Source organism: Chiroxiphia lanceolata, chromosome 9 (assembly GCF_009829145.1).
Source record: "Chiroxiphia lanceolata isolate bChiLan1 chromosome 9, bChiLan1.pri, whole genome shotgun sequence".
NCBI lineage: Eukaryota > Metazoa > Chordata > Aves > Passeriformes > Pipridae > Chiroxiphia > Chiroxiphia lanceolata.
In genome coordinates, this window is record NC_045645.1 from 21,205,599 (window position 1) to 21,456,679 (window position 251,081).

Consider the following 251,081-nt stretch of genomic DNA (forward strand, 5'->3'; position numbering starts at 1 on the left):
AGTATTATAAATCAGAAATTTTATATTAACCAACTTAATACCTTTCCTACCCTCATACAGTATCAGAAAGAAGAGGATGTAAGTATATGCAAAATAAGCAAGTGGAACAGCAGCATTCTGCACCATATGGTGCATTTCATTTAATCAAATCAAAGTTCATCACCAGTGCAGTATGTTCACCGAGGCACCATTTTTGCCACCATATGCAATAAATAAAATTCCAGTACAAAGCATATGTTTCCCTTTATTGTTTTCCTGGCCATCATTATCTATACAGACACAAACATATAGACAATGAAATCCTGCTTGAGGCATTTTACAGTCTCAAAGAGTACATAGAAGACCTAAACAGATTTAAAGGCTTCAGGCTTGAATTCCTGCCTACATTGCTAGCTAATGCTCATCTCTGAGTAGGGTCGGGATAAAGATCACACCGTGGAAGTGCACTGAATCAGAGTTCCACAGCGCTCACAGAACCAGCGACAGTCTACTTACAAAAAGCACCACAGGATGGCGTTTGCCCTGCATCTGTCAGCAGGGGCAACCACGTCTCACCCGGCGACATACCCAGGCATCGCCCCTCCGTCAAAACCTTTCCATCTGTGTTTACAGCTGCGCACATTCCACTTACGGTTGATAAGACACCTCCTATTTACACGATGCTGCCCGATGGAGTTGCTGTACACATGGTCAAGTCTACTATTGTCACTGGAAATGCATTTTTTGTACTAGAAGCAAGCCACTGTTGAGAAACTGGAGTAACAACAGTGTATTCTGGGAAAAGAAAGACAGAGGTAGGTTTTGGGGCCATGCTTGTTTGTTTTGAGAAAATAAGACTGGTTTTGGGTGAGTATTTTCTGTTTATCACAGTGTAATTTTCACTTGATTACTCTGTGCAGGTATTTGTGACATCCGAGAACAAATAACTAGTAAGTTAATTCTAACATTTACACATCTTAACATGACCTCTCACAAATGACATCAGTTCAATCATATACTGGCAGCCTTTACAGTTCAAGGCTCATGGCAGAGCACTCTTCAAAAAAAAAGTAGTATTGGGGCATTGAAATGCATGAAATGGACTTGAGAATTCCTATATCTAAGTGTAAAAACTAGAATATATATATGCACACCCCAGCGCTGAAGCCAAAATCTCCCTAAACTGGAAGCATCAGAATTCTAAATAGAAACTGCCCGATTCTTAAAAGTATTGTAAAGATCAGTGCAAATCTAAAAAAGAAGGCAAAATTCACTGATTTCTGATTCAGCTCCATTGCAAGAATGGATTTTTTTTTTTTTTAAATAATTTTTTCTGGTTGGGATATCAGTTGTTTTGAGTTTAATGCATTCTCTGCATTCAGAAGTGCAACACCACTCCACACAATTAGCAAAAACACATCACAAGATGCAGATCATTCAGGCCCTTACTCTTGACATCTTGCACAACGCATATTCCAAGTTCCCTGATTTTAAGGAGGTCTTGATCTAGCTGATGCTTTCACAACTCTCAGTGGCTGTATTCAGTGTTACCTGAACATGTCAATGAAAACATTTCAAGCCTTGTACATCTACGGGGAATGTGGTTAGCTTTGCACCTGTAAATAATTGTAGATGCAAAATTACTGACTGCTGCCTATATTAGTTGTTTACAATTGACAGTACCAAGAAATCTCCTTCAAAGGCTTGGGTCTCTATGACTGAATTCTGTAAACACACTGAATGAAAAAATGTATTTGCTTAGTCTAAGTAAAATACATGGCAAAGTCATTCTTACAAGATTCTTGTGACATTCAAAGTCAAACCACTTCCATTTATCACTACTGAGATACTTCAAAAACCCTCAAAGACGAGACAATAGGGCTAGACTGTTATTCTCTACAGCTTATAAGTATTCAGATACTTCAGATATCTTTTAATAGAGACGAAGAAACTGTGACCCAGAGAGGTAAATGGAGTTGCCTGAAACAACCCAAAAAACCAAAGGCAAGGAACAAGTTCAACATGCTCAAGCTCCACAGCACATTGAATACGAATAAAGTGTTACACTACAAGAATATCAAAAAAATTTTTAGTAGTTTTGGTTATAATTGCCACTATGTATAGCATTACTATATATATCATATAATATTATTATGCATAACCTATATTACCAATTAGAGAATACTACTTCACATCTCCTCATTTTATAATGAGAATCAAAGCGAATTTGTCCTCACAAGTGACAGGCAGGACAAACAGATGTATCCTAAATGGTGTATTCCTTGCCTGAACAGGTCACTATTCTTACTTAACTTCATTCTTTCTTCACTTTATTAAGGGTTATGAGCACCAAGGTCATAAAGAAGATAGTATTTGTATACTGGCATTTTAATGAGAATTAATAGCATATAGTGGATGATAAATTAAAGATGGCAATCATGTTTTTAAGTATTATGATATCTCATAAATGATTTCCTACAGCTTAATATTAGTCATTTTAATGGTTGGAGAACTTAATGTGTTTACAAAAATGCACCAATAAATTTAGACCTCAAGCACTAAAATAACTTAGTTTATTGTTTACTTTTTGCTACTTTTACTGACCTTATGCATAATAAGTCTAGTACATTCTTCCTGCAAAACAGGCCTGCTAACTACATGCCCACCTCAAAGCTGGCATATATGCCAAAAACCAATAAGCTAAAACAGTACCAATCACATTTGTAAGTTGAGATTTGCTCATCCAATAGAGCTTAAAATCATTCACAGAAAATTAAATTCAAATATTAAAACAAAGTCTTCAGCTGCACAGTGTAGAAACTAAAGGTTCCTAAAGACATAGACCAGCAAAATCAAGATGAAGTAGAACTAAAAATTTTGTTCTCACTATCAATCAGACACAAATTTTACCTCAGTCCTAAACAGAAGTGTATGTGACAGGCATTGGAATCCAAAGGCAAATAAAGCAAAAAGGGAAAAAAATCCACTTTTATCAAGACTTACAATATTTGGGGAAAACCCAACATTGGGAGGGTGAAAAGAGAGAGAAAATAAGCTGTCCCCAGGCTAAAAATATACTAGGATCTCAGGGGAAAAGCCAGTCTAGATATTACATACATTCTCATAAATCTGTAGGCACAGATTTTGGCATTGTAATCTCTGATTTGGAAATTGCAGGACTTGAGCCCTGCACAGACAAGACAATCTTCACTTGAGGATTTCACCTCCTGCTCATTACCCGCTGGAAGAGCCTGGGCCTGTCAGCACCACCTCTGCTTTGACCTTGGCTCCAGCTGTGTACTCCACAGCACTAGTCTGGCCATCCAGGTGTGCATGAAGCAGATGCTTCTCAACACATCACAGACCTCGCTCAGGCCAAAGCAGAGCAAGTGCAGGGCAGGAAAAACTCTTTTACCAAGACCTGCATAATGCCAGCAGTTACATCTGCTCTTCACCACACACCTCCAAAATCATTACATGTAATTCTTATGAGGACACAGAAAAAGAAATGTGTTCAGAAAACAGTATTTTCCCTCCAGGCCTTCTATTGGCATCTCTGCAGTCACCATGTTCCTCAAGGGACTGAACTATGCCCTGGATGGCTACACTGACTCTTTCAATGCATGTCTTGTTAACAGCTCTTACCTCTAATTAATTTTGCTTGTTAGGATGGGAGAACTGGAATGTAGAACACCCTGGTAGTTCCATTTATTATACTGCTTTCTTTTGCTATACTACAGCTTGCTTTCTTCCCTCGTGTCAGAGTTTTTTCTATGCCCTCATAAACTATATTTATTACTTGCTCTAGAGATCTCCCACAGGCAAAAAGTAGGTGGATTGGTGCCTATGAATTAGTCTTCGCAGTGCTCTTTTGCCTCCCCAGATCTGGTATAGAGTCACAACTACTTTTACAATTCTCTCGTTGAGTAGGACGTAAGGAACGATGACTAAACTATGTAGATTTAGCGGTGAACAGTTTTCTGACAGCTTTCTCTTTTACTGACAATATCCAGTGTCAGAGTATGTCCCAGACTGTACTGAGGTTGGCCTCACAACACTTCTGCAAAGCAGGCAAGCATGCTATTTCTATTTTATTCATGGGGACTGAAGCTTGAAGATGTTGAGAGACTTACCAAGTCAATTACAGAAAGTACGATTAATTCTGACACCTCATCCACAGCAATAAGTACTTGAGACCTACAGTTCTCTACTCCATCCAAATTACACAAATCTGAAGTTAAATAGTCTTCCATCTGCATGTATTTGCCACTCGCTTACTTCAGATTATCTCATCCAAGTCTATTTTACATTACACCTCCCAAAACATTGGAGTTTCAATGTTGTGATACTTAAATCACACGTGATTCTGCTGGTTTGGGTTTTTCTCTCTCACATCTCAGTTCAAGGCCAGAAAGAAACCACAACTACTGTTTTTGAAGGGATGCTATACATGAGACAAAATAACTGGAAGCATTTTAACACTCTGATAAATTAAAAGACATGCATACAGAAAAAAACATTAGAGCATTAAAATTCTCTTCCAAAATAAAGAGACTGTTATGGGTTTTTTCCCCTTCCTTGTCTGATTTTCTCTTAACTGAATAATTAAAGTTCACATAATAATAATATTATGACTTTATAAATTAATATATAACATTTTATGGCTTGAAATACCTATAGCTTAGGCATTTGATTTTTTCTATAAATGCCTATATAGTGACACAATTAGGTTTTGATACATAGATATTTCTGCTTACTGGAAATCTGGTAGCAAAAAGACTCTACATTTTGAATGGGCTCATAAATATATATTGAATTTAATTTTTTAATACACAAAATCCATTTTGCTATTGTTTAGTTGGTTTGCTGGCTGCTTGAGAGAAACATTGCCTTTAAATATTTTTGGTTTGTACAACTAATTAGTCCATAAATCAGTACATTGTAATATGGCAGAGATTACCCTCAAGCCAATACAGAACAACTGACTGAATGTACTTACTTTCTTCATAATTCAGCTATCTCCAATGTCTCTATATTTTCTTCTAATGCTTTCAAACATTGTCTTGCCACTTTTTTCTCTCTTCTGTTTTTCAAATATTTAAACCAGTTTAACCAATAAGCATACTTTTTATTAAACACCAGATTTTTCCTGTGTTTTAAACCAAGTGCAGTGGGCTGACAAAGTACATAAATAAACAATAACCAGATGAGCATAGAGTAATCAGTTTGATTCTGTAGTAGGAATTCTTACATGCTTTTCATTTTCACATTATTAGGGCCATTTACTGATATTAGAAATGTGCCAACTCTCAAGCAAAAAATGTCTCTGAGGGGGGAGACAAAAAACAGCAAATGTATAATTCCTGTAATAGATGTCAAAGACTAAATTAGAAGTCAGTTCAGAATGGCAACCATATTTTAAAAGAAGTGTAAGCAACTGCTGAACTTCGAGTATGTACTTTAATAACACCAAAGTCCCCGTTAGTGTATTTTTGTCTTCCTAATCTATATGCCAATTTTATTTTCCTTAAATGGCTTAAAATGGCTAAGAAGAGGTAGGATTGCTCTGAGGCAGCATCACTTGGGAGCTGTATGCTCTTGGTCATCCAGCCCTCTACAACTTGAAAAAACAAAACACAAAAACCAAAGAAACAAACAAATGAAAACAGGCATGGCTTTGTCATTATTTCTGCAGACTTAAGTTTCTGAGTGGTAACTCCTGTGTGGCAATTAGTCAGCAGTCTTAGATCAGCTGCTAATGGAGATCTGCACATTGATAAATGAAAAGCTATCAGTGGGGGTTTTTTCCCAGCTGTCGATCTTAGCAAAGGAAGCCAAGGGGAAGTGGAATGAATATGATCTAGCCTTGCATATCTCAAAACCAGGCCTCAGAGAAGGAGCAAATAGACTTAAAAAACAGTATGAGAAAACACAGAACTTCAATGTAAATGGTGCTTCTATCCTGTCGATAATCAGGATTCATTCTCCAAGGACTGACCAGTTTTGCATTCATTAACAACCTGCTCCAGAATCCACTAAATGCAAAGGAAAGCCTCACCTTGATTTCCACAAAACAGAATCAGGTTTTAAATTAGATTGAAAAATAATTTCAGGAAAGGAAAAAGTAATCCCTTAGGCATTATCTCTCTGATCCTACTATAATCTGCAGCGTTTGTACAATTCCATGTACTATTTATTGTGCATTATTCTATTGCAGCACTTATTCTCATTTGAATGTTTCCACAGACCCAGCAGTTCTGGTGACAAATGTCTTAATTTTAGAAGCTGGTCTGTATGGCAGGCACCACTTCTATCCAACAGAGAAAGGAACTCCCTAGCTGAAGCTGTTTTCACCAACAATTTGTTTGCCAGCAGCATGTTTTCCTGTTTAATCCGTGTTAACATTTTGTTCAGAGTTATCCTAACTGGCACGTATTCTATCTGATAAACATCTCCTCTTTTCCCTCACGGAAACATTATTTATTTATGAGATTATTGTTACAGACAACTAAACAGCCAAGAGGGAAACACATTTGCTTTTCTACAAATACCTGCACATGCTGTTAAACCTGCATCACTTTTCTTATAGAAACATTTAAAACTTGGTAAAAGGCTTCCTAGCATGTCTTTGGTGTCCACTGAGAACAAGGAACAGAGACAGACACATGCAACAGTACAAAATCAGCAAGGGTTCAAGAGAACAAGAGGAAAATAATGATATTTCAGGTTGTCAGGCTGATATACGAAACCTTCTCCTTTCCGGCCCAATTTGTCATGATTCCATGACTAAGTGAACTAAATGGACCTGAGATAAAATGACTCAAATCAAGAGCTGCTTTTGTTCATGTTCTCTGTATCTTGCTTGAGGTCACAGTGTCCCCCAAGCTGCTTCACGACTGACACTAAATGAAGACTGAGGAAATAGTATAAATCAAAATTACCAAAGTGCTTGAGAAGCAAGAGTCTCAAATTCCCTCTCACTTCACCAGTTAGTACCACATGTAAATCCTCAGTGACAAAAACACATATTCATTTACGAAAGAACTCAAAGACCTACATCCATTTCATAAATTACACTGAAAGTTGTAATGAGTCATCAATTTGAGTCACTACTCTGTATCAGATTGGGCCTGACCCTCTCCCACATCTTTAAAGTTCCTATTCCATCCAGAGTGTGTACTTTTACTAGCACAGGAAGATTTGAGTGTGTCTCTCTTTAGTTTTCTCACTATTCTTCCTGCATGATCTGTGTCTCAAAGCTTCTTTGCCACATAGATGTCTTCAAACTATGTGACACAGTTCAAGATATAGCACATATCCTCAATTACTTTTAACTGACATATCCTTGAATCTTGTCACACCGGGCTAGGAAGGCTAGTCTCTGCAAAACTGCTCAAGTTAAAGGAGCAAAATGGCATGCGTAGACTAAGCAGAACAAAGGCAATCTTTAATGAGGGACTTAACTGTAGGTGTATTATGTAAATAATACACACTTACATGCACTGGAATTACGTAGCTGGATATACATACGTGCTCATGTGCTTATAGTATTTGCTAACCAAAGATCTTAAAGGGCTTTCCAAATATTTCTATTCTGTTACACAGGAAAGCATTTGCACACTATGTGAACATAACACAGGTAATAACTGTGTTTAGGTAACTACCCACCTCCTCATTTGCAAATTACTTTCCAAGTTAAATCAACCTTATCCTCAGTACTTTTTTTACAGCTTAAGGATGTTTTTCTGCCCATTATCTGCTTCTTAGTATAGAAGATTTAGAGACGGTCAAGTCCTCATCAACAGAATCTATTTTATTGATATGGTCCTTTGCAGCAGAAAAAAGCAATGTACCTTGGAAATATTAAATATATGAGTCATCAAATACTCTTTTCCACCAAAAATGACAGCTGCAGCACATAAAGGCATGAAGGCACAAGTGCAAGATGAAATTTTGTGCAAAATCTGAGTGTATACCCACAGTCTGTGACATTTTTATGAACCAATGTCTCTGTCAGTCTGAGCCTGTGCCTTGACCAGTTACCCCTATTAATTAAAACACAGAAAGAAAGGGGTGCCCATCTGTGCAACCAAATCTGCCCCTCTCAGAGGCTGAACCTGTACAGTACAGAGAAGCCACTGCATCCATCCCCTGTCAACCAGGGACCTCGGAGATCACTACCAGCAGCCTGGGGCAAGGGGAAGGGAGGTAGGGAGAGCAAACACACGGATAGAGGGCTAGTGAAAAGGTCAGTAATGTGGACAGAAGAAATTATGGTTATTAGCAAGTCAAAGGGGGAAATAGATATACTTTAAAAAAACATCACAAGCAACATTCACAAAAGTAAACAATTTTTAGTTTAGCCTCTAATTAAATTTTTTTGCTGCACACCATTGCTCCCAAGAGCAGGTCAGGTCCTGATTAGTGAGTTCTGCCTGCTTAATGTTTCTCTGCTTAATTAAAAGAGCCATGGAGCCAGCCTTACAAAAACTCAAAAACAACAACCCCAAAACAACCAGCCACCTGCCCTCTGCCCCTGCACAATCTAGAAAAACAGATCTTGTTTCTAACACAGCTTAGAACTTTCTTAACTTCTTAGAACAGTGCTGAGCAAGTGGGGGGTACTATTTATAAAGGCTTCTTAAGAACCATATGTTGGTTGCATTTTCAGACTCATTATTCATATACCTCCACTCCCAGCTGATGTCACTGAGGCCATTGACTCAAAACAACAGTGCAAACTCCAAATCCTTGCATTTAGTGACAGAACTCAGCACTGTGCAGACTTTCTTCCTAATCATGTCTTAGCACAAAACAGGAAGGTCTGAGAGTTTTAAATAATTCTAAGTAAAGTGGGTACCAAAGGCTTTAGAAAGAAGCAATTGTCTGGTTTCTTTCTTTAGCTGCCTTTAAAAATCCAAGATTTAATCATTACCATCATCATTTTACTCACATCTATGCAGACACGCAGATTCACACACGGTACTCTAACCCCCAGCACTGCTCCTCAGCCTGACATCTTGTGGCTATGAGGAACATAACACTCTGCTGAACCAAACACCCGAATACCACCCAGGATAGTAATGTCTGTATAATTTAGGCAAATACAAAGCAGGTCTTGAGCAATGTAACACAATTATTTCATTTAATTAGATGTGATGTGGTGTCAGCATCATGTTCTTACAAGACAAACTGGCAAAGAATTGTAAAGGCAAACCACACCTAATGCAGAGCTTTGTCTGGCTTCTGTAGTTCACTACAGCAGATGATATATTGCTCAAAACTATAAAACCATCTAATCTGAAATAAGAATTTCCAGGGTATTTGCAGTTGTTCTTCTATATTGTTAAATATTACTTTGATTTTTTGCCACAGGAACAAAACCACTCCTGCTGCAAGAGCAGAACATGAGTGCAGCAGGCAAGATGAGGAAATAAGTGTCTAACAGAGTGGTTTTGCCTATATACACAGGCGCAGCATGGGTACATGGCTGGCAGAGGGGAAAAGGGAAACACCCATTCTATGGAGAGTAACTGCTTTTTCTTTTCCCAAAAATGTTGGTCTATTGATTCATTTTCAAGAAAAATAACTTGAAACTCAGGGGAAGAAAAAGATTCTTCCTTTTAGGAGGATTTGCTCGCTGCCTGAAGAGGTTTGATACTCACCTCCTGTTCTCCTTTACTGGCATAGAGAACAACAATCAACAACAAATAATTTGTGCAGTTTGATTAGTTTCCACACCAGATGTTCACACATATATTCACATCTCCCCAACTCTTTTTCTAGCCAAAAGTGTGTGCAGCTGGTACTTCTGTAGTCAACACTAAAGCTATTTAACAGAGTTATTAGCAGGGGGGTTTACATTATGGATCCCACCACTCTTCTCTAGGGGTCTGCTTCTTTTTCCATTGCAGTTAAGGTATCACTGCACTCATTATCTTCAGAGAGAGCCAGAAAACATTGCTGGAAATTTTTTTTCTACTCTGTTACAAACCTGCACTTTCACCTCTTCCAGCCTACAGTTTCCACTTTATCTCCTTGCTGGTACTGTAAGGCTCTGTAGCTGCTCACTGACCAGCTCTGAGTTTTCACTCTTTGTGAAACAGATTCCAGTGACAAACACCTTTAAGAAGAACCACAACAAATAAGAACTTCTGCCCGTTTGTTAATTAAGCTTTAATGACCATAGATTATCAAGAAATGGCAACTACAAAGTGGCATCTCATTAATGTACCACTGACTGAATAAACCTCAAAGGGGGACATGAGTGTTCCCAGATGAAAACAACAGTCACAGGTTCAGGAAAAATCCCTGAGAGCAAGGACTGGCTGGAAAGCCAGCCCCCCAGCTTTCAAATGGCCTCATTACAAGAAATTACAGCTTCTGTTCATTTAAAAAAAAAAAAAAAAAAAAAAAAAAGGTTCTTACTTAATACTGACAAAAAAGCTGCCACAGCCTTTGAGTTCTGTGGTTTGTTCTAATTGCTCTGGTTACAAGTGAGAGGCTTCCTGTAAGATGCAGAAACAAAAAATTTACTACCCATTCATATCTTATTAAGAAGGAAATTATACGTACTTGCACTTCTAGGAACTCAGTATCTGTGTGAATTTTGCAGCCAGTTTGTCTTCACAACTTGTGTGTCTTGCTGCAGAAGACACATGTGAGATTCTTTCATGAAGGATATGCTTTCTTGATGCAAATTAAAGGTGATCTGAGGTGGAAACATGCTGGTGGAAGCATTGCAGTAACAGGGAAGAAATCATCCCGTATATCCACAGTGCTGTCCATGGGGATTTTTTGCCACTAGGTTCTCAGTGTGTACATCTGAGGACCAGTCTTTTCCATATGGATGATCACTTGGAAAATAGCATTAAAGATGGACAAAGGACTCTGGTTATCAGCTGAAAGCTGCTACTCTCCAAAAGGGACATTTTAAATATTTAGATGTCAAGTTAGCTTAGATTGCCTTAGATAGCTAAAAGCATAAATAAGGAACAATGCTTTTAGAAGGCAAGTGATTGCAGGAACTGGTCAGTAATCATGTGATTTGAGAAGGAGAAATGGTCTGTATGTACCCCTGAAGTCCCTGTAAAGCGACAAGCTATGGTGCTGCACTACACCCACACAGTATAAGCCTGGGTGAGTGCTGACAACAGACTGCCAAAGGACAGCATGGCCTGGACAGGTACTACTAGGAATTAGGAAGGTACATAAAAGTATGACACATTGGTAAGTAGCCAGAGGGGTCTGGGACATGCTTCCTGCAAGCAGCACAGGGAGATGCACAAAAAACTAGCAAATCCAACCCTCTCACTTAGAAAGGCACAAGCTGATAAGCAGAGGATCTCTTCAGAACAGAGAGCGCTGTGGGCATCATATAAGTCCCCTGAAGCCTTAAAGGGAAGTTATGGGTACAACTTGATCAGGTAATTATCACATTGTTCATTGCTGGCTTGGACTTGAAGTGTCACAATGTTTAACACTCTCCTGTGGTGCCTGGTACTCCAGTATAGAAATCTTGTGTAAGACCAGGCAGAAAACAAAAAGGACCCACAAAATAAAATCATCCATTGTTTGCCTTCTCCTTGTTGAATGAAGTAAAGGGGGCAAAAAAGCACATAATGAGAGGCAATTTACAGGGGTAACAATGCCTGTATATTAATCATTGAAAGTAGAATTACAAAACACAGGCATCTGTATTTAGCATGGTTTTTTGAACTTTCCTGAGTTCTGTCACTGACTTCAATGTAGCCACAATTTTATCCAGAAAATGTATCAGGTCAAACTCCATTAGAGAATGGAGGCCTGCCAGATGTTAAGACAGGAGGAACAACTGCTTACTTCAGTATTAAATAAATAAATAAATAATATTATTCACCATAATAATTCTTCTCTTCATAGGAAAATAAAATACATCTGCATCATACCATTACAGTAGCTTATTCCCCTCCCCCTGCACAGCTGACTGTAACTCCCACTCTTCTTGTTATAACAGAGAAAACACCAGAGCCTCTTTCAGCTGCATTAGTGGAACTGGATTTTCAAAGCTCCAAAGACGCAGAAATTATGTGGAATTCCCAAATGCATCCGAAATCTGGCCTCCAGGTCCAGTGGCAATAAAACAAAACAAAGGATGTTTTATCATGTTCTAAATCATTCTTGAGAGGTAACAAGTGAAAGCAAGCATAACATAAGCAGGAAGGACAGCAGGGTTGAAAAAAGCAAAGGATATCTTGCACAAGCTAAAATGGTGCAAGAAAACATCATTTGGTCCCTGCCTCCCAGTAATCAGAAAGCTCTGTCATCACAAATGTTTAGGGAGACTATATGGCAACAAAATGCTCTCCCTTCCACCCCTCTTCAGCAAGCTTATTTCAATCAGTTATAATACACCAAAAAAAAAGTCTTCCATAAAACCAGGAGAGAGCAGATGTTAATTATAGCGAAATCATATCAAAGCCAAACTGAAATTTGATTTGGTTTTGCATGATTAGTTCAGCAGCATTCTCATATAGTGCAAACTACAGGACATGCAAACTCTTACCACTTGACGAAGATATACGTAGACTTGCCCATCCTATGTAACCAAATGTCACCTCTGTAGTTATTAGCAATTGCCCTTAAGCTAATGCATCATATGTCTTTTTGACAAGAGTAATGGCTGGGTTCTGACAAGGAATAATTGCCATTTCAATGGAAAATGTTAAAATATAACTGAAATCAAAGCTGAAATTATTAGTGAAAAATGTAGGAGAGATGACAGGAGTGTGTAACTTCGCTGGAATTATCAGTAGTTTGACTGCCATTGCTTTAGTTCTAACAAGCATTCAGTACAGTACAAGCCACAAAAGCAAATGGAAATGGTAGTTACAGTGCTTTGAGACTTGGGGTGCCCTCAGTGCCTAAGAGCTTCAGTGCTAACCAGAGAACAGCCATGCTCCTTGAGTGTTTCCATTCCCACCAAATCTAATGCTTAATGGCCTAATGCTTCAGTTTTAAACTCATTTTACACTGTCAAACTATTGCAAACATAAGCTATACACACTGTACCAAAATGAGGAATAAGGCTACATCCCTCAGGGTCACCTGCTGTGCTCCTCCAGCACACCCTTTCTGGGAAGTAAAGAAGAGGTTTGAACAGTAAGTACTCCAAGTCTCTCCTTCCAAACCTCAGACATTTGCAGTATGCCACTGTCTCACTTCCAGTAATTGAAATTAAACTCTCTAAATATTCCAATCAATTACTTTTTGATTTACTGCCTTCCGTGGCATTTTCCTCCTTCATTTATTGATGCACTTGACTTGTATTTCTTACAGGGACATTGTGTGCTAGAATTATATGTCATTCTTTTAAAATGTCTCTTTCTTTCTAGTATAAGTTTAGGCTGTACCCTGCGGCTTGCCCCTGAACTGATCTTTCCTTTCCTCAGCCCTAGCAGCAATCTCTGCCTCTCCAGCTAGCAATTTTTCCAGCACAGCTATGATTAGAATATTGATCAAAAGGTTCTCCTGAATCCTGTCTCTATAAGACTGCACTAAGCATAACAAGTTAACAGACAAACATCTTCCAGCACACATTTATAAGAGAGTAGTGTCTGATTTCCTACACTCAAATGCACTGTTTTTAGTCTTTGTCTCCCCTTGAGGAAAAATGGATCCAAATCATGAGTGGACTTTGCTCACCTATCTGCAGTACTGGGCAACCCAGACTTTGGGATTGTTCTTTCTACACAAGCCACTAAACAAGTCAGAAGACCCTTGTGCCAGCTGTAGGGCAAATGGGTGATGGAAATATGATTAGAGCAGCTCTTCATAACCCATTGACTTACGCATCACCTTACACATCAACTGTTACCTGCTTTGCTATAGTTGGAAACCTTGGTGTTTTCCTAAAGGTGAATTTAAAATATCTCTTTGTATTCTACCCAATCTTTAAAATACTCTGTCATTCAGACCCATAGCTTCATCACTGGTACTCACAGATATAATTTTTCCTGCACACACAGAGCCCTCACTCCAACCCACACAAATACTATGCTTTTCTTCAGCAGTAGGTTCTCCAAATATCTAAATCAATCCATTTCCAACACTATTATGCAGAGGGAGACTTTAAAAGAGAAAAAGCCTTTGGGACGGTGATGTCTTGATTACAAGGATCTATTTTTCTCATGTATAAACAGTACAAAATATATCATTAAGTACAAGCATGATGTTACCTGTTCTTAAAGTACCAGAAACTAATAAGGAAACCATGCCTACACTGTATCAACAACTCACGAGACCAAAGAAAGTGACATGGTGGGAATTTTCTGAAATTTTAATTAAACCTAGGAGAATCAATAAAACCATTTGTTTTGTTCTAGCACCTGTTTTTAGGCAATAATATCTTCATGCCGCTGCTTATTTAGTTATATTAGAAATTACATGATCTGCTCAGCTGCAAAAAGACTATTGATTTGTATGTAATACCAGGGAAAAGTACTGACTATTTGCAAGGAATTCATAGGTACTGTGAATACTGTAAGTAAACAGTCACGACTGCAGTATAGCATATCTGCATGCCCCAGAGGAAGCGAGCTAAACACATCAGAAGTTCATCCAGCACATAGGAACCACTAAGCCATGTTCTTTGTGAGGTAAGAAACTTTGCAAATGTTACAATATAAAAACCACAAAAGACAATAAGCTTTCCAACAGCTCCTAAGACGAAGATTAGGGAAAGGGAAATAAGAGGAAAATAAAAGAAATTTGATAAACATGATCATTTACCATTCAGACAGCTTTCTGCTGTGTTATCCTTTCTGTATACCTACTAGAAATTCTCAGGTATATGCAGAATTCTAAAAACATGAAAACACTTATCTAACTACTAACCAACAAGCTCTCACTGGTCCAAGACACTCCATGGAGCATCACTCACTAGTCAAAAGTTTTCTGCCATTGAAAGAATAACAGTCTGCCCTTGACCATTTCTGTCCATACTTAGAGGAAGGAACCAGTCAATGCAAGTGGATCTTCATCACAACGATTATCCTGGAGAGTTTATAACTTTTTCTATATGGGATTTAGACAGAACATCTTAGAATTCTTGTTGACTTAAAATCCTTGTCTGCAATACCCATAAATTGCAACTTCCCAGCAATATTTATAGTGTCTTTAAAAGCAAACATTGCCTTGTCTGAGACTACTGTGACAGCAGTATCAGTCTTCCTTGTGCCATTCAAGTCACTAAAATTGCCTGAGCATCCATAGACTTCAACTGTCCAGTTTCTAACTTCTGTTCACCTGATTAGTGCATTACATTTCTACAACAGATCTACAGCTCTTTGGTACTGTTAACTGCATGTTTACGGTTTTAGTATGTCTGGACTGAGGTGTAAGCTTAGTTTAAACCTTCTGACTTTGTTACACACAGGACAGTTGTTGACCATCTTTTATTATTACAAAAGTAGGTAGGCGGAGGGTTGCATTTTTAAATTAATGATACTAACATGCTTAATGAAACTGATGTTCACTTCTCAGTTTCAAGAATTCAAGGACAGAGAAACAGAGCAGTACCTTTTCAGCTAATAGGGCTTTGTTGCTCTTTGAATAAGTTGTAACTGAATTGAAGAATGTGAAAATATTTGGGTTTCTTCTGCATTTACTGTTGGAGTCAGAAACCCCAAGCAAGTAATAGTAAAAAGGGAGGAGGCAGGCACAATTAATGCTTTTCAAATTTTTTTTTTCAGCAGATTCTTCATCTCAGCGAGTTTTGTAAAAAAAAAAAATCAGGTATCCAACTTCCAAAAAGTTGTTCTCAAAGCATTTCATTAATGGACAACAGAGCTGGGTAAAAGCAATAGATCTTGACCTTTTACTTCTGACACTAGGATTACTGCAGCTTTTAGGCTCAGAGTTAGGAATGCTTACCTCCCACTGCAGTAATCGAGTTTGAGGTCTCTGTGCAACTTTGGGGTTATGTCTTTCATGCATGTGATACAAAGATGCTGACATGGTCCTCCCTATGCACTGAAGATCAGTTTGGTTGAGATACAGCTGGAATATAATTTTCTGGACAGTTATTTTATGTGATTACCAGAGAACTATGACTTAACTCTAAGACATGGCCTCAGGGACCATCACTGCTAAAACTCATTCAGCTGAATAATTCTCAAGAGCAGATATCCTGACTGAATCATATGGCTTCAGTTTGTACCAGTCAATGTCTTTTTCAGAATGAAAGATCCACAGTTACAACTGAACTTATCTGTTCTGGTCAAGCTTGACCTTCTTCTGAGGTTGTTGGCTATATTCTACATCCTCCATGGTCTCTGCTTCAGACAATTTTTTCATCTCAGAAGCTTGAAAGAAAATATGATTCCAGTGTTATGCTAGAAAGTGTAATAGTGAATTCTAATCTTGAAAGTAATCAGATACATTTAAAGGATATTTCAGTTTAAAATTTTCCCCCCTCTTATAACAACCTATTTTTTGCATGATTACAATGCATCATTTAATTAGAACTATACAAAATATTCTGAAATAATATAACACCTCTGGAAAGTTCCATTACTCAACAGAATGTTGTTAAAATGAGTTTTCACTTCCCTCTTACTACAAACTTCCTCCAAGCCTCACAAGAAGCCAAACCCAGAGTGTCCTATAAACTCCTACATTAAAAAAAGTCACCATTGAGTAAGTGATATGGTAATTCTACTTTGAATTCTGTTCTTATCAAAACATGCAATATAGAACATGAAAACTTTTCAGAAGAAGTAAAAGAAAAATACAATATATACTAGAAATGCTCGCCTTCAAAAAACCCAGAGAAAATGTTAATTAGACTTGATTGTGTGTTTTGCCACTGAATTTGCTACTACCTGTATTCCATAAGGTTTCTTAAATTTATATATATGCACCACATTTGTTACTGTGCTGGAAAGCATTCTGAGAGCTGCTTTACCATCTACACTTCAACAAGTTAAAGTTAGTGCTCTATTAAGCATTTTTCACACTGATTATATGGAAAAAAAAAAGTTACATGCTTCTTGCACTCATAAGCATAATAAGAAACCACTGCCCAAGGCAAGGTACACACCATGTGAAAACTTAACAAAGGCTGGCAAAAAGCCTCTTGGTACTGCTTCCTAAAACAGAGATGAGGGTTGACTGTAGTGTTCTTTCGTTCACGTCATTAGAGGAGAGGGGGAGAAACAAAGGATACAAAAAAAGTATAAGAAACCAGAGAAGTACTATACAGGCAGAGAAAAAAGTCACAAATGAGATTAAAAGGGTGGGGCTTTTAAACAAAGGATTTGCCAGAAGTGTCTGTCTCTGGAAAGAAAACTGATTTTTGGTCTGGAAAATGGAAAAATCTGTATACTCTTCGTAAGTATAGTGGCTGCACCAAATGAAATACTTGTTTTTCCACCCGTATTTCTTCTCCTAGAAGCAGCAAGATTCTCAATACTGGCTAACCACATAGAAGACAAAGAATATTCTCCAGGCACAGATGAACACACTATGTCACATAATCTTATCACACAGATATAGCTATAACTTCAGTGTCTAGATAGCACAGGATTTACAGCTTATTACAAAATTAATCTAACAGTGGAGCAATTCTTGACATTTTGCCAACTCTTTGCAGGTAAGGTGGAGCCACACAAGGACCCATCCATATCAGCTCCAAAATAAGCAGCCACATCAAACTCAGGCTGAAGTGCAGCAGAACAAAACACCACTCACATTAACAGGTTCTGGATTTTGAACCCACATTCATTTTGTGAGTGGAGACTGTCCAAACTCCAATGACACCAGGAAGAACAAAGAGTGTCACATTGTATGCCAGTTGTTCTCTGGGCACATCCTGCTGTATCACAGGTTAATCATTGTCACTTCATGCAGCCACATATCACATGGTCTATTAATTATTACTTAATGTCACTACACTACTAGATTGTTTGATGAATTCTATTAGTAATTAGAACTGCTCATGCAGTGACATTCAAATAAAACTCTTCTCTTCACAGTGCATTCCTGATGAAGAGCCAGAAAAAGAAAATCCCTATGTTTATTAGTTCTTAATGACCAAATGCATTTTATTTGGACTACAAATAAAATTTCTGTTTTCTGTGCCTGTTGATTCATTTCACTTTTAAGTAAAAAATACTAGTTACAATCCAAAAATTGAGTCTAAATTCAGCTGCATGTAAAACAAACCATTGTATCTCTTTATACACATTTAGAACAGAGAGAAAGAATGTCATGCCAAGAGCTAACACTGTTATTTATCTCGAAAAGGTCAAAAGAGAAAAAGATACCTTCAGACACCAGACAGAATTAGTCTTAGCACTAGTATCCAATCATTTGACTTTATAAAAGAGTAGTTTGTTTGTTTGCCATGCTCTCTCTTTTATGGACAGATTTCAAGATTGTAGTACCTTTGCAAATTCTGTCCAAGAACTGAACAAACAGGGTTTCTTCCATAAAAATGAAGTCTATGATGATTTGAGGGAAGGATGATTGAAGCAAAATCGTATCTTTCTCACATCTTCCATTTGACATTGGTTCAGAGCTGAGTAGAAAGACATGGTACCTGAGCTGCCCTCCTTGTTAGCCTTCCCTGAAATTAATGCATATTTAAGAAAAGTTTTGATTTTGACAACCCTACTATGTTGTGGCAACAGCGTGTTCTATCAAAAATAAACTTGTAAACTTGCAATAATGCTCTTTAGCTCATGCCTCCCCCTGTGAACCAAGTCTTAAAGACTATGGTTCTACAGCATTTTTACACTAAGAATTAAATTGCATCTCCTGAACAAACTGCTTTAATTCATAAACTTTCAAACTGTGCATATTTAACAGCCTGCTAGCTCTATGTTGGACATTCACCTTATTACTTTTCATATATCTTTTCCTTTATATATTGGGATAACATACCTATGGGATTTTGGTAAACACCAGCAGTTGACTGAAGCATTGCACAGCTGAAAGGCAATTACAGACAGGTACCTCTTCCAAAAGAACGTGGTATGATCTGGGACATCTTTAACTATATATACACTATTCCTGACAAACATTTAGCTTACCACATCTGAAAAACCTACAGTGACTTAAATACTTATGAGATTGGACAGGTTGACTTGTACCACACCTCAGCTGTATTTTATAACAGAGAAGGGAGAAAAGTTAGGAGAGATCTTTGTATATCACATGGTAACTTAGTAAAGTGGGGATCTCCTGGCACATTCCACATTACTAAAAGCTACAAGCTACAGGGACATTGATTGTAAAACTACCAGAAAAATGTTTCTTCAATTACACATATGTCCATTAGCCTTATGCATGAGTAAGAATTATAATCCTAATAATACTGCAACTCCTTGAGGAAACCTTTTAATTGCTTTGGGAAAAAAAGACAGCTAATTGAAGACAGATTTGGAGAGTTATCTGGTAAGATTGGAACCAAGTGCAAGGGTCCTTAATTAGGACCACATTAGCAAATGTTTTCCCATACAGAAAAATCAGAGAATTTCTACTTCCAATTCAATGCTATCAATAGACATTTAATATTTTGGGATATCATTTAGAAAATTTATCAACACCAGTTTGTTTCTACCACATATAGTGTGGTATCAACTTTTTACTTGTTTTCTGATCTTCTTTATTTCTATTCTTCCTAAAGCCACATGTTATGCTATTAATATAAAAAAACAGTTCTGAAAGAAGTAAACTAGCCTCATGCCCCTTGGCAAACAGCCACCTCTGAACCTGCCATTTGTTGTAACTATGAGTTTACTTAGGGTCAAACTGCAACATTTTAAAATGAACTCACATATTTTCCAAAAAGCACATTATCAGGTAGAAAATCATAACCCGGGAAAAAAATCACCAATAATTCAAACATTTCAGTAGGCTTATTAAACAAAATCTAACTTCACAGTCATGTAAGCAGCAGAGATCCTTATAATGAATGGGCAGAATACACTACAGCAGATCAAGAATTATAAAATTAAATTAGAAACCCAAGTCTCATTTGCTATAAAAACAAACGACTCTTTGTTCTTCAGAAGGAAGTTGCTATGATAACGCAATGAGTCACCCTTCCACACTCAATTTCTGATGCTTAATCCTCTCTATATTTCTATTAGCTAATTATACATGCAGCATACATTTCAGCACTTTGCGAAAAAGTGGGTATCTTTAACATCTCATCTCACAGCTTTATCAAGTTAAATGACTCAAAACTACCCTTCCTCCACTTAGTGGACGTGGAGGAAAGAGTCAAAATTCCACAACACACCTCAAGAAGCAGCTTGCTACAGGACCACACATCACACATACACGCAGCATCTCCACCTGTCATTTTCCCTTTACGCCTCCTCTAGTGGCTCTGCCCAAGATGGTGCTGAGTTTCATCATTCCAGCTCTTACAGTCTTGGGTTTCCACATCTGTGACAAAAACAGTGCTGACAACTTGCTGAGGGTTTAGCTGTTGTTGAACAGTGTTGCAGAGAATCCAGGCTTTCGCTGTTTCTTAGTCTGTGCCGTGCCCTCCGTGAACAGAAGTTGCGAGGGGACACAAAACAGATGACCCAAACTAACCAAAGAAATACTCCATGTCATATAATGTCATGCTCAGCAACGAAATGGAGAGGGAGGAAGTGCTTCCTCTGTCACTCAAATGAAATAAGCAGTGCTCTGGACAGAACAACTTGAGTTTCAGACAGAATAGTAATGTAAGGTTCTCAGCAGCCCAATTTCTAGCTAAGAGACGAGATTTAACAGAAACAAACATTTTTAAACTGAACATCTAAGTCGGTGGAGCAAAGCCTGCATCTGAGGCTGGGCATTTGGTATAAACAAGCACCACTTTAGACAGCACCTCTGTCTTCACCTTTATAAACTGCTAAAACCTTGAGAATTGTCCTTCTCTTCTCCTTCACAGAGCATCTCAAATTTGCCTGTGAGGCAAAGGGGAAAGGAATCCTGGTTGGCATCATTTTTCATTGTTCAAGACGGATTTTTTTTTTCAAGCTGAGATTTTCAAATAAGCTTCTAAGCCTTACAACTGGAAAAATTATTCGGAACAGTCACAAGTGGTTCTTATGCCCTAATTACAGTGCTTTTTCAATTTCTCACCCATCAGAGGACACACATCTCTTCTTGCTTATAAGGGAAAGGAGAACGTCTGTGACCGAGAGTGATATTGTTAACAAGAGAATTTAATTGAGACACATTTTTGCATCCTGCATTAGGTGTGACTCTAAGTTATGTGATATGTTCATGGGTGATAGGAAAATTATGCCTTCCATCTGCAGAGACGTGTAAATGCCTCATTAAGTTTAATAATTATCTGTTAGAAGGGCAGTTCCACAAGAAAATCTCTGTTACTGAAAAATAGAAGGGACACAAAAAAACAACATTGCAATTGAATCATCACTGACCTTGCTGAATTAATTCACCTGTCCAGAAATAATTTTATAAACCTATTAATAATGAATGTTATATTGTAAAAAATGCATGAATGGGTTACATCATGAAAAGGTTATCAAATAGCCCATGAAATTAGACAGACTGCATTTTCAAACAAGCTTAATTCAGCCTGAATTTGAAAGAGGGAGAAAAAAGGTGAAAGAAAAAAGACATTGCTCTGAAAAATGATACATAAAACGTCTTATGAACCACTTCTTTTCAGTCAAAAAAACCTACAAGTATCTCTGACAAAAATCCATAGTATATGACTGATTCCACAGTGTACTCTATAGCTAAAAATAAAATAAAATAAAATTTTTAAAACCTACAAAACAAAACAAACAAAAATAAAACAAAACACCACCTTCCTGGATGTGGCACAGGGGCACAAGGCAAATTATCCTGACAATAAAAAGCTCTCAAGGAAAGCTATACCATCCTGTTTACATTGACAGCTCAGTTTTACAGCTAAATAAGGATTATATAAATCTGGGAAACAAAAACAGATTATCAACTTCTCACAATGAGAAGGCGGTGAGATAAACAAAGCATGACCTTCATATTAGCCAACTACACATTTTGACACCATTAACCAAAAAAAATTAATCTGTTTATTATATTTAACATATTTACAAAATAGTACAAATTAAAGTACTGTAACTCCATTAATGCATGACAACAAAACCTCCATACAGGCAAAAGCAGCACATGAAAGAGACACTCCAGAATATTTAGGAAGTCTTTGGTACTCAAAACATAGTTTAAGATGCAGCATTAACTCAATCAACACAGGGCATTAAACACAGACTATGATATGTAGATTAATACCACAAAAGTAAAGTTCACCTATGGCTTTTATTCTCTCAAAGGGTGACTACTGGACTCAGGAGTCGCTTAAAAGCTTTACAGCAATTTTAAGATGGAGAGACTATTCAAAATTATTCTAAACCCAAGCTGTTGAAAATGACTGATATATTTTTCAACTCATACTGAATCTAACTGCCTCTTCTTAAAACTGTATGACAGCAAAGCACTAAACACTTCACAGGCCTAGAGCCTACTCCTCTACCCCTTAAGCAGGCAAAACTGTGAAAGAATCAACTTGCCTGCTTAAGGAATATAGGATCAAGCTCACAACAGACAATCAAACTGCATGGCAAAACATGACCAAAGACTGTATACTCTAGTCTATACTGCTGTACACAAAATTTACAAAATTTTTATGCATATTCTACATATTTACAAATGCTCTCAATTGTTCCATCAAGTAATGTACTCAACATAATCACAGTTTACATAATTTTGAGGTAAATCCTTGAAAAGTTAGAGCATCGGCAGAATTTCATCTGCAAGGCTGAATCTCACAAGTAGAGGATTTCTAACTAGAAGATCCTCTTTCACCTTGTCACACAGCAGTGTATGCTGGGTGTAGCAGATGGGTAAGATGGTTGCAGAGATGAAGGGGATTATTGTGAATCCTGTGTGTTGTGCTTGATTCTTCTTGATGGCTAGGAGGCCAGAAAGAAGCAAAGAATACTGGGGGCAGCCAAAAAGACACCGAAATATGTAATAGCAGATTCTGCTCTGTGGACAAATAGTGGATATTATGGTGCTTGTATATTAGGGAAAAAATGCAGCATTAAGTTGTGCAGCGTCTGAGCACAATAATTGCAGGATGCCTATGTGAAAAGAGGACAGGGAAAAGCAAAAGAGAGGATGTGGGACAGGATAAATTAACTCTCTTCATTGGTCAACATTATCCTAGAAATCAAATGCATTTAAGAGCTTGATTTTCTTTCACGTTTTCAATCCATACTTGACATTATTTAATATTCAAAACTGCACATCTGAAGACATGACCCAAATTTATTTTAGCTTATAACTAAAACACTTCTGCCCCTCCATTAAAACACTACCTCACCAAGAGGTGGACACCACCTTACAAGGACTGATCTTTCAAGCTAGCTAACCTAGACACAATTTAACTTGGTGCTGTTCAGACCACTACAACAAGACCACTCACTCACTGAACTGCCATTAACACCCCAGGGGACCAGTAAGGAAATGGCAGAAAGAAGTCTGCAAGCTCCATTTGCATTCACAAAAGGAGACAGAAATCCTCTGCCTAACTAGGAAAAGACAGTTTTGAGTTGGAAGTTTACAAAGGTCATCTGAATCAATCAAGAAGTTAAGATAAATAGTTTTGTTCTTGAGAAGCGACATCATCTGGCATGAGTCCGTTCTCCTTTAGAATAGGTCTACAATATTTATTAAATGTTAATGCTAAAAATCTTAAAACTCATCTTGTCGTGACTACCCTCACTTGCACTTTTATGGTCAGCTGCCTAAAGTAAAAAACCTCACAAAAAGGTTTAAGATGACAAAGAAAGGATCCCACAATTCCACTTTGAGGATGTTTTTTAAAGCAATACTGCATCATTACACCTTTATAAAATGTCTTTAAACAGATTGTCAGAAGACTTAGGCAGGACCTCAAAGTAGTAGTTAATTAATTACATATGCATAAATGCTACTCATGTTTACTACATAATTCCTTCAGTATGCTTTTGTGAGTGTAAAATGGTTTGTAAGCTGATAAGCAAAGCAGTTTGATGTCTCAAGACAAGTCTACTGACTGTACTTTATGCCCACCAGAATGACTGAAATCTGCTTTCTGCATGCAATGATAAGGAATAATAAGACTTCATCTCCTTGTACCATCGCAGATGTTAAGAGAAGAGAGGCATTAAATATTCAGCCATTGCTAGTATTCATGGTGTAGTATGAGGTGAAATGAAAAGGAACAAAGAAACTTGGTTTTCCAGAGATCTTTTGGGAAGGTGAGGGTTGGACTTGGTACTGATGCCCAGTGACAGCAAACTGGCAGGTTGTTTCTTGCACAGCTCTGGGTAAGGTAATAATCTGTCAGCCCAAACTTCTGTATAAATCCCAACATTAAGACTGGCAGGTTCAGACAGACAAAGATGCTGCTGTTTAAATACTTATCAAGACCAATAACACATTCTGATATTAAATTTTTACAATCCCTGAAACTGCTGGTCAGCAGAGGAAAGTTTTCAATTCATTCATCCTCTTCAACATAAGTTGATGGAAACCAGCCCACCTAAAAAGGGGAAAAGCAGAAGAAAATCCATGAGATGCACAGAGGTTTTTTTAAAATGGCTGAACTAGGCAAAACAAGGATGGATCTGTTCAGTCAATATATTAACAAGGTAACAAAGATAAACTTGACCGACCTGACACAGATAGGGTAGGTACCCTTAATGAAAAAATAACTTCCACATACAACAATTTGGAGACCAATACCCTCTACCCCACTTTTTCACAGAAAACAACCTAAAAAACTTTTGCATTCAGAAAAATGGCAAGAGCAGAAGTAGTTTTACTACAGTCAGGATGCTGCTATTTTTTCAATGCAGAGTTAAACATCTAACAGGCTTCAGTCAGGTCCAGGGAATCCTCTTACAGAGGAAAAAGTGACTGATTTGATTGCTTTACATGTAGTTAAATTCTACTGCTATCAAAACAAGTTTTACGTATGACAGAACTAGACAGCAGAGTCCAGCATGTTACACTTCATAAGTTATAATGCTACCTCCATTCTGAAATTAATGATGTGGCAAATAAGGATTACATAAGACATACAGTGAAGCAATGTCATGTATTTCTTATTATTTTATCTATTCGCTTTAGTTTTTTTCACTTTGACTTCTTTATATTTAGAGTCAATTTAACGCTCATGAAAGCACTGAAAACCAAACCTAGAGCATGACTAGAAAGAATAACGGCATAAATTTTCTTCTAGACTATCTTGCCAAAACATCTCCAGAGGTGAGTTTATGATCTCAAGTCCAGGCTATGAAAGCTATCAGAAGGAACGCTAGCATATAACAGGGCATCCTTTAGAATGTGGGCAGCTGCCCTAGAATGAGTTGTTCACCTTCCTCCACATGTAAAATGCATATAGGATTATCACTATTTCTTCTGCTTCCTTATTTCTTCTTGTCTAATTGTCCACTTCATTTTAAGATCATAGCCAAGCTCATGTACCTCAAAAAAAAAAAAAAGTTCTCCAAATTGCATAAAGTAGTAAATGTGGACATCCAGTTCAACCGGACTTGCAACTATCATTTCCAGCTTCTGAACAATCAGCTTTCTTCCACCTCACATTCATTGACCCTGCATCTCAGCTCTTTACACATGGAAACAGCAGCCTCAAATACTTCTGACTAATCTGCATTAAAAAGCAATAAACTAAGATTGAAACAATAAACCCTCTATAGGTCAAAACTGAAACTTCACTTCCATGCAGATCTCAGTGCAGCGTAAAATGACTTTCTAAAAATCTCTGCTAAATATGCCACTTCATGTAAGCCACATCTTTAAAGATCAAAGCAGCAGACTCCTATAAAAAGGGTCGTTGAGTCCATTGCACTGTGGTCTGGCAGAAAGCTGTGGGAAATTGTTCTGTGTCAAAGTGCTAAAGAAAGTTCCACGGCACCAGGAACCCAAGCTTTCGACCCCAAATACGTGTGCAAAACAGTTCAAGAAAGGTCAACTGTAGCGGTACTACTGATCCTGGTTATTTTCCAACCCTATAATCTTGCCCAAATGTTCAGCCTGGTAGGTCACATTAAATAACCAATTAATTTAGATGCTGGGAAAGCTACCTGGCAAGAGTTCTGTCTGGCTCCTATGAAACAAAGATGGGAACACGTTGCATCTTGTGAATTTAAATATATAAAGAAGGTTTATCGTGTAGGAACATGTCTTATTTGTTTTACAAAATAACTGTCAGGGAAGGCAGAAATGAGACACAGGAAAGAAAAAAAAAAATAGTCTTACCCTTCCATTTACTTCACCTCTCCACCAGCCATTTGCACTCATCTTTGTATAAATTTTTACAACATCCCCTTTCAATAGGGACAGTTCTCTCATGTCTCGTGCACAGAAGTCATACCTGGCTATGGCAATGCCTATCACCTTCGGGCTTAGCACTGAAAGGAAGCAGACAGTGACATTATTACAGTTTGTTAATTGAAGAGGCTACCAAACTAATGTAAATAAAAATAATGTAAAATATAAAACAATGATTTCACAAAACCATACACTGGCATTCATTTTATGCAAACATCCGCACTACAAAAACCAAGAAGATTTAAACACAGATGGATGCTGTACAAGTTGAAGGGATTTTGGGATTTTTTTCTTGAATAGTCCTCTTTATTCTTAGAAAAAAATCAAACTAGATAAATAAACTAAATAAAATATCCCCCACCCTGAAACTGCTAAATACATTTGCACTTATTGTATTCTTGTGCTTAATAATAAAACTTGCTGCCAGTTACATACATCAACATATTTTACAGGTCACTAGTTTCTTTCCAAAAGAATTATTAGCATTTACAGCTGATTTAACTGTAGACCTCTAATGAAGCAAAACAAACAGAATAAGGTGCTGTTCTTTCAAAAACAACTCCCAAGTTAAATATTAATGCACTTCAAATTGGAAGCTAACATTAGCATGAGCAAAAAAGTACAGACTTTCCACAGGAAATTTCCACGGATCATTTGTTACAATGTGCATGAATATTGACTGATGCAAATCTACTCTTTTCAGTAGTTTATCCTGTGAATCACCAATGAATTTGTTCTATAAAATTAGGATTCAGCGAAATGAATACTTTAAAATTTTAAGACACATCAATATATAGAAGAATTTTGCCAATGTAAAGCCCTGACATTTTAAGCAATAAAGGGTTGTTAAATATTTTTAAAAAAGCAAAGGTTCAAAAAGCCTCATTTCAAAAACCAACCCTTTCTTCCAAATAGTTTTACCAGAAATTATGTTTTCAACCCTGATGTAGAATGCATAAACTTGCACAAGAAATCCTCAACATTTCCAGGGCGAGGGCAATGAGAGAACAGTGGGCACAGCACCTGATAGATAAAGGCCTTTGACCTGAGCAGTTTAGAAGGAACATCTACTTCTCTGCTGCATTTGTATTTGGATCATTCGGACAAAACATTTTTTAGATTTTTTTTTTCATTAATGTCACTGTTTTCCTTTGTAAGTCACTGTAGATAGGAGTTCATCAGCACAAGCAAGCTTCCTACTGAAAAGATTTCAGAAGAATTCACAGGATCATCATGGATGACTTGATATAATGTACATAGAATCATCTGTTTTCTCAGCACCCTTTCCAATTTCTCTAGAAATGCCTAATCTCCATTAGGAAATACCATTAAGATTCTAGTTTTAGCAATGCCCCCAACTATGTAATTCTATAAATTCATAGCTAGTTGCCTTTAATTTAAATCAGGAACACAAAACATGGCAAATGTTGAAACTTGACAGTTTCAGCTCTTCTTGTGTTTAAGATTTCTTGTGACCCCACAGGGTCATAAATACATAGGCTTTTACATAATAGTATTAAATATTTGAAAATCATTATATGTTCAAATATTTTTAGCTTACGGAGACAATACAAGCAACTTATTTTAAAATAACAACGAATACTATGTTTAAAATATTAGTAGACATATCATAAAAATTGAACACCTAAAAAAACTGTTTTGACAACAGATTATCCCCTTTTTTATATCATGTCACTAAAGTTTAGTCTAACATTCCTGACTGCTTATGTAAAGTATGCTTATCTGATACTTGATAAATTATGTAAAGGATGCCATATAAAACAGAATCAGCCTCTGAATTTATTGCCTATATTGATGTTGTAAAAATCTAGGTGATACATTAAGTACATTGAAGTTCAGATATACTTTTTTCCCCTCTAAGCAAGTCATATGTAAATACTACTTGTTTAGATCTTGACATAAATGTAGTGTCCTATAACTTATCGGCACTGCAGTAATCAATTTTACAGGGAAAGAGCACACCATGGGCAGCAATTGTTTTGAAGAAATAAAAAAAATGGAGCAGTTATTGATTGTAAGGTAAGTAACCATTCACAGGTGTGCAGCAATACCACTGGCAGATTTGGAGAACCACTGCAGGATGAAAGAAGTAATTCTGGGGAGGAGGGTATAATTTCAAATTCCAGAAAGGAGATAAAGGGGAAGGAAGAACATTACAGGAAGCAAAGATGAACAAATTTGGGAAAACCGAGAAGAGAAGAAAAGAACTGAGGGAAGCAATGCATAGAAGAATAATAAAGATGGAAAATACCAAGAACAATTAGGACAGAGAAAGAAGGAGGGTCACATCTGGGGGAAAGGAGGACTTTTAACTCTTTTTCAAGTTGTAAAGCCAGAGAGGAAAAGGAGAAAGAAGCAAGAGAAATCAAAACCATATATCTTCAAAAGTCTTGAGGCTGAAAGTAGCAGAATTTAGATTAATTTAGAATCCAACATCCATATTTTCAAATAAAAGTGATGCTCATGATAGGAAATATATAAAAGGAAGCCAGATGAGTGATGGAATACAGGAAAATGACAGTGCTAATTTTGGAAAAAGCATTAACCATATTTCTCTGGTGGCACAGTCACAAAAACAACTTGAGTAGAGACTATCAGCCCTCAATTCCCAATTAGCACTGTCCCAGGATAAATAAAACTTGGGGAAAGACAGCACATAGAAAGGACATCTGTACAGATGGGGGAGAGAAGAAACACTGAGTGAAGGACAAAAAGAGGATATCTACAGGGAGAATGAGGAGAGAGAGAATGGGATTAACAGCAGATATGGATGGAAACAAAGGGCCCAACAGGAGAATGAATGTGAATGAGAAACTAAAGAAGGGGAAAAAGAGAAAGTGATAAATTATAAAAGAAACTATTGAGAAAGCAATAATAAACAAACTTTGTGTATTGGGAGGGAGACACTAAGAGAATTAACTGGAAATAAAATGAGAAATCCAAATGAAGTTAATAAAAAAATACATGTAAATGAGAAAAAGTCACTTTTACTTAATCTAGCCTCTCCTCCTGCAAACAGAAGATGATGACAGGGAACTATAGTCAGCTTTGATTTACAAAGTATGTTGGACATTAACAGTGACATAGATGTGCTGCAAATGAATTTTAATACTAGTCTGAGCCGCTGATGAAGGATTTAGGGTGCAAACAAAAGAGGCTCCTCCACGTGATCACAGCAGGCTGGTCTAGCTCATATGCTTAAATACCACAAAGGTCAAGGTGCTATTATTAAAGCTGTGAGCAGTTGTTTCTCTCTCCTCGTGGTATGGCCTCCTCATAAATCTGCAGCCATGTGCCCTAAGGGTTGCTCTGGTGTATTAGTTTCCATGCTCCTTGAAGCAGGATATTTCCTTGTACTGTTTGACCAAACCTCAGTTCTATTATACAGGCACAGGTAGCACCTGCAGTGGTGCTCAGCAGTCAGCTTAACCCTTCCTCTCTGCTACCAACTTCCACATCAGCTGAACTGAAGCAGTCCTGAACGTATTTTCGAAAAAAAAGTAAGCACATTATTTGGCTATTTTTAAAAAGACGGTTTAACTAAGAACATATGAAGCAACGTAGCTTATCAATCGGAATATGAAATCCTACTCAAACAGGCAGACAAGCTTGATTAAGAATTACAGATCAATATTTTCCTTTAATATTTTGTACTTATATAATGAAATACTTTACCTAGCATATTGCAAAATGTAAGACCTTGAAACTTTACTTATAGTTACTACAGAATTTTCCAATAAAGCAGTTTTTCATATGAATAAAATGAATGCAATTTTAATTTGCGGAAACCACATATGGGAATACTTGTGAATGTATGATAGGGTTAAAGTAACCCTGAGCCTTGACTGCTGTTCTATCACTGTAGGCCATTTCAGCATTTTGTTTTCATGGACCAGATACCAGTTTCAGTAAGTACTGGGCAGGTGAATGCAAGATGTCATCTCCTGTCCTTACCCAAAAGGACAGAAACTCACAGTATTTACCTTAAACGAAGGGCTAAAACTTAACTCCTTTGTGTTCTCTGTTTCAAATCAGGTGAGTGCTTCAGACAGTCCAGCTGAGTGTCATGAGTACAGGGTAAACAGCTACACCAAAATGGCTTTCTACTAACCTTTTCTACAGATGTCTCCCTTTATAAAAATAATTGTCAACTGGAAGAATGCCTTATAGCTTGGATTCTCAGTCAGTGTTGTGATTACTGAAAGGAAGTAAAAGTATCTGCCCCAGAAAAATCTATATGTAAAGGAGACAGAAATCGAAGAAACTGACTCCGAAACAGGGAACAACTAAGGGGAAAAGCATCAAAGAGCAGTGTAAGACATGGAGACTGAAATCCCTGGTGTGAATCAAGAGACAGTCACCACAGACACACTCAGAACAAGTAAGCACACTAGCCATTCTACTACTGAGCTGCCACCTCCATCCTTTTTCCCTCAAGAAACTATGGAAAGCCCTAAGAACCCATCTCAAAACACTAAGCAATTTGGATGACCTCTGTGGGGCAGGTGTAAAAGATACTGCCTACTCAGATCTTGATGGCTAATCTGTATTTGTGCCTTCTGGACACCTCCCTTTCCCCAGCACAAAAACCAGCCCCAATCCCAATTTGTACAACTTAAGCAATGTCTCTACCACCCCCTGTACACAAAAGTAGGCCAGTGTAATGTGAGTAAATGCTGCATTCTCCACATTAATAGCTCCTTTCTTATGCTCCTCGAAGGCATTCACCTTCCTACTAGTGAAATTCTTGATATTGTCCAGTCATGCAGTTCACCCTTTGAAGGCTAATCTTAGAGATCAGAGCAAGTCATAGCAGCACTGATGCACTAATTGAGGCTACCACTGCTACAGCTTTTAGCATTTTTATGCAGTCTCTTAGTTTAAAATGACTGCATCAATTAAAGCCAGAGATGGTTAAATGAGAATAAAGAAAACAATATTTAGAAAACAGATGGGCAAAATTAATTAACAATGTTAATGCAGAATTTAAAGAAAGCATTCTCTACAAAAAAATCTACTGTATTCTAAGATGCTACTGCAGTTATGGTTTGCTGCAGGGATGGGACGAATATATTATTTACCTAGTGAAATTTTCATGTTCGTGCATTTGAACAAATACATTAAAAATACATAGCTCATAGATGTCAACTACATAGCAAATTAACAATCAAGTGGTTATTGATAGAACCTGTTGCAACTATTGAGCTTTGAAACACCTATTCAAACTGCTTATTGTAATAAGCAATAATAATTCAAAAATTTAAGAGTTTGATTTTTGTTACGCTCTAAGAATAACATGTAATAACTCAGTTTTTGGAGTTGGAGAAGAAATGAAGTATTAGATTCGTCCCTTCCCTCATTTGCTCCACACAGAAACAACAGAACCAAATTCAGAAGAAATATAAAAGCGATAAAGCAGTACCTGACCAGAAAGGAGTGGAGGAAGGGGGAACAAAGCTGTAGTCTGGAGGAGTTACAAAAGAAAACCCACAGAACAAAGAAGGGGCTTAGAGGAAAAAAAAAGAGAAAAAGAGAAAAGCAAAAGAACATTGAAATATTGGCATAAGACTTAAATAATAGTTTTTTAACTATATAATTCATTGATAATAAGGAAACTAAGGTTCCCTACTAAGGATGTCTGCAAGGAAATTGACTGTAATAACCAGAAAATTTGGATCTATGATTTAATTTTTAACATTTGCATTTTTCAAAGAATTAAGCAGAAAGAATACACCCATTTAGGGTTTCAGAGAAGCAAATTGTAACTGCAGACTCTTACAAATATCTTCAGATTTAACAAAAATTTTTTTAATTCTTTGTGTGGTCCACTTCTTAACATTAAAAAAGCAAGAACTCATGCATACATAAGAATTCCTCTTGAGACCAGGAAAACTCATTACATGCCCTTAATTAAATATTTAAGTACCAGTTGAACTAGAGTTCCATACTATGGCATGGGAAAAAGTACGTGTTTTGTCCTGATAATCACTAGCATCAATAGGAATTCCATAGTCAAACTACATCCTCCAAGGTCCAGTATTGCTCATATTTTCAGTTTTCCCTAACTTGAAAAAAACCCCTTGAGCAAGCAAAATAAGTTTAAGTTTGGCCTAGACAGAACCAGCACATCATCCTAGCCCTGACAGCAGCTTTCGTGGGTGAAAGCTTGGAGGTGCATTTCCTCTATTGTCAACAGAATTAAGGTCAATGTATTTTGAAATACAAAAATTAGAGGAAGTGATCCAGAATTGCCTCAAGTGAGATTACAGTTTATTGACTTGTTCTCACATTTTGTGCCTCTTTTGAAGATATATAGTATGGATGTCTAATAAAGTTGTGACCTTTGCTCCCAGCTGTGATTTGGAAAGGGACATTCATCTCTACTAGATAAATGATAATGTAGTCCCTAAATTATAACTAACAATATCTATAATTACTGAACAAGAGTTTTCCTTAAAAATGTAGCAGGGTTACATTCATCACATACAGCTGCTGCTTTGAATTTGTTCTTGTAACTACACGGGAAACAAAATAATTTTGCTTCAAAATGGCTATTTGTAGGAATGACGACTGGAGCTGTTTTATGCAAGAATCCATGGTGGAGATAACGATACAGTTTTGTGCATCTTACCTGGATTGCAATAGATATGTTTGTGACAATGAAAATACAAGCATACATGAAATAAACAGGACTGATAGCATATTTTAACATTCATTGACTATGGGTCATTTGTTTAAAAAAAAAAAAAAATCCTACACCACAAATAGCAGCTTAGGTTAGTATCTCATAGTACTACAAGAGAGACATGCTCCATGGCCTCTTGAGCTCTGGAAACTCCCTTCTGATCCTCCGTAGTGATGACTCTTTCTCCACCTCTAATACTAAATGGATTATTCTGGGAATGCTTGAGGTTGTCTGGGGAATTTTTTTATACTGGAGCTAGTAACTCCAGGTGACAGCTCTGTGTGGAATACATTACACAAACCAAAAGGGCCACTTGACCCAAGTAGTGCCCATTCTTAGAGGCAAATAACTGCCTTTATTTCTACAGAAGCACAACGATAGTGTGCACCAACAGCACGCAGGAATAAAGACAGGTTAGACGGTAGTTAGGGGGTGTCTGGTCTCTATCTGACCACACCTCATCCTAATTTTTCTCTATGATATAGCTGGAGGTTTGGTTTTATGTGTGAAATTCTGAACAAGTAAACCTATGTGGGCAAGGAAATCCTAACTAGATTTCTACAGATAACTGATCTATTTTTCAATTTCACTGATAAGGGAGTTGGTGTTGGCTTTTAAGCAGAAAGGCTGATTTATTTTGATTCCTTAAGGGTTGGGATGACATTTGTTTTGTTTTATTTTATTAAAAGATACTTTTACACAGTTAATAGTTTAAGCAGTAGAATGACTTAACTAGTTAATACGCCTATTCCTAGTCAACAGACAATGAAAAACAGTCACTCAAACAGCACTTGGCTTCATGATTTAGGTTACTTTAAAAACTAAATTTCACAAAGACTCAGATTTTTCAATATGATTGTGCTCTGCCATCAGCAGATGAGAATAAAGTGCCAAGAACTACTCCATAGAATAATGTCCAACTTTCTTCCATTTTTGCCTTTATTTCATTAAATGGTCGATCATCTCTCTAATGTAAGAATTAGTACTCTTCTGTGTAGCAAAACAAAATTTGATCATACTGTGTCTAGGAAAACCTAGGGCTGAAAAATTAAGAAGAAAGAATGGACTGTTTCCTAAAAATCTTCCCAATTAAACATGAAATTCTATATTGAGAAAAGTAAATGTCTGACAACTTCTACAACCACATTAGAAGTGCACAGTGAATACCATAACAGTATGCGTGATTTCTGCAAAATCATGAGACCAAAAAGTAAAGTTCTAATTCAAGTGGGAAGCCAAAAAACTGGGAAGCCAAATTAACTATCTCCCTAAAATACAGATTTTTATTCTAAAAATCTAGTAGATGTTGAAGGGAGAATCAAATTCCCCAAAAAATGAAGAAGTTACAAGATAGCTTATGATTCATACTATAAATTACAAGTAAAATGAAATGCCAATTGTTTTTCTTTCCCCCAATGGGTAAATGAAAACATGACAAATGCAAAAACAAAAATTAACATACTCCATTCTCATATTTAACTGGGAAGTAAAGTCAATTATGTATTGCCATTCAATTTCACAGCAGCTCAAAGACTTTGGCAGCAGAAAATGATACAACTCTGTCAAAGTCTACAGTGGTTCAACTCATGTTTTTTACAAATACTTTTCCCACTTATCCTGTCAGCTACATACCCTAAAGATCAGTTGTTTAGAATAAGAAGCTGATGTCTTTTCCACAGATGGAAAAAATCCAGATACAGTCATGTGAACAGTATAGTGCAAAATGCTAAGTTCAAACCTAAATCCTTCTTAAAATCAGCTGCAAAATGCCAAAGCCCATTACATTCACTAGCTTTAGCCTCATGCTGAGTAGCTGTACAACTGGAAAAAAAAAAAGGACAGTGCCTTCTCTCTCTTCAGCTACTTTATCTGGCTTCCTTTCAACAACTGTTCTTCTCGCACTCAGATAATGTGGGAAGAGGTCAAAAAAATCAGCTGTGTGGCCATCCTCACTAAGGGCTGTGAAGTCAACTCCATGTCCAATGCTGCCCCACGACTTCTTTGCTTCCTCTACTAAACCAAACTGCAGCCTCAAGTTTCCCAATTTCTTTCCAATTCAGCATAGCAGGGTTCACACAGCCTAGATACAGGTTTTTCTAACATCAACTCGGTAAAACCAAACAGGACAACTTTAAAACTGAGCAGTGTGATGCACAGATGGACATTTTGGTTAAACAAACAAAACAAAAGCAGTAAATAAACCACCACACTCACGGGAACATGCTAATAACTTTAAAGGAAACCTGTGAAAGCCATTAAATGCAAGTGTCATTCAGAGTTAATCTAGGTAGGTTAGCTAGCTAGAATTATGGAAATCTACTAGATTTTACATGACGAGTTTGAGAATCCAGAGGGGTTTTATACCAGTTTGGCCTAAAACAAAAACTGCCAGTTTCCAGTAGCATAGTTCGTAGCACTAAAGGGCTGATAGTTACTGTAGCAGAGATGCACTTCCTCCTCCCTTTGACTAAAATGAGAGCCCATGACACTCATTTCTCTTGCTTTCCCACATACTGCCTAAAAGATCTTGCAAAAGATGTTTCCTCTTGTATGATGACTGAGGTTACTGAGGATGTACCGTAAATCTTGTATCCTGGAAAGCATGAAGTGATGAAGCTAATGCTCTCACACTTAAATTGGTGGACAGTATAGGTACATTCTAACTGGCCTAAGAAAGAAAAGGAAACAATCTGATTCTGCTCACAGTCATTAATAACTCAAACAAATGCAAAGTAAATTAAGCAGGACATGTCCTTCCTCTCAACAATTAAAGCCTCAATGCTTATGGAGGAGGCAAGGGATGGGGAAAGCACAGGAGATAACAAAAGGAAGAGAGAAACACAAGGAGATCACAAGCTAAAGGGAGAAGAAAGGACAGGACAGAAAAATTCACCAAGAATGGAGATGTTCAGCATAGAAAGGAGACAACTGACACGAGTCCTGGGAAGCAGTGAATAAGAACAGAAATGGAAGGAAGATTAATTAGAAGATAGAGAGTAAATTAAATGCAAAGAGACACACTGGTTTCTTACAATCATCTGTCCTAAATGATCTTCAACCTTTATCTAATCTTTATTTAGGAGAGGAAGAAAGTCTCCAAAGTTCTAGAATTTTTATGGAACAGAAGCAAGCAAGTAAACAAAAGCTCACAAACACAGTAAATGAAAGTACCAAAGCCATCACCATCCTCACAAAGACTAGACTGGACTTTATGGGCTTTCACAGCAGTCTTCATATTGTTAAAATCCCCACTAATTTTTATTTTCCTCTTATTATCTGTTGCAGTACAAAGATGCAGTCATTGTCTGCAGAACAACAAATCTAATATTTGCTCTTAGACAGAAACATTATACACTTTCCAAAGGCCAGCCATGTGGTACTTTTTATCATTGACACTGAACCTGTACATGTCCTAAAACTCATGCTAACTTCCACTTAAATTGTAATAAGTTAGATAAAGGACACCACATGCATTGTAAACCTTCTCAGTTTATTTCTAAAATTGTAAACTTTTTAACTGCTATTTATATCACACAGTAGTTCATTAACTTTCAGAAGCTTAGTAATTGGACTGTAATAAATATTTAATGTTAAAAAACAGGCATAAAATAATTATGATATAATAAATATTTTTTATATTTTTAGACAATTATTTGGTATTACTAAGATGCTCTCTAATAGGGCTGTGCTACAAGACTGATTTATTTAAATCCCTTTTTAAGGATTAGAAATTGTCACAGATATTAACACTTGTGGTTGCATGTATGCAAATGTCTGAAGAAATCAGGCAAGATGCAGTTTAATCTCTCACTAGCAAGCCTAATAGATTTTTGAATATCAGGAAGATTTTAAGTTTGGCAGCAAGACAAACTTGCTAGACATGTTTATAAATCTCCTGGCAGATCCAAATCTGCTTAGCTTCAAAAAATCCTAGCTAAAAGCATTACCATAGTAATTGGTTATATGTCAAAAATGGAAGATGAAGATGTTCAAAGTACCTTGTCTTTCTAATGCATATACATACACATATATATATATGACAGAAAGTAATATGCAAAAATCTATAATCCTCACCATTGCCACCTGTTCTGTTACTCCTTTGTCCCACTGAGTTTTCAGACTCTTTGTATGGAAATTGAAGAGTAGTATCCAAACTTCGAAAGCCTTCTTTGAGAGAGTGGTGCTTATAGTATTCTACGAGTTCCTTTCAGAAAGGAAAAACACTATGTCATTGTAAATTGAAATCACATACTTTTCAACATTCTGGTGTACAGTCAATGACAGTTTTATTACACAAGTAACCTTATTTCATAATACAACATCCAACAGTACATGTGGGGTTTTTTTTAAATAAAGTACCCTAAAAATTGACAGCTTTTATATCACCACTTTTAACAAATCCCAAAACCAAACCAAACCAAACAAACAAAAAAAAACTCTCACCAAAATCATTTAAGTAAAACCTTTTTGTCAGAGTCCACATTTACTGCTCCTTTAAGTCAGGCTGAGAATGTATTTTCTTTTTTGAAGTCAGGTAGAAGGCAAGGTCAGCTGCTTTCTAAGGATGTGTTAAATGCCCTTGTTTCCTCAAATTGCTTTTGTATTGATAAGAGACCTTTACCTACAAATGTATTTGTAAGTACACAGATCTGAAATAAAGCATGTGGCTTGCACATAAGTGTATAAATCAACAGCAACTTAATGTGCAGATCCACAAATCACGTAAAACTTCCAGGGTAGGGCAGAGTGGGTGGGTGTCAGACAGTGCACACTGTCTGAAAAATCTAGCATTTCACATTCTCCTTGTGCCCAATCCAAAAATTTGATCTGTGTGCATATATATAAACATTTTTAGTTACACACAAATATTTTACATATATATACGCACAAATTTCTGTATGTAAATATATAACACTAGCTCAAACAGTTTATGTAGCCAAGAAGACAAGTTACTTGAGTTTCTACTCTAAAAAAGGCAACACCCATCAAAATACTGACAGTTCATGGCTCGTGTTATTCCTTTGCAATCTTCAACCCCTGACATTATCTCTTCCATTTGAATTAGCTCTAGTAATGTCAATATCACACAGTTTGTACACAGAGCCTAGAATAAGACTAAAAGAGACCAGATAATTCAAAGCAGGTGTACTTCAATTGATTAATAATACTTCAAATGTGGAATTTCACTCTTCAGAAATGCAAGTATAAGTAAATCCTTCACTCCCTTCCACTTACTTATATTTAGATTTCCAAATTCAAAGTTGACCAAGTCAGGCTTAGGACAAAATAAGGAAATCATACTGTGCTTAATCATTTCCTTCAATTAAATTAAAAAAAAAAAAAACACAAACCAAAAAAACCAAGAAAAACCCAACAACAAACAGAACCAAACAAAAACCAGACAAACAAATAAAAAAACACCACAAAACCCTACCACAATTCTTAGCCTACTTAGCCTACATCACTGATATCTTAATTCCAGCCAAACAAAATTACTCAAATTATTTAGCCTCAGATCTAATGCATAAGCCCTAAATTCTTGATAATGGTCTGAAGATTATTTTCTGAACTCTGGAGCACTTCACTCTCCAACACTGTGAGCTGTTGCACATTCTGAAACTGCTCCTAAGGCAGAGTCCAAAGCTAAGCAAAATCTATGCCTGCTTTTAACAGTTCATAATCACACAACTGCCAGGCACTGCAAGGAAGTAGAAAGGTCAAAAAAAGCAAAGCAGAAAGGCTTTGCTGTTTGATATCATCACATCATACAAGTTACAATGTCAGCAATGAAATTTTATGTCACAAATCATCACTAAGTATCCTGGCATTCAAAGTACAAAGTGAGGGTGATTTGTAAGCAAGCAGGATTCAAAGTAGGACTTCTGTATAAATGGAAAGCTAACTAGTATAAAATTTTTGTTATCTTTTTGCATAGCATAAGTCTGTAAGAATTATGTTGTTTGGTAAGACAGTAAGGATTCCAAATGGACAGATTTTATTTGTTGGCAAAATAACTGAAATGCTTCCAAAACTGAGAAAAAAAAAAAATACTTCGGGTCACAAAGATTTCGTCACCTTTAAAAGTTTAGTTTTTAACACCACTGTTGCATGAAAACAGCTGGTAAACAACTGGCCTCTAAAACATTCATAGCAAAACCACAGTATCAAGTTTACAAACAGATAAAGGTAAGCAGTCCCTGTGAGCACGGATGGGGCTCCTCAGGAGTCTGCCATAATATTACCACGATTCACAGCAGCAGCGGAACTGACCTTTCACTGTACCTTGGCCTGCTTGACACACTCGTCCCATTTTAATTACTCTTGTGAAAGTTTTTTAAATATATTATGAAAAGTACGGACAAGAGCTCTTCTACTGTTTTACCTCCAAGGCAGTACAGAACACTGTGTCAGTGTAGATCACTACTTAAGGTTTCCATGGATGCTGGCTTTGTCTCTCTTCAGCTCCCACTTCTACTCAGACTCCTTTTGTTCCTCTCTTCTTTCAGACACCTACTTTTTCTCTTGCATCTACCCAGGACAAAGCAGTTGTTCCATAGAATGTACAAACAGTAGTTACACTACAATGCTACCACTTGTCTATGTAACTCTCAAGGGCACACTTCATAACACCCTAAAACTGTTATAAAATACTTTTTTTCTAAATTAATGTTAGCAAAGCTCTAAGTTGGTAGTGATGAGGCCTTTACACTAGAAATGTCTTTCGTCCTCTCAACTCTGTGCTGCACTGCATATTCTTTTTCTCCTTTTTACTCCAACTTTGTTCTTTACTTCTGTCTCTGATCATTGAGCTCTACTTTGAAACCTGCACCGGTGCATTAAACTGCACCACTGCCATAAGAAAATACCTGGCAGCATGTGACTACAGTTGACATGCTTTGTCAAGATCCTGAGAGTGATCATATGTTCTCACCAGTTTCCAATGAGTCATTTGCAGTGTTTGCAAACTAAGTAGACACATCCTTCTGCATCTGAGTAACACCATGATTTCTATTGCTACCAATGATAAGATCTCGGAGTCCTCAGCCCTAACATTAAACACTTCACTGGTTTTTAAGTACGAAATGAAGACAGAGTTCAGAAACAGCTTGGTGCATTCTTCAGCAGGAAATGTATGTTCTTCCCATTCTAATGAGCACTTATTTCAAATAAGGTCAGGTAAAGCATAGATTATCATTTAATCTTTCACCACTTGTAGGATGCTCTGGTGTTACAGAGTATAGAAAATAATTTTTAAGTCTTCCTGGTTTTAAAGCTTCTCTCCCTACCCTTGTTTTGCATTATCCTTCATTTTTATTTAGCATTTTAGAGTACTTGAGTATGCATGCAGGAAGGCCGCAGCATAAGTTTTAATCTGATTGATTGCACTAAATATAACATGCTGAATGAGCTTCCTTTAACAATGCATCAGAAAATGCTTAAGCAGTAAAATTTTACCAATGTGCTAAGGTAATGTATTCAGATACCATGTTTATCAGCCTTGTCTGAGCAAAACGAGCTAACAAGAAATTCTTTCAAAGTAAAGTTCAAATAAAGGAATTTCTTTCCAGTACAAGATGACTGACAAAACATTCAAAACTCACTGATCAGTAATAACACCAAACTATTATTTATGGAAAAGAGCTATTTCCCATATATATTTCTAAGCTATCAGCAGTTTAGATAGCCCCATCCACTACCTGTTCTGCCTTGTCTGATGCACCAGAACCAGAAACACCAGCCCTTCCTGAGTTTTTCTGGGCTCTCTGACACAGTTGCACTAGCATCATTATGTTCAGCAGTACATTTGTACATGTGCTGGGCTGCAAAGGAACCTTCAACCAGCTATTTTTAGGGATCATTACTACATAAAGATTTTCAAAGACATCAAACTCTCCTTTCAAGATTTAATGTAACTCCATAGTGGGCTAATGTATGGGATTCAATTCCTCCTCTCTTTCACATGACTGCAGGGGACAGTCCAGTTAGGACAGTCCAGTCCTAACTATAAATACACAGTATTAAGTACATAAAACTATCACTTAGAGCTAAAATCATAAATATAAAAACCTATCTTATTAGTAGGTATGGACACAATTCAAATATCTCACTCACAGCTTTCTGTAATTTCACAAACCAAAGCAGCTCTCATTAACAGCAACACGATGAAAAATCTCACATTGCTAAAAATCTAATCAATGCTTACCATTAAATTTTTAAATTTTCTGTTTTCTGCAATGTGGAAAAAGCCATCTCTTGTTAAAATCTTAATGTGTTTCACTTCATTATTATACCTGTGGGCAATGAATAACTTATGAATATAAATGCGGTTTTAATCAGACACAATCAATAATTACCTGAGGACAAGCCCCAGTAACACCATACAAATAAATTCTTAAGACAAAATGTATATCTGTGTCAAAACAAAGTTGACATCTAATCAACCAAATATATTTATTAAAGTACAGCTAAAGAAGTAATCTGTAATCAGAAAAAAGTCACAACTAACTGCTCGTTCTAACGGGGAATTCCCACGTATTTCTTGCTTCTATATTAATGTTGATAAACAATATGAAAGCAAATAAGACCCTCATAATAATTTGCATCCACAGAATTTAGTAACCACTTTACTGAAACGTCTGAGATGCAAAGGGCTTTGACAAGTTCTGAGTCAATCAAACATTCTCATTCACTTCATAGTAGCAAATCACATTACACTCCAAACACTGCTTACTCTTATCCAGTATCTTAGACCATCGTTTTTGTAGATCCATTTGCTATACCAGCATTATAAAATCATTGCTACCTTCCTATTGTCAATCCTGGATATTCTTGTCAGGAACTTCAATTTTCCTATACTGACTCTCTTAAAGGCTGTATATAATTCTATAATGAAAGTACAGGTTTATTTTTCTTATTTATTTCAAATATTATCTAGAGGTAAATGAAAACAGGAAAGCTTTCTTGAGGAGATCTTATTCCACTTCCACTTACTTAATACTAATTGCATATTCTCCTGATTCTTTGGTCCTGTGCCTCACCAGGTAAGTGCTGTTTACTCTGTTAATAAGTTCACTCTCTGCTTGCAATCTTTCCATTGCTCCTGCAAACCTGTAACAGAGAACAATAAAAACTGCCTGTGATTTTTTTCAAAACTCCAGAGATCTATCAAACATGCAACACAGAGTCCCAGTATTCTACATATGATGGGGACCTAAAAATACATCAGTTGCACCTGAATACCGCTTACAGATCCTCTGAATGAAGAATAAAACATGAAAGAATTCCACTGTTGGGGTGGGGTGAGGGGGAATTCTTAATTAGAAAGGTAGTTCTGCACATGTTGAATACAATGTCTGCTAAGGAAAGTGTTCGAGCCTGAGCATAAGCTGAATGACTACTGGCTTGAAAAGTTCATAAAATCAAATGTTTTTTCTGAATCATTTGTGCAAGTGAAACAACACAACAGTGGTCCAGAACCTTAGAACTTCCCTGAGTTCCAATGGGATTTATCTTAAAAGGCCAGAGAATCAGCCACCAACAGTGTATTAGTTCAAAAAAGACCTACACAAAAATTTGGTACTTCCACAAACACACTATTTTATTTGGTTTCATAATTATGCATAACCTCTAAAGACTGAAGTACAATGGGTAGACTCAACATCCGCAGGGGAAAAAAAAAAAAAAATCAGCCTCATACATCAAAATCTGAAAAAGCTGATGCTCAGTGTTGAAAGCTAAGACAAACAAGTCACTGATTCTGCAGCCTGACTGCATAAGCAGATTTGTGTCCTTGCTCTGCCCTGCTGGTTTGGGTGGGATGTCATGAAAGGCTGTCAGCAGACATTTAATTGAAAGCTAGTGGTTAAACTGTTAATTGGAGAAAGTGATCTAGCTTCCAGGGAAATTATGTCTATCTTACCATTTTACAAAGTAGTATAAAGGCAGTTGCCCATCACAGTCATCATCACAGACCACTACCATGTAAAATTTCATCCTAATACAGCACTATCAATTAGAATGGAGCTCTGAGTAAAAAAAACAGTTATTTATTACAAATCCTGAGAAGATAAAGACTGATGCCAATGACGCGTTTTCTTCTAACAAAATTATAAGTAGAGTAAACATTAGAAATTAATTAAAAATACCAATTTTAAATATTAAACATTGTATTTGCCTTGTTATGGAAAACCAGTATTTGTTCAGATGCAATCCTGATCTCACTTTTGGCAAGCTAGAGGAAATCAGAATTCATGTCTAAATGACAAAGCATAAAACCAGTGAAAGAACACAGGTGACGCTTATTCTGTTCTCTTAGAATCACTACATCTTTTCAAGAAGCAAGTTGAATTCCAGTAAAGAGTTCACACACTAATTAAGCCCCAGACCAGCAGTGGCTGATACACCATCCTTTTCACAGAATCAGAGAATCATCAAGTTTGAAAGATACGTTCAAGATCATGTAGTCCAACCATCAACCCAGTATTGCCACAAACACCCCTAAACCACACCCTGAAGTGCCACTTGTATTTCTGCAGTTTTAATGTTGGTGGGGGTTTTTTAAAGGAAATGCAGAATTACTCATGGTACCAGATGTATTTAACATTATTCCTTCCTTTATTCACTTAACATCTAAGATATACTTCCATGCTTCATATTATACTCATCTCCTATTGTTCTATTTCAGACTTTTTGGATTGAAGCTGTACAGCTACAGACTGGTAAACAAAATGTAAAAATCATTAAGCACTTTATTACATCAGAATGCATTAGACAATGCATGGAGTTGCTTTCCCAACCATCACACAATGCCACCTTCTGAAGCTCAGAAAGGTTAAACCAATATAATTTAAATTATAGTAAACACTATACTTGATTTCTATGACTGCTTCTTCCAGAGATTCTTTTAAGACAAGACAGAAACTCACCACAGCTGTGAAGAGTAGTCTACTGGTTTAGGAACCTAGGATATCAAAAGATACAAGAGAATGAGGATCAAGCTTTTTTTTTTTCTAAAAAACAGAAATTAGACAGCAATGACTTAACTGTCAATATCCAGATGAAACAAAGAAACAGATGATCTAATTAGTCTGCAAGACTTTTCTTTAAAAGAAATTACAATAACGGACAAATACCCCATATCATTCTGAACGTAGTACAGAATAGTTTAGGTGACAGTTTGGTCTGGTTTGTTTTTACTTTATACAACTGTTGGAAGCTTTTCTGACAGTGCCTACATTCAGATTTCACACACAAAATAGCCCAATGTTACGTATTGTTGAAAAGTATAATTAAAATGTGTAACCAATTTACAGTAGCATATAAAATTAATTTCATGTATTCAGGACTGTATGGCCTTAGAAAGTCTGTTTAGTGGGAAATACAGTCTACTCTTCTGAGAAACCTGAGGATAATCCATATCTTGTGTGACGTCACTCATTCATTTTTATTTGACTTGGTTTACTCTTGTCCTGTATTTTAATAAGCATGTAATTTGATTCTCAAATTAAATTTAAAAAATTAAGTAAACTGCAATCAGCTTGCAAAATGGATGTTATATGTATGCATAAACATATGCATAATAATGTTTATTCATGCACAAGATGCCCAGTTTAGCAATTCCCATGAAAATCAGCATTTCATCTTGACCATCTCCCATTGGTGTATGATAACCTGGCATTACCCTACTCTTCTAAAACATCTGACAATTTATTTTAGTGAAAGCTTGTCATACATCTCATAGACTTATTACTTATGGTCATATATTCTTAGATAAGCAAATGATTTTTTTTTTCTTCCAGTAAAACCAGAAAATGTTTTATTATTTTCTGGACTCTAATAGGAAAGAAATTACAGTAACATTCTTCTCACAATTTTTTATTCATGATATATGGAATGTTTTCAACAGAGACTTCCAAGCACAGTATCGACTCAGGAAGATATTATTATAAAGGCCTACAAACTTAAATTGATTGAAATTGCAATCAGCTACAAGTCCCACTAACTTGACCTTAGGTATCAACAAAGATCTCATCAAATCTCTAGAACTGAACTTGAAATAAACTGCAATAATGGGACAACCCCACTCCTCAAAACCCCACCCTAAAAAAAAACCCAAACAAAAAACCCAAATCAAAGTATATATTAAAAAAAAAAAAGGGGGAAAAAAAACCCCAAACCTCCCTGCATATTTAATCACAATATTTCAGAGTTAAAGTTGCAAGAGTCAAGTAATGCAAAATTTTTAGTTAAGCTCTCCAAAAAGCTGTAGTATATTTTAGAAGTACTACTGAGGTAGTAATAGGCAGCTTTTGGATGGAAAAAAAAAAATGCAATAGGAAACTATGAAGCAGTTAGTGCATCAGGATACTGTAAACTAGATGTCAGTAGACAGTCTGAGCTGTGGGAACGTAAAGAGCAATAAGATATTTACAACCACTTGTGTTGTTAACATATCTTGCAACCTCCTCAAAAAAAAGCACAGTTACTGGAACGCAAAATTACCACATTATTGTAACAAGAATTGTTACAATTCACCATTTTCAGACTGTCATCTTCATGCTAAGAAGCTCCAACAGTAGTTATATAATGCACTTAGTACAAATGCTTCACTAGAAACACTAAGTAGATTCTTAGTGAACTTCAGAACACTTTTGAAATGAGAAAGTTATCAAAAAACTTACTTAGAAATTAAATTAGTAGCTCCCCCGACTTCTCTTTCTCCATAGGGATAAATAAAACTACTCAGATTCTTGTGATAGGATAGGATTTTGGCTAACTTGAAATTTATTTCAGAACTAACTACCACCCCTGCCCTATTAAGACTCATGTCCATGAACCAAATTTGCAGAGTTCACTGTTTAGTGCCCTTGACATATTGGTCTCTCAAATTAAATATACAATCCCTTACTTAAATTCCTCTCAATCCTCTCAATCCAAATGCTTTTATAAGAAAAATTCTGAATTTTAAAGGATGGGGCCAAAACTCAATTTTTTTCCAAACAATAAAGCAGACACTAGTGTGGAACACATTAAAGTTCTCTGTGATGATACCAAGGTCACGTGTTCAGCTTGCGTAACAGTGAATCTGTCCAGGTATTACAACAGTCATTTAGCCTAGTTCTTGAGAGAGAAAACAGAAATGTGCATTACTCCCAAACAGTGTGGACAAAGGGCTCTCAAAGAGCAGCATTTGTAGTGCTGGTAGCATGTGAACACTTTGGAAGTGCAGGGGACCTCACACAGTCAGGGACTACCACCGGCAGCAGCAGTGGCTCTTTCCTATCCCTACAGCTACTGATGGTGCTACCCGGGCATCTCTGCTTCTAATGGGGAGACCCGGCAAAAAGTTAACAGGTTATGCATATGCTGACAAATAATTCCTGTGAGAAATATTTTAGTGGAGCAACCAAATGACACATTTCAAGGCCTTCTAGGCACTTACAAAGCTTTGACATCCTGCAAGATATTCCTAAATATTCTGAATTTGTCAAGCAGTCCTAATAAGTTGGAAAGGATATAAAAATTCAAAAATGGTTTAAGTCCATCCTCCAGAGCAGTTAAATGATAGATGAGTAATCCTTTTCATAAATTCTGAATGGGCAAATATATATATACATAACAAGAGTTGTTCATTGTCACAAAACAGAGTAAAATCAAATATTATTCCAGAAGCTCTTGGTTCCTACTGTGCTATATATCCAATGCCTCTACAGAAATTAGAAAAATGGAGGAAAGATAGGAAGAACAAGAAATTATTCATATGGTGCAGAAAATATCTGGTGATATACACTACTTACTGTAAAAAGAAAACATTGTTTATAGGTACAGCTGTGAAAAGTCTAGAATACAGATATTCTGGAGCTCAGCAGTTTTTCATTCAATATTCATTCCTGAAGTCTTCTGATATATGGATTTTATGCTGTTTCTGGGCATTTTTATATCAGAGGGTTGTAAAGACTGTTAGACTTCATTATAACAGTAAAAGTTATAGCATGTTTAAAACCCAATTGATGTTTCAGTATCTTTAACTGCATCATTTATCATAATAAGATGTTTGTATTTCATCCTTCCAAGTTAACAGTGGCAAAGCATCAATTTATCTTTTTGTTCTGATCCTGACACCGGTTGGTAACATTTCATGAATAGTATTTATTCATTCCATAAAACTGTGTTATTTTCAATACTCCTCTAAACAGTATATTTTAAATTTAGTAGAAAGCTTTCCCACTGAAAAGCCATCTTCAGAGCACCCCAGTATTGTTTTGCCTACCTTTGGATACCCCGCTGCCTCTGCTTTAAAGTATAGGGGTAATTGCTGAAACATTGCTACAGTTGTTCATGCCAAGATGTAACAGGCACTGCCTGTGACCAGGACAGTGACACCATGAACGCAAAATTCACCACTTGAACAAGCCAGGGGTGGGAAATCCACAAATTTAATAATAAGCAAAGAGTGGAAGGACGAAAGTCAAGTTCACATAACATTTTCATCTTTATTTCAGATTTGTTCTCTCACCCAATATAACACATTATAACACAACAAATATTCTGTGCATCCCTCTTCAAACAAAATTCTAGAAATATGGGGTACTAAAGATATCCTATGATATAATAATGTATTTATACCCTTTAGGATCACATGGATATTTGTTCTGGAAACTAAGGCTCAACATAAGCCCTAAAGGCACATCAAAATGCAGCTACTAGCAGCTGATTCCACCTACTTATAAGCCACTTAAGTGGCATATCTTGATTGCTGTAACAAAAGCAATTCTATTAATAAGTTAAACTGTTGTGAATCAAACTAAAATAAGTGAAAACTGCTTTAAAGTAAGAAATATGATTCATTAGTGGTTTAATGGGTTTTCATCAATTAATCTCAACAAAGGAACCTACAGTAATCTCATGCATAGTGTTACAGAGGGCAGAGAAGGAGCAAATGTTTAGTATACTAATGCATCTTCACATCTGTACCCAAAACTGTTGAGTAGATATTACAAAATTATTTTTCTTATTGCTTTCCCAAACTTTTCTAGATTGACAACATTCTTGTGTGAAATAAAGGCAGGTAAGAATCTAAAGAGAGAAGAAAATTTACCAAGCGGTCAGAATTCAGAGTTTTATATTAGTTTTACAATTTTTAAACTCACTACTTAGGATGTAATCCCTCTCTCTAACCCAAAGTGACTGGGGAATAGATTAGAGCCACAGCATTCTCACCTTACTGCTGGGGAAGGGAGAAAGTGCACTTTCACATGAAATGTATTTGATCTACATTCTGGAAACTCTTTAGACAGTTTAATTTATTCATATTCCCAAAAGTTAAACCTGCTTATCAAACCATGTTTTCTTGACTTGTCCTATTTACATTCAATAAACAAAAGAATGCTCTGTTTTAAGCAATATTGAACATACCATGGAAACACAAAATAACTAGAAACAATACAATTTTCTGAAGGCAAGATTAATCTTTATTAATGGCATGAACTAGGCAGTTTTTCTCTAAGGTGACAAACAATTGTACTTACACATGGGCTAGGTTTTACTGCATCACTTGGGAAGAATCCAAGCTCTCCTGTTGTTAGATTTCTGCCCTGGAAAAAAGAAAAACACAAATTTTTCTATTTTTGAGACATAATGGAGACTAACAGTAAATGATAATACATGCACAGGGCTTTAGAGCAATAAGTATATCCAAGAGTCTTTAAAATAAAGTGCTGTTCTAATAAAGTGTTGCCAAACAGTTGTGTGGGTTTCGTTGTTATTTTGTTGGGATTTTTAATATAACTGAGTAATAATTACAGCTGATAGACCTGAGAGCTCTGAGAGATGAGAGGCAAGAAGGGAGCTCAGAAACTGGGATGTGATTCCCAGTTCTGCCAATGTCTGCCACTGTCTGAGATCTTCATTAACGTTAATTATGTCCTTTCAAGTTACTTCCTCCTCAGTTGGCAATTTAGAGAAAGTTGCCCCATTGCAACATTACTGATCCCCAGAATGATTTGTGGCACTCACAGCACCCGACAGACCAAGACAACTGCAGTAGGAATTTCAGGGCAGTAATCCAACAGGCAACTCAGACACTAAAAGGTAAGGGTTTCCATAGGTGATGCAAATCACTGGAAATCAGGTGGGCATGAGAACACCAACAGAACTAGAGACCAACTCTCTGTCTATGATATAGTCACCACATGCTATAGATCCATCCACACAGTGGGAGACCAGCTGCAGAAATGGCCTAAATTGAGCCATTTATGCAACACAACTGCTGGCCCCCCAAAGTTTCAGGACCACCAATTTGCGCCAGAAGTGACCTGATCATCACAGATCCATCCCTCAGCAATTCACAATTCAACATCGGCCAGAGAACATCTCCTCAGCCAGACAGAACAACAAAATAAAAGCACCTTTCTAGTCCCAGTAAATATTTGGCTGTGACCAAGCAGATCACGTTTCATGGTAGAACAGAGCACATAGTTAAAATTTCTAAACACAGATACATAAATTGAGGGCAGCAAAATGAGTATTTTGGCAAACAAAATTTTTCATTTAGCAGATCTTTAAAGACACAAAAATGCCTAACCTCCATTGAATTTAATATACTGACTGTGAACATCATATATTCTCAGCATTTGGTAATGAAAGTAAACATGAGTACTTTACAAACATTAAAATCTTAAAAATTACATTTATTTTTTATTTTTGGTGGCATAGCTACAACACAGAAAACATTAAAAAGGGAAAAATCTTCATAAACAGACATGGAATCTCTTCAGGGTTTTAGTCCATTTTGTTTCTGTAACACTATGTTATTGTACCCTAATACACAAAACAGAATTCAGCAAATTCAAATAAGGTGGAGCTGAACCTAAAAAAATTAATAAAGGTTTACAAAAAAATTAAAACATTCTTTGATTGGTGCTACCCTAAGCAGAGTAAATGAGTGCATCATTTTCCTAGAGAGATCACTATGCAATTTATCACACACAGTAACTGCCATCTTTACCAAATATACACAGAAATGCAAGGGAGGCAGAGGAGAGAGGAAAGCAGGCAGGCAGCACTTAAGCTAAATATGCTTTATAGCAATGATATTTTAAAAATAATTATGTGAAAACAAGTGACAGACTTACAGATCTGAACCTCTGTTCAGCCCCTTCAGTTCCTTGCCCTCTTTGACCCTACTTGAATACAGGTTACCCTTTGCACCCCTATACTCTATTTACTCCTGAAACACAAAGCCCTCTGAAGTATAGACTTGACTTTTAAGCAGAGCTCTGTGAAACAGTCTGCCATCTAAGTGATACTTATTTTCAATACTAATCATACCTGAATAGCAAGTGTCATCACACTCAATAAGATCAGCCACAATAAAACATACTAACATCTATCAAAACACGTCTGACCCCACTTCAGCTATAGCTTAAGCATCGCTTAGTAACCTGTGTTGTTTATTTGATGAGCTGTAAAGAGTGAAAAAAAATATACCTAAACCACACATACATATCTATTACAATCACTTCAATTTCTAAACTGAGCAACAGTCAAGTTAAAAACCCATTCTAATATTAGACTTGCAGGTCAGCTGTAAATTACTCTAAAAGGCCTCTTGAATTATTTCAGATTTTAATACAAATTGCATTTCACAGGGTTTTTTTCTTAATATGCATTTTAAAATGTAGATGCCATTAAAAGACTTAGAAAAATCTGCATTAAGCAGTCTGTGACAAGACAGGGAAAAAAATATTCCCGAATGATGCTAATGGAAATGACAATTTCCATTAAGATTCAAATCTATTACTAAAGCTTCTGGGGGAAAAGCCTCACACACTCTCTGGTTTCTGCTAGTTAAATACAGGGAGATTCTAGCTAAATTCTTCAGCATGATAATCACAAATAACAATTAAGACAATTTCCAGTAGATTGATTTGACAGATATGTATGAACATGGCAATAGAATCAGTCCCACAAGGTGCCAATAATTCAGGCTTGTACTAATTGTATTAGTCAGATGATTACCTTCTAGCCTGTCCCAAGTCAAGAGCAGGCTTAAATGCTTCTCCAGATCAGAACATTAGACCTTGCAAAACCAAGTCTTGCACACAAAACTGTATAGGCCAAACTCTGTCAATCAGCATTTGAAAAAATTTATTTCTAGTGATGAGAAATATCCGTGATGTGCTAAATAACAGGTTGGGGGGGTTTGGAGCAGAGTTGATTTTTTTGTTGGGTTTGGAGGGGTTTCTGGGAGGGGGTGAGGTGGTTGGGTTACACCTATTTTCATATTTTTCAATAGATAAAGCAATTCTATTGTTTATTACTTCCCCTGATTAAATGTTGTTCAGAATGATACAGTGACATAGGAGGAGCTCACTGATCCAGACCTGAAGAGTTTGCAGAAGATTTAATCCTAATTGTAGCCCAAAAAACAAAAACCAAAACAAACACGAAAAAGTATGACCCAGTTCAGAGCAAGCAGTTTTTATATTATATTCATTAACTTATTGTACCCTCAAAGAAAAAAAGAAAATCATGAAGACAAACACAGGAACAACAATTCAAGATGACAGATGCTTCCCAACTGTTGTTCTTCTATTAATATCCTGAAAGTTCTTCTATTTAGCTCTATTTCCATTTATCCAATAATATAAACTATTAAGAAAGTAATCAAGAAAAATGAGACACACTTTTAATGCATCTACAGTTAAAGTGAATGTAAGTCAGCATTTTCCATGTTTATAGTTCTCAATTAAGTAGAAATTTCAGAAACAGAAGTAGTGATGTGAATCATGCAACAGCAAATTTTGCCATCAATAGAATATACTTTTCCCATGTACATTAAAATCCTATCCTTAACTGACTTGAGAGGGTTTCAAGAAGTTTAGGTGTAGTTCTGTTTTGCAGAGCTGTTTCTCTCCCCTATAAACATAATATTCCTTAACCGGAGTTTTCCAACATAGTTTTTAGTTCTGACATGTTATAGAAGCAGTGGCTGAAAAGTCACTGGAATTTGCTGTTTATGCCAAACATTCTCCTTAACTCTTACAATTTCACTGGAAGGATTGCCACCAATGTCATATTCTTGCAGATTTATTCACTGGGGCTTTTACTCTAAGGCTTTACACCACATAGGAACTACTGGCAATTTAAAAGTAAAAACAGTTGTAATTAGACATTGATTCGGATAAACAAAAAAGATTTTTTTGTTGTTGTTCAAAAAGAAAAAAATTACAATTATTAGTTCAATAAGAAATTAATATCTGGACTAAAGGAATATAGCCATTTGCTAAAATACACAGTACCTGCCAAAATAAGCTATGCGCATCTCCTTTAAGTAGTTCAATAGTGTCCCCAATCTGGATATGCAATGGTGGACCATCCTGTGCTGCTGGCTGTGGTATTCCATTGTAGTTTCGAATTACTTGCATTTTTGGTAAACCTGAACAAATATACACACACACAAAAACAAAAGAAAGAGACAAAATATAAGCCCAAATTTATTTTTACTTAATGACAATTGATAAAATCGGAAGGCCACAAAAGCAATCGAGCAAAGAAACGCTAGGTTTTTAACAGGTACATGACTAAGGCACTAGCACTTAGTACTATAGCATACACAACCTAAAAGAAAATAATTACTTCAGAAAAATATCTTTGTCCTCCTTTCTTCTTGGGGTAAAGTTGATTTCATGCCTATAGGGACTCTTTTTAACTGAACATGGCATGTTCAAATCACTACCATTGAGCGAGCATATCGATTCAAAATCTTAACCAGAAAGTTTTTGGTTAAGTAAGGTTTTTGTAAGAATGTATTTTAATAAATACAGGCAAGAGTGAAAGCATGAAAAGTCAAGGTTGCTGGGCTGCCATATGTAACATGTTTCTTGCTGGAGAGTCATGATTAACTTAATTCTAAAACAAAGGATCAGTGGAGCCACAGAAGACCTACTTCTGTTGCAAGATCACTACTGTAATTTAGGAGGCAATAAACACAAATAACCTCTAAATTGTACAAAACATGAAAGAGATCATCTTCAATAATTAATACCCTCTGTATTAATGAATAAATACTAATCCCAAGTGCTGATGAAACATTAGGCAAAGTAATACCAGCTCTTATGTTACTCAACCCAAATTACACCGTAAGTTTTACTATTTCTACAAGTTATCTGGCATACTTAAAATGAGCACCTAATTATTAGTAAGCCATTATTCCATTTATGCAAATACTAGGCCTTGCTTTGTTCCTCAGTTGAAGGCTGTCATGCTTTCAAATACTGATTCAGCATCAAGAAAAGCTTCATGCACTGCATGGTAAATAGAAGCAATGCTGCATACAAGTGTCCTCTCAGAGCTGATGACTGTGTCCTAATGCAAGGAAACTCCCTTATCACAATACCCATGACAGTTCTGCATATGTGATGAACAAACTGTAAGCACGTGTTCATCTCAGAGATATACTTGGAAGTCAGAACAAATGCACAAAAAATTATTCATGTTATAAAACCTTGTATTGGGTGATTTAGTTTAAGACATTTTTAGTATGTAGATACAAAATACTTAAAACCCCACACTCATATTGATCTCATCAGAAGATGCTCAAGAAATACCCATGTACTTCTGAATGCAAATCCTGGTGGTCTTTTTAAGGTACCACACTGCTGAAATTATTAATCATAAACATGAATAAAAGCACTTTTTATTTCTATTCCACTGGTAATTATGATTATTGGCATCTCCGAAAATCAGGCCAAGAGAACAGGGCAAAAAATTGTGCTGTGTCAACCAGTAGAATTATTCTAGAGATAACACAGAATTAATCTTGTTAAAACATATCATGCCTAGAATAGTTGTGTATAATTTGGTATACTTAATTCTGTAAAATCTGACAGCAATTTTGATGATAAAATTACCTAGGCAGATACAACGTTGGAAGCTTTGATTTAACACCTCTTGACATCACTAGAAATAATCTGATTTATTTAAATAGGCTTTTGGGTTACAGCCTTAGCCCTAATGGAGTTTATTGACTTGCTTCAGATCCCTTCTTAAAACTTGTTTATTGTAATGCCTACAGAAACTGTGACAACTATAGCGTTTATTTGCTACAGCTGGTCTCTACTATAGTGACCACCAAATCTTATTTTTCTACTGTAATTTTACTACCTAATTTTATCCAATTCTTGCATAGACAGCCTGTATTGATCAAAGACACAAAAGTGGAGAGTGCACAACTAAAGTGTTTTACTTGTTGTATGAAAATATCAAAAGGACCTGTCCCTGTTATATGATTTAAACTTTTTTTTTTTAAATCAGTTTTTCTGAAACAAAAGACTAAATGAAATCTTTGAATCAATCAATCAGAAACAAGCACATACTATTCTGGAATAGTTAAATTTTCCATAGGTAAGTGTTCTTGTCACAGAACTTCCCTTATAGCACCATCAAGCATGGAAGAAATAAATGAGGCACAGAAAAGTTAATATATTGAGGTAAAGAGTCAAAGATCTCCAAACAGAATACCTACCTTCCTTTACATCATTTATTACAAATTTGATTATAGTAGCTCAGAAAGAGTTTAGTAGATTAACAATGAGCTGGTGTACATTTAACTGGATGGAAACTGGTCAGCCTTCATGTCCTAACATATACAAAGAACAGCAGGGTGAGAGGGATCAAGTCCTATCCATTGTTAACACTGGGCCCATCTCAATCAATCTGTCAGTTGTTTAGCAAGCTTATCCTTAAACTCATTTGTTTGCTCCTGCTGTTCATTTTAGAACTATATTCTCTGAGCATTTAGAATTGTGTTGGCCTTGGCTGGGATAGAGTTAATTTTCTTCACAGTAGGTAGTAGGAGGCTACCTATGGTTTGAATTTGTGCTGAAAAAAGGGTTTGCTTGCACAGTGTCAAGGCCTTTGCTTCTTGTACCACCCTGCCAGTAGGCTGGGGGTGCACAAGAATCTGCGAGGGAACACAACTGGGACAGCTGGCCCCAACTGACCCAAGGGATAAGCCATACCATACGACACCATGCTTAGTACATAAAATGGGCTGAAGAAAGAGGAAGGAAGGACTTTGGAGTGATGGTATTTGTCTTTCCAAGCCACTGTTACACATGATGGAGTCCTGCTTTCCTTAGGATGGCTGAACACCTGCCTGACCAGGGAAAGCAGTGAATGAATTCCATCTCTTGCTTTACTTGTGGGTGCAGCTTTTGCTTTACTTGTTAAAGTGTCTATCTCAACTCACAAGTTTTCTCACTTTAGTGCTTAGTTCCCGGCTGGGGTTAAACCACAACAAGAATCTTCTACTTTTCAGTGTAAATTAGTTCATGGTCAACTTATATACATCCAGACAGAGGCAGTAGCTTGTATAGTTCTTTTCCTTGCCTGCATTTATTTTTGTACTATAGCTAAAGAGAGCAATCATACTAACATATTAACCTTCATTTTGCTAGGCTAAAAGAGCCAAGTTCTTTCAGCTTCCTCTCATAACAGATCAATTCCTCTGAGGCAGTATACCAACTGCTTTACAGAAGTTCAGACAGGCAAGATCTAGAATATTTTCCTTGTCTATCTTGACATTTCATTTTTAATTGGCACACGGATTCACAACAAATATAATCATTAAAAATCCTGAGTGCTTGCTGTAATATAATAATGCATACAAGAAAAAGTGAAATGCTACAGAAACCTGAAGTGTTTTAGAGTATGATTATGGATCATTTGTGACAGAAACAGTATAGAACTACTATGCATTAATGACTAAAACGTGAAATACAATAAGCATTAAAGACACCGTCATTGCAAGGTACATAGTTGCAGTACTGACAGTATCTGACAATCGCAGAAAACTTGTGGAGACACATCTGGCACAAAAATGTTACTCGTTTACATGTTCAAAAACAGGTAAAATTCCAACACAAAGGACAAGGTCAGGATTTCATCCATGCATTATTATCATTAATGTTACAAATCTCATTGACTTCCATGAAGTCAGATTTCCATATGACAAAGTTTTTATCAGAAAACTTTCTAATTTAAAGATACAGAAGAGCCTGGCAGTTTGCAGCCTTGCAATAAAAAAGCAAACTTAGCCATTTATTACACCAATAAATAACTGAAATTTACTTCAATTGAAAACCAGGAAACCAGATTCCAAGAACAGTCTTCATAGTCTAGCTCTGGGTCACAGAACTAACATAAATTGATGATCTAAATTGTAGCTCATGAGAAAAACAGAAAGCAAGGTAGAGCCAAGATTTCGAAGTACTAAATCGTCTACATTACAGAAAAATAAAACCTTTTATAAACCATACCATGCATTTGAGCATTTCATCTCATAACTATGAGTCAAGGAAGGAGGCCACATTTTAGAATTAACATCGTACATAAGTTAGAATACCCAGTACATACATGAAACAAAAAAACCCATATCAAGTACTTGTATTCCTTACAGCAGCTCTGCATTTATGAGCCACACTGAATGACCCTCAGAGCTTCATGCAGAGATTCGAAAACGTTATTTTTTGCTAACAACATGCATAATGCATGCCCTATGATGACCTCTATCTGTCAAAATTGATTCCAGCATCTGTTATTTCCAAGTAATGCAGAATGTGGTTTAGGCTTCAGGCAGGGATCATTTTAACATACAAAATAATGACACAGCATACAGGAGAGCCGGGTTCAAAGGTGAATTTGTGGATATACTATATACTATTAGCACAAAGACATAAAACAGCTTTCTCTGCATTAAATATCCCTTCCTAGTTAATATGAAGGAAGACTTTCTTCTTCTCTAGGGAAAATATGGCCTAATCACAAAGTATTTATAACCTGGTCCGAAAATCCACAAATGAAATGGAATAAAGCCTCCTGACTTCATGAGGCTTTGAATCTGAAACAGAATTTTAGACTATCTGACAAGGCCACATCTTGATGTTTCCAGAATCAAGACAGTGCCACTTGCCTTTCATATAGGAAATGACATGAAGGCTCCCTAATTCTGTCTTTTCTTTCACCCATCTTTTGGGTGTCCATTTGGAACCTCTGAACTCGCTTTAACCCTTTTTGGTTTATATCTTTGTAGCTACAAAAATAGGGAATGCAGTTCTGCTGACAAGCTGACATTTAGTGATTGTTAAGCCTTCCACAGTGAAGACCAGGAGAAATATTCCATCTCAAATCTCAAAGCAGGTATGTCCCCAGGTATCTTTACCCCTCAACCAAAAAGTAAGGGCTAAGTAATTCATGGCAGTGTCTCGTTGGACTAGATGTCTGAACAGTGACCCACTGTAGGGATAGTTGTGCTTGCAAAAGAATTTGTAACAGGAAGCTAGAACTCGTTTTTCACTTAGGAAGCTTTTTTTCCCTTTTCCTTCTAAATTTCAGAGAAAGTTGCAGGGAGACCTGAAAGTAAGCGCTCTCTCTCTCTGGTATGCAAGAGAGAGAATGCTCGCAGACATATACAGGGCCTCCTCAGGTCTGAGAGGGCAGGGGAGGACAGAAAGCAGATAAAAAGCCTTGGAAGAGCGTGGGATTTTGCCTTTCCTCTGAGACCCTGTGCTACCTGGCAGTGCCATGAGGTTTGTAAGTTTTAATGTCTTTGCCTCCAAAACAAACTCTGTTTGAACCATTTCCACTGCCTTGGCATTCTTGCGGAAGATACCTGCGTATATTTTACTTTACACCCACGGTATCACAGATAATTTTAACAGCAGAAACTAAAGAGATACAGGTGAAGGGGAACTTGGATTGAAATAAAAGCAAAGAAATAAAAAAATTTGTATTTACAACACGGTAAGTAAAGTTAGACTGAGAAGGTGTCAGATCAAGAAGCGTAACTGCAGATAATAAAGTAACAAGGAGTATGATAAAAAGAGAAAGAGGAAAACAGATCTGTTGATAAGGACAGCAGTATAAGAGCAGATGGACCATAATACCCACAATCTAAGCATTCATGAGACAAAACCCACCAACTTTTTGACATGTTTGTTGGCAACATCTAGGTTCAACACTAATATTAAAAGCTACTTAAAGGAAAGCTCTAATCTGAGCATGGGCTATATGAAAGTCCATTGGCATTCTGTGTATATCCTTCAAATCAGCTCTGCTACCTTCAGTGTTTAAAACTCCTGTTTCTAATAATTTTATTGCAGAATTAACAGTAAACTTGATTGTCCTCTCTTGCATTTATCAAGAGAGCAGCTTTTCAATTCCTCATCAGTGTCATCTATTTCCACAGCCAGCAGAAGTCAATGGTTTGTACAGTTACTGCCAACAGCAAAGCTTGTCTAGAAGGACTTCTCAGTTGGTGAGGAGACATGAGAAAAGCAACACTACATAATCACTTAAAAACCCACTTACATTCATTTTCTGACAATGTCTATTAATGGCTCAAAAGAAACTAGGTTGGGGTGAGGGGTTTTTAACTTTTAGGTTGAGTACTCATGACACAAATTACAGATCTCACATACATGGAAGATGCCAGCACAGTCTTTTAAGTGCAGTCTTCAAGGTGGCAATGATTTAAATAATTAGTATTGGACAAAATCAACGCAATTAATAAGTACATAGACATACCTCAAAGAAGATACTTTAATTGAACTTTTAATCCTCCCAGTCTTAAGTCATTATTTTTTTATGTCATCATAATTAGAAGTTCTAATTTTAGATATTGCTTATAAGCCTTAAATTCATAAAATAATAGAATGGGCTGAGTTGGAAGGAACTTTGAAGATCATCTAGTTCCAACCCTCCTGCCACGGGCAAGAATTCCTTCCACTTGACCAGGTTGCTCAAAGCGCCATCCAACCTGGCCTTGAACATTTTCAGGGATGGAATCCCCTTCCAGGGATGGGGCATCTACAACTTCTCTGGGCAACCTGTGCCAGTGCCTCACCTCCCTCACAGTGAAGAACTTCTTCCTAACATCCAATCTACACCTTCCCTCTCTCAGTTTAAAGGCAAGATGGTTGAAATGCTGACAGTGCCTAAGACTCAGCTTGGAGTATTTCACTTGTCCTCTCTTTAACAGCTTTGCCTTTGATTACTCTTCAGTTAAGTCTCACTATTTTTCCTGTGATTAACCACAACTCTGGAGTTTGCCACTTGATTCAATTTTAAGTGAAAAAACTACAGAAGGCTGATTATTAATACATTTAACAGCTACCACAAGCCTTAACTCAACTGTGTAGGTTACTGCTTACATAGATATATAAGTAAAGCAACCAGGGGCAGGGAAGGGTTTTCTTCCATATACAGAGATCTCATATGCACTGGGGAAAGGTGGGGGGAAGGATGTGGAGGGAGGCAAAATAATCTTCACTATCTCATAATTTATATGTCAAATCTGTAATGCACTCTAAACCACAACTGATAAACGTTCACATTTCTCTTCCACTTCCACAGAAATGGAAGGTTTAAGGACTGTTATTCTACCAAACACATAAAACTACAGGGAAAAAAAAAAATCAGTCCTAGCCCTGTTTTCTGTGACTGTCCTCCCTTAACTACTCCAAAAACTGTGTCCTTCTTAAAAGCCTTACTGAAGCAGCATTTAGGGTTCCTTCCAGTCCTTTGCTACCTGTCAAATCTACAGTTTTTCAAATACTCAATTTTTCCACCATTTCTCTTTAATCCTGCATATATAAACTGTATTCTTGGCAGAGACCTCTGCAAAAATGGTCAGCCATCAACCAAAATGAAGATGTGTGGGAGGAAAAAAAAAATCTGTCTGCTAACAGTCTGATCAACAACTTGTTATGAGAAACAGAAAAACACAACTCAGGAAGTCCTTTTGCTTCTTCGGGTTTTGTAGACCTGATCATTAGCAAAAAGCCCCCTGATAAGGAGCTGTATCTCCATTTTCCAGTTAAGATCCACACAAAACTTGGAACTACATTGCAGATCATAGCAGGAGTTCATTACGAGGAAAATACACAAGTCTAGCAATGTTGTTAAATTTACAAGGTTGCATTTTTGAGACTGTGTTATTTCTGAAATATTTCTACACATTTTTCTTACATTACAGTATTTTGTTCTGCTTTAAAAACAATGTACAGACAAACGGACATCTCCCCCTGCTCTGAACATCAGTATTTGACTTCACTTAAATGTTTTCGTCAGCAAAGGTTTTTGAGGATAACTGCTTAGTGACAATATGAGCAGCATTAATAAAATTAACGGCACAGGAATATGGACATTCACTGAGGCAAACAGTCCCCTCTCAGTAGCAGCTTTAAGTTTTCGGGTCTTCCAAATCAAGGTCAGCTTTGTGCTCCTATAAATACAGATAGGAGTTATTTTTACCAGAAATACGTAATTTCACAGTTTATTGCTGAATATTCTGATTCGGAAGGGATACACAAGGATCACGGAGTCCAACTTTTAAGTGAATAGCCCACACAGGGATAAAACCCACAACCCTAGTGTTATTAGCACCATTTAGCCACAAAAATTCAGAATCCAAACTGAAGTTTCAGCATCTTTTTTTTATTTAGAAAAGGAACTCCAACAGAAGGCATTTTCTTACTTCACTCTTAAGCAGGGACACTTGGCACATTGTGTCACTCATTTTAAGGAATCTTGAAGCTTGCCTCTGTGCAAGAAAAAACAGGCACTACAAAAATACTTCTGATGAGCCACGTTTTTAAACATCAGAAAAGAAACCCATAAGGGCTGCCTTGTGGGAAAGGGAAAAAATCTATTATTACTTAGATGACTGATGACCATTTGTCTCTCATGCTCTTAAAGGTGGTTCTGCTCACAACTCTCACGGATTCAATCCTGAGGTTTAAATCTACTTTTGTGTCTCAAAACTGAAGGAAAAGAAACTGAAGATTTTAGGAAGTCAGGGGACAAAATATTACAACAACAGAAATATGAAAATTAGTCAAGTACACTGCAGAAAGAATCTACTGACATACAAATGCCAACACACTCCTGTTTGCACAGCAAGCATATTCACAGAATCACAGCATATTCTAAGTTGGAAGGACTCACAAGGATCCTCAAGGCCAACTCTTAGGGGAATAGCCCATAGAGGGATTGAATCCACAACCAGCACCAGGCTGCAACTAACTGAGCTAATCTCACACAAACTGTCCTGGGTAGCTTTCAAACACTCAGTCTTCCCTTATAATATATACATTTGTTTTTTGGAGATCCATATGTAACTGCAGTAATAAGGGATGCCATTTTCAGGAAGATCAAGTACCAAATACTAGAAAGATCAAGTACCACTAGCTCCAACTTCAGTGGTCAGGTTTTTTCATTATTTTTTACTTTCCAAATTTGACACAAACTTTGGCACATTAATTCAGAAAACTTGGACATGCCCTAGATTGATAACTGTGGATTGCCAGTGCAAGAAAGTATGTTTAAAGTAACAGTAATTTTGTGCGTAATTCCAACATCATGTGTTAGTATTCATACTCAAACCCAAGCACTTTCACAAGTGAGAGGACTCTCTCCAGGACTGCACTGAAAGAGTGGAAGAGAGCTAACAAAGTCACTGACTTCATAATGGTCATAGCTACATACTTTTTGTGATTAATTAAGAGTGAAAACTATTTTTATTTCACTGACAGACCTCAGTTTCCCTTTCACAGCATGTTTTCCTCCAAACAAGTGTTAAGGACAAGTTCTTGTGTTTTGTACTATTTTAACTTCAAATGTTTATTCAGGCAACTGGTCCTTACCTGCAGTGACACAGGCAGCTATTCTTGTGAGTGTAAGGGGTTTTGGAATTGCCTAGATTGAAAAGAGGCTCAGCACTTTGAACAAACATTAGAAACGGCTGAGCACTAAATGCTTTATGTGAATAAACAATAAAGAATAACCAGGTTCAAAAGCACAGTTTTCATTTGTTTTGACAAAGTAATGAAATCTCATCATTTCAATGTAGTCTAGTAGGTGAATTAGGGATATAAATTTTAAAAATCATCATGTCTCGAAACTAAGAAGCTTCATTTATTTTCTTTAAAATTAAGTAAAATGGAGTTTTGGCATATGAATTAAAAAGTGTGGTACATGCGGTGCTGCTCTTTATAAAAGCACACAGCATGAAGATTAACCACTGTTAATTATCACATCTTTTAATGTAATGCCATAGACAGGCATGGCATTCTAACACATGTATTTGTTCAAACATGTACCTGCCCTGAGGAGCTAACAACTTGCACTGGGCAGATACTACAGACAAGTTAGGAGGGTGTGCCCAGACAGCAGATTATGTGCAGCAAAAGGCTCTTAAAAACAGGGACAAATCTGGGAAGCTAGAAATCCATTATTCCACAGAAGTAATTATTTTCAGCTGTATTTTTAATATTCATTTCTGCCTGCCATGGGATGATTCTGCAGCAAGCAGCAAGAGAAAAAAGACTTGAGAATAGGAACCCAACTTTGGAAACTGAATTTAATACTGTCATGAATCTCATACAGGACATAGGCATTTTTTCTGTTGTTGAGAATTCACAGACTGAATAATTTTAAAAACAAATAACCCATGAAAACACCTATACCACCTAGAATCTTTCACAGGTTTCAAATTTAAAAACACGCATTGCTGCAAACGTTCTGACATTTTATTCATCGAGCATTGCAAAAATGAAAATTAAATTATCCTTCATGCAATTTCTTTTGTGCTCAGTATTGAGTAATAGCATCTGCCTCTAAGATGAAAGGCCTTAGTCTCCATTTCTGTTACTTACAAGAATTAAATTCTCTAGCAAGAGAGGCATTTTAAATTATTATATAACACGAAGGGGAAGTGGGTGATGACTGGCAAAGCAGGCAGGTTCCAGCACATGACAAATAATTTTGCCTGCACGCACCCTCTTCGTAATGCTACATAATCCTTCAGCTTTTCAAGTTAAACACTCTTGTGATCTTACTCTTCAAGCAATTTTTCTTTACTGAGGCCTCTACTCTGATTTTAGCAGATACCTCTTTTACTTCTTAACTGATAATTCTTAAAATACATGAAAAAAAAATTTCAGGCCTTACAGACCTTCTTTGCATGCAAGCATCAGTAGACAAATGGTGCCAAGAATTATGGCATTATACTAAGCAATGAAAAGACACTGTTGCTTTGGCTAAAACAAATTTGCTTTTAAAAAATATGCCTACTTATTTCTGGTCTCTATAGGCTACAGCAAATCACTTATTCTCTTTGGGAAAAGAGAATAAAACTTGCCTTTATTACAAAGTATTTGTGTTATAAAAGTAAAAAAGCATGAGTACGTATTCCACTGTTACCACCACAATGTAGTTAAAATTGTTTATCTCTAAACAGTATATACCTGGGACTTTGTTATTATGCTGCATGCTTTGCACACTGGCAATCTGTGAAATTCAAAATGCATCGTATTTTGTGATACCTCCAGCTTTGCCATGAATGTGTAGTATCCCTGGCCTCAATCAGCCCACATACCTAGGTAAAAGCATTCACACTACGCTTTAAATATCCACTGAGTATAAAACTGTATATATCTTACATATCTGTTTTCACTGTCTTCATTTACAAATTACGCTTTCTCTTCTAGCATGACTAGTATATAAAAAATTACATACTATTCTGATGCACTAATGTTTCTGCAAACTTCCTTTTTATCAAAGAAAAATATTTTCATTTTTTAGTATAAATTTTAAAAAGTAAAAAAATTGAAATAGCTTAATTTTCTATGCCAACATATAAATAAGACCTGAACTTGAAGATGGCTCACAGAAAAATAAATAATAAGCAGTAAAAGAGTGTTGTTTCAAAGACAAAAATGAAAACATACAATAAAATCATCCATGATCCCTTGATCTTTGTTGCAAAACCAAGATGTTATCGGTAAATTATCATAGGCAATAAAGATGAGAGTCAAGTTTAGTCCCCCATCAAGATGTCAGTGCTGACATAATCATGCTTTGTCTTAAATATTTTTGTTTCTTTCCCTTCCTGTCAGGGAAATACTCACATATTCATCCTCACAATAGTGAAGGTTGTCCTCCTGTGTTCTGTTCCAGTCTAAATGTGGATTATATACTCCAGAAGAGTGTGAAATTTGTAAAGACATACACCATACCAGAAAGCAATAAAGTAGATGGGTCCCATCTAACTCATCACACCCCACTAACTGTGCAGCCTCAGGACTGAGCTGGTCCAGCAACCCAGTCAGAAGGAAAATCACTTATTTCCCCATCGCCGCTGCCACTGCTGCCTCCCATGACCAGTTTGCTGTTATCTCATTGAAGTTACTTAGCCTGTGACCGGATGATCATTAGGTTCAAAACAAAGGCAGTGAGGGAACACCCGGGTGGGAGGAAGCACCACACCCTGTGGCAACAGTCTGTAGTTACATCAAAGAATCACCAAAGATCAAACTCACACCAGCAGAACACCCAGACTCAGTTCTTTCGCTCAAAAATACTGCCCTGGCAAAGAAAACACACTTAAATCCCAACATCAGCTCTTGGAGCTTAGTTGATCATTCAGTGTTTCTCAGATGCTGGAGCCATGTGCAGAGCGACATACAACTACAGGATTTAAACCAATACCACCAGAAATGGACAAATAACAAAACCAGCACACAATGGATAAGAGCAATCAAGCAAAAAATGGGAGGGGAAAAACTATAGGAGCCTTACACAAATTAAAAAAAACATTGTAGAGGATGTGCTAGCATTAAGCGAATTCCACTGTACTAAAATGATCCCTGCCAGTTGCAGAAAGACTGCTACTGCCAGGAGTATGATGTTATTCTGGAAGGAAAGCTGTGATCCATACATGCAGCTTTTGTTGTATCATATTTCATGCTATTTGTTACTGTCAAACCCAATTAAGGAAAAAGTCCAAGAACAGTAAACATGCTGCTTTATTGTCTGAACTAAAAGACAGTGCCTCATGGTCTCTGCTCTCCCACGTGTCCTATTTCAAACAGGCTGGTTAAAGAATAACATCTAAGGCTAATGGACTGAGGCACATTTGCAAGATATTAGATAATGAAGTTACTTTTTAATTCCCTGTTATACGCTGAAGCTTAAGAAATGCAAGTTATGAGAAGCAAGACTGAACACATCTATTTATCTGCAGGTCAGCAAGAGTAGCAATGAGGGCTGAACTCCAAGTGTTTTCTCTGAATCCCTTACAAAGGTACTTTACCTTTTTTTCCTGAATAAACCACATCTAAGGTTAAAATTACTAGAGCTGAACGAATTGATTCTACTGAAAACTCCATCAGATTAATGTTAATACTGTCACAACTTGAAAATACTAAGTACTAAATAAATTCAAGAATACCAGTGCTGAATTGTTAATTATGATCTGCAAGTTATTTCTTAAAACAGTCTCAGTACCAAGGTGTGAAGGCAATGTTTTCAAGCAACTCGGTTATAATCAGTAGATATCCCAACACAAATACCTGACATTTGTACAAGGCAGACTGTTAAAGCCTACTACAGAAACAGAATTTGCAAGTATATAGATAAATAGAATGTAAAGACTGCAAATACTTTTTAAAGGAAAGTCAGGGGCATTGTATGGAGTCTTTGAAGCAGGCAATGAGGCTGATGGACATGATTATATATTAATGCAGATTAACAAAGTAATTTTAACCAGACTCACTATGAGGCTCTCTTCCAGTTCATATAAGAGGCAAAGCTCCCTCCCAGATAAATAAACAGCAAAAGGACAGAAAATAAATGGTAGAAACAATATTTTTTCAAACAGAAGGTGGTGTACAAAAGGGTCACCCAAAGGAATCTCTGCTTGGACCTTCCTTGTTGAAAAAATTAGTTAGCATTATTGAAATGGGAGAAAGAGGGGACTAAGTCTTGTAGAAGGTGCAAAATCATTTCTTTAAAAATGTGTAAAGAACTGAAGGAAGATTTCATGAACAGGATTCAAAATCAGAGAATAACTGTTTGGAAGAACCTTTGGAAGTCATTTGGTCATACCTTCACGAAAGATTTAACTTAAACTAACATATGGATTGAATACTCATACATGATTATGGAGTGTAAAACAGCTACCATCGTATAGACAAAAGATCTCAGAGTAATTGCTAAGTATCTTTCATAGTCGGTTCTTTTATATCATAATCTAATTTTGCTGTGTACCAGTGCTAAGAAATTTCTTGGAGCAGACACAGAACTAGGAAGACTGACGACTCCTGGACCTAGAAACATGCAAACAAGTAAACAGGATGGTCAGACATACAGAAAAGCTTCTGTATCAGAAGAATTAAGCAGACAATGGCTCTTCAGGCTAGAGGAGACGTGACTGGAGGGGTATGACACAGACCACATGAGTGGCACAACAGTGACCAGAGAAAAAGTACTCATTATTTCTTCATTTATTTTTAATTTTTTCAATTCAAAAAAGTACAGGTGTCAAAGCAATATACAGCAGGTTTAGAGCAAACAAAAAGACATGTTTTATTCACATAGCTAATTATGAAAGTGACAGTTAAAGGATGTTGTGATTGCCAAGATTTTAGACTGGTTCAAAAAGTGGTAATAAAAATACATGGAAGAAAAGTTAAGAGCTAAGAAGCGAAACTACAAGGTACAGCAGGAAGTACCACCTCATCTTACCCCATATGCTATCCCTTAGAATCCATTGAATTGGCTACTGTTGAAGGGATCCTGAGCAAGCTTGGCCTGCAGCCCAACTCAGCCCCATTGTTCTCTTCTCTGGGAAATCTCCAAGTAATGAGCATATTAAAATCTCTCCTGAAAAGCAGCATCAGTTTCTCGCCTCTGGCCCCTTCTACCAAGCTTTAAAACCTTCCTCAAGCAGAAGGCAGAGGCAGTTCTGGGAGCTTCTCTTGTGTGAATTTTCAGCAGTCTTTTTTCTCCCATGGGATGGCTGCTTTCAGTTTTACAATGTTTCCCAAATTCTTTGTGTGAGAATTACTTTGAAGTAATGATCAAATACTGATTTAGTTAAATGAGTGAGCCACAAAAAAAGAAACCATATGCTTTAGAGTATGTTAAAATTCAGTAACTTTTGACTATTTTTAATCATTCATTGCCTTATTATCTTTGTTTTGCCTTCTGAGAATGACAGCACCCTGAGGATTAAAATCAGATAGGAAAATAGAAGGGTAAATGCAATATTCCTCTTGAAGACGAATAAGAGATTTCTAAGTCCCAATGAACTTGAGCAAAATACTATGCAATTCCCTTCTACTTGCCATGGAAAGTAAAGGTAACTTCAGGCCATATAACTTCTGCACATGCCTTTTTCCTTTTTTTTTTTAAATACTACTGTACTATTTTTGTGCATGTTTAAAATACCAAACAGTGTATTTTTTTGTTTTATTGATGATACTTGTATGCCCATTTTGTCCACTTCTATTTAATTTTTTCTTTTTTTTCTGCCTGCCAACTCCCTTGCAATTATCTGTAAACAGTGATGTTTTGCTTAGAACAGTTAATGTTGACAATGCTTTTATACAGAAAAAGACAAAGATATAAAAATATTTTTAACCTACCTCAGCTTAAAAAAAATACGCTAATACATGGCTGAGCATCTATTAAACACCATTCTTTCTCTAAGAGCAAAATAAAACGTTAATTGCTCAAGATACAGAGACAGTCCCAAAAACACATCCACTAAGACAAAAGACTTTAAACTACAAACTGATCTTGCAATCCAACCAGAAAGGATGAAAGAGTTCAACAGAATAAATACATTTCACCCTTTGGCATCTGTGTCTTCTGATGTTTAATTAAAAGAAAAGGCTAAAGGCTATGTTCTCTGAATCTTAGCTCACTGCTGAGATGCCAAGGGGACAGGCACCTTTCAAAATACCTCTTCCCAACAGGAATGTAAAAATAATTTTAATTTAAAATAAAACAACCCAAATAAAAATCATTAAACTGCATTTGAAATGCTTCATTGGAAGACAAAACTCTGCTCTGCCTTCCAGAAATGCATAAGTGGAAAATTTCTTGGTGCAAAAGATTAGACATGTTCTTTCTTGTATCACAACAAAGATGAATTCATTATTTTGTGAAGCACATGGCATCAGCACAGTAATAAAGAAAAAAAAAAGGGGGCAAAGATCTTGAATGTAATATATATATTTTAATAAGTATGTGAGATAAATTAATTTGATCTCACAAATTAGGTCACACAATTCAGCATCTCTCTGAATTCCCTATTGCTGAGGTCCACCTGGGGGAAGCTGTCCCATTAACTGCTCATAAGGATGCAGTGACCACAAGGACATCCACTGACTCTGGTCTCAAACAACAACACCATCTCAGCCACATGAAGTAAAACATGTTCAAACATGTCTATCAATACTAAGAGATGGTCAGGTTAGAGCTGCAAAGTCCTTTGAAGGACTTCAGAACCTTCAGAATCACACAGCATGTCAGTAAGAGCATCACCTCTGTCCTGCTGAGGAGTGCTCCTTTAGCAGCACATGTGCTCCCAGCTGCCCTGTTAAACTAGTTCTTACCTGCAATTCACCTGGGCCACAAAGATTCCTAGAGACACGCACTGTGTTCTTTATGGGTACCTCAAACAAAGCATTAAGATGGTGTGGAGAGAAGGAAAAAAATATCCAAGGCCGAATAAAACCCACACAAAAGTTAAACATGTGTCCCATACGTACAATCAAAGCTCATTTTCAGTTCTGTAGCTTAAAACATTACCGTGTAGAGAAGTCTTCAGCTACTTAGCAAATCTAATGCTCCACAAACATTACAAATTTCTAGGGAAAATATGCAAAACCATATACACTTTGTTATGGTTGTTAATTATTAGACACACTTTAGTTCCAAGAGAAGTATATGTTTCAAGTTCCTTCAAGTCTCTAAAATAGTAATTTTTCTCTGTCTCATTTTTTAAGCCATGGGCTGCATTTTTATCTGTAATAAGAAATTGCAAAAACTAAAACAAAGGGACATAAAGCCATTGTTGAAATGGAGAAATAAATTCCTGAATGCCTGTTTTCAGCACTGGGCTTCATGTTGCAGAAGGTTATCTTTTCTCACCCATGAAATTGGGTATTCCCTATACTGGGCTGAAAGACAACAGTCTATCAGGACTACTAAAGATTTGCCTGGATAGCTCAATAAAACAAGAAAATGAGAGACATGCTTCAAATCCTCAGCTAAAGAGAGTAGTTTTATCTATAACAACTGCATGCTTGGCAAAGAATTATCTGCAGGTTGGGATATCCCAGCATTTGAGTTTGAGCCAGATTTTGCTTCTGGCTGAGCATACGGTTGGAGTGGCACTGAAAATGGAAATGAGAGTTGGACTTGCATATCACAGAGCACACTGTGTCAGAATTTGCTGAAATATCTCACAGTCTAATATACTTCATTCTTACCTGAAAAGGAAATTTAAACTGCCAATATGACACTATCCTCTAATTTTTACTGTGAAAACAAGATGCAAACATTACCACACTACACAAACACTTGACTATTTTTTCACTGCTTAGTAATCACACGCATATAACAATGACACAACCCACAACCTAGTTAAAAGACTCAAAACTCCAATTTCAACAAAATATGAAGCACATGGTAGCTTATATCCACTATATCTAATGAAATAAACATATCTCCAATATTGTACTTCTCCATGCAGAGATTTTTGTTTGTTTGTTTAATGTATATACTTCAGGCCATAAATCCAGTTATTCTCTTCAGATCCTTTTTTTAATGATCTGTGTAAAACCAGTATTAGAGGGTTGCTTCACAAAGCAAGTATGGACCAGACACCAACCAGAAATACAAATACTACTTCTTAAAATTAGTATTTGGACTTTGAATTCCTGGGCTGAAAAATACATCTGCCCAAGCCATTGCATAGCATACATTACTTGCTAGTACTATGTGTACCTCCATCCCAAAAAGGCAGACAATATTTTACTTTCTGTGAAGAGAAGAAAACATGTAGGTTCTGCCCCTCAGTTCAGAACTAAGCTTCTCTAATCTTTAATCCATGCTTATAAAGAAATCAGCTATTTAAGAAGTCAGAACATGCTCAGCAACGGTCTTTCACAGATCAGATTTGAGTTTAATTTGCAATGAATCTTGACTATAAGGCCTCTAGTGTTCTATTTTTACCAAGTTTATCCTTCTGATACGAAATATACTTTCACACTTTTTCACACTTCTAGAGATTAAAGTTCCAATGTTTATATTAGCAGAAGTGTTTAGGGTAAAACCAGTTTTAAAAACACTAGGCTGTGAATCTATCATATTTAGACTCTTTACACTGGAAAAAAAAAAAAAAGACAGCAAACATACACTGTACTATTTCGACAGCTGAGACAGACAGTAATTTTTACTCCTATTAAAATACATACAAAATTATTTCTATTAAAAACAGTGGTCAGACTGCATCATTCTTCTCAAGAATTCACACAATAAGAATTTATGATTATGAATATACACAGGAATGGCTCATTTGTCATTTAAGTCAATAGTGCAAATCACACGCTTAGTAATCACAATGCTTAAAATTAAACACATGCATAAAAGTCTTCATGATATTCCCTACACAAGAATAAAATGTCACATAACTATCACTCCACATCTACATGCCCATTCTACACAAAAACTGACATCAGTCTGATCACTTCTCAAATGCACTTAAGCAGAATCATGTTGTCAAATGCAAGCTGTACACCAAATTTTTCCTTGCTCTACAGCTGCAGATGTATTAACCGGTTCATTCTGTCAATGGCATTTATTATCTTTATTTCTTAATCCAAAGAAAGGTTATTTAAAACCTGTCCCGCTAAAACTTAATGGATGAAGCAATTCAGGAGGCTCTCTGTAACTGGATCACAGGTTGACAGGATAGCCTTTATCACAGCATAAAGACAAGGTCATATTTTCTTATGATTTCCAATTTGTTCTCCACTTGTACAGTTTCTGCACACATCTTTTTGAACAGTATCTGCACATGTTTTTCTCATGACTGTTTTCATTTCCCAAGAATTTCTCTGCCTCATCATCCATTAATCATTTTTCCTTCTACCTTTCTTTCTTATTCAGCACAAGGAAAATCTCAAGGAAGAAACTGTCACTGTCAAAACTTTTAACCCAACTTCAAAGAAAAACAAATAAAAAATCCATAAATAAACTTATTGCTTTTAGAGTACTTCAGCTAGATCGGTTTCTTCCTCAATGAGCCTTACCAGCAGAAGACGAGATATTTTAATCCAGAATCCTCATGTTTTGTTTAGACCATCTTCCAACTTCCACCACTTCTCATCAAATTTAAATGACTTTTGATTCTGGGCTAAGCTGTGTCAGCAAAAGTTGAATTTGACTCTTACAAGCATAAAAAGAGAAGCACAACACATCAACTTGACTACACTATGCTTCTTGCATTCATTATTCTTCACTAGAATAGCCAAAGACAGATATGACAGAATATGATGTTGACAAGTTGCAACCCAAAATAATTGTCTTCACTGGTGATATCAAACTCCTCCCAATATTTAGACACTGCAGTTGCTGGTCATTGATTCACAGCAAACATCTGCTTCCTAAATTAGTACCCGTGCTTCAGCACCATAACATGCAACACTGGTAGCGGTAGCATACTAAACCTCCTAAAAACAAAGCAAATTTATGTGCCAGTGTTCTTGAAAAGCTCTTAGGATCAATGAAGTAACATATGCCTGAAATAACTGATCTCTTACAAGTGCTGCCCTCTGGATAGCATCTTCTGTCTCTCAGGGCAATGTGCAATCTGATGAGTAGTAGTACTTAGATTATGCAAAATAGATGCCAAGTGGTTAGCAAAGACATTCATGTCTTTAAAAGCTATCTCCACCAAGTTACAGGAGGACACAGAGTGCCTATACTGGCAAAACGCAAATGAAAAAGCTCACTTCATTTGAAAACTGACAGTATAATGTATTTCTCATTACTATTTATTTTAAACATTTGTAATGTCACAAGCAATTCTGTAAGAAGTCCTCTGCAACGTCTCTAATAAAGGGACCTGAACATCTTGCAGATGTTCTGCAATTCTATTGGCTTTCAAAAATATTATGGGTACCAAGAACTTTACTCAGTAAGACTACCCTGACAACTCACAGAACTGTTCTGTGTAAGTAAGTGGACTGGGGGAGGAGAGGGAGGAGAAGTAGAACCATATTTTAGGCATTGGTTACATACATCTTTTAAACACCTATTAATTGAAATTTTTTGGTAATTTCAATGGTACTTAGTTTTCAATAAAAACTGATTTTAAAGTATCCTTGTATATAAAGGTCATGTAAATACTTCTCTCAGACTTCAACAGTAAATAAACCCTCCAGTATCCCCAAAAGCTTCTCAGAGCTGAATTCTACATGAGACAGCTGTGTTTAAAGACCCAGACCTATAAGGACTATTCTGCAAGCACATATTACACTTCACTGCAACATACACCACTGAATGGGAAGAACTCAGACTTGTTAGCAAACACTTAAAAGAAATATTCTCATCCTCTTCTGTGTGATTTAATTCCTGTGCTTGATGTTTTCCCCTCTGACTGTATTAATTTTCAGAGTTACAGGGTGTTCATTTTTTTCTTTTATGTGTGTCACAACACACAGAACAATTTATAGAATCATGAAGCAGGTTCATTTTGCTAGAGGGAACAAAGTGACGATACGTGTTCCCAAACATGTCAAAGGTACGTGAGTAAGAAAGGTGTGGTCTGCTTCATAGTTACAACATTGAGATTTTCAGAGCCAAGGCAGCTGCAATGCTAGTGGCACAACCAGCATTCCTACTTTTTTGAAAAGTACTTAGCTCTGCCAGGCTGTAATGTGGTGTACAGAGTTGCCATCCTGTGTAATGTTTAACTCCAACTATTCTCAGGTGTCCACATGTAGAAATATTTAATAATCCACAGCTTAGTTTTATTCCAAATAATCTGCATAACAAATCTCTAGTAATTAAGCTATACAAGAAACATAAAGGACAGAAATGTAATTACTGTAAAAAATGACACTAAAAATATCACACAGTTACACTGAAAACCCTTGAGTATTTTATACAGACACATAATGGGTCTCCAGAGGAAATGTTCACCCACTTGAGTACATAGTCTATAAGCAAGCATTTAATTTTCTTAAGGGTTGCTGCTGCCATGATTCCACAAAAGTATCTACTATAAACTAACAGGAAAAACAAAATCACCTTGAAATTCAACATAAAACTGCAATTGGTTTATGCATTTCAGAAGAACAACTCATACAGTTAAGCACTGCACACCATCACAATTAAGAGCTGAGAATACCCACAACTTGGAGAAACAGAACCTAAGCTACAAAAACAACAGTCTGCTTTTCATCGCTTAGTTATTTCTTTTAAAACTGCAGAGCACATTAGGGTAGCTCACGTTAACTGAGAGCCCAGAGGCATTTTGTTGCTCAAATAGAGCCAAAGCTCTGCAAAAAAGGAAAGAAAAATTAAGAGTTCAGCCAGCTGACCTTATCTTTGAAATCACAAACAGAGCACTCACTTTAGACCTTCATGACTTCAGCAATAAAGTTCTCAACACTGTGTGCATTACAACAGCTTTCATAATGCAACTTGAACAAGTGAGTTACAGGTTTCTCACTTTTTATTTAATGTTTAAATACTAAAAAGTCATGACACAAACCTGGGTCCACGTGTCTAGAGCTTCTTCTAATTCCATTTGTTCTTTTCTGCAAAGGAAAAATACAAATCAAGGATATGAATAAACATGTTTTCATGTAGGCACATCACACTCCTTTCATTCCCACAATCTACTAGGCAAAGTTGGTTTTCTGAAGTTATTTCCCCCAACCACGAACACAATTATCTTTATCTTGTAGAAAGATCACACTTTGAAAAATATTCTTAGTAATGTACACAGTTTTTTCATATATCCCATTTTTTCTGACACTAGGCTCAAAAGATTCTCAGTTCATAGGAGGTTCTTTCATACATCAACATTTTTTGATAACATGAACAAATGTATTTTTTAATAATTTACAAATAGGATAAGGGAAAACCATGCAGTCTGGCATTATCTGCCCCAGATCATGTCCACCAACACAAAAGGCAAAGCCTCTTGTGTTGTTTAATAAGGTAGAAACTTTGACTATTTCTACTTTATACTGAAGCTATCTAGAATTCCCTATGGAATACTTAATTTTCTTATTTTCTGGGCAAGTACTTAAATACATTTAGTAACTTGTCTCTCTCTTTTAAATTGGAAGAACCAGAGTTGTATGAAATCAGAAACTCTCTGACGAGACTCAGATTATTTTAAATTTTTTTCCACATTTTATATTCTAAGACACTTAATATGGATCCCTGGAAATTTCAATGTGAAATAACATATCTTGAACTACTGATCTGCTTTTGCAGGCTTGTTTTAACTGGTAACTTGCATGATGGCTCATGCATTTATTTATTTTTTAATCAAACCAAGCAGAGAAAAGCATGTTGCATAACAAAGGGAACAATTAGGTTGCTCTGATTTACTCGCAGTTGATATAAGCTGATGCAGGACACACACCAAGGCAAGCCATAAAGCAGTAACCTGAGGCATAACCAAATTACCAAGCCCTGTAGCAAGCAAGTAAAATGAAAAGCTTGGTTTGAAAACAGCTTTCAAACTCTCGAGTCCTTGGACATATTCTCTCTGCACCCCACATCTCTAATTAAAGAACAGATGCAAGTTTTGTTTCATCTGTAGTGAAAAGAAGAAAAATTTAAAACTGCTGCCACAATGAAGGTACTAATACTCAAAACAAAAAGCTCAATTATATCGTACAAAGTTTTTTATAGATGGAAGCTGTATTGCTGATACAGATTGATGCAGAGTGGGGAGTAACCACAGAAGGGAGGGAAAGGGGCAGGACTGGGTAAAGAAAGTCCAAAGGGAGATGGAGAAACGTTTAACTGAAATGCAAGCAATACAGTGACTCTGTAACAACCTAAGTCATATACATGACAGGATCAGAAGGAAAAGTTTCAAGGAAATTGTTCTTGAGCTGTATGGAAACATGCTCAATACCCTTAAACATATTGCAGTACCAGCAGATTCTTCACATTACTGGTATGAAATATAAATCCATGTTTTCTAAAATGACAGTTCTTCATCTATGCTCAAGTTTCCTTCTGCACAGAGATAATTAAAGCAGGCATTTAATAGTCTTGGTAAAAATGAAAGTAACCCTGATGTTTTAGATCAATTCAAGAGGCAACATCAAATCAATAGCTCCAAAAAGGGGTTTTTATCTCTCACAAGAAAAAACAGTATACATGTTTTTTTATCCAGCTAGATGGTGAACATACTGTTCACCACAATATGTTCACCACAGTAGCTTTACAGAGCCTGGCAGCCTTGCCCATGAGGCCCAGTACTTGACCTGTTCACAGCTCCCCAGTCATGCTTGCTGGTTGCAGGATGGGAAAGCATCAGGCAAATGGACCACATCGTGACTCTCATATTTTTAGAGTGCCTTTACTTAGTGGATCTTTCCAGGCAGAGACTTAAAAGGCTGGGCAGCTGTTGGCTAGGGCACAGCTGAGGTTGCAGTGAGAGCAGGCAGGCAGCAGCGCCTGGGCAGAGCCAGGGCCGTGCCAGCACACCCTGGTCCCCAGCCAGAGCTCCCCTGAACTCGCCATTCCCCTGCAGGCCTCCAGAAGGCAGAGCCCACCTGAGGCCCAGAGCCCAGGAGCTCACCACAGCATGCAGAGTTGCCCTGACCTGTCCCCCCCCACCCCCTGGCGTCAGGGTCACAGTGACACCCAAACAGCTCAAACATCAGAGAGCATTGCTGTGGTCAGCCCTGTACATGACTACCCCCATACCAGCCATATCAGCAATAACATCCTTACATTACCCAGCATGTCATTTAAGCAGTTAAATTACTATAAACTTCTGATCTAAAATAGATGCTAGAAACTATTATGCTCTAGGTTTGAAGTGCTGCATCTCTTCGTCAGTGGAGAGGCACCAGGAGCTGGCCAGAAAATTACCCAGGGTGGGTTTGCAGCCTTGTTGGGCTGATGGCAAGGTACCTATGTGCATCACAGCAGCTTCTCTGTCCAGGTCCCATTTTAACATTCTCTCCAGATTATGTAAACTCTATAATCACTGGATACCTCTGCATCTACAATCCTTTCTCATGAAAAGGTGAACACTTCCCTGCTGATCTTTCATCACCCTCTCTGCCCGGTGTGGTAGAGGAAAAAAAAAAAATACTTTTAACTTTACTGACAATTTTTGTCTAGGAACAGTAAGGATCTAACTGTCAGTTGTGAAGCAATGTCTGCTTTCTTACCTGTAGTTTAAAAAAAAAACTCCACCCCTTTCAGTGCTTTCAGCACTAAGTCATATCTCTGCAAGTTTAACTCACATTTTGAACAGAAGACATTCATATTTAATCATGAATACCTTGTTGCTTAGACAACTTCTACAGCACTCTAAATAAATCTGTTGCTAAACCCAGAAGAAAAGAATATCTTTTCCAACAGCACGTGCACAAAATAATAAGGAACTCTTATATCACAAACAAAACAAACATCACATGCAAAGGAAAAAAAAACCTTACCTCATGTTTCACGTTTCCGTGTTCTGAAACATAAGTAAAAATTGGCATTATTGGCGACGGCAAACTGTACACCTCTGCTATAGCAATCTCAGTCTGTGCTGCGTGGCATTAAAGAAAACACTGCTGCCTTCCCTTTGCTACCTGATACCTGTAGCCGCCCAGCGCCCGGGGCCGCGCCAGGTCGTTGTGCAAACCCCGCCCGGCCCTGGGCAGGCTCTGGCTGCAGGGCACGCTCCGGCAGCGGCACGGCAGGATCAGACACTACACCTTGGAAACTTTCAGAAGGTTTCAAAAACACTTGGTAAACACTGACTCGTTGGGAATTCAAAGCTACGATTCTTTGTTGCAAGTCGAGTTTACACCTTTTCTTGTCTTTGTCTTTTCAGACTATGTCAACATGTATAGAGATATATATATATACACCTTTAGCTTCGAAGTGTTCTATATTTCATGTCTTCAAGTTCAATTCAGCATTGCATTAGCATATCATAGACTGAAGCCATTGGTGGTTTATTTGCCTTTTTTATTTTAAGTTTTATGGTACTACTTAAAAATTATGAAACAAATAAACCCCTGTAGGAGATCAGAAAGACTGTGTAAAAACTAACAATTCAGCATACACAGGCCACCACACATACAAAAGACACAAAAGGGAATATCTTTCTTACATGTCTTTGAGTGTCTGATCTGATAACAGGTATTTGGGTGTACTCTAGATTTTGGTTTGGTGTGTTAGCAAAGCGCACACAGCTGTATTTACCTGTGTGCACTCTCTAGCACTACACGAGCTGCTGAGGCAAAGCCCAAACTGCACATGCCTGGTCTTCATGTAACTTCATCACATTTGAAAACTTTTACTGGAATGTCTTTTAAACAGGAAGGCATGTTCACAGTAAAAGACATAATGAAGTTTAACTGCAAGTACATTTTGTTCTGCTAAAAAAAGGTTACATTAAACAGTAAAGTGTGGGAAAACAAAATCTCTGCCTTTCTAGCACTTTATGCAAAGATAAGGCATGCCCAGACCAAACACTCCAGCTGCGGACAGGCCAGGCAGGCACAGCCTTTACCACTGGCAGAGTTCTTCTCACGTACACCTTCAGTCACCACTTCCCCCCTCACAGTACCCCAAAGACACCTCATCTGGTCATCCACAGAAAATGCTTTTATGATTATAACCTTTCCAAAAGTATTAATTTGCATTTTTATAGTGAGCAAAAGAGAAGAAAAATAAGCCTGCCCAAAGGAGGAGATGCAGGTAGTCTATTCAGATTTTCTAAGGAGCCTGAGGGAATTAGTTGCCAAAGTGTTGCTGAAATTCAATACAATTTTGGTATTTCACAATTTGATATGCCTTTTAAAAATTTTTTGCCAAAATATGAATAAAACCACCTTTTTTGAATGTTTGATCTCAGTATTATGAATGACTTCAAATGAAGAGAAGTCAAATAGGTAAGGACTTGCAAAGGAGGTCAAAACTTCAAATCCAGACTCAGGGAGTTTCTTTTCTTTTTGTTTTTTTTTCCTTTTAACAAAAAAAAGGTTTATGTTTATTTTAGTAGATCTATTATCAAAATGTTAAAATGGAAATGTCATTTATCCTCCAGTGGGAATGAATGAATCTGATTTTTAAAGGTTGCTGTTGAATATTATTTGTATCTCTAGGAAATATCCCAAACCCAGCTAGATGAATGAGTTCCATCTGATCAGAGCATTCAATCAGAATATCCCAGCAGTTTTCATAATAAATAATTAAGAAACTGTGATAACTGTTAAATAACTGAATAACTGGATTCAAGAAATAACTACACAGGAAGGTAATAAATACTCCTGATAAGTCGCACAAAATAAATTTCATTAAAAGGGAGGTGGGAGACTTGGATTAAAAAGAAGACCAACACTGATGGACCAAAACACCATTTGTGGCTTCACTATCAACACTTCAGTAATTGAAAAAATATCCAGTACTTGTATTTCCACATAAAAGCCTATTCAAAAGTAAGACATTCTTGTCTTGTTATTTCAACACAGTTCAAATACTCTCGTACTTCAGAATTCGTATTGAATTCTGTGAATTGTTTCCTCACAAAACACCTTTTTTCTCAAACACTACACAAGTATGAAAGCAAGAAAACCCTCATTTCTATTTTTAGAAAAAAAATGTAATGTCTGCAGATATCCACCAGCAGATATTTTACACATGACAACTTTAATTCAAGTTCCTGCTCGTCACCAATTTGCCAATGAAATTATCGAGTGGGTCCTCAGTTCTGACAGCCAGCTACTTCAATAGCATAGCACAGTTTGGGGGTTTTTTTTGTTTATTCACTGAGGCCATGTTACCACTGGGTCACATTTTGGTAATTATATTTTACTACAGAAGCAAGAAGAGCAGCAGCTGGCCTCAGTAAGTGAGGGAAGGCAGATCAGAAAATGGGAATAAACTGCTCCTCAGGGATGCAACAGTGCAGCTGGATTTACATGCTAACTACATGGAGAGTAAACAAAAAGGATAAATAATAAACTACTCACCTTTCTATTTTAAAAGAAAGCTCGAAATATTTAAAATGCGAGAACTGCAAAGTAAGTCACTTGGAAGGAGCTGTGGGACTATCTATTCCTTTCCGGTCATTTAGCCAGTCATTGCATAATCAGAACAAAATTAGAAATGTGACCTAGACATATCATAGTGTAGGACCCTGAAAAATATCAAGCCCCCTAAGTGGCTTTTGTTCAGGTTGAGTAAGAATCGATAGTTAAACAGTACAGCTCAACCTTTGCTGCAGTTTTTAAATAAGTGGCCTAACTCCAATGAACTTTCTGTGATTTGAGCACTTACTTGTCAATTCAGTTGACATGGAAGGCTTGGAGTAAAGCCAGCAACTTCGCAACTATTGATCAAGTCAGCAAAAACGTAAACAGTGAAAGCTGTTGGTTTGTTTTTAGCTGTCAAAACCACACGGTTTTCATGAATAATCTCTAATGTGCTGTAGCAAGCAATTATTACATAAACAGCATGGACTATATTATTGGGCATATACATCACCACATAAAAGCAACTCTAAACTTAACCCATTCATATGGCAACATTTTCTTTCAAGTTCATCATATAGTGGAAGAAACTTCTTTTCCACCTAAGGAAACTCAGTACTTTTTCAAATTGAATTATCTGAACAAGATAGAAATCATGCATAAGCTAACTAAAATTTACTACAAAAACAACCCGTTCATGTTTTTTGAATCCATTTATGACCTGATGAGACATGTCTCTAACACTCCCTGGGAAAAGCGATATAAAGAAGAAAATTTTGTGGGTGTGGCACTATATTTGAAATATTCAAAATATTTTCAGATTCTAGAACCGTTATAGGAAGTTTCTCTAATTGAAATATTCAATAGTGTGTAGAACCAGCAAACATTTGCCTGAGAATACTTAATTCAATATAATTGGATGGACTTGGAAAAATTCCAGTCTGGAAACAGAAATGAATTGTTAATTCTGCTGGTATAGACTAGGAAACAGACTACAGTTCTGCAGTATGTTCTGTGCAGAGTGATTCTGTTTTATCAGTCCTGAAGCCTCTGAAGGAACTGCAAGGGGCACACAACAACCTGTATAATAGAAGTGAGAATAAGGGATACAGCTTCTCCTTTTGCCTACTAAAGGTGTGTCACTCTTAACCATTCCAAAATGTTAACACTTCCAACTAGTGGAAAAGCATCACCAGATGAGTGAAATTGTCTTGTGCCATGAAAGAAGAGAGAGAAATGCAGCTGAGAAGCCAGAAGAGGCAGCATGGGAAAGGAGACCTCATCAGCCACCAGAGAAAATAACACCACATATGTCCTTATAAATGGTCTATCAGAGAAATATGTGCATCCATTTTAAAATCCTTGTGTTTAAGGATTTCATAAAGTCTTGTGTTTAAAGACTGTGCAATCAGACTCAAAGGAGTTCATCAGAACATTAGGGAAAAAAAAGAGGGGGCATGGAGGATTTCAACTCACAGAAAGACTAAGTGATAGGGAAAACAGTAAAATACATGCAAATGTAGAGGACTACTTAAGCATGCACAGGACAATATTTAAGGGGGGCAAAAAAAGTTAAATCAATAATGGCAGAAACAAACACAGAAGACTTCAACAAGCACTGCTGATTTATAGCAACAAGGGCAGGAACAGCAACCAAGAAAATCCAAAGGCTAAATGCAGACATTTTGTTCTATTTATTAATTCAACTAATTAACTCAGCATCTTTTATCACTACAATTTCTACAGTCTGCTGAACTGTCCTTCTTTGAAGCAAAACATCTGAAGAACTGGCATACGTTTATGTATAAGGCATAGCATGAGAACACAGCAATTTATCTTCAGATTTTGTCAATGTTTCTCTCATAAGTGTATCATCTAAATCTGACACTTAATAATTTTGTCATTCAAAAGGTTTCATCTGTCTTTGGATGTCTCTCTTTTGAATTTTCACAAACTGCAACTCGGAATGAAATATAAAAAGATTTAATCCACTCAGGGAGGTTCTAAGTATCATTTCAGAAAGGCTAGTAAAAAACATCTGTTCAGTAGTCTATAAAGAAAACAATCTCAAACTGTACAAAACCAGAAAATGCTGAGGAAAACTCAAATGCCTTTGAGAAACCTAATAGTATATTCCCATGGCAATGTTTTGAACTCTGATCACCTCTTTTCAAATAGACCTCTAGAAATAGAAGAGGTCTACAGAATGGGAATGAAAATTATTTGAAGCATAGAAAAAATTCCACTTATGAAAAGATAATGAAAAAAAGAAGCTACTGAGTTCAGAGAGCATACTATTAAGAGGTCATGAGAAGTTATAAAATAATTTATCATAGAGAAGCAGTCAGTCAAAACTTCTATTGACTCTTCTCACAAAAACCCTAGGTCACATGCTGCATAGAGAACTCACTGTTCTAACATTTGTTGAGTTAGATACTTCTAAACAGGAAAGATCTAAGTCAAAGCATTAACAAGATGTAAAAACTCTTCAAACACCAAAAAAGATAGAAGGAAAATGTAACAGGATCAAGCAAGGAACATCATTCCCAGGCATTGTCTACCACACAGAGGATTTGCACTTTGCTGTGAAGCATCTGGAATGGCACTGGCAGAATGACAGAACACCAGACTAAACAGAAAACACATATATCTACACACACACACACACACACACGCACACATATATATATACACACACACATATATTCCACATCTGTGGCCATAACTAATACCACATGACTGCAGAATAATAATCTCCGGTTTCCCAAAAGGATGACTGTTTCATGTCCATTAAACTCTGTGAAAGAGGCTGAAATAGTCCCTTAGAAACAAACAAAAAGAAAAAAAAAATCCAAATACAGCAATACAATAAGTGTTCCTGGCATTTTGCTACAAGCCTTCCAGCTATGCTCCACGATTTCTTATCTAACAGCACTCTCAGGCCACCTTTGCTGATTTCTCAGAGAAGCAGCAAATGACACCATTAAAAAAATACATTTATAATAAATTAATTTCTCTAAATATTTCAAAAAAATATTCAAAATTAAAACCATGTTAAAATTTTGTGCATGTAGAGCCTACTTTTTGCACAAAATGCAGTGAAAATACTGAATTTTACATGATGTCTTTATGTCTGCATTCCTTTAGTAATATTTCATAACTTAGCAGGCACAGCAGGTAACTTATGGGAGACTTCATTTCTCAGCACAGCTGGAAAACAATTCCTACTCAAGTTGCAGTAACAAATATTTCAGAGAGTCTGAATTGTCCCTTTCCTTTCTTGGCCACATAGGGAAGCAGAAAATGGTAAAGCTCCTCCTAAAACCTTTCCTTACTCCGTGCACATTATAAATGGGCAGCACTGCTCCATCAACAGTTCTTTCTTTCAAAAGGCAAATAAAGAGTAAAAGTAGAAAACAGTAGGGAAAAATCTGAGGATTTTCCTTCCTACTCTCTGGCCAAAGTCCCTCTATCAGGTAGAGGGATGACACATTTTCAGCCAAGTAAGCAAAGCCCTTTGTCCTTTCCATCCTCATTGATTGATAAAGCAAGAGGAAAGTATGGCAGCAGCTGTAATTTAGAGTTCATTTTAGCAGCTATGATCTCAGAGCAGGCTGTAAGGAAAGGCTCCTGTCCTTCTGCCTCATGAGCATGTAGAAGACCACAACTCTCCTGTCTTAGACTAGAGCTACAGGAATCTGGAAGCCTTTGAATAGAAGAAAAAATAGACTGAGAAGAGAAAGTGAAGTTTGAAGAGAGCATCGAGACCAGAACACCTGGATGTAAGCAAAACATGTAACACAAAACACTATCTTAACAAACCAGTTGCTTCCAATTTCAGAGCACTGTCATTTTACAAATATCAGGAAGATGATTTAAAGTAAAATCCAAAATAACATTCTGCTCCTTTAAATTTTTTAAATTATAACTTTTCCACTTACAAAGAAGGAGAAATGTGATTTTGTTGTTGTTATTTTTGTTCTCTCTATGAAGTGCACAGCATTGCTTAAGTATACAGGAAAATTGCGAGAAATCAGACCTTTTATTACCTAGACCTGATACATGTTGCACCATATGTGTCCACAGATATTTACAGAGGAATGGAAAGACAAGCTCCTGCCCCCCAGCACGCCAGCTATCCAATTAAAAGAAAAACTACAGAAGTGATATTAAAAGGGAAAGGAAAAATGTAGAAGTAGGGGTGGTTTATACCACAGAAAATAGTTCTCCGGTGAATAACAATGTTTTTGTTTTTCCACTCTATATTTTAAATGCAATTGCTTTAAAACATTCAATTTTTACATAATTTAAATATTTATTGTCTTTATAATATCTGTAGAAGGTTTGGTGAAAAAACTATGTTCCAAAAAGGATCTCAATCACAAATACTGTAATTGCTGTCATGATTTTCAGATCTACAAAAGATTATTTTTAAAGAGCCCAGACTTGGAGGACAGCATGGAAGATCTCCAATACAGAAAAGCAGCTGAGGAAAAAGAAGTTCACTGACTGCAGCAAAAGTCACTACCTGCCATCCTGTTGATTTCATGAAAGAATGACGCAGGTAAACAGCACTGCGAGCCAAAAGCCAAGTAAAAGTCAGGAAGTGATGCAAACAGGGACAAAGACAGAAACAAGCTTATACAATGTTGAAAAGAACAACAAGCTACAGTTGAAATCTTGAAGCAGCAGCTTAGTAAAGAGCAGTGGATGAAGTCATCATGTAATTCAAGCAGTGGGAGAAAGATTATCTCTGCAACAGCATTTTGCAAAGATTGTAGATACTAATGTCAAAAAGAAAATAACCCAATGGAAGGGGTTGCTGTAGCTTATGTGAGGTGAGACATGAGAAACTTCACAAACTATTATGAAATAATCGTGGAAACGAATGTGCATGTTTTAGAGAAGTGAGAAGGACAAATAACTAGAAACTTCCCCAGCATATACAAAATTGAATTCTCTTTCAAACACAACCAAAAAAAAGGCATAGAGGGAAGAGTCACAAATAGCAGCAACTAGCTAGTGACTAACTAGCTATAGTGTAACAAACTCACTGCCACCAAATGCATAGGTACAGGGAAGGAAAGGAGTGGCCAATGATGAGGGCTAACATTTACCATTAGCAGGGGGAGATCCAGAAGACGTCAGAAAGATTTACAGGTACAATACTGAGCAGAAAGGGAAGATGTCAAATTTTTTGAGTCATTTGAGGGAGGCCAAATGATAATTGAAGTCAAAAGAGCCCTGAAGGTCTCAAAGAGCAGAATAACAGAGGAAGTGCAAAGTGACAATGGTCAGGGAAGAAACTCACAGAGTACAGGAATCGATTAAAAGAAGAAAAAAACCAGTCCTTAGATGTGGGAAGTAGAGAGCCATCAATCACATTTTTGTGAATACTGTGAGTGGACAGAAACCATGGAAACCAAAGAGATGAAAGAGGAAGCTGAGGCAACACATACAGCTTTAGGAACTGAGAGGAAAATATGAAAATTGACAGACAAAGGGAGAACCACAAGGATGATAGATGATGTCCCGTACAGTAGGTGTTACATATGAGCAGACTACAACTGAAACGAGAGCAATTCCTTCTTGTATACAACATTGACAAAGAAATTGGGTTTGACCTGTAACAGTTCTCTCCTGCTTCTGAACATTTCAATTTAGTAGCAATAAAAATCCCTATGAATCGTAAATGCAATTCTAATTGTGCTTATAAATGGAAGTTTCACAAGTATGCATGTTACAATAAACACAAATTAGAAGTAAATTAAACCTTAATTACATCTAGCAAGTTTCATGTCCTAATTAAAAACGGTATTCTAACAATAAAAATGACTTACCACCTAAATTAGCCCTGCCACAGTTGTCTAGTCTTCCTAAACATTCTTTGTGTGCTCCAGCTCCACACTTAGAACATAAATAGCCTTGATAAAATGTTCCCCTGTAAAATAAAATTAAGTAGTGATACATTAGAGGTGACAAATTCCACACATAAAGGACATAAGAGACATGGCAGAAGGTATTAGAAGTCATTTGCTGTTCTGCATAATGATAGTCCTTAAAGGATTGAGAAAAAGTGACAACTGACAAACAAGCAGCTCATCCTCTTTTCCCCACTACTAAAAAGTTACAACCAGATAGTTCTTTTGGACTACTAGTATAGTAACAATCTCCATTTCAATTTAATCCAAAACAACTTTGGAACAGTACACTTGAAATTGTACCATTATGCATCCATCCTTCTATAGATCTACACTTTGTTTCATCTCAATGGGGATTTGCCTAGGCACCATGACAAATAAGATCCATTTCAAGAGAGCTGTAAGTTTGAATATATATTTAAGCATTAGGGAGTTTATAGGCTATATTGCCAACATTCTTGACTTTAAATTTGTTCATTTTTTAAAAAATAGATACCTTGGTACACTTCAGTTAATATTCAGAGCTGCCAATAACTGTAAATGTCTATATACCACAAGGTAGCACTTGGGGATACCCAAGCTATCTTCAAGCAATGTGTATGGAGAATAACACAGCACCATGTGGGCTGTGTCCTGAATGCAAGAGAGCTGTTTCTCAGCAACAGCAGGTAGTGCAGTAACAGACACAATAACTCAGCTATACTGCTTCAAATTCAGAAATCAGCCCTCCTGCCTTCAAGTTTAGAATGCCTGCACCATTCTTCATAGCCACTTAGATCTTACTGTTTTGAGAAAAAAAAAAAATCTTTGAAAATCCAGGTCAGTCTAACTGTTCAGGAAAAAGGCTGCTAAAGGAAAAAAAAATCTATGACAGGGAGGAACATACCTGAAGTTATTTTATTCCATGTCTGTGCTTAACAAAAGCACTACCCATACTCAAATGCCCTTGTTAAAAATGCTGTGGCTATATTTTTTGAAATATCAATAATATGCAACATAGAATCATAGAAAGGTTGGAGTTCAAAGGGATCTTAAAGATTATCTAGTTCCAATTCCTCCTGCCTTGGGCAAGGACATCTTCCACTAGACTGGGGTGCTCAAAGCCCCATCCAACCTGACCTTGAACACTTCCAGGGATGGAGTATACACAACTTGTCTGGGCAACCAGTTAGGAGCACCTGAACTGGCCAAAGTTTAGAAAGCTTTTGCATCTGCAACTTAACACTATGAAATCTGGGGTCAATACATTGCTTTATACCACTGGACATGTCATCTTTACAAAAAAAAAACCATGGTAGGTCCTAAAAGCTCAAAAATGAATGAGAAACTACAAATATAAAAGTACGTGTGCTTTTATATTTGCACATAAAGGAAAGAGGCAGAACACATGTTGTTTCTTAGCTTGTTGGCCTCACAAATCCTTGTTTATGAACGCATCAGTTGTCTGCTAGCATTCCTTACCTAGCCTTGCAACATCTGTCTTCAATTTGTCTACATATCTGGTTCAGAAATGCGCCTGTTAATGCCTCACAGTTATTTTCTGTCTCACAAAGCAGTCTCTCCATAGCAAACATTTACAAGGATCATCATCATTTGATTTTCTGAAACAATATTCTATCTCTCTTTGCAACTGCTGGTCTACAGCAAGGGACTCTGTGGAAGAGCCATCATAGTCAAAATTGTGAAAAATGGTTGCCATTTACTCTTACATAAGAATCATGATAAAGCCATCTTCTGACAAATGAGAAGCATCTGGATGTTTTCAGCTTTTAACAGCACTCCTGTTAATATTTGGAAATTTGATTACAAAAACTTGCTAATACAACAAGAAACACTAGCTATGACTTCATGAAAACCTTTACAATCTTACCTTAGAAGCATCTGGCAGACTTTACAAGATGTCACACGACTGAAGGTGTGCATTTTGAACTCATGAAAGCTTGTATCCGCATAGTCTGGCCGTATATTTGACCTAAAAAAAGTTTGAAAATCTGCATTAAACTAATGAAATCTAGAGCACAATGCAACATTCAAAGGAGGAAATTTGAACCCACAAACAATTAGTTTTATTTATACTTTAATGGTTTTCACTGAAAAGAACCAGAAGTATGGAGTTGACCATACACCTTGAAATGAAACTTGAATTATAACATTATGCAGACCTAGTTCTTAAATATACCCTGTAACTACCTTAGCTGTCACAATTAATAGAAAACTGAACACCAAAACAAACTTCACCTGGTTTTTATTCCTGTTTGATAAACTAGGATCATTTTATAAACCTAAAGAATGCTCACCTTTTCCTTCTCAAAAATATTTTGTTATGTGAATGTACAAGGAAAAGCAGCTCACACTCTGAGAACCACCATATTTGAAACATTAGCAGCAAATTTAGGACAGTTAGGTCATAACTATGCAGCAATATACTTGATAACACGAGTGTTTTCAAAAGCAATTAGAAAATATTCACAGGGGTTTGGCTAGTCTTTTTTAATTGTGTTGCCCAATGCGTACAGCTGTTGCTACACACAGGAAACTTAACAAACAAAATAAAAGATCACTATTCACACTACTAAAATACCAAGACTCTATTAGCAGGCTCATTTCCAAAGATCAGACTTATGTACAAAGCACTGGTCCATTACTATACATGTGTTTTGTTTATCCTCCCTACTGATCCCTTTTAAAAGCAGGTGTATAATTTAAAAATGACCCACTGATCATTTTGTTGCACCAGTTTTCTGGTTTATTTAAATTTTATTAAGTATTCTATTTAATTTTTTTCTATCATCCCTCCCATTTCCAAGACTGTGTAGGACAACAGGCGTTTTCAATGGATTTCTCTTCTTTTTTTTTTATTATTCAATAACATCCCCAAACTAGCTAAACACCGGCAAAATCAGTTATGCTGAAACACTAGGTTCATAATTTAATATTAATCTAGACTGTATCAGAGAAGACTATATATATAGTAAGGGTTAATGTATTTTTAAATATTATTTATATTGGAATGCTTAAGATGCTAGAAAAACACCAGATATTTATGGGAAGAACATAAGAATGCATGATGCATAGGAATTAAATAAGGAAAAAAAGTCCTGAGGGTAAAAATGCAAGAATCTACAGCACTCAAAGGAAAACCCAGAAACTTTTCTGACACACAAAATTACATATTCACCCGTTAAAGTTGGAGATACTTATAAGTTTCATTTTTACATATTATAAACAACTTCTAGACTAAAACACAGACCAGCCACAAACTGCAATGAAACACAGATAACCATGCAAGCTTCAGTCTCTCTGGGACTGAATGAAAAGGCTTACCAAAAAAAAAAAAAAAAACCAACCAAAAAAAACCCACATTCAAAGAATCTGTTTAAGTACCCAGTGTCAGAAAGGTCAGTCTTCTAATCTGCCTGCTGAAAATGAACGTGCTGAAAATGAAACTGCACTCAAAAACCAAATGAGATTTTGCTTTTATGCCTGAGAATAACCTGACAATCAGTACCGTTTTAACTACCTCACTTGTGTCTCCCTTTCTGCTATGATATGCAAGATGTCAATACTACAACTGCTGCTAACTGAGACTGGCATGGCACATGACCCATTCACAGCAGGAAGGGACAGGCACTGGGATAAAATTAACCTCAAAAAGGTAAAGAACTTCTTAAACCAGGAGAAAAAGTATTATTTTGAGGTTCAACTTGGCAGAGGTTGTATTTCACAACGTGTTTGCCAAGGGGCTGCCAAAACTTCTTAGGATACACTCCAAACAATCCTGAAAACTCCCTAGAACAAGTTACAGTATTCATACTCCCAAGAGAAGCTCATTTTGAGTGACCATTTGGTTCTGAGCAGGGTACCTTGCAGAACCACATTCACAGTATCAGCCAAATGTGCAGAGACTGAAAGCATATCAAATTAATCCTAACAACCTGATCATTTTTCAAGAACAAACCAAAGAAAAAATTCTATTCATTTCATTAGAACAGGATCAATCTCCAAAATTAATAAGCATAGTGGATCAAAAGAAAAAAAATGACAGCCTCACACAGACAGTTGTTAAACACATGCATATGACTACATAACTTCCTTCCATATGTAAAAATTCTCTTTCATTCTTCTCTCAGGCTATCTTCCACAAAGATTGAAATGCATGAACTACTGAAAATGTAACTCCTATTAACAGAACAAAGATGATACACCATATTCATTCTTCTTTATATTAAAAGCAATATTTGAGTTTCTTTATATTTTACAAAGCCATTCAGTTTCATTTTACAGTTCTTAACAGAAAAAATTATTCTTCAGAGGAAAAAAGCATAGTGCTAAAATGGCAAAGAATGAAGTTATGCCCCACAGAAGAGCTGTCACAAGTCCCTTCACCTTTTTCCATTCTAAGTTGTTTTATTGCACCTATGGCCTAAATTGCACAATATAATCTCCTAAGCAAGAGTAAAGCTTTATCCAGATAAACAGATTTTCAACTTCATCTACTGTGTGCTAAAATTTGGAGATATTTGTCCTACTTGCATAAGTAGAGGAATACAAAACTCAAAACATAACACAACACAAACTTGTGAACAGAATGCAAACTTCACTGTATCTTGTCCACTATTACAGAAGAATTAGTTTGGTTCCAAGTACTAGTCAGTTCTTAAGGAGCACAAAACCGTCTCAAAGAGCAAATCCATCAGTTTCTTTAAACCCCACCAGGTTTTAATTTGCTAATTTGAAGATACCAGCAATTACTTCAAAGAATTCTCTATCTAGAAAAACCTTTCTTTCTTCACCACCTACATATCTTTCATATTCACTATCAATTCACCAAGATCTAACTTCATGTATTTCCTTTTTGGATAAGGCCAAGCTGCCACAAAGATCCTGTGAAATGGCTTTTTTTTTTCTTTAAAGACATGAGCCTGACTATCTCTTTTAGGAGCACCCAGAAACTATTCATAAGCCCAAAGGACCTTTTCAATTTTGCTAGCCCTTTCTTCCGTCACTGAAAATATATAATTTATCCCCCTTTTTTCCCCCCAAAGACACATCACCCAAAATGAAAAGCCCAAAAAACCCTAACAACAAAAGTTTACTGAATCAAAGGAGAATGCCACTGAAGTACATCATCCACAGATTAAATGAATCTGGAAGGGACTAGAGCTTCAGCAAATAATGGAGGATCCTGTGCAGGAAGAGGGAATCAACAAGAGAAGAAACTTATCTACTGCTGAGCCTTTCTTTTTGTGCAGGCTTAGATGATGTCTCAATGAACAATATCACTGCATCCACTCAGAATAGTTTTCTTTTGTCTCTTCCTTTCTGATTCTGATAGTTAGTCCTAATTGTCTCAGATTGAGATCAAACAGGAATGGGAAAATTTCAAGTGCTTGATTTCAGTTTACACATCAGCAAACTATATTCTCAAATTTCAGAGTCCATCACATTTCAAAAAGATCAGTATTGTATCCATTATCTCATTCTCTTTATGAAGAAATAATATACTAAAAATAATAACATTTAGATGCATTGTTATCAGTTGATTCCTGTTAGACAAGGCATTTAATCACTGCTCCAAAAAAAGCATTCACAGTTATGAGGATGCAGTTTCCAGTTATTAATACTCTGATAAAGGTACTAGAAAAGAACAGTGCAAAATAAGAAATTGTATGCTTACTCTGAAGAAAGAGTGCTGTAAAGTGAGGCACAAGATAGAAAGATAAATAATGATACAACAAAATCCATAAAAATAAAAAGAATGGGTACTGTCTACTACAAATGTAGAGGTGGAAGAAGGAAAGCTTTGTAGAAAAGCACAGATTGCAGTGCTAACCATGGACAGGAAAACTCTTGCACATTCTAAGACCTGATCACTAACACTGCATTGTCGCACATCCAGTTCTGCAGTCACAATGCCCATCGTATCAGACAAGTCTGAGACAAGGCACTGTACAGTATACATCAAACAGCAAGTCTTTCAATGTAAAGCCTGAAACTTGATGAATCTAGGGGGTTGATATTTTAGTTTTCAATATGTTTTCTTTTCAGCAAATAAAAAGTAATAGAAAAATAGCAAACTTGCACACATGTAAGTTTCTAACTAGAGATCAAGCTCAACTCATCTGCAACTGTGTAAGTCCAAATACCACAAGGACCATGGGAAATTTTTTTCCATAAAACCTTCCACACTGAATATCACATCCTATGTTTTGAGTTTTTAAATACAGTAAATAAAGTTGATAATGTCAATGAAAAAAATGTCATGACATAGCATACAACTTTCCATAGCCATGTCCAACCCTAGAGAAGCTATTTTAGTTACAGCATGCAAGCCTTACACTGACACACAGAACACAGACCAGAGCTCTCACAACACACTAAACAGAACATTTCATCTTTCTCAAATCTTTTCCCTTCTACTTCCCAACCTGTGGGTACACTGGAAGACACAGAAAAAATCCCCTGAATATTATGTTAACATTAATTTTGAGCATAAGACTAAGAATATTTTCCTCTTTAGAAGAAGAATTTCTTGTTGGGGAACTAAAAAATAAAAGGAACCCACACACGATTCTTATCAAATTTCAAACATATTGAAGCAATTAAGAAAATCTAATTTGGGTTTAAACTAGGTTCCTTCCCCATCACAGTGGAATAGTCAAGCCCTCTTGCAGACTCCCCAGTCACTCCAACCACAACTTCTATCATGGGGTGCCCCCAGCTGCAAATGAAATGTTTCCTCTATTTCTGCTGTCAAATGATCTTGACAAGTGTCCAGAGCAGGAAGACACCCATACACCAGAAATACTTAATCTCAGGTAAATAAGGACAGAGAACACATTCCTCATTTTATGGTAAAATTCTCTGTTATTTTTACAAGCAACAGCAATGTAGGGAGTCAAAAGTAGTTTCTCTTTCTCTCTTTTACTTTTTCACCAGGCTGTTTTAACTCCTACACTCTAGCAGAGACAAAATGTCATCATGAATCTGTTATTAGGACAATTTTTCCAATTCTCTCCTCCATTCAGCACCAGAGTTTTTGTAAGGGACAACCATGAGTGCCCTCTCCTGCACAGTGCTGGATCCCCATAACCACATTTACTCCAGTCACTACAGTGATGTCCTTGGGCTGCCCCTGAGCCTTTTGAACAAAGCTTTCTCTTTCCAAGTTACCTGCAGAATATTAGTCCCACTGGGACCAATTCACTGCTACACCACCAACCCAGAGACCTGCAGGTGCTTATCTTGCCAGTCTCTGTCACTCGGACACACAGTTCTTGTCTCTGCATCAGCCATCGGAGCCACTGTGCAAGGAGCAGAATGACCACCTCCTTCAGTGAATCCCATATCTCTGAACAAACCCTTTGTCTGTAAAGCTTGCAGAGTTCAGTAAAGAAAACAATTATCCAGGTATCTTTTTCAGTTGCCCTTGATACCACAGACTTTGGAGCACTCCTCATGCATGTCAAATATCCCTCTTTTAAAAATATTCCCTCCACATTTGCAGTGCCACTTCTTTCTACTGACTCTTACTTCTCAGAAGAGTAAATTGATCAAAGGCCAATCTCATCAGCTACCCACATAATGCAACACCTTTATAAATGGTGTCAAAAAGTGTCACGGTATCAACTGTCCCCCACAAGCTTTTGCAGTCAGAATTCATTCTAGCAATCATCTTTGCCTAGATTAATGGCACAGCTGACCACAGAGTAATGATATAGGATGGTCCAAAATTGTGTTGTCAAAATTGCTTATTTCTATGCCTATAGAATAAGGAATAAATTCTCTCAACTACCCAACCTCAAAATACTAAAATAATTGTGCATTTGAGTAAAATGAAACAGTTTAAACTACAGTTTTCAAATACTAGAGGCTGGAATAGCACATCAAAGGCTTCAAGTAATTCTTAACCCTCAAGACACAAACATGTCACAATCAAAAGATTTGACTTAGGTCAAAATAAAGCAGTGAACCTTGGCAATCTTGACATACTCACCAGTGTAAATTCTATACCCCATTTTTCAAAACTGAACTTTGATTACCTTCAGTCTGACATGTTGCCAAGGTGCATGCTGCAATGAACGTCACTAATATCAAGTAGCTTAGATAAGATTTGCTACTGTCACTTCTTTACTTAATCAAAACCATATTCCCATGAGAAAACATTATGATCAGAATGCCTCTGAAGAGCAATAGCATCCAACAGGCATTTGGCTCCCTCAGAGCAACAATTTAGGTTTTTATCAGCAGTCTTACATGCTTGTTTCCTACTAGAAAAACTAAACAGAGTGCCTTTCACAACAGGTTGGACTAAACAAATGAATTGCATTGCAGTATCTTCAGCGGGGTGGGCATAAATATGTTTTCTTTTACTGTCAGTTAAACTTCCTCTACACAATTAAGGCTTACAAAATAAAATGCAACAGGCAAACTACTAAACTTTCAGCCACAAAACTCAATCTTATCTACTATATATGTAATTACTACAGATGTATTCCAAGAGAATAAATAAAGGGCTAAAAGCTTCTTCCCCCTATTTTCCCAGGTGGAGAACAAACATATTAGAATCCCAGTCTTCATTTCCAGAAAGGACATATTTCTAAATATACAAACAATGAAAAAAAACTTATTTCATAAATTCTGACATACTGAGTACATCTTCCCTTGGATGTTTTGCCATTCAGATATTTCAAGAGACTAAGAACTATTGTCTCTAGTTTGTCTTGTGTGGACATATTACTGAAAGCTTACTGGTTGCCAACAAATCTAACAAAAATATAATTTATAAAATGAAGTATTACATTGGTCAGATTAATTAAACCCTGACAGCAAGTTTAAATATTAAATAGGAAATTAATAAGATGCAAACCACACAGCCTTTACTGGGGAAAAAAGTGTACAAAAGAGAAAAAGGGGCCTTATGAAAATGCAAAGAGTAGAAGAAAATAGAATATGGAGCCTTTAGCTCCTGGATATGGATGTCAATCTCGTAGCACTGAATGGGCAAAAAGAAGGCATCCAGCAGCACAGAGCACTGGAAGTCTACCATCTTGTGGCTTCACTTCCTTCAAGGAGTTAAACAAAAGAGACTTCAGAACACAGCACAAAGAAGAATTCTCCTCTTTCTTCTATTGCAAATCTACTTACTATTGCATTTAATGCTATCAGTTATAAACTATAGTCTAAAAAACCTGCAAGGTCCAACGCTGTCTTCCACCTGTTCTTCTCTCCTTCTGTCCAACGCTGTCTTCCACCTGTTCTTCTCTCCTTCTTGATGCATTTTGAGGACCATTTCTTTTAATTGCTTCCCTGGTAGCTTTTCAACATTAGTTTGACTTCAGCAATTAAGACCTCTAAGATTTCCCCTCCCTCCCTGGGTCTAGGCCACTGAAAATGTGTTGTTTATACCCATTAAAAACATTTCAATTACTGTAGGAGAATTGCTCCTCTGGAGTACTTAATTAAAAACTCAACTTCTCCTTCCCAAACTTCAAGTATTTTTAAACTAAATTTATTGTTTTCTTAAACTGGAAGGGGATATGTGTTATGGGAGGGGGAAAAAAAACCTGAAAAACATTTGATATTCCTTGGATATATGCACACCATTTTTCCACCACAAAAAGCACATACCCGCTTAATTGCGGGAATCACAAAAGATATAGGAAAAGAAAGAATACTTCACACAAAATAAAAAAGCAAAAGTAACCCTTTGCAAACAGATCAAGAAAACTCCTTTCAAAAGTAAATTGGCTGCAAACAAGACACAGAATCAGCAAAAGCAGGTGCTGACCAAGACTGTTGAGTAGATCACTTCTGTTAGATACAAAGAAAGCAAAGGCATTGTAAGCACTGACTGAAGAGACATCAATTCTGCTCAGACGATTGATGACAAACCTCTCAGATATCATTTAGACCCAGGGATGTTCCTCCAGATTGCCATAGCTCAGTGGGACTGTCAGCCTGGACAGAAGAGGAACCTTCTCTTCCCACACTAGCAATCCCACAATCGTTTTCTGAGTGACATAAAACAGCAACAAGTGCCCAGACACAGATGCTCTTGGGTTGGGAACAGGCTGTCTAATGGTCATAGGTTCTGCATAACAGTATGGTGAGACAGCTGCCTTTTCTTTGGGGTTGATAGTTCTCCCCAAAAGGGAAAAAACACCCAAAGAAGTTCTAATGATACTTCTTATTTTTGGTTTTGACTCCTTTTTGCAGAAATGCTATTTAGGTCAGGTTTTGAAGATCATTTTCCCATATCAGTCTCTTCAAGAAATGCAATCCTGGTACAAGAAATTACACAGTGTTCAGTTGTAAGCACATGCTTGCAAAGTCAGTCATTTTTAAAATCTATTATATTTGAAACTGAGTAGCCATTTCCCCTGATTAAAACTTGGCTTTAGAGAATAGTTAATATATGTATGCCCACCTGTGAGCCCAGAGGCATAACAAATAAGCAGATGCACGAATATCAGATAAAGAGTCTGCAGTGAATTGCAATTGTTTTAAGTATTAAAAGAAGAAATACCACAGGGAGCTCCGATAAAACTCAATACCTTGCACTCTCCTCAACTCTCAACCTCAAGTTAGACCTTTGCATTTCAGAGCTGATATTATTCTGCACTTCATATTATGCTTGTGATAATTTAAAATGCTTCATACAGAACTGTTCAGAATTATGGACACCCTGAGCACGAACTGCTGAAGATCATTTTCAAGTGTATGTGACATGAAATCTGATGCTGTATTCATGCAGTATAGCTTATAAAGAAAATGGCACAGGTTAATACCTCAGGACACTGAAAATTTTCATTCCAGATTTACTTATTGTACTAATAATCAACATCACTGCAGAAAATGCATCAATAAACCTAGATCTAACATAAGTATTTCTAAGTTATTAGTTGCTTACAGAAATTACTTACGAAGACATCCTAAGTTAAAGTTCTCAGTTTGTGCCAAAGTGACCTCCTTTCAAAATTTTAACCACCTTAAAATTTAGCCATGACAACTGGTACTAAGTATCTCAGAAATTTTTTGAAAATTTTACTAGCAATACTACATAGCCATTGTCACATACGTTTTAAGTAATAACCCAGACAGCAGAAGAAACAGAAAACCATGTATGTTACTGTCAAACAAAACTAAAAGCTCTCAGCCAAACCTCATATGAAGACTTGCACGCAAAGTTGGTCCCCAGAGATGTTCAACTTCACTCCCTGCTCTGGTACACAGCAGATCTGCCCTTAGAATCCCACTCCCCACAAGCAGCAGAACCAGCCTCACATTTGCACTACACTCACTCTCCACTTGAAACATTTTGGCTCAGTGCAACTACGACCATTTCAACTGATCACTTGATAGAACACGCTGTCATCTATCAGAAAGGCATTTGCATAATAACAAAATAAGAGGGTAGATAGAAAACCACTAATAAATATTCCTTTTTGAATCTTTACAAGGATTTTATTATTTACCAAAAAAGGTGAAGAAAAAAAATGGCATTCCTAAAGTATACTCTCACTAGGAATGATTTTCAGCTTCTTATTTACCTTCTCTTCTCAGAAGGAATGCTGATTACTTACAGCTAATTCATTTTCTCTGTTCCAGTTAGGCTGTTATATTTCAGAATCATCTTTGAAGATGCTATTTACTGAAATAATCAATCAATCAATTCTCCATATGCTAATACTCAAACATTCTGGTTTGTCACATCAAAGAGTCTTCATCAAGAAGACATGTTATATAATTAAATTAACCATATCACAAGTAAATTGTGCTTTTGATCGAGAAAGCACAACTTGTAAGAATTTGCTAGGAAATTTGCTTATTTGATCATATGATGAGTGGTTTTTTTGAGATCAAGGAAATTATCTTGTTAACTTTTTGGAAACGTACTGCATTGTTTCAAACAAGATAATAGCTTTCCTTTTCTTCCTTATCAGTCAACTGACTGCTTTGAGCTAATCTATTCCTGTATAACATTTTCGAACACTACCTGATCCGAACAAAACTCTGTCATACATCAGTATTTGTAAATCAAAAGCATCAATACTTTACATACTTTAATATTCACTGGCTGAGCCTTATTTGTGAAAGTTCTAAGTCTTACAAATCCAAATTTACCAAGTTGCTCGTATTGATAAGCTTTAAATATTTTGTTACATATTTACGCTTAGCTGAAGACAAATGTATATGTTTTGGACTGAAAAAAACATGAAAATACAGAATTTATACAGCCATAAACTTTAAAATTACTGGACAAACACCTATATCTGCTAAGAAAAAAGGCTGCATTGGTTTGCAGGGAGAAGCTATTCATATAGCCAAAGTATCAAGGTAAACATGTAATGCAGCATTCCATATTTTAACACTGAAAAAATCTCCTTGCACAAAAACCCTCAATATTTAGATGGTGGTACTTCATTTTTATGATGTAGTGTCACTACAAATTTATTTCATGGAATTTTAAGAAACACTTATTAATTTTCATAGTAATATACCTCACATGGTGTAAGGTAAGTTGTAAAAACATTAGGACTGGGATAGCTTTGACTTTTGTGAACCAGAAGACATAATATCACAGTATATTTATCATCTCCAAGTGTTTACCCACTGTTTTCATAAATTCTGGTTTGCTTTCACATTTTATGCTGTCCTTACACTGTGCTCTTAATCATATACAGCATCTTCACACAGTTCTTGCTGTGTCTGGAATAATCTAAAGAAATTTTATAACTATAAATATGTTGTGAATGATTGCTTATAACCCTGAAAAACACTTGATCAAAACCAACTGAAGTCACAGCAAAGAACAGGTAACCATTCCTCTTTGGTAGACATGAACTTGGCATTCATTTTTGCAGTATTGCAATATTTATACTGATGAAAAAGCCCAGGCAGACATGTTTGTTTATTGCTTTGGTAACCTATGTGAGGCTGGTGCAAGTGAAACACCTTTGCAGGGTATTTGAAAAATGCAGTAGACATCTAAGGCTTTTAAAATTGTCTGATAAGAAAGCTTTAATTTAATATGGCAGTGTTCAGTATGTCAGAGTTCAAATATTCTCTCAGAAGAAATCTTAATGCACATGCATTATTAATGCACCAAGGGAACAGATCTATTTGAGCTGAATCTGACCAATGTCATTAGTGAGAGTGCAAAGTAAATTTGGAAATATGTATGGTAACAGGTAAGAGAACACTTTTCAGCTACCTTGTGTCTTGTATTAGTTTTCTTTAAAATTAAGAAAACCAGTGAGTTCTATCTACAATTTACGTAGTCTCCCTAATCTAAACTGTTGTCTGCACACCTACCAGGTTTGATAATCAATGAATCTGGGGATTATTTCCTCAGTATCAGATTATACGTCCTGTGTCCCTTGAGTTATGAGGTGTGAATTTATGTTGAACTGAAGCAGGAACTTTTCAAAAACATATTAGACTACACTTAAGCTGCTACACAAACTCTCTAGTTACCCAAAACAAAGTACAGTGTGATTAAAACTAAAACCACTGCTTTTTGAGAACCATACATGTCTGAAACAGCTTTTATTTCAGTATTAAAACAAAACAAACAAAAAACCCAGATTCATAAACTCCATACAATTAATGTATACCCTAATCACTATAATATTCATGTGTTTCCCACTGATTTTTCAGGCTTTATTAATTAGACATGATATTAATATTGCTATTTCAGTTACTGAAGGTGAAATTTTAACTGAGTACATTAAGAAAAAAGGCCTGTTTCTCTGCCTGCAAGATGTTTTCATACGTTTCTCAGTTTGTGAAAGGGAGATATTAAAGCCTAATTAAAAAGCATGTTAGAACACTGTTGCAAGAGACTTTGCAATATTGGTTCCATGCATCTTGAAAATCAGCAGGACCAAACTCAGGATGACACAGCCCTGAGCAAGCTAAGCCCTCAGAAGACTGAGGCCAACAATTTCCACACACCTCTCCAGCCTAAATTCTTCTTTAAATTGCATATATGTGTAAGATGTTTCTATAGTGGAGTCAAGTTTGCTGATGGTCATCTTTAGAGCAGATTAAAACCATAATTGAGAAAGTAGAGAAAGGCTTAATTAAATTAGCAAACTGGGCATCATGATGACAAAACAGATCCAGCACAAACCAGCATAAGATATTGTATGTCATATTACACTAATGGATTCAAATCCTGTCAGTAGGAAAACAATCTGTGGCCTTTCAGGGAAAAAGATCTCTGCCATTGTGAGGAAGAGAACACACACCTGCTCCATGCTCTACTGTGATCCAGAAATAAACTAAACATAAAGAAATATTTAGTGGGTGGAAGCAAATGTTAAGTGCTGGCACGAGACAGCTGCAGTAATAATCAACAGATTTTCTTTCAGTATTTATTCCATCCTCTCAAGAAGAAATAAAAGAATTAAATTCATCACAACAACGATGAGAATAGGAGTTGCTACATAATTAAGCCTGATAATTAGTCAGCTAAGTAGTTCCAAAGTTATATAACTGAGGTACATATGTAAAATATGTATACAATAGAGGAGGACAACTTCACCTTTCAAAGAGTTTTTCTTTTAATAAAGTATGGTTAGCATAAATTCATTGACACACATATCAGTCGACTATTTTTAAAAATAAGCATTTTTAAAACCAAAAAAAGCATTTGTAGAAGAGCTTTCTAGGGAAAAAAAAAGCAGTCAACACTCCTACCTTTTACCATAACCTGAATAACATGACAGGATCTAACATTTTATGTAATTTGAAGGTATATTGAGACATTACATATTTGTTCTGATACTTCTGGTTGTTTTTAATACAGGATGAAAGGGATTAAACAGGCTATGCTACTAGAAAACACAACAAAATTGAGTCTCACACAACCAGTTTTTGAAGTTTTAAATTACTTAGTTACAGCAAATAAACCATGCACTTCATCACACTGCTGACAAACTTTCACTTAATACATGATGTCTCTCATTTGGATGAGTATTTAACTACAGTAATTTGGCTGTACACTTCTATTAATATTATCTTGGATATAGAATGACTCTGCATTTAAACCACTGCTATTTGACATGCTAGACCAAATTTAAGCATTCCGCTAGTACAGTAAAGTCTTTGTAGCATTATCTTAGAAGATTTTTATTTACCCACAGAGCTACAGGCTTATCCACTGCTATGAACAAAGCTCCAAGAACAAAACAGAACTGCTCAAATTGGCCACTGTCACAGTTAAGCATCAGATCTCATCCCAGGGAATAAGCAGGTTACACTGCCCCTGTGCATGCGGAACTTCCATTCACATCAGTGAGAGAAGAGGCACACCAAGACAGAACTCAGGTACTTGTGATATGATGGCCCCCTGTTAAAATATTATCTGCTGGTCTCTGCCTGTCAGTTTTACAAAAACTTCCAGAATTCATCAGATTTCTGAGTCCAACCACAGTTTCAACTTCAACAGCCTGACAGCAATATTAATTGCGCTGCCCCAGTGTCCTGCTTCATTTTACTCTGATCTAGAAAATCTAGTTCTCCCAAACAACCAGCAATTTTGAGTTGCAGACAATAAACCTTTTTTCTTTGGGGAGCAGGAGGAGGGAGGGAGGGGGAGAAGGTGAGTGATCAGCCTCAGCTGTGGAACTTACACTGTATAGATCAACAAGAAACTCAGTGCAGCCACACCATAGCTAAATAAAGCAAAAGTCTCAGTGAAATAGCAAATACATAGTGTAGCAACGGAGTTTCCATATGAACAAAACCAATTTACTCAGCTTCCTATGACCAATAACCCAGCATTTCCAAGCTCCCTCATGACAAAACAACTCACCACACACTACAGAGCTGGCTAAGAGGCAGAATAGGTTCGCAGCTTTGTCAAACTGGCTTTCTCAAAGAAACTTACTCATCTGAAAAGAAACGCTCTGGAAATTGCACTGGGGTTTCATCCATCCCTCCTTTAGAGATTTTCCATATCAAGTATGCCTAATGTATTCCTGCCCTCCAAACCTAAATCCAGCCAGCAAAGCAGTGTTCTCCTCTGTTTCATACTTCTCAACAACAGCATCTCAACAGTAGGTGCTTTCTCAGTCAATATAACTATCATCACTGTTGTTCATACACTGGTATAAACATCTAAGATCAAAAAAAAGAAAAAAAAACGTACAGCCTAGCTAACAATTATGCCTGTAAGACTGTTGTAGTGGCAACAGGGTTAATTCTTAATTTAAAAATATTAAGAGATCCTAATTTGTTCTCTTGTTATATTCTTAGATTAAACACTTGCACAAAACTGACTTCATACGGACTGCTATTCCAAAGGCAACAAAACTGCATTGAAATTTCTGGCTGGACCTCAGTAAACAATATCATTTCTGATAATCAAAACCCAATGTCATTCACCCCTTCAGCAGTGCTGGTTTTGCAGTCTTGTCAAATTTTTAAGTAATGAGACGTATTTTGCCCATAGAAGCAGCAATTATAACTGAGTATGATGAATAAGAGCCTAATTTCAGTCGTGGCTACTTTTCAGAGCAGAAGAGTTAATCTACATAGTAGACTATAAGACCCCTGAAAACAACAAATCAAAGCAACCAAGCAACTGTTCAAAACACTTGGCTTAGTTTATCCCAAATACAAACTCTTATGTCTCAACATGCATTAGAACATAATTATTGCTACACGCACCAAGGTATGTTTTGGGAGAGGTGCTGAGGCAAACGTGCTATGAAGTCAAGCCCATGTAATGGAGTTGGGGGTAAGTAATAAAAACTTCAGAAAGGATACAGCAATAATGCCACTATATCATGTTGCACCTCAGCCCTGATCTTGCTGCTCCAGTTCCTGTGCCTCTGCATTACAGCTTTAAGCCACACAGAAAGAGCTTAAAATAGAGGTATGGGTTTACAAAAAGGACAACCAACCAAGCAAAACAAGGCTGACACCACGCCCCATTTTCAAAGGCCAAACCCATCTGCCCAAGAGGAAAGAAGTGGCACATGATCTTGTCAACTCTTCAGGTCCTGTCTGCTCTGCTTGCACAGGGCAAGCGGCAGCAAAAACCCCCTGGTCACAGAGACACGCTCCAGTGCTGGCTGGCACCTTATATTGCATAAGGGTAAGATCTGCACTCACTCATCACACATGAAGAGGGGCAGGGGGAACAGTCCTGCACAGAACTATAAAAATGGCAGGAAAAAAACCAGGAAAAAAAAACCATAGCGCTCTCCCCCTTCTCCTTAGCTCCTTGCCTGAGTTTTGGTTTTGTTGGCTGAGTTTTCTTGTGCACTGGGCCATGACACCCAAAGAGTGATGAATAGTTGCAATGCAGAAATTGATAAATCTGAGATTTATCACTTTTCATACATGTTTTAAGTAAATATAATTATGACATTATACAAAGTATAGCAGGGAGACCACAGGGACAAAAAGAGGCACACATGCAAGTAAACATCTGTTTTCATTACAAAACATATGCCATTTTTATCTTCAACAAAAATCAGCAAGATGGGAATCCTCATAACCAGGCTTTATTATATCTGTCCAGCCCAGACTCTCCTCCCTTGTGTTTCCATTTAAATCATTAGCACTCATCGTACTAAGGTTTGTAAAAAATGTATACAGCTTATAAGCAACTTTCACTCAAATCAGCTCATAACAGCCTTTCTCCTGAATCCACATATCTTTACAACCACATCTCAAACCCCCATTATTAATGTTGTCTGTTTGCACTGGGATTATCTCATTCCCCTCACATTTTTCCTTTCCATAAACCAAGCATCACCCTGTCATCCAATTCCCTTGTTCGCATGTTTTAAATTTAATCAAGAATACCTGAGGTGTCAATAAATCATATTTGCCTTTCTGACAAGAAGAAATCAGCTTCTTGAAACTAAATTTAATATGCCATGCAACCTGATCCAAATACTAACTAATAAATTAGTTAAAAGCCACTAGGAAAGGTGCCAGGATCCGCTCTCAAACCATCAGCATCACCTTCAGAAACATACTTCAATTAGTCAAAAATTAAAATGGGAGAGGCAAAAATGTCACTATTATAATAGATATTTATTGTTAATGTAATTAATATTTCCCCGTGGTTGCTTAAGACAGCACTACTAGAACAGTTTTAGCAGCAAAGCTGGAAAGTACTACATAGCCTAGAGTGCCCTCTTTCTTTTCCAAGAGGAAATTCAGGGAAATACTCTATTCATGAAGATGTCAATCAGCTGTTTCTCAGAATGTCAAATAAAATAGATAACTACACTGCATTAACACATGAAAGAAGTTCAGCATAATTTAAATGATATCCTTACATGACTAATGAACGTGATTCTACCTTAATAAAAATACTTACAGAGCCATCTGAAATTGTTCGAGCCATTTTTTCTTCAAGTCTTTAGTTTTGCAATAGACTTCTAAACCATTTTCACCTTGAATATGAATGAGGTAGAAGCCATAAGACCACTGTATAAAAACATTTGCAATACAAAGGTCATCAGTTATGAAGAAAGGAAAGTGAAAAAAAAAAAAAGAAAAAATAATAAAGCATTTGTATGTCCTTTAATTCACTCATTTTGGGAACAGCAACACCACATTTTTATGTTCCTTGAGAATGACTTACTCAAATTATTTAATTACATCAAAATAAGCAAAAGCTGAAATTCCTAAATATTCACTTCAGCTTACATATAAAACAAAGTTTCTTAAAGAAATTGTATTTACATTCTGAACTCCTGCAAAAAGTTTCAAATTGTTAGTAAAAATATACATTTTAATTGAATTAGCAACAAATATTTACCTTTTTGTTTTCTTTATCAGTAGTGGGGTTGTTTGTAATTTTGTATTTCTGAAGATCTATTATTTCCTTCATTTCATAATTATCACCTCTTCGTTTGCAAACAATTACAGCTAGATCAAACAAGAAGATGTGCCTAGAAGAATACAGCATAAAGATGGTTAAAAATACTCCAGAAAGCTAACACCAAAAGTCTCATTTTATACACTTTTGCCAGTGGCACTTAAAATTTTGAAGATGAAGAACTAAACTACTGATTAAAATAAAACAAACACTGAAAGTCCTTTTGCTCAAGACTTACTACTTGCCAGGGACTCAGTGATCTTAGATAATAATGTAATAGCTAATTTTCTATTAATCACTTTGCAAATTCACTTGGCAAACAGAAGATCAGCTCTGTCAATGCACAGTGAATGGGAAGTATTCAAGAACCACTGAGATGACCTAAACTCTACCAAAATTTACTTTACAGGGTTTTAGTAGGAGATACCAGACGTTGTGCCATCACCTGTCTTGCCTCGCACGTTTGTCTAATGTCGTTATCCTAATTTCCCCATCACCTTGAGGTCTTCCATACTGTAAGAGGGAATGATTCTGAAACAGAAGTAATATGTATGATTCAATATAGCAAAAGTGTGACCACTCACTCCTTTTACCCCAAAAAAAGGACTATGCAGGCCAGAAAACATCATCTTTTCCACACTACCATCTAAACTAAATGCTATAAAGAATCAGTCCATTCTATTTTTGTCTTCAAATGGGAAAGGTTTTCCCATTACAAAAACATCTAAGTCACTATACAAATATAAATCTTGAACTAAGCAAAAATATTTAACTACAGGCACCCAAAATTGCAGAGATTTCTGTACTTCAAATATTCATGTCATTCTAAACCAAATAAAGCACATTTACATTAAATATTAACAAGAGTACTTATAATCTCATATGAAATTAGGAAAAAATGCATCTATCAATATTTTTGATCTACAGTGATTCAAAAGTGGTATATAAATTTTAAAAAAATCACATACCAAATTCTCTATTGATAGTTGAAACTGTCTAATTTCACGAAGAGTTTCATTATCTCTCTTTACTTCATTTACATATTGAGCCAAGTCCTAAAGTATCAACGGCAAAAGGGAGGGAAAAATAATTTTCTATAACAGGCTAATTTAACACATTATTTTGACAAATTTATTTCTAATTTTATCTTTGACTTATCAGCATATTTAGTAATTTCTTCTGAAATTATTGAATTAATGTTCAAGAATTACCATTATGCGTGCCTAAATAAATATTTACAACTCTCTTCATTATTATATCTATTGAAACACACATTTAGTATCAAGAAAGAGGGAAACTAGTAATAAGGAGTAAAAAAGTCTGATTTTTTTCTGAATTTCATTAAGGTCTTATTTACAAAATTAAAGATGGAAATGTAATTTCTGCAGCACACTGCTGAAAAAGCAGTCAGCAACACTGAATATATGAGGTAAATAGAAGCATAAATAGAAGGTAAATATAGCATAGAGTAGAAAATGTATGTAAGGCATCTCAAAAACAGAATGTAAGGTGTAAACGTATCATAAACCTGGGTGCTCATTAGAAGAGAAGCAGCTGCAGGTCCAGTAGTAGGATTTTGCTCTTACTGTTGCACAGAAGAGAGAAGTCATTACACAGCAGATTTTAAAAGGGGCTTTAGAGGGGATATACTACCTGAAGTCACAGGTTCAGATGATTATTGTGACCTTTACCAGAACATGTACTGTACACATTTCACTAAAGCCTTTAAAATGCTCTGAACATGCTTGAGCAATAGTGACAATTTGCTGGGGCTTCTCTGTTTACGGTTAGAGATGAGGAGTGAGCAGGAGATGTAATTGGTAAGGTCAGGGATGCTGAAAGCAGCAGTTGGAAAAGGCATTCAGATCTTCCTAGCTTGCTTTTAAAGTATCCCTTCAATATCGTCACAAATTTGGAGGGTGGGAGGACGATACATCTTCTTCCTAAGTTGTTTTTAATCAGAATCTATGAATAGCTACAATCATTATGCTAGCTTCCCAAATGGATCTGTGCAGGATACATTCACGTCAGTCTTTAAAGTTAGTTTAGAAATTAAATAACCTCCTTTCTTGCTGCTAGAAAAAATCCAACAGCATAATCCTTCCTAAAAATTTCTTTCCTTAGGGGCAGTACCACTTTGCAACCAGTTTTTCCATAGACATTTTCTTTTCAAGCAAAGATACCGGGGCTGTTAGAAGCAAAATACCAATGCTACACTGTTACTTCGACTACAATGGCAAGGACTACAGTAAATCAGGATGGGAACAATGTTGCAACCTTAAGGAGAGATGCTCATACCTTGGAGGTTTTGGGAGTTTGGAGGGGGAGGGACTGGAGATAGGGGGTTTTTTTGTTTTCTAATTGTCTGGTTACGTCCTGCCAGCAGCACACATCTGCCACAGCCACCCTGGCGAGAGATTTCTTTGATTTTCAGTCCAACAGACACCAACAATGAAGCAAGGCAGCAAATGGGAATGAAAAAGCAGGGATAAATAAAAACCAGAATTATTTTCCTAGCCAATTAGCAGCAGCCAGGATGCACAGCTTGCCACTAGATGGAAGCAACACACTGCCATCTATTTTCAGGCATCTCTCCGAAGGAAATTATCATGGTGTCCCTCTCTCTGCATTCACTGCACAAAAATGGATAACAAAAAGGGGAAACAAAATCTCATTTGTAAGCTGGTCTGTATTCCAGGCTTTCAAGACAGTCACAAAATATGAGGCAGCTGTGTGACCCAAAACTAACTTAGTCTGATTTCAACAACATCTGTGGACCATACAGATTACAATAGAAGCAAACATAACTTATGTCATGTCGGCTTCTTTCCCCCTTTCCCCACAAAAGACTGAAAAAATTTCCCAATTCCAGCACATGAATGTCACCATTCATGCCATGAAGCCAACAAAAGCAGAACTGTGCTTCCTTCCTGAAGCTGTGCAGAACACATAATAAACATAAGGCAGCACAGTTATTCAATAAAGCATTTGTTTGTACCACTTGCAGGTGAAGGTATGGTGACAGATACTCTACTTCCAGGGAGACACTACTGCTTTCAAAGGTAAAGCCACTGAGATCATATTAAGATGAAAAAAACAAGTCTTGTAAACAAAGATAACTCTTCATCTCACTGGGAAACTACTGACCTTGATTTGAATTGACTTATAGTGGTAGAAACATTCCTAAATTTCAGAAGTGAGACCAACAGGATTGAAGTAGCTGTTTTTGATCTTATTATATGACAGCAAAATCATGCAAAAGTGAACTGAAATGGGGAAGTTCCATTTTGTAAACCCTCTACTTCAGAAAAACTACTGAACTTGTTTCCCAGATTGGAGCAAAGCCCTTGACTATATACTTGCCATGACACACAAAGCTCAAGGTGATCTGTGAAAATATGTTTGATTTGTTGTAAAGAACATTATCTCCTCCAAGAAATACAGTTCTGAGCTACCATTCTAAGTGCCAAGAGACATAAATACTTCACTGCCACGAATACTCACCTTCATTGCATCAAGGGCCAGTTTTAGATTTGCTTTCTCCATGGGATCAGTAGTGTGCTTTACCAGCTCCTATGGACAGAGCAGTTAAAACTTTCCACCTACTGTTTCTCAGTTTATACGCTGAAATTGTCATTGCTCACCCCCACCCAAAAAAAATTCTAAAAAAAAGCCAAAACCAGAAAACACAATCCAAGAATTGGCATTTTCATCTCCACAGTGAGGAGCCTATCACTGAGTGGGGACTATTGCAGACAGATAATTGGCAAGTTGTTTAAGAATGATTGCTGTACAGCCTAAACACTGACTTTAGCTGCTAATGAACCATCACAAGAAGCTAATTTGGTCTGCCTAGCACTTAAAACTTGCCAAATCAGATCATTATTGTATGTGAATGCTGAAAGCCCAGGTAAACATTCGAGTTCATTTGTACATTGCTGTATGGTACATCATCCCATTCCAAAGCACTCACTTGTCCGCAGAGAGGGATGGATGCGTGCTGGCAATAAAACCTCAGTTAAATTGTGCACTGCTTAAAAGAAGTCACTGTCTCATTAAACCTAAGATAAACCTGACTCAGAAGAGATACTGAAATCAAAGGTACATGTTCAAAGAATTCTTTTAGTCACTTCCCATATGGAAAATACAGGGGCTTTAAGAAGTGAAAACATAACATCTTGGGGAAACACGTCATTCCGTCTTTGTAATTTGAGAAAAGAATCATACATTTCAGTTCACGTAAGTTAGTAAAATCATGGGAAATTAAATAATAAGTATCAATACTTCACATTACAATTTGAATCATTTACTCATTTTTTTCTTTCCAAGTCCATAAAATATTTCTTTCTTGTACAACATATAGTGTCACACATAGCACAATGACATATTGTATATAATCTTTTCATAATATACATTGATTATAAAATCATTACTCATTTCATAAGATTTTTTTAAGAAGCTGTGACACTCATTTTGGTTTTTTCCAATTTTCCACTGATCAAAATGATGACTCATTTATAGAAGTATTTCAAAAATTTAATATTGCAGAATGCATGTTGTTCTGCAGAGTCAAAATTATGCTCCACACAGAAATGGTAGATCTTTTTTAAATGACATTTTACAAGCATCAGCAGGGTTGACAGTCTAATACAGTAATACATTTCTTTGCAGCTGAACTAATGAGTCTCCTGGTACAGCTATCAAATTAAATTTATAAGACTCTCCACCCTTATTACAGGACTAACTGCAAAAGCTAATGCTTTGTGGGTTATAACAAGAAGCATTTCAAAATAAATATGGCTTAATTGTAATTTATGACAGCAAAGAAATATCTTAAAAGTACACTGTATGTATGATCCGGTTTCCTCTTTTAGGGGGTAATGGTTCACACTTCAAAGTACTGTGATCATGATTTGGTACCACTAATCATTTCAAACATACCAAGAATTAAAGGTTCAGATATGGGGGAAACAATTGTATTTTATTCTTTTTTCCCCAGGTATGCTTCAGCTCTGAAGAACCATCTCTGTCAGAAATCCTGCACTTGACTGAATTTTATTTTGTAAAAATCTAGGGAAACATCAAATCACCTTCCATTGATAAAGACATTTAGCTCTCATTCTCACAATCCACTGACAATAAACAATCACAGTTTTTCTCTCAGCCCCTTTAAATTTCAAAAATAAACTACCTGGAGCAGTAGGTGGTATTTTAGTACTCTCTGCATTGGAACCACTAGCAGATCTCGCAATGTAAATTTACCATTATTGGCCCTCTTGGAACATTCCTAGTTCAAAGCAGAAGAAAGAATAAGACAATAGAGCAAGAAAACAAAACTACTCACGTGATATACATGAGAATTCAGTGACATCAGCAACTATATTAAACTTGTGATAAAGAATATCAACAAAATGAAGGAAAACAGTTAACATGGCAATAATTGCTAAGCAAAAAAGGACTGGGTCTGAGCACTTGTTTTTAGATATTTGAACATGCATGAGAGACTAGAACGAAGACAACAGAAATCAGTCATTCCATGCAATTAAAAAAAAATATATATATATATACACTTATGTAAAAAAAACATGAAAAGGTAATCTTGAAAACTATAGGCCAGTCAGTCTCACTTCAGCCTCTGCAAAAATTCCTGCAAAACTTGTGGAGCAAGTCCTCTTCTGGGCACATGAAGGAGGTATATGGGAATATCCAGCATGGATTTACCACAGATAAATCAATGCTTGACCTACTTGACTGCTTTCCACAATGAAATGGCTAGATCTATAAATGGGTGGGGAGAGTCTACCTTTACTTTTCCAAGTCTTTCAACATCATCTCTCACAGTATGGTAATATCCAGGTTGGGATGTTATGCTCCAGGTATATAAAAAACTGACTAGATTATGAGGCTCAAAAAGTGCAGCAACTAATACTTCCTGTACAATCTGAGGGACAGTTGCAAGGAAAGCTCTTGAGGGTTCTGCCCAGCCCCCCCCCTTTCAATGTCTTTAGCAATGATCTGCAGGAAAAGGCACACAAATACACACAGCAGATCTGCAGACACCACTAGATTGGAGGTGCAGCTGACACTCTGAAGAGCATGTCCAACAGAAACCTCACACTAAGGCAAAGCCCTCTACCAGGCATGCACTCACCAGGGACATGCTCACCCTGAGGGCTCAGCAGGGGAGCAGCTCTGCTGGAAATGATCCAGGGGTCATGGCAGACAACCCTGTGAGGCCATGGGACAAGGGTTTGTTCAGCCCAAAGGTTCCTCCCAACCTGCACGATTCTGTAACTATGTCCTGATAACTAGAAGGGTATCACCAATGATCACTTCCTGGAAGGAAACCCTAACTCTGCCAATGTCAGTGGTAGAACTCCACTCACTCAGTACCAGGATGTGTACTGCAATAGTGCACATATTCATTTGATCAGAGGCTCCAAAAGAATGAAAAGAAACAGAAACACATTGACTTATCAGTCCAACTAATTCTGTCACCATAAAGTTTTTTTTACTTCAATGAAAGCAGGGCACATTCACAGAAACACACAGTTTTATGTATGTATATGGGCACATTAAAAAATACTGATACCTCTAACTTCAATTTAACATCTTCTTTTGTCTTAGAGATATTGTCTAAGCAGGATATCGCTATCTCCACTTGACTGCAGTACTGTCCATAAATAACCAACCTAAAGTAAGAGATAAAGAACAAAAGGAACATTTGCTTATTTAAGAACAATCCTTGATCATTTTTTCACAATTGTTAACAATCCTTCTTTCAAAAGGAGCAGTGCCTAAATAAGCAAGAATTGATTTTAGCCAGTGTTCAATGGGCAGCATGACTATAAGGAAGACTATTCAGGAGAATATAGTTTTGCCCTACCTTCAAAATGCTCTAAAATCACTGCAATTTCCTTTAATATTCACATATATATATGTTCTGATAAATATAGGATTCATTAAAAAGCAGAATAACTTCTGTTTAACAGAACAACAGTCTGTTAAACAGACTGTTTAACAGTATTTATAACAATGTAGATTTCTAAGGTTGTAAAGAATAAATTCTGTAGCACAGGCTTCATAGGATTAATTACAGCCATCCTTTAAAGAACCTGTAGGTTTATCCACACTGATCCCATAGTTTCTATCAGGTTATATCATGTGAGCTCTCAGATCAAAATAATAGCTCATGAAACCTCAAGAAATTTTTAACAGTTGTCAAGTGAAGCAATGCTTTCTGAATGACCCTGGGTTTATGAGAGGAGTTTCCTGTCTCTGTATGGAGTGCTTCCTTCTGCTAGTCCAGTGCAAAGAGTGCTCTTTTCTTTCACCTTTTCATATATTACTTGAGGTGTTTCCTTCTGTATTCTTCAGATCCTTTTTTGGGAGTTCCCATGAGCCTTCTGTTGTAGTCTCCTAGGTTTCCTTTTCTCTCACCTTTTACTCACTCTTTTAATTCTTTTTTTTCACACTAAGGTGATGACATTGATTTAAAACCTACCATTTCTGATTACTTTTAATCACTATACAGTTAAGACAATCTACCTCTGTCTATTGCCTTTTTTTATAATATAAACACAATATTTCTTCTCAGTGTCCTTTGTTCCCCTTTTTGCACACATTTCAGAATGACTGTTGAGAGATAAGCATTTTCCAGAACAACTACTTCTTCCCTAATTCTCTCCTACAGCAGCAGAAAGTCTAACAGCCTGGGAAATAACTATGTCTTGCTCCAAACCAAAAGCTGAGACAGAGGGTCTCTGAAGGCAGGACTGTTTATGAGTGGTGTGGGACACCCTCCTCCCTCAGGAAACTCTCCTGTCTAACGTCTTCCAAATGCTGCTGTCCAATTTCTCACAAGCCTATTCTTACTGCAACAGTCCTCCTTCACCCATCACCCGCAGGTCCTTCCCACTCCAGTCCCAGAAGAAACCAATTTTTAACCAAAATCCAAGGGTTGCTTCAAGGTAAGTCAGCACTGCAGCCCACAGTACAAGTGTTTTTCAGCCCCGTATCACAGGCATGTAAGTTCATCTACATAGTCCAACAGCTGTTCAGTGCTGGCAGAATGAACAATCTGAAAAGGTGGGTACAACAAACTGGCAGTTGGTCTGCAGGGCATGGAATGCTGCCACAGCTCCCCTGTTACCAGCTTGGCTGCTTTCACACCTTGAAGGCAAAAGGTGTTTGCTTTACTGTCACACTTTGGACTGCAGGGTAAGGTAAGAGCACAGTCTCTTTTCTCTTCTCTTTTACACCTGTTTTCTCTTTTTTAATTATGACCTCTTCTGCTTTCTTTAGTCTAAAATATGCCTTTTTTTGGTCTGTTAAACAATACAGGTATATGCTATAAAATATCTGGGACTATTTGCGTGAAAAAATGCTGTGCAAAATACAATATTTAAGTTTCCTTAAAAATATAGACATTGTTTGTCTATGTAACAATATTGCCAAAACTGGGCTAAGAAGAGGGAGGCTCATATAACAATATGTTACATTTTGACTTCCAGGCTCCAAACACCAAAACTAGTTTAATAAGGACACTGACATGGAATTTAATCCTGTTTCAGAAATATTCATACAACAAAAATACAGTAAAATACCAAATTGAGTACAGATTAGCACACTTAGTAGGAGTGCTTAAACCTTACCTTTCCTTGTAGTTAATAAAAATTTGATATAGGTTCTGATCATTTTTGTTAACTATGGAGTCATTGATGTCCTGTGTAAGATTCCTGTGGATTTTCACCAAATCCTTAAAAACAGTAAGGGGGAGGGGGAAAGCTTTTAAAAACAGAATGGCTTAAAGCTTTGAATTAAAAAAAAAAAATTATTTCATGTTAGACCCATTAATTTCAATAAATCGGAAAATAGATCATTTGAGAGTAGAATCTAATTTCAAGGTTTGTGACATGTTCTACATACTGCAACATGAAAAAACTAAACTCCAAGAACTACCTATTAGAGACTAATTTATTCTAGCTTCAACTTGCACTGTTAATTCACCTTCATTTTATAATGATAATTTTAAAATTAAGCAAGTCAAGTAAATGCTTTAGTGACAAGATGAAGTAATGATTCATGTCCCTGAGCTGTGAAAAATTAGTTTTGTACATTACATTGGTCAATTAGTGATGTCCTAATGCTAAATTAACTGCAATCATAATGAGTTTCCCAATACAGCACGCAACTAATGTCTGAGAAAAAGAAAAGAACATTGTAGAAGGATTTGCTCTCTGATTATAGTTGCAACCCACCTTACTTGTTCACTATTATACATAAACTATAGGAGATTGCATCAGCCTTAACACTGTATGGATACTGTTAGAGAATTCACAAGAAATTAAGTCAAAACATGTTAAAAAGTTTTGAAATCAGGATATCTGTAAGCAGTGTACACACCACTGCAATGAAAAAGAGAGGACTGTTTAAAAGAGAAAACCACTGAAGATGATTTAATGCAGTAAATTATATACTACAAAAATAATACGCAATTTTGAGTCATGAACTAAGTCAAAACATTTCACACTGATGAAGACTAAGAGTACGTACAAGGTTAATCACATCACTGATGAAGGAGCAAAATCTTGAGACAGATCAAATTCAGTTGCTAGCAACTGTATGGACATATCCTCAGAACCTTAAGTGACAGTACACAAAGATGTTATTACAGAAATGCTTCCCAAATGATATATTATGGGAGCACATTTTCTCAGGAGCGCACAGGGACTCAACTAAGCAATATCCCTGAAAAACAGCTTAATACTACAGGGACAACAGGTCTTTTTGAGTTTCTATCTCCAATTCAAAGTACAGCTTTAAATTAAATTGATGTTAACATGATTCACAGTTAATGTAAGTTCCAGCACTTCAGATCTGTTACATGCACTTTCATCTCTCTCTCTCTGTATGTCCATATATATAATTCAAATGCATCCATAAGTGCACATGCATCTACATATGTATGTACATGTATATACATAGATGTACATACAAATACATGTATACTTACATATAAATAGACATAGAAATACACAAATATAGAGCCATACACTCATTTTACAGGACAAAATTTTGAAATATGAGCCCTAGTGAAAGGCACTCTCTTTAGACTGGTGAGTGTTTTGGAGTAATTGGTTTGGGTTTTTTTCTTAAAAATAAAGTATTTTTACATCAACAATTGATTTTGTCCAGCAAACATCTTTTAGAGAAGATTTAAGGAATATAGCATCACCCTAAGGAAACAATTCTTCACTACAACCCTTTAACAGAGAAAAATCCATCCTGTTCTGAGAACACAGCACTTGTTCTCTACATTGCAGTTTGCTGCAGAGCTCTGTGTAACAGCTATTTTTAGTTTAAAACAAGCTTCCACTGCCCCCCAGCCTTCCTGTTGAGGAACTGCCACACAGACAAGGTCTGATCAGACAAAGCATTTGCAAGTATTTTTGGCTTAGGTAAGTCCTATATTTCTTTTAAGGTTATTGGATGCCTATGAAATGCTCCTGGAGTCAGAAATAAGTACCATCTTCTAACAGCAGAATACTGAATGCTGACAACAAAAAGCAAAGTAAAACAACTTGAACTTTTACTCCATGTCTCCCTAGACTAAAATAAACAGGTTTTGTTCTTTTTACTGTTCTTATGTGATCCCCTTACATATCTTTAAGGGGTAGTGAGTAGGCTGACCTCTCTGTGCTCACAGCATGCAAGTCTTTTTTGTACCCTTGTGCAGTGTTTCGCATTACCTGGAATTAGGTCTTTCAATAAACACAAATCAACATGCCTGGGCACACAGAGCCTTAGAATTACAGTAACTTAGGTAGGGCACATCACGGTCTTATTGTAATGAATAAGAAACACTAATGTAGGACAGAATATAAATTTGTTTTCAAAAGCAAAGGTATCTCTACAGGCAGCTGATGTAATTCAAGAGGACAAGTTGGTTACCGAGATCTGTGGCACTGTTTTGGACTAATAGTCAGGAAATAACAGCAATTGAGAGTAAGAGTGAAAACCTTACTAGTGGGACAAATATGGCAAAGGGTCAGGTATCATCATCAGTGTAATAACTGTTATAATTCAGCTTCTATCAGGACGATGCTGGAACAGCAACTAAAACATTCCTACAGACAGACCAGAATCCCACAAGATAAAATAAAACCCCCAAGATCTCCTCCGACAACTCTGAGAACCTGTTGAACACACCAGAGATGGTCAAAACAGAGGTGATACTTTACAGGCAATAAAGGTTTGATGTGGCCCATCGGCCACACTCAGGGGACCCTTTCTTTAGAGTAGGCCTCATAAAAGAACATTACTTTCATTTGTCTGTGTTGAGAGAGGGCTTCAGACCATGTCTGATGTCTTCCTCTAAAATCAGGCAAAGACATGTGCTGAATACTTATATCAACTACAAATGTATGTAAATTGTCATAAGATTATTATTAAGCCAAAAATAAATGCAACAAAGTACCAATCACAGAAACCATGATTATTTCAGTCAAATAAGAAGTCTCCTAGATAGTTCACATAGGATTTCCTTATCCTTTTCAGCACCAGATTCCAAATCCAAAACTGAATTATGTTAACTTTCAAGTGTCTTCAATGATGCCAGAGCAGTTACAAGCTTTTGCAGAGCAGCTACAGATACTCAGTACGCAGTGATAGGTAACTTAACAGTCACAACTTTGTACTAAAATACCAGCATTTATTTAAAGATAATCCATTTCTAGAAATTATTAGCTTTTAATCACTCACTATCTGACATGACAATACTATTTATCTTACCCTATTCCCTTAAGTAGAAAGAAAAAATTGAATAGCGCACATCCTTATCATCTAATATCCACATAAACACACTGTACACTGTATTTGAAATAATCATTTTATACAGTAACATACAACACAAATATATCACAATCAGCTCTGAACCTTATATCTGTTCATTAAATATGCAATTACTCACAGGAATATTGATGAAAACAGTGTCAAATTCTGATGCTGACAGAAATCTTTTCAATGGCACCATGAAAAACTGCAAGAAAAAGAAATTACATAAACATTGGCTTTTGTACATGTACTTTCTAGACTGCTATGAAAATGCATGTTACAACTCTAAGTCACATCTTACTTTTTCAATCGATTCCAGAGTTTCCGTGTATTTCTCTTCCGTTTGCTTTATTTCAGCAAGACAACAGCTTCTTATGTCATTTTCAGTATGTTTCTGCAATTACAATGGAGTCAAGTTTAAGTCATTAACAGGCACCTAATGGATAACAAATGTTTTTATTTGTTTAGAATTATGCAATTAGGATAACTGCTTCCTGAAATTCTCTGAGTACTGCAGCCTCCAAAGATGACAGCAATAACCAAGAACATTTTAATGTTCAATTAGCTGATGACTTTAGTAAAATCAAAATAATATTATGAAAAGTTAATGTTTAGACATAAAATGCTGAAGTATCTGCATGTACTTTGGAAGCTGAAACACAAGGTCACATTTAATTTACATCCAGACTGAGAAATCTTATTTAAAATACTCAGCAGTTAATCATTCCATTAAACTTAATGGGGCTAAATCATGTAAGTAACTTTGCATTGCCATAAATATTGGATTTGGTCTAATCCCTGCACTTATTTACAGTTTTTCCCCTTTTAGTTCTCAAGGGGGGGTTTCTCTTCAGACACAATAGGAGTATGTCCTCAAATCAGGAAGTGCAGTGACCTCCAAGTTCAGCTCTTACATATGTATGTGTGTGTCTCCAAAGAGACCCTGGGAGTTTTCCATGTAAACCACCAGACTCAGAAAATTGAAGTAATTATCAGCCCAGAACTCTATAAAAATAGTTTACAAGCAGTCTTACCAAAGATCAGATTTACAGCATTACAGCATCAATAACTTGAAGCATCAATAAAATCTGATTTCAAATAAAAGAGTAAACAACTGGAAGAAGATATGGAATCATTTGTGTCAAGCAAGACTTAGAAGATCTGGAGATATACAGGTCAGCTTGGAGACCTCACATAGTAACTGGACAGGCTCTTGCAATTAAAAGCAGTAATTGATCCAAAATGTTTTCTCCTAAATCAATAAGCAACAGTACTATCACATCCTTTCTGAAGCCTATTTATGGATTTGTATTATCCTTCAGCATATCCCTGGCTGTTTCTTACCTATTTTCACCCAGTGTAGGGAATCCATATTGCTACATGTTAATATACCTGATGACTAGATGTTATTCACATACAGAGGGAGTCAGGACTAGAAATTTAGTACTACAGTTCTTTCCACGGAGGGGGGGAAGAACAAACAAAAAGAAACTTTTGAACAAAACACTTCTCTCTTCTAAGAACAGCAAACTTTTAGACTTGAAATTTTAACAATTAGTTACTGCTATGTTCAAGAGCTAGACTCCTTCCACTCGCTCTCTCTGCTACCGGGCTACCTGACACACATGCTAAGCACACCACAGCAAACAGCAAGCCACACTTAAACTGCCCATGAGCCACATACAGCCTCTATGACACTGCTTGATCACCTCTGTAGAGTGGGAAATGTACTCCTACCACCTCAACTAGATGCCAAGTTGCAAATCAGGCACAGAAAGCTTGGTCACTGCTCACACTTGTTTGCTGCTTTGACCAATCTCCTTTACCCTTCTCTGTCTCCACATGACTCTACAAGCAGCTCCTGCAGGTGGAAATGGCTTCTCACTCTCATCTACCATGTGCTGCAATCTCAGAAATGCTTCTTGAAAACCAAGCTCATGCAGTTTTTTAATTTTCCCACAACAAATGTTAAGGTGCCATCTTCATCAGACGCAGACACAAGTAACCATTTTGCAAAAATACAATCTTATCAGAAGAACTGTACTTTGCAAGCATCATCATCTGATGATCACCCTTATCTCAAGTCTTTAGTCTCAAATTCTTTGGTAGGGGGAAGCAGACACTGTCACAGTCAACTGTAGTTAATTAATCTCAATAAAGTATTAGAATTTGATGTTATTTAGACTTTAAGTTATTTTTCACCTTTACCTCTGTGAGCCCAGTACTGTTCAGATGCCTTGCAGTATTTGCCCCAATACTGCTGTACTCAATAACTTATATCCATTCACAAAATGTGGGTGTTTTTTGTTCAACCAGCTCTCGTATGTGCAATGCAAACAAATCCTGGGATTCCACTTAAAACCATTCACTTCAGTTTTGTGCTCACCTAACCCAAAAAGATCATTCTCGCAGACACTTTTGGCAGAAATTAACATATCAATTTTTCTATCTGTACCATAAACTTCTAGAATTTGAGTGCAATAAAAAAAGGAGAGAGGGAATAAGAAATAATGTGCGAATAGCAATACAGATGAGAAAAACTGCCTTCAAAGGTCAGCTACTGCTAGAAAAAACTTAGTGGTCCAGTTTACTTCACAAGATAATGGCAACCTAATGACCAACAAAAACTACATGGTTGAATAAGCAGGAAATTCATTAGTATGAAACAATTCTGTTGTCCTTGTTAAGTAAGTTGTCCAAATTTTGGCTCAAACAACAGCATTTCACAATATTTTAACAATTTTGGAGGTAGGACACTTTCAAGTAAGCAGTTCCATTAATTGCTTTTAAAACAGTTGGTAAATTTTACTACTCATAACTAGCCAACTTAAATTACTATATTTCATTTAAAAATTATATTTCTTTCAAAAAATTACCGTATTTAATGTTTGACCCTTTATCAAAACAGCCTGTGAAGTCTTACACAGGAGATAAAGCACTGGACGTGAGAACTCAAGATGCAGCTGAGCATGAGTGAAGTTTCAATGAAACTAACTATAAAGAGATAATTTCAACTTTCAAAAAGATAACTGCTGTTGTTCCAAAGTAGCATGGAACTGGAAAACATACAGGTTGTTGTGCTGCTTCATCTTTCATTAGGTCTTCATAAACCTCTCCACCTTCATCTTCTCCGTAGACACAATCATACAAGTCTTCATCTTCATCAACACCAGTTTCACTGAAAAGACAAGACAAGGAAAAAGCTGCAGCACAGCTGCAAGGGACTACTTCTCATAAAACAAGTTTCTACAGTAAACAAACGGATTAATTATTTGAATATCTAATGAAAAGAACTCATTAAGGGAAATTAAGTCCATTAATTTTCTTTTCTCAATGCATTTAAAATACAATTGTACAAAATCAACACAATACTGAAGACTGCATGAATTTAGAACCACAGAGGACCTAAACCATACAGCAAAAGCAATACATCGGGACAGTTTTGTCATGAGCTATTATCCAGATGTCCTCTTCTCTTTGGCCCTTCTCCCAACACATCCAGTGAAGAGGAGCTGCCTCTCCTTCCTGCCTGGCATCCCAGGGATTCATTGGCATGCCAGGCGCTGTTACAGGTCTTCTCTCTGCCTAAACAAAGAATTATCTGGGGTAAAACTGCTTAGAGCATGGCGCTAATAACATCAAAGTGTAGGTTTGTGATCCCCATATGGGCCAATCACTTAAGAGTTAGACTCAGTGATCCTTGTGGGTCCCTTCCAACTCAGAAGATTCAGTTATTCTGTGATTCTGTGAAAATACACTAAAGACTGCAGAGCCAGCACCTGAGACTCTGTCCCTCCACTCCATAAGGCAGCATCTTAACTATCTCATGGCAACTTTCAGCTACTTGAAAATTAAAAAAGTAACCTATCAAACTGAAAATTATAGACAGTTCACCAGAAATGTCCTCTTAATACCCAGACTACAGAAATAAGGCATAAAATAAGGCTCAACTCTACCCTCAGCTAATTTAGGCTTCACTAGAGTTAGTTCTGCTAGAGTTTTTCCTACTTTGTGCTAGTATCAAGCCCATAATATCTTTTACTCCTATTTCTCAGGATATGTCTACAAAAGAACTCTAAAAGATATTGAAAGCACTCCAGTCACAATAATAATACAGAAACTGGATCAGATGTGCTGACAATTTTGAGATTTTTCCTCTTGGAAGACAACACTGAAATCCTTCAGAGTAAAAACCAACAGGTTAGTCTAACATTTCAGCTCACAGTAATGGTATGCCAGCTCTTCACATTATACACTGGCAGCTGTCAGATGCAGAAGACACACTCTATTTTACCACCTCTGCTCCAGGGAACAAAAGCTGGCAAAAAACAGAGTACTTTAACTACTGCAGCTCTTTGTGACGGAAAGAATTCTTCAGACACCATTTAAACTCAGGGACAATTAAATTAATTTCAGCCAAATACACTCACTAATAATTAAGAGAAAGTAAAAAATGTGGACCGTTTGCATCATTCAGTGACACTTTTGTTTCTTAGTCATTAATTGCTTTCTCCACAGCTGAGACAGCAAGCAACTATCAAATTTCAGTTAATAATATTTGTCATTTGATGCAAAAGAAGAGCTATGAATATCAATTTATTTGGCTTATTAACTTTTTTTTTAAAGACTGTCTTCCAGTACTGAATTTCTATACCTATTTAAGAATTGGTAGAAATATTATTTTCAAGCAGTGCTAATGTCACCACATCTAAGAGATGAGGATATCATCTCTAGCCCACTTGGATCTCTCAGAGGAGACTGCAACTCCTACCTTCTGCACCTTCAAGTACACAGAGTGAAAAGCAATTATCCATGAGACAGTCAGCTGCAGGAAACAAGAACAAGCTATGCAGGGCAAGCGGTAAATTGAACAATGCTAATAATGGTGGTGTTTCCCTTCTTTACACCCACTAAGGAAACAAATCCCTGGTATGAACAGCAGCTCCTTCAGCACATTGCAACAAGCAACACACAGTGTGTCCAGAGCCCGGGCAGCACTAATGAGGGGAGTGCTGGGGGAAGCTTCGAGCTTTGGGGCACTGAGTTCTGAGTTCTTGTCCAACATGATACCTAATGGACCTTGAGAGGTCCTAGTCATAGAATACAAGGGTATCCTGACAATCCTGCAAACACCCAAAAGAGGCAAATGCATACATATGCACAGTTTCATTGACTTTAGGGAAACAATCCACTTGAATTATGATCCAAACATGCATTTTGTTTGCAAGTTCAAGTAAATTTCCTTGGGTCTCTTACAACTGATATTTCAACTTTCTGAAAGCATTCTCATAGTACAGAGATAATTTAGAAACACATTTGTTTATTTACTTTGCTACCAGCCCTCTCCATGAAACAGAATCTGATTCTAAGCTTCCTTACATATACAAATGTAACACAATTATTCAAACAAGCTTTCATAATTAATTCTTCCTGGTCAGCATAACTGCTAACAAAATATTTTTTAATCAAATAAATATCCCATTTTCATTAACACTATGTGTTCTATAACATCATATAAATAACAGCATGCAACTGAAAGCCAAAATCAATAATTAAATATTTACAACATACTCTATTAAATCAGGAAGACCTTTGTAGACATCTTCATCATCAACGCTTTCTTCTGTAGGGAAGGGCCTATAGAAAGAAATATAGCATTAATTATACACAGCACTAGCCTAGTCATACAGTGGGATTTTGTTTGGTTTCTAAGATTTTCACACAGATTACTGCATGCTAATGTGTATGTTCCTCTCTTTCTCCGATGAACAGTATATATGTATTTAGACTCCTATATGTGAACTGACAATATAATAAACATCCTACTGGAGGGGCTTGTTATGAATCACTATTAATACACATCATTGACATTTTTCAAGTGGGGGGGAAATCAGCAAAACTGTCACATTAGGTCTGGTTGTGGGTTTTTTGGTTTCTTTTTGAAAATGAGAATTTCACGAACTTGGAGGAAGAAAGAAGAGAAAACCCCTTTGTCTTTACATAAATCAGCACTGCATCAGCTTGACTTGTGATCCTGTGTCACTACTATCACACAAGTTCTGCAATACTAGCTGCTCATTTGTTCACCTCAAGTTTCAGCACGAGAAGTATACAGAGTTCAGGCACTTCAGTAAATGTACCAGAGGTAGAAGATACCTTTCGTAACTCCTCAGAGGTCCAGAGCCTTGGTTAGCTGCCACTGGGTATTATGGGTTACAACTAGAGAAATTCTTAGTGGGGGACACAGCCTATAATGCCTCTAACTACCTTTCCAAGGAGCACCATGCCAGAGGCATTACTCCCACCATCCATTACAGCAATAACATACCTTATTCCCGTGCCTAATGCAATAGGAGTGCGAGAAAGTTTTGAAAGTGTTTCTATCACCTGGGGAGGAAGGAAACAAACTGTGATTAGTTGGAGAACAGAAGCAATAAAACATTTTGTTCTCTATTGCTTTATTATCAGCAGCACTACTTCAAATTATATAAACAGACAGAGAATCTGGCTGTGTCAAACACTGAGTGCACCAAACTTCCACGGATTTCCCCCTAGTTGGTCCTAGGTGGTTTTGTACTGGGATATGTGTTGGAACCGCAAAGACAAGAAAAGGGAACTCTTCTTTAAAAGTAAAAGCTAATTTAAGTGGATTTAAAACCGGGTAATATATGTCACAAATCAGACATTCGATTCGCAATTGGACCTGGATGCACTTGTAAACAAATTTTATCTCACAGACTGTGCTAAATATTTGGGATTCTTATTGTAGCTCCAGAAAGAAAATCGTATGGATTTGAGTTTCGGCACACAGTGGCCCGCAGAGGGAGCCAGAGGCCAAGGCAGAAGGCGGCCCTGCAGGGCAGGCTGGGAGCGCACGGATCGATCTCATCGATCTCTTCCATCGGCCCCACAACCAAAGCTGCACGAAGGAGCCTTGAAGCCTTCTTTTCTTTAGAATATGGCAGCAGTATGGAAGGTCTCATTCTAAGAAAATACTATAAGTGCTAAAGGCTATACAAAAAGCGAGGGAAGCATTAAGGAGCGTTGGATACACACACATACAGTCACAAAGGTGGAGTTGTTTTGCTGGCAACTGTAATAATACAAAACCTATTTTGACTCTGCCCAGCATGTCCTCTATGTCACAAGTATTTTCTGGTATACTGGGAACTATCAGATTGGCAAGTCTTGTTTGTTAGAGAGAGAAAGACCCAAAATGACACCCTGTCTGAATTTCTATGCTTCAAATGAAGGTTCCCCTGAAATTCCCAGAAGTTTCAGCTTGGATCTTTTCAACTTAAAACTCATATTAGGTTGAAATCTCCAAAGAAGGTTCTTATCAGCAGTATCAAAATTCAGTACAGCAATTCTACATTTCACAGGCATTTGGGAATAATGTCTACAAATTCAACTGTTTATTTTTGAAATTTTAACTACAAGACTACCCTGACCATAAAAGAGAGTTAAAAGTGCATCTCTCAAAGGAATGAAAATTACATGTTTACACAGGAGAATGACAAAGTAAAAACCACAGAGAATAATCACAAACTACAGAGTTTAAACTAAAGTAACAAAGCCTCCAAAGTGAATCATATCTAATATGCAGATGAGTAAAATTAAGAATTAACAACATTAAATTACTCCTGTTAAAGGCACATTTGGGGTTCATGTAAGCTGCTGTGAAAATGAACGTCACAGAAAACCTGATTTTGCCTTACAGCAAAGACAAAGAATTATAAAAACAAATAAATATGCTATGAACACAATCGAAGGTTGGGGCACATATTGCCTTTGAACAGAAGAATTGCAACATGGCCTAGAATAAGTTTTAGAAATTGTGAATAAAAGTTGACTGAATAAATTACAAAGTTAATTAAAAACTATTTCACAGTAATCAAAAGGTCAAAAGGGAAAAAACACTCCTTTACAAAGTGTTACTGTTGCAGGGGAGTTGTGGTTTCCACACCAGACCAGAACCTGCCTTTGCACACCTGCAAGAACTCCAGTGCAGGGTTGCAAGGACTGCTAAGCCACAGGAGACAAGACAGTATGATAAATTAACTGAAAATTCAGTAGCTGGCAAAATGATCTAACAGACGGGTGGACATTAATTGGCAAAATCACGGGAAAAGAGGCTTAATGCTAAAAACAAAGGGGGGCAAGTCTGGTGAACTGAATATCCCTTTCTTGTTTTAACATGTTACTTCCCAGCACACAAAAAAATCTTTTGCAAACTATTCCACCCACACAGACCATTTTCCTTAGAGGGATTCTCACTTATCTAGAATAATCAAACCCAGCAGAGGTACAGCTTACTCTTCACAGATAATTATGGTTGCTTCAAAATAACACAAAAAGCCAAGCTGTACAAAGGAAACTATGAATTTTAGGTGAGTAACTAGCAAATATTATTCCCAAAATGTACTGCCAAATCACATTTTACAGTTATCAATATGAACACAAACAAAAGCAAGATTTATAAATTAAGAGGAATAGAAAACCTTTTTCAGGAACTGATGTGAAGACTTGGAGGGCATGGGCATGGTGACACACGATGACACCCACAGACACTGAGGAAGCCAGAGGAGTGTTTACGAGAATATGCACACAGAAAAGGACAGAGAAAGGAACTATATGACTAGAGACAACAAAAGACTACTAATAATTTTCACTGCTCTTAGCAGGGGGGTGGTTTGGCACTGCAGAAAGAGCAAACTAACAAGCTAGGAAGTCAACAGACAGATCTCTATCAGAAACCGAACACTGGATAATCTGGTAAGAAGAAAATGGTCATCAATACAACAGCTGTCAGCATCTCACCAGACACACACTGCGTTCTCCAGAACTAAGTGACAAAGTGTGGCCACACTGGCATCACAAAAACGGGAAAGGTAATGGGCAGAGATCACTATTTTATTTCAAAATAACACAATTAAGAACTTAAAACCATTAAGCACACCAGTCTTTAGTTAAGATTAAAATACAGACATAACTTCCACAGAAGAAAAGGTAATGTTCACCTACTGACCACTTTTACTAAACCGAAGCTTAAGACAGCACTCAGTCAAGAAACAGAACTGTGCCTACTGAGAGGTGTGTTTCTCACAGTTATGGTTTCCTTAAAGAATTCTGAGAAAATGTCCAGAATACTCACACCAGTAATCACACATGAAACTACCACTTGTGGGCAACACACTATTTCAATATCACATAGATGTAAATGTCTTTGCTCCAACATAAAGTGAGGAAAAGAAAGCTTCTCCTTCCACACAAAGTTTCCGTTGTTTGGTTCCGAGCCACTGCAGGAACAATTAAGTGTCCCCAAATTTCAAGGTCCATGTGCATGGTTGCTGTTACGTATGGGCTGAGTTGTCAGACAAATGATCAGAATTTCAATAGTCATTCATCAAAACAAAATTAAATCCAGAAAAATGTCTGATTTTCAAACTCACAAAGAAAAGACTCAGGAGGTTTTCAGAACAGTGCTAGTTTGAAGCCCTGTACAGTTGCATGAAGGAGTCTATAATATAGTGCAATTCTGAACTCCAAAATTACTATGTACCATACACATTAAAGGCCATAACATTCAATTTAATGCTTTTCATGTGCTTTTTTTGCCTTGTTCTCTTCCTTTCAGCAGAACTTTAATCCCTTTTACCCTTTTAACACTAAATGATTGCCCAGTTTTCTTCCACAGCAAGGACTCTGACCGATGCTCCAGTACCTTTAAATGAGGCTTAACTGGATCTTATTTTAAGTGCAAAAGTAGCACTTCTTGCTTGTACAAAGTTCAAAACAACAGGGTTTCCATGCCTGGCTCTGCTCCGTGATAAACAACTGCACAAAGGGCTGCAGAGCCTTTGCACACACTATTACTTGGAACAGTCAGCAAAAAACAGATGCTGAGTAAAGAGTAGCATTGACACATGAAAAAAGAAATGTTTCTACAACGTCACATTCCTGCACACTGAAAACTTAGTAACTGTAACTCTCCTGCAGGGAACCTAACACTGAGAGCTGTTAGCAAGAGACTTCCAGATGTAAAAGGAAGCCTCACTGCACCCACCTCAGTACCGCTCCTTTGCACTCCCTAACACCATCAGACAGAGATTAAGCAAGTTTTTAGAAGTCACATCAAAGTCTCGCTCACTTCAAGAAGATACGAACATCCAAGTTTGTTTTTCAGTACATAGTCAGTTTATGCAAAATACAACATGAAATTCAAATCTATGGCCCTGAAAGAGGAAGCACACCTCAGCTCACACCCAGGTGAGTGGCTCTGCTCCTCATTCATGTTTCAGGCACTGCTCACACTACATATTAACTCTCTACTTCATTAATTACTCTAAGTGCATTTTTTTCAGCTTATTATTTATTATTGTTTCACTTGACTTACTGTTGTAGGTCAGAGTCTCCAATTTATATAAGGACTTTAATACCCCCTGCCAAAACACTATTTTGTAATTTCCTGCAGCCATACTCTTCAGAAAATCACATCAGATGTTCCTGTGCCTGCTTACAGCAGTAGTACACTAGAGGGACTATTTTACTTCTTCCTATAGCAGTGGTGTGTCTGAGCTTAAAATGTGTCTTTATATTTTGGTGGTGTCCCTTTTTAATCTTGTTTCTTTAAAGAAGAACTTGCAAATCATGCAGTTAAAAAAAACAGATGAAGTACATTTTAAAAGTACTTTTCCACTTTTAGAAGAAACGGAAGTAAATCATTTTGCAACCCACTGTCTCCCCAAACAGGCAACATTTCCTTGCTTCTGACAGCTGCTGTAAGGACTAGGCCCATATTTGTATTTCTGATGTTTACTTCAACTCAAAATATTATGTGATCAACAAATGTTGATGGCAACAGTTTCACAGATTATGCCAGTAAAACCTAGAAAGACTTACTTGTGGTTAGATTATCAAAGCAGTTGCTTCTATGTAGGCACTTAAATCAGGATGTGTTTTTTAGACATGGTAAAAGTCACCAAGAATTCACAACTGTATTATGCATCAAGTAGTTTTTCAAAGTCTGGGCATCTAGCTTAGTAGTTGAACATTGCAACTTGTTGAAAACTTAGCTTTACTCCCTCCCTTGAAGTGAATTTATTTAGCAGACACGTGGAAACATACTAGCATAACATAAAGCAGTTATCTACCAACAAAAAATGTTTCCAATACCAACCTACTTTTTGACACATTCGGATGGGTTTCTTCATAAACAGGTCTTATTTTACTTCATCAAATTTTGGAAGAAGAAAAATCTTCAACTATACAGGAAAATTAATCCTTCGGAGGAGCTGATAAGCTCCTTGGCCATGGTCTGTCTCCATTCCAGCCTCTGGGTTGGAAGAGCACTCTTATGTTCAAGAAAACTTTAAATCTGTAATTACATGTCTAATATAGCCCCTTATCAACAGACTTTGAAATAGTTCTGGTTGGTTGGCTGACTTTGAGTTATAATGAAGTGTAGCAGTGTAAGTAGATTATAAAAATACCTGGTTTACATGTAGTTGTTACTACTCTTAAGCTAACTCTAGCCATGAAGAGAGCCTGATGGCTGCATAACACTGGTTCAGATACCTACCTTCTCAAAGGAAACTACAGAGTTGCTATTTGCTTTTTCAGAGAAGTGAGCACACCTGTAATTTGTTACCCAGAAGGAAGGATGCTTTACTCCCCATGCTTGACAAAATCTTAGCACCATTCACTTGTGCATGCAGTATCAGTGTAAGTAACCACTGTCATTTCAAGAATCAATTTCTTCAAAAGCCTGTAAAAAAGGCATTTGCTCATTTAATAAAGGATATGTTGTCATACGAGAAAAATACTACATAAGCTTCCAAATGGTTTCCAAGTAAAATTTATCAGCAAGACAACCATGAATATAAAATGCTTACACATACTTTAGATTACTTATCAGGGCTATGTTACATTTTCTGGGTTTTTGTCTTCCTTTTATAACTTGAAACCTTTGATTGAAAGAAGGGCATATTGGGTTTGGCATGAAAAATATAAAAGGGTTTCATTTCACAGGAGAAATTCACCATTTTAGAGACTCAAATTAGGATTATTGAAAGGTAGGAAGTCTTGAGATGTGTACATGCACATATTAATTATCTGGATATGTGCATACACTTGGCAGATTATGAAAATCAAGGCTAATGCAAATACAACTCCCATGTTCCTACACAACACAAAATAATATATGTTCTGCATCACAAGGGTAGGGCTCTTATGAGGTCAATTTTCAGTGCCACATATCCTGGACACTTTAAAGCCAGAACTGCTAGTCGTGCCCACATGCTCAGTGAGTTTCCATTAAGCTGTTTTCACTCACACATCAGATTGGTGAGGAGGAGGAGAAAGAGAAATCATCATTTTATGTCTCTGTCACTCAGAGATAAGAAAATTGCTATACATATTCTCAAATTACTTATATTAAGGAAGAAGGTTTATCATTTGCTACTGTGGAGTTTACCAGGCTCTGGACAGCCCTGGATAAATACTCCATTTGGAGGGGAGGAAAGGGGGAGGCGGGGAAGACATATTAATATATATTAATATTTTACACTAATTCATCACTAACTTTCAAACCAAAAGACCTCTAAGAACTGCTAAATTTACATTTGACTTGGTTAACAGATGTTAAAAAAAAAAAGGAGATGTAGCTAGACAACTCCAGGGTGATTACACAGCTGCTGATCTAATGAGCATATTATTCCAAGTAAAGTATGTTTGTAAGTTAAATTGAACGTTTTCTCTCCATCTGCCTTGTTCAGGTACTGTGTTAGTAGTCTGTTTTGGTTCAGGTTAGTTTTAATCAAACCACAAGCCTCTAGGGAAGGAGAAAGGATGAGGGCTTTTCCAAAAGGCAAAACAAATGAAAACTCGTGAAAAAGAAAAGAAAGAAAGGGGGGAAGAAAGAAGGGGGGGGAAAAGGGGGAGGGGGAGAGGAGAAGAGACAAATAAAAAAAAAAAAAAAAAAAAAGGAAGAAAAAACATGACCTAAAAGCAAACCTTCATCTTCCATACTGGCACCTCTAACAGGCCCTTAAAAACAAAAAGCAAATTTGAAATACCAGCTGTGCAAATACACCTTTACTAAATACTGTGATAGCATGCATTGAAGAATTGAAGTCATACAGACACAACAATGTGAAAGACAATTTACACCAACTGGCACCTGTACCAACATCTTCTTAGGAACTCGGCAGACTGCAGACCTCTAGCAGGTAGACATGTAATAGTCTGGGTCTCATTAAACAAATACCGATTTTCATCTCATTGAAATAATCAAATCCAAGCTTCAGGTGTAGAGCACTGATAGGTGTAACCCAAAGGAAAGCTAGATTTACTTTCAGATTTACAACAGATTTACTTTCCACCAGCATAATCGCCAGCTGTGGGATGTTGCCTGTTTTCCCACCGACACTACCTTCAGCTACCCTGATTCTGGCCTCTCTCGTTCCATGTCCATTCTTCCATTTCCACTGGGCTACATCCTCAGGAAACACATCTGAGGACTACTTCATCCCTCTTTCCCATCAAGGTTTAGCGCTGGCATAATAGCAGTAAGGAAAACAGACCAACTGTCCCATGGTAGAGAAATGCACGACCCCGAGCCAAGTCTGTGTGACTGACAGCAGCCTGCCAGCAACTCTGGAAAAAAAGGTTTGCAACCAGGTGCCAAATGCTTTCATGCAGAAGCAGCAAGGGTAAGACTGCTGTAAAAGCTGGTTTTGGCAGTCATGCGCATTTCCTCTGAGCACTGAGCCCCAGCTCCCAGCTACGAGAGGAGAGCTCAGAGGTGCTGCTGGCTCCAGGCATGCCGACCTTCATACCATACACGCATTGCCCTAGGGAAGCCTCCTCCAGTACCCATTTTCTCCAGTGCCTCCACAGTGTCTTCACAACAAAGTGGCAGGAAAGCTTTTCCAGAGGAAAAAAAACAAAACAAAACAAAAAACTAGCCAAGACAAAAAAACCTCCTGGGTGTTGCCTCCTTCTGTTGTAGATAAGCTAACTACAGAGATGCAAACTGCTGGGGCTTCAAAAGCCCTGGGGAATCAACAATTATAGAAGATGCAATGTTTTCTCCAAAGCCTTGTAAGAACCAGAGGTGAGGAGGGCAACTGAGCACCAGGAAAGCAGGCACAGACAGAGAGACAGGAGAACACAATTTTTAAAAACCGCCCTGGAAGATATGAGAACAGATGACCTGATATCCGAAAGGACAAGTTAAGGGCAAGCATATTACCTCTTTTAGTAAAAATGGAACATCTGATATTAAGTTAGAAATATCCAAAATGAAGTTCTGTTGTTTTCTTTTCACATCTCTAAATTAGACCAAGCAACACTTGATGCCACATGTTTACATTACAGATGTAAAGTATGCATAGCATTTTTCTCTAGGTCAGTAGTTAAAAACATAAATGTTGTTTCCAACAATAGCAAAGGGCTGCTTGGACCCCTCACTAACCAAAGTCCTCCTTCCCCTTTTGCACACACTTTTTAACATTTTATCCCTTTTATCAGGGGTGATAAGTCTGATCATGCAAACTCCTGAACTAGAAAAGTGGGACTGGCTGACATAAGTAACTGCACACATGAATCCTAAACATTAAAGGAGGAGAAACAAAACCAAATGCTCTCCAGGAATCCATAAAACTCAATGCTATGTTATTAGGACCATAATGAGCAAGTCTTCAATAATCAATATTCAATTATGGACACAAATGTATGCACATTAAACACAAATCATGCTTCAAATCCCATTCTTTTCCAAGTTTGAGGTCAGTGATGAGGCTACAGTTGCTAATCCAAAATTATGAAAGATTCCCTTGACAGTTTTGCTCTTACAAGGATCTGAAAAAGTCCAAATTGCACAAGCAGCACAGTCCTGCTTATCTCTTGGTTAATTTTGTCCAAATGGCCCAGAGACTCCCCAAAGCAGGCACGAGGGGAGGGAGTTCTAGCAGCTGCTTCCTGTCTGCAGCTCGTGGTTTTGATTCTATGAATACCTTCCAGCCCTCACCATGCCTTCAGCGGGGTTAAATTTGGGGTTGGTTTTTCTGCTGTTTTGTTGTTATTTTTTTTCCCTTTTTAAGATCTTGCTTAAAGAATGACAACCTTACTTTAAGTACTACTGTGTTATGTATGAACAGAGCACTTGAACACTGTAACTAACAGCATGAGTGCAAGCTGCCTTGGAGCATACTACCCCTGTAGAGACGGAGACTGAATAGGATAGTGTAGGATAACCTATACTTAGAAATACCATCTTCAAACTGTATTCAGCTTTGATCAAGTGTTTGTTTTCAGTGTTTTCTGAGCATTCTTATTGATGATACCATGATTTTTTTACCATATTTTATATGGGTCAAAACAGTAGTCAATCATGGAAAAAACAGTTTTTTCTTGCATTTTAAACAGGATATTTTAATACAATCTCTTTTTTTTCCTAAATGTAAGCATTCTTTTTAAAATCCCTAATGACTGAACAGTGAATTATCAATGATTATCAGGTGTTGAACAGCTTTTTTTAAATAGGAATGGACGTATATCAGTGCTGTATGTTCTCTAAAGTTACATTTCTTTTGCCACTGCCCTTTAACAGACTTCAGAAGACTGTTTTTACACGTTTTGAAAAGAGCAAGCAAATTGTCTAAACTGCAATCACCAGTTTATACACTATCTATACACATTGTGCGTGTTCTTGACCTTGGATGTTTGAAATTGGCATACAAATGTTTTAGAAGGAAATTAGTGCTTTCATATTCATTATTGATTGCACCTCCAATACTGTTTTGGATATGCATCCTGCAGTTTAAGTGACATGTGGTTTCCTCACTCCCACTGTGTTATTTCACTTCAATATTTAAACAGATTCCTTGTCAATTTTGATCCTAGTAAGAAGGATATTCAGAGGCGGCTGTGCAATGGAGCTTTTCTTCCTCTCTTCTGCTAAAAGCAGAGGAAGATCTTTCTCTTCCTGTCTTGAGTGAACCAGTCACTGCCACGCTTCTCCCTTTTCTGAATTTAATTTAACCATTGACTATATAAATCCAATTAGCATTGGTTTTGCTGAACAGTACCGAGTCCCACTTGAATCATGAACTGAATTTACTCCAGTACACAATCTCTGAAGATAGGAATATTTATGAGGCGTAAACACACATTGTCTGTCCCCTTATTCTCTTCAAGAAAAAAAATTGCCCTGCTGTAGTGGGCATTGCAAAAGGAAGTGAGCTGTTCTCTTTGATGCAATTACCCTCCAACTCTGAACTCAGAGAGGCTCACAAAAGCCCACAACTATCTTTCAGGTCTCACACTCTCAGAGATCTCTCTACTCCACCAGAAGAGACAAGGATCAGACTGACTGAACAGCATTGCACTTGCCTTCAACACTACAAAAGGATATGCAGTAAACTGGATGGCATAACTCTGACATTCCACTGTCTTCCACTCATTTAAAAAATTAACAGCTTTGATACAAAATTTAAAAAAAAAAAAAAAAAAAATCAAACTTGAGGAGACATTCTACAATGAAAATGGCCATATTATCAGCTTCTATTACAGAAACCTGATAAGCACAGTGGTTTGGTTTTCTCCCTAATCATCTGTTCATTTAGACAAAAAAAACATAACTATGCTTACAGTAGTGAAAGAAAATATGAAGAAATAGTTACATTCCCATCATGTTTGTACCCAATTCTCCTTGAGCTGGATCCTTATACTGAAAATTACAAAATGAATGAGAGAAACTAACTTGCTATTTTTATTTGAGACTGCTTAACTATTTTCCTGCTTTATTGCCTTGAACATGCAGTAGTTTTCAGGTTGTGTAATATCTGTGTATTTATCTTTCCCCTCAGAAAGATTACTACACTTCCAAAATGCCACTGCAGAACTGCACAAGCAAGAGAGAGTGGGATTCCTCTGTATTTTTAAAAATGTTGTTCTTTCGCTTTCATTTGTCTAATGGTTGAAAAGAAAATTTTGAGTTCTTAAAATATGTGAATGGGGATAATACTATGTATTTTAGATAATAGATACTGTAATAAATAAGAGCAAACCACAGATACCTATCACTAGCCATACAGTTATATCTACTATTAAGATGTCACTTGGGATTTCACCCACATTATTGACTTCAGGAAGTTCTGTCCTCTGCCTTGTGCTCTTTACCCACTTATTTCTGCTCTGCAGTTCAGTTTGCTGCTGTCTGAGCTGTTCTAACCCAACTGTAAGCATGGTCATGTCATAATGATATGGAGAGAGAGGGAGGAACCAATTTCTTAAAATGTTATTCTGAAGGGGAGGTGAGCTCCTCTGTTATTTCCCACCTCTGCCACATCAAGAGGTATGACAGAAGCAGCAAAGGAGAGGCAGTAACTTCTGACATTAAGATTGCTTCTTAGGGCACATAGGACTGTACCTCCCTTTTACTCTATAGGGCCTACAGGCATTTCCAAATCTTTGTTGTGGAATTGTGCTTAAAAATATTTGTAAAAGAGGACAGAACTGAAGGCATCCCAGACTGGTAACAGGTCATAAAATTTCATCTAAGGACAACTTCAGTCCTAACTGTTCATCATAAAAACACCAGTAGCACATAAAAGAGTCCAATGAAACCCTTGACACAAATTTAATTGGGCATTTCAGTCCAATACAGTGAGATCAAACCACACACGATATCTTAAGTGTTTTTTAGTTCCACTACAGTCAATCGCAGCAGTGGCCTACACTGAACAAATGCAACAGCAACTGCAGGCCAGCAGGTGCACCTGGATAACACACCATGCTGTGCTTTATGAACAACAGGCCCCCACGTCTTTTGCAGTTAATGCACAAAGTCATTTTGGGGAGATAATGCTGGGAAAAAAATACATTGCAACCAACCAACTTTGTGTAAGTGCTCTGGTTTTACTTGACATACAACATCAAAGATAAACCTCAAAGGATACCAATATTCTCCTGGCAGTTTGTCACAGGTATTATGGTCGCAGTGAAAGGCAATATTTCTGTTAAAGAGCATTAAAATTTCACAGGTCAAATGTCTATGTGGGGGAATTTCAAACTGAAAGTTGTAGTTTATACGTAACCTGAGTTACATCTCTACCTTTTTTTTATATATCAAACGTCAGATCTAAAACCGAGATTGGTTAAAATGTACACAGGATGAAGAATGTTAAAGTGAGAAAAACAGCCTTAATGGTGAAATTTCAAAAAAGCTATTCTGCATTACAGCTTGTCATTTTATGCCACATTACCTGTAATGCTCCTTAAAATTGTGACCCTCAATATATCTCCCTTTTTACTTGGCAAGCACTAATTTTACTGCTTACAGGTATTTCCAACAGCACAGAAATTCCCTTACTGCACTCATACCAAAAATAGTAAGGATGAGACAGCATTAAAACCAGTGAAATAAAGCAATGCTTAACTGAGACAGATGCATGAAATGGAATCTTCAGACAAGAGTCAAGTCAGAGGATTTGGAGAGATTGAAGTTTTGGGAAATATGAGAGATGTAAGGAGTAAGATGTGAGAAAGTTGAAGGAAGGTGAGGTAATGGAGGAAGAGGAAAAATCTCATTCAAAGACATCGATGTTGTCAGCTTCTGAAAGGGTTTGAGATTACAAAAACATTACCTCAAAATAGAAAACAAGATAAGAAAACGGAAAGCAAATCTGAAAAGTAAATGAAATATAAAATGAGAACAAAGAAAGTGGTGATTTGTTTCTAAAAAGATGATCCAGGTTTTCCACAAAAAGGAACAAAACCATTAACATAATAAACCTCCTCTGTTAGCTGCATTAATGCTGTTAGCTTGTTGCTGTAGCTGAGGTACCTACAGCATGCAGAGCACACACAAGGTAGATTCTGTGAGCTATGTGGATCAGCTCAGTACAAGGCACAGCATTTGTTCTAAAACTAGATTTAACTTTTGCAAATTTTAATTACTATAGTTCAAGAATAATACAGCCATTAAAAAACACTCCTTTACAACATTTTTTATTATCACTTGCACTGTAGACTATGGAGAAAAGCCCTTAAGGCCTACATACAACAAATGATAACTACTGATTTTATACTAAGATGAAGGTCTAGTTCTCAGTCAAAATTAAGTGTCACATATGTAACAAACAGGCCAGGCTACTGTAGTACAAGTTTTATTTTTCAGTGGATCTTTGATTACTGTTGTAGTTAGGTTTCCCATGTCTGTGACACTCAGAACATGCACCACATGGTCTCCAGCTTCAGAACAACTCCTACTACAACTTATTAAAATCCAACAGAACATCAAGGAAAAAGGGCTTCTGACAGGATTCACTGTCTTGCTAGTTCAGGGCTCCTCTGTCTGAGGAGCTTCACAGAAAGGGCATTTTTTTTTCCCTTAAGACTTCAGTCTGCCAAGTGAACTAACATGGATCAATTTAAAGGCATCATAAGTTCTGAGGCACTGTCAGATGGATTATTTCCTACTGAACACCTTTGATACAGCGGCACCAAGTCACAACACGAGTTTGAGAATGCTGACTGCTTTTGACATTTTACCTCACATTATCAAATTCATACCTCAATTCCCCTGCATACCCAGAGCTCTGCACTTACAAACAAGCAAGGACACAGTAGTTACTCTGATACCATACCTACTGGAATGACCAATTTCCCTGCCTGAGCAACTTGTTTTCAGTGTGCACACAAACAGCAGAACAAGATCTAATATTGATAAGTATAGATTCCTAGCTTCATATTAGAGGACTGAAAATTTTTTCAAGTAATCTTCTAACTTAGAGCCTGCATAGAAAGCAGGTCAGTTTCCCCATGAGCTTACATTATTTTTACTTGGCGAAAGGAATACTTTCTCTCACAAGCTTGTGAAAACAACTGCCTCTAAACCAGCACCTGTATTCATCTTCACTTTCCATTTCTGGGAAATGACTCAGAAAATAACAGCTTTTTGGCTTTTCATTCTCAACAAAGTAATGCAATAAAGCATCTTTCATGACTCCCAGAAAAATATCTAAGGAGAAAAAACTAACTCTTATTCACTCTCCTCAGACACATCTTTTCTTTTAGTCATAACCAGAAACATCCTGACTACATTCCCTGGTGGTTTACTTGCACATACTCCATCTACGTCAACAGCAGGAGATGAACCCTGCCTTTTAGCATCAAACTGTCTATTATTAGGCACGAGTGTGCAAATTAAACAAACCAATGCCGCAGCATCCAAATTAGCTTCTACAGCAAATATCACTATTTGTCCCCCCCTGAACCAGGCAGAGATTTGGAACCATAACACCCATACACTTGACAAGACCTTTCTCTGTGCCCCTTGGCACTGCCCAGACGCTTGCTAGTGGACAGAACAGCAACAAGAGCAGCAGAGCACGGTAGCCCTTGCTGACAGGACCTGCTACAGCAGAACACACACCAGCAGCCCCAGTGAAAAAAGCCAGGGTGGTCATAACTTAAGGGTCTGAACAGCCAAGCTGTAGCCTCCTCCATGCAAAGGGGGAATATAAGTAACTCGAGTCACAACGGCCTTGCAGTCTGACTTCACACCAAAGTGTTTCACTCCCAGAAGTTGGTACATCTGTAACACTCTCAGGGGGAGGGAGGGTGCATGGCTTTTTTCCTTTTTATGCCTCAGACAACTCAGGCTGCCAGCACTGCTTGGAGTCTCTGCTGCTGCAAACACACACAAGCAGAAATGCACCATAAAAGCACAAACACACCGCAGAGCACACTACACTTCCCCGCCTTGCACAGCGCATCCGGGTCAGCCCAGAGCTGTGCATTGGCACAAGACTCTTGCTACTTTCTATGTAGCATTGTCCCTATAAAGATCTTGATCAGCTCTTGGAGTTCATAATCCAAGCTTCTAAAAAGTGCTAACGCTCAAGTACTTTTTATTGGCTTCTTTTCTATGACACAAGTATTGTTTTCTGTATTCAAACACCACTAGCAGTTTTCAGTCACATTTGTGAGTACTGATTTGATTAGAAATCAAAAGCTAAACCCTCCTCTCAGATTCAGTGCTCTACTATAGAGTGTCAAATGAGGAATCAGTTAATTTCATCTTGTAATTTGATAAATTAACTTTGAGAAATTCAGGAAAAGTGAATGTGGTACTGGTCTGACTTCCCGAGACATCACAGCAGTTCATATATGCCTACATTGACTGCTGTTTAATGTCAATTTCCTTTAAAACTAAGAGAAGGAAATAAGGTTCTAAATAAATATACAGCTAAATTAAAACCTCCGTTTGAGTATTTCCAAATAAATGACATTATCTTATTGTTCATAAATTTTAAAATAATTTTATTGAACAATTTGTGTCAAAATTTTAAGTTCCTTCTTTGCAACTTCATTTCTGGAGTACTGGGTCAGGGGTTTTTTCAGTATAGACAAAGGAAATAAAACTTTATCAGAATATCAGTGCTAAGAACTCTTTTTCCTTTTCTGAGTTTTGCTGGTGCAAGACAACATCAAAGACTAGTCTCGCTGTACTGTTAAATGTATAAAACCATGCTCTGAATCAGATAGAGGAGGAAGCAAACAAAACCAAACTTGAATATTTCTTTCTTTAGAGGTCAAAAATGAAGGAAGATACCCTCATATTCAAGTTCAAGAGGAAGAAAAGCTGAATTGCAGGAATTCCAATAGAGCTATAGTTCCCTTCTTATGCGTAGCAAGTACTTATCTGCTACACAGAAAAATCTGAAGACATATTTAAATAAGCACAGGAACAACACGACCACTCTCCTAGTAAAAATCAAGAGACAAAACAACACTGCAGAAACAAATCTGAAATGCATAAATGGAAAAGGCCCAAAAAGCACTGCAGGGAGGGGGACATACACCAGACTGCAAGACAAAGTGGTGAGAAAGGCAAAGAATAAAGGCCACAAAGGAGACAAGGCAGTGATGAAGAGTAAAGAGTAACTAACCAAAGAAAACAAGTTTAAACATTAGGTGATGGAAGCATAATTAATTAAGTAGAAATGATCATACAGATTACATTCTTTAGGTGTAAAGCTAGAGCAAGGGTGAACACAGGCCAGCACCAAAAGCGAAGCACAGAGGAAGGAAACTGGGAGTTCTGCTGTGCAAAGCCCACGGCCCATGGTCAGAGCACTCTGCTACTTGGTATGATTATTGCTTTGTTAATGTCAAGTCTGAAAGTAGCACCTTTCCCCAGTGTTTAGCAGACTATTCAAGGCACAAGTGGACTAGTCACTTCCACAACAGACAGAAGGAACTACCTAAAAGCCCCACAATTTGAATAGAAATGTTCTCATGCACTCCCATGTAACTCCACATTCAGCATGAGCATGGTTAATCTAATTAATAATACACACAAAGGCAAGATTCAAAATCGGTCTGGTTGTGACTCCTACAGATTCCAAATTCATGCCACCCATCTGTGGGTGGTAAATCTCCACAAAAAAAAAAAAAAAAAAAAAAAAAAAAACCACACCAAAATGTAAATGTGAATTACTCTTACAGAGTTCAAAATCAAAGTGCATGTTATGCTTAAGTTCCTAGTATTCAAGTTCTTTCCCTAAATTTTGCCTGATATAATCTTGATATCGTATTGCTAGATATGGGAACTCTTTCCTATGGTCTGAAAAAGAGATGAATTCATATTCCAATTTGTTTAATTTTATAAGGAAAATGTCTGTAACGTGAGACAGTAGTAAAATATTTATTTAAAATCATATGCCTGGTTTAGAATCTTCTTTTTTAATGACAAACCACATGCTAAAATGCGTTATTAATATTAATATAAATAAAAATATTTGTCCTAATTTAAAGCAACGTTGTACTAATTTGGCCAGGAAAAACCTGTTCATTTTCTAATAAGGTGCAATCACGCTTTCAACAAACACTTTTCGCCACAAAATACGGAACTGAGAAAAACCATCTTATATCCAGCCTATATCCAGCCTCCAAGCGAGCACATACAAAATGTATTCACCACTTTGAAAACGGTATGATGGCATTAAGACTCATAATGATGCTTGTTTCCCAAAGATCACAGACTGTATCCATCCACTACATAGAGTACTCAGTTTGTCTCAAATTTCTTTTTAGCTAGTTGAAAAGTTCTAAGGGAGGTTCTCCCCAAATCAAAACACACTAAAACTCGGTCTCAAAATAAACCCAAAACTACATCACTCACCAATATTTAGTAGACCAAATAAGTTCTAAGAGAGGTTGCCATATACACAAGTGCTTAAATCTCAACAGAAGTGTAAATATATATACATAAGTGTACACAGTACTTTTCAAACAAACTGGTGGTTAGCAAGAGATAAGACAAAAGCATAAGACATTGCAACAGCCAAGTAAATAATCTTAAAAATCTGCACAGCTATTCCTGGCTGGTCATTTGTTTCAAACAGCTATTTATTTCTTATTTATTGCCTGTCCAAGTGAGGAAAGCATTTGAAAGAGAACTTGTAGGTTTAAAAAAAAAAAAAAAAAAAAAATTAAGTCTCACTCCTTGTTCCTCGCTTTTGAAGGCAAGAATACATCGTATGAGATCCTTACACTGCATGCAAACTACATCCTCTTACCAGGACTTTGATAGTGATAATATTTAGACAAGTAGAGCCAACGTTTTGGACAAGGCTGCCACAAGCTTGGCACTGTTTCCTTTCCTCATGCCCTGTTTTATTCTCCAAGTCTTCTGTGAGGTGTTTCCTGATACCACCTCCCAGTTATCTCCCCAAGCCCAGAAGCAACTCCCCAGGTCTATTCAGGTACATCAGCCCGAGGGCATGCAGTTAAAAACACATAGTGCTGTACCTCAGAGCACTCAGGAAGATTAATCTATTTTTGTCTAGCACTGGAGGCAGGAAAAGCTACATTATGCCCTACTGAGTCACTACGAAATCAACAGCATCTCTTTAAACTGCACTGTGAGTTTTGGACTGCAGCTAACCCCAGTGAAGGCTGAAAGGGAATTTGTGTGACACTCCCCAATCCATCAGTGACCTACAGTCAATATTTTGTTCTACTCTCCTTCAAGGGCACAAGCAGTAAATCCTCCCTCAAGTAATTCACATATTTTTGTAAAAAATGGATTATCTGGTACACTGAAGTACTCGGCTAGTATCAATTAGCCACTGCATGAAGCACACATCGTGTGCTTGCACAATGTCTCTGTTGCATTTTTGCACAAATCAGTTCTACTTTAGAAACCTTCCAAACCTTTCAGCATCTTAAAGCTGACTTGGGAAATGAAATATACTTATGTGAACTAGCCCTCAATTGTTTTTTTGAAGTCATTCTGTAAAGTGTCCCTTACACATACACAGTTTCATTTGAAGATCTATATGCAACTTATTCAAACCTATATGCAACCCTAATTCGGGAATTTTATTATATTAAAATTTGCATGCAAAAATATTATCAGAATAGTACCTTTCAAAAAATTCAAATAATATACTTTTGTTGGCTCCTTCAGTATCAATACTACATTACTGCATGGTACAGTGTACCTACTACCTAAGAACTCTTTATGAGCTGCTCTTGAGATCTATGCTGCCATATTACAGTTTTAAACTGTAGCTGGTTGAAATCTAAGAACTTATTTACTTGTAGAGGTTAACAGTAGCTAAAATGTGCCATTTAATTTCACTTTTGCTAATAATTTTATTTGACAATACTTTTATTTCTTCTGTAATATTACTTTCTACTTGGCAATGTATTTAAAAACAGTTGTAAATAAAGACAGTTGCTAAGTTTATCAGCTAATACATTTGTCATAAAATTTTACACTGAATTATTTAGTTATGGAATAGTTATTTTGGAAGTTAAATACTCAGTATTCAATAACCAATGATGCACCTTCAAAATCTCATAAAGAAAGCCATGAAAATGCAAACAATCTGTTTAATAGAGCTTTTCCAAAAAAAAAAAAATCTCATTTCACGCAAAGTTAACAACATTCAAGATCCAAAACCTAAGATCCCACATTTATGCTATAACATGTTTCGACAAGAAAAAGCCACATCCCTAAATATGTTCAGTGTTTGCACAGAAAGATGCATTAGTTTTCCTAGCAAGATAGTCTTGCTAGGAACAAGATCACCTACAAACAATATAAGCTTTTCAGATTTATAGATAAATACCTTGGAATACACTCTTCTGACTTATTTTTCCATTACTAAACTATTCAAGCATCCATCCTTTCCAAAAGGATGTGCAGCTGTGCAGCTGACATTTATTCATAACACAACTACTGTGTCAGAATTAAGAACTGCAGAACACAATCCTTAATTAGCAAACACCTCTCTAGCCTTGTCACCAACATGTTAAGTGTAAGCCCTCTAACGCATTTTGTGAACATTTCTCATTAACTCACACCTTTTTATGAAATACTCAAATGGTGTTTTCTGCTGCAAACCATTCACTTCAGGTTTCACTTTCTACTGAAACTGGACAGAAAAAGTCGAGTGAATGAAATTACAACCAATCTAACTACCAAAGCATTCTTCAGGTTAAACAGACCCTGATTTTTGGATACTTACAAAGAAACAAAGAGCAACTATGGTTTCACTGTCTTTGAAAACAGGTTATTATTTGTGACTTTTCACTCAAGTACACTTTTGCTTTACACACAACTACCAACCACAAACAGCTGAATGCAGTCTCCCCCTTGCCTGCACGAACTGGGGGAACTCTAAGGACTGAGCAGAAAAATCATGGTCTGGCTTTTCCCCAGAACACGAACATCTCCCAGGTGTGGCCCCATGATGTCACTGGTACATTGTCTTTGAGAAAACTTACACATGCCTGACTCTCCAGAGGAAACCCCAAAACTGCCTAAGTGATGTAGTTTAAGATACATCTCTCTAGCTTGCAATTTGTGCCTCTCAGAGTTCAAGAGCAGCCCAAATCTCTCTGGTGGAGGTTTAGCACAGACACTATTCAATTACATTTTAAACTGATGATATCAAGAGAGATGGGGGAAGAGAGGCAGAGGGGAGAGGGTAGGGCTAAGAGCCATCTTGCAATACCAGAGAACTTTAGCAATTACACTTAGTAATTATTTAACTTTTTCATATTAGAAAGGAGCAATAAAAGTCATCAAATTTACTATTTTAAAACTAGGCATAATAATATATCAAGCCAATTGAACTCTTGCTGTCATCATTAATGCACACAACAAAGAGATATTTGGCAAGAAACATGGGGACTGATAAGTATTTCAGATTGTTCAGTTCATAGCATCATTTTCATTTGTTTGTGCTTCTTTGCCTCCTAATCTTTGATTTTTATCAAGATGCAGTCAGATAAGATTCAAAGTGAACTGCAGGGAACAGTAAGAAAAGCAGGTACTGCATCATACTGCTTGGGTCAGTCTCTTGCTCAGACAAAAGGCCAGGCACAGAGGAACTACAAGGAACATCAGGGAAGAACAGTTTAACAGTACCATAGTAATTAAGATAAGTTTCTTGTAATCAAAACTCTACAAGGATAAACCAATAAGGAATTTAATATTTTTTTATCTATGTCATGCATAAAATCATTTCCCATTTTAAAGGGGGTGCCCAGTTTAGTACTACTTTTGAATAAGCACCCTACTGTATCTCAAACACAGCCTTATATATATTTCAAGACAGACTTTTGGGGTTTTTTTGATCAAATATCTTCTCAGAATCTCTACTGTAGCTTTTAATAAAGTCTCAAGTCAACAACTAGAATGGAAGTATATCAAATGGGTTGATTTAGATAGGTCCAAAACCAGAAAATACACAACAGAAGAAAAATGGGTTGAGGCAGATAAAACCAGACAAGAGCAAAAAGGCCCAACAAACATAACAGATAAGACATATATTAAAGTGACAAATGAATACTTTTACAGTAAACATAGCCACCAACTACAGACCATGAAGATTCAGTCCTTAAATCCAAAGCAACGTTGTGGTGTATGCATTTTTCAATAATAACAGTAGACCCCATTTTGCATGATAATTAACTTGAGATGGCTGAGGGACAGGGGGGTGAAGGGATTGGGAGAGCCCTGCCAAGAAGGACTTGAGGGTGCTGGTGGATGAGGGGCTGGACATGAGCCAGGAATGCATGCTCACAGCCCAAAAAGCCAGTCATGTCCTGGGCTGCAAAAGAAGCATGGACAGAGAGTCAAGGGAGGTGATTCTGTCCCTCCACTCCACCTTCCTGAGATCCTGAGCACTGCATCCAGGTCTGGAATTCTCAACACAGCAGAGACATGGAACTGCTGGGAGAGCTCACTTCAGCCTTTCAGTACTTAGAGGGGATCTAAAAGAAAGATCAGGACAAACCTTCTAGCAGGGTCTGTTGTGACAGGACAAGGAGCAACTTTAGACTAAATAAAAGTTAAGAAATTTTTTACAGTGAGGGTGGTGCAGCACTGGCACAAGTTGTCCCAGGAAGGGGGTAAATGCCCTATCCCTGAACATATTCAAGGTCAGGATGGACAAGACACCACAAAACATGGTCTAGCAGATGATGTCCCTGCTCACTGCAGGGGAGGGTTAGACTAGATGACCTTTAAAGGTTCCTTCTAACACAAACTATTCTATGATTCTTAAGTGCATCAACACTGAAGCACCCTGTACAGCCTGTTGTCCCGTTACCTGAAAATCTGAACATACTGTACTAGTTCAACACATCAGACAAGAACACAGGCTGCCCTCGACCTGCTTACATTTAAATATGATAACCAAAACTGCTCTGTCACTTTGTCTCTTGCCATCATTTAATAGCAATAGTGGCTTACTTCTTAAGATACAAGAGTAGCCAAGTGTTCAAAACAACCCTGTAGAAAGACTATACTTGAGACCACGTGGCTTAATGAAATATTAGATTTGAATACATATGACTATGTTACAAGCAGACAGAAAGTGTAGTCCAGACCATTCATTCTGTCCCTAGAATTATTAATGTAAATTGCAAAAGGAGACAAAGCAAAGCCTGAACACGACTTGCAAGTGTTTTCTCATGGTTTTAACAATAATGTTCAGTCAACCATGTCAGAAGGCACTGTTCCAGAAAATTAGTATATAAATGAAGAACACAGATTTAGATCTGAAATGGAGAACACCTTAAAAACATACACACTCATAAAACAAGTTCTGAACTCAATGCAAAGTCCAGTCTGAGACTACCATGAGGTAAAATTAATTAAAATAGGAAAACATCCAGGCATTTTGGGTAGCAACAAATGGTAATGGTACACGTTAACGTAACTTTACTGTAAGCCTTTGCTATAAGCTCACGACTCCGTGGATCAGATCAACTCTTCTCTACCTACGTTGTGGAGAAATTAGTTATGAAACTACAACCAATGACCACACTGGGTTTACCCAATTTCTGGTTAGGAAAATAAAAAGCTGATGTGCAATGAATGGTATTCCCCAGAGCTGAGACCACGCAGTGCCACCAAGTTCTCTTTTTTTCCTTCATCACAAAACATAAAATATAATTAAACAGGAACAAAACAAAACAAAACAAAACCAAAAAAAAAAAAAAAACCAACCAAAAAAACCCAAACAAACAAACAAAAAAAACCCCAAAAAAACCCAAACAAACAAACAAAAAAAACCCCCAAACAACAAGAAAATAAACCACCAGGACATCTACTTCATTTTTTACTTCACATCTAATACTTACAAGCAGATGTGAGCATTATCAACTGAAAGTAAATGGCCCCTAACTCAAAAGAGGCAGTGCAGGATCATTAAGTGAGTAAAAATCCTTTAGCTCTACAACTGCACTTGACTTCTATCTCTGACTTGAATATTTAATTTGCACTGTTGATGACAAAAATAGCAGCACATTGGTCCAAAAATCCAAGACCAAGCCGTTTTAAGTTAAGTGGAAAAACCAATGTTGCCAACAGCCTTTTAAGGCTTTTCATAGGTAACTAAAATATCAGTGACTAATAGGCCCAAGTAACTGTAATAGCCATATACTATTTGGCTCTAGAGACAGTATGATTTTATACCTGTGCCATTTAAATCTCAAAATCCTAGCACAGGTAGAGGGAAGACAAGCAGAGAACCCAGGCAGCAAACAGGTCAAAGTGGGAGAGGGATTCCCTTAAAATTAGATGTAGTGCAAGCATGAGAGAGCATGGTACAAATTACATAGATTGTGCTTCAACTTCTCCTCTCCCCCCAACTCCTGTCATCTCTCTGCTGTACTAACAGAAAATTGTTGTGCTTTTCCTCTTTGGAAGCCTCCAGGTTTTGCAAAAGATGGAGGCCAAACAAACAAAAAAACCATGTTGCCTACCCTTCTTTGGTCATGAACAATTTCACTATCACATGTTCTGCAGTTTTAATATGACTTTATTAGTGAAAAGTGATTATATTTTGCTCTATTATCTCACTGAATAAATTCAGTGAATAAAACACGAAAGATTTGTGGATAATCTCAACTGTTTCAGTTTTATTGAAGATTTTTCCTCCTCTCTCCTCCTGGAAGGGTATATAACTTTTTATAGTAACAGTTGCTTTTTGTTGTGTTGATTTTGGAGTATCTCTTGCACATCTGCCCAATCTTCCTGGAATCTGTTAAACCTGAGGGAATACTAACACACCAGTATTCTCTACTTCAGCATGACTTTCTCCTGCATCATAGCCTGGATTTCCTTTGCAGTAAGAGTGTGACTAAAATGATCACAAACTATATGACCTGAGTATATGCACTCAGTATTTTCACAGCAGTTGCCTGCTTTTACATAAACTAGCCTTTTAAGTGTCACCAGAGAGTTAGCTACACTACACATTATGTTATGTGCTTTTAAACAATTAGATACTTATTTCATTGGTGGCAGTTGATGTTTGATCTCCTTGTTTGTCTTTTTAAAATCACAATTGAATACTGTACATTATTTCAAGACATCTATCACAGGATCCCTACTAGGAGGGTCTACTGCTATGTTCATATTAGATCAGCTATATCATAAAAACACTCCATGCTCAGTTACACATTCTTTAGAATACTTAAAAGCAGAGCACACAAAGGTTTTTTTCTTACAATAACTGAACACCATCTGAACTCCCCACAGGACCCCAAATCCAGCTCTCTGAGACCAGGGAGCATCTATTGCCATAACAGACATGAGAACTAACCCTCAGATTCCAATTTCTGCAACACATTAGTTGCAAGCTTCCTTCAGAGAATAGGGATAGCAACAATTTGTTGTGGTGCGCTAAGCAGCAAAGACTGTTGTTCCAGGAGCATGCAGGGCTCACAGAGCCCAAAGAACAAGTACCAACATTATTTGCTTATTCTGGCACACAGGTAAGAAAGGAAGAACCTGACAACCCTGAGGTAGTGAAAAATGACTCTCCAGCGTGGAATTCATAATGAAAACACTGTCTGGCACCCTGAGTGCGTGGGAGGGCATTTCATGCTCTGTCAGGAACTCAACGCAGCAACAATGAAATTTACTGACAGAAAGGTGAGTGGGATTGGGTGAATACTGCAGATCTCCAGGAAAATCAACTTATATATAGTTTTAAAGAGCATGATTTAAGAACGTTCCTGTTTCTATGTAATGAAGCCCCTCTTTTTTCAAGCATAGTCTGAAAAGAAGAAAAATCTGTGCTATTGTACTTGAAACAGAAAGTCCTTACCTTGTAACAGCTGATATCAATATTCATACAGAATGTACACATTAAACATACTCATGAGGTTACCTGCTTTCATTTCTTAACCTATTCTGTAGCTATTTACATGTTGCTATTTACAGAGCTTCTCCTCTGATTCCCATCCACTCCACATACACCCTGCTTTTTCTCTAATCATTGAGAGATCAAAGTGTCTCTGCAAACTGGAGCACAAAGTTCACGTCAAATTTTCATATGTTATGCCAAAGCATCTGGAAACAGCTCCTTTACCTCTAACTATTAAATGCAAGTTTCACCATTACAAACATTTTGTAACCTGTGTTTCACAAGGCTGTTAAGTTTTATGACTCTATTGGCAGTATACAGCTGCTACTTCCACCACACTCTGGGTTTTTCTGCCATTTTCTTTAAAGAGTTGAAAACTATCAGAATATTTACAAAAAAATACAGTTGCCTTCACCAGGTATCTCATTTTTCCCTTCAATCTTATTTCCTTGAAGGCACATTCATTTACAGTTGACACATTTCTCTTGTTCCCTCCACTAGCATGCTTAAATAGTCATTGGAATCTGTCATATGAAACAGAACATTCCATCTTAAGATGACAAATTGAAAAACAATTGCTTCATAAATTCAATTGAAGCATTGAAAAGTAAGAGATAGGGTTTACGGAGTCATCCCAGCCATAGTTTATTTAACTCTCACCACTAATAAGTACTTGCCAGCTTCTGACATCTCAAGACAGCTTCCACTATGCTTAAATGTGTCAGAGGCAGTAGAAATTGCACACAATCACTCCATCACTTATTTGGGCATCAGTTTAGAAAAGAGTGATTCTAAATCATGTTCTAAAACATATTTTCCCCTTTTTGTTTTCACCTGTAATCATTTTAAGATCATTTGTATTTTGTACACCTTTAGGGAGAGCAGTTCAACTAATTCTTTTGGAAATGGCAGAATGACATGGTTGCAGTAGCAGGAAGAATCTGCAGCACTGTTTTTTTGGCCTTTTGCATAGATACAACTTCTGTTCGAGGAAGCTGGAGATGTACAACTATCCTGGAGTTGTTATTCACAGGAAAATATAATGAAGGGGAAAGTTGAAAAGCAAAGAACAACTTGAAAAAGATACACTTTCTTATTCTCACTACTGTTACTAAGAATCAGAATTTCCTAAGTAATAAGTACATTATCAGACGTGCAATTGAAATCCCATGAGACACTTACAGATATTCTCCACTAACTGTATAAACAGCACACTTAAAGGCACACAAATAACTTAGCATACATTTTATTAACGCAATTTTATTAATTTAAACACGGTTGTCATTTCCCCTTCCACTTTCCCAAGTAGCCTCAAGCTCACCAGCTCAGAAGTTGCCTACACATGCTCATTTGCACAGGCTGGTAAAACACACAGCTCAGCCCATCTAAATACAGCATATTCCGACCTCAAGTTGTATGTGGCGAGTTTCCACACAAGCACCCAATGGAAAGGGCTGAAGAGCACAGCCACAAGGCACCCAAAGCATGGCTCCTATTGCAGGATTGCACAGGCTTGTTCAACTCAGCATCTCCACCTCTGCACAGGCAGCTGTTCCCACACACACAGTTTGTCTCGCTAAAGAATCCCACACAGCAGCGTCTCTCAAATTTGTCACTGCATTTTTACCTGGTAGCTTTCCAAGAGAGGTGACCTAGACTAGAGAAACCATTGCTTGTAGACATTAAATCACTAAAACTGGAAAACCAGTGCCAGGAACAATTATTTCTGCTGTATTATGGCAACAAACAGTAAAAACCAAAAACAGACCATGTCTCTACATCCAAATTGACTTTGTGAAGAGACATTAAATACTAAGTAAGTGGATAGAATACAGTATTTTTTTAAACCCAATTATTATACTTATAATCCAAAATAAATTCTGTTAAAATTACAATTAAAGAGTACCAGAAACACTTTTTTGAGTTAAATTCAGTCTTAATTCAGAACTTGTTTACGGGGTATTCACTGATGTAACAATAATATTTTATTATTTCTTCAAAACTAGACTATATTAAAAGCAGGATATCTTTATGTGGCACAAAATGTGAAACTCTCAGCAGCCAATTAGAACATACAATATTTTAAAAATTTTGTGCATTAGGCATAGATAGCAAAGATTTGAGCATTAAGATACCTGACTTAAACACCCTAAATAAGACATTGCTAGAGCAAAAAAAAAAAACCTAATTTTTATTCTTCTGAACTTGCACAATCAAACAAAATCTCATTTTTAATAAGCTAAATTTTTATAAAAGGACCACATTTTACCAAAAGCTTTATCTTAAATATGATTTGTGAGAACGAAATCTGTTCAGCAAAACTAAAGAACAAGTGGAATTACCAGGTCACTTAATTTTATGCTCAAAGGACTTAAAACCAGACAAAAGATTCAGAAAAATAATTCAGTATTTTAGTTAATGGTAATCGCTGAGCCATTTAAAACAATCATATTGCAGCCCTGATTCACGCTTGCATTCTTACACCATCTTTACCTCTATGCCTACTTATAACAAAAGCAATACATAAAAATTAGGTGGTAAATTTAAGATCTCTTAAAAAAAAAGCAATAATGCTTCAAATATACTAAATTTGAATAAATAACTTTTTAGTGCTACTTCAGGTAATTTTTAGACTTTTTCCTGTGAAATTGGGGTAATGATACCCTATGAGTCAAAAGAAGAAACTGAAGTTGAACTAAACACATGTTGGCAATGACAGATCAAATAGATATGTAGGAGGCTGTGAGCAACAGACAGGAAAAAGCTTTTACATACAGAATAACTAATCACAAACTTACAGATTATACTGTAAATATACTGTGTAAATTAGAACAGCCACATTAACCTACCACAGATGTGTCTGAGCTTTACAGCAGGTTAGAAAAAAAAAAAAAAAAAAAAACCAACTAATTGTCAAAGAAAAAGTTTACAGGGGCAAATACCTGGGTGAATGTCAAGCATCTGAGACTGAAGAAGCACATTGTGTGTCATGTGGTCTTACAATTGTCAGGCCCAGGGTTTCCAAATCCACACTATTTATGCCAAAGCGATTTCACCAGATGGCACTCGCCTACAGTTTGCCTTTGCCATCTTCTTGCATTTCCTTTACCTTTAATTCAGCATCTTTCAAACCATTTCTTTTCCATTAATTTATCTTTGCTTTTCACAGCCTCAGAACTTTCCTACCAGGGATTTTTCTCTGCCCTTTATTAGCCCCTGCAATATAAACCTCATTTTTCTGCTTTCTTAATTCTTCCCCACCGCTTTTTCAGTAATGATTGCTCATTCATTAGTCACAGCTCCTACACCACAGCTGCCATACAAGTCTACTATACTCAAGCAGCACACAGGTGTTACTCAGGATATAATTCAAAGGATCCTTACCTTTCCAAAATCTCTCACGTCAAACAGATCAAATGCTTCAAAAAGTTCGCTTTTCTTCATTCCAAATATTTCACAACATGCAGAAAGAAAAGTCCTTATATTCTTCAAGCAAAGAAACTAGGAGAAAGAAAATAAAAATACTAAGTGTCAAATGTGTCTATTAGCAACTTATTTGCTCACATTGGTCGCAAACACATTATATAATTCAGTGATACAATTACTTGTAAGTCAGTACTTACACTATGCTGTGATCTTCCACTGGTTCTAATTCAGCCATAGAAGTTCCCTTCAGACTCAGAAGTGTTAACCAAATTCTGAGTAGACACTTTGAGAACAGAAACTATTTTCTCTCATTTTACATAAACAAAGAAACATGGCAATATGCTACCAGATATGTATTAATCTAAAAACAGACATACTTTTCAGTTCCCCACAGACAGCATAGAACAAAACAATTTACCTGAATAAAATTATATCAATATATGAAAGCTATTCTTCATGTATAAACCAAGTGTTTTCAGCTGTTAAAAGTCTAGTTTGAATGTTTAATGAACACATGTGCCCTGTTTTAACACACTAAAGACATTATGGATACCAATTCTCCACCTGGAGCACAGGAGCAGATGAAATCTGCAGTTGTGAAGTCATTTACAATTTATCTAGTAGAGATTTAAGATACTCAGACCACCTTGATTTCTGTACTGAATCCACATGCATCAATGATCATCTGAGTCTGGAAAAGAATAAAGATTCTGCCACGGTGCTCTCCTTAAAAGGCTTTTATTGCATTTTCCTGTAGACTATTTCATTTTAAAGACCTTACCAGAACAAAAGGTAGTAGCTGTCAACAGCATTGCCATAACTTAAGAGGAAGAGCTAAAAAGGGCAATGTCTATTCTTGGTAATGATTAGCACTCTAAGGTACTAGCAACTTATGAGGACATCAGTACCATGAAGATGCTGTTGTAGAGTTTTATGATCCACAGTTCAAAAGCAAATACAAAATTTATAAGCAATGGTATTTCAAATGACCCAGCACTGTGCTTTGAATATGCATTTTAAAAGAAGTGATACAGCAACTCAAAATTGAGTTCCTAGAGTTCTCCATGTTATAGGGGATTCATGAGGATCACTTAAAATTACAATGGATTATAGAACTGCTATCTGTTCCAACTCAATGTTTTGATTAAAGCAGTATTTCTGATATTAATACTGAGTGTCACAGCCATACCCTTCATGAGTGCCACGTAATAAATACCCAAACTGCTGACTCAGACAAAACATGTCACTGCTTTACCTTTAGCATGAGACAACAAAGCATCAACAGGGAGCCCTACTTCATGTCTTACACAGAACTATCTAGACAGACATATTAAAAACAGAGCACGTGAGAGACCAGATTTACAGCAAGGTTACACAAATGAAAGCACTGATTCACCAACAGAAGCTAGACAGCTCTTGCAGATGGTTGTGGACATCAGGACAACAGCCAACAAACTCACTGCAAAGCATCACAAAAGCAGTCCCTGTGCAAATCAAAGCTCCCAGGAAGACACCTGTGACTGGTAACTGGCACATCAAGTGTAAGGGGTCCCAGATGTACCAGGTGGAGCTGTAGCCTCCATATTTTCTCCCACTCCAAACAGCCTCCTCAGGCTGTGCCTCCCAGCTCACATGGGACAGCCACTGCTGGGCTACATACTGGGCTGCTGAAGGAGAATGCAGCATTTATGCCAGACTGCTTTTATGCCTAGTGAAACTTTAAAAATTAGTCTAGCTTGCTCAGTCAATATGGAAGCTTATCTGGTTTTGCAAATATTATAATTTTGACGCCAAAATTGCAAGGTTAGAAGGCCAAGACATGTACAACATACATGCTTCTTCCACCATGAGAGTGGCAGAAGGAACCAGAAGAGGAACTGGTTTGGGACTCTGCAGCTCTAAAAACAAGGTGGCACATACAAAGTCATTACTGTTTCCTGTTTGCTTTCCCCAGGCTTTTTATTATTTGTCTTAAAAGCTATCAGTGGCCACTATGTTTGTCCAATGCACAATACTGATTAAAATTTGGAACACCCATCTATTTTCTTACATCAAAATTCTCAAAACCACTGACAGATGTGATCCTCACTTGGAAAACTCAGCTACCTTTTTAAAGCCAAAGTTTTGAGTTTAGATTAGTTAGTGCTGACATCTGCCACTGCACAGAAAGCTTAGAGCTGCATTAAGTTGTTTACCTCTAAAGAGAGCAAGAAGTTAAGGGAGAGACAGGAGCTGTCATGGGTCTAAAATCTGACCTAGATTCACTAGAGAGCATTTTAGTGAGTTACACTTAGCTTCTCCATAGAGCTAAAAGAACCGTTTAATGGATAAGCAGTTATGCACAAAGTGCCCTTTCCCTTCTGCAAAATGTCTCCAACTATTCTTAACAGAGGACTCCTACAATGAAAGATAAAGATGGCAGCAATTTTCAACAACATTTATTAGTTTCCTCAAATTTCTTCAAATTCAGAGGCAGTTTTGTGAAATTGGCCTTTTGTTTAAATTATCGTTACTATGAATTATATGTGAGTCAATTGGAAACCATATTACAAGAAATTACAAGCCACATGCTTTAAAGGAAATGCTAAAGTACCTACACTGTAAGTAACAAATTAAATTATTTCGAATATTCTAACAGAGAGACCAAAGAAGACTGTTGTCCCCTGTTGTCCCCCACTTTTTTTTAAATATTAATTCATTACGTTAACCTGTACCATTACATTAAACAGGTTTGATATAATTATAATCTAATCTTCAATAACCATATGAATGACAACACAGCAGTTATATTACATGTCTTGAGGACTCTAGAAACCAAAGAGTAAGCATTTGTCAAATCTGCCTGCACTTGAGAAGGGACCATATCATCAATGAGTGTGTGCCAACCAGTGCCTTTAGCAGAATAGGCATCTTGACATAACAGTCTAAACCATGAGAGTTCAAAGACCGCTTAGTGAGTTTTAGTTGAATGATTCAGTATCCATCAGTTTTCTCTTGTAAAATGAAAATGAAAGCCTTATTACTAACTATCGAGCTAACTACAGCAGCTACAAGGATAAAACTGTGAGACTACTAAAACCAAAAACATGCTAATATTTAAATTAATTCATTTTTCAATAAAAAATGTATGAGAAAAAAAACTCTTTAAAAAAACCCTTCATTATAAGCTACTCATGTTTTGGAAAAGTTATTTGATTATATTATCCAGAAAACTTTCAGAAATATTTCCAAAACTTCATAATGCAATCATCTAAAGAAACAATTTTCCTCATTGAAAACAAAGATTTTTATCGCTGTGGTTACTGTATGAAGTAGTACAAATTAGTAAGAGAAACCTCCAAATTAAAAAAGAGCATACTGCTAAAATCTAGGAAGTTCTATAAAAGACAACTCTCCTCGCTGGCAATAAGAAAAAGGCACCATCAGTCTTCAGTCTCTCATTAGTAAGTACAGTCCTCGGGATATTTGGAAACCTACTGCATTATTGTGTTTCTTTTTCAAAGGAAAACATTATCCCTCAGCAAACCACAAGGGATCATTAGAGCAGTTGGGTACCCAGTTCTCAGAGATGCAAGGAGTGCTAAGTATCTCTCACTTGGTCTGATCTCTCAAAGTTTTCTCCACAGGAAACATTGTCTTTCAGTACAAGAACTGGTCTCTCTTTGTTAAAAAAAAAAATAACATAACAAAAACATTCCCTTGGAAAAGTTCATGATGCCTTTTTTCATTCTGCCTCCCTTTTTTTAATTGCAGGGCTATATCAGGAGACAGCAGTCCAGAATTCTTAATACACAGATCAGTAAAAATATTGCAGTAGGGCAGTATAAGCCATCAGTCCAAAAATGTTAACACCATTGGAAAACATAACTTCTCCCTCACTCATCTGCAGGCACAACCGTGAGAGGAGAGCACATCTAGCACACAGAGGGACAGAAATCACAACCCATACCCATCCTTTGATTGGGGTTCAGGATCCTGAGAACAATTTTCAATATTAACATCTATAAATTATCAAGATATTTCTAAATCATCCTAATGTTTCACAGCATAAGGCATACTACTACAAACCCATAACATTGTCATTGTCAGGGCTGCTGAAATGGCATAAGTCCTGTGATAAACCACTGTGTTTTTATGGAATAGATTAGAGTTTTAGTGGCCTCTGCTCCATTCTGCACTGAATTTAATTTTTTTAAGAGGCACTAACTGAACACTTATTGAAATGAAAAGCAAGTTTGGAAAAAAAAATGTCTACCACCTAAAAAAAGAAGGTATGGTTTATATAATTGGGGCTCTATTTGTCTGAACTTTAAGCACAAGAGAGCAAGCAAATCAAATTATACCAAGTTCCACAGAAAAAGCATGCTGTTTTCTACCATAATATTTGCCACTTCACACAAAAGAAACATTTATTTGAGGTTTTTTCCACACAGGACATGGTTGTGTGCTGACAGAAATGCATAGAAATATTTTACAAAGGGTACAGAATAGAAATGACTAATTAGACACTAAAAGCACAGGCAGGGCTCTGACTGCCCACAGGGAAGACAGATTTCTCTAACCAGACCTCTAATAAAGTGAAAGATAAAATGCAAAAATAAAAAAAAGAAAATATAAAAGTCATATAGCCTCTATTCATATAATCTAAGTGGTATTTCTCAGAAAATGTATTTTAGCACTGAAGTACTTCAATGGAATACAGGTCTGTTTGTTGCAGACCATAATATTCACTATCTAGATGTATCCTTTGTACTAAAAGCACTTCTACAGGCGTTCAGAGACCAGTACAAAGAGCTCTGATGATTAAATTGTGCCATGAGACATTTATATGAAATTCCAACATAGTAACACCAGTCAGGCGAGTGAAAACTGAAAGGCCAAGAAATGACAAGTATTCAGGAAAGACAGAGTTCTAACTCACTTTTTTTTTAATTACCAAGAGTGGTAAAAAAAAGGCTATTTGCATTCATTTCAACTTCTACCTCCTTTTTATTGTGGCAATTGAGTCACAAGTGTGGTTATTTAGTCACAAGTTTGGGAAGCTGGCAGTTCCCTTATATTTGTATCTGGATCAGACAGTCATACAGCATTTAGGACAAACCAGAGAACATACTAAAGCCTGAGTGATCTAAGTCTAAACAGGTGCTAGGGTATAAGGGGTATTAAAACCAAAATGGATCACCATCACTCAGTGTCAGGGAAGGTGTTTTTTCCAAGTGTGATTCACTTTTGCTGACACTGAATACCCATGCCTTCATCACTGCACTGTTTTTTGGCATGTTGTGTTCCCAACCCCACAGAGACTTCAGGAGCCTCCCATTAACTGCAGGAGAACTGAGGCCAGTTGCTCCTAGTCACCATCACAATGTGATGAAAGAGTAAAAACAAAGGAAAAAGGACTCTACGTAGCCCATTGTCGACTAAATCCACTTTAGTTCCTGTGGAAGAGACAAGGCATGTCAATGACAGAAAGTCAAGAAATCTTCCCCTCCTCTTCCTCCTCTAAATGGCACCACTTTATAAACTACACTGCTGCAGCTATTTGCCTGTGCCTAAGTCTTTAAAGAGCCTTAGAGGCAAAACCAAAAAGTGATAGCATTTTACATAACAGCAGCATTTTATGGCAAAAATAGCTGAGGAAAGGCCAGACATTCGAAACCAGTATATAAATAGGAAATAATGAGATGAGCAAATTTGGCTTCAATTTGCACTTCTCAGACGGTACAATCGCTTTCTTTTTTTAATTTGTAAAATACTGATTTTGCTCACAAGGAGCCACATACAGGTTTGTGAATATGGGAGGTTTTTCTATTGGTAATTTGTGGTCTCAGAAAAGCAGAATTATACAAGGATAAAAGGTAGAAGAATAGAACAGATCACTGCCATAACACTTAAATGCTCTTTTCTACACCCTCAGTGCTTACTGCAAAACATGAGCTCCTGACCTTTCCTGTCTGTTTTTTGGATGCTGATGAGAACAGATTAGCTGGGAATCTCTCAGTTTGACTTCCACCCTGTTCCTCAGAATGTATGCAAAAAGGAAAATAATGGACTTATACCTGTTGAGCATGAGGAGAAATGTGAAAATTGCCATAATGGATTTAACTGGAAGAATTGGTTTTCTACATTCTGTCACCAAGATTCATATGTGCAAGTTGTTTCAGTGAAAGAAAGCACCGAAACAGAAGAACTTACCTGTGAAAAATTTCTTTCAAAGAAATTGATTAATGCCCTGAGGGTTGCAGATTTTCTTTTCTCACTTGTTTTAGTATTTGTTGCAATAACTGTGCTGATAGGAGCAATATAAATTCCACACAAGTGCTGTTTGAATCCTGCTAAGTCCAAATTTGAGAAAGATCCTAGAACTTGCTACTGCGACCAAGCAGCGCCATCACCTCTAGTCAGCAACTGAAGATACTGTGACCACAGTAAAACTGTACAGCAGCAAGACCAAAATTGTACCTTGAACCTACATAAAGGAGAAAGCAACAGTAACTAGAGATACAGACCCAAGGGTTTCATCATCTCCTACAGGAAATGTTTAGCTTCCTCAAAATTCCTTCAAACACATCCAATAACAGGGGAAAATTAGGTACTTAGAGATACAGCTGCTCATATATCAAGGGCTCCTTTCTGTGAGCCAGGTTGGACCGTTCCCCAGCACACGCCATCCTTGACAGAACAATCCCAAAAGCAGGGTTACCAAAACAGGAGCACCTTATACCTCTACTAGATGACACTTTTTTTTTTTTTGAGCTGTGTGTTCATTAACACCAGATTACTAGGTAATCAGACAAAGGCCCACTGTGGTACTGACAGAATTGCACATTCAGGGTTAACACAAATCATACCTGGCTTCTTCACAGATTTCAGCAGCCAAAGTACATTAGATTAGTTCTGCTCTGCCAAAAGGACTAATTATCACTATATGCAGTAAAAAATAGTTGCAAGGATTTCTAAGTGAATGAAGTATGGACCCCCTGATGAAGTCTTAATTCAACATCTATTAATGTCTTTTCATAAGAGGGAAAAGAGCAATATCAGAGTCAGGAATGGCATTTGTAACATTTTTCTTTTTCATATGCATGCAGCTTTTCTTAGAGTCTTTTCTTTAAATCCAGAGTCTTACAGAGTGCAGGCAAAAGGGCCACAAGGAACTTAAAGACCAAGTCAACATGAGAAGATGAGTGCTCCTATTTTCAGTAAGCAAATGAAAGCTACCAGGCTGTCTCCAGAGATTTTTTTTTTTTAATTTAAGTGCCACAACACCCCAAGTCAGCATTATTCTTTTTTTTTTCACTCTTAGATAAAACCTATTAATTTGCAAATTACATTTAAAAAATAAACCAATGCACACAGGAAAAACACATCACCCACAGCAAAGGAATTCAGTTTTAGGTTCTGCATTTGGTCTCTTGTTCTGCAAACACCATCTCGATCATTCAGATGATCAATATTTTTAAAGCTCTAAGCAGAAGCAAAGAAGTCAAATGTTAAATACCTCCTACATTTAGCTCTACAAAAAATTACAAAGCAGGTACACTAATAAATATGGAGGAGACAGCACACTGAGTCCTGGAAGAAGCAGGCTCATTATCAGTATCTCACCAGTTTACAGCCCATACCTTAGCTCTTTGTATAGTTGCTTAAGAACCACTTTTGGGTAACAAAGCATTCAAGACTGATACCATTACAATACTGTGAAGAATTTTACTAAGAAATGTGCTGCGTACAGAACAACAGACACTTCTTAATTCACAGGTCTAAGGAATAGCTAAGGAGATCTGAAGTGTTATTACCTTTCTAGATGTGTGCATTCTTTGAAGGCCTACACAATACATAAAATGCTGTATGAACTATAAAACATATTAAATTCCTTTGAACCACTGCTAACACTGTATGAATATTAATAGTATGTTCTTTATTTGCTCAGTTAATGTAGTAATTAAATATTCATAGCAAAGCTCTTCTTAAAATTCCTGACTACTATTCAATTGTGTCTATTACATTTTGGCTTGAGTATGAAGTTTTGTTTATGTACATTTGCTCTTCTCTGTGCTTCAAAGAAAGAAAATGGAAATTGAAACTTGAAAAAAGCTGAGGAAGCATAAGGGATGCTCAGCTTTTATTAGTACTGATATGGAGTGAATAGAGGGCAGGAAAAAAGAACTTTAGGACTTGTTTTGCATTCCCAGCTCTCTCCTTGGCTATGATGGCACTATAACAGTGGCTGAGCAAGCAAGGGTGAAGAAGCATTTAAATTCTCTGTGTCCCTTAAATACTCCAACAAGCCATGAAAGTGGCAACTTCTTCTCAGTGGTCACAGAAACACATTGACCAAACACCTTCTATGGCTATCACCTGCATCAGAACAGGAATCACTGGGCTGCCTGAAAACACAAGAAACCCTTTCTCCTTTACTATTGCAAGATGAAAACTAGGAGAGATTCAGGAAAGCACACAGTCACTAAACAGATGGGAATATTTGGGCCATAAAACCTCAACTACTGGAATTATGTAAGTGTAATTGGCAAGAGGCATGGGTGGGGGAGTTCAGGACAGCATCTGTTTGCAAAGGGTAATTTTTAGAGTAGCCCTTTGTTCTCCACTAGCAAGATTTACCTAAATCTATTCTGCAGTATTCGTCAAAAAGAACAGCAATTGTAACACAGTATTAAACATACAAAGCACACAGAGATTACCTAGGGGGTTCCTGTATTTAGTTATCTTTTCAAATAATTAGTCTTACCTGTCTTATATCCTGAAGTTACATCCCTAAAAGGTCTTTCACTGAAGATCTCGGTGTCTTACAAACAAATGCAAAAAGAAGGAAGACAAAGGGAACATGGAAAATAGTCCTGAGGAGAATATGAATAGGAGGAAGACAGCAACAAGGAAATGAAAAGATGACCACAGGAAAAAGGAACAGGAAAGGGACAGACACACACTGAAACAAAAGTTTAAAAAGAAAATCAAAATAGACAACAGAGAGAAAGATCAAGGAGGAAAGAATGCTAATATAAAAGGAGACTTGAGTCACTATCGATTAAATTATGGGAAACATGAAATAAAAGCCAAACAAGGGAAAATAAATGTGTTAAAATTTTGGTGTTAAAATGCTCCAGACAAAACTATTTATAAAACTGTCATTTAAAGACAGTGGTCCCTGTGCTGTAAGGTGTATTTACAATTTTGATATGTAAAGCTGCCTTCTGTAGGAAGCAGAACTCTAAAGGACACTGATTTTCTACTTGGATGTATTGACATTGGTCCCAACTTAGGCTTCCTAATCACTAACATTTCAACTTAACTGCAACCTCAGAAACCTCAAAAGTCATACCTACCTTAAGTATTTAAACTTATTCAGGGCAGGGGGGGACCCTAAGGTCTACAGCCTTGCTGATACATTTGAAAGAAAAAGGGATAGAAAGCCTCAAACAAATTAGCACTCAGTGTTTTTATAATCAGAGAAAAAAAATTATATCCACACTGAAAGCATGAAAAACCTTACAGCTACAGTATGAAACAAATCTTCACATCTGTGCTAAAGAGAACATCCAAAGCATCTGTTCCATATCAGTAGCTTGGCACACTGACAAACTGCTTCCATTGTATCTTAGTATCTTTTATTCATGTCCATGCTTGGTTTTTAGAAAGTCTGTAATAACATGACAAGACCTCTTATTTTCCCTATACCTGTGCAAAGAAAATTAATTTTGGGGTGTAAGGAGCCCTATGAAGGTGTGACAAGAGGCTGTCACACAGACTAAAGGCACACAATTCACCTGAAGGATCCACACTTGACTCCAGCTCCATTACAGAAACACAATCCCTTTCCCTATTTCTATCCCACACCTAAAAGTAAGCAGCACCGAATTCACCATTTGAACTAGATCTCCTCTGTGAACAAATTGTGGCTCTAGTACCCCGGACACAGGCTCTGCAAGCCAGACCCAGACTTCAGCTATATAATTCCTTTTACAAATACCTGCAGTGTGGCTTTAAAATCATTTTTTAAGTTTGCATATACTAACTTGTTCTTTTCTAAGCACTTTAAAAGTCTCAAAAGCTGTCAACACTGACTCTTGCATGGAAAGTCAACACAAGTAGGGAGGTTGATGACCTTCACAGGGTTAGTCACTATCTATTAAAGCTGAACCCATATAACGCCTGTGCTCTTCCATTTCTTATCAGCAGATCACAGATCATGTCCTAGGTCTACAATTTCCAACAGAAAGGAACTGTATTCTTATTAACATTCACTAGTGTCAACATACATGACTCATTAAACACTTCAAATATTTTCTGGAATTGTGTATGTGTATTCTTTTCCAAACTCTTATCATCAGAGAATAAATTCCTAGCAAGACTTGAAGGATCTAAGTACAGCTCTCTACAAATTGCCAATGTGAATACAACTGTCCTCTAGTTACCTATTTGAAAAATCCACTGTTCTATTTTTGCTGGTGTGTCATTTAAGGTTTGCAGTTTATTAGACCATGCTCCCCGTGGCAAGGACAGGGGTTTCCAATATATTCAGGGAATACTTCAAGGATTGCAAGTCAAGTAAGTAGAACAGATAAGTCCAGAAACCCAAATCACAAACCAGTGGAAACAGCCATGAATCGAAAACAAACTCATCAGTAAATTTGCAGGATTGGAAGTAAAGATATCCTGGGGTGCTACATCCTCCACAGTTATCTACAGGGTTTCTGTTCTGAGGAGTCTGGTCCAGATGATGATGATGAGATACTGAAGTAATTGAAACAGTGGTTTGATCTACAACTGCAATTCCTGTGATAAACAGGATACAAGAAGAGTTCTCATCTTCCAAAAATTCTAAGACAGTTAAAATACAACTCTAAACCTGCAGAGACTAACATCTTTTTACACACAACTGTTTTCTACCATGTCACTCCAAAATTCAGCCAGTGTTAGGCAAACTGCCCTTCATTTCTTCAGTGATATATAATAAAGGAATTCAAAGTGAAGTATTAGTATAATGCAAGAATTGATAAGTTTGAAAACAAATCTACCATCAGCAACCTTAATTTACAACACTAACTTAAAATCAGATGACTCTTTGTGAAGCTGCAGGAGGTTTCCTCCCTTAAGAAGGCTGGCAAACAGTGAAAGGTTAACCTGACACAAAAGCATTTCACTTGTACACCATCATAGGCACTTGCTGTCTAAAAGGCTGCATTCACTCACCCCAAGCTGTCTGCCAAAATGAAACGCATCACTGAAGGCAGCCCAAATTTGTGTGAGAGATGTGTCAAAATTGCATAAATATCTACTTGCACTAGTATGAATTAACAGCTGTGATCATCTCAGCAGAGGCAAGTGAGTGAATGCTCATGGAAATTCAACTGTCACCTCTATATGTGGCCCATTTCATGCCACAGCTAAATCATACTGATAACCTGCCTAACAGTTACTGATGAAGTACACCAAGGAACAGTCCAAAACTATTTCAAAGGATATCCATTTGCCATCTCACAAAGTAAAACAATCATGAGCACAGTCTCATAAGAATGAAGGATATTTATGAAAAGAAGAAAAAAAAAATTAGAATCCTAGAGCAACTGTCAGTATTTATTAGACAGCCTAAAACAATCAAATTCTGAATAAACCAAATACTTTGAAAGCTGAGCAGCAGAGTATAATTTAGCATTATCTGGACTCAGTCTGCTGAGTAATTTGATGCAGTACAATCAGGGTTTTAAACTGAGTATGTGGGTACCAGTGAGAAGTCTGCATTACTGAACCATACCACGTGCTGAGTCTTAAGATACTAATATCATATTTTTCTACAATTCAATTAAGAAAATTATTCTTCAGTTACCATAACATAGATGGCTGTTTCAAACAGCTCATTATAATCAGCATGAAGGCAGGTTTAGTAAAGAACTCAACATAATTGTTAAGAGACCTGGTCTTTTAACATGGGAGACCCTACAAAAAGCACACACAAAAGCTGCCTTTTCAACAAGAGAGCAGCATGAAGCCCAAGATGCAGAGCAAGTTTAACACCTCCACACAGCCTCCAGTGCACTGTCTCAGTTCCCATAATAATTAAATCCTTCATCAGTGTAAAAGGCAACCAGCAGACCAGCAGATGCTTTCTTTTTACTGTATATTGGCAGTTCCTGCAATATAGACTACAGAAATCGAGGGTGCTGATGAAGCCCAGCAGCAGCTGTTCAGAGCAGGGGGCAGAATGAGATGTCACACACAAGAGCCCCCCTTCAATAACCACCCGGGGAACTCTGCCTCCTATACCTTGTCAAGTACAACTGTCTTGCCACCAGATATTTTCACTCTCTTGCTACACGACCACCTTGGGAAAAGAACTACAAAACATTCTACCAAAATAATAATTCCAATGATGAGAGTACAATGTGCTTTGAGTTTGGGCACGTTATTCCAAGTGTCCATAGGTGATGAACTGTGTTAAGGATCAATTCAAAGTAAAGAACTCATCTCAGTCTTTAAGCTACTGACTTACAGCTGAATGACTTTAGGAAAACACTATATATATATATATATATTGGTGACCTCATGAAAAGCAAATTTCTTGAAGCACTCTTAAACACACCTGTAAAAGGTATTCCTCAACCCTGAAAGAAGGGCTGTGTAATTTATTACTGTTAGTTTCATGCTTATATTTTCATGTCTTTTAAATTCACAAATAATATACACATGAGTGCCAGAAATATTCTACCAAGAGGACCTGAGAACTGTTATCTTAGGAAGTCCTCATGCAGTGCTCTGCTAGTCTTCTGAACTTAGTGAAGAGAGCTGGATCCTACGTGTTTTATTCATAAAATTAATCCTATTAAAATGTAAGGTGGTCATACATGCAGAACAAATCAAATACTTAGCTATTTCGCAGCAGCGTATGATAGCATGACACAGAATTTAACTTGGTTTTACAAATACATCCCTATTGCCTTAAATGTAGGATCATCAACAACATTAAGTTTAAAATGGCACTCCAAAATCATAGCAAGACAATGGCTATTTGCACGAATCTACATAAAAATCAACAGTCACTCTTGTCATGGCTAAAAATTTCTACATGAGCAGTAACCCATTACTGGTTTTAGCACTGATGCATACATAAAGGAAAACACAACAACCTAACATAGGGACAGTAAAAGCATCTGCCTGCGAGTTGTAGGCAAATATTTTTTTAAACCTATTATACAAAAGAACACATTCAAAAGCAATACAAGCAGCTGCTATAACATATTTCCAGACCTCTGAACAGGCATCAGCTTACTAATTGCCTAACAGAACATCACTTTAACACAAATGAGTCCTTAGGTGTTTTTTAAATAACATATTGAATGAAAACATGGGAGCTAAGCTATAAGAATATCTAAGAAGCCCAAATTCTGTCTAGAAAGCCTAGTTTTATATCTGCTTTTGTTAAGTATTGTTTTGTTCCATAGACTATTCAGCCAAATAAAACAAAATCTAAATGAAACACAATATGATCCTGGATTAGTTACTATCTTCTAAAAGACATAATAGCTTATTGAGACAACAAAGCAGGTGGAGATTAGAAAGAATAACAAAATCGATATATATGCAATTTGTAATTGGAATAACAATGACAGATCTTCCTCTGCCCTTCTGTGGAGATGGTTCTCAGCACAGAAGTAACAATAGGGATTTTCAGACAAATGGACACAACAATACTGCAAGGTTGATTCTTGGCTTTCAGTCAGATAAGCAGAATAGCAGCATGGAGTGCCTGTAGCAAAAGACAGACTTGTTTGATTTGTTGAAAGATGATAATAGAATGTGAAAACTAGACAGAAAAATTATTGAGCAATGGTCTTTTAATGGATCAGAATAAGTGAGGTTATGTGAAACAAGGACAGGAGAGTAATTGGGCAAAACAATTAGAATAGACCCTTGCAACTACTTTTCTGGCTCCATTATTCAGGAAATATTTGTATTCAGATCCTGTTTGCTTTTTTCAGGAACTAGCATTTTTCTATTTGTGACAATAATATGCTACTTCTCAATATGTGTTCCTAAAAAGAAAGAAGTCATTATACAATAAGTACTTGACCCAGTCAGACTAATTATTTATCTCTTGCACTGCTCTCTTATTTCTAAATGAAAACACAAGAGCAGCTACGGGGGGTATTTTCTTTACCAAGGACTGGAAACTCACGAGTTTGTGACTCATTGTTCCGTGGCTGCAAACAGCTGTGCCACCCACGGCTGACCAAAGTGACTGAGCCTCGGAAGGTGACTCACAGGTCCACCAAAACCTGTGTGCAGATCTGCTACCAGCAAAAGGCCACCCCATCAGGAGTGGAGCATCTCCATACAAATTCTCAGCAAACTCTCCCACAGCCACTCTGCTCAAGTTTTCCCACCGGTTTCAAAAGTCTCCTCAGGGCAGAAAGGGGCAGTAGTTCTGACTTGAGACACAAGTTATCCAGACATCTGCTAAAGCCTGTTAAGTGCACACACTGCCATCAGTAAGCAACATAAACTATAGTTTGTAGAAGTCTGATCTCTGTAATTCACAGAGAAAACTACTCCCTAAGGATGGCAGGGGGCCAATAAACTGCCCGCATTCTATCCACCTATGACAGCAACACCAGAGCTAAGAGATGCAACTTCTCAACACAGAATTTATATTTTAAGTAAAAAACAAGCAAAACCATCAACTGGATATTAGGGGTAATACTTATCAGCCTACATAAGGAATAAGTGATAAACATAACAAAAGTTTTTACTTTGCTTTTGTAAATCAGTAGATCTAACCAGCAGGAAACAGTTTCAACCTCAATAGATTTTAAACTTTTAAAACCTCTGAGATACGTTCAAAGCATATTTTAAAGGGAAGTCCATTAGCACGACTGCTACTAAAAAGTAGACTGAAAATAATATATTTGAGGTCAATCCTGCAATGTCATCAGAGAGCTGGAGTAGAAAATAAGTCTTAGATCCTCCGGCTCAAATGACATTGCCTTTTTAATACCACTATGCCTTGCCACTCAAGGGTATTCCTGATTAATTTTTTTGACAGCAGCAGAGAGGTAGCAAAAATTAAACTGTCCCATCTCCATGTCTGTCAAAACAAGACAAGTTACTGTCTGCTAAATGTGGTAATTTCTTGAACAGAATAGAGGACACTGAAGAACATGCATAGGAAATTCAAGAACCTCCTAACACAACAGTATGGAAATCACTTCTTTTTGTCAATGACTCCTGTTTTGAAAACTTCAAGTTTAAAAAAAAATAAAAATGGTTATTTCAAAGCCAGCTGGGGGGGGGGGGAAGGAAACATCTGCCATTCATTTATTTGTTCCTTCTAATTGTTGAAGACTTCTACTCCAAAGAAGGTTTTAGTCACCCTAAAGCAACCATCAGTGTGTTATCATTACTACCAAGGGAGTAGACATAACCAAAATATTTTTTTTACATTGACCAAAAAAAACAAATTAAAAAGAAACCCACAAACTATTTGGTCATCCTGTGTCCTTCCAATAAATCTGTAGCCATTCAAGATCTCCAGCTTACTTTCCCCTTGGGATACTAACTGTCAATAAGTGAATAGAGAGACGTGATAATAGTTGGAAAAGAATATGACTAAAAGTAGAAGAAAAATTTTAAAGGACTTTCCCTAGTTAAAAATCACTCTCACAACTATAAACAGTGAATAAAGTGAAGGAAGCATAAAAGAGCAGACTAGACTTCACAATGAAAACCTTCATGATAGAAAACTAATAAAAAGCCACTTCCTTCACAGCAGCTATTTCAATTCTGAAGGGGTACATGGGGAAAATTATTCTCAAGTTAGGAAAGATCCAACACTGAAGTAAAAGAGTGAGTGGAGCTAACTGGAGGAAGAAAGAAAACATGGAGTTTGATGCCCAACATGAGGGAGCTGCAGGATGGGCATGCTGGCTAGTAGGACTGGCCTATTTCTGCCTTGCAAGCAACACTGATAATCAATCTGAAAAGTGGTTAAAAATAACTACCATTCCCATCTCCACCTGCTCCCTGAGGACACAGCCCCTGAATAATATTGCTTAAGCATTGCCGTGGAGGCACAAACCTCCAGAGGCTGGTGGCAAGGACAGGATTGAAGTGATGCTGCTTTTGAAAAGAACAAGTTTCCAGTCTGATTCACCCTGCAAACTTCCAGCACCACCTTTTATCCTCATCACTCCCCACCAGAGTTCTCTGCCCAGTCCATCTGGAGCAAAGAAGCAAAACAATTCTGGGGACACCCTCACATATGCTGCAAACCCCTGACTGCAACGGGAAGGAGGCAGAAGTTTTTAAAGTAATGGGTAAAAGCAAAAACAATCACCATTTACAAAACGTAGTCACTGAAAAGCAGCTTAAAACAGCCCAACATGTAATGGATCGGTCAAGAGCTGTCTGATCCCTTGAAACCTCTGTGTTCTCTGGTCCTCAAAATGTAACTTCCACTGGAGCCTTCCTGCCCAACACTCTCCTTTATGCAGGAAACAGCTTCCGGAGGAGATGAGCTCTTATCCATGTAGGAAGCATATTTCAGAGAATCTGTAGAGGGATGAAGTCAACAGGGCAGGGCAAACAGTTGGAAGGAAGAAAGAGGATCAGGAAAGAAGTGAAAGAGGAAACAGATGCACTGGCAAGAGAAGGAAATACAAGTGGGAGGGGGAAGGCAAATGTAGAAGGTGAAAGTAATACAGTCCAGTTTGAGAGGACAGAGCACAAGTTGCAGAACAGAGATGAGTCGAAATGGGTGAGAATTATAGACAAGGAGAAAAAATAATTTAAAAAATAGCCCAGACCTGTCAGAGCAGTATTTCTTATTAGTCACAGAGCAGTCTGAGTTTCTGATAGAGAAGATCAAGCCACCTGAGTCAAGGTAGAGAAGTGCGAGAAACACATTTTCAAGGGAAAATTGAAAAAAGGTTGTCACTAGCAGACCTGTCAGGAAAATGAAATATCCAGCAGAAATCCTCACATTTCAAATTCTGCTGCTCTTTCAAATCAAGATGAAAGGCATTTTAAGTTCATTAAACTTTAACATGACTTTATTGAAACACTGGATTTTGAGGCCAAACTCTAAAGCTATTCAGCACTAACTAGGAAAAGCTAAATACTACCACATTTCTTTTCCAAATAGTTTTAAGAACATCTCCCAAGAATGGCATTGGTGCAAAACATTTTGAAGACTAATTTTCCTGTTGAACTGCTTAACCACAAATTTTAGATTAGACACATTAGATGAAATCACTGTTCCTCACTGGAATTAAAAGATACATCATTTAGGAGTTATTCCCGAACCTAAAGAATTTAGCAAAATATAATTGTGGTCCTGCATGTTGAGCCACAAATTTGGAAAAACATTTTTAAGACTTAGAAAGCCATTCCCCATGCTTGCCCTCCCATTGCATGGAAAGAGACATGAGTTCTGAGCTAGAAAGATCAAGTCTTTAATTAATATGACAACTACAGTCAGAAAACCTACACAGAGAAATTCCACCAAAACACCAATTCTGCCCCCAAAAAGACCATCTCAACCTTTCTTCACTGCTAATCAGAGATCACATGAACTCACAACCACTGTAATACTACAGATTTAAGAATTTACTCCTCAGGCCTATTCCTAGTGAGGTGTGCTAAGAGAATGTTACAAAACACATTCTCTCTCTTGTTTCAGGAGTTTTTTAATTAGCTTTCTTATGTTTCTCCCATTGGTCATGGCAAATAACTCACAATCTCTTTTAAAAAATCTTTTTTTTTTTTTTTTTTTTTTTTACTTCATAGCAGGTATTTTTAACACTAGAGAATAATCCACATTACAGTAATATTGCTAGAGCTTGTGCTCTTGAAATAATGTGATGCGCTATGGGGCTTACAAGCTACAAAAACCTACATTCTCAGAAAAGAGAATGCATACAGTTTAAATTAATCAGATTCCCCAGGGGTCTATGAATCTGAGCAATTATAGCTAGGAAGACACACAAATTTGAAATATGCTCCAGTCTGCTGCTCAGGAGCTTCTCACAAGCAGCTGCCCACCCTGTACCCAGCATGGCTCTGCCATTCCCACATCTGCACCCTCTCCCATCACCAAGTCCACATTCACATGCAAATCATACCCATCCCAGTCAGCAAAGCCTTTCATCTCAGCTGATCAGTTTACCAGGGTCTTCAGCAGAAAGGGAAAACTATAGGCCTCAGATACAACTACAGAGACATTCCAATAGGATTACAGGCATCACTTCCTTAAAGCTTCATAAAACCTGCAACAGTACAGTGACAGTAGCTATCAGCACTTTCTGGGGCACAGTCCTTCTAACCAACAACACTGCTTGAAGGCATCACTGAGAACAACAAATGCGAAGTCAAACCTCAGCTTTTACAAAGACTGCCATCTGTTCTGCAGACTTACAGTGAAACCAGTGGCCTCAGCATAACCCACAGAGAAGATGCATCACCATAGTCAGTGCTGCCAGCCACAAATGCAAAATGAATGAACAGCAGACCCTGAATAACTTTCTCATGACTCCTTGTAGTGATTAACATCAAGGCAAAACACTTCTTTGAGACAGATAAAAAGAAGATCAGGACAGGCAGAACTCAAAACAAAATAGCTCAAGTTAATCCTGTTGAAGACATAAAACCTCAGGACAATAAACACCTGCTAAAGACCACTGAAGATTTTAATATAAAAATGCTCTCAAAATCCCCTAGAACTGAACAGCCCTAAGAGAACACACACATCTCAAACAAGCCCTCTAGGTATCGCACAAAAACTATTTCATATCAAGCATTCAAAACCCTAGGCGAGATCCACAAAAAAAAAAAAAGTAAAAGGAGGGTGGGAAATCAAAGCTCAGCAGGAATTCTCAACAACAGTTAAAAATAAGCACTTGCCAATTCAGAAAGCTATGCAATACAACCTGAAATCCTGCAGCACTTTGTGCACATGGAGGGTCAATCAGTAAGAGAAAGTGAAACAGCAAAACTGGTACTGCTGTGAAATGCAAAACTTGAGCTGCAAAGTAGCATTAAGAAGTTTTCAAAACACACACCTCAACATAAGTTAGGTTTTAAAACCTTGGTAGAAATCCCTTTTCAACCAACCAGAAATCAACTGACCGTAAGCCCAAAGGCAGCAGCCTGCAAGGGCACTTCAGGGAGTCTTAATCTTTTTTGAGAATAAAAGATGCTGCAGGCAACATCAATAGTTTGAACGTTCTCTCTGGTGTTTCCTACACTCTACTTATTTTCCAGGAAAAAGAAATTCAAAGCCTGATCTAAATTCTACAGAGATAAGTAGGATTAATGAGTGTTCACCTCGAGTTACAATTCACATGGTGGGACTATGTCATCACCATATCTCCATCCACAGACACCCAAAATCTGTGGGGACATTAGTGCAGGGAAGGTGTGGTCCTCCATCTACCTTTAACTATCTCTGTGCTGGAATCAGACATACTCACTTATAGATTCTGAAGGATTCAGAGGAAAAAATACCATGGCCCTCATGGCCTTCAATCAGTTGATATAAGGCAACACAGCTACATGAGACAGTAGTTGATGAGAATCTGAAGTCAATCACTGGAGCATGCAAGCATAATTTAAATCTTGACTGCTAACATGCAAGGAAGACATAAGGAATTACACAAGCCGTGAGGATGCTGTGGTTATTACACTATTAGTTTAGTGTGGGCAGGCAAAATAACACATTCATTTTTTAATGTATCAAATTTCCCACCCAACAGTGAAGTGAGGTTGCTTTGATAATTAGAATTTTTAGGGGCCAAGCTCTAATCATTGTTTGAGTTGATTCTAAGGCTGCTTTCCATGTAGAAATAGTACGAATGAAGGAACAAGCAAGGATAAAAAGTACCCTAACTGCAGACTGTACAGCACATACGCTTATATAACTCAGAAAGAAATAGGTAAAATTGATGGTATTAAGGATTAAAGGGCATATCTAAGGATTTTGGAAATACAAATCATTTTGTCCTGCTAAGCATTAGCAGTTAAAAATGTGCTTTAAAAATGCTTTGCTTTGATGGCTGAGGTTTTGTTGCTGGTTTTTTCCCGAAAATATTTTATTACAGCAACAATGTCATATATATATATATATATATACACATTTTGTTTGCTTCTGCAAGGCAATCATACTGTATTCTCTGCATAATTTAAAATAAGTTTCAAGTGATTTTTAGAAGGATAGAATAGTGAAAAAATGGGTACTGAGAGATGAACTGAATACCTACTAACCAACTATAAAATAAAATTCTGATTGAAAGTAAAGGCAATTTAGAGGCCCAAAATATTTGGGATTGTAAAAACAGCTGAACAATACTCATAGGTCTGCAAGAACACTTTAAATAGTACATGAGTGGCTTTTATACAAATTGCTACAATAGCACTATATTATGAAATTTGAGACTAATGTTTCATGTTCTGAATATACAAAGAAACAAATATCCTACTGAGTCCTTCAGTGTTTCATGTTACCAAGACATTCACTATTGTTGTTTAATACAGGATGAAAGAAAGGGTCATTGACTGATATTTTTCCAAAAGATAATGTTCTCACTTGACAATGTAGTGAACTGAAGCCAATAGCATTCAATGAGCTTTGAGGGAACATCTTTCTCCTACATATAAAAATTCAAAACCTTACTATAAAGATGTCAGTTCAGATTTCATTTTACACATCATAAGTCTTAGCAAACAGCTGGTAATTCACAATGCCTCAAATCTTAAATATGGCTTGTCAAAGCAAAATAAGAGGAAAGAAAAGGTAGCTCCCGATAATGCCAAGTACATTGGAAAGTGCAGGGGAAAAAAATTAATAGCCAATTTGACAAAGTACACATCAATTTGTACTTTTTTGTGAAAAAGAGTTTTTGAAATACTGAAATAATACAATGTAAGGTAGTAGAGAACATTGCTATGAAGTATTATGGAATGACATGGAAGTACTGCAACGCTGCTTCAGAGCAGCAGAAAGGAGAACAAACAAAAAAAATCAAAGGTTTGCGATGGGAGTTTTTGTTCAATCTGATTTTTAAAGAACTATAGATACAGTTTGAGCATTGAGGGAACGAGTTCAAAAACTGACACCTCTATATCAAGTAAAACTTAAAGAAGGTAAAACTGTCAGTGATCTAATAAAACAATACATATTCCTCTGTACACGAGGCACGAGCCAGTACTTCCCTGCCTGCAAGAGGCAGTGACTCGTGGAAGGCATATGGAGGGGAGCACACTCCAGCAGGTTTCCTTTGCACCCACAGGCACTTGTCCTATTCCTGCACGGGTCAGCTGCTGGTCAGGGAGCAAATGTTACTTCAGCAGAAGGGTCTCCTTCCCTGCCTGCCTGTATTTTACCAATATCAAACTGTGTTCTGAAAGTCCCTCCTGCCCATGCCTCCCACCAGCCTGCCAGCTGCTGCTCCCAGTTACCCTCCTCCCCAACACCCACACCAGTGAAGCCCAGGCTCAGCTATGCCAGGGCCAGGAGGTGCCAGGCCCCTGTTGGCATGGCCAGGATGGATGCACCACCACGCTCCCTGCAGGATCATCCCCGTCACCCCTGGCAGCTGCCTCGCCTCTCTCTCACCTTGCAGCCCTTTCTTTCCTTACCCTCTGTATTTCCTCCTTTACAACTATGATTTAATCAACTCTTTTGACCTTCAAAGGAGAGCAGAAAGAGAGGCATGTGAGAAATCCAAGATCCTCTATCTCACCAGTGCACAAACTGTACCACTATATTATGCTAACCCACTGGTGCTGCAGCCTGGAAAATCACCTCCTGAACTCACAGGCCTAAGGAAGGATAACATAGTGCCATTATCTGTTATATTAAAGAATAACACAGCACATCCAAGGTTGCTTTTCTGTACGTATCTGAGGATAAAACTCAAAAGCGTTAAGTGTCTTGCTTGCTGATACCCTCTTCAATCCAGCTTCCAACTTCTTCTGACCATTCTCTCTAGTTAATATTTGTTTCTTTTGATTATTTCCTCCTATTTCTTACATATGCATCTGTCCTTCCTTGAACCCTTATTTATTTGTTTCTTTTCATAAGCAGTCCTTCAACTTGCCACTATCATGGGTCTCCCACCTTTGTCAGACAAGGTTCAGAAAATAATTTGGCTTCTCCCACATGACACGGCAGCAGCATGCCATACACAGACACTAACTTAAATTATCCACCACTCGCATACACTATAGCCTCTGTGAGAAACCAGTAAGAATATTTTTCTAATAACGCTTTAGACAGCTGCCAGCACACTAAGATTTTGTGCAGGAGGAGACATTTGAGACAATTCTTGTCAAGATGTGTGTGCTGCATTTAATAACTGTATGATAAACACAATATGTTAAATAAGCTTTACCATACAGTACAACTGCGGTTTTCCTTTCCAACCAGAAAGAATCAATGTGGATCAATTAAAATCATTACATCAGTTTTCAAGCATTGTTTCCTCCATCTTCATAAGGTAAGAAGAATTACCTAGGAAAACTAGGTCACTATTTTTTATCAGTTGCTTTTCTTAGAACAAAACAGAGGTCATATTAAGGTTTTGCTTTGAACAATATTTGTTCAATATATTTTACCAAGTCTAACACATATAGGATATGTATATGTACACATATCATATATATGGATAAATATAGCTTTTATGGATAATATAAATCAAAACTGTATTGGCCATAAGATAAAGAATCATGGAAATAAAATGAAATGTGAAGAAGATGTTTAGTGGACCAAAGTACCAGCAAGTAAGCAAAGAGACTGACAAAATTTGAAAAGTTAGAAAATATTTTTAAAATAACTGAATTCTTCTAAGTCTATGAGAACATACAGTTAGTTTCAAATAATTCAAGAAAATGGCAGGGGGGGTTAAACATGTCTCTTCTTTCTACACACTGACAAAAATCAAAACAGTTTCTAAACTCTTGTTCAAGCCCAAGAAGTTTTACAGTTTCAGAAAAACTATATTATCTAAATGTATCTTTGGGGTACATCCTAGCACCTCACACAACAAAAAAACCACAAGTTATTTTGCACACCAGTTCTCTCAAAGATCTCTCTGCCAAAGGAAAATAGACTACTGATATCCTGTGGTTCCTGGGGAAGGTCACAAGAACCACTTTTATTTTCTTATTTAGCTCATCTGGTCCCTCCTAAGATCCTAAACCACATCCTCAGGCACAGAGATCAGCACATCCATTCACTCCCAATCTTTCTCCTTTAGGTAACATGCAGGGTCAAGATACTATTCCTGTTTCCTCCTTTGCAGAGCCACATGGCACACAAGGTTTGACATGCTGGGAAGTGGGAGGGAATCAAGCACAGATGCACGCACGGGGGAAAGCACAGGGGAGCATCCCCACCTGTGGGAAGCTTACAGAGGTGGGATGCACATGCACGGAGCGAGGGACAGGAGATCGGGGTTATCATTTGTCGGGGACAGGGAAGCTCCAAGCCAAAGTTAGGATCAGAGGAAATGGAGAGGTATGTCTTGCTTGGCACACCCACATCCTGAGACTACCTGGTACCACTATAACCAAGAAAAATAAACTCCTGCACAAAAGCTCTGTTGTCACACTAAAATATTACCTGGATGACAAAGATAATCAACTTCCTTTGGACTACATGGTCACACCAAAAAAAGTAACTCCCTAAAATTAGTAAACATTTGAACTTTTAATACTAAATGAGGGATACTTCGTTTATTTTTATTAGAATAATAGGAAATAGTTATTTTTAATATTTAATCCATGTCAACATCCCTTCTAGTAAACTCCCATGCCAGTATTGCATTAAGCGCTGCTTTCCTGTTAAGCAATCTCTCACAAGTTAACTAAATGCCTTGCAAAAACCATTTCAAAACTAGTTTGCAAAGTACTAAAGATAAAAGATAAGCATTAAACAGATGACATCTTCTGCAAATCCATCATAATCTGTTCATTTAGGTTTCATATTTCTGGTGATAAATTAATCATAATCATACAAGAACTTAAGTAAACATTAGGATTAGTACTCTCTGTTATGGATCACTTCTATTTTTATTATTCTCACCAGCCTACATTAGCCAAGAGATAGCATCTGAGAAAAGTGAATGGCTACAGCTCTGGAAGACACAGATGCTGAGCTACAGTGCTCCATCCTTCTTCTCACTGTCACCAGGGACTGATGCTCCAATTCGGGGGAAACCCTGCAACACACTGGCACGCCAGTCACATCTCTGCTATGCATTTAGCACACTCCCTCTTCTAGCTCCATTCCCAGTGGCTACAAGGTTTAGTGCTTGGTGCCTGCACTAAAACCACTCTCACGACACCAACTCACAAGTCTGAATCAGGCGGACTGCCCTACACTTCAAGGCCAAAAGGCATTATTTGATCCATTTCTTAAATTTCCTTTTCTGATGGCACATGCAGAGGTTGAAATAACTGAACTGCTAGCTCATAGGAGTTCAAACAGCAAAGTGGTTTTGGGCCTTGACACAAGAGTTCTTAATAGAGCCAACACTTTCCTGTTCTGTTGGGGGGAGGGGGGGAAACACAACAAACAAACCCCAGGCATGTGTGTCCCTGAACCTGAATTTCCAATCTCATACAAAGCCTAATTTTCACAGGCAACCTCACACCAAGACACACCAGCCTCTCAGACAGGAGCCAGGCAGCAGTGAACTGGCAACCCAGAGGACAAAGGTTCACTGGCAAAGCAACAATCCTGCTCATCCTTTATATATGCAAGGTTTATACTTTCACATCTGAGGCTCACTTTCTGGAAAGCGTAACTGACTGAATCAGCTTCTGTTCTTCAAAGGACAACTTCCACTAACCAAATATACATATTTTCATAAACTTACAGTAATGCAAATAGAAACAGTCAGCATTCAAACAGCTTCTAAACCCAATGTTGTGCAGTCTAAAACAACCGAGACAGTCCTCTTGCATAGGCATTGTTATCTCCAAAAAGGTAGGGGAGCAGAATCCACAGCTCTCAAATGCATAAAAAAGCCCAGCCAGGAGAACAGTTATGACACAAGGTTTGTGGCTGGTGGTGGGACAAAGACATGCAGGTCCCTGTGCTAGTCAGCCCATAAAAGAGAACACACCTACTGCCATTTGGTCAAGCACATGTTTGTGTTGCAATGCTGAGCATCATCAGTCTCAGTTTCTATTCCTGCCCCAAGAGCCATCAGCAGCCCACTGCTTACAAAGCAAAGCAATAGTGTTCCTGTTTGAATGAATGATGCTCCACCAAAAAGCAGCATCTGAAGCCACAGCATCAGTCGCACTCTACACTTTTCATGTAGCTTGTAAGGGGTTACCAAGGTCCACTGAGCAAAGCTGATGAGCATCACTGTGTGATCTGTCACATTCATTCTGAAAAAATAAATACATAATGAAACAAAAGAGACTTATTCATATGTCAGAGAACTGACACCTACTCCCAGGTCTGCCTGAGGCAGCACCTCTCACTTTCCCATTCTTTTGGAACTGCTGCATTTACAACAACCCCTAAGACATGAAAACTCAGTTCATAGAGAAAGGCCCAACGAACATCAACAGAAGTAAGAGACAAGGCCAAAATGAGTCCGTCCTCATCAAGGCCCATTCATCAAGCCTACCCTTCTCAGTCTCTGTTTTTATTGAGCACGAGCTGTGCAGTAAGAATTCCAAGACCTAGTGGCAGAAAACAACCTCAGATCAGGGAGTACGGGAGCTGCATCTCAGTTCTAAAAGATGATGGATAAGGGCCATTTGAGTTCAAACAGCTCAGCTGAGCAGTACAGACGCAGCACCGTGGTCAGACGGACTGCAAAATCAGCAGCCAAGACAATTTCTATTCTAATGTCAACTCTGCTCTGGTACTCCATGCCTCCAGTGTCTATAAATCATTACCCCAGAAGGAACAGGTGAGTTAGCTAGTTTGTCTACAAGACCCCAAGATCCTATGATGCAGCAAATTTATGATGCAAATTTACTACGATGTCAGTATTAGTTTACTGACAAGTAGTATTCTGAGAAAACTCACAATTCAGGGCTCAACTACAAGCAGATCTCACCAACTGAATAATCTCCAAGCCTCTGAGATTTCTGCATAAATTCTGCATAAGAGCTCTTTACGGTCTTTCCCACAAACTGCAAGCAACTTGCAGAGTTTCAACCTACATTTTTAATAACAATTACTGACATTTTCACTCAGTGATCAGAAAGAGTGTCCTCCAAGAAGCTTTTCATAAACCCCACAGACCCTTACTAAAAATCACAAAATCCTGAACTCACAGAACACAAAGGTAACATTTCCAGTAAATTTAATGCTGCATAGAGTTATCCATTATAGGTTTGATCCAGCAAAAGTTCCCCCTGTTTAAACAGTGAAATCAGTGTAGGGCAGAGAAATGTATCACTGTACAGAGCAGTCTACAGCACCGTGGAGTGCAGGTTCCTCAGGCATAGAGCAGACACATGGACAAGGAGGCAACTGTCATAGCTGTGAAAACTCCAGAAGCTACACTGTACATATATAAAGCTCAAAATACAAAGTTCAAAAGATGCATTATAAACCAAGATCTACAATTATAATCTGTAGTTCAAACACACTTAGAGAAATAAAGAGTAATCTTGATTCCCGAATCTACTCTAAGACAGAAGGCAGCATAGCATTTTGGTACTTATTTTTAGTAGACAGGAGACCACCATGGTTTTAATTCATCAAAAATAAAATTAAGTAATAGTTGTCAGACATGCAACATTAATCTCTAACTGAAGTTGATTCAATGAGTTAGCCACCTCAAAAATACTGTGTCATGTCATGAGGACACCCTCACAGTTCATTTAAAAAAAAAAAAAAAAAAAAGAAAAAAAGAAAGAAAGAATCTGTTTCCATGCTTTTTATCTACTCTAAGCAGGGCAGGAGACCATTTCCAACAGTTCATAGATGAAGTATTTATAGCTCTGCAAGCTAAAGTGAAAAAAGGTCAGTTTGGAAGCAATCAGGCTAACTACAATGAAAATATAAACCAAGGCTCCTGTTTAGCAAGTCCTGGAACTCTCACAGGTTTTAACCGTGCAGAGAGAAAACTTATCTGGATTTCTTCCATTCGGACGAGCCCACCCTCTGTGCTGCTCCATCACTCAGATAAAGTATTGCCTCTGCATATGCCATTTAAGCAGGCACTTGAGCTCTCAAGTACACAGGGACAACCTCTGTACCATTCACATCTAGTGCAAGGGTCTGCGAGTTTTTACTCTGAGTATCTGAAATACATTTTCCCTTTTTGCACTGTGGGCTTAGAGAAAACATCCCCTCGGTAGTAAGACATGGCTGCTAAAAGAAAGAATTAAAAAGAAAATAACTGGGTTTGTAAGTAAACATGGACAAAGACAGACAAAGCAGTGTAACTCACTACTGCTTTTTGCCAGTATCCTAAACGTGAATGGCAATTTGTATTTGTATAAACCTAAAACAGAACCATAACACTGAAATGTTACAGTGTATCCGTTTCTCAATGTTTTAAAACACATGAAAGGTTCATAAGTTAGCTTCCTTGCAGACAACATCTCCTTGGCTGCCACCGTCTCTGCCGAGACATAGGTGTGAGCGAAGCAGCGACAGGAAGTCATGCATATATAGAGTTTCTTCCTGAATTATTAATATAATCTTATCTCGATATCTGAAACCAACTTTGAGGTGCAGTACCAAAACATCAGTCCGAACTAAAAACCGCATTTAAACGGGGTTGAATTTGGAACTATACTTAGTTATTAAATAATAACTCCAAAACATCAACTTAAAAAGTCAGAAATAAAAGGCCAGCTATCGAGAACACGATTTCTCATTATTAATCACTCTTCGCCATTCAACTCCATAGGTCACAAGAAGCTCGGAGGAGCAGCTGACAGGCGCTACCAGGGCTTCTCCCGCCGCTCCCCCCAGCCCCTGCCCTGCCTTCATCGCTCTGGCCGGGCTCCGCTCCCGGCCACGCCGCCCGGTGTGCTCCGCCACCCCCGCCTCCGAGGCTCCCGTCCCTTCGCCCTCCCTACCCATCACACACCTAGGTACAGCTAGAAAAACTAGAAGCAAGGGGTCAATTTGATTTGTAACCTGCTCACATGAAACAGCAACGCACACAGAGATGTTGAAGTGCTGACTCTGGGAGTACTGCCGGAACTTCTCCTTAGCACGGCCACCTCAACGTGAGAGGCGCGGGGGGCTCCCACCCGACCCGCCTCCCGCCGCAGGCTATGACCCCTCGCGGGGGCTTCGGGAGCCGCCAGCCCGGAGCTGCAGCTCAGCCCTGTCCCACCGCCCGGGACGCGCCGAGCCTGGGCCGGGCGGCCACCCCGAGCAGGGAGAAGGCGCCTGGTGGGGACTGCCCCGGGTCCGACCCACGCTCACCTCCCAGCGGGCGCGCAGGCTCCGCGCTGGAGACGGGCAGCGGCCGCATCCCGCTCCCGTATCCCGCGGGTCCCGCTCCGCGCCGCCACGAGCCGCAGCAAAGCACGCGGGGACCCCGCGAGGGGCGTGGCCGTACCTGGGACATCTGGGGGCGCAGGTTGATCTCCTTGAGGTTGATGGAGTGGCTGCGCAGGTTGTTGAGCAGCTGGCAGAGCAGGACGCCGTCGCGCAGCGTCTGCGCCAGGTCGAAGACCTGGGCCGTGTCCCAGGTCACCCGGTGGTTGGGCGGCAGCACCTTGCAGCTAATCAGCCACTGCCCGCACTGTTTCCAGGGCTCCATCCCCGCCACCGCGCCGCGATGCTGCGGCCACGGCGGCTCCTGCTGCGCCCTCCCGCCGCCGCGGCCGGCCCGGCCCGCCCCGTATCCGCACCACCCCGGGAGGCGGGTCCGGCGGGTCCCACCGCCCCTCGCCGCGCCCCGCGCCCGCCCCTGCCCCGCCCGCGGATCTTCGGGCACCGCGGCCGCGGCCAGCGCTCGCCCGGCAGCTACGGGGGCCGGTTCGTGAAGGTCTCGGTCTCGTCCGCCCGCCCGCTGATGGCATAAACAGCGTACCTGCGGCACAAGGCGCAGCGGTGACAGGCAGGTGTGTGAACAGCGTAATGGCACGTTCTGCCTTGTTGTCAGGCTTTTGTCCTTTCACTGAGCAAAAAGCAGCATACTCTTAGCTACTCCTAGAAATGATAGAGAGCACATCATGGCATAGCATTGTTTTCACACCTGTTCTCCCTAAAGTATTTTCCACTGACTTCAATTTTATTTGCATTTTAAAGAATGCTAAAAAAAAAAAAAAAATATGTAATAGCTTCCTACAAGCATTCAGGCATCTTCAACTAAAAGAACTACAAGTGAGTTTAAGTTACTAAAGGTGACAAACTCCAGAAGCAGACAATATGAACACCCATAGTTGACCATATCCTCCACAACTCAAAAGCTATTATTTCCTTTGGATTTTTTGAAGCAGTCCTGCAAACCTAATTTCACAAAAGAAAATCACTTTAAAGAATACAAAAACTGGTTTTATCCTCTATGAAAATATTATTTATTTTTTTAAGCAGAGAACCCTTTTAAAGTACTATTCATGTGTAATTTATGTGAGGAGGGGGAAAAAAAAAAAACAACACCAAAAAAACCCCAACCCAACACAGTCCAGGCTGAGAAAGCCTTCAAGTGCAAAACACTAACATGGTTATTCAAGATAGTCCACAACTATCCCTGGTTTTCACATCTCCTCTGCTAAAAGCCTTACACTGCTGTCTGAGCTCAGATTTTAATAATTTCTGAAAGAATTAATAGAGAAGCTCTGGGAATTTCTTTCTGAAACTGAGGCCTAGCAAGTGATTTGCACATTTCATTAAGCTTAAAATGCTGATTAACTTTTTTATTTCTTTAAACGGGCAGCATGTTTGCTATTCCAGGCATTTTCCTGAGCGGACAGTGGTATTAACCACTGGCCTCTAGGACTTGCCACAGTACAGCTCACCATTTTGTGTTGCATTCACTCAAAAAGACAAAGGAAGTTATGGCCCAAAATGTAGGATCCAGCTCCATGATCTGTAACACCTGTCTCATCCCAACAGGTGATGGGATGAGACAGGTGTGATTTACTACCTCATTAGAAGGCACAGGTCATCTGGGAACAGCATTTGGTTCCACCTGAAGATGCACAAAGTTGCAAGCACCTGGCTTGGTTTTCAGACCTCTGCTTATGTTAGCTGGGCTGGCAAAACAAAGAGGCTCCCAGGTCTGACCAGCACAGAGGGGAGCTCCCAAAGCTGCTCTGTACAGGCCTGGCCTGTCAGACCACAAAAACACTTTAACAAAATACAAACTCCAGTTAGCAATAAGCAGGTTTGCATCAATCAGAAGAAGAATCCTTATTCCAAAGGATTGGTGCTAGTGCAGCTAAGCTTTAGCTCTTTAAAATAACTCCTACATGGGAGAGTGTGACTTCAGGTTGAGTTGCCTCAGCAGTGCCTCCTTCCCTGTAGGTCCCTCCTGCTCCACAGCAACCTGGGCAGTCAGAGCCATGCAGCTCCCAGTTCTCAGGAGATGTGAATTCTCTGTTTAACCACCTCAGCACAAAGCTCACTCACCAGTAACAGGTACATCTGCCTACCCAGAGCAATATTTGATTGTTTTATGCCTGAGCAGCTGGAGGAGAGGGCAGTTTGCAATGCAAACATGCTATCAGACTGCCTATAACCAGGCAGAATTAGAGAGAATTTAATTCCTAATTTAAATCAAAAGGGACTGAAAATAACAGTCTTCACTATGATCATTTGGATATCATCATCCATCAAAATGAACATCAGAGCAGTTTGATCAAGAATACAGTAAAACACTGTCTCATAGAAATATATTTTTATCTGTGACAAGTTAAATATGAAGTGATAAGTGAGTTAGAATTCAGTTGTGCCCACAAGCTATCCACTCTCAGACTGACAACAACCATAATGCTGAAGCAAATGCAGAAGGCAGAAAAACAAAACAGATAAAAGAAACAGAAAACCATCTGCACCACGTTATCCACATCCCCACTTCAGCTGCCTCCAGCCAGGATTGGTGGTACAGCACCCTGAAAGCAACATAAACAGTTGGGATGCCTTTGCAGAAATACAGAAAAAGGAGCCCTGTTCGCATTCATAAACACCAAGAAAAACACTTCAGGCTAATTGCTCAAATGGATCTAATCTGTTTTACATGGTTAATAGGGAGCAATGCAACACTCCTTAATCCAAACATCTGAAGAACACATATGCTTTAAAGGTGGTGGTTGGGATTCTAAATATCTGAAAAACCTACACTGCAGTTTTAAATTGTTTCTAAGTCATAGACTGTTACAGTGCAATATAAGAAACAAATTTCATTCAAAATACATTGGTTTCTCTGCTGTACCTCATTTAATCAAGTGACATTCTTCCACATGGAGAATAATCCATATACCCATGCAAATTCCAGAAAAAATAGCTCTCTACAAAGAGTCACTTAGCTGAGAGAAGGGAAGGAGCAAATGGATTCATGGCCATAAGTCATGGTCAGCACAATCTTGCTAGAGCAGAAGGCTAACTGCTACTGAGGTCCAGGAATATTTGCACATTCACTTTCCTTCTCTCAGAGTACTCTTAACAACCTTCTTCACCTTCCTGTATTGTCCACAGTCATTTATTGGAAGGGGTTCAACTTCTCCTTCAATCCTGAAATTTGTTTATCTTCAAAAGCTACTTTTACATTGGCTTATTTTCTGCTATTACTAGATTAAAAAAACAAACAAACAAAAAACCACAAACTCTATAGTTCAAACATGAAGTACTTTAAATGAACCAGTTGCTGAAAACATACTGGAAGTTTGTCCTATATCCATCCTGTTCTTCTCCTCATACTCCACAGATCCATCTGGATTGAAAGGGGGGGCAATTTTAAGTAATCTCAGTCCATCTCCTCCAATTGCACTATCACAGGTTGTCCTGGCAGATAGATCTCAGCTTAGATTGCTCAAAAGGTTCAATTTACATGACATACTTCCATTTTTATTAACACATCAATAAGCCATTTGCTGAAGCAGTTTTTTTCTTCTGATTTTCTATAAAGAAAACATTTCAGACACACAGTCTCACTTTCAAAGCAGTGACAAATACAAAAAAAAGTAAATCTCTATTACAAGAACAGCAGGTCTGAAGGAGAATTGTTCACCAAAAGGCACACAAAAAACTCCAAGCTTTTGCATGTTTTATCTCTCCCTCTAGGAGACAATTGTCTCCTTACTGCAGATACCATCATAAATTTTTTTTCTTTACTGGTATCCTATGCTGCATCCTATGAAGATGGCAACTCTCCAACTCTTTTCTTGTTGCTTTCTTTAAAACAAACAAACAAAAAAATCCACCTCAATTTGTTTTATAAGGGCATATTTGCAAGCTTTCTGAAATAATTACTTCCTGGTGTCACCACACCTGCTACATTTAAATTACTTATACTGCTCAGTTTTGGGAAAATTAATAGATAAAATACAAAAAGTAAGAAATCAACAAATGTACATAAATTCCCTCTTTTAATTACTCTTGCAGATACAGTAGTGGCCATGAGCCCCAGGCACAGACCCCTGCTTGTGTGAGATGCCAAAAAACAATAACAAAATGGTAGATCTCTTCCCAAAGAGCATCACTCCTCACTTTTTTTCCTACTTACTCCCTTGATCACCAATGGGTTCATCAGTTCTGGTGCTGAAAGTTTTCCTGCCTTCTGATGATCGCTCTTGAGCACATTTTTGAATGCTACAGGCAGAAAGAAGTGCAAGGCCAAGCAAAGAACTGCCCTCATTCATGGGTACCAAAGGCCCACTGAAGTCTTGGCTGAGCCAGCCCTGAGCTCATGCTCAGCACATCCCAATTAGATCCACTCAGTTATACTGGTCAGAAAATTGAGTTCCACATGGTCTGCAAGTGAAAACATGCACTCTTGTGCCTTGGCCATTTGTATCTTACTCCTGTTCAGAAATACATAAGGCTACCACAGCTCCTGGCCAGAAGCCTCCCTTGAGCCACTCTCTTTTTGGCTGGATGGGAATAATAGGGAGGTGGCCAGAGTGCAGCATTCCCTAAGTGGCCTGCTTAACTTGCAGTAAAGGTAAATGAGCGTAGAAGGCTGACCAGAATTCTTCAGTAATTCCTGTCTGCTGCTGCTGAACATGAGCATCAATATGGGTTGAGATCTCGCAGATGCATCTAGCTGTATCCTATAGCTACAGGGTCCAATTTCAGAATTAGTTTGGGAACTTTGTGGCAGAAAGTAAGAAAGCAGTGCTACTTTTCAGTGATTCTTATTAATTATTTGTTTAGGTTATTACAAATCAGATAGACTTAAAAAATCAATTCTAAAATAACAATCCCATCTGAATTATATTTTACTGTGTCAAGTTAGCATGGAGGAAGTCATAGACAAGTGACTTGAAATCTAAATTAATCTAAACAAAAGACAAAATGATAAAATGGAAATAATAAGCTAAGAGAATATATGGAACTGAGTGGAGCTGAGTATTTGCTTTTCATTAAAATCCTGAAAAATGCAGACAGACAACATGATATATAAATGTATAGCTAGCTATAAACTGAAAGGAATTCTAAATGCTAATACACAGAACAAACACCAAGATACTCTTTTTAGCATAAAATTGCCTGAATACGTAAAATGCATTTGAACACTTGAGAAATCAATGATGCTGCAAGGGAAGATCCGCCCAGACCAGTCAATGTCAAAATAACACATTAAAGCAGTCAAACAGACTGCCTAGCTCTAACAAATAACTACCAAATAATCATCTTAAGAGTAGAAGGCATTGGCTCACCCACTCAACAGAAATGTTCCTTTCAGAAGAAGCCAACAGAAAGTTGTCCCATTTTACTGAGTCCAGAATCTTATGTTGAATTCCTAAAAGAGGATATTCGCATTCCAGAAGGCCAAGTTTCAGCTTTCTAAAAACGATTCATGCAAAAGGAGAAAGCTGCCGATGTGCCACCTGTTTGTGCTGAACAAAAAGGGAAGGCAGGCTCAGGCAGCCGCTCTCCTCCTGGCAGCAGACAGCCATGGCACTTTTGATAAGGAAAACATTTAAGGTCAGACAAAAGAAAGGAAATTGTCATGTACTACTCTATGTATTTTAACTAAAGTATCAAAAGAGAAGTCTTAAGAAGCCAAAAAACTTGAAACAATAAATAAAATCATAATCTTCCTCGCACCTTAGTAGGTCCTATTTAATTTTCATTAATATTTTTAATATCTCTAAGCAATGCACCCTTTTCCCTGTTCATCTCCATTTCTCATTTTCCACAGGTTGTTCTCAACAGTCTGATGATGCTTTTAATGCAAAACCAGATCAGATGACAGGGTTACAGGATAGAAAACTCCCCCTTCATTCAAGACAGAAGGAAAAGAGATGCTGACAAAAATAATTTGCGTGGTCTCAGTTGAAAAAAAAAGTGATATTTTTCTGAGAAGTCAAGGTGTTCAAGTGCATAGAACCAAGACATGAAAAGCTAGGAATTGACTAGAAAGTAAGCCCTAAAGCAAGGAAAACATCTTTTCTATGTCCTCATAGCCTATTCAGGACACAAAACCAAAAATCCAGAAAGATCTTCCCACATTGTTGAAAGAAGGGATCAATCACTGAAAGCGTGACATTTGCAGGAAACACTGTGCACTGGATGAGGTCTAAATATATAGAAAACTGGGGGAAAAAACTTCACACAAAGTCTTCACTCTACCTAAAGTTTGGAAAAATTGAAAAGTGTCATTCATTCAATACCTACTTGAACTGAAAAGTGCTATTCATGAAATACCTACATGAACAGTGAAGAACATCAGGAGTAATGTTTCTAACTCTATTACTAATAGAATATTTATTTCAAAATTGCTACTATTGGGCAATTGAATTTTTCATATTCTAAAGGCACAATTTACTAACAGCCTCTAGACTCATGCTGTGTTAACTGTTACAATAAATAGGGCAGTCAAATAGAATCTCTGAGACGCTGTTCCAGTTTTACATTTACAGTGTTAGATCTGTATATACATACTAATTTAAGTTTAGTAAATAAAAGCTTCCTTTTATGCTTACAAGTCAAAAATATTACTAATTTTTAACAAGCAGAACATTCAAATTTATTTTTAGAGAACTCAGCAGGCAAAGTATTTCTAAAGACTCAGCAGGCAGTGAAGGTTCACCTCTAAAGTTACCCATACTTGTCTCACCTCAAGAATAAAGAACATAAATATTTCAGCACATTCTGCTACCTACTTTTTTTTAACTTTTCATAAGTGAGTGTCCCAGGGTATTGCTTGTCTAATGAGGCTAGGCCAATGCTAGACTGCGGATCAGCAGAGGTTTAAGAGATAAGGGGCTTTTTATTCAGGCCATTGGGATTGAATTTGCAGCACCAGTGACAACAGCTAGATTAGGGCCTGAAAGTAACAGGGGCTATGAGCCCTCACCTTCAGTTCAGAAAAATAAACCATCACAAGCAATTCTCAGATAGCTGTGTTATATTGCCTCCTTCACTTGATTTACAAATAGGATGTACAAATGAATACAGGTGGAATTACAGCGTTTGATTTTTTGGCTCTTACTTGTCTTGTTGCCAGGTGCCAAAGAGTAGATGAAGCGTGGGCAAAAGGCCAGGCAAAGGTCTGGCAGCAGAGAAGGCTGTTCTGGCATGCAGTCCCTGGAGCAGGAACCAGCTCTGAGCAGGCAGGAGTACCGAGCGCCAGGCTCGCCACCAAGAAATCCCGGAGGTACGCAGCACACATCCTGGAATGACGCCAGCCAAACCATCAGGCAACCCCAAAAGCCAGTCTTTAGTCTCCTGGGAAACTAATGGTGCCCAGGTGGCCCAGCCAGAGCTTAACTGCTCTGGGAGCCTTAACTTCCTCAAACAGGATTCACGTGGGTTTACGGAGGTTCCTGCTGGGTGTCTGAGCGAACACAAGATAGGTTAAACTTGTCTGAAGGCTGTTCTTGCAGTGATTTGTGATGAGCAAGTCTTCCACAAATCTGTATGCCCTGCTAGTTTGTCAACATCATCCTCATATGAAAATAAAGGGGGTTGGGGTTTTTTTCTTCAAACACTCTATGTGCTATAAATGCAATTATACAACGATTTGTACTGATGCAGAATTATTGAGAATGATGGGTACTACAGTGATTATCGATGCCTTTAACTCTGCCAGCTGTGACATTCATTCTCTGCCGCAGGAGACAGCGGAGTTATGGACAGCAGTCACTCAGGAGCCGTGGTCTGCAGGTGGTGCATATGCAAAGTCTGCAATGAATTTGAAAAGGCATCTGAAAAGAAGCACGTTTCAGCCACCCGGGTGGTGAAATGTGCGGTGTTTGATCTCAGCTGATAAGGTGCTATTCAGCTGCTGTTTGGCTGGCTAAGTAAGCACTGCCTTGCATTGTCAATGTCTGATAATGAGGTCCCAACCCGTAGGTTAGAATTCCAGCCCAAGAAAGGCAGAACTTACAAATTCACTAATATGAGAGGAAAGAATGCAAAATGGATTTAAAAAAGGATAGAAAATTGATACAAAAGTATATGCACAATTGTATGCTTACAGTGCTATTTTCCCCTATGATTACAAATTAAATGAAAATTTTCAATGGTATGACCAGTTTACCACCATCTTGTCTTGGCTGCACTGCACGCTGTGGGATGGTGGATGAAGGATTAGCTGACTGCAGAGTCATTGGCCCTTTGGATGTCACATTTCTCAACTGCAAACACTCTAAAAATGCAGGACTGAAGAGGCTAATAGTCCTCTGCTGCAACACTCACCATACAAGAGCCCCAAATTTCTGTTTAATTTAAATTAACTAGACTTTTTAAATATTTCTTGGCATATAAGAGGTGTTCATTGTAATTTAGGTGCTTATGAAAGCGAATGTCTGAATTGCCTTCCCATTTTCAAGATGCACTGCTCATGGATATTGGAACAGATCTGAGTTTTCCTTCAATGACCTCAGGCAGAACATGTGCTTTTTCAAGGGGTTTGGTTTGGGATTTTTTCCTATGAGCAGGGGTGGGAAGCCTTGTGGGGAACACAGAAAATCTTGTTTAAGTGACCCTTTCAAAGCCAGCAGTTTGGTGGCTGGTTGCTCAGCTGTGGAATTGCTAACGACCCCTCCTTATGTGTTCAGGGCACTTGTAGATATCTGTAGATAAATTCATCCCTGGTGAAAAGTGCTAATTTCAATAGAGTTGTACTAGGCATGAATTTGAGTCACTATGTCCTTTTAAAATGAGCCTATTGGGATTACAGGACTGCAGTTAAACTCAGATACAACAGTTAGCAAGATCGAGGCCACCGCTGCATCACAATTACAACTGAGAAAAACAAATGTACCAATCAGCTGCAAGTCAAACATAGGAAAATGAATAGCAATTATAAGTATCAACTATTTGTAACAGCAGACTCATACTTGGACGTCAGATACCTTAAACAATCTGGAAGCTCAGCATATGAGTACTCTAAAAGGGGAGAAAAAACCCCATGTTGATATAGTTGTTATGAGACAGGTTTTAAGCAGATGGTAAAAAGTGTCAGTCTGAGGCAAAATATAGATCTCCCTTCTGCTGAATAATTAATGAAAAACTCCTTCCCCACTATAGCCATTGTAACTGTGTGACTGAATAGTCTCCATTTCATAAGGTCTTGTGTATATGAGCTCAAGTCATCTCTTAAAATCAGATTTTTTTTCCAGGCCTGATTTTTGCTGTGCTCTCTCCCTCTCCTGATCCTTTTCCACAGGACAAATTCTGTTGTGCCTAATCAAGAACTTCTAGTGAAAGCAATCAAGGCAGTTTGATTTAGCAGTGCACCTTTCCTTTATTAAAGAAATCCTGACTCTACGGAAGGCTGTTGGAGTTTTGACATTAACTTCAGTATGCAGACATGCCACATCCTGAGTTCTCCCTTTTAATTGGATTGTATCCTTCTGCTGGTTTACACCAAGACAAATGGTAATTTTCTCAGAAAGAATTCTATTTTCAGGTATTTGAACACATTCACTGGAAATGCTCAAGTACACCTGAACTAAAAAAATAAATCATGCAATCTCTAATTTCAGGAATATCATCCTAACATTTAGAGTTTTTATCATACCAGCTGCCATGGACTCTTGCCATTATGTTCTCACATGTGTTTCATAGCAGAAGGAGGATCTGGGAGCCTGAGTAGCCAGGAAAAAAATAAAGAAGAAAGTGAGATAAAAGAGGGCTTTGGAAAAATGAGAAGAAAAGGAGGTGGTCAGAGATAGGCACAAGAGATTATGCACTAACCTAAGCTGAAAGACACTGATGTGGACAAAGTGGTGGGGCAGGTCATGAAAGGACACATGAAAACAGCAGGTCAATGCCTGGCTGCTGTGCCAGCAGTGAGCAGAGCACAAGCCAAGTACCAGGGAACAATTGGAAGGAATACTGCATTACCTCTGAGGGGAAAGCAGCCACTTCATACTTTCTCTTAATGAATGCACTTGGCTATGGCATTTGTCACAAAATACTGGGTTTTGTCCAAGCACAGCACTAACAGAAACTCAGAGCAGTTGTCAAATTCTCTGTGTACTCAGAGATTTAAGACCCCAAAATTACCTCTGTCTCCACAGGCAGGGAAGGAAAACCCTCAGAGCCACACATGGCAGGCAGAGCAGGAAGCTGCCAGCTCAGCAGAGCCTCTTTAATACCTTTAACCTGGGCCTCTGGCTCTCCACCACTGCCAGGGCTTGCATCCCTGTCAGCTACAGCCCACAGGATCTCAGGGAATCTAGCTGTTTCCTTGGAAAAGATAATATTGATGATGGGTGAGGACTGAGTAGTGAGTACTGCTCGCATTTCTCTACCACAGCTGAGATCACAGCTAAGGGGTATTTTAGTGCAAAGTTATTGTTCTTCAAAAACAAAACATTATTGCTTTTCATCACCAGTAAGGGATGACTGTGGTAGCTGAAGGGAATGCACCATATACAGCACAAAAATGGAGAAGAAGGAAAGAGCCACTGTCATTCACTTTTTATGGCTTTGCTGGACAAGGTGAACTCAGCAGTGTAGCCCAGGATACTGCATTAATCTCATGCTCTTGCTACAGTAAAGGTTCGTAACCAGAGAATTTCATTCACTTATGTTCGTGCAGGGTGGGCAGATGGAAACCAGACCTCTCTCTTCACTCTCTGCTGCCTGTCAGCTCTGGGGTGAGACCCCAGAGTCCTGGGGCATCGCTGCCACAGGAGAACAGCCAGTTCACCAGATCTTACCAGCAGAATTCCACTGGTTTATGGCAATAAACATTGGTGGGTGAGATGAAGCTTTCATGTTCCCTCTTACATTCACCTTTGCTTCTGCAACTCATGACAAAACATGATTTCACATGGCATTTCATTTCCATGGGCATTTCATTCAGCCAGTCCATGCATGCAAATGCCTTGCACCACAGCAGAAATGGAACATGGAAATATAAGCATTAAACACACTAAAATTTTAGTATGGCTGCCAGAGTAGCGTAAACAGCTCTTCCTATTAGCTGCTGTGATCCAGATCCTGCCTGAAATTAAATCTTAAATCTCCTTTTGGAGATTGCATGCTAGCAGATTTCTTTGCATAATACTCACAGCTTGCCTTCAAACATGTGCTGCATAAATAGCTCAGGGAAAGGAAACAAACTCAAAGTCACACTTGTAAATTATTTGATCGTGTTATTCAGTATTTGCCGAATTCCCTCCGCTTTCTACAGAAAAAAAAAAAAAGAGGTTTCACGATGCCCTTCAATCACAGCAAATTCTTTCAAGAGAAATCCCAAAGCTGAAAATCTGCAGTCCCTTCAAGGCACAGCCAGGGAAACAAAAGACATCTGATACAGGTGACTGAAGAATACTGCTGCAAAACATGGAGCTGTATTATTCTTGGGGAAATACTGGGCTATTTCTCATAGGTTGTCCACCTTCAAATTTCTGACAAGAAATAGCATCTGACGTAATGGTACTGCAAGTTTACAGAAGTAAGACACATTATTTAAAGACAGTGTTTCTAAGTGTAAGGTTTTCCTTGGCAGGATGTCTGCTGCGCCTTACCCTGAGGCTCCTACACCATTTACAGGATGGGCATGGCCAGCCAGGCCTACGTCTCAGGGATAAACAAAGTCAAGACAAGGTTGCTCAGGATCAAGCTGTAGAGTCAGGAATGACACTGGGACCTAACCTGGTCCCTCTGCACTTTGGGTGTGAGTCTGTAATAATCCTGGCTTTCATCATGCAAGCTTACGGCAAGCCATCTTTGGCTTTACAGGACAGACACAGGAAAGAGCTTTGCTTATTAAAGCCAAAAAATAGTTCATGTCGAAAATAAAGATTATTTGAATCCTTGCAGTGACCACAGTCCATGTCTAAGAACGCTGTTAGTATGAGATGCCACCTAACACACGTTAGTGATGTGTGTGCTGCCTTGAAGGGAATCCCTGTTCACTGATCAGTGATCTCACCTTGGCTGCATTGACCTCCAGTCCTAAACACAAGGGATGACAATAACCAGGTACTTATTTAAAAATCAAAGAGCAAGGACCAACCCAGGACTTCTCAAAAATCAAAAGGCACAGAAACCTTTGGAAGTGGCAATGGAGGAGGAAGCCTTTTGAAGTGCCACACAAGTGTATGCCATTCAAGTAAAATGCCACCTGGACAGTAAAAACTAAAATAATTATTCTAGCAAAAAGTAAATAAATGAAAACTGAAAATATTTAAATGCAAGGCCAGGCAATGAGCTCAGAGATGAGGATTCGTCCATCATCTGTTGGGGCACAGACAGCTTTTACTGGTGAATTTTCAGGGAGCCAGAGATGCTTTTGCTGAATTTGCAGGGGAGCCAGGGATGTTTTCGTCCTTTTGCACATGAGCCGACTGCATCTTTGACACATGATTTGCCTGAAGAGTGACAACCTATTTCCAGCCTTTGTTCACCGTGTGAATTTGGTACATTTCTGGCATTGTTCGGCCTGCCAAGTACAATGTGGGGTGTGAAACAGGGATCACTTTCCCTTTTGTTGATGCTGTCTCTAGCTCTAAAAGCCCATTGACTAAGAACAACAATAGCCAACTCAGATAATAACTTGAAACAAAATGTTGCAGACAACAACAACAAACTTCGCATGAAATCTTCAGCTGCAGTGCTAGGGATTGTTCAAGGAGACTACAGCTAAAAGCTGTCCTTTCTCCATGTTGACCACACATAGTTTTAAAGAGCTCTTCAAAAAGACAGGTGGGGGCTTTTTTGTCCATTCTTACTACCAGAGTTAGTTAATGATTCAAAGCAAGAGCTAAAAATTCTCAAGATAATTTAATTCCTGCCCTTTCTGACCCTAAAATCTCATCCCTCTGGGTGCTGCTGCACACCTCACAGGCTGCCAAAGCAGAAGAGATGTAAGCAGCCTCCACACAAGCACAGACAGCTACACAAGACACACATTGGCAGAGAGTCAGATGATTTGATAAAGGACTGCTTGAAATGCTAGGAATTTAGGGAGATAACTATTTTTATTGCCATTGTGATCATTTAAATTTAAATAGATATTTAAATTAAGCTATAGATGAAGATAAAGGAAGTGCTTCTTGGGAGATACCAGCTCTTACTTCATGTTAGTTGCCATCAAAAAGTGTAATAATAAGGGGCTGCAGGTGTGACTGTGAAGGAAACATACATTTGTATGTTTTCCACAGAGAAATAACCTAGGAGCTTGCAGTGTACAGAGGAGGCATAAGGCTCCTTTGTTAGATATTGGGATGATTTTTCTAGCTAAAGTTCTTCCCAGACCATATTCTATTATGGTAGATGAGCATATAAATGGGCAGTTTATAATTTCATACTGCACTGCTTTCCTTTTACTGACTTGCACCTGATCATGTTTACAAACAGATGTTATACTTTGATCCTCTTGTGGTCCATGTAGAGGATAAAGAAGTGACAGCCTGGGAACATGTTTACTAAGCAACATGAAACATCTGTTTCTGTCTTTCAGCACACGCTATATGCTTTACCTACTCACAGGAGACACAAATTTGTATTTACTTCACAGTTACACCCACCGAGCTATTACAGCTATCAATGCAATTATGATTTAAACCTTAGTGCAGGTATGGAGCAGTTTCCTTAAACAGCAAGGTTGGGTGTCCATAACACCCCCTATGTTTGATGTCTCCAGAGCATGTTCGCATGCCTTGCCATCACAGCCAGCAGATCCCTGGATAGCAGAGGGGTTTTTTCTGTCTTAAAGAAATTCTACTGCTATTAAAAAATTGTTAGTCCTTTTATGTCTGGAAATTCTGAATATTTATGAAATGCTATAAAAAATGTGGTGTTTTTCACAAGTTGGTGCTCTCCCTGTACTAATATGCTGGCAAGCATAGAGCAGATGTGAGCGCTTAAGTGAGTGTTTAACTTCAAGGGCAGCAGCAATCCTGCTCTGTACAGTGACTTTAATGTCTCTTAGACATTATTATTAGACTTTCTGCTTTGAGGGCTCCTCTTACTCATCTGCTTAGTTACTGCACATAAACATTTACCCTTTTTATGGCTGAATTGGCTTTATCACAGAGATATGCTTTTATCACTGCTAAGACTGGAATCTTAATATTATTAATATTAACTCAATTCAAGACAGTGCATGGAAGGAAGGAGAATTAGCTACCTGAATTATTTTCATTGACTGTCACATTACTTTCCACAGCAATGATATAAAGTCATGACGCTATAACATAGCAAAAATTCTGCTGGCAATGCCTTCTTTGATTCTCAAAGCTCACTTCCACTATGGGTGCCAGTACAGAAATTCCTTCAGTCCTGGTATTAGATATGATAGAAAAGTCCACCATAGAAATGCCACCTGCATCTGTCACCCACAGACCAAGCCTTGTGCCTGACATTCGGCTGCTGCAGCTCCTGCCCATGCCCAGGGCTTAGAGGCTGGCACACAGCACTAGCACACTGTGGGACAAGGTGACAACACAGCTCTGCTGCTGGTTTGCATGGCTACACTGCACCCATGTCCTGGCAGGGTTCAGGACCAGCTAGGGCAGCCTCACACCTGAGTATAAGCTCCTGTTATCTTCAGCCATTCAAATTGCTGTCCTGCTCCTGTGCAATTCCAACGAGTGGTTACACAGCAGTATCTGCCTGTGGTCTTGCTGTACTCCTCACTTTACAAAACAAACAAACAAAAAAAGAAAAACCAAACCCTATTTTTTCCCACATTAAGTCTGACAAGTAGAAAGCTAGGGTTAAAGGGTCTCTAGAGCCTGATAGCAGGAAAACAAAAGTAACCAAACGAGGTAGTATGGTGATGGTGCAGCTAACAAAAAAAAAACCACGCTAAAAGCACATATACTAATGATTTCTGACAGTAAAGAATTCCTTTCTTTTAATTCATAAAATAATACAAATTCAAATTACTTGGGGAAGTGACCATCTTCTAATAGACAGATTGCATATTTAGGACTTAAAACAGATTTAAAGTGAAAATTATGCTAAAATTGTTGGGGAATGTCCATCCATGGCTAGGCTTCGCGAACAAAGATTTGGGAAGGGCTCTACCCACGTTTGTTGCAATGTTGGGGAATGTAAATCCTTGTCTAATTGACGCTGCGTGAGCTGCCAGGAATAATTAATAAGGCTAAATTTAACTGCTCTGGCAGTATTTCCCTTTCAGATGCAGATAGTTTTGGCCAAAGCCCAGATGATCTAAAGCAGGTCCGTCATTCCAATGGTGCCATGGAAGACCAGAGCTGGAGGAGAGGTGAGCTGGGTTTCTTTATTCCAAAGAGCTGCAACCATTTTGTGTTCCATGGCACTGAAAAGTGACTCCTCTGCTATAACATGCTGTTTCAGGCTGAAAACCCTTTTCACCTCGGCTGCAAACCGGTGAAACCAGATGCAACCAAACAGGCAGGTTTACCATTCTCTTTTATGCTTTGGTGTGTGAGCTCTCGTTAACTCGCAAGTTCAGCTCAGGAAGGAAAGCAAACCCAGACACCACAGAGGCAAGCAATGGGTAAGTGCTGCTACCCTGCCTCAGGTGTGAGGGAGCTTGGTTTTGTGACATGCAAAGAGGCAAATGACCTTTTCAGCCCAGCCTGAAGGTCGATCTCACTTAATTTCCTGCCTGTTAAAGCCATGCATGGGAAAGAGAAGAAGAAACAAGTATAAACTTGTTATCCCCCTAATTTCATTTTAGCACACTCCTCCCAGTGCTTTTCCTGTGAGAAATTCAGGTATTCAGAATAATACTGTTGCGTTACGAAATGAGAAACAAATCGCTGAAAAGGCATCAGGATCCAGACAATCTAACCCAGTGCCTTCTGCTGGTAAAAACAGCTGCCCTTACGAAAATCTGCCCAAGATGCTGCCTTCAGTTCTTGAGATGCAAATCCTAAATTTGAAGGCAAATCAGGCTTCCAGCAGGACATGAGCACAGCAATTCAAATGAGCTTCTACAGGGCAGCAGCTCAGAAAAAAACTCAGCTCTAGCAGCAACTTGGAGGAGGAAACCAACCTGCCAGTCATGGCAGAAGGACCTAACCTGAGTGTTAGCAATGTTAGAAACATTGTCTTGTTTCGTCTTCTAAAGCAGGAAAACATGAGTCCAAAACTCATCCCTGTTAGCTGGCAACCACAAGCCCTGTCCCATGCACAACCTCAGCTTCTTCTTTCTCTACCATGTAATTAAAGAGAAATAAAAGAGCACAAGAATGACCCATAAAAGCCAACTGAGTGGCAGTTGACGAATAACTGTATTCACATTAATTATCATGGTGTTTGTCTGCGGGACAAAGCACCAGGAGGTTTTACTGATGTTGTTTCAACACCAGAAATAGTGCAAAGCTCATATTTGGATGATGCACGCAACTGTTCTTCAAGGTACAGTGAAGAAAAGAAGGACTCATAGCAAAGACTGTCTTGAATGAGGTAAGAAATTTATATTTTGATCTATAGTGGGAGAAGAAAATGCTGCAGACATAAAGCTAGTTGTCTAGGCATCAAGGGAACAACCACAGCACAGCAAGAGTTTTAAATTATTTTAGCACTCCATATAAGAAATGTTTTAAAATCCAGAATAAACCATCCCTACTCAAAGAGAAAATTTGTTTCTGTGGTTAAGATGAAACTGGAAATTCAAAATACATGTTAATTCCTAGTCTGCATGACATGGGAGTAATTTGATTCCCTGTGTCCCAGTTCCTCACCTATAAAATAAAGCTGAAAATATTACCTTTTCTTTTTAAAGGCCCTGCCTTTTAGATTATCAGCTCACAGAGCAGGTATTACATCTTATTTTGTATTAGGTACAGCATTCAGAATAAAGATGGTATAATCTCAGATGGGCAAGCCTATACTAAAAACTTAAATTTATATGGTAAGATTTTAATTTTAACCTAATTCCATGTCTTGTTATGTCTTACTTGGGATGAACTGACTTAAAGGAAAGACACCTATGTTTCATGCACTGTAATAACCCTTGGAAGAAAAATATACCACAGAAACTGAAAGAGAACAAGGGCTGAAATATAACTGTAAACCTTGCACTGACACAGCGACAGCTTCAGCTGTGATTTGCAGAGCTGAGTCTTTTACTTTCAGGTGTTCCATCAGTGGCTGCCACTGCCATGGTGTTCCCTCAGGCAGCATCCTGCTGCCATCTCCTCGCCCACTGCTCACCTCTCACATCTGCACCACGTTCAAACCCAGCCTGAGGGAGCCAAAAGCCGGAGTGGGGGTGAGGGGGCTGGGAGCATGAAGTAGGGTCTGGGGAGGGCAGGGAAGGTGAGCAGCCCTGCACATCCCTCAGCAGAAGCACTGCTTGCTGCCTGGCTGCCCCCTGGAGTGCGGGCTCTCATGGGGGTTACTCTGCTCCATTCCTTGCATCCTTCCAGTGCGGACACACCTCCTGAGTGGAGGATGTCTCACCCCTTTGAGCTGTGGCTCTAACCCTGTAGCCACCAAACCCGCAGTACTCCATGCCTGGAAATCAGACCCTGGAAATCTGGGACTTCCACACACACACACATTACTTTGCATGTTTCCAGCCAAGATCCTGCCAAACCAGCATGAACTCTCCAAGTGCTACTGCCTGGCCTGAGGCAGCTGTCCTCAGCTCCATGGGCAGCTCCCTTTTACTCGTCCAAGCCCCAAGTGTCCCTCTGTCCCACAGCAGCCCCCGTCCCTCACTGCTGTGCCAGCACCACTGCCTGCAGACTGCTCCTGCCCTGCACCAAACAGTTGGTCCAAGTCCCTCCTGGCCTGCTTCCCTTCCAGCCCAGATCCCCCCAGCCACGCTCAGCCACCCTCCACACCTTCTTCAGACATACTTTTATTCTTCAGGCAAATGCAGGCAAAACCTCTGCCAGCCACAACCTCTTCCTATTGCTCTAGGCGGGCTCTTGGTTGCTCTCCCCTTGGAGGAACACCTGGCTCCACTCCAGCGGGTGTTGCTGGCTAACCTTGGCTTTACCAGGATTGTCTGTGGCAGGCTATGACATATCATTGCCAGGGTCTTTGCTTCTCTCCAAAACAGTCACTCCTTATGGGCCGAGCTTGAGCAGGCTGCTTGGAGCACATGCGGTGGTTCCCATTCCCACACAGGTTTATAGAAAGACTGCAGGTGTTTCCACATCACTTGCAATAGCTGACTCTTGAACTAGCCCAGCATCTTGAGCTGTTAAATTCCCCATCAGCAACTTCGAGGGACAGTCCTGCTTCTGCCTTCAAATTAATTTGTCCGTTCAGAGCCCCAAGCTGAATCTCAAACCCAGATTTCATATGTATGCAAAGTAGGCTAATCAGTGAATTTATAAAAGGAACTGTGGAGGCCTGGATGGCTGGCAGTACACACCGAATAATAACTCAGACAAACACTGCCTGCCTGTGATGATAAAGGGCGATTGCACAGCACAGGCAAACACATCCCAAATAGACTGCAGTGCAATCTGTCTCCATATAGCCCCATGAGTCATGCTGAGTTGGAAAATACTTTATAAATGCTAGTAATGGCAGGCAATAATTTTAATTAGATACAGCCTAATTAAAAAAGAATAGAGGCTTTTAGAGTTCATGCTTCCCCAGTGTGCACTAGGGATCCCCACTGTTTGGCAAACAGGAAAAATGTTTGTATTATTTAATAAGCACAATGTTATCGGCAGAGCTTTAATGCGGGATTTAATGCATATGCTCTGGCTCACCAGACCAAATGCTGACTGGTCAGTGTGCAGCCTGGATGGAGGGAGGTCACAGGCATTTTGCATCTCTAAATGAGACCTCAAAATGTGTCAAAACAATAAAGTATACACAAGGAATTGGATCAACCTCCTGGGTGTTTATTAAGCTGTCTATGGGTGTTGGGCCATTTAACTGAGAGTAAAAATTGACCCAAAGCTGCAAAGCAGCACCTCAGGTTGATCAGCTTCTCTGCAAGCGTTGAGTAATGAGGAGAGAGAAGCGATCCCAGTGCCCTCCTGCCAGCCCTGTGCCTGCCCACTGCCCACCCTCCTGCTTCCCTGTCATCCTCCCCAAAGAGGACCAGCATTCCTGGCTGCTGAGAGCTGGTGAGTGCTGCCACACCAGCCCTCAGCCCTCACCCCTCCACTGCTGAGATGGGAACAGCCACAGAAAGCAGAAATCCAGTGCTCCCATAACCCAACCCACTGGCGGTGCAGGTCCCTCTCTCATTTTCACATGCCATTGTGTAATGCTTCCACTCTTCTGGAGAGGAAGCAAAAATACCACAAGAAAAAGCACTTCCTGCAGTATTTCTGAGCTAGTTAAATCCAGGAAATAATGGAAACTATGGTGATGCACAGGCTATCTAGTTCTTGTGGGTTTTTTACATTTCTGTTATTTCCTGTGCTTTTCACAGGAATATTTGAAGTCATAAACAAGTTAAGCCTGCATATATGTATAAGTAATAAAAGCTTCTCTTCTCCCTGCTCATGTTTAAAATAACAGAGGCCTTCAGTGAGTGATGGCTGTGCATCGTGCTCGATGCATTGCCAGAGCCAGACTGATCCTACAGACTAACTGAAGACCATTACTCCTGCTCAGGGGATCCCAGTGAGCCTATCCCACAAAACAGCCCGAGACTGAAGATCTGCGGTGTCTCCCTGAGAGCCTGCTGCTTTGGTACAACCAAAGGACTCCACGTGTTCAAACCACCCTCCATGTTACCTCCTTGCATGTGAGGGGGCCGGTGGCTCCCCAGGGCCAGGACAAGGGGCTGGGGTCAGGTGTGTGCAGGGCTGCCATGGGGCAGGGGGTGGCTGGAGCTGCCCAATTCTGGCGTCAGTGTTTCTGCTGAGAGCAAGTGCTGCTTTCAGCAGTCCTGTATTGATTTGCCTCACCCAAGGTCACCTTAGAAGATGATTTACATTAAGAAAATCAATTTTTTAAGAAGTCATTGCTGGGAGCAATGCTTGATTTCTAAATTCAGAGCACAGCTGAGCATGCATCTGAGTTACCCAATTCTTATTAAAGGCAGTTGGAAATCTTCTGCCTGTTTCATAGTTTTGCACTGGAAACATGCACAATAAAATTTCTATCATTATCTCACTATCGTAACTCCAAAAGCCTTAAAAGCAAAAGAGTGCTTCCTTATAATTTTGGCTTTTCCCAACCCCACCAAAAATTGTTAGCAGTGTCTACTTTGCCCTGGAAAGGAAAAAGGGGTTTTCAAATGGAGTTCTTTCCAAGCATCTTGCCCCAATTTCATCATTTCCTTCCTTAGTGAAACATGCATATTCACCTACTTCTTATTAACAGAGAATCAGATGATACTTAGTCATCTGTTGCTCAAGGCTCTGCATGGATGTCATGCAATGTGCACAGTAACTCATCACTGTAACGTCAGGAATACTGCCCTGCCATCAAAGTCCATTCATGGTTTTTTCTAATGGATAGCTAGATGTTGTACACACATAAATGTTCCACATCACTACCTACAGAGGTCTCAGAAATCTTTTATCAAACTCTTTTCAGCTCTGAGGGTCATTCTCTGCAATCTCTGTGAGGACCTCTTTGAGTGCCAGAGTCCTGGAAGTAAATCCTCACAGCACCCATGTCAGCGAGCTGGCTGCTGCCCCGGCTCACTCCCACCTGCAGGCAGGGTGCAACCAAACCAAAACACAGATGTCACAGGCAGAGGTAAAACTGGAGGAGAGCTTAGTGTGACAGAGGGCCTGGCTCACTCCAGCCTGCCTCTGGCTGCATTAGACAACCTGGGTTTGTCTTTTCCAAGGAGAGTGTAGATAGTGGGATGATGGTTAAGGCACTGACAGGAGGTTGTAGCCAGGTGGGCGTTGGTCTCTTCTCCTGGGCAACCAGCAGTAGGACAAGAGGGCTCGGTCTTAAGCTGTGCCAGGGGAGGTTTAGGTTGGATATTAGAAAGAAATTTTTTACAGAGAGGGTAATCAGGCATTGGAATGGGTTGCCCAGGGAGGTGATGGATTCACCATCCCTGGAGGTTTCTAAGATGAGAGTGGATGTGGCACTTAGTGCCATGGTCTAGTAACCCCATAACTCCTGGCCCTGCTCAGGGGTCTCTTGCTGCTCCAGTTTGCCAAACTGCCCCTCCATTTGTGGGCAGAGGATACCACGCTCATCTCTTGTCACAAAGGGGATAGAAGTTGCAAGAACAATAACTTGCCAGTCAACTTGCACAGCTCCTCTGCCTCACCACAGGTACCTTCAAAGTCTGAACTATCATCCTAAAAAAGTCCTGTATTCTTAAAATAGTTTAAAATTTATTTACACCTCAAAAAGTTGCTTAAATAATACATTAGTCTGTGATAGCAGCTAATTTTTTGAAGTCTTCACTAATGTACGTGTTTACGCACATAAAAATGCAATTATATGCTTTTTATAGTCATTTATCCTGTTCTCAGTCCACTATGAGGACCTGCCAGGTTGCTGTCAGCACTCCGAAGCGCTGACGGCACACGGTGCCTGCGAGCTGCATCCAAGCACTTACAGAATGCATGTGTCAAGTGCTGCACATTTCCTGGTGTCAGCACCATTTGCTCAACACATGACAGACAAAAGGATGGATTTGGACTTTCCTGCTGATCTTTTTTCCCAGAGAATGGAGGTGTCTGTTCCTGAATCCATTAAGTGAAATACAGATGAAGTGTTAAGATTACCAGTATAAACCAAGATGTTACTGCAACCCACAGCACAATGCCTTTGTAATTTATTACATAACTATAATAAACAGTTCTCTGAATCTGCGATAATTGGGAAGTGTCACTGAGATGCTGCTACCAACACAGCTGGGCCTGGAGCAAACATTTATTAAAGCTCCTTAATCTGGGCTGCTTAGCCATCCTTATGGAGTATTACTGTACTTTGCATTAAAGCCAGCGAGATGAGCTACATACATCACCAAGGAGAGATGGCAGATTATGAATCTTCACACTTTTGAGAATAATGAGACAAATATTCCCACTCTCATTGGGCATCTCAGGAAGTTTGGCAACTAATTGCCAAGGATATTCAATGTATTAGGAGCTTCCTCATCACAGAAGTCTCCTTTGGCTCAGAAGGGCCTTCAGCTTTGAATTTTGTATTAAGTAGTCCTGACTGATCAAAGATTTGCTAGAGTAGCTTTTCGGAGCATCCAAATATTTTCACCTTATATTTTCAGCCATCTGTGAGCAGACTAATACAGCAGTACTGACAGGCTCTTCTGTCTCCATGGCTGGATTACATAAATTCAATTACACGCTCCAGACAACTTTTTCTTAAGCATTTGCTTTACATCCCCTTTCTGTGTATCTTATGTCCTTATCTATAGGGCAATGCTCTGTATTAACTTCATGTTTTGCTTTTTCCTTAACACATTTAAATAATTCATTTAAAAAATGTATGCAGACATCAGGACCAATTTGCCTCTAATTGAAAAAGGGAATGTTGAAGCTTATGAATTATCCCATTTTAAAATGAGAGAAGAATTATATAATTACATGAGGGGATGGTGGGGAGAAATAAGATCCATCCATGTATTGAAATAAAAATGCAGGATAATGTTTCCTACCCCATTTTACATTTCATTAAGTTAACCTTTCTTTTCTTTTCATACATCAATATTCTACTTATATCTACTGTATTTTATGTTTGACTGGATGTTTTTATTCACCCTAAGAGAAGGTAAGTGGATCCTGATACTAAATTCAAAACTGAATTTATGAGTGTTGCCATTCAAAAGCAAGGACCAAGCAGGGGTGGAAGGATATAACATTATGGAAACATCAGAAAAACTCAGATAAAATTGTGTGCAACTCCAAGAAAGAAAAACAGCAGCTCTAGACAAGCACTGAATTAAGGTCTTCAGCCCCTTCTGCCTCTTGTAATAGTGTTATAAATCCTTTCCATCAGGATTTTCCCCTTCCATAATTTGAAATGTTAGAGATGTGTGACATACAGAAAAGAGGAATTTAACGAATGTTTAGTAGAATCAGGTGGGACAAAGAGTGAGTTTTCCCAGTCCTGTAGGTTTCACAGAGATATTAATGTTGCTAAGACTTTTGCTTTGTAAATAATCCCAAACTAAAATTCTGCCAGAAAGTTCATGCTATCACTGGGAAAACACATTGCTATGTGGATGGGGTACAGTCTCGCCAAATCCTTCCCCAAGAGCCAGCTCCAGCTTGTGGATGCTGAACCATCTGCACATTGTGGCATGTGGCTGCCAGATGTGGCCCAATAACCCAGTGATTACAGTTATGTCAAAACTATCATAATTCTGCTAAACATTAGGGAGGAAAAGCAATAGAGTTAACGAATATTTAAGGTCCTCAGAAGACACACTACTGAAACAGGGCTGGGGCTTTCATAGCACGGCCTGAGACTACCTCCAAGAAAGAATGAGCCAGTTTCTCCATGATAAAAATCTGCTTGCCTGAAGCAAACAGACAAGGAATCATACTGATACAGAGGGAAAATAGGTCAGTTTTATCTCAGCTATTTTATGCGGTTACTTTCTGTGATAAATAAAAATTTCTGGTGAGGCAATCTCAATTTCTGTATGGTACATTACATATTCCACTCATTCATTTACTGTCTAAGATGAAAGACAGGAGTGATTGCACTGGGTTTGATAGAATATTAATTAATGAATAACACTCCAATGTTTAATTTAGCAATGGTATAACCACATGATAGTCATAAATGCTAAATGATTATGCCTAAGCACAAAAGCTCTTCCTAGAGAAGGCCAAGAAAGCACATCATAAAAGATTTAAATGTATGAACATTTTAAGAATTAAAACAAATTAAGAGTAAGAACAAATTAAGACTAACAGAGAAAATAATTCAAAATATATTTTTTTAAAGAACTGAGAAACCTCAAAACTGTATTGCTGTCTACAACTTAGTACAGCAAATGCTTTATCCAGAGCGAACACAGTTTCCCTTCCTTCTTAGCAGCTGGCTGAAAGGAACTAAACTTAGCAGGCCCGAGGTGTAGGAAACCAGATATCACGGTGTATGGCTGGATAGGAAATACAGGGCTCAATGTGTTTGAGGTTAAGATTAAGCCCTGACTTCCTTTGGGTCTATTTTAAACGGTGGCAAATGATGGCATGCTTTCTTACAATAAAATGACAGATGATCAAAGGTCGAATATGATCTGTATGTCAAGCATTTGCACAAGGACCTTTCTTTGGGGGACTGTGCAGGAAGTGTTTTAACATGGTGTCTCATACTTCCTCTCATCTGTGTTTGTTCAAAACGTACCAGTAACTGGGGAAAACTGGATGACTGGCTGTGGATAATTGGCCAAACAGAGTGTGCCTGAGCAAGGAGAGCAGTTGGTTTTGGACAGAGTGAAAGAAAGATTACCATGGTCCCACCATTGCTTGTGTGAGGAAAACAATAAGGCAGCATTCACTGCCTCACACTTTCAGGTGCCACACCTGGGAAACAAAGACACAACATGTTGAGAGCATCTACACATCCTTTCCAGAGGTAGTCAGGGATCACAGTAGAAAAAGAGAAAAAAACCAATTTGGAAACTCTGCATTTTCCAACTGCCATTTTAAATATAGTTTTGCATCACCTATGGCAAATAGGATGCAAGACTCACTGTGTCAGCTGACTACAGATGGCACACCTGCTAAATTTGCTATCATAATGTATTACCCGTGACTGGTCCTGAGGCAGCCAGGGAAGGACTTCACCTTCATGTGAATTTGAAAAACACAAAAGAAACACACAAGTGTTCATCCCAGAAAGCGAGGGGGGTACCTGAACACCTCCCTCCCTCCTTCTCGTACCTTGAAATCTGCAGAACAAAAGCGTGTGTTTGAAAATTCGTTTTAATCAAATTTTTCATTTTGCCTCAGGCACTGCTGCAACAGTCCACAGCTCCAGCTCTGACCTGGAGCCCGCTGGCAGCTCTGTAGCTGCCCCTGCCAAATACTTGTCCTACTTTGCTAAGGCAAAGGAACAACTTGCTAAGAAAGATCACTGGGATCATTTTGCTCCTCTGAAAATCCACAAAAACCAATTTATTAGTTATAGCAAGAGTTGAAAATAAAGCAACTGTTCAGCCCACAATTTCTGAGAATCCTGCTGACAGCACCTACTCTCATGAAAAAATTATGTCATTTGTAAATGCAGCCATGTGGACTCTTAAGAAGCAGCATAAAGCTGCTTCCATTGAGATTTGAGACTGGCTCAACAGAGCATAGAGAATTTTTAAGTTAGAATATTAAATATGTATTTGAATCAGAAAAGCATTTTCTGATGTTAGGTGGGTGGGAAATCAAGAGAGCATTTTTTAAAAAGCCACTGTGTTTTCTCTACACCCTGTCCCTCTAGCCAATAGCAGAATGCTTAGCAGGAGTTGTGGGAACTGAAGTGCAGTTTTAAAAAGCCCAATGTGGTCTAAACAGTGAGAGGTGAATATCCTCTTAAACTCCTCTGGGTTGTATAGAGGAACACAGCCACCATATAGAAACAATCTAGTACAAGCAACAGATATACTGCTCCAAGCAAAAGCAGCTCATCAGCAAAGCAACCATCAGGGGAAAAAAATGGGAATAATCCCACATAGATGCATATGATAAATGAACTTAGAACAGTCAGGATGTGCCAACCATAATTTTTGGTCTAGTGGCTGAAATACCAAAAAGTTGGTATCAACACAGAGATCCACAACATTCTCATTCAATACAAAGTATTCTTATAATCAGAAAACAGGGAAAAAATATCCAAACTGCCATTTTTTGTTAGAGCAAATATCTTGTTCAAGTGCCCCAATTAACAAGTATGAAACAGGGATAATATCTCAACAAAACATTGAGCTCAGTTCTGACCCATTTTCTCACAAATGTCAAAACGCCAAGCAGGAACAATTTGCTTAAAGACAGGCTGTGATGACCAGGATAAATTGACACTGGAGGACATGAGAATCTGCTACCTGGCACCGCCCTGTCCCACAGCTTGTGGTCTTCCTACATCATGGCAGCTATTAATATTTCAGCATGTACACCACAGACCTGTACCAAGAGTGAGACCAAAGGGAATGGAGGACACAAATATCTCTGCCATCAGGTTTAAAAGCTCAGTAGAATTAAGGTACTAATTCTCTCAGCTGTGAAAGAGCCCCCAAGATGTGCCTCAGAGTAGACAGAAAGAGATCAAATGCTGTCACAGTGAAAGGTATGATGGTTGGCAGGACCACATTTCCTCATCCAGTGATAGCTGACTGCGAGCAAAGGGCATCCATCCCAGCTTTACCCCCAGCAGGGTGTCTCTGTGTGGCAGGGAGCTGTCAGCAGGAGCCTTCCCCACCTCCAAAGTGTAGCGTAGAGAATGCAGAGAAGGATATCTCAGGGTAGGGAGGGCTAGGACCGAGCTATGTGAGCATTTTGCAGCTGCTGGAGTGGATCCCAGAGCACATCCTCATGCAACACCTTCGGAGCCAAAGCAATTGCCAAGGCATTTCCCCTTACTGTGACCCTCCTTCTGCTAAAGGTATGGAAGTGATTCTTAGCAGAGAGGCTGATAAGGTGGAAGCTGAGCTTTGAACTATATATCCATTAAAAATTACATTGTTTATGTTCACTTACATAAACATTTTTCTAGTATTTAGACCACATTTCTGTTTGTAGGCTTTGTCAACATAAAAATTTACCAAGAGACTTCTGCAGTCACTTAAGATGTGATCTTCTCTCAGAACACAGAAGCTTTGAGGACAGTATAGGGCCTTGGTGAACAGCAAATTTACACTGCTTAAAATAATTTACAGCATTTTAAACTGTTCAGTATATTTAAGCATATCAGTCAGAATTCCCACAGTTTCACAAATGTTTCTTGAAGACTGTGTGATTGACAACACTGTCTCCACAGAAAGACCATTTTTTTGCTGCTGTGGCTTTGATTTAGTATCAAGTGAAATAGCAGTATAAATAATTAATATTGTTCCATAAAAGCAGTGGTCAGGTATTACATATATTTAAATCAGGTCTGGTGAGAAGGCTCAGTATTTTTCTTCTGAACAGTCCCATTCTAAATATAGGCCTGGCGTGGATTTATTGGGGGAGGTACAAGGGAGGGTGCCTGGTATTGCCCACGGTTTCTGTGATGGGACATGGGAAGGTCTGCACCACTGGGTAGCAGCCATCTTTCAGTATGACAGTTATGACCAGAGATGTGACATAAACTTTAGATCTGAAAAGGTACTATTCAGAAAGGCTACACAGGATAATGGTGAAGGTTTTAATTCACACTGAGCCAGTGCGGCTGGAAGGATAAGCAACAAGCATTAAAGCACAGGAGTTCTCTTGCCAGCTCTGCCACTAAGTCCATGCAAATCACTTAATCTTCCTATTTGGTTCCCCCTTTGCTAAAAGGGGAATGTTAATATTTATTTACCTTCCAACTCACAGGCATGTTGTGAGGATTAATTAGTTAATAACTGTTAAGTGCTTTGAAGATAGGAGTGACTGTGCAAAATACTAAGTATTGTCAACTAACATTAGGCTAATGATGCAGATAGGAGTGGCAATTTTTTCATTAGCTATATCAAAGCAGAGCCCAGGATTCAGCACCAAGATGCATGCTAGCTAGTGAAAAATTAACAAGATTATGAGAAAGATTAAAAGAATAAAGTGAATTTATTTCTACTGGTCCACGGGAGCACAAGAAAAAAATTAAACAGCTGTGCCATTCCTGACCTAGCAAAACCATGGCTCTATTAATAACTCAAGACCACATTCTGAAAGCTGTTGCTTTGCACCTTGATTAGTCATTTCCACCAATGTGCAAAGCGTTATGGTTTTGAGTTGGTGGCAATTCCCACTCCTATATCTTGCTCTGCACCTGTGAGAACGGTGGCATGCAGCTCAAGGTAAGCAAGAATCAACCACAATGGGCAGGCATTATGTACTAAAATTTTGCAACACATTTGTTTGGCATTAATTCCTATCAAACTTCTGTGAGAAATCCGGACAGCCATATGAGAAGTCTGGTTTTGCATTCAGGCAGCTCTTCTGATACAGAGGGAGGTACAGCCTGGGGTTTGTGAGGGCTGGCTGCTGGGGAACAGTGCACACCTCTGCCTTATGCTGCTGTTATAATTCTAGCAAAGAAAGATGGTAAAGATACAGCCTGGAAAATTGAGACAGTAACTAAAATAACTTGGGAAGATGCCTCCTCGGAGCAGCTGTCCACATAGCTCCGCTGAGGAAACCAGGTGCAGCCCCTAAGAGCCATCAGCACTTACACCTGTGGACCTAAATCCCTTGCTGCTTATAGGAAAAGACAAGGAATTCCCCAATTCCAATTACAATCAAGCATTTTGTTGATGCTTGCAAGCAATTTACAATTCATGTATATAACAATATGTATTTCTACCTTAGTATCTGTCTGATTGTCAGTACTGTAGCTCCAGGTGCATAGGGCAATATTTTATCAACTCTCTTTTTTCACTTCTCCACCTGAACTGGCAAACAGTTTTGGTTCTTTCTTTCTTTTTAATTACTTCAGTGGTAGCAGAGGTGGGTAAACACACAATGATTGTAGGAGGGAAGATAACAGTCTATAAACCTCTTTTTTAGGTTACTCTTCATACAACTGTTCTGGTCATGGCCAAAATTTTTAACTTCTGTTATCTCACAACATCATTATGCAAAATGGAGATTATGAGACAGAGCAACACTGAAGTTGAAAAAACTGTGGAGAAAAGATTCCATTTTCTTTTCTCCAAAATTTTTTCTTTTGAGTGTTATATAAACACGTTAAGCCCTGATGCTGTGAATGTCTGTTGGCAGATACAAGACTCAGTGTGAGGCAAAGATTACCTAAGATACCCCACAGGCTCCCTTAAACTGAAAATGTCCTCTCAGGGAGATGGATGATTAAGCAAACAATGCAGGCAGCCTTTGCTGCACTTGTCTGACCCAGTTGTGAGGCAGGAGGCAATTCCTCTATTTTCACTTCCAGATTACAAAGCTCAGAGGCACAATACAGTTCTCAGAGGTACAGGTTTGACCATCACAAGAAGTCTCATCTCCTTCTGCATTACAATGTACTAAGTCCTTTGGGAATCCCTCCCCTGTGCTCAGTTTCCCAGGTACTTGCCTCCTGGGGAGGGTGGGAGAAGCGCCTTTGTGAATCCATCTCCTCAACAACACTTTCGTCAGAAGAGAAGCAGCTGCTGCAACTAAAATAGGTTGGGAGAAGAGTTTCTGCTGAACCCAGCAAAAGCTACTGAAGCCTGACATTCAGTTACAAGGCTTTGTACAGCAGGGTGACAATATGTAATTAACAATTAGGTACATTAAGTTACAGTAAAATTTACATACAGTAAATATCTTCAACAACTGCATCTCGAAACAGGAAACACGAGAGGTTGAATTTCACATTTCAGTGTAAGGCTCAGAGTAGTGGCGACTGTTAAGGATGCTTGACATTTTAGCAGTCTTCTAATGATCAAGCTCTGTTTTCAGATACTTACAACATGACTAAACAGTATTGACTTGAAGTTATTAAGTTTTATGTAACTCAACACTGACCTTGATGTATTTATCTTAGCAATATGTGTGTGTGTGGGGGTTGTCTTCTAGAATACAATGAACAAAATCTATTTTGCATGTTAAAAATATATCCATTTTGATATATCTCTTCCTGCATCTTATTTAATAAATTCTAACATTAGCTCAGGATTTCTGTTTGACAGCAAATACCAATGCACATTGTAAGTATACCTACAATCCACTTACAACACTGTAAGGGTTAAAAACATTTAAGCAAGGACAAAGGCCAACTACTCACTCCAAATATCTTGCCTCCCAGACATATTGTTACTTAATCAATTTTCACATGGATTTTACTTTTGCTGCTGAAATTGCTGGCTATTATTCTACACATAGTGCTGGACTAGAAATACTATAAATCTGAAACGCTAATGTGCTTTCCACTGTGTGTGATTCCTACCAATCCAATACATCATCCACAGTTACTTTTATCTCAAGCCAAGACTAGCAAGGGCAAAATACAGTCTTTTATTGACTTCAGAGCTTCTTCTATGAAATTCCTTGCTTTTTCAACCTTCAGAGCAAACGCAGGCTGATGGCACCCTTGTGGATTTTATTTTGCAATGTTATGAGCCCAACTTCCTTACACAAAGGGTGTCTCAGGGGCTGGGAACCTTCTCGAGGCAAGAAGGCACATTACTTGCCGGCTGCCTGACAACAGGGGTAATTGCTTTTTCTTTTTGATACTTGCAGTGAAGGGGCAGGCTTAGCCAATGCAGAAGCTTCTGTAGAGCCTCCGGGAAGAAGAGGAAAAACACTTCATGCTCCTTGCCAAGGCATTTTAGATGCTAAGTGGGGCAGCAGCAAACCTGAACCAAGCTACTAAAGCTGAAAACAACCCTTCAGGAACAGACTTTTTTAAACAACCCACAGAAAAGCAAGCAAATGCATATCGGTACAAATAGCGTTACTTTTTATCATACATGAACCAGAGATGTTCCTGTTTAAAGGATGAAAATACATCAGCTCTCGTGAGTGCAGTATCTCATGCTTCAAAACCTCCTAAATCACCACCAGATCTACATTTTTCAACTAAGGCACACATTCAGCTTCATCACACACAGTACTAGTGAGCAGATCCAGCACACTTCAAATTATTTTCAGCAGATCTGGCACAATTTATTTGCAGTTCAAAAGAAGCTGCTGTAGCATCTATAGAAGGTCTGTAATCACTCACTCCAGTGTCCTGGTCACAGAGACACTGTGGACACAGTACAAAGTCAGTGCAAGCATCTCATAACTCTTGCTGACATTGTGACAGCTCCCAAGGCCCAGAGCCAAACACTGTGATTCCTACTTGTGTTGCTCATAGGCTAAAGAAACAGTCACCCTGAGGGCAAAGGCATTTTTCCATTTTTTTCATAGCTGGTGGTACATATAAAAGTTAACATTAAACACCTGACTAGAACTGGTCAGAAAACACCATATTTTCACAGGAGAAAAACAGAGCTGTAGCATCCACCATGGCTAAAATCCAAAGTAACATCAAAGCGCTGTTGTATCCAGGCAGTGGGAAAAGATCCATCAGAATTCAAGACACCAGACTGCCAAACCTCTTGCCTACAAATTCCTATACAGAAAATTTGTTGTATGGTACATAAGACCCACACAAGTCCTCATCTCTAACTCTGAAGAATAGAGAAGGCAACAGTGAATGATAGTGCTGATACACTCAATGAATGAAATGCTAATAATTGTAATGCTGCTGTTGTTATCCCATAAACAGCAGCCTACATTGAACCTAATTTATGTGCTGCAGTAAGTACATGTGGTATTGTGAAGAACAGCGGATTAAAAACTGCTACAGAGAGAGTATTGGGGTAGGATTTCCTGACTAAAGATACAAGTTCATTTTCTCTCAGATTCCTTGAGACAGTGCACTTAAACTACACACAACCTTCTTAAGATTTTCTGAGTTTTGCTAACTCTCTACTGGCACAGAATACAGTCTTGGGTTCATTAGAAATCAGTTTCATCATGTAGCAGCTAAGCACTTTGGAAAAAGATATAAGTGGATCTGTAATGCTATCAGTGATAGGGGCTTACAGCAGGGTCACTAGATAAATACAACCACTGTTACAACAGCTGTATTCCATTTTGTACGTACAGAGGTCATTAATAAGTAAGACTGAATCATGATAATAATCCTTGAAAACAAATTAACTGGTTGATTTCCTTATTACTGAGTCCATATATTTCTCATTTGTTCTGGCTGGTAGCACAGCAACATATTAGTTAAGAGTGGCTTGTTTGCTTTCTTAGAGCTGTTGTCCAGATGTCCAAACATGGATATCATTACATAAATTACAAAGTTTAAAATCAAAGTGTTTCTTAACAGCAGTGTAAATTCATAGAATACAGAGAATTTTTTTTTTGCTAGATTTGAAATAAAATGTTATGTAAAAGAGACATTCAAACATTGAAAATCCACATCAACATGCTGAGTCTATTACAGAACAGCTCGCTGAAAATTATTGGGTACTAATCTTTTAATACTGCAGCTGATCCTTGGTCAACCTGTTCCAAGAGCAAATTGCCATTCCAAGCTGTGCCATACTATAAGAGGATAAACATCAGAGCAGCCCTTAGAAACAACCTATCTCAAGAATATCTCTTCAATCTTTTACAGCTAATCAGAGCCACATTAACAGAAGAAAAGCTGCCAGAAGGGAACATATGTAAATATCAATCCAATTTGATGCAGTAAGGCACAGATTACGTTTTTTTTTAATGTAGTAAGATATCGAAAACTCACTATTAAAAGACTGCAGAACTGAGAAATTAAGACTCAGGGATCAAACATGCAAAAAATCTGGGCCTAAGTACTTAGCAGAATCTCTTTTCTCTCACTGCAATAAAATCACAGTGGAGCTTGGGGGGTGAGTTATGTACCTTAGTGCTCAGCCTGTTTCAGAGAAAACTTGGTGGACTCCCACATCAAAAGTTGCAGTGCCAATCAGAGTATGATGTACATTTGGGAATTGAAATGCCTCGGCATCTTACCAGCTGCTACATAAGCTAAGTTTCCACTAAAACAAGTTGTGCTCAGCATTTTTTTGTGCTCATTGGCTTTTTATTCCATAAATGCATTTTCTCCACCAGTTTCTTCAACTTTCATTTGCACTTACTCTACTTTGTGCTTCCTTCACAATTTCAAGATGACTACTGCAAGTCATATCTGAGCAGGAAGCCTCTCTGTACTCACAGAAGTCTGTCTAAAAAAACTCTTGGCATTTGTAAGCTTTTAAAGGCTCTGCACAACACCTAAAGCTATTGGACCTCCTACCTAGTCAAGGGTTTTGGCCACTATTGTAACATTAGTATTACATACTTATTTTAAATTTATTATCTTTTTGCCTTCTGTTTCATGTGCCAGAAAAGTGTATTTTGTCAGATGACTAAACACCACTTCTTTTAATCATCCCCACTTTATTCCAAGATGACAGTACAGAATAACTGCGGAATCACACTGTTTATTTAATATACCACAAGATGGCAAATTACTTCCTTCGTCTACCAAAACATTTATGTGGATAAACAAAGTTCCAGAGAAAGCTATTTTACTATTGTCTTTCCAGTAATTACAGAAATATGGACTAGCCAATTTTTAATACCAATATAGCCTAGCATATGGCCATGACCAGGCTCTGCAAAAGCCATCCTGACACTTCTAAAATCTAACCCACAGTTCTGGTGAAATTATAAGAGGAAGGAAAAGGTATTTCTCCACAATCACCACCCCCCAGGGCAGCGCTCATTCCCTGGTGTGGGGCAGGAAGGGCTGTATTCCTTGCCTTCTCCCTCCCCATCACAAACAGTTCAGCTGCATCCACTCAGCAAAATCCCGGGCTAGTGAGCAGCTGACTCTCTCTAAGTACTGCTCTGGAGTGTTAACTGCTATTTCTCCAGTCTGGCTTACATAGTGCTAGTACTTACACTGTTGGTTCTTGCTGGAATTACTATCAGTGCAGCCTGAAAGGAGAGTGGAGGGAGATAAGATGGCTTGACAAATAACTACTGAAAATCGGTAAGTGGTGTTAATTATGAAAAAAATGAGAGTATATGAGAATTGCTAATAAAACAAATAGCTGAACATAATTTATATATCTTATCCATGACTTATGCCAGAGCTAGATTTAAAAGCTGGCATTAAAGAACATTTCTTCTTGCCAGTCTTACAAGCTCTTCCTTTGCACATGTGCCTGGTACAGCAATGGACCCAAGGGCTTCACACCTCAGGATGGACAGGCATTATGTGGACTTCCCCCCCCCCATTAGTCCCTTCAACAGTTACTCTCTCCAAAAATGACACATTAATCTTTGGCCTTCTTCCTGCATGGGGAATATTTAGCCAACCCTCATGAAATGAGTCCAGTTTGAAAGCAGCTAGCGTTACAAAATAATTTGAGACATGCAGTCAGACCTTCACATAAAAACCTTGTGTCCTTCTGCTGATAGTGTCAGAATCACCGGAAAGGCCTCTCTAAAACCACAGAAAGTACTTCCCTTTCATGCCAATGCTTCCCTGTGTGCAGGAGGAAGGATGGTCTTGTGGCTCAGAGACCAGGCTGTCAGCATGCATGGCTTCTATTCCTGGTGTTCAGCAACTTCCCCTGTGACTTGGGAGAGTTATCAAACTTCCCCACCCACCAAAATCCTTGTCTGCTATACAATGTAACAACCCAAGCCAGTTTTGCCCTTTAATGAAAATACCTTCGGAAAACTTGATGGCTTGGCATAGATGGGAAGCAGTGTAAGAGTTCAAAATGTTATTATTTTCATAGTGTTATTATTTAGTGGCACTTTAGTTCTCCTCACTGAGCAAAACTTTCACCAGATGTGTAGTGTCTATCTCTGTCTATCTCTGAATATCATCTATACTGTCAAGACACAGAGATATAACTACTTAAATATACCTATTTTTCATCACCTGAGGGAAGGATATGGCAAATACAACCAAAGAAAGCACATCTTGAACTCACTCTCAACTTCACCTTCATAGTTATGGTCATTTTAAAGAACTTAGATAGCAATGTTGTTTATATCTGTTTCTTGTAAAACCCTCTCCAGGCAACTGCTATCAGATCAATAGTGCACATCAAACAAACACTGCAAGTGTTTAATGTCTGCCTCATTTAATTCTAATTAGATCTACCTCAAGATCCCACCAGCACTGTGCAATAGGTGTTGAGCTAAGGGACACAATCACGTGGCTCAAATGAAGGAGCAGCTATGTTGGTTCCCATGTTTGTACTCCTAATTCCCAGTGATAATATTTACCTTGACAGAAAGCCAACCAATGTGCAGGACCTTTGTGATGATACTCGCCTGGAAAGCTGGCTGGAAAGACAACGCTCAAGGAAGTGGCACACCGGCTACATTTTAAAATATTTTCTGCGGGTTAGAAGCAATTATTTTTAGAAAAGTTTGAATTCCACAGATTGACAGAAGCATCAGGGAGGCTTCCACTGACGGTCTTCAAACACCATATATTTGATAAAAAGCTGAAGGCAGCTGCTATGTGAACCAGGAGTAAATTAATTTCTTCAACCTTGATTTTAAAGAAAAAAATGTTACTTGAAGTAAGTAACCAGACAACCTTGAATTGTAACTTGCAGTTAAATTCAAAACTTGTGTTCACATGTGACTCAACAAACTTCAGGTGGCTCGTCTGAACACTGAGACTGAAATAACCTCAGTTTGAAACACAGAGGTTTAAAAAAAAATTAGAGATATAATTTCTTTTCCTTACATCATGCCTTTTTTTCTTCAGCTATGGGGCTGCCTATCTTAAGGGCTGCTACAACAATGCAAGAAGTAATGTCGTCCCAGGGAAATTTGGTTTTTCATCAAAAGTACTATACTGATCACCATTATCTATGACTTGTCACCCAGTTTCAAAAATAATTCCCATTAAATTAACCTGTTAAGCACTGGATTACATGTTTCTTTTCACATTTTAATTTCTCAGATAGAAGCAAGATGGAATTGCTATCTGAAACATTCTGCTGCCTTGCATTATTCAGAACTTTCTACTGAAATTATTCCGGATCTGTTGCAGAAATATTAATTCTGGTTTTATTCATGGTGCTACCATGCAGAACTTTTGCTCCTGCAAGGCCACTATGCACAGAATTATCTGGAAATGCCATGTGAACTGCTAGCACGAGTATGCTGTGTGTGCAGAAGAAGGTTAACAGGTTTTGTGATCCATACCACCATCACTAAATATTGATGCAACTAGGGTAAATCTCCAAATATGAACAAGCTGCTCACGTGTGCTTCTCTGAAACTGTAGCACAGTTACAACACTGTTTTGCTGTTTAGTATTTTCTAAGCAATAGCCAGTGTGCACACAGTTTTGTATTTTGCTTTCATATCGTGATAGGAAAGGCAAGTCGAATAGTCCTGTTGTTTCACTGAAAATAGGAACGACGTAACAATGAAATTCTTTCCCACCCAAACTGGTATTTGGGGAAAGCACTGCTTTCAAGCTAGTTACTCCCTGCAGTGAAAACTGGTTTGTTCAGAACCCATTTGACCATTTTGCTGCAGCATCTATGTCAAAAGAGCCAGCTCTGTGCAGAAAAAACCATAGAGACTGTTAATGGGATCAGTATATCCATTTCCATTGTCTGAGCTCCCAGAAGCTCCAAGAGCAAACACAGAGATTACAAGAGAAACTTAGCTTTCAGAAATTATTTCAATGCAGCAGTATGACTATTGTCACTAATGAAGGAGAAGAGCTGTTTTCATTACACGATTTGAGATGTTATAGGGACCTTCCTTTTGTGGAGGTCAAGTTGAAAATCAGAACCAGAAGCAACTAATCCTTTTCCTTCACATGCAATAAATTTCTAGTCAATGACCCTTGTTTTTCTCAGATCCCCATTCCAGAGCATCACATATACTATGTAGAGCATGAAAACACAAAGCTGGTGCATGTCTTTATCCTACCCAATCTGTAGGCTCGTTAGTACTATCCTGAGAGACACAGCTCTAACTATTTTTATCATTTATCTATTTTTATCATTTGAGAAACTTCCCAAGAAATGTCAGTCTCCTGCTGTTTACTCATTAAATTAATTACCAAATACAGTATTTAAAGCATGATAGAATGGGGGTTGCTCAAACTCCTCCTCTTTACCTCACCACTACAGCTAAAAAACCCCAACAAATTAAAACCCACATACTCAATTATTGTGAATAGAAATGGACAATAAATTCTCCTACTTTACAATCAGTTAAGGAAAACTAAAAGCAAAAAGTTCCCCCTATTACAAAGGTACAGTGTAGTTACGGGAGCGTAGCAAGGAAGGAAAAAAAATTGTTGGCCAGACATTTATAAGGAGTGTGACCAAATAACTAGATGTAACAGGTACATTTGAATACTGTCTGAGAATGCTCTTATTTTTTACTTGAAGTTCTCAATAACTAAGAACTGCATTAATTAATACCTGAGGGAATATTCATGTATTTTTCACACACAAAACCAATCTGCATGCCATCCAGACTCTCCCACAGTGACTCAGTCTGAGCAGGGCCAGTGTGTAAAGAAAGGACTTTTCAGCCCTTGGACTCATCTCCAGAGAGAGCACGCTGTAGGCATCGGGAAAAAGGAATTTTATTTGGCTTAGGTTACATCGCTTCACAAGGCCAGTGCCTACTGAAGGACAAACAAGGTGCTGAACACATTTTGCTTTAGTGCTTGACATCTTTTCCCAAGGTGCCTAGTAAGTTTTAAAACAGTGTATGAAATGTGCCTGTTTCACAAGAAAGGGAAAACATCTGACACCTTAGGAAAAACTGTGAGAAATTAACAAGAGATAAACAGCTTAAATAAAAACACTGGAATGTCTGTATGTACACAGATACAAGAGAAAGGCTGCTTCATCCTCTCAGCTTTGATATCTGCTGGCAGATGTTAATTTTCTGTCTCTTAAAAGGAGCACTGTTGAAAGCAGATTGCCTATAGAACCATACAGAAATTAAACATGTTAGTCAAAATGCCCCCGATTTTTACATCTCTTCTTTATGCCTCTATTGCAGGTTTCAAGTTTTTCTGCTAGGACTTTAAGACCTTACACTTTATATTTAGCTACTGATACACAACTGCAAACTGAGGTTCAACAATGTGAGCTATGAGTTTAATCTTGAACACTGTGTATTTCCTCACTTTGACAGTTCAAGACAACTGAATTAAATATTTATTACTGATTTAAACTCTTGAAGCTGAACTATGCTTATGTCTTAATTCTGTTATCAGATGGTAACACATCAAAATATGCAATCCCTAAAAATGGAAAAAACCTCAAAACACTCTCTGGCAGATCAATAGTTTTAAAAGTATAACTGATAAAAAGTAAAATCCCCTTACAAACTGTTTCTCTTATTTTGTACCAAACTGATCACTGTCTATGTATATTCAGCACCGACCCCTTCTGTTAAGTCGCCAACACATGCAGAACACTTCAACCCCTTATAAGCAAATTCACCAATGCCTCAAAAAACTGAAAGAGCAGGCAGTTGCCTAATGTAGCAGCCTGTAATGAGGGACAAAGTGCTTCAAGAATACAGGATTCCCATGCTGGCTATTCATGCTCTGAGTCTTCCTGAAGCCTCTAAGAAGGTTCTTGAACTTCAACTGATGGAAAGCACTGCTAACTGTGAGGAAGCAGCTCATGCTCTAGACCTGTTCCCACCATGATGTCCTGCTGAGGCTCTTGGGACAGCACTCCTGTGGATAGTTCAGTACATGGAGGAATGCTTTTTCCATTGCATCCTCTCCCTAAGGAGGCACTTGAATGATTTCATATAAGCAAGTTGAAAGCCATCAAGTTACTTTGAATTTCAAACTTGAAGCTTGCTTAGGGAGGATATGAGAGGTAACTTCCCCCTTCTGCAAAGCAACTTCTAGACAGAACCACTGAAAGGCTTTTGCTGAATTTGAGTAATTTTTGAAGTAAGGCCCATTCTCAACAGGTGCATTATAAATCCCTTGAATATATTCCAAGTATTAACAAGATATACTTGAAAGTTAAATAAAGAGCTTGTAATTAAAAGTTTCAAATAGTTCTAAAGAGCAACAACTTCTGGGGATAGAGATGCCTTGAGCATTGGCTTTTTACCATACAGCTTTCATGGAGAAGTTCAGCCCTAGTATCTTTACATGGAATAAGCCACATGAAAGTCAGCTTCTAGCATCTGGGAAACTTTCAGAACTTTTGGGATCTTAAAGGCCATTTAATCTATTTCTTATAGGACAATGGGAAATTAAAGGAGATGAACATATAGAATTTACTAAAATAAATGCAACTACGAAGAATAAAATATTCAATTATTCACTGAGACATTCTCATGAGAAGTTATTGTGGTCAGCCAGAACACCAGATTTCAGCCTGGAACGCTTATTTGAACCTTTGCATTTGCCTACATACTTCATTTAGGCTCTAGTCTGTTTAACTCAGGCATCCCAGGTGCTCAAGCTCCAGCAGAAAATCCCAACAGAATCAAGATTCTGGGCGTGAAATACACCGTCCTGCCGACTCCTAAAGGGCAATCGAAACCCTTTTGTCTTTATGCTTATTGCAGTCCTAAGTGACCTACAGCAGTAAAGGACTGTCTCTGATAAATGTTGCCATAGATTTTATTTATTCTATTTTTAATTAGCGTCTCAAGCAATAGGAATCCCTGGGGGAGATTTCTGCACTGTCAGGAAAAAAATTTCTGACCTTCAGCCTCGGATTTCATTGCTCGCTTCGATCCCATCCCTCGCTCCCCTCCCCTCCTGCCCACTTCCCACCTTGGCGGTACAGCCCCCTGCACGCACAGAGCCTGACGACGGCAGACGGCCGCAAAGGCAGACATATCGCGGCTCAAATCTTTCCTGCGGGTCACTTAAAAGCAGCTTCCCAACCCTCATCCTCTTCATCCTTCCCGGCCCTTCCCGAGCTGTTGGATCAGGTGGGGCGGGGGGCGCCCCCTGCTGGGCCGCGCGGGCCCTGCCGCCCGCTCCGCCCTGACCCGGGGAGGGCAAACAAACAGCAAAAAACAGGGAAAAAAAACAAGGAAAAAGAGCGGAGAAGTGGCTCCTGCTGCTGCTGCCCCCCTCCCCTTCAACACTGCCAGGCTCAAGTACGGAAAGACCTGCGTAAAAACCGAATATTATTACTTGCGACTCGGAGACCACAAGACGACCCATCAACCCACGTGTGTTCTCCAAGGGCCGAGAGTACTTCCAGGGAGAGAAGGCAGAAATAATCAAAATATTTTAAATCATTAGGCGCTGTAGTTTTGCGCTTCTCTTTTTCTTTAAAACCAGAATTCACTACTGGAGTTTGGTGGGTTCTCAGTGTTCTCTGAGAAGACAGCAAGACGTACTAAACTTGCAGTGTTAGAGATGGCAATATTAGGGTGAGAAACATTACTGCCAATTAAAAATAAACTAGAAGGCTGAAAATAATAATCAAGCAGGAAGCCAAATTTCCTTTTAGAGATGAAAGACTATCTTTAATATGAATTTATCCCAGCAGGCAGCTTTGGCAATCAACTTTTTTTAGAATATGATTACCTTCCTGCTTTCATGAGGTTTCTTTACACATTGTGTACTACCTTAATTACCAAACCAATAGAAAAATGTCCACCAATAAAGTGTGTAGTACTTTAATAAGCACTGCTGTAGGCCAAAGTCTTAATTTTTAATCAGAATATTATTTGTATCATAGCACAACCCCAGGCTACACACTGAACCATCACAGCATGATGGCAGTCTCGGAGAGGTTAACACATACAAGACAAGAAAATACCAGGACCAGAGATGCTGAGAAAGGATATACATAAGATCAGTAGCAGAACTGAGATGAACATCTCCATCTGCAAGACTCTCTTATCTGCAGGATCACACTGTTTCTCATCAAAATGTCATACCGTGGAAATGATGAGTGCCATTAAATTACAGCCCAGCAAATATCTCACGGCAAGGAATGGGCATTGAGTACAAGTCTGCAGGAACAAGTGAGAATACCAGATAAATCTTTTCTTTATCCCTTTTTTCTCTAGTACAGAGAAAGCACAGAAGACTGGAGAAGCAAACTAAAACCAGATAATACTCCTTAAGGAACCAATGAGCAATATTTGATGTCTAAGCCAAAATAACTTCAAGGGGATGGCAGTGTCATGACTGATTCAGAAGTGCTCCTACTCCAGCTCCAACTCCCTATGGAGAAATATAACACCACACTTGCATCTTTTTCTCTGCTGCACAGAAACCAATCTTCTGCCAAACTCTGGCTGACTGGTAAAAGCAAAATTAAACATTTATGCAGCAGATAGATCAGATGTGTGCACTGTCACTAATTCATTAGTACAGACATTTAACGAGGATAGGTTACATATTGCTGCCATCCCAGAAGGTTTTGTACGAGCAAGTCATGGAGTTTTGGGGAGTCCAGGAGTTTTCCACCCACACAGCGCAACCTTTTCCTAACCCATAAAGAGTAATTTCAGCTACTTCTGCTATGAACAACATAACTGTGGTGATGGATGAATCAGAATTTTATATCCTTCCTCATCACTACCAAAATTTGCAGTTATATCTCATTCTTTCTTCCATAGTGAAACCTTTGCAAATCTATCCAGCTAGTGAGAAATAAGAAGCTACAAACTTGGAAAAGAAATTCTGAAATGTAGCTCTTCCCTATATACTGCAGACAACCTTTCAGCTGACAGTAAAAACTTTTACATTTGAGATCCATCAAAATGTGAACTGCTAGCTTTAGTATTTATGCGGCAAAGGTGACACTTTTTATATGCATCTATTTTAAGAAGGATGGCTTCAGAGCTACTGCCAGGATTGAGACAGTAATCCGTACCACCAAGGTTACTCAGAAATCCTATTTGCAAACCAAGTCCTATTAAAACACCCCTGCAGTAACCCAGCCTCTGAACTTCTCCTCCTTTAGTCAACTATTGCCCGGTCCAAACTATTTGAAAGGTTTAGTTAGGATTTTTACACTGGAAGGAATGTGACAGATTCAGGCACACACTGAAGCAATCTGATGAACTTAACTGGCCTGCAATTATCAGGGGAGGTCATAAAAGAAGAGCTTAGAGTGCGGACTGGAAAATCCACGAAGCTATATGCTATGTTAACCTAGCAGTGGCCCAGAGAGAGCCATGCAAACATACACAAATCCCCAGTACAAGCATTATCAATGTAAGGCATTGGTATCAAACAGGCAGAGGCTGCTGCATCTACGCAGTAAGCCAGTTAAAATTGAGGAATTGGTTTAATTAGGGAAAGCAAAATGGCCCCATTACCAGCCTGTATCACACATGGTACTGAGGCACAGGGAAGGCTGCAGGGACATGCCATCACAAAGACCCTTTGCCAGGGCTAACGCAATTAAACCCAAAAAATTCTATTCTGTGATAAAAATATGGCTCAGCTGGGTTCATCCTGCACTGTTATAAACTGTTTTTCCTTTGCTGTCAAGATTAACTCCAAGTACTGAACTCAAACGTTCAGCCTAGAACAGCCATTCCCCCTCACAAATCAGTGTTACAACATGACAGTAGATGGCACTGCTCGAATTCAGTCAGAGCCAGGGCCAGGCAGAGGAGAGGCGTTGTTAAGGCTCACTGGGGAGAGACTGATTTTCATACACAACACAAATTAGTAACAACAAAAAACCACTGCATTTGCTTTGGAGAGAGCACAAGTGCTTCTATATCAGTGCCTCAGCAAGAGCTAAACTACAGGGCAAATATATTAGCAAAAGGTTTAGTTTAAGATGGCAGGAGTACCTGTCCGAAAGTGCATCTACTGTACTTCCATCCTCAACTTAATGGCTTTTGCTGACACCTACTTCAAAGGGATAGGCACTAGATATTCACTTTACATGAGCCTATAGGGGATAAAACCATTCTGGATTTTAGCATGAGTAGTACTGACATTATTTAAGTGAACTTAATGACAACTACTCTTTGATCTCATACTTTCAGCTTGCAGGAGAAAGGTCTGCAGGGACAGCAGTTCCACTGCTCCAAGAGTGTTCAAGTAAAAGGCCATTCTGGAAGCTGCTCCAGCTACTGCACAAAGGAGATGTACAAACTTGGTGCTGAGAAGAAAAGGTTTTATACATGTCTTATGTGCATAAATATATGTAAATATGTATGGAGGTGTATACACACTATGGGTTTTTTCATATACTTATATAGTACATACTAGACTCCTTTGTTAGCTTTTTAGCAAAACATGCAAAGGTTAAGAGCTTAGGTGCACAGTACTCAAGCATTTAGTTAGTTGCCAGAACACAGACAATTTTTACCCTGAATTGCACAAACATGGACAAAAAAGTAATATTTCTACACATTTTCAGACACCAAGAGGGCTTAGAAGCTAAACATAATTCACACAGCAAGACTGTCAATATTTCAAAATTACTGTGTTGAATAGCCAGTTCTTACCAATTATGTTCTCAAAAAAATACAGTTTAGACCAGTATCTTGTTTTATACAAGTCTTAAAAGACTTATATTAAAAGTCCAGTCCAATATCAGAAGGGGAAGCATTTAAAAACCACACTTCCTTGCACAGTAAATAGCCTGCAGGTTAAGACATCATTGATATTCTTGTAGTTCTTGTGTAGCAACATCCCACACTGCAAGGCATTTACTACCATACCTCATGGGCAAATATTAGAAAGACATGAAAAGAAAGTCACAAATACACCCTGCCACACTCTAACAAGTGCAGCTAGCTCAGAGGTGTGAAACAAGGCAGTAAAGAACAGAAGTCGTTCAACCTGGGCCTCTGAAGGCTAATCTGGGCATCACGCAGGCCCACGACCCAGTCTCACCCGGGTAGTGCAGCAGTTCTTTAGCAGAAGGGAAAGCTGGCAAAAGGGTTTCAGCACACAGAGTTCACTGTGGCCTTTCTGCTCCCAGGTGTGTGCCAGGCACACACACCTGGGCCTGGGCTGGGGCCACTGTGGAGAATGCAACTGCTGCAGGAGGCATATCCTGCCAGGAAGCCAACCACAGTCAAGAGGGAAAGGCACACAGTGGCAGCCCTATTTTAAATTCCATGCCTTTTCTGCAGCGTTTTCTAGTGTTAGTGCTACTGAATAGTCACACCCCACATTTATCTTGAAGTGAAAACAAATGAGCTTTTCCTTTCCCTTCTGGGCCCTTCTTGCAGAGAATTTCCAGTTAAAAAAAGCATTCTTGCCTCGAGTGGAACTGGATGTCGGATTGTTCATTTAGTCAGGAATCACATATTGCACATCTACCTCTTCCATTACTTAAAAGCAAACTTCCAAATCTGATGTTACAAGAACTGCATTTGCAGCAATCATGGACAAGAAAAGCCTCCCTAATTTGTTTACAATCATCTTTAACATCTGAAGGATTGGTGTGAAAAACTCATGAGTTTCAAAGCTGGCTGCCAGCATGCTTTTAGTAGCATAGCCATGCTACACATGCAGAATAAAGTAAGTCCATTACCTTGAAAAGATTTTATATTGATCCTATGACTAAAAGGTAAGATTAACAACAAAGTGAGATCAACACTAAGAATACAAGCAAGTACATTCGTCCCAGGTTATTACGAGTTCTGTCACGCAACAGACACAGAAGAAATCATGGTGTAATACTGTTCAATGAATGAGCAAAAATACCAAACATTGTGATCTCCCACTGAGCAATGAGACAGCTAGAGTTTTAAACAGGATGACAAATGACTAATCTCAAACTAGGTTTTCAAAAAACAACATTACAGCAAAGCATAGGGTAGTCTCAAACTTATTTTTAGATAAATTATTTTCATTTTTGACATTAAATATTATTCCCAAATCTTCGTTCGCGAAGCCTAGCCATGATTTGAATGCAAGAAAGAAGACAGATGATGATCTGTCTATCAGACCATGAAAAAAACCACATCAGCACACTCCAGCCAGATAAGGAAACAAAGATTTATTGGTAGTTTTATAAAGCTAAAAAGGTCATACATTTAAGAGACAAAGAATACACAATTGAACACAGTCATCATCAAGGCACATAATGAAAAAACAAATTTGAAACATCCCATCTTTTCAACATTTGAAAAGATCACCATAATTTTCAATACTCATAATGGCACTTGCACACTATAAACAAAATGGAGGAAGTCTAGAAGTAGAAACTGCTAAAGTCATCTTTACATCACACACACACAATACATTTGCTCATTGGTCACAGTCAAACAAAATGATCAGCAATTGATCTCACAAATCCCACAAAGATACAACAATATTGGCAAAACCAAGAAACACTCAGATTAGAAAGGCATTATACATATGAACGATTTGGATTTTTTGGTTTTTGTTTTTTTGTTTTTTGTTTTTTTAAAAAGTGCAAAGTCCAAGGTTTCCCTAAAGGGAAGGCCAAAATACACAGCTAAAGCTGCCATTTTCTGAAATCTGATGAAAACAACATTTTATAATACAGGTTTTATGGAGTTGTTATATATCAGTTTATGGAATAAACAGCAGCCATGGAAGCACTGATCACAGATTTACGTGTGACTGCTGTTTGCAAAATATGGCCCAAATAGTATGTGGAACAAGGGAGGTTCAGGCAATTATTTATGCTTGCTTATTCGTTTGTTTAAAAAACCCTAAACAACCAAAGAAACCCACCCCCAAGAAAAAGAATTAAAAAAGAGACCCTTAATGACCTTAAAGGAACAAAGTTCTTCCTTCGGTAATCCAATTTCAGGAAGTGGTCTAAGAACAGTTGCTTTTAGAAGGTCAAGGTAAGTATAATCTTGAATTTACTAAGATTAAGACACCACACATTACAGAAAGCAGAAAAAGCCTAAGGAATGAGTTCAGTAATAATTGTTAATCTATTTCAGTGTTCAGGCCTGAAGGCAACTGAAATGTGTGCCCCTCAAAAAAATAAAAAAAGTCACTTTGGAAGTACTTGGAAATGCTTAACTTTCTGCATTGAGGAAGTGCTGCTTTGTTTTTTGACAAGGAGCTGTTTCTCAAGCACTAACAAGGTCTATATGTATGCTTTGCTTGCTACATGAACATCAATCTGATGGGCACCTGAGATCAGCACTGCCAGTTGGTCACCTGGACAAAACACTTCGGTATTTCGCTGTCTGAATTTCACACACACAGCCACTGTGTACGGAAGAGAGAGGGAAAGAGGATTTATCGTGCATGACAGACCTGTAAAACCATTACATAATAATGCAATCCTCTGTGGCTAAAAGCACATAGTGGACTGCAGCCCTCTGAATAAGGGAAAGAATGGAAAGTCCAAAATGAGAAGCATTTCTCTTCTCAAGGCAGCTATGAAGATCTCTGCTATTGCCTGTACTACAATCACCACCCAGCTTAATACCGGATCTGCCACCCTGTTTTTAAACAGCAACTTGCACTTGTATGGAATGGATATAATAACCAAAAGCTTTTTCTATTCCTGTGTATTATGCTCCAATAAAACATGCAGCTGTAACCCAAAGCTTGCCATGGTTAATGGTGCTCACATTTACAGGTGCAATGAAAAGCAGGTCCAGTGAAGCAAGTTATCAAAGTCGCTGACTGTATTACAAAAATACCGTGTAAATCCATTTGAGGTATCCTGATACCATGGAACAGCAGTTTGTCAGGCTCTTTAACTAACAGAAAAAAAAGGTCTGCCTGAAGATAAAAGGTGATAGACTACCTAGTTATGTGTAACTCCATCCTTGTCTGTATCCAAGATCCTATTTCTTATGAACTTAACATTCAGTCTTCAAAAATAATAAAAGTGCTTACTTCTAGGCATGCAAAATGTTGCCTGTGAATTGCCTGAGTATAGGCAGCATGACAGAACAAAAAGTCACTTTCATACTTTCATATATTCAGTATCAAGGCAGTATAAACTTCTCCTACCTTTGGTTTGATCCAAGACAAATACACATTTAGAAAAGAGAAATAAAAAAAAGAGAGAGCAAAATATGCATGATTTCCTAAAAATAAAAACATATTTTTGATTTAAAGACAGTTTCTTGATTTTTTTTTCAACTCAGTGACATTTTAAAGTGCAATATAGGTATCTGTTTAGAAATGGTGAACTAAAATTTAAGGAAGTTTCTTCCCACTTAAGGACATAAGTAGAAGTTGCAGCATCTCTTCACGAAGATCTGCCTCGAACTGTGAGAGCAGATTACTTGAGAAAACATTATTATTCTGGTGTTTCCAACAACATTAGAAGCATCTCACCTTTTTCCTTCATCTCATGCTATTCCCAAATTCTGCTTCATTTTTTCATATACAACATAGCTGATGCTGACAGCTGGAAGCACTTTCATAAAATTAGGGGCTATGCCCCTGTAAAGTCCTCGGAGTCCCTCTGTAGCAATAATTCTTTGAAAGAGACCAACCATGCTTAGCTGTGGAGCTCCTTCCACTGAGGCTAGAACAAAAATATAGCGTGTTATACAACAGTTTGAGTAATATTAAACTTCTCAAGCAAATATCAAATACCTAGGTGTGAGCCTGCTATTCACCCCTAGGGCCACTGAAAAGAAATCTTTTTATTCCCAGCCATTTGGGAGATATTCCTGTGTCTAAATCCCACTGAAAAGCACTATCCATCTATATTCCTTTAGAAATCTAGGCTCCCATCCTTAAGTGCACAAACCTATCAAATAAAACTCTCAGCTATGAAGCTGTCTTTATGCAATGTCCTCCAGAGCAAACCTTGTTGTCTGCCTTCACAGGGCAACGCAAGCCTTGCCATTTAACATCTAAAATTTAGGGAACATTCTAAATTTTAGGAAAGTGCTCCCAGACTGTGACAGGGGCTCTATGTCTGGTAGTCTTGTATGGAACGTGGCTCTCAGAATATACAGAGCACCAGTGTCCAAAATGTTACTTTTGAATCAAGTATGAAGAACAACAGTGTTGGGGCTAAGAGGGAGGAGAGACCAACATTAACAAGACTTTTGCAGATAAATCCTTGGTTTTTCCAAGTTTGTTTTGGGTTTTTTTGTTGTTTGTTTGTTTGTTTATTCCTATGTCTCTGCTACAGTTATTCCAAATGATACAATTTTGATGTGACCACACAGATATATTTTCAGTACAAGACAACTCACCTTGAGCCTGCATGCGTGTTCTGATAAGAGCCAGAGGGTAACTGGCTAACTGCCCACATGTGCTGGAAGCAGTTCCACATCCCAACAATACAAAAACACCTGGGTTGGCAGAGCTTGATGCATAGTGTTCTAGCCATGTACTCTTTAAGAGCTGCCAAGGTATAAAATTAAATAGTAACACAAGATATCTGCATTCAAAAAAGTAAATAAATACTTCTTTATTCATAACGGACCTTAAGGGCTCAATCCTGAAAAGCACCAATCTCACTACACCAGTCCTACACACTCACACTGACTTTTAAAGTCCACACCTTAGGACACAGGCAAGGACTTAAAGCAGACTACAGTAGTTAGTACCTAGAAGAGAAATCCTTAAAAGATCCAGCAGCAGGAACAGTGGTCACATTCTAGACCCGGAATACTTTGAGGAGAGAAGGAGGGAAACCCAACTCAGCACCCCACGGGGTGCCACAAAAGCTTGCTCAGCTGTGCACATCACCCCATGCAGAAAAAAGGATGCAAATTGGAAAAAAGAATTTCATGCAGTTTTGAAAACATTTGTTCAAGCAATTCTGCTGATTACTAATGCAGTGTCAAAAAAAAAGATTTGTCTAGGCTAGGAAAAAAATTAGTCTATGTATCTGAGTTATTTAACCCACTTTGAAGCAACACATAGCATCTAAGGTAGATTAAATATTTTCAACATTGCTGGTCAGTGTAATTCGTGTCAGTTCCTCTTGAAAGATAGAGGTGTTTCAAATTCCTCAGAACAACTATATCAGCCACAAAGAATTTTGGTGACATGCACAGACACACAAGAAGTTCAGGTTAATATAATCCATTTATAAATCAAAGAAAATGGCAAAAAAATATATTAACTATCATAAATGCAGGGTAGGTACCATAATATGAATATCTTATCAGGTTTTTATGGCCCATATTTACTATAGAATGGTATGTTCCAGTCTAACAGGGTTAGTTTAGTATGCAAGCACAGTGTACTGCCAACTCTATATAATCCTGTCTAAGAACATTTCCTGTTTGGTACTGTTGCATGTAAGAGCCCATCTGCACAGGCACTCTTGCAGGAGGGGCAAACAGTAATATTGAAGTCTAGTAACATTAGAGGAAAGTCTCATTTGTTTATTTCCAGTCAAAGGCAACTGTAATAATACAAGCATATTACAAATCTAACTAATGAAACAGACATTGTAAAGAATATTTACGCTTTTTGTAAAGTAACTGGTGACAGCTACATGCATCCAGTGATCTAAACTCACAGAATCACAGAATATGCTGAGTTGGAAGAGACCATCAAGGATCACTGAGTCCAACTCCTGGTTCTGTACAGGACCATCCCCAAGAGTCACACCATGTGCCTGAGGGTATTGTCCAAACACCTCTTGAACTCTGTCAGTCTTGGTGCTGTGACCACTTCCCTGGCAAAACCGTTCCAGTGCCCAACCACCCTGTGGGTGAAGAACCTTGAACTCACCTCATAAACAGCAAGGTCAATGCCAGCATAAGGAATTATACCCAGAATATTAGGAATATAGCCTTTGTAGAAAGCCTTTAGACCTTCTCTTTTTAAAATCTTCTTAGCACAGTCAAACATCCCAGAATATTGCCCTGTTTTACCCACAGCCAATCTGGTCTTTAAAACCTAAAAGGGAAAAAAGAGTAGCCTTAATTAATTAGCTATTTTATAATCTATTTTATATACACAGTATATCTCTGTTTTTTCAGTTCTCTGGAACTGCTTTACATTTTGGTGCTACAAGCCTCCTTTGTGATGATTTCTGGCAAGTATTTGTTAGCAGCAGGCTTCTTCAGGTCTATCCTTAGTGCAGAGCACAACACAAAACCATATACTAGCTTACAAATTCTTAAGACTTTTTGATTAAAACAGCAATATTTTTTATCAGCTTGAAGGCAACAGTGTGGGCAATATTCAATGAAGCATCAGCTAAGGAACGAGTGAGAGCATTAACATACCAACAGATCCCACTTCTGCTCTGGGAACACCAAAGCATATGAAGAAAATAATTTTTTGGAAAGCATGACGCTTAGAGAGGTAGTTAAGGAATATAAAGATTCTGTCTCACTAATGAAACCCAGCACTTGATTAATAATGCAAGTAAGTCTGTACAGCACCTTAGGACGAAGAAATTAATAACAGGATCCAAAAGAAACCACTGAAGACATTTCCTGCACAAAAATTTGGCCTACTTTAAAGCCTCCTAAGACTGCAGCTTCCTCAGGAGTTTCCTGGCACTTGGCTTTTCTCTATTACTTAGAAATATCCTAATAAACACTTCTAGGACAGTACTATGTCTTTTAGGGAGACCAGAACATGTTATTGTAGAATAGTTCATCTGTCTCCATTGATCAGTGTAATCCAGACAATCTGCGTAACATTTCAGTTATTCCCTAATTTAACCCATCCCTGTACTCAGGTTAGCTGAGATTCAGCCTCTGTAACAGCAAGGATGCTCTTTAAAGAGATCATTATCACTTCAACAGTGAAAGCAGATATTTTCTATTCCTATTGACACCCTGTTTAAGGGTACATTTTGCATTACTACCAAACCTTGATGTTGGTATTCGTTTAGTCCCAGACCCAACATATATTCCAACATGTATTTACACAACTGAAAAACTTTCTGAGGAAGCAGCAGTAAAGGAAGTACACCCTTCTGTGAAATGCTGAGAAATAGTTACACTAAAGTATTAATATATTAACACTTTTCACATTGCAACATGTAGTGCCACCGACAAATGTGTCCTACAGAGGAAAGAGCAGCCAGTCCAGCCAGACCCAGCTGTAGCTGTTACATCCTCCTTCCATGCTGCATTCCTTATCAGATGCAGATTCCCATCATAATGCAACACAACTTCAGTTCTGCTACAGACAACACCACTCTGTGCTTACATATGGTGGGAAAAGGATTTATGCCCAATTTAGAAAATGCTTAAATGCGTACTGAATTTTAACTGTGTTCTTGGGTAATTTTTTTTCCTGAACTAGGTTTAATTTAAATATTGTTTTAAACAATATTATACAGCCAAATACAGGGAAAAATTACAAGAACCAATTAGAACACAGTATATTCTAAAATGCCTAGCACTGAAACTCTGAAAGGAAGTCCAAAGTGAAAATAAATTAGGATATAAGACTAGAAAGGAATCCTTACAATATTTGCAAGAGCAAAATGGGGTTTACTTTGGAAATGAAGCAAATATTTGGCTACTCTTTGGTATCTCTGTTACTTACCTCCATGGGATAAATAGAAGTTTGTGCTGTTGCTCCAGCCAAAGAACCAGATATAAATCTTTCAACAGTGCCCAGCTTTCCATCATCCTTAGTGAGTATCTTCTTATACTGTATAGTTAAAATACATAAAATAAACATCACATGCTTTTTAGGAGTGGCAAGAGTTACTGTGAAAGGCAAGAGTACAGTACAAAATGTCTTTTCAAGCTGTACTTAGTTTTTTGTGTATTTACAGTTACATTTACTAACCCAACAAATTCAGAACTATTCTCACTGCAGCTCTGTGATTCTCCAGAATACAATAAACACTCCAGCCTACAAGAATCCTTTACATTAAACACCTCAGTCATTGCCCAGTATTGCCGAGTATTCCACAGTCAACTCAAGGGTACCCTCACTATGGACCCCAGAAAACAAACTGGAACTGAACTCCTTGCATTCTTTGGTTGGAAAACTGGATCTGCAAGGATCAACTGGCAATTTGACAGAGGCACTTGGAGAGCTCTACATACTGTGTCCTGCCAGGCAGAGACACCATCATGCAAGAATGCATCGTCAGCTCCCGAAAGGCTGAATAAGAGTAAAGAATAATGTGCCCAAGATTACTCTATGGTACCTAAATCTGCACTTCAGTCTAGCAATATCCCCAAGTTTATTTGATTTTTGTTACTTTTATTTCCTAGTTGTACAGAAATGCGCAGTACCTTCATTCAGACTTACTTGAGGCACTAGCAAGCCCCACAGAGGAAAAATAAAGCTCATTTAAATACACCAGAATGGGAGTTCATTTTCCAAAGGAGGATTAGGCCTTAACATGATGCTTAAAGCTGATTCAGAGGTAAATATAACTCTGAAATCCAGGATGAGGGCATCATAGCACTGTGATATTTGACTTTAAATGAATCCTGTGTAGGTTCAGCTCGCATAATGTGCTAAGTTTTTGGTTGTTGTCACTTTGAAGGAACAATCTAGGTATTAATGCAGGGCTCATACAAAGCCATGCAGATTGGAAGACAGTTTAAAATGTATGACAGATTTAGTTTATGTACACTACTTATAATACAATAGCAAAATCTGCCTAATACTAAGTATTCTATTAATGGAATAGACTATTTTAAATCTGAAAGTCACCCTAAATTACTGTGACAAAATCCCCAACCATGACAAGAACTCCTATATAATACAACAGTGCAAATAATGAACAGTGAGAGTGATGTAGTATTTTATTTACCATTGTTTTCACTCCTGATTTATCATCCTACCTGTTCATAAGCCCAGAACTTAATAGCTGTTTCAGGAGCTATTTTCACAACATTTACACCATTTCCCCTCCAAAGGGATCGGACACCACCTTCTTTTAACATTTGCTTGAAACCACTGGCTATATTCATTTTGTTTGATTTTGAACCATGAACCTAAAAAAAAAAAATAAATTAAAAAAATCAAAGTCAAAGTAAAGAACACTGCTCTGATTAGCTTATAAAACTCATCAGTATTAAACTGATTAAATATATCAACTAGTAAAGCCACATCCACTACTGAAAAAGATCTTATTTTAGTGGCACAAGTACTGTAATATTTTGCTTACATTTTTGTCCACATGACTATGGAAAAGACAATTTTCATGAACACAAAACATGGAAATTGTCAAAACATAACTAGACCTCCAGAACGTAGATACTGAACTGATGCACTGGAAACCAAAAATTTCTCGGACATCGCACCCACCTGCATCATCACTTTAAGGCGATCTAACGGTGCTGTACCTGTCCGGGAGACAGCACCAGCCACTCCTCCTGCCAACAGCTGCTTCCACCACTGTCCAGTCTTTTTCTCTTCCTCTGTGAACTCATCTGGAACAGTCAAACTATCTCCTATATCCAACACCTTTTAGAATCCAAAGCAAAAGATGCACAAATAACTGTCTCGTTCCATCACCTCGGTTTTATCAACAGTTCTAATTCAAATTAGCATATCACCTAAGAATTTGTAAATAGGATGCTAGTTAACAAAATTAAAAAATAGCTCTAATTTACATTCTATAATTAACTTGCTATGCATTGCTATTCAATGAAAAGCAATTTTTAGTGACTTCTACATAGATATTGAGCAATAACACCACAGACCCACCATTTCAAAGACAGCACCATCATCATTAAAAATTATGACAAAGTTCCGTCTTGAGTATGGCCCAAGCAAAGACATTCTGTCATGATCAGCAGTCCTTTACAGTCAGCACTAAAGCTCAAACGCTTATATGTTGCAGCTAACCTTTCACCAGACAGCCTTCTGGGATTAGTTTGGTAATCTCCTAAGGATGCTAACAAGAGATTTCTCTCTCACGGTAATTTATTCACACATATGTGGAATGTCTCCTTCCCCCTACTCTCCCCAACATTTTCAAGTAGCATTTTTACAGCTGATACAGCAAAATATTCTATTTCTGGTAATTGCTGTGTATTACCTTAAAAAATTAGAAGTTTGACTAATGTTTATACATTATCTTATAATTAGCTATACTGAAAAACACATTTAATAATTTTTCTCAGCTATAAAAGTCTGAAATTTCATTAAGAGGTGCACATTTGTATTACTATTCAATTTGATCAAAGAGCAACATTACTGCAGGCTTTAGTGATAAAGCTGTCCAAGACATAAGACTGTGAAATCTCACATATCACTTAAACATAGTCCTTGTTCTTAAGTGTAACTTGCAACCATGATATATGAGGAAAAAAACACACGTAGATAATGCAAACATGATATTACACATAAATTAAACTTATAAAAGGAGCAAGAATATTTTAATAACTGGTAAGTACTGTCCAGAAAGCATGTTAACAGATAAACCTTTTAAATTATTGTTGACTTTAACTGTAGACACTATATCCCTATTTTACGCTGTATTCTCTATCTGTTAGTAGACAGACTACTGTCTTGGTCATGTGGAACAAAAATTGCAGAATGCAGACTATAAATATTGCCACTGGATAAACAGGATAAGCACCAACTATTCTGGATACTGAACACAGAAGAGATCAATTGGAAAATCCTTTCATCTTTCTGACATTCACGGTTTCCACGTAAGGTGTCATCAGTTGCTCAACTACATGGAAACATCAAAAGATCAGTCAGAACTCTCAAAATATAAATTCAATGTTCTTAGAGATATTATGCACATCTACCAGGGTTTAAACCTTGTGTCTAACTGAGACCTAAATGCAACTAAGAAAAAAAAAGATAAATTTGAGGGCCTTTACAACAGACAGGCCACAGCTACCAACTCATAAGTCTATGCCAATGCAGTTATCTGCCTGGAAGAGCTTGACAGCATTAAAATTTTACAATAAAAACAGAATTGAAAGAGCTGTCAACGCCAGCCAGGCTGGGAGGTCTCACATCTGCTCTTATCTGAAACAGCAGCTGTGTTGCTGTGTAGCTGGATTTTGCTTGCTGTGATAACTGGGTCATCAGCTGACTGCAACACTAAGAACACTAAGAGGCTCCCAGAGTTGTTTCTTGGCGGTAACTAATGACATTCCATAAAAAAAAAGAAAAATATAGATCTTATGTTTAATAATAGTAAAAAGTGGCATTTTATTAAAGCAAAGAATTTTTTACACAAAGTAAGCTGGGACCAGGGCTATTTGATCTCACAGCAGTGCTTCAAGTGCTTTCCTGAGCAAACAGGGAGCTAACTCTCTTTTGGCAAGCATTCCTGAATTGAGATTGTACAGTGCGAAACATTCAAAGCTCTCAGATCTCACAAACTGTTTTTTATTATGGAAATGCTGACTTATCCCTGGAGATACAAATGGTCTCACTATATTCAAAGCAATATATCTTTACCTAACTTTATTTAGTCCAACAATATACAGGAAGGATATTTAGCAAACAGGACTACTATTGGTTTACTTACTTATTGTTCTTAAAAGTCAGTCACTGAGGTGACAAGAGCTCCATTCAATAATAACTTTAAAAATTTATTTGCAGAGTGGATATCTTATTGCTGTATATTCTGTCATTTTTAAATTCTATAGCACAAAAGAGTGCGAGAACATGTGCACAGAAAATCATCACTAAAGACACTAGTGATTTTATGATATTACTACATAAATGCAAATACTAATTTCAGCATAAGAAACAGTCTATATAATGTCTATATAATTTGTTTCAACAAATCAAAAGCACAGAACATAAAAATATACTGTAACGTGTGGAGAAGAAAAATATTTAATATTGTGGTTATTATTTTTCTGTGGAATATCTCCAAAGGAGGAAAAGGATTCCATCCTCAGAATTACTGATAATTATTTGCAAAGTTTAGACCAAGTGCTTTGTAGAGAAGAAGCTCACATGACACTATCAAACAATTCTAAACATAGATATGCTTGAAATACAATAAGTGTGAAGCTGTTATACTCAATATTGCAAAGTAACACAGCAGAGATGAACCTGTAAGCTGTACTAAGTTAAAAGAAAAGTTGAACTTACAGTGGAATGTTTCCAATATCGAATTATTTCCTCAATGTCTGTAGCTGGATTAAACATAAAATGATCTCTCCACTCATTCCAATCTACTGTCATTGTCCCATCAGCATCAATACTGAAAAGAAATTGAACAGAACTATATAAGGAAACAGTAGCAAGGATGGGGTTTTGTTGTGTTTTCTTGCCTTCCCCCTGCCCTTTTTTTTTCTGTCCATCACATCAGTGACAACTAACAGTCAGTTCCACGTGGCAACTTCAAGGCTGAATCTGCCATGGCCTTTCAATACTATGCTTTTCCTATCCAAGTGCTGGCATATTCCCTTTAAAAACACAATATAACACTTCATTACATCAACATTTACAGGGAAATGAGTAACATTCTCCTCCAGAACCAGATGCTCCAATAGTGACCACTTATTATTACCCAAGAGTAGACGGAATACATGAGAATTCCCATAAAGGCACCACTGAAGGTACCAACACTTTTCAAAGTTATAATCCCATTTATTCTGTTCTCTGAGTTATAAAAATATAATACTTTACAATACAAAGAAGCTTAAAATACTAAAAGAAATAATAATTCCTGACCTTTGCAAGATCTTTTCTGCCTGTTTTTCTGAAATGTTTATACCGAGTATCTTGAGGGACTGGACAACTTCTGATGCTTCAATTTTTCCTTGAAACATTAAAAGAAAGATGATACATATTTAAAACATGGATCTTACTACAGTTAGCACCTTGGAGCTCACTAGGTTCTATTGTAACACCTGCATAATAGCAAAGGTAATTTAAAATCAATTTAAATACAGATGATGTATTTTGATTGCCTACTACAAGGACTGAGCAAAGCCAAGTACATTAAAATCATGCAACCAAATTGGATGCAAACATTCAGTTAGAAACTGTTTTATCTTTACTATGTAGAAATAGTTAGAAATTTCCTTATAGTTTCTCCGTCTGGGAAAAAAAGAGCCCCAGTTCAATGGACCCGGAAAATAACAGAAAGAAAGGAAGACTACACTAACTTATTATTACAATCTGTAGTAAACTATAATTATGATCCTATTAAGAAAAAGAAGTAAAGGTTCCATATTCACAATTTTTTTTTTCCTTTTCAGACAAAGAATATAAGTTGAATTGCTTTTAACGTACAGTTTCTTCAAACGATATTTGAACAAATAAAATAAATAAAGGCATACCATCATTGTTTTTGTCCAGGCTCTTAAACGCCAGTTTCATCTTCTTCTCATGTTCTTTAAGGTACTGCATAAATTCTTCGAAATCCAGCTGTCCATCCTGGTTAATATCTCCAGCTTTAAAAATTTTCTGTTGAGAGAAAATTCAACAGTTGACTTTTCTAAATTACAGCAGGTCACAAAGCACTATTTGGTTTCAGAATTTAATGTACTCATATTTTCATAAAGAGAGAAAACACTCAGCAGTAAATATATATTTGAGAAAGCATTATTGATTATTTACATAACTTTCCTATGTAGAAATTTTAAGGGTTCTTACCAGCACTGGCAAGTTATACCTACAGGTATCAAATAATTTGTGGAGAAAGAAGTGGGGGATGGGACAAAAATCACAAAAGAGACAAGTTTAAGCCTGTGAGTTTCCTATACATGCAATTTGTCAATATGTCAGTCAAATTAAACAAACATAATCTTGACTATCCTCTTAATCCAGTGGTCTGTTAATTATAAATTATAAAGATAAAAATACAAACAATATTTAACAATTTAACTGCTGACCAAAAAAAAAAAAATACAAAGATCTTGCCCAACTAGAACTTCCATCCCTCAATGTTTGAGACCAGGGCTTTCTGCTTCCAACTGCCCTGACTACAATCTTAAACAAACTTGTACCAAGTACAGACACATTTATCTTCCTTTTTTGCACGTGCTTCCTACTGCCCTGCAGTTAGTAGGAACGTTAGTAGAAACGTTTACTAACTGCCCTGCAGTTAGTAGAAACGTTTACATGTAAAAATCAACTGAGTTCAATACATGGCACACAATAGCCAGGAAACAAATGTGAAACAGAGCTCAGGCTTCCAAGTCCCTTCTATCTGGCTGACTGCCATGCACAACTCGAGTTTCGGAGGGAAGTAACTCTCAACAAGATTTGCACGGCTGTTCTAATCTGCAAAATCTGCTTTTAATCATTCTGTTTACTCCACTTTAATTAGCAGAAGTCCTCAAAAGACCAAAGTCCAACAAGTTCTAGCCTACAGAAACTAAACACAAAGGAAGCTGAAAACTGGTGTATTGGTTGAAGGTGTCTGAAAAAAAATTTAAGGCATCTGAGTGCATTTATGTGGCCTCATTCATCTTCCCTATCCCTCCATTAAAAAGTAATGTACTTTAACATTTCATCTCAAAAAATCAAAATTGGTGAGATTATCAAAGATTTCTCAACAAAATGGAGGAAAATTATGTGGTACACCACAGTGAAACAAGCAAATTATTTACTTCCCATAATACAGCAAATTGCACCAAAAAAATCAACTCAAGATACCACATATTTAGACAAAGGGGTTTGGTATCAGCTTTGAAAAATAGTGTTCTTAGTATAGTCATCAGTCCAGCTTGATTGTAATTTCTATTAATAACCTGTCAACAAAGATATAGTCATCAATTCAGTTTCATGCCCTTGTCAATATAGTTGGAGCTATTCAGAATTTCCCATTACAAAAAAAATTAACTTACATTTATGGAAGTTTATGGATACGCTCCTGACCATGACCTTCTAACAAGAAATTAAGAAAGGCTAACAGATTAATCATTCAAAAAACTCCAAAGAAATTAAAAACTAACCAAAACCCATCATTAAAAATTACTCTAGCCCCAAAAGAGTCCCCCTCCTCAAAGACACTGCAATCTCAACCCATCTTTTGCTCCATGCATGGCACCTCAGGCCACAGGGTCCGAGTGTCCTGCTTGGTTCCCACACACTACTGAGGTGATTTACATGGTACTTGTACACACTTGGATTGAGTTCTAGTCAACACAAACTCTTACTGTTCCCCACTGCTATCCAAACCACACAAACCAAAATGCAGAACAAGGAAAGTGTTGTTCTGCCTCACAGATATGACAAAACTTGAACTATATTATAAATTACAAAACCTCCACTGCTGAGGATGATGTGAGCCAAAGAAAACGGAAATTCCTAGGAAGTTCAGAGAGCTGGCAACTTCTCTGTGTGAAGGGGGGCACCTTTCAGTTCATCTGCCAAAGAAGCAGATTTCATATTGCAACAACCAGAAAAGGGTAAGCACAAACATACTCTCCATTCCCTACTTTTGTTTTGGCAGTTATTTTCCAGACTTCAAGCCAGTGTCAGCCCCTCTCAGTGCAGCAGAACAGAAGTGACAGGGAACAAAAACGTGTGGTTTCCTCAGCAGGCACACGGATTTTTCTCTCAGTACAGATCTAAAAGTTCATACAAATAAAAGCCTCTTGGTGTTTATGAAATGAACTAATTATGTGGGTGTTAAAGTTTCAGATTAAAATCAGTAATTCGCGGGTTTGTGGAACAAACGGGAACACTGGAAGAAGCTTGTCTTCCACTTGTCGGGCAGAAACTTCGTCCTGGGGAGTTATATACTCCATGGGCATAGCCAGCAGGAAGACACATACTTGATTCTGTGGGGAGCCTGGCACACTAAGTCCTAGGTACAAACTGCCCATTCACAGCATCAAATAATTTAGGCTGGAAGGAACCTCTGGAGGCCACTGAGCACAACTCCAGTTCAAAGCATGTCTAATATAATTAGATCTGATTAGATCAGGTTGCATAGGAACACATCCAATTGAGTCTTGAACATCTCCAAGGATGGAGATTCTACAGCCTCCACATGTAAACTGTTCCATCATTCAGTCACCTCCTCTTCAGTTCAGCAATGAATCCAACTTTGCTGTTCTGCATTTAATATACTACCAGATTTTGTATAATTACAGCCACTTGTCACTCTGCCACTGCCTGGTTCACCAACTTCTCTGATGGAGGAGAACTGGATGCATTTAAAATAGGTATGCTTACAACAATAGAGCAGGAACCAAACTAGATGCCAATACTCACTTGGAAGTCCTGGGAAACAATGTTCAGCATGCCTGCCTCATAAAACCTGCCATTTCTTGTTACAGACTTACTGAGGGATCACCTCACCTTTACAAAGGCCCAGAATCAAGAGGAAAACGTTTATTTTTCAAGGCATACTATTTCTTTTCTCATTGTCTAAAAACTGTAACCCCAAGCAATAAGGATAATTCACTAGATAAAATGAAATGGTGACCACGTAAAGAATTGCTAATTACTAGATATAGGAAGACAGTTTAGGTGATGACATGAGCCAGCAATGTGCACTTGCAGCCCAGAAAGCCAATCACATTCTGGGCTGCATCGAAAGAAGAGTGACCGACAGCTCAAGGGAGGTGATTCCGTCCCTCTACTCTGCCCTTGTGAGACCCCTGGAGTGCTGTGTCCAGCTCTGGGATCCTCAGCACAGCAAAGACATAGACCTGTTGGAACAGGTCCAGAGGAGGCCACAAAGATGATCAGAGAGCTGGAGCATTTCTCCTATGAGGTGCCTATGAGGAAAGGCTGGAGTTTTTCAGATTGAGGAAGAGAAGGCTCCAGGGAGACCTTACTGCAGCCTTTCAGTACTTAAAGGGGCTTAAAAGAAAGGTAGGAACAAACTTTTTAGCAGGGCCTGTAGCAATAGGAAAGGGGTAATGGCTTTAAACCAAATGAGTGTTGATTTTGATTACTTATAAGAAATAAGTTTTTTACAATGAGGATGGTAAAACACGGGAGGAGGTTGCCCAGAAAGGTGGTAGATGCTCCACCTCTAGAAACATTCAAGGTCAGGCTGGATGGGGCTCAGAGCAATCTGATCTAGTTGAAGATGTCCCTGTTTATTGCAGGGGGATTGGACTACATGGCCCTTTAAAAGTCACTTCCAATCCAAACAGTGCTATGATTCTATCATTTTTCTTTTTAATGCTACGGGCCTTCAAACATACTGACTAAAATGCTCCTATGCTGACCTATTTGGTCATGACACTGTCGCCTTTTTCTCCCCCACCCCTTTTTTTTTTAATAATTCTGCTACTTTTATTCTTTTTCTGCTGCATATTTTCTTAATACAGCTGCTTTCAAAGTCCTGCACAACCAGGCAACACCAACGTGAAAGGCCACAAGTAGAGTGAAATACCGAAGATATTTTTAAAAAATTTTCTCCATAATATAAATCATGTTGCAGTGTTGAATTCCTACTCCTCCAGAAGACCTCTGTATTTGGTGTGGAAATGTAAGTCAGCAGGTCTGATGAAAAAAAAAAAATAGGAGTTACGGACAGGTTTTATATACACATCAAAAAATCCTGACCCTCTGTAAGTGTCCTGATGAATTATTAGATTACTCTGTGCCAAAGTTGTGAACTTCAACACATTCGTGGCTACAATGTAAAGACAAAGAATGCAAGACACTAGAAATCTTAATGCTTTTATGTAGACTTTTAACTTCAGAGTTTCATTTTTTACACTATTTAGTATCACTATTTAAGTATTGTGCATAAGCCTTCACATTCTGTTTACAAACCTCAACTGCGTGTGAAAGGTGGGGCTGCTGAGTGCAAATGATTACCAATCATCTATTCATCAGCTTGTTATGTCAGCTAATTAATATAATGTAAAGAATATTTAAAAGGAAGTGATTCAACAAGAAGTTACTGGCTTCCTATCATGCTATCTACAAGACATAAGCAAAAAACAGCATTTCAAGATACGTAATTGATGCAAGTAGCAATTAGTTGTTCTGCAAGCTGCAACAGGAGTTCCAAAGGGCACAATTACAAATACTGCACACAAAGAACTCCAACACCACAGTAAGAATATCATCATGTCTTTAGCCATTCACAAGTTTCACATTTGCTTTTAAAACCAGAGGTACTATACATAAAACCAATCATGATATTCCCTCCTCCTCCTCTTTTCCCTTTTTTCAATTCTTTCCCTATTCACCTCTATTTTTTTTTTAGCACCAGCCATTCACATAGCTCTGCATTCTACAATTTTAAGTTATTTAACTATAATATTATCAGAAAACAAACTCAGTTACAGCTGAAGTATAGACAGCTCTCCTCTCTTAACTGGACACATACCCAACAATAGTCCTTTTCCTATTTATATTTGCCAAGACTACACAAATTTATGCAGACTATGATGACCCAAAAATCAGTAGTAAAGATTATTAAAGTCAGTCTTGTCAAACTACATCAGTTGGGAGATAAATCCAGCATAAAGGAAAAGGGCCTGAGGATGTTTTCACTCAGCATTATACCCCAGTGAGTCCACATAACACACTAACAAACTAGACTGACACTCCACCACCAGAAATCCAACACAACACTGTATTTTGAGCAAAACAGTAATTTGAAGTGCCTCCAAAGGCCTCCCAATTTGTCCAAATTCTGCATACATATTTACTCACTTGCCCCCCAAAGCATACCAGCAACATGTAAACCCAAGCAGGCCCTTTAAACCTGCCACAGACAGACATAAAGAGCCCCCCACTCTAGTACAGCAGACTTGCACCCTTGACAGTAGCAGCCTTTGCTATCAGCTGCAGAGCTTCCCTTTCCTGTTCTCTGTCCTAATTACCACTCTTCCTGCTACAGGACAGCACTGGCAGAGGTCTTCTCACTGGTCCATTTCAGGTAACAGAATGTCTAGAAAACAGGACTAAAAAGGACAAGATGCAAGTCATGAGTATGCTCTCCCCACATGCTTTGCAGAAGCTGCTCCCTCAGGACCTGGATAAACTCTCTCAACTCATAGCTATGAATTAAATTTCAAGAATCTGAAACAGCATACGTGGAAGATGCAAACTATCTCTTGAATTTTCATTCAGCATTCCTTGCCAGTTACACTGGTATTTTTGACTTTGAACATACTTGGTAGACAGACTTTTCCAATTAATAAGACTACTCTGCTAAAAAGGCATCCCCACCTTAGTCATCTCAAAAGATTTATCAGTTTACCTTGTTTGTTTTTCTGGGACACAATGGTGTCTCAAGACAAGGGTTTAGCAAAGCACTTCAGCATATGGTTGAGATGTCTCAGAGGTGAGGCTTCCCATATTTGGCAGTTCTTGGCATTCTTGCACTTTGCAGCAGCAGAAGGAAGAATGAATCACTCACTGTAGTCTGTCACTTTTCAGAAAAACCTATCAAGTTAGTATGCAAAAACAGTTCATTTTATCTCGTTGGATGTTTAAGTTGCTAAAACAAACTTAAGATTCATCTTGCTCTTTCATACGGAGACTTGGAGACTATAGTACATATCAGTTAAAAGCTTCTGAAGCTGTACACATGGAAATGAAACAATGACTGTATTATATATATATATATATATATATATATAAAAATAATGAAACAATGAAATAATGTTTGCTTACAATTGAATATTACTGAAGATATTTAAGGTATTTCACAATTAAGTCCCCATAACCAGACATAATCATCACAACTATTATGACCTGAAAAGGGAAGTTTTCTACAATCACATGACATGACTGTAGAATCACGTTTTGGTAAAAACTGAAGATACCAGACTACTCTAATTCTATAGCACCAGTTTTTTAGCCGACTATTAAGGTGAGAGAAAGCTTCAATTCACATAAAGAACGACACACAGACAAGGAAATGCTGAAGCTTCTAAGACTGTGAATCTTCATATCACATATGGTAATATCTAAGAGTAGATACAGTGTGATAGAAGATGCCCAGGTATCTTCTTTGAAGTTGCCAAAGTAATCAGTGTTTTTTCTAATTTTCTAGCCAAGCTACAAAATAACAAAGACACTTCAGTTAACTTGGTCTCCTAGCCTTCTAATTTTGCCATGTATGGGAAGTTACCAAAATGAGGAAAAGAGCAAACATCTTAATAAAGTAGTGCAGAATTATTCAAGGACATATTTAGCTCAGTCACTAAACAAGTGTGTGCTTTCTGGACTAAAAACTGCTAAGATAAGTTCAAGCTCTGAAGCACTATCCAGCTGTAGTTTTTAGAGGCCAGAGAAAAGCACAGAAGGAAACAATACACACCTGGCCCTGTTCTCACCCATCCCCTTCTGCTGAGACACAGCAGTGGAACACAGCACAGGGGCCTGCCTCACTTCACAGAATTCTGAATTTCCTATAGTTTAAATGCAGAAACATATTTCAAGTGTTTGAGTATTTTTAGACTTGATTGGGCTAAAATTTTCATAAGCACAGTTGATTGCTCTAAACAGACCATATTCTGATTGTTGAGAAATTAGTCTCATTAGGCCCTGTCTCCACCACACAGAGGTGTCTCATCACACTGTTCTTTATCTAAGGGAGCCTTAATGTAGCCAAAGACTTATGTCAAAATGCTACAGAGTCAGTGCAAATAAGATCATTATACTGTTTCCAGAATGTAGTTATTCATTTCAGTAACATCTGCCTACTCCTAGCTCCAGGACTCAATGTATAAATAGTACCTGAATTTGAATGCTTGGCTGTTCCAAACTGAAGCTTGAAATACAGGGTTCACCTCCTACAGATTTACTGTAAGGACTGATTGCAACAGAAGGAAAGGATGAACAAAAATAGTACTTGATATAACTACTCACACCATTTATGGTACTCTCGCCTACGAGACACAGCATTCTGAAGACATAGGATGAGATCATATGAGATCTGATCCCAGCATCTATTTTGTGTCTCTACTAATCAAAGCCACCGTATAATAGCTGTTAATATTGCTTCTAAAGCAACATCTGATACTGTCACCACACTGAATTCCTTTTTCGTAGGTGTTCACATATTACATCAGGAATCTTTTGCAACGTTTTGCAAAGTTAACCATTCCTGGCAGGTAATATACTACAATATAAACCAGGTGTCATCCTGGCAGCTTCCAAGCAGCACACATTCCAGATTTTCCAATGGTTTACTTTTATCTGTCAGACACTGACAGAAGGCAGGTCAAGTAGAACATAAAGTCAGGAGCTTCTGTCATGTCATGCTATGATGTCTTGCTATGGGGAAAAAATGATTCTTCCTTAGAGGGACATGCAACCTACCTCCAAGGCTTACCATATGTTCTTGTATCTACAATGTTACTTCACCTAAAAGAGTTGTCTCATCATTAACAAAACTGTCAAGACAATTGAGGAAGGTTGAAAGAAAATACTGGTAGTCTATTACTCAAATGGATAGTGGGCTTGTATCCTATAAAACATGCATATTCCTTCTAGAGAGGAATTACACTGAAAGACAAAAGAGCAAAGTAGTACCAGTAGCACAAACAATAATTTCTACAGTGAAGATGACAACTTGGGATCAACCAACTGACTTGGCAGTGAAACCCAGTAATGCTTACATGGTCCCTTTAACAGTGCCTCCCAGAAGAATGATGACCAACACTTCCAGGTACATGGATTTCAATTTCACCCCATGAGTTGGAAGCCAGTCCTGCAAGAGATTTTTGGAAACCTAACACAGGCCAGCATCTAGAACGTAATGACAGCACAAGGCTTAAGACTGACCCAGCCATGACGTACTGAAGCCTATTCTGCTCTAGGATATCCCACAGTCTGCCCACGCCATGTTGCCACTATGCTGGCAGGGCTGAGCAGTTCAGTAGCTGACACTTTCCCATGTTGTGTCATACTTCCATGTCTCAATTCCTTACTCATTAGTTATTAGTAATTATAAGGCTACTTCTGCCTCTCCAAACACAAATCCGATGATTCAATATCTAACTTCTTTAATAAAATACCTTTTTACCAAGTAGCAAAAAGACTGAATTCAACATCACTTTAAAGCTTGAAGTGAAGTGGGAGAAGGCAGTTTTGAGTTGCAAGAAAGTACAGGAAGCAGATTAGCAGGCAGTAGAAGGCAGGAAAGATGCTGGAGGCTAGTCTTACTGAGGCTCTCTTATTACAATAAGTCTAGTTATTAACAGTTACATATAACTAGTCTAGTTTCTAGTTCAAATTGTGCCCACCACTGAGTTTAAAACAATGAGCATACAGAAGTTCCAGTGCACTCCAACAATTCTTCCACCCCTCCCAAATGCACGACTCATGGCTTGCTTTGTTTACTCTCTATTTCTTAAACTGAGGCAGCCCTTCCTGCTTTGTTACATTCAGGTATGTCTAGATCATCTCTATCTATTTCATGGGTTTCACTTTCAGTTTATCCTGAAGCAACTGAGAATAACTTAACAGTTATTCAGATGTGCACTATTAATGAAGACCACTGATCTTGAGAAGGAACTTGGAACTTCAATTCTAAGTTGCTCAAAATTTCAGCAGCACACCACTTGTGACTCAGGGCTTTCACTGAATTATGCTGGAAGACCACCTTTGTTAAACACCAGAAAATTAGCTGGTCATCTGTTTTCCCATTGTTCAATGTAAGTAAAAACCCCCAACTGTTATAGTCAAACTGGTGCAACAGGTTTACAACAATGTGTGTATAATCTGTGACTGAAATTCATAACTGTCATGCTCTTAATACTGACAACTTTTGCGGATAACCAAAGAGGCCAAACTGTCCCTCCTTTATATACCAACACCTAAGAACACAAAACGTGCCTGTTGTAAAGATGATTTTGACCAGGAGCAATATTGAAGCGAAAGTGTGCTCTCATTTATACTCTCATATAAACACCATTCAACTCAAGAGGATTCTTGGATACTTTTCCCTTAAGGACAGGAGACAGAAAACTAAATACCTTAAAGTGGTAAAATAAAGACCAAATAATGAGACCATAGGGGAAAAATTGGCAGAGTATCCCACAATTAGCATAAGGTCACTGAATTATTGACCCCTCAACACTAGAGTCAAAATTTAAGTTCCTTTTCCTGCAGCTCTTTCAGAAAGTGTGCAACAGCTACTACAAGCACGGCAGTGGAATGCCCTCGAACCATTCTTTATACTGAAACAAACAGAATTGCTACAGCAACAGCTCCCCCACAGATCTCACCTGTGTCTATTCAGCCTAACTGAACCCATGTATGCCTTGTCAGTGCAGACTTGCCTTACCACACAAACATGTACACCTTCAGAATTGCACATTAAATGACTTTATATGCTGATCCCTGGGGACTACTGAAAGTAATTAGGAAAGAGAAGGTTCTCTTCCAGGTAACAGATTGGATCTGCTAGTATAAGTCAGCATCGCACTGGAATGCTTGATGACTTAAGTTTTACTGATTCTGAGGTCAAAATATTGATATAAAGGACAAAGCAATGTAACAGTTGAACTGATCGCTGCAGAAGCCGCACCACGAAGAAGTGCACTGTCTCTTTCGTGGTTTGATGGCCACTCCTACAAGTGTGCATTTTTTAATACAAGGGCCTCGGTATCTGATGTAGTCCATACCAAGAATCATTTCCATGTCTATGTGTCTAAGGAGAGCTAGTTTAAATAGCTAGTTCTGAAATCGCAACCTACGGTTATACAGATTTACTTACGTGCTGCCCAAACAAACCTTAATTTACTCTGATCTAGATAATGCATGGGTGGAGTGATAGATAAAAACTGTAAATTACTATCATTTATCGTGCTGGAAGAGGAATGTGCTATCAAGTACCACCCAGCAAGGAGTCAGAGGATGTCAAAAGTCCACACATGATGAGTAAACCCACTCGGCAGTGGAAGCGCCGACAGCCGTACGCGCTCGGGACCCTTCGCCTACAACCCGGGGCGTGCCTGTACAACACGGCCCGCGGCGCTGGAACGGCGTTCCGGGGAAGGAAAAAGGCAGGCCCGAGGCCGCGTCCATCCAGGAGCGGCCCCGAGCCCCCGCATGCGGCGGCAGCAGCGGCAGCCCCGGCCCGGCCGCGCCCGTCCCTCGGGCTGGGCAGGGGGGGCGGCCGGGCCGGGGCTTCTCACCCTCCCCGCGGCCCCTGGAGCCGCGACAGAGCCCTCGGCAGCGGCTGCGGCCCGCGCTTACCTCCTCAGCCTCCTTCCCCAGCGGGATGCCCATGGCCCGGAGGCCCGTCTGGAGCTCGGCGATGTCCACCCTCCCGTCCTCGTTGAGGTCCAGTTTCCTGAAGAGGTTGGCGTACCGGGAGTCGCCATCCCTGTTCCCGTCGCAGGCGGCCGCCGGCAGAACGAAGCCTTGCAGGAGCTGGAACATGTCGGGGCCGTGAGGCGCGGACAGACGGACGGACACGAACACTCCGCTCCCGCGGGCTGGGCGCGGAAGAGACACCACCCGCGCTGCTGCTCCCGCAGCTGCCCGGGGAGGGAGGGAAAGGCCGGCCGGGCCCGCCCGGGGGCGGGGGAGCGACAGAGGGAGGGAGCCCCGGCACTCCCCGCCCGCCTCTTCCTCCACCCCGCGCCGCTGGGGCGGGGAACGTGGGATGGGGAGGGGGAACCGCTGCTCCTTGTGCTCGGCGCGGCGCTCCCGCCCGCATTTACACGGTTGTATCCAGCTCAGGGTTTCCAGTACAAGTAGAGAAACACTAACAACGCTGCAGAAGACCGAATTTGGATACTTGGGCTCATTCTAGTCCCCAGCGGTGGAGGACTGGGTTGAAGGTGTATGAAGAGCCTTCCCAGCCTAAGAGCTTGGCTTGCTTGGCCTAACAGAACAAAGGCTAGAAGAGGAGACATCTAGGGTTTTTTGCTTCATAATGGCTTCATAAATAAATCAGTGGAGTAAATGGAAAAGGACACAGCTGGTATAATAGCAAATGGATAGAAAATGTCAGCAAGCAAGCTCTCCATGAGAGAGTTGCAGTGAAAAGTAATTTCAGCTGCCACTGAATTGAGTCTTGCTTTTATGGTGCATATTCAGCCAATACATAATCACAGAAAGCCCATTTCAGCCTTACAGCAGAAACTTAGCAGCCTTGCTCACAGAGTAATTAATAAAGCTCATGTGCTACATTGTCTGACCACGGACTAATGTTTGAAAAAGGGCTACACGCTCCTATGACTTGCATATGTAAAGACTGCCAGGTTGTGTTATAGGTTCATTGAATCACAGAGTGAGTGTGTTGGGAAGGGATGTCCTGCTCAAAGAAAGCTCTCCCATGAACTCAGGCCAGGTTACTCAGGTTTATTTCAACCTTAAAGACCTCCAAGGATGGAAACTGGACAATCTCTCCAGGCAGCCTGGCCTATAGCCTGACTGTCCTCACAGGGAAGAATATTTTCCCTTCTGATCCACTCTGAGTTGTTCTCATTTTACTTTGTGCTTGCTGTCTTTTATCATCCCACCATACCCCACTACAAGGATCCTGATCATTTTTTCATTGTAAACTCTGTAGGTACTAGGAAGGTGGAGGCCTCCTTTAAGTCCCTCCCCACAGCCTTATTTTTTCCTGGTTGGGCAAGTTCAGTTTCCTCAGCCCCACCTCACAGAGCAAGTGCTCCGGCCCTCAGGTATTGTGGTGGCCATCTGCTGAACTCTGCTTTATCCATGACTTTCTAGCCCAGAACTGGACTAGAGTGTCTAAATACAGTCTAGCTTGTGCAGAGTAGAAGGGGATAATCTCCATCTCCTCACTATCCTCCTGTTAATACAGCCCAGGGTGCTGCTGGCCCATGCTCAACTTGCTCTCTGCCAAGACCCCCAGGTCCTTCTCAGCAGAGCTGTTCCCCAGTCTGTATAGTTGCAAGGGACTATTCCTTCCTATATGCAGTATTTCATGTTTGTCCTTGTTGAATTTCATAAGGTCCCTGTCACCCTTTCCTCCAGCCTCTCTGAATGGCAGCCCCATACTTGAGCACACCAGGTGGTTCCCCACATCTGGAAACTTGACAAGAGTCAAGTTTTGCTTTGCAAAACAAAGCAGGTCCAAATACAAATATGTTACTTTGTTAGCACAGCTAATGTTGTATATTAGAATAGGCAGAGCCTGAACATACTTCACCCCTATCTGGAATAAGGAATGCTAATACTGCTGACGGTCACTGCATCCCAGGGATGTAATACTGCTAAGTAGTGCAGCCTTTGATTCCATTTTTCTCCTCATACCATCATCCTTACATCTTTATCTAATGAAGTACAGGAGTGCAACATTCTCTTTTATCACTACTCAGAACATGCGACTAATATCTCTACTCATTATTGAATATAATACATAGATATATGACATATATGGGAATAAAACAGTGCTACTCTAAGCTCCCACTGCCTGTCAGTAGGTTCCTAATACCCAGCATTGTCATGGTCTAAGGTCTTGATGAGTTACACTTATTTTCTTATATGGTATCATACTAAATACTGTACTTGTACATTAAGACCATACATGAACTAGAACCACTCAAAAATTAACACCAAATACCTGAGGCATACACTTCAGCTGGCCTCTGGCAGTTTTACCGTACATTGTGTGCTAATGTCATTTACGGCTTCAACATCAGCTCATCATTTCCACACGATCAATGAAGCCATATGCAAGCACTCACCAGAAACTGCAGGCACTGAGTGCCAATATCTTTCCCAGCAGCATAATAACAGACACGCTACCTTGGTAACAACTTCAGAGTGTATAGATTATATATACATACTTTTTTTAAAATCAATTAAATATATTGTTACTTTAAGTGGTAATACATAGAAATTTGTGGACTGATTGAGCATCTACTATAATTAATCAGCAGTGTGGATTGAAAGTAGAGTTTGATTGGGCATGATTGACTAATGTACAAAGTAGTATAAATAAAAGATCAAAATGAGAACCACAATGAAATACTGACATTTTTTTCTAAAAACTTTACCTCTCCTTAACACATGTGAAAAGTTAGTGTCAATAGTCCAAAGTTCAAAGTAATCAAGGAAGAGATGCATTTGTTCTTCCTGAAGCAACAAGAAAAAAGCTACTTCTGGCAGGCTTGGCTTTCATACATGCATCCTGCATAGTTATAGTTTATATAGAACATGTTGTACTGTCAGGAGTTCTGTATTCCTACACAAAGAGGAGGCCACAGAGAAAAGGCAAGATAACAGAGCTTGATGGTTAGACAATGCCCATGTGCAAATAGATTCTGCACACACAGCAGAAGTTGGAAGTACCAGCTGTATATCATTGGCCCAACTGTTTATCCATGATGTGACGCAACAGTGAAATTAGTTTTTCATATTTGCACTGGTCTCCCTGAAAATGGAGTAAGTAGCACAGAGCTGTGCAGAAGGTTTAAATGCTTTGACTTTAGTATGACTGGCTGAGAGCAATAAGACAAATAGGTGAGAGTCTCAGGTATTTTGCACATGTTGATAGAGAAACTATCAGGTACACATCTGAGAAAGCCATTGCTCTTTGAAAGATACAGACACTAGTTAGGTCTAATTAACCTCTTGCAGTGACATCTGAGACAGTGATCACAAATCCAGAGATTTGCCTCATTTACATCAACCAGAAAATGAGTCTTGCCAATTACTTGGAAGCAGGCACTACCATAACTATAATTTCTTTTACAAATGGTCTTCTGTGGCAGGTTTTGGAGCTGTATCATTTACAGAGTCCTTATTTGTTAAAAAGGAGTCTTGAATAGATCATCATTTTGTACTCCTGATTTTTACCTTTCTTGAAGGAACTATAGAGCTGCAAAGGACATTGAAGTCAAGAAATATCTTTACCCAAGATACCTTATTTTAAATGCTTTCTTTAAAATTCTGTAACATTTATATTGTTTTTAGTGCTATAAGGCTTTTTTATCTTAACACTGATTAGTATCAGACCATCAAAAGCATCATAAAAATATATGCATTTAACTTTTCAGAACAAAAGCTTTTAATTAGTATTATATCCATACATGTGCAATAAATATTTAAATTACATCAATACTATTCACTTAGATGAAGTGCTATAAATATCACAAAACCTCAGAGACTAGAAGCAGACTTGATATATTTTTTTAATAGACTAAAAGGTAAGTCAGCTGAATTGCATCATTTGGTGTCTGCTCTATATACTGTAGCTCTTTTTCTGTAAGGAAACTCTCCATAATAATCTTAAAATTTTTAAAATCTTATACTGCATGAGCCAGAAGTCATTTCTGGCTTATCTCCAAGGACTGCAGGGGAGTAATTTTTAAATGATGAGATCAAATCCAGTTCTGCTACATAGTTAAAAAAATGGTCATCCAGAAGTTTTATGTCACCTGATAGAGCAGCCTTCAGGTCACACATGGGAGATATAATTAAAAAACACAGAGGCAATAAATATTTAAAAGGTAAAGACAAAGTTCAGTGTTTTAAATTTATTTAGGGTGAAATGAATAGTTGCTTCATTATACAGATATAATTAGCTCAGTTTTAAACTATTATTATAAAATAATTCTTCAAAAAAAGCATATTTTGGAATCTTACTATCGCATAGTAACAAGCTATTATTTATTATTTTCATATATTTCTGTACTGGGAGTTGTCTAGCACACAGCATTGGACTGGTTTAGCATGAAAAAATTATGTCTTAACTCAAAGATTGGTTCTGCAATTCACCTAAATATAATTTACCAATTAAGAAATCATGATTTAAAACCATCAGTGGAGGTTCAGCTGGGTTCTGACTTTTTCTGTGACGCATCACCATTTTGGAGAGCATAGACCTCTCACGGTTGGGGCTGTTACCTGAGCTTTGTTTACAGCACAGCTTTAAATAGCCAGGCCACATTAAGGCAGCGATCCTTCAGAGGCTAATTGGAGAGACTGCTCTGTGGGTCTGTAGTAAACATGTACAAACACACTTGGAGGACTGAGACTTCATCACACATTTCTTAGAGCAGCAAGAGAAGTGTCATGATTATAGACTTTACCTACACACATTGCATTTAGTTCCAACGGATGTCACTTTTTGGTTTAATTTCACTTCAGACATCCAAATTAATCTCTTCCATGGCCAAGACAGAGTGCTTACAATGGACTGCTGCTGAAAGCACTGATCTGAGTACAGGTTGTAGCCCAGACCTTATGTCAGAGCCAGAGCAGTGATCCATCTAAAGTCAAACCTAGAAAGCATTTCAATGCTTTCCTGATGCCACTACTCTCAGGAAAAAGAGCTGCAGGTCAGAAATACAGTTACCAGCAGAAAAATGGTGCTGCAGAAAACATACAGGCCAAGGGGATGAACACAGATGGCATTAGTACCACCTCCAACAATGACAGAGACATTGATGCTCTGCAGG

At 38.2% G+C, this 251,081-nt stretch overlaps 2 protein-coding genes across 3 annotated transcripts; both read right to left on the minus strand.

The window, feature by feature from the left end:
* Positions 1 to 22,026: 22,026 nt before the first annotated feature.
* VAV3 (vav guanine nucleotide exchange factor 3) lies at positions 22,027 to 178,734 on the minus strand. 2 transcript variants are annotated; one of them, XM_032696978.1, is made up of 28 exons: positions 178,466 to 178,734; positions 149,862 to 149,978; positions 122,117 to 122,175; positions 121,360 to 121,425; positions 118,858 to 118,966; positions 116,090 to 116,182; positions 115,925 to 115,993; positions 112,608 to 112,711; positions 110,546 to 110,645; positions 109,145 to 109,240; positions 107,458 to 107,526; positions 104,922 to 105,008; positions 104,399 to 104,484; positions 103,894 to 104,026; positions 103,450 to 103,559; positions 86,971 to 87,072; positions 85,020 to 85,120; positions 76,648 to 76,670; positions 73,719 to 73,764; positions 52,384 to 52,520; positions 48,610 to 48,675; positions 44,008 to 44,042; positions 42,074 to 42,190; positions 41,286 to 41,373; positions 37,157 to 37,286; positions 31,820 to 31,903; positions 26,305 to 26,456; positions 22,027 to 24,562 (listed from the first exon to the last, which is right to left on the minus strand). In XM_032696978.1, exons 1-28 carry the CDS (start codon positions 178,667 to 178,669, stop codon positions 24,521 to 24,523), a joined length of 2,625 nt encoding a protein of 874 aa, XP_032552869.1. In that variant the 5' UTR covers positions 178,670 to 178,734; the 3' UTR covers positions 22,027 to 24,520. The 2 variants fall into 2 exon arrangements, with proteins under 2 accessions (XP_032552869.1, XP_032552870.1); XM_032696979.1 differs by lacking the exon at positions 31,820 to 31,903 and having other exon boundaries at positions 178,466 to 178,725.
* A 44,218-nt stretch (positions 178,735 to 222,952) lies between these two features.
* Positions 222,953 to 246,268, minus strand: SLC25A24 (solute carrier family 25 member 24). The gene is made up of 10 exons (XM_032696914.1): positions 245,896 to 246,268; positions 235,095 to 235,221; positions 234,484 to 234,571; positions 233,899 to 234,010; positions 231,133 to 231,291; positions 230,667 to 230,819; positions 229,405 to 229,512; positions 227,626 to 227,793; positions 226,131 to 226,281; positions 222,953 to 225,448 (listed from the first exon to the last, which is right to left on the minus strand). Exons 1-10 carry the CDS (start codon positions 246,079 to 246,081, stop codon positions 225,270 to 225,272), a joined length of 1,431 nt encoding a protein of 476 aa, XP_032552805.1. The 5' UTR covers positions 246,082 to 246,268; the 3' UTR covers positions 222,953 to 225,269.
* Positions 246,269 to 251,081: the final 4,813 nt, after the last annotated feature.

Excerpts from the sequence above, each read along its gene's own strand:
- VAV3 (XM_032696978.1), bottom strand. The coding sequence starts at position 178,669 with ATGGAGCCCTGGAAACAGTGCGGGCAGTGGCTGATTAGCTGCAAGGTG. Across the intron at positions 109,241-110,545 it reads ATGTTAAATTGAAGTTAGAG|GAATGTTCCAAGAGGGCCAA; the intron begins GTATCAGTATTT and ends GCTTTGAACTAG. Across the intron at positions 87,073-103,449 it reads GAACAATTTCAGATGGCTCT|GTCAAATATACGGCCAGACT; the intron begins GTAAGTATTTTT and ends AACTTTTTTTAG.
- SLC25A24 (XM_032696914.1), bottom strand. The coding sequence starts at position 246,081 with ATGTTCCAGCTCCTGCAAGGCTTCGTTCTGCCGGCGGCCGCCTGCGAC. Across the intron at positions 230,820-231,132 it reads GCCTTAAAGTGATGATGCAG|GTTCATGGTTCAAAATCAAA; the intron begins GTGGGTGCGATG and ends TTTTTTTTTTAG. Across the intron at positions 229,513-230,666 it reads AGTTCTGGGCTTATGAACAG|TATAAGAAGATACTCACTAA; the intron begins GTAGGATGATAA and ends TTAACTATACAG.